This window comes from Elephas maximus, chromosome 3 (assembly GCF_024166365.1).
Source record: "Elephas maximus indicus isolate mEleMax1 chromosome 3, mEleMax1 primary haplotype, whole genome shotgun sequence".
Lineage (NCBI taxonomy): Eukaryota > Metazoa > Chordata > Mammalia > Proboscidea > Elephantidae > Elephas > Elephas maximus.
The window spans coordinates 150,463,292-150,751,649 of NC_064821.1; the positions used below are offsets into that span (position 1 = coordinate 150,463,292).

General features: G+C 41.4%; 1 protein-coding gene across 2 annotated transcripts; it reads left to right on the forward strand.

Annotated features, from left to right (window-relative positions):
• The first annotated feature begins 13,866 nt into the window (after positions 1–13,866).
• On the forward strand, positions 13,867–228,768 carry TGFBR3 (transforming growth factor beta receptor 3). 2 transcript variants are annotated; one of them, XM_049879808.1, is made up of 17 exons: positions 13,867–14,197; positions 35,998–36,177; positions 93,619–93,803; positions 133,244–133,381; positions 163,358–163,541; positions 175,909–176,077; positions 181,002–181,149; positions 188,138–188,327; positions 190,014–190,348; positions 190,773–190,925; positions 193,623–193,763; positions 193,936–194,094; positions 200,056–200,355; positions 204,384–204,504; positions 213,894–213,935; positions 218,263–218,370; positions 227,962–228,768. In XM_049879808.1, exons 2-17 carry the CDS (start codon positions 36,090–36,092, stop codon positions 228,078–228,080), a joined length of 2,580 nt encoding a protein of 859 aa, XP_049735765.1. In that variant the 5' UTR covers positions 13,867–14,197; positions 35,998–36,089; the 3' UTR covers positions 228,081–228,768. The 2 variants fall into 2 exon arrangements, with proteins under 2 accessions (XP_049735765.1, XP_049735766.1); XM_049879809.1 differs by lacking the exon at positions 13,867–14,197 and adding an exon at positions 14,207–14,452.
• Positions 228,769–288,358: the final 59,590 nt, after the last annotated feature.

The window sequence follows — 288,358 nt, forward strand, 5'->3', positions numbered from 1 at the left end:
CTAAGTCCACATATACAACATAGATGGATTTGGAAACCATAATGTTGAATGAAAAAGCAAGTTGCAGATTATTTGCTGCTCATGTAACATTTTTGAATGGACACATATATCTATACTATACCCAGTCCAGTGCAGTCGAGTCGATTCTGACTCATAGCGACCCTATAGGACAGAGTAGAACTGCCCCATAGAGTTTCCAAGGAGCACCTGGTGGATTCGAACTGCTGACCCTTTGGTTAGCAGCTATAGCACTTAACCACTACGCCACCAGGGTTTCCATCTACACTATACAGTGTTTATATATATATATATATATATACACACATACACATACACACACACACACACACACATACACACACACGTACATACATATATAGGAGTCCTGGTGCTGCTGTGGTTAAGAGTTGGGCTGCTAACCAAAAGGTCAGCAGTTTGAATCCACCAGCCTCTCCTTAGAAACCCTGTAGAGCAGTTCTACTCTGTTCTATAGGGTGGCTATGAGTTGAATTGACTCGACAGCAACGGGTTTGGGGGTTTATATATACATACATAGATGGCACTGGGTTCTGGGTTTATATATATATATATATGTCTGTCAGTTTATTGTACTTTCGTGGCTTGCATGATGCTGTGATGCTGGAGGCTATGCCACTGGTATGTCAAATACCAGCAGAACAGCAGGGCCACTCATGGTGGACAGGTTTCAGTGGAGCTTCCAGACTAAGACAGATGTGGAGAAAGGCTTGGTGATCTACTTGCAAAAACTAGCCAATGAAAACCTTAAGGATCACAACAGAACATTGTCCAACTTGCTTTAAACACACCATCAGGAAAGACCAATTACTGGAGGGGGACATCATGTTTGGTAAAATAGAAGGCCAGTGAGTGTGAGGGAGACCCTTGGTAAGATGGATTGGCACAGTAGCTGCAATGACGCACTTGAACGTGAGGATGGTGCAGGACGGGGCAACGTTTTGTTCTGTTGTACATAAGGTCACTATGAGTTGAAATCACCTCGACGGCAACTAACAACAACAACTATGTATATGTAAATATGTATACACACACACATACACTGAAAGGATACACACTAAATTCATGCAAGTGGTTGCCTCTGAAGAGACTGGCTGGGGAACTGGTCTTGACTATGGTTGGAGGCAATGTCGAGAGGGCTTAAATTTTACCTGTAATGTCTTATTTCTTATATAAAAAGACAGATAATTTGCCAGAATGTTAACAACGATTGATTCTGGGTTTTGACACATGGGTGTTACATTCTTTGTATTTTTCTATATTTTGAAGATTTCTTTTTTTTTTTTTCAATGAATTTATTAAAAAATGAGACTGGTAAAAAAATAAAAGAAAAGGCAGAGAAATGAAGATTTCTTATAAACAAGATCTGTTCTTTCTTTAGGAGACGAGTTTTCTGCTTTGTGCCTAGGCTTGGTCAGTTGTGCACGTTTCAGCCTGCACAATAGTAATAAATGGGTCTTGGAACAAAACGTGTAATCCTCTGCATAGCTGCATGGCACATTCTCACCAAGCCAGCCTAAAAATAACTGAGAAGTAAAAGTATTATGGGACAGATGACTCCTTGGATGACCTTCGGGACTCTTGGACTGTCCATTCAGTTAATCTCATCACAATCATATAATTATGAGGTTGGTTTGAGCTTCATGAACCGATATATACAGGGAAAATATGCTGTAACCGTAACTGTGCCATATCAGAGCCCTTTTCTTGTGTTTCTGTGTGAGGTTTTCCTAAAGATAGCAAAGCTGTTTTAAATATGTGCCTCAGACCTATCACCCTCTCCCACAAACAGACCTGTGCTGGTGTTGTACCTCTACCGCATAAATCCCCAATGCTGCACCATACCCCAACAGGCTACAGTTTGATAGTATAAGACCTCCCAAAGCAGCAGAACCTCAGACGGCTATTGAAAAGACTGTTTATACCCGCCTCAGAACAAGAGTCTCAGAAGGTGAAATACCAGTTAGTAAAAAATATGGGAAAGAGAAATACAAACAGGCAAGTACACAAGTGCACTCAAGCAATACTCAAAATTCCAGCTGAGTTGAACTTGGAGTTATTTAAGAAAAGTCAAATATCTGAAGAACCAGTTTGGGAGCCTCAGCCTGTTTTGTTTTTTTTTTTTAAGATACATACCAGTTCACTATCTGGAAAAAAAAAAAAAAGTTGAAAGGGATTTATACCCAATGGAATGAAACCTGAGACGATCGATCTCCAGTCAAATGCAAAGTTATAGTTCAGCATTCCCAGTGAAGTTTCTTCCCCCAAACTCTGTATTTTAAACTGTATCAGGCCCAGGGAAGTTTAAAGAATACCTAAGGAAATTGTGAAGTTATGTGATACAATGAAAAACTGGAAAATAATTCATCTATGAAAAAAAAGTATAAAATTCCTAATTTATATGCTTGTTTTTACAAATGTGTACAAACTCCACATATGTACATATTATGCTTATGCATTTAAATGTCATAAAATCACATTTAAGGAAAAATAGGAGAAAATTTGAAGAGGAGAGAGAGAGAAAAAAGAAGGCACCAAAGTCATACAGAATGCATAAAACCCTTTGAAACTTTTTATTTATTTTATTTTTTATAGGCCCTGAACAATTGATTTGCTTGATTTTTAAAACAAAGTGGAGGGTATTTTAACATTCTTATAGAGAAAGCTTAGGGAGTGTTAGCAGGATCATTAGGGCAGGAGGTATGTTATTCTTTCTCAAAGGAAAAAGTCAAATGGAAAGGAAGGGGCTATCTAAGTCAATGAATATTTTCTTCCTCTCTCTCACCCTTAACACCCATTTCTGTCTCCTTCTGTAGCATCAGGGCCTTTACTATTTCAAGATAGCTAAGTGTGTTCCAAGGAACCTTGGCGATGGGAGTGGTTAAGCCCTTGGCTGCTAAATGAAAGGTTGGTGGTTTGAATCCAGTTCCACGGGAGAAAGATGTGGCAGTCTGCTTTCATAAAGATTACAGGTTGGAAGCCCTATGGGGCAGTTCTACTCTGTCCTACAGGGTCGCTATGAGTCAGAATCAACTCAGTGACAGTTTGGTAAGTGTATTACAGCAATGATAATAGCAGTACAATATGGGACCTAATTAAAAAAAAAAAAACAAACAAACCTCTATCAGCATAGTATTATAAGAACAAACTAAAAGCTATGTGCTTTGTACAACACTTAAAAAAAAAAAAAAGAGCAATGTGCTAAGGCATTACACATTATTTTCACTCCTACCTGGAAGAAACCCTGGTGGCATAATGGCTAGGAGCTATGGCTGCTAACCAAAAGGTCAGCAGTTAGAACCCACCAGGTGCTCCTTGGAAACCCTATGGTGCAGTTCTGCTCTGGCCTATAGGGTCACTATGAGTCGGAATTGACCCGATGGCAATGGGAAAGTGGTACCTGACCCTTTCTCTCCCTTCACCTAACTTTAACTAGCAGGATTGTTTGCTTCTGCTATGGGCTTGGTCTATCTACTCTATGAGACCAGTTCCGCCCATGGGCAGGGAGTCCCTTCCTTGTGCTAGAACCTCTGGCTTGCAGGTCAAGCTTCACTCATGCTGTTTTTTCCACCCACTTGCTTTCTGCCTGGACAAACTGGTCCTAATTCCTCCAGATCAAATGTATCCGGCTGCCTCCCAAGTCCTGCTTTGCTTAATACCTAAAGTCTTTAACACCTCAGTCTCTTCTTGAGCCCCTAGAGATGCATCTCTCTCAATAGTTTTTGTAAAATTTCATTATGTTCCTCAATCTCTCATCTCTGGGTAACTATTTCTGGAATGAAGCCATTCATTAATTTGATGTTTATTGGATACCTGCTAGATGCAGACAGTCTGCTAGGAGCTAGGAATAGAGTGCTGGTCAAGATAGTCATGGTCTCCACCCTTGCGAAGCTTATAGCATAATGTGGAATTTATGCAGGAAGCCTCTAAGGAAGGGCCAGGCTTTATTCATCAATGTGACTGAATAAGAACCTGTCTCCGTGTGTGTGGAGTGGTGGTGGGGGGGGCGGGGGAGGAGGAAAACTGAAAGCAGGGAGACTTGTTAGCTCTGACTCATGGTGAGCTTATGTATAACAGAATGAAACGGTGCCCAGTTCTGTACCATCTTCATGATCTTTGAAATGTTTGAACCCATTGTTGTGGTTTCCCTCATTATTGCTGGTCCTCTACTTTACCAAACATCATATCCCTTTCTGGGGACTGGTTTTTCCTGACGATGTGTCCAAAATAGGCAAGATGAAGTTTCATCATCCTTGCTTCTAAGGAGTCTTCCAGTTTTATTTCTTCTAAGACTGATTTGTTCATTCTTCTGGCAGTCTACAGAGCTATCAAAATTGTATAGGTTAGAGGTGATGGTATTTTGGACTGAGATAGTAGCAGCAATGGAAATAGTGAGTAGTGGCAATTTGAAGGTAGAGCAAACAGGACTGGCTGATGAACTGGTTATTGGGCATGAGAGAGAGGAGTCAATGATGATCCATGTTTCTGGGCTGAGCCACTGGGTGAATGGTGAGGCTATTTACTAAGATATGGGAATCAAGAGTTTAGTCTCCACAAAATGACAAATAGTGTATGATCCCACTTATGTGAAATAGGCAAGTATATATAGACCAAAGTGAAGTAGAGAAAATACTTTTCTGTAGTGTTTTAGTATTAAAATAAGAGAGAATATATTTTCTAGTTTAGCTGTATAAGCTGTGATTAAAATCTTTAGTCTTTGAAAACATCTATTATTTGCGCTGGAATCTGTCTCACGGCTGTTCCATTGTAGAAAAACAAATTCCATTGTAGAAAAACAAGGTAATCAAGATTTTTGTTGTTGATTAAACCATGTTTCTCTCTGAGGTGACAAAAACAATGGGCGATACCATCAGGACCCGAGATAATTGAGCAAAACCCGGACCCATCTTGTGACCGAAACCAGGATGGCGTAAAGAGGCCTGCAAGATGTCAACAATAAGTCACTTCGTCATTACGTCCCCCTCAAAGAAGAATCAACATTCCTGGGAGTTTCTAAACCCTGACCCTCTCTCTATAAAACCCTTTTGTAGCCCTCTTGGGGCGGACAGAATCTGGGGGAAACTTTGCCCCCTCTGTCTCTTCAACTCTGTGTTCAATAAAGCCCTCTTGCTGCTTACCTCCTCCTGTCTCACTATTGGCCTGTGGCAGGTGGCTCAAATCCACAATTCATGGTAACAAAAGCTTATTAGTGGTTGTCAGGAGTAGGGGGGAGGGGAAAGGGAGGGTCAACACTTAGGGGCCACTGGATTTCTGTTGATGACGGAGGAATAATTTGGAAGCAGTGGTGATGGTGGCACAACATGATGAACACAATACTGCTGAGTTGTACATGTAAAAATTATTGAATTGGTGAATGTTTTGTCACATATATTTTTACCGTACCAAGGGAAAAAAAAGAAGTTTGGTTTTTGACATGTTTCATTTGATTTTGCTATTGAAAAATCAAGTGGAGATGCTGAGAAAACAATTGAATATATGAGTTTGGAGTTCAGGAGAGATATCCAGGATGGAGATAAAAATTTGACAATCATGAATTAAATACTTGAAAGAGATTGTTCTACATGATAGCACCCGGAAAGAAAGTATCAATAGAGAAGAGAAGAGGACCAAGAACCATGCTCTGGGATAAGGTAACATTTAGAACCTGGGAACAGGAAGAAGAGCCAGCCTAGGAAGGTGCTTTGGAAGGAACAGTCAGTGAGTTAGGAAGGAAACCACTAGTGCACGTTATCCCTGCAGCCAAATAAAATATCTCAAGGAGAAAAGAGTGATCTCCTAAGTCATAAGCCATTGAACAGATAAGTAAGATGAAAACTGACAGTTGCCATTGGGTCACCACAGGTGACCTTAACTAGTATGGTCTGATTGGATCTGGCTGAGGAGGAAATGGTAGAAGAAGCACAGACAACAAATATAGACATCTCTTTTGAAGAATTTTGCAACAAGAAAGTAGACATGGGAGGATATTTGGCATGTAGGGTCAAGTAAGATTTTCTTTTTTAAGGAGAAACATTATACTTGTAAGTTGATGGAAATGATCCAGGAGAGGGGAACATCTGAGGATGTAGTTGAGAGATGGAATTGCTACAGAATGAAAGGTCTTGAATAGTTGAAGGAATGGAACCCAGAGCACAGATGCCGGGGACAGCACCAACTCATCCAAGGCGATGGAGAGAAAGCAGAGCAGAGAAGAATAAACACAGATAAATTGGTAGATGTGGTGGTGGTAAAATGAGGATATATTCTCCTGAGGGCTTCAATATTCTCAGTAAAATAAAAGCAAGGCCATTAGCTGAATTTTAGGAGACAGAGAAAACATTGAAAATTTGAGGAGCGAGAAGAAGTAAAATAAATATCTTGGAGAGTAGGAGCTGATGAGGAAAATATAGCAGGATTTCTGAGCAGTGCTAAGGGCCTAATGAGGATTATGGTAACAAATTTAAAGTGAAACTAGTTATGGTTGTGGATGGTGAGAAAGTGATAAGGTCAATAAATTAGAGATCCTAGTGTGGTAAAAAAAAAAAAAAAAAAAAAAATTGTTTGAATCATGATACCAGAGACAATGAGTTGGAAAGGTAGAGATGGGTGGTCAGAGAAGAATGCTTGAAATTGAGATTTGGCAGGTGAAACAGTTATTGCTACTTGAAAATGACTTGTGCTTGAACACAGTACCAGGTGGCTGAAGTAGGATGGAAGAACAGGTCATTGGAGGTCAAGGAATTGAGAGGCCAGGGTTTTCCAGAGACAGAATATACAAAGGGTTTTACTGGTGGTTTACAATAAATTCCAGAGGGCAAATTGGAAAGGTTTGGAAGGTTGTGTGTGTGGAGTCAAGTTAGGGGAGGTACAGAACCATTTGGTGGTAGGAGTCCAGGTGATGAGGGATGATGCGGGAGACTTGGATTTCTTGCAGAGATTGATGTAAACAGGAATGTGAGGTCCTCATGGTCTCTTAGGCGGAGGTGAATGATCCCGGCCTAATTCTAGCCTCCTTCTTGGGACTATGTGGTGAGTCTTTTAGACACTCCTGCCTTAGAGACTTAACACCTCTTTTGCCATTGCTTAGAATGTTCTTTCTCTGTATCCACTGAACCCTCAGCTTAGTACTTACCCAGACCAAGGAGCTAGGTCCCTCATCTAGCACTTATAGTCTCATTCGATAGTTAACTCATAATACTTCTACTGTTGCTTAGTTATCTTTTTATTATATTTTGCACCACCATATGTATCTTTCATCTCTTAACATGGTTTAGCAAATTTCAGTGAATATGGGTTGGTTTTTGTTTCCTGGAAGAAGCTAACGTCCTTCAGAAAGCAGCATTAATTGTATGAGTAAAAGGGAAATTTTAAAGGGATTTTAGTTAAAACGTTTTTCTCAAATGTTAACCGTGTATACAACTGAAAAAACCAAACCTGTTGCCATTGAGTTGATTCCGGCTCATAGTGACCCTATAGGATGGAGTATAACTGTCCCATAGGGTGAAGTTTTTAATTATAGAAAAATCTATTGGTTTTTAATTATCACTGACAAAAAAATAAATAAATAAAAACAGAGAGAGAGAGTAAAAGATTGCTTTTTAAGATTATCATTGAAATGAAGACACTATATGAATTTGTTTTTTTTTTAACTCATTCTTGGACTTTGAAGAATATGTCTGCAGGACATAGTTGAGAAACTTTCCTTCTTAGGTTACGTGTTGAAAGCACAGTGGGTCACCTAAAGAAATGTCAGCAGGTAATTTTAAAACCTATACATAGAAATACCCATTTCTAAAATATATTAGGAAATGAATTTTATAAAGCTAAACCTACAGCAGGACCTAACATGGAGTAAGAGCTTAATAAAAGGTAACAACTACCACCATCCTTTACTGAGGGTCAATAATATTAGCAGTAATAATGAAATAACTTGGGTGTTTTTAGAAGCAGTGTCCCTGTTTCTCATACTTGTTAAAATGAAGGTAGTTGGCTTTTATTTTTTAGAGTGTCAAAGGCACTAGGAAGGAAAGGATTAATTAATTGGATTTGGAATAAAGCCTTTCTCTGAAACTACCTTGGTTAATATTTACACGCATTGTAAACTATTTGGATGAAATCCCACAGATGCAACTCAAAATTAATAGTAATGTACATATATAATTCTTTTTGTTATGTACTGATATTACTTTTGAGTTCTTACTGACACCAATGTCTCAGCTGGTAATTAAATGATTGGTACTTGGATCTGCTATTAAAGATCCAAACCCACTGCCGTTGAGTTGATTCCAACTCATAGAGAACCTGTATAGGACAGGGTAGAACTGCCCATAGGGTTTCCAAGGCTGTAATCTTTATGAAAGCAGACTGTCACATCTTTCTCCCACATTAAAAATCTAGTGATGTAAAATCTTTGGTTGCTTTAATTGTACTTTTATAAAAGGAAAAAAAAAACTATGCTATTACTTGGGTAAAAATGACACATGCTGATTATGAAGCAATCAAGCATGGATAAGATGATAACTGTGAGGATGAGATGGTCCCTCTCATCCATCTCTGCTCTGTGCAAGCCTCTCAGAATATAGACACAGCCCCTGGACAGAGAGGGTGTGGGGAAGACCCTCAATTGACTAAGGAGCTCACAATGGAAATTAGGTCGTTTTTAGAAAATTAAAAAAGTCCTGCGTCTGGTATACTTGGTTGTGGGCTGAGATGGATAACATTCACAGATAATCGCATATGTCCTGGGTGTCCCTCTTCTTTTGTTGGTCCCCCTGAACATAGAATAATATGTCATAAAAAAAAAAATTTTTTTTTTTTGGTGATTATTTTTTTTTCCAGGCTCTGAACAAATAAAACCCAGAAAAACAGAAGACAAGGGCTAGTTCCCTGCACAGCACCTCTGGAGTTGGGGGTGGGTATGGAGTCCTCCCTCTGGAATCCCAGCTCCCATCCCTAGGACAGCTGCATCCACTACAGAGCTAACACCACAGGGGTCTCAGGGAGTTTTGCTATCACTTTGAAATGGTGTGAGGTTTCCTGCTCACTGAGGGGGAAATTAAAGGTGTATTGTGGAAACCTTCCTTGGAGGCACTTGCTTGGGCACAGGAAATGGCAAGTTTGCAGGAACTCCCAGTTTCTGGAAAGGAATTTGCTTTGAGTTTTTAATGTTCAAATTCTCTAAGAAATTCCCAGGCCTAAATCTGAGGTTTGGTGTTTGGGCTCTGCTCTGCACACAGGTTCATCTGATAGTATTTTTTTTTTTCTCGTTAATTCGAACTTTACCAGCTGCAAATTTTATCAGTGAAAACCAAATTCTAATCTTGTATATAGATACAGAGAATGTGGCCTCTTTAGAGGACGACCTTTGCTTTCGGTGATATATAAAAACACCTTCAGGTATGAATTGGAATCTTTATGAGTGAATTTTAGAAATAAAGTAGTAAATCTGTTTGTAACAGGTCAACCCAGCAGAAAATAGGAACACATACTGTGTAGTTCGTAGACCAGCATCCTGTCACAACAATATTGGGGCAACATTTGGTTCATGTTCTGTCACCCATTCTTAAAGGTAGTTTTGCAATTGCCTCCAAGAAGTTGGCTTACTAGACAAACTTTAAAGCTAGTATTTCCTCCCCCACCCCTTATTGGCTGAAAAGAATCTATTTTTATGTGGTGGTGGGGTATTATTTCTCTTAATGAACTTTTTTTAATCCCTTAAAACTTTTAAAGAATTGAGCTTTTAAGAATGAAGAAAACCAAAGACATAAGTGAAATATTATCCCAAAGGACCAATGGACCACAAGTACCACAGCCTCCACCAGCCTGAGCCCAGAACAACTAGGTGGTGCCCAGTTACCACCACTGACTGCTCTGACAGGGATCACAATAGAGCAGGAGAAAAATGTAGAACAAAACTCAAATTCACAAAAAAAGACCAGACTTACTGATCTGAGAGAGACTGGAGGAACCCTGAGAACATGGCCCCTGGAAACCCTCTTAATTCAGAACTGAAGTCACTCCACAAATTCACCCTTCAGCCAAAGATTAGCAGGCCTAGAAAACAAACAACACATGTGAGGAAGATGCTTTGTAGTTCAACCATGCATATCAGACTAAATGGGCACACCTGCCCAAAAGCAAAGATGAAATGGCAGAAAGGGATAGGAAAACTGACCAAATGGAAACAGGGAATCTGGAGTTGAGAAGGGGAGAGTGTTGACGCAGCGCGGGGTTTGCAACCAATGTCACAAAACAATTTGTGTATTAAATATTGAATGAGGAACTAATTTGCTCTGTAAACTTACACATAAAGCGCAATAAATAAAAAGAGAGAGAGGTTAAACAGCCAAGCAGAGGAAAGATGGGATAAAACAGACACCAAGACACTCGGAGATCTCCAGTGAACCAGGACGCAGAAGCTGAAGAGACAAGGACCTTCCTCCACAGCCCACAGAGAGAGAAAGACTTCTGCAGAGTGAGCACTCTGAATTTGGACTTCTAGCCACCTAAACTGTGAGAAAATAAATTTCTGTTCGATAAAGCAGCACTAGATAACTAAGACGTGTGTATGTACCTGTGTGCACAATAAATAACACGTGGTACACACAAAAAAGAATCGATCTTTTAAAAAAATAGAAGACTTTTTATGGGTACAAAACCCAGTGCAGTTGAGTCGATTCCGACTCAGTCTTTATGGGTAGAAGGGTGCTTTTTCACATCCGGCACGAAATGGAGATTCAGAGGACAGACTCTGGAACTAGACTCCGGATCTGATACCTGGCAGTGCTGTTTGCTGGTTGCATGACTGTGGGCAAATTAGCTAACATCTCTGTAAATCATTTTAAAAAATGAGGATAATAGATCTGTTATGAGGATTAAAGGAGTCTCCAGGTGGTGCAAACAGTGAAGCGCTAGACTACTAACCAAAAGTTTGATGGTTCAAACCCACCTAGCAGCGCCTTGGGACAAAGGCCTGGCAATCTGCTTCTGAAAGGGCACAGACTTGAAAACCCTATGGAGCAGTTCCACTCTGAAACACACAAGGTCACTGTGAGTTGGAATCAACTGCACAGCAACTGGTTTTTTTTTTCTTTTAAAGTGTGGATTAAATGAGTTAGAATCTGTGCAGCGTGAAGCATGTGCCAAGTACTTGTTGAAAAACAAAACAACCAAATGATTTTTCTAATGATGTGATTTTAACAGAAATTTGAACTGTTTGCTTTTTTAAGAACCTAGGATAAATCTAGTGTGCTGTTTTAGGACCATAAATGAGTTTTTTGTGAATTTGTTCAGTTGACTGCTTATCAACAGAATCTGGAGAGAGATGCCACCAACCATGAGTCATCACGTTTGTGTGGGCCCACACCTATAGACCAGGTGGTTCCTTGTAAGAAATAATAATAATAATAAAGTCCCCAGTAAATCACTGAGACTCTGCTGTCAAAAAGTTTTATCAAGTGCGATAAAGTGCACCTCTTTATATCACCACCCTGCCTCCAATTATTTTGAAAACCTTTGGAACAAATGACCCAGACACCATCTTGGGCCAAAAAAAAAAAAAAAAGCTTGTACCCCATGGTATCAAATACTGTAACTTAAAAGCAGCCTTACATTGTAAGAAACCAATGAAAGGAGAGGATCCATTCCCCTAGAAATCAGTGATATTGCCATTAATAGAAGATAGGGGAACCCTTCTTTTTAAAGCTTTGCTTAGAAACTAAGAATTTCAGTTTTTTTTTTTTTTTTTTTTTTAACTCTTGCTCTATGCTTCAGATATCTGGACTTCTGCTGATATCAAATCATAGTGTAAAGATCTAAAGAGAAAACACTTCTATAGACATTATGAGTTTCATGAATACTGATGTAATTTGTGGTCTTTCCCCCATACCATCTACTGAAATTCATTGGACAGTCCTGAATTTTAAGACGTTTTTTTAAAAAAATACCGTTAATTTTGCCGGCATGTAAAGCTTTTGGTAACAGGTGGTATAGCCTAGAGGTTGAAAGCTTGAACTCTGAGCCAGGTGGATGTGTCTGAATCATGGCTCTTCCGCTTATGAGATATACTGTCCTGGCACATTATAAGGTCTCAGTTTGTACATACTATCCTATTCCCGATAGGGCTGTGAGAAGTAAATGCATTAATATGTATGGAATGTTTAGTACCATTCCTGGCAATTGCTCAACAGATGTTGGTGATTACTATTGTGAATCTGGCTCTACGGAGAACAGTCACTTCAGTCGTTAAAGACACTCCTAAATTAAGGTATTCAGAACTTGTTTTCTTCTCCTTCTTCTACCATGGCATTTCATTTTGAAAGTCTCAGCATGATTGATACATTTAAATGTGGATTAAATATTCACACTCAGTTTAAGTGTTCATGTCTGCACTTGAAACTAAAACTTGACAACTTGAGGCGTGAAGACTATGTAATTTGAGCCTAGGAGAAATCTAAAAGCCTTAACTGTAGACAGACCATATAAAAGCTGAGGTTAACTCCACCTAGCTTGTTCGCTCCTTTAGGGTATTATGCTTTTTTGTATCTCCAATGCCTGGCTCACACCTCTCACTTGGTAGGTGCTCAACAAATATTAGTAAGGAATCAATGGTCCCTTGAGGAAGTTTTTGAAGGAATCCAGGTGATCAATGACATTTTAACCTTTGTGAATGGATTTCTAATTGTGTAGATTCTTTATGTCCAGGGGACAAGAGAAAGACTCTAAGAAATACTTTCTGTCCTTTCAAAGCAAGAAAAATCTAGTAACTTTCAAATAATAATGTTAACAATAATATAAGAATTCACCACATCCCGCTTCAGAGCTTGAAGAGATCTTAGAATTCTCCTAGGCTGAACCCCTTATTTTACAGAGGAAAAAATCCGGACTTTGAGAGTTTAAGCCACTTGTCCAAGGTCACAGGCTAGTCTAAAGGCACAGTCAGGAATGGAAGTCTGGTCTCCCTGAAATGACCCAGTCTTCGGTCATTTCACTTGCCTGTGACTTACTATAGCTCTTAAGAGAAAAAATAGGGTGTAAAAAGGAATATCAAAACGATGTTCTGATTACTGCTTTTGTAAACTCTTGCAGCGTACAGTTCACATGCACAGGTACACGGGGCGCACAGCAGACAGCGTTATACACCGGAGCAAACTCGGCGTAAAACTAAGTCATGCTGATCTAGCCCTTTACGGGTATTAATTTATTTAGTGAGCAGGGGGAAACAGCTGGTCTCTCCGCTCTTTCCGAGGATGAGGCAAGACCGGCTGACCCCACCGTCAGAGCGTATCTTGAGATAACAAGCGGGATTGGAGGTTGGGATAAAACAAACAAGGACAGATTGTGTTCGAGGGGGGCTGTGCTGGAGACTGACAAGAGGGTGTGATCAGATTGAGGTTTAGAATTTTTATATCTAAGACCGAAGAATTAAATAAAAACCCAACACCTCGGGAGAGCCCTGGGAAGTTTCCAGGAACTAGTTTGAGGGAGCAAGTCACTACCGCGCCCGCGTCCTCCCGCATTTTCCCGAGAACTGGGACCTCCATTCGCCGCCCCAACCTGGGCGCGCTGCAGCCCGGCTGCGCCCGCCGTTCCTCCTCGCCCTCCCGCCACCGCCCGAAGGGAAACTCAGGCTTGCGCAGCGCTCGGGGTTCATCCATCAGCCGGGTAGGAAAAGGGGGAGGAGAAAGGAGGCCAGGGGAGGAGTTTCTGCGCCGCCCGGAGCCCCCGGTGGGGACGGCGGAGGAGGAGCGCCTTCCCCCCCCACGCGCTGATTGCTGTGGCGTCCTGCCTGTCCCCGCCCGCGCGTGTGTGTGTGTGTGTGTGTGAGAGAGAGAGAGAGAGAGAGAGAGAGAGAGAGAGAGAGAGTGCGTTGGGCGGCCCGATGGGGGTTATCGAGGCTTTCGGGGACGCGGAGCGGCGCTTTCCTCCTCCCAGTGAGTGAGGGAGGGAAGTCAGAGGCGCTCGTGCCCGGCCACTTTCCCTGCGCGATCCCCGGAGCTCCCTGCAGGAGGTGAAAGTCCCGTGGCGGGTCCGGATGGCGTAGTTGCGCCGCGGCGCAGCAGCTGCCGGAGCTTGCCGCCGCCGAGCGCTGGGCGGGGAAACTTTCCTCGGCTTTTCTTCAACTTGCCGCGGGTGGATCTCGGTTTGACACACCACCCCCGAGGTACGTGCCGGCCTGGCCCGGCGGCGCTGCAACCTCACGCCCGGACGCCCCTTCCCGCGCCGCTTGCCCAGCACCCGCCCGGGCCGAGGACTCTGCAGGCTACACGGTGCCCAGTGGTGCTGCGCGGAGTTTCCGTGCCTGTTCCACGGTCGGGGTTGCTCCGGGTGCCGGGACCCCGGGGCTTGGGAGGGCGGTGTTTACGCTCGGAGGAGCCGGGACTCTGGGCCGGCGGTGCGTGGAGAGCAGCGGCCTGAGGTGGGCAGCGCTCGGGCGATGCGCTGGGCTGGGGAGGAATTCCCTTCCTTTCCTCGCCCGCGCTCACTCTTCCTCTCTGCGGTTTCTTGTGACCCTGGCGGGGCGCGCCGGCCACTTCCCTCCCGGCGCGTGACAGCGTCGGTGGGTGAGGTTTGTTGTGGGTTTGCATTCAATTGCCCTTGGAGAGGCTGCAGCTCCAGGACTCGCGCAGGGACGCGAGCTGCGCTCCCAGCCGGCCGCACCCTCGGGGTGCTCCACAGGCGGCGCTAAGCGCTGCACCCTGGAGTCCCCGCGGAGAACGCGCCCCCCGTTTATTTATTAACCACATCTTCTCGTTTATTTTGAAGTGTTCTTAGTATGTTTATTTGATTAGAACAAACTCGGAAACCTGCTTGCAGACTTGTTCTTTTTAGGGTATTTGCCCCACTTTCCAAAGTCATTTAGTGTACGGGGAGCCGGCGTGTCAGGTTTGAATGATCTTGGCAGAGTGGAACTAAATAGATTTGGTGTCCACAAAAAAGCTGCGAGAGGATAATCGCTCCACTTCCTTAGCTGTGAAATGGGAGTAATAGTACCAGCCTCTCAGGTTGGTGTGAGGATTTAATATGTGTTGAGTGGTAGGACAGTGCTTGGCATCGAGTAAGCGGTGCTCCAGAGTTAGCGCTGCTTGCCCCTAGCCCTGCGCTGGCGGGAGAAGAGCGAGAATAGCGGGTGGTAGGAGTGCCAGTCTCAGGTGGGGAACCAGGCGTTTTCTCAGCTCCATCTCCCTCCCAAGAAAAGCAAGTGAACTGTTTGAGAGGAAAGAAGGAAAAGTCTATACAAGTAGCAGAAACACTTACCTAGACCTCTTAATTTTCCTGAAATAATATTTCAGGCTGCAGACACCTACTTTAGTGTGAAATTAGCTGTTTCTTTTGGGTAATAATAATAAACCCAGAAAAAACAACAACAACAAACCCGTTGCCGTCCAGTCGATTCTGACTCAAAGTGACCCTATAGGACAGAGAGTTGAACAGCCCCATAGGGTTTTCTGCCGCGGAGCGGCTGGTGGGTTCCAACCAGTGGCCTTTTGGTTAGCAGCCAAGCGCTTTAACCACTGCACCACCAAGACTCCTGGTAATAATTATAGCTAACTTTTTTTTTTTTAATCCAAACTGTGTGCCAGACATTCTGCTAAATGCTCTAATGGATACAGCCACACTTAATCCTCCCACCAACTCTGGTAAAAACATTATTCATAGCCCCATTGTACAGATAAGACACTAGAGGCTAAATTACTTGCTCAGGGTCATACACCACTTTCTATTAGCTCTGTCGGAGAGTAAGCTTAGTTGCTCAGTGGAGAGCAACGAGTGTGGTTAGATTTGTGTGCAGTGAGCCCATGTATCTTCCCTGTCTCAGCTTCCCATTTGAAACACTAATGGGGTATATGTGATTAATTTATGTGATATACGTATGGGGGTATCAAATTATAGGTTTTCTGAAACTGGCTCAAGATAATTATAAATTGAACTGACTGAATTAATTTAGATCTTTATTCTTAATTTGTTTTATGAATTCTCTAGACATTGCTGACCAGCATTATTTGGCTTCCATAGGAAACAGCTTGAGTTTGGCATAGGAGGCTGGGAAATAATTCTTAGCCCCTAAAGGGCTATTAAAATTAAATTAATTTCATGCCATTGTGTCAGTTAAAGGATGTTGTTCTGTTTCTTGGTGTTTTCTGCTTTTGGCTTTAGTTCTGCATTGTTTAGTGGTTCAAGGATTCAGCATATTTTTGCCCTTCGGTTTGTCTTTGTCAACTTTAATTTTTCCCATTTTGGTGGAATCTGACTGTTATATGGCAGCTTTGCTTAACAACTGTTGATTCAGCTCATGTTTTAAAATATCACCAACCTGCTTTTGAACACCATTACTTCAAAAGCAACCCCTGGGGAATTCATTGTTATTTTGAACATTAGCCAATAGGGGGAGCATAATACACTATTGATGTCTATAAGGCACCTAAACCAGTTTAGAGTATTAAACATACATCTCAGAAGTGGAAAATGTTACTGCTTTATCTAGCAAAACAACCAAGTTGCTTTCGGAGTTTACGATGGAGAACTGGATTTAATTTCAACTGGTTAAAATAAGAATGACTTTGAGGAGAGGGAGTATATATTTGACATATGTCAAGAACTCTCGTGGCTGGACAGATGTTAAATATACACATGTAGGTTTTTGCAGTTTGTTTTCCTTAACAGGTGTATATTTTAAATTATTTTGTGTCATTTTAACGATACTTCAAATTTTCTAGGAAGGCTGACAGTCCAGAGAAATCCATTGTGAATCCTTTTTTGTAATGTTCCTCATTTGTCTTTTGTAGAAAACTAGATATAGGGAATTTGCATTCAGGAAGGTTGGGATACTCACAATCTTGTCTTTCATTAACATCTTCCAAGTACAAGACAATAAGGGATTGTGATCCTGTAAAAGGGGTGGGCAGTGGTGGAATTCTCCCCTTCCGTGCGTGAGACCTGGGCTCCATTCCTAGCCAGTGCACCTCAAGTGCAGCCACCACCCCAGCGCAGTTTGCATGTTGCTATGGTGCTGAACAGGTTTCAGCAGACCAGGAAGAAATCCAGTGAAAACCCTATGGATCACAATGGTCTGATCTGCAACCGATCCAGTGGGTAGCCCAGCACTGGGCAGAGTTTTGTTCACTTGTGCATGAGGTCACCATGAGTTGAGGGCAGACTCAACGGCAAGTAACAACAGCATCCTGAGTAACAGTCATTAATTCTATTTGTGCTCTTCAAAGGCGTGTATTTTAATATAGTAATAGTTCAGAAGTATATTGTGTAGGTGTGATGTGTCTATAGGCACTCATATCTGTAAATATAAACAATACTTAATTAATCTGCTTGGAAAAATAGTCAAATCAACTCCTTTTAAAAAAAGGTTTTCAATCTTTGCAATTTTCTCTCTTGTTTCTTGTTGTTGTTAGGTGCCGTTGAGTTGATTTTAACCTTTTGGTTAAATCTTGGTTAGCAGCCAGCACTTACCTGTTTGTGCCACCGGGGCTCTTTTTGTTTCTTGTGTAGCTCTTTCTATAGTATTAATTTAACCTTATTTCATTTACCAAGTTAGGATCAGGTGGATCCCATTTAAAAATAACTTTCAAGTTTAGTCCCTTCTTTCTAAATCCCAGCATTGCACTCACACTTCAGAGTAGCATTTTATTTAGGATTTAATTTAGTCTTCCATGCTCTGATTAGCTTACTCGTTGAGCAGACATTTATCAACCCCCTACTCTTTTTTTTTTTTTTTTTACTCTTATGGTTCCTGGTTTTAGAAACTGGCAAATTAGTGCTCTTTCAATCATCAGATAGTAGGGGGCCAAGACTCCTTATGGGGCTTTGTCATGGAAAGCCTTTATGGATGGACAAAATTGGGTTGCTTGAAGGAAACTATTGTCCCATTCTTTTTGAGACCCAAAAGAATACATCCTTTCCTTTTGCATGCAAATTTCACGGTACCTTGTAAAAAGGCAGGTGGCTACTTTTCTGGGGGCAGATTCTGGGCCTAAGAGCCCAGGGAACTCCATTGTCCTTTGAGTGCTAAGAAGGTGATCACTGCTGACTTCTTTAGTACCTAAGGGGTGACCAATTTCCTGGGATCGTAAATCTGTGGAAAGTTCTGACTTTACATCTTAAGCTTAACAGACGGAGCAGTTAGAATTTACGGGAAAACTGGTAAGTATTAACATTGCTGTAATATTTTTCCTGGATGATTCTGCTCTGTGGTCATTTTGAATTATCCTCATTCTTGATAACTCATTTTGAAAATGTGTGTGTGTGTGTTTTGGTTCTTTCATTGCTATTGGACGAAGAAGAACAAGAACAACAACAAAAAACCAGATTTGTTAGTAGACAGCAGTTTTTTTTTTTTGTTTAATATATTTTCACTCTTAACAGTTATTTTAAAACTGCTTTTATGGCCGATTCAGTCTGTCCACTGGAGCATTTCCTTTGTATTTTTAAACTTAAAAAATTTTTTTTGAAATTTAAAAAATGGTAATGTCTTTGAAATTTGCATAACTCCAGTTAGATATTTTTAGGGATCTTAAAAGCAGTGAAATTTCAATTAGCCTTTCATAAATTCAGTGAGGGCGTTTGTGGTTTTGGAACTAAATTACTGCATCAAGATCTGTGGCAGTCATTTTTCTGGTTCCAAATCTTCAGAGTAACACTTGAAATGATAGCGTTGTCTCTGTAGCATTATAAAACACAAGCTGTTGCTAATTTGTTTGGTTTCTAGTCAAGCTGAAATAAATCAACACCACTTGGAAGGGCCTTACAAAAAGGATCTGAGTCCATTTCCTGGGCTCTGTCCATTTCTAGATTTCTTGTTTTATATCTTTTGAAATAGCACATTTGTTTGTTCACCGACATTGAGTGTTACTTTCTCTGCCTGAAAAGACCTTGCTTAAGATTTACCACAGATTTCTGAGCATTCTGCCCCCCCAGCTTAGAGGCAGTGATGGTTTTTCTCTTTAAACCAAGATGTGTGCAATATTTAGTGCCTCAGGCAACACTAATAGAAATGTTTGTGTGAGGCTACTCTCGTTTGGATCTTCTGCTACATTTTTTTATTCAGTTTTATAGGCCAAAGATCAAGACAATCATCAGGATTGTCCTGGGAAGTTGGAAACGTGAGCCCCGGACCATGCCCTCAGGCCATGATATCTCCTGTGTAAGATAATTATAGGAAAAAAAGTTAATGTTTGGTGTTTGTGCTGGTGACTCCTTTATGCTGAAAGCGTCTTAAAGCCTGGGAAGAGGACACTGAGTGATACGTAGAGTTTGGCAAAGTTCCTTTTTAGAAATTAATGTTAAACTGTTGCCACAATAATACTTTAGAATTAATTCTGAAATGTTGGCTGTCTTCACTTTAAGATGGTTATACAGAAGCATATACTCTCCTTACCTCTTGGGAACTTGACTCTGGGAGAAGAGGGTTTCAGGTTTGGGTGCTGTTTGTAGGATGAAGAAGCACCTGCTCTTCTGTCCTTCCAAGCATGTAATTTGTTTCCCTAGTGCAAGCTGAAGGTCAGGTTTTAGCGTGAGATTACAGATGGATCATTTGTAGAAAACACATGAAAATTGAATAGTCCCAGAAAAAGTGATGTTTTTGTAAAAATAAGTTTTATGTAATACTAGTCCTCAGGCTCTCCTGTTGAGCACGTTGCCCTGGGAGGAAGTCTTCAGTTTTAAGGGCATGATGACTGACTGACCATAGTTGATGGATGAGAACGCCAAATGGGCCATGTGGAGGGTCTAGCAAAACTTTGCATTTCTTTTTTAGTCTCACTGTTATGCTATTTTATTAATGGAAACTTGATAAATACGTAATTCCATTTGGTTTATGAAATGATTTCCTTTTGGGAGTATAATTCTGTTAACATTTTTAGTGATTTATATGTTTGGACAGTATGAAATTGGTCCTTGGATGCAATAATACATTGGTGGCTATTTGCTAATTTTTCCGTAATTAACTAACTGTATTTTTTTTATGATAATTGCTGGAGCAGAATGTGGCTTTTTTCCCCCCCTTCTCACACTTGGAAGGCTATTTGAGGTGAAATACTTAGGTTCCAACCTTAAAGCCTTGTGTTTATATAGTGCTCTGAGGACTTTTGTGTGATACTGTGTTGTTATGAGTTACCTTTTTTTTTTTTCTGATTTGTTCTTTAAAACAAAAAAACACTTAAACACAAAACTCTCTCCTGAGTGTCCATAACAAATAAATGTCTTATTTTGTTAGATTAGACTTTGTACAGTTGGCTGGCAAATTAAATTCAATTTTGGGGGAAAGCACCATTGACTCATTACATACATTTTGCATCATTGCAGCATAAGGTCTTCCCTATGTGCGTGGGAGAAGTTTCTGATCTTCTAAATGGGCATGTTTACTATTGCTGGTGCATATCTTTTTGCCAAAGCTTTTCTGGAGAGTTTTCTTAGTGTGTTTAGAGAGGCAGTTATTGGTCGTGTATTTATACACGTCTGAATGAAAAAAATCTTAGGCTTATGACCTGTTTTCTGAAGACTCACCCATCTTTTTAATTTTAATCCTTCACACACATTATTCTTTACAGTTGCTGTACTGTCACTGGATCATTATATTTTTGATACGGGAGTCTGGGGGAAAGATGATCTACTTGATATGTTTCACATTTTTCCATATTTATGCCTTTTTCAGTTTGTGGCATCTTTATTTGATCATTTAAGTGGTTGCTCTCTAAGATATTCGAAGTTTTAATTTCATTCAGTGTGTGGGCTAATAAAGAGGTTTCCTGTAGAACCAGTTCTACTAAATTCTTGAAAGTGCATCCAGAAAGTGTCCATTATAGGTAGCATGCTGGGTGGGGCCTTTGGTAATGTTTTAAATGGGAGATAGATGAACACAAAGCAGGATTCCAATTCAGTTTTTAAATGGGGAGTAAGGGTGGGGGCTGAGGAAAAGGAGTGTCTGTAATTGGTTAGGAGAAAATTCATTTTTGCATAATAATAAGGGATTTAAATGTTTTCTTTGAAATTAATGTATGTCTCAAGTAGGTATGTAGGTGAGAGGCTTGCAGAAGAAATTCTGGTAAGGTTGAGGTTCTATGGTTGGCAATTGTTACAGCCCTGAAGATCGTGTTCTCTAAAGCCAGGAAAAAAGCAGTCTGTTTCCAATTATATATCACAAAAATAGTGAAATTAAGCCAAGAAAAATGATTATTTGGGGGTTGGGTTACTTTTTTTGTAAAGGGGAAAGGACATTTAAAAAAATCTGCTAGTTTTTCTGTTGGCTTTCAGATTTTTTGCAAACTTGCTATAGTTGGAAAATAAGAATAATTTTAGGATTAAAGGCTTTCTCTTTCTTCTGCTCCTCTTTGTTTCTCAGAGAGCAAATAGAAGAACAGTTATGCAGCTTCTGCTGACACTGAGGGACTTGGTCCCAGTGTTTTGGGACCCAGTTTATGTTTCTGGTAAAGCCTTCTGTCTGACTGGTGCCAGGTTATGGGCTTACAGCATCCTCCTTGGTAGTTGGTGCTATGGTTTTTTGTTACACTTTTTACCATGCTTTGAACTGAAATGCGGTTCGAATTGCTTAGCTAGCACCTCAGTGTTATTCTGCTGGGGGAGGAAAACTAGGAATGCTTGTGTGAGAAGAGCATGGAGGTGAGAAGTCTGACTGGAAGTTGGACGATGTGTGGGTGGAGATATTGTCCTCAGCACTTGTCAGAAGCAACTAGCCTTTCTGAATGCCTGCTGCTAGTTTCAGGATTAGTGGTCCCATGAGACCCAGGTGTTAACTAAGAAATCTCCTTTCCACCACCAGAAGATCACCACCAGCAGATCTGAGTTCCGGTTTCTCACACCTCGCTTCTCCACAGAGTGTTGAATAAAACTTTCCTGATGGTGCAGAATCTTTGATAACAACATCGTCTTGTCAAAGCTGGAGGTGTTTTTGTTATTGGCTCTTTTCTTCTCACCTCCCATTTACTCCTCAGCCTGCTCAGGCAGGCTCCCACGCCCACCACACCATGATGCGGCTAGTGAAAAGGTGCAAAGTACACAATTCTTTGCTTGTTTTCAGTCAGCATCTTAATTGTCCTTTCCTCCATGCCTTTGCTACTTTGCCCATTTGCTCTTTTCCTCATGTTTTTTTCCCCCACTGGGTTTCCTTGGGGTTACTTCTCCTGTTTTTCCTCTTATGTTTCTGATTTCTCTTCTGTCTTCCTTTTCAGTGCTTGATCCGTGGGTGTTAGTATTCTCCAAGGTTCCATTTTCCCTTTCTCTTCTCAGTCTGCATTCAGTTGCTCATATTTTCATGCCTCAATGGCCACGTCTATGTCAGTAACTCTTGATTTTATATTTCATACCCCTATTTCTAGCAGCCAATTGGATAGTGCCACCTGGTTGCTCTGTAGGTCTTTCGATTAAAGTTAAGTTTGAAACCCAACATGCTATTTCTCTGGGGTGAGTCCCACCTCTTTTATTTCCCATGCCAGTATAAGTACTAAGGTAGGCGCCTCAATCACACTGAACTTCCTTCCCAGAGATGAGTGATACCAATTCTGCAGGTGTTTTACCTTTTGGTAAATCTGTTCAATTGGCGTTTTCTTCTCCATTCCTAAATAAGTCTCACCTGGACTATTGCAATAATCTACTTTTGTTTTCCTGGCTTCAGTATCTCTATCCTCCAATTATTCATCTATTATCATTGGTACCTTCTAAAGCACAGGTCTGTTTTTTCTGTTTCTTGCATCTTAAATTTCTCTGCAGTTCCAGTGTCCTTAGCGTGGAATGTACAGTTATGAAGAATTTGGCCTCAACCTACTTTTTAAGCCATTTCTCTTTCTGCTTCCTCCATGAACCGTTCTATGCTCATACCAGACTTCTTCTGGTTTCCGAAGCATACTGTCTGTTCTCAAGCCTGTTTTTTTTTTTTTTTTTTTAATACTTGTCCCTCCTAGCATGCTTCTAGCTTTCTGTGTGGTGGTCCCCTGCTTACTCTTGTCAGATCCTCTGGTAAAGCTTCACATGCCTCCTCCTGGGAGCTGGCTGCTCCCTCCTTTATTTCTCTTACAGTGCTTCTCATGCTGCCCCATGAGAACTTGTTTTTTTCCTCTGCTAGATTGTGCACTTCCCTAGAGTCGGACTGGGTCTTAACCATTGTGGTATCCTGGGTGTGTAGCATGGGCCTTGCATATATGTTGTTGAATTGAATTCTTCAAACTCAGTTCTACTTCAGTTAAAGCTTTGGGGAAAGATCAGACTTATAGCCAATTCAAACTATAATGATAGAAATGACACAGCAAATCAACTCAGAATCATAGAGTTTAGGGTTAGAGTGGGGCTTAGAAATAAGCCTGTCCAAGTCCCTTTAAAGATGAGGACTACCAGGTCCACAGAGGTTAGGTGGCCTGCCCAAGATCACATAGCTGATTAGTAGTAGTGTTTCCCTCCTTCCTCACTCTGCTGTCTATTCTCCACCCAGTAGCCAGAGTGATCCTGTTAAACCTGGTGTTCTACTCCTTAAGACCCTCTATTGCACCAATCTTTCTCACAGTAAAAGCTAACATGCTTACAATGATCTATAAGGCCCTGTACAACCAGCCCCACTCCCATGCCCATTACTTCTTTGTACCACTTGGACTTCACCACAGGCTCACTCACTCTGCTCAAGCCACTTGGCTTCCTTACCGTTCTTTGAGCCTGCCAGACATGCTCCATCTCAGGGCCTTTGCATGTGCTGTTTCCTTTGTTAGAGTGTTCTTCTCCCAAATATCTATTGCGTTCCTTTAGGTCCTCAAAGAAACAAACCAAAAAAAAACCTTACATACTTCCTATCCCCTTTCTCTTTTTTATTTTCCTTCCCAGCATTTATTTTTATTTAATATACAATGATATATACCTACTCCTCACTTATCGACTATCTTGTTATCTGGCATTTCACATTTATGATAATAGTAAAACATCTAGTATCCAACTGTCTTGTGCATTAACAGTGTACATCAGGCAGTAACAAACACTGATGTATGCAGTGAGAATAACCCTGTCTGTGATGGTTATGTCACCTTGGCTGAGCCATGATTCTCAGGGGTTTGGCAGTTATGTAATGATGTAATTTGGCAACTATGTAATGATGTAATATGGCAGTTATGTAATGATGTAGTCATCCTCCATTTTGTGATCTGACGTGGTCAGCCCCCATTTTTTGCTTAATGCTGGTTTTTACATAACGACCTCGTCTTTGTAACCTAACTATATTTGTAACTGAAGAGTAGGTGTATCTTGTTTCTAGGGAGCCTGGTGGTATAATGGTTAAGCGCTCAGCTGCTAACCAAAAAGTTGGTGGTTCAAACCTGCCTAGTGGCTCCATGGGAGAAAAACCTGGCTATATGCTTCCATAAAGATTACAGTCCCAAAAACCTTATGGGGCAATTCTGCCCTGTCACATGGGGTCCTATGTGTTGGAATTGACTCGATGGCATCCAGCAACCACAGCAACAACATCTTGTTTATAGTCTGTCTACCCCCACTAGAATGTAAGCTCAATGAGGGCAGGGATTTTATATGTTTTGTTCCCTGTTGAATCCGCACACCTGGAGCAATCCTGGCATAGAGCAGGCAATCGTCAAATATTTTTTGAATGAATAAATGAATGAGAAAAAGCAAGGTTTTGTGGGTTTCTTATTGCTCCAGTTAAATGTATGCACTTTTCTGAGGTCCACTTAAAGCATTAAAAAGGTCTGCCTGGGAGAAGGAGATTTGATTTTTAAAAACTCTTGTTCCAGACTTGTTAGACTAGAACTCTGACTGTAGCATAAAAATGTAAGATAGAGGAGGAAGTTATTGGCCGTGTAGAAAGCCAGCAACATAATTTAACCCTGGGATTCAAAACTATCAAGGTGAAAATAAAATGTCTTGAATGGAGCTAAGTTATCAATGACCCAGTTAAAAATAATTATAGCTACTGTTTTCTGAGTGCTAAGGCATTAAATGCTTTACATATTAACTCATTTACTTCTCAGGGAGATAGAATTATTATATCTACTTTACAGATGAAGCATGGAGAAGGTAAGTAACTTGCCCACAATTAGGGAGGTAGGGAGGGAGGATTTGAACCCTGGTAGGCTGTGGGGGTCCCACACGTCCCACTACAGTGTACTGTAGTCTGCTTCTTCCTCAGGACCTTTGCACTTGCTATCCCCACAGCCTGGGGTGCTCAGAGATGTTGACATGGCTCTGTGTCACATTTCTATGCTAAAAGTGTCACCTGAGAGGCCTTTGCTGATCACCTTATCTAAAATTGCATCCCTCCTCTACTCACTCTGTCTTCTTTACATGTTTTATATTTCTTTCATAGGACTTAACCACCACTCAATACATTATATATTGTCTCCTCCTTTAGAAGGTAAACTCCTTGAACAACGGCCTTGAATAGCGACTGGCATATGTAGGTGCTGTCAAGTTCTGGCTCATAGCACTATAAAAAAGTAGGTGCTAATAAGTTTTCGTGTATTGCATTATTGGTTCAGTGGTAGAATTCCCACATTCCATGCGGGAGACCTGGGTTTGATTGCCAGATCTCAAAAAAATAAGCTAATAAAAATCCTAGAGATAACAATGGTCTGATCGGTAACCACCCATGGTTTCGTTCCATTGTGTATGAGGTTGCCAGCTCAGTAGCAACTAACAACAACAGTAAATGATGGGTAAATGAATGAAGTAGAATAGACTGCTAACTGAGCTTTGCCACCCTGATTTTAAAAAAAAAAAATAGCTTGTCAGTTGTGTCAGATCTAATCAGATTGCTCATCATCAGAAGGCAACTCTCCATGTAGGGCCTGGTTGGTGTCCATGGTGGTACAGTAATTGGACACAACACCTACCTTTTTGGTCACCTGCCCTCCGCTTCCTTCCTTCCTTCTTCCTTCCTTTGAAGCTGTTTCTTGAGGAAATCCTGTGTGAAGCAGATAAAAGCATGGGCTGTGGACTCAGACAGACCTGGGTCCAAATTCTAGTATCACTGCTTGTTGGCTGGTGATCTTGAGTTGCTTAGCATCTTGAAGTCTCACTTTTCTTACTATAAAATGTAGTAAAGGATATTTATCTCCTTTGATGCTGAAAGGATTAAATGAGAAACTAGAGCACATAGTACATGCTCAATGGATGGTCCCTTTGAGATGTTTTGTGAGATCAGAAGAAGAAATCAGAGCGATGACCTCCTATAGGAAGGCAAATGTGGTATAGACATGTGAACAACTGCAGAATAATTACAAAGCAACATGTGGACAAGTCTTGGCTTCGCTAGTAACTAGCTGTGTAACAGTGAGCCAGTCATTGAGCCATTCTAATTCTTGGTTTGCTAATCTGTAAAATTAAAGAGCTGGAGAGTAGATGTTATCTATTTCAAGCGTTCCGAGTTGGTTCTGAGTAGGAGATAACATGGTACAAGTTATACAAAAAATGTTAAGGAAACAGTATTCACAGTGGGATAGAATTAATCAGAAGTGGTTTTTGGAATGAGGTGAAGGGGAATGGGCAGAGTTCATGGATTTTGGGGAGTAGAATAAAAATGGGAGGTTTTGATAAAATGGGCAGATCTGACAAAATTTAGGTTTTGTGTGTTCTTACATTGCTGGGAAGATAATGTATTAAATATTTTTTGTTTACATAGTTATATGTTAAAAATAGCTAATGTAGTAGTAGTTTTTTATTTACACTTATGTGGTCAAGTTGAATGATTTTCTTGGATAATACTTTCCATTTTTGTTACGTCATTTCTGCAGGCTGTTACATGATCTTGCATTTTAAGTTTCCACAAGTGTGTCCGAAGTCTCATTTTATAGGAGGGATTCAGGATTAGTTGTTAGTCCGTATAATGACAGTTATAAGTAAGGTATAGAATAAAAGACTTTGTTGTTTAATCTCTTCATATCAGAGATAAGTTAAGACCCAGAAAGATGAAGCGACTTGTCTGAGCTTGTGGAATGCTCAGTTGCTGGAGGTGCTCCTGCCTCCTGCTCCTTTGAGGCTGCCTGAGGTATAAAGACAAAACAAAACAAAACAAATCCGTTGCCATCAAGTTGATTCCAACTCATAGCTACCCTGTGTGGGACAGAGTAGAACTGCCTCATAAAGTTTCCAATGAGTGGCATATGGATTCGAACTGCCGACCTTTTGGTTAGCAGCCAAGCTCTTAACCACTGTGCCACCAGGGCCCCCTGAGGTATACTTCTTTTTTATACACAACTCTTATTTGTTGGTTTGTTATTTGTTTTTGAGAAATGTTCTGATAATTTGCCACCTTTCCTTACTACTTTTTAATTGTAATGTGTAGAATAGTAATTATACTTGCTATGCATTATGGTCCCGTCATTGATGCCTACTGTATGCCATGTAGTGAGCTAGGTAGACTGTGATTCTTCTTCCTGGAGTGAACAGATGAGTGAGAAAGCTATACTTGGAAGAAAATAATTAAGATTTACCTGCAGGGTTGAATTTTACTGTAATTCCAGGTGTTCAAGTATAATTTCATCTAAGGGAGTCAGAAGAGGCCTTCCTGAAGAAGTAAGGCATATGTTGAGAACTGAAGATGTTAGAAAGTAGTCATGTTAGAAGGACCATGGAGGGAAGATGAGTTCCAACAGAGTGAATATCCCTTCTGAAAGGTGAGGGATTGGCCCTTTTGTGGGACTGAATTAAGGCTAGTGTGGCTGGAGTGTGGAGAGGATGGGTTTGGACTAAGTAGATCACATTCAGCAGCCATGTGAAGGGCTTTGGTCTTTATCCTAATAGTAGTGAGCAACCATTGAAGGATTTTAATTCTTTTGGTTTTTTTGAACATTTTATTGTGGTTTGGGTTAACGTTTACACAGCAAATTTGTTTCCCATTCAACAATTTTTACACATTTTGTTTCGTGACATTAGTTAAAGTCCCCTCAGTGTGATAACACTTCACCCACTTCCTTCCTCAGTTCCTGGTTTCCATTCACCCATCTTTCCTGCTCCTTCCTGCCTTCTGAACTCTGTTTTGGGGCATATGCTGCCCTTTTGGTCTCATTTGGTTGATAGTTCTGAGGAACACATTCTTCATGGGTGTTAGATCGTTCACGTTATAGGCCTGTCTATTGTTTGGCTGAAAGGTGATCTCTGGGAGTGGGTTCAGTTCCAGGTTTGAAGGCTGTCTGAGGGCCTTAGTCTCAGGAGTTCCACCAGTCTCTATCAGACCAGTAAGTCTAGTCTTTTTTACGAATTTGAATTTTGTTCTACATTTTTCTTCCACTCTCTACAATACCTTCTATGTGATCCCACTCAGAGAGTCAGTAGTGGTAGCTGGGCACCATCTAGCTCTTCTGGTCTCAGGCTAGTGGAGGCTGTGATTCATGTGGTCCATTGGTCCTTTGGACTAATTATTTCCTTGAGACTTTGATTTTTTTTTATTCTTCTTTGCTCTGGATGGGAAGAGACCAATAGTTATATCTTAGATGGCCACTCACAAGCTTATACGACCCCAGTTGTTGCTCACAAAAGTAGGATATAGAACATTGTTTTATAGACTATGTTATGCCAGTTGACCTAGATGTCCCCCAAATCTATGGTTCTGAGCCCTCAAGCCCAGTGACTTAGTCCCTCGAGATGTCTGGTTATGGCTAAGAAGTTTTCATAACCGGGCCCCATGCGTGCGCTACTATATACATTGGTATACTTGCAACACATACAAATGCATATGTAGAAATATCCTCTGCCAAATCTATATATGCTCATGGGTGTATTCCTGTACACCATACCACACCTGTTCAGCTTACACATCTACTTGTGTATCTACGTGCAAATTATTGTTTGTTATTTCTGTTACTGCAGGATTGTGTATATAGTAGTATTTACTAGTATTACTTCCCACTGAGTCTTCTGTGGAGTTGCCACCTACAAGTTCATATGGTTCATGAGGAATCTTCCTCCTTTCTTTTTCTGCTACTAGCAGCCATAGCATGTTGGGACTTCAATTAACCTTAGGTCTCAGAATAACAGTTCTCTTTGCTAGAGACAGCCTGCTAATGATAAATAATGATACCTTTTGTACTGTACAGGTACATCCCCATTTGATTCCTGAAACAACCCTATGATGTAGGTAAGGTTGGTTTGTTATCACCTTCTTACAAATGAAGAAACAGAGGCTTCACTCTGGTCTAAACCTCCATGCTTGTCTGACCTGCTTTAAGAGTCTTAACTGATCTTCTTCTGTCCACTCTGGCCTTCCTTCCATGCAGTATCCAAGGAAATCTTTAAAAGCCCAATCTGATCACGCTTAAATCCCTTTTTGAGCCTTATTCCTCCCGCCAGTGCCAGGAACCTACAGTGGTCCCTCTACCTGTAATGCCATACCTCACCTGACCCGTTAAACCTCTACTCCTCCTTCAGGTTGTGGAGCATTTATCCTTTTTCTTTAGAGTTCATTTCATAGGGTGTAATTACATGTTTGTGCTTATTCGATTGCTAGTTTCTCCCACTAGACTCTAAGCACACAGGGGCAAAGAACATGTCTCTTTGCTTTGCCTCTATACCCCCAGTGCCTAGCACATGAAGATTTGTTGAAAGAAGAAATGAAGATCAGGAAATTAAGTGTCTTGCCTAAAATAGTAAACGTTGCTACTTCTAGAATGTAAGCTCCATGAGAGCAGGATTTTGGGCTCCTTTTTTCACTGCTATTTTTATATCCTTGGCCTCTCGTACAGTACCTGGGACGTATTAGGTCCTCAGTAAATATTTGTTGAATATGGGTAGTGTTTGGATGTGATTCCAAAGATTTCTTCTCCAAATTCAGGACTTTTCCCCTCCTTGCCGAGTCTGGCTGAATATGGGTATTTGGAGTTATCCAGTCTTTCTATGTAGTAGAGAAACCTGAAGGTTGCTGTTGTGGGTTTCTATGTGTACAGGTCTTAAAGGGCATCCAAATGTCATCAGACAAACAACAGTATCTGTTCTACATCCTGTACACCCCTTTTTACAGGCTGCCAAGTTAGATATTCATGTCATCTAGCCTGTCTCTTTTCTAAATCCCGTGAACAACATGTTGAATAGCCATCAGACCAATTTCTCCTCCTGCTTTTTATTTAACCATTTGCAGACTTAACAGTGTATACTTTTTCCAAAAAGTTCACTTAAATGGCAGCTAGGGACATTTTAATGATCTGTTAGAAAACCATTTCATGGCTAAGGTACAGAAACCTGGGTATTATTTACTATTTGCGTTTAGGGAATGGTTATTTTTCATTCTGTTCAATATTATGTCAGTCTTTAACATCTTCAAATTTAGCAAATATTTTCCTAATTTTTTCCCCCTCTATTTGGAGGCTGCACAATATCAGTGTTAGGATCTGATGATGCACAGGTTGGTGCTTCATTTTGCCCTTTGCATTTTCAAAGAGCTTTGAGTCATATAGCACTACCAAGGATTGTTCACTTACTATAGCTGCCACCCACGGACCTGAAGTCAACTCACAGTTTGTGATCAGTAATGATTTGTGCCGGGTGCGTATGTCAACTTGGAAGTACCACTGTCCAGTGGTAGTCATGGCGGGCTCCTTGCTTTTGGAAAAAAAGTTGTGTTTTGAGAGGTTGAGTGTTGAGGGACAGAAGAACCCCCCCAATTTGTGATGACAGACCTGGAGCTGGGAGGCAGAGTAGTGGCCGCAGAAGTAGACCCGGTGTCTAGCACTGAGTACGCCATATTACTTTGGGCAAGCGTTGGTCTTGGGGCCTTGGGTTCCTCTTCATCAATAAAATTATGTTGATCTCTTTCAACTTGAAAAGCCATTCCTACGCCTTTGGAGTGTTAACTCATTTTATTGAGAAACTGATTGACTATAAGTTAATTGAGATTTAGCTCTGATACTGAATAATTCTCATGTGTATGGCTAGGTGTGTTAGCCATGTAAAGGTAGTCTTTTTTTTTTTCTTACTGGTTCATAGTCTACTGCTACACATCCATTTTGAAACAATTTTCCTCTAACATAGAGCAAGATTTACTCTTTTAGAAAACACTGTCAACCCTGGGAATATTGCTACGCAGTCTTTTAAACATGAACATTGGTTTAACCCATGATGGTTTTAAGGACTCGCTTGGGTAGGCTTTTTTCGGCTAATCCTGGTCTTTATTGGTAGACTTTGTTGGATCACAGAGGAAGCTTGTGGGGCAGCACACTCAGTTTAATGGCCTCAGTAGTGTAGAAACAGGGCAACTCTGAAATTGGAAGAATCAGTAGTACATTCATCTGAATTTTTTTTTTTTTTAAACCTGTTAATCTTTCAGAATCTTCTCCTGTTGATTTCTGAATACTAAAAGTGCTGATATTCTTTGAATGTGAATGGAGCACATTACTTTCAAATGTGGGCAAAATCAGTATCACACAGCTGTTAACTGCCGTGGAGTCGGTCCTTGACTCACAGAGACTCTACATACAACAGAACAAAATGCTGCCCAGGCCTGAATCATCCCCATGATCAGTTGTGGATTGGAAAGTTGTGATCCTTAGGGTTTTCCTTGGCTAATTTTCCCAAGTAGATCGCCAAGCCTTTCTTCCTAGTTTGTCTTAGTCTGGCAGTTGTTCAGCATCATAACAACATGCAGGCCTCCTCTGACGGATGGTAGTGGCTGTCCATTTTGTGCAGTGGCCAGGAATTGAAACTGGGTCTCCCACATGGAAAGTGAGGATTCTACCACTGAACCACCAGTGTCTCACATTACACAGTAGACCCCAAATTATTCTTTTTTCACCATCTCAGAATATCTTCTTTGTATTCCTAAAGGAAGTGTTTAGTTCATAAAGTCCAGAGAGACCCACTGAGGTAAAAAATCCAGGATTGGGAGTACCCTGTCTTTGCAAAGTGTGGTACAACCTTAGAGAAGAAAGATAAGATTGTATTTCATTAGTTTTATTTCAAAACTATAAGTTTTTGGAAGGCTTTTATCAACCAGGATTCTTCTAGTCAGGGAACCAGCCCCTAAATCATCTGATGAGGCACTGATGTGTGCAAGGTTTGGCCAAAATTGGAATTTATGTGAATGAGTGTCCCAGCGACATGCTTCCATTCTTACTCTCCTCCACCTTATGATCCTGTCACCACACCACTGGGGAGATTAGATGAAAACCCTCCACAGTTTATTTTCTTTTTCAACAAATTACACTGTGGAGGAACTTTTAAGCTAAAAGAAGAAAAGCTCCCTCTTTGTTAGAAACAGCAGTGTGTAGTTTCAACTTGTCTTGGACTTCCTCAGAGATGTTTTAAGATCCGGTGTAAACTTGCTGTGGTTTGCTTTTGGGCATCAAGGTGTTTAACTTGGCTGTATTGTATCTGTAATTGCTGCATTTTAATAATTGCCCAATATTCTTGTCAGCAATTTGCAGTCTATTTTTTTAATAGAACCGTTTGCCTTTCTTTTCCACAAGGTTCTTTCAAACCTGATTTAAGCCCCTGGACTAAAGCGGCACAGCCCCACAGACCCTCTGCAGCTGTGGGTAGGGGGTACCACAAGCCCATTAAATATTCCCACACGCCTCATGCCAGTTATAATTCATGTGCCGTATAAAAATCCTCTGGGAGGCCATCTTCTTCTGAGATCTCCTTCTAGGACTTAGCTTTATAAAAATTGCCTTCAGTGTTTGCTGAAGTAGCATATTCTTTTAGTATCAGTCCATTCAGGAACTCTAAGTTTTTGAAAGGAAAAAGTAAGGACATGTTCTCTTTGCTCTTGTTGACTTTTTCAGTGAACAGAGAAGGTTTTCATTTCACCTGAGGAGATATAGTTTTATGGTGACAGAAATGCTGAACTTCAAGGGTTGGTTGAATTCAATTTCATGGCTTCCAAAATTATAATTCAGTCAGTTTTTGAGGCAAAACCATTGTGCCTCCAGTGACTTGTGCTTCAGCTTGACTGGCAGTTTTGTTCTTCAATGATTCCATTCTTCAGCTTATCTCCTCTTTTGTCTGTTGTGGGGTCATCGTGAGTCAGAATGGACTCGACAGCAGCTAACAACAATAACAATGTTTATTTCGCAGTAAACAAAAGATTGGACTGATTCTGAGACAGAACTTTACAGGTAGTTTAGAATTACCACACCTAATAAATAACCACACCCTAATTTCTCTACTTTATCCATATAAATACCCATTACTGTCCAGTCGATTTCGACTCATAGTGACCCTATAGGACAGAGCAAAGCTGCCCTGTAGGGTTTCCAAGGCTATAAGTCTTTATGGAAGCAGACTGCCCTAGCCTTCTTCCATGGAGCTGCTGGTGGGTTCAAACTTTGACCTTTTCGTTAGGGACCCAAGAGCTTAACACTGCACAGGGCTCCTTGTCCATATAAATACATCAAATGAAATGGGCAAGTAGTGATAATAATGTTGTGTTGTTGATAGTTGTCAGTTCCAGTGCATGGTGATCCCATGTGTTACAGATTAGAACTGCTTCATAGGGTTTTCTTGGCTGTAATCTTCTTAACAGAAGCAGATTGTCAGGGCTTTTCTTCCGTGGTACTGCTGGGAGGGTTCAAACTGTGAACGTTTAGGTAAACAGTCTAGTGCACACCTGTTTGTGCCACCTGGGGACCTTTGATTGCTTATTATGTGTTCTAGGCGCTGTTCACAGCACTTTATATATAGTAACTGTTTTAACCCTCTTAACAGCCTATTGGATAGATTCATACATGAAGAATGACCTGCCCAATGCTATCCACTTGGTGGGTGGCAGAGCGGATTTACACCTAGGCAGGCTTTTAACCACTATCCTACAACCTATATTCTGTTGTTATACATAAGGTCACCATGAGTAGGAACCTATTTGGTGGCAACTAACAACAACATAACCTATATATCCTGTTCATACTAGCCTTTTAACCACTATCGTATTCCAAGATTTTACCGTAGTGCCTCCTGCATATATAATAATTCAGTCTTCAGGTACATCTAAGAGATTCTTTTTTAAGTTAAAACCTTGTTGTTATTACTTTGAATAGGCAATACTTGTACATGGTACAAATCCCAAAAGAGAATTTAATGAAAAGGTTCCTGCTCCCTCCCACCCCAACCCCTCAGTTACCCTATTTCTTTCCTTTTCAGAGGCAACTAGTGTTACTAGTGCAAAGAGCCATTTTGAATATCTTTTCTCAGAACACTTGATGTAACGTGCTAAGACAATGTAATTAGAAACTCGTTTTGCCATTGTTTTTCAATTTTTTAAACTGTATCTGCAAGCACACAAACTTGCTTTTTCTCTGAAGGTAGCAAGTTGTTTCTCTGGATGTTATTTCCTGGGCGAAGGTAACAAGGCTGCAACCCCCAGCTATATGAGAGGGTTCCTGGTGACACCATGATCCTACCTTGCCCAGGGCTTTGATCAGGCATGGTCTTTGAGCTTTTATCCAGTTATTGGATAACTTTTATTTCTGACAAGAAGGAACCATGTCTTATTGTCTTTGAAGTACTAGCTCCTTGCATGGTACCTGGGACATAAACCAAACCAGTTATCATCAAATTGATGCTAACACGTGGCCACCCTATATGTGTCAGAGTAGAACTTTTTTCAATAGCTGATTTGCCGGAAGTAGATAGCCAGGCCTTTCTTCCTTAGGTGCCACTGGGTGGACTCAAACTGTCAATGTTTCAATGAGTAGCCAAGTGTTAACTCTTTGTACCACCCAGGGACTCTGCCTGGAACATAGTAGGTACTCGGTAAATGTTTGTTGAATTGAACAACTTCTGTGGGTTGTACCAGCTCCAGGGATATAAGGCTGGAAAATATTCTGTGGAATATCTGAATGAGGTAAACTTTAGGGTCATGGAAGGGCTACTAAAGCTAACCACCATGGATTTCTTCATTCAAGGTTACCTTTTAGATCCTCCAGTCTAGTAACCAGACTGTCTCAGATAGGGTTGAGAGGCAGGGAAGACTTTTCTCCTGTTGAAACATTGGCAAGCAGTTGAAATAAGAATCGTTCCTTTTTCATTTTTCAGAATAATTCTGAGTGTATTTTAATTGATCTTCTGTGATAACCTTGTTATTGTAACATTAGATTGAGTCTTTGATCACAGTTGATTGTGTTTTCTTGCTGACACTAGGGAATGCATGTATCAAGTATCATCGATTACTTTAATGCCACGAAATAAATGGTGATATTATATTACAGGTGTAGCTTGCTTTTCTTCTATATTCCTAAAATTTTTACATAAAACCAAAAAGATGTAAAATGTCAAAAAGAAGCATGTCATTTGCAGAGTACTTGCCATAAAAATCTTTATTAGGTACTGTAATCACAACCCTCCCTACTCCCCACTTCCGTTTGCGTTAGTGCTATCTTGGCATTTTTTTTTTTGTACTTTAGATGAAGGTTTACAGAACAAACTAGCTTCTCATTAAACAATTAGTACACATATTGTTTTGTGACATCGGTTACCAACCCCATGACATGTCAGCACTCTCCCTTCTCGACCTTGGGCTCCCTATCAACAGCTTTCCTGTCCCCTCTTGCCTTCTAGTCCTTGCCCCTGGGCTGGTGTGTCCTTTAGTCTTGTTTTGTTTTACGGGCTTGTCCAATCTTTGGCCAAAGGGTGAGCCTCAGTAGTGACTTCATGACTAAGCTAAAAGGGTGTCTAGGGGCTATACTCTCGAGGTTTCTCCAGTTCCTGTCAGGCCAGTAAGTCTGGTCTTTTTTTATGAGTTAGAATTTTGTTCTACATTTTTCTTCAGCTCTGTCCGGGACCCTTTATTGTGATCTCTGTCAGAGCAGTCGGTGGTAGCCAGGCACCATCTAGTTATACTGGACTCAGTCTGGTGGAGGCTGTGGTGGTTGTGGTTGTCTTGGCATCTTTTAAGATAAATTTCTTATCTTACACTTTCCAGAAATTATCCATCTAGCTTTAATGTGTGTTTGTTTATGAAAAGAAGTTTTTATATTAAATTTTTCTTATTGAAATTTGTTTGTGTGTTTTTTTTTTTTACAGGTGATTTAAAATTGGAAAGAGGGGATTTTAAAGCTACTTCTGATTTGCAAAGATTGTCTGTGATCTGGAGAACTACAGGCTGAGGTTACTGGATGAGACACATTGTTGGAGAATTAAAAATGACTTCTCGTTATGTGATCGCCTTGTTTGCCCTGATGAGTTCCTGTGTAGTCACTGCAGGTAAGTTGCATAACATAAACTACATGTTCACTATATTCTTTTGGATCTGTTTTTCCTCATTTTCTTCAGTTTAGAAGAATTTAGACCATGTGATGTTTATGCAAGACTTGAGTATTCATGTTCTTTAGGGAGAGAAAGTATTTGACTACGATATAGATACTTGGAGCCCTGGTGGTACAGTGGTTAAGAGCTAGGGCTGTTAACCAAAAGGTCAGCAGTTTGAATCCACCAGCCACTCATTGGAAACCCTATGGGGCAGTTCTACCCTGTCCTAGAGGTTTGCTATGAGTCGGAATCGACTTGACGGCAATGGGTTTGGTCGGGTTTTTTTTTTTTAGTATAGATGCTTATAGGCATAGTATCTTCGCCTATGCTATATTTTACTAGGCTGTGACTAGCCATTCTAATGTTGGTGATGAAGATATCTAACCCTCAGTGTTGAGGTGGGTAGAGAACAAATATGCTAATGTTTAATCCCACTTAATTTTGTTACATGCATAGTATATATTTACGTTCTTGTTCCTAAATAAGAATTTCAAGAAGCCTTTTTGCTCTTTATTACATAACAAGTAGACCTTCTAGATAGAGGTAACACTTCCAGCATGGGTTGCTTGGGAAGTATTGGATTTTGCCTTTTACAGATATTTTAATATGTAACATTTTGTTGGCCTGATTCTCATGTTAACTTGGAAATACACTGTGCTTCCTGGAGGTAAGAAGAAGCAAATGACTTGGTTGGAACAATACTGCTTAAGTAAGAGTATCTCCCCCACCCCAAAATCTTTTAGTCTTCAAAATGAAATTTAACAAATCTAGGAGCTTAAATTGCTGCATTTTGTTTTAATTTACTCTGCCCTTATCCTTTAATGAGCTACATAAAACTTATTTGTTGGACCAGTTCTGGAAATTGACTAGTCTCAACAAGAAAAGCATTGACTTGGAGAATGATTAACCTCTTGATTTTGACTATTTAATGGCAAATACAGATGAGACGAGAGTGATAATAATTACCATTTGTTAAGTGGGTATTATGGCCAGGCACTGGATTAAACAATAAAGAATGTAAAAATCAGTAAGAATAACCTTATTTAATAGGCTTGTTTAATCATCAAACCAGTGCTCAAAAAAATGCTAGGTAGATACAATTATTTTTCCCATTTTATAGATGATGAGATATAGAGAAATTAGGTAGCTTGCCCAGTATTATGTAGCTAAGAAGTGGAGGAACCAGCTCTTACATCCAGGTTTTCCATCTGTGCTCTTAATCTCAGTGTTACACTGAAGAATCCATACCGTAATTAAGGCGCCAATAGACTCAGACAAGGGATTGTATATAAACATAGACTGAGTGAAAGCTAGTTGGCAGAAATTGGTTTATGAGATTCGGAAGCAGAATGTCCCCCTTATGGCAAGTATCTTGAATGTTGCTAGGTTGCTTTTTTTTTTTTTTTGGAATGTCATTGTGTGAATTTGAACTGCCCTTATCTATATTACTGTCTGTCAGCAGTTTCATTTCATCTCATGATTGAGGAGTTACTTGCCTTTTAGCCCATGCATTAAAGTGGAACTTAATTAAAACTTACTGAAAAGTGTAGCAAAAAAAAAAAAAAAGGTGACGGGCAAAAAATGGCTTGATGGAAAATTTACTGTTTTGATGACAAAATGTATAGTCACACCTGGTGGGTTTGAGGCAGGGTTTTCTGCTTTCATTAATGCCTGGGTCAGACTGAAAAACACAACCGAAGAGGGCACTAAAGAAGGGAAAATGGTGAGTCTGATGACTCTACATCCCCTTGATGTGTTTGATAGTGAATAAGTTTGCTTAAGTTTTTTCTTTCTTTTTCAAACCATTGGGAAAATATTTCTTCGTGTGTATACACATTCAAAGCTTTGCTGAGGTGGAAGGTATGGTAGAATTAAAGATTTTATCACAACATGAGGGAACTGATCAATAGTATAAGGTAGGGATGCCTTTTTGGTTTTGAAGTTTGTTGGTTGTTCCCATTTGAACAACCTATTGGGGCAGGTGAATGATTGGGGCAGGTGAATGATTGGGGCAGGTGAATGAAGAAGAAGGGAGAAATGTTCTGTGTACAGATAACCAGTAGCTTTCTATTAATTTTTTTTTTTTTTTTTACTGGAAGCTTTCTATATAGTCTCAGCATACTTTACGAAATGCTTTTTGGGGCATTCTGTATGAGCTGAACTTCAGGAAGATGTTAATAATAATAATGAATATTTATAGGGTAACTGCCATCTGCCAGGCCCCATTCAAAGTATTTTACATGTATCATCTCCTTTCATCCTCATAACTACCCTATGAAGTGTAAGAACATTGATTATCCTTACTTTACAGTTGAGGAAACTGAAGCACAGAGAAGCTAAGTAACTTCCTTAAGGTCACACAACTGATAAATGATGGATTTAACCACAAACCTAGTTAGTCTAGGTCTGGAGATTAAGCCTTTAAGCCTCTGCACTATGAGGAAGTATTGATCAGAAGGGCAGTTGTTTTAAAAGAAGGAGTTTTGTTTTAAAATAATGATAATGGGTTTACTTTGAGCTGTCTATGCCCCCTTGAAACATCAAGTAAATTATTTAGTTACTGAGTCCCTACTAAGTGCAAACCACAACTAGTCACTTTGAGACATCCAAAGAAATGTAAGGTTCATCCGTTCTTTCAAGTTATTTGTATTTTAGTTTGACGTATAAAATATAACCATGTAACAATATAATCAATATATGGTTGAGTGCTAAGTCAAAGCCAAAAAACCTCAGAGGAGTCAGAAGGAGAAGCCCTCGTGGGGTAGAGCAGTCAGGGAGGGCTTTATGAAAGTGCCAGCCCTTGAGCTGTGAGTTGAAGGCTGGGTAGAATCTAGCAAGGGAAAGCCTCTGGGGTGTCCAGATGGAGACTGTGCTTAGCACAGTCTGTGGCACTTAAGCGCTTGATATTCTTCTGATGAGTGAAAGAGCTGGAGAACTGGTGTGGGCATGTAGTTGGAGGTCTGTTTGGAAAGAAGGATGGGAGGAGATTGTGGAGGACCTTGGATCCAGAATCAGTCTTGGGGATTTCATTCTGAGGTTTGAATTCTTTCTTCTTCCATCCTCCTGTAACCAAAGGCACACACACTGTTTAATCCTGGAATTAAAGCTGTGGCCTCAAAAAAAAAAAAAAAAGAGGCTGAGGATATGACCTCATTAGCTGCGAATGCAACAGTGCCTGGCACATATACTGACATTTTCAAGGGCTTACTCTGTTGTACATTCCGTGCTTGGCACTTAATGAGTATTATTAGTTTATTTTTTCTTTATAAGAGAACTCTATGAGGTGAGTATTATTATCATTACTTCCATTTTACAGATAGGGAAACTTGGCCAATATGAGTAATAACTTGCACAAAGGCCCATAACTAATAAGCATCCGAGCTAGGACTTGAACCTCTAGGTAGTCGGGCTTCAGAATCCAGCCCATTAACCACTACACTAGCGCCCCCTCTAGGTAGGAGACTCTCAGTGTGGATGGATGAGCATCGTAGCTTGATTGAGTAGACACCAATGAGATGTCCTGGAACTAGATTAAACCCCTGGGCCTCAGAAGGGAGGTATGTGGGTCATCAGAGCAAAAGGATCCTTAAATAAATGGGCCTTCTTTATTGGTATTCTTGCTTCACTGAGAGGGCCGTGAAGCTCCCAATCACAGGGATGTTGTAGAGTTCTTGGCAGCAGAAGGGGTGAAGGTTGTAAAAGGCCTCCTTTAGATTCGCTGCCAGAAGAGGGGCAGAGCACATAAAATCACCCCAAGTTAGAATAATAGGAGCCCGCTTGTTCCAGTTCCGTGGGTTTGGCTAGGCCTTCAGTGAAAGCATTTCCTTCTCTGTTTGTGGTGGAGGGTAAAGGAGGCAGGAAGCAGCAAGCCATGTCCCAGGGTCGTTGGTTGCTTTGACAAAAGTTATCCTTTTTCTCTCTTCTCTTGATCCTTGGTTATTGTACAGCATTGTCGGAAGGGAGGGCCGTGTTCTTGATTTAAAAAGAGAAATTTCCTTAGGTTATTGGCACCTAGTCTTAGATCCTGTAATCTATCTAATGAAAGAAAAATGATAAGTTGAAAAATGCTCGCTACTGCAGGATTAAGCCTTATTAAGTTTTTGCTTTAAAATCTGTTCTTCCACATATCTTTAAAAAGTATTCACTGCTGCCTCTGAGGCTTGCCAGAGCTAGGTAAGGCTGTTTCCAGGAGCCTTAATAATGGGAAGAAGAGGCATGCACAGAGGATTCAGGGAAATTGGTTTGGATGGAAAGGGTGGGCTTGTGTTCCACCAGGCTCTGTGCCAGGTCACAGATAGTGCTGCTGAGGTGAATGCAGCAGGAACACTGGCACTGATGCCAGCAGGCTATCGATGATGGCACAGCTATTTCCCTCATCCTGCTGTCTCAATTCTGTGCCCAGGTGCATCCTTTTGGAGGCCTGCCCATGCCCTGTACACATCTATTGAGCAAACCCATTTCTTTTTACCTCTAATGGATATACCTGGAATTCCAGGTATAGTCCATGGGAAAACAGAGATGTTTTGAGTCTGACCTATTTTCCTGCTACGGAAGCTCTGAACTCTGTCTCTGTGGGGTAGCAAGCAGAGACACCGGCTGGCTAGTACTTGGTTTTGAGTGGGACAAGCTGGCAGCCTTGAGGGGAGTCCGAACTAATAATAGTATCACCTTATATTTATAGTTTTCAAAATGCTTTTATACCTAGTGCTTCATTTGATCCTCACCGCAGTCCCTGGGTGGACAGGTATTGTTTTCCTCATTTGTAGAATGAGACTAATGAGGCTTAGAGAATATAAGTGATTTTACACAGAGGGCTCGACTCTTGATAGAAGTGGAACTCAAACACGTCTGCAGAGAGACTGCACAGTGAGCTGTGGGTGGTTTTTGCTGCAGCGTACTCCTTAGCACCTCTTGAAACAGTGCCAGCCAGGTACCCTACTGGGCACTTCACACCTGTCAGTTCATTTAATCCTTAAAGCAGCCCTATTAAAAAACAAAAACAAAAACCACAAAACCAAACCCGTTGCTGTTGAGTCAATTCCGACTCATAGTGACCCTGTAGGACAAAGCAGAACTGCCCCATAGAGTTTCCAAGGAGCGCCTGGTGGATTTGAACTGCCGACCCTTGGGGTAGCAGCTGTGGCTCTTAACCACTGCGCCACCAGGGTTAGGTAGGTGTTTATCATCGTCACTGTTTTTGTAGCTGTTGCGGCTGCCACCGCTGCTGCTACTATTATTATACTACTGTCTACAAGTGTACAAATGAGGAAACTGCGGCACAGGGAAGAAAAATGTGGTCTGTAATAGAAATAAACGTAAAAAGCAAAAATGGGCATTTCTATATGGTTATGTGGCAGGTAATTGGCAGAGTGGCAGAAATTCCAAAGTTCCTGCTCTTTCCCTCTTGCTGCCTCCAGTGGGAATTGGCAGTCTTTCTCCTGGGCTTGAGGATGGCAGAGGTAGTTCTGCCATAGTTTTCTCCTCTCTACAAACTGAGTGATCAAAGGCTATAACTCACAATGGCAGGAAGGCCAAGAGGGTATCCCTTGGGGACTGCCTGCAGGGAATGTAAAGGATAGAAAGAAGATGGATAGTCATGAAAAGTTCAAAGCAGAGTTAAGAAAGGTTTTCTTTTGCCAGTCCCAGGTCAGCTAATTGATTTGGTCTGTGATGTTGTTGTTAGGTGGTTATTTGACCACTATTGTGTTTAGTTCTGCATTTGGATACATAGGGAAAAGGTATTGTCAACTGTGATGCCAGCTATCACCAGGGTACCAAACTTCCTGTTTGTTTTAAAGATCAACATACAGTTATTAAAAGACCCAGAGTGGGCGGAGTGTCCTGTGTTTTAGGAGTGTGTTCCCTTTGGGGGTACCATGCACAGCAGCCAAGAGTGAGGAGGTTTTTCTATTTTTTTCACTTTCCTTTAGGTTTTTGCACAGAAGCATCCCCACCCCCCCCCACACACACACGGAAGTTAACAGTAATCAAGGAAAAGATGGCTTTGTTTCTCTAAGATTTCCTTGCCCTGCATAGACCTGGTAGCTGTGGGGGCACATGATACACAGTAAAACCTGTGAAACCCAGAACCTGTCAGAGAAGGAAAATGCAAATATTTTTCGCTAATGCGAGTGGTAGAAAAGTGGTAGGACATAAGACTACACCCTGTCGAAGGTGGAAAACTTATGAGACCCAGTAAAACAGGGCAGTTCTGCTGAGTTCTGGCTCTCACAGGTCTCACTGTAATATCTAATAAAAAAAAAAAAATAATAAAAGGCCTTTAAAAAAAAATTGCAAGGGAAGTTTACAAATAGTTGAGTAACTAAATATGTATATAGTATAAGAAAGATATTTGCTAAGGACTTGAGTAAGATTATACATGATTTGGTGTCAGAGAAGTAGACAGAGCCCAGGTTTGTCTCTCTTTTGCACCCTCATCCTAGGCTATATAGTTGCCACCTTGCTTTCAGGGTTTCTGATTTATCTGGATTATTTTAGGACACCAGTGAGGGTCTGTTTCATGAACACCGATCAACATTTCCTTAGGGACAGAGCTTCTTTTTGTGTTCACTGAGTTGTTCAATTGCTAAAAGCATATACTTGCCCGCAATTGTGTGTAGGATATTAGGCTTTCTCGGCTTGTTTGCTTTGATATCTTACCCCTGATAATGTGGAGACACTTTGACTCACAGCCGGGCTCTGAGCTGCGAGTGTGCAGGTTTTGGAAGCATTGTAGGAGCAGTGAGTGTTCTGGGAAAGCATTGTAGGAGCAGTGAGTGTTCTGGGAAGCACTCCATCGTAAGGCCTTTCCTCAGCCTGCCCCCTCGTGAGGTGCTTGCCTTTCTCCGGGTGATTGTTTCAGTCTGCACCGGGTCTGTCCGAACCACTCACTTTAATTTTCTTTAAAATGTTCTCTGCCAGAGTAGTCTAAAAGAAATTTATCCTGACATCCAATACAGTCATCTTTTTGTTCTCTGAGAGGACCCTGTAAACCTGGGCTTAAAATTGCTCTCAGGACATTACTTCCAACGAACAGGCAGCAGGTGCTCTGGGGACTGAAGCCCAGCTCTTCTCCTGCCCTTCTCCTGCCAACTCTTGAAAATCTTAAAAAAAAAAAATCTAGAGTGGAATGTGGAAAATCTGACCGCTGTCAAAGGAAAATGTTGAATTTTTTTAAAAGAAGTTCTGTCTTCTGGCAATGAGGGAACCACATAGTGATAAGTGCATAAGGAAGAAGTCCCAATAAAACTGTTTTTTGTTTTGCTTTCCTTTGTCCTCAAATGCCTGAAAAACTTAGCCCTGGTCTAGAAGATAGACCAGAGCCATCAGGAGCAACATCGCCCTTCCTTCCTACTCTTATGCCCCATCCAAAAAAAAGCGCGGGTCCCACAGGCCTCAGGAGAGAGCAGAGCTTCAGCTTCTGGAGGCCAGCCCCTGCTCTTTTGTGGCCATCGGTGATGCTTCTGAGCTGCTGCAGCACTTCCTGTGACCACCTTTTCCATTGGGGTTGCCACAAGTGTTAGGTACATATACTGTATGCTGAAGCATAATGCCACACAGGTCCCACCCACCCCTTTCTTTTTCTTTTGAGTTAGAGGGAAGAACCATTTATCATCTCATCCTTTCTTTAAATTTTTAAATAACTGCTGTGTTTTAGATTAGAACCTGTGGTCTAGTCAGTACACTTTTGAAAAGGAGGACTTTGGATTAGTGCAAAGAATGAGCCCCCACTTCTTCTCACTTGGAGTTCTTGGGTTGCATAAATGGTTGCTCTTTCAGTTACTAACTGAAAGGTTGGCTGTTTGAACTCACCCAGAGATACCTCAGAAGAAAGGCCTGGCGATCTGCTTCCAAAAAGTCACAGCCTTGAAAACCCTGTGGAGCAGTTCTGCTATGCACGCATGGAGTTGCCATGAGTTGAAATTGACTCGATGGCAACTGATTTTTGTTTTTTCCTCCTTCTAACATAGTTAAGTTCCCTAAAGTGTTAATTGATTGATTGATCCAGTAAGCATTTATTGAGCACCTGCTGAATGCCAGACATTATTCCAGGTGTTGAGTATTTTTTTCGTTGCCTTTTTTTCCTGATAAATAAAATAATCTCTTTTAAATATGTTTTATAAATATTGATATTCATACTGGCTTAGCCTGAGGTGGGGTATACTCATCTTGAAAAAGTCGCTTTGGGAGTAGGAAGTTAAAAACACATTAGACCGATGCTTGCTAACCTTTAACGTGCATAAGAATCACCAGGGGATCTTGTTAAAAGGCAAATTCTGTTTGAGTAGGCCTTGATGGGTCACAAGATTGTGCACGCTTTAACAGGCCCACATGATGCTGATGTTGCTGGTCTAGCGACCACACTTTAACAGCATAGATCAGATTGTAACACAGAGCCTGCAAATACTTTCTAGAAAAGTGCTTAGTATGATAAAAGGGAGTTTAGTTTTAGCATGCCTTTGAAACAGCTACCCTGAAGAACTTTCAGGAAACTCATGTGGGTCAGAGGAATCCAGGTGCTAAAGAGGAAATTGGTTTGAGGGAGTGAGTTCCACAGACACCTTTAGCTCTCTGGCTGGAAGTGTGTGGCACCTGCAGAAACCAGGTGCATCTTTATTAGCTGGGCGTATACCTTGACATAATCATCATAGTTTTTAAGGAAGGAAAAAAAATTTTTCCCCATTTCTTTCTTTCATGTGCTTCTATTGCATTTTCCCATTTCTTGTCTTGTGATTTAATAGACCAAGATAGGAGACTTTTGTTGGTCGGTGAGGACTGGGACATTGGTGCAGGAAGCTATGGCTAAGGACATTGTAGGTAATGAGGGATAAATCATACCAGCAGACTGGACATATAGGGGTGGGGAGTTGCCGTGGGCTAACAAGGGTGGCTCTGGTGTGGGGGACTAGAACTTACTATAAGTGGGGCATACCTCATATCAGCTGGAACTGTTCCAGTTTTTAACTCTGATTTTCTCACGGACTCCTACTTCATTCCTGCAACCAGCTTCTAGGCCAGAACTTTAAAAAATTAACATTTTTTTTAGAAGGGGAAAAAATTCAAGTTGTGTTTTAAAATAACTTTTATTTATTTTTGTCAATGAGTATAATGTTTTCTGATCTGCCTTCTCGGGCCTCATCACTGTTAGGAGGCTGTGAGGAACGTGAGTACAGCCCTGGCACTCACCCCCAGGTGGTGCTCATTTTGTTTTTGAGACTGAACCAGAAAAGTCCAGAGGAATGCAACAGCATTTTACTTCTTGCCCCCTGCTAGCTTTTTTCTAGGCCCCCTGAAAATGTGTTTATCTTGCTGGCCACGCATGTGGAGCGGTCTGGAGTTCTGTGTGGCATTAGATAGTGAAAAAAATAGATTTCCCACATGGTCGACCGAGGTTATGGGAGTGGGAAATCCTGAAATTATGCAGGGCTCTTTGATTGGGAGAAGAAGGAAATTTTGGCATGAGATTTATTTTAAGATTTCTTAAGAAGAGAGAGAGAGAAAAAAAACCTACTATAAATCCTTTTTTAAAACCAGCCTTTGGGGGGTCGGGGTGGATGGGACTAGAGCAATACCAAACTTTTAAATACCAAATCAAGAGTTTTGCTAATTAGAAAAAAAAAAATTAGGGTGAAAGAATAGTCTGAATTTCAAGAACCTGATAATTATATCATTTGAGAGCAGGGGCTGGCATATTACAGAGGACCTTGAGGTTGTGACCCCAGCAGCCCACCACCTTTGTCACTCAGGATTGTCTGTGAGGACGGCTTCCCTGCCTGTCACCTGCAAGGTCTCAGCCTGACCCTTGCGGATGCCAGGGAAGTCTGTGCACTCTGTTGTGCCAAGTTTAATTAGCTCTAGAAACATGCTATCAAAGACTGTTTGGCAACGTTTCGTTAATGGTACTGGTGAATTCAAAAGCACTAATTAATTGTTTTAGATTATTTGCAAAGCCCGTGCTGAAAAACCTAATGCCTCTAGGAAAAAGTTGGCAGAGAAGCTGTTCAGAGATTAGCCTGGACCTTACTCGGCTCAATTGTTTTTTGGAGTCCGGCCAAGAGGGGAGTTGTTTTTCTTTTTGAAGAAGTGCTCGTGGCCATATTGTTGCCTTATTTCCCAGTTTAGTGCTCCAGGCGCTTGCCTGATTGAGCTCATATGGACCTGTGCAATGCTAGAGAGCCCAAGAGCATCCTGAAGAGGTTTTGTTTGTTTTTTGTTTTGTGAGAGAAACAGAATTACTTAACATTTACTAACTAAATAAATACATCCCAAGGGCCTCTTCTCAGAGAGAGGAAAGGGAACTCTAGTTTGTGGTGAGGGAATTTAGGTTTTAAATGTTAAATATCCAAAGGCACCAGGATCAGATGTTTAAGTAGTTTTTTTTTTTTTTTAATTCTTCTTAAAATAAAACAAATCAGATTCCTCATTTCCTCTGTTTAGCTGGCTCAGGTCAGCAAAAGGTGAATTTTCCAACTGCTACTGCATTTGGAAAATGGTGTTTAAAAAATCTCAATTTGAAATCAAGTGCCTGCCAACTTAAGTTCAGGGCATGCTGTATGCATGGAGCAAAAAGCAGGTTTGTATTATTTTGCTGCATTTATTATCTCTTTAATAATACCTAGGATTAGCTCAGCCTGATGAATTGCAGGAAAATAATAGAAGTCCCTAGATGGGAGAGATTTGAGGCTTGTTGAGCCAAGAGCCAGTTCTGTTGAATCGAGAGCAATGTGGACAGTTGAAGATGAAAGTGGAGTATTCCAGATTTATCTCAGAGCCAGTGGGGTGTTACATAAGGGAGCTGTTTTTCTAAGCAGTGTATAGCTCTGTTTGAAAACATCCGTCCAGAAATCTTCCAATTCCTGGCCCTGGCTTTGCCTTCTACTGACAGGTCTCAGTGTCTTTTCCCGTCTTTCTGGGCTCACGTAGCTGTGAGTAAGTAGTTACGTAGGAATCCCAGACCAACCTTACTTTATTAACATGATTCAGAAGAAAAGAATTCTAATGAAAAATTTCAGAAGACTTTGCTGAGCCATTTCATGATATTGTCAGATCTTCCTGAACTCAAGGAAGGCCCAACAAAATCCATTATTTCTGTTTATTACTCAACTTGGAATCTATTGGAAAAAGCTGACATGAAAATCTCAGGAGAGTATGTGCTGGTTGAGGAATTTACTTCTGAGTGCACAGGGGCCTCTGTGTTTATGCTCATGTGAGGCTGGCTATCCTGAGGCCCTGGGCAACCTGCCTCCCCTTTGGCCAGCAGGCTTGGAGCAGCAACTTTGGATTTTTAACCCTTTCTGCCAGATGGTCTTCAGGCAGATTTAGGGAGTTGATAGGAACACAGATCTCAGAGTTGTGATGTATAATGAAAGTCATTTTAAAAGTTGGGAACAAAGCATTTGAATGGATAAATAACTATGATTTTTATTTGCTGCTTTTTTTTTTTATAGTCTCATTCTGTTTTCATTTTGGAAAAGTTATTCTGTGCCACAGTGCCAAGATTCATTATGTGAGATATCACGAACAGTGTTACAACTGGTAGTTAAATTGAAGAATTTAAAAATGAATTTCTTTAAAAAGCTAAAATAAAATACAGGGTTATCCTAAAATAACTGTTATTTGCATTTAATATATTTGAATGACAGAGAAGGGGATTAGGATTGCCAATGATAAAATAAAAAATACATAGAATCTGTAGTCTGTCTTACCGGTTTTGCCATCCATGCACACGGTATGCGTCTCCATTTACTTAGGTTGTCTTCAGTTTCTTTCAGCACTGTGGTGGTGGATGAATTACTTTTGTGTGTGGCCTTTCTAGCCATGGTCTTGTAACACCCACCCAGGTGACTGGATGGGACTGTGTAATAGGGTAATTGTGGCCTGCCAAGGGGATTGGTCAGTTTTTCCTTAAAAGAGAGCCAATTCCAGAGCAAAGAGGAGCCCTCCACCACCAAGGAAGAACAGCCAGGAGTGGAGAGTGAGTCCCTTGGACTTCAGATCCCTGTGCTGAGAAGCTCCTAGAAGCACGAAACAGGGAGAGAGAGATAGCTGTAACTCAGAAGACCGTGAGAAGTGGTGACAGGAGAGACCCTGCAGCAGGAGATGGTTCGTCTGGCCTTCGCCTCATGGGAGTCAGCCTTGTGCATTTGATCTTGGTTTTCCTTCCCCCTTGTGGGGTTGAAGAGGTCAGACATTGCCTCCAAGCCATTTTTACAACTGTTTTTGTGGATTTCAGTGTGCAGGTCTTGCACATATTTTATCATCTTATTTATTTTGAAGACCATAGTGTATCCAAACGTGAGCAGTATTTGTCATGTCTGTTTCACTAGAATTAGGTTTGAGAACCTCTGTTTTAAAGCTATAGTTCTGACCTCTTTTCCAAATACTCTTCATTAATAATGATGAAAACTAATACTCTCTCCGACCATCTGGAGAGTGAGCTCAGTCATAGGTAACTGAGGCCACCTTGTACAGTGAGTATTTGCTCTAAGTTGTAGGGATGCAAAGATCAGGGTGTTCTTCAGTGAAGCTTGAGACTAGTGTTACTGAGCAGGGGCTATCCATTGCATCTCTTCACTGTGGTAAAATGAGCATCCTTCTTCCTTTGGATTAAAAGTCAGAGTTAGGGGCAGTCTCAGAACCCAAATATTGGATGTTGTGCCCTTTTACCAGGTACCTGGGTTTTCCCAGCAGATTTTTGTAGGAACACAGTCACGCCAGTGAAGCTTCTTTTGGGACTTGTAACTACAGGATAATGTAGGATCATGCAGTCGTTGAGTCACCTTGATTTTTAGATGCAGACACATAGGTTCAGGTCCAAGCATTGGCACTTGTAGGCTGCATGACCATGGCCTCAGTGTCCTCATCTGTTCATGTGTTCTTGTGGGGATTAGATGTGAGATAATGCACATTAATCAGAGAGTCATGGGATCAACTCAATGGCAACAGGTTTGGTTTTTCTGGTTTTTACTGAGTCTGTCATTAGATTTGGAGCCCTGGTGGTGCGATGATTAAGAGCTTGGCTGTTAACCAAAATGTCGGTAGTTCGAATCCACCAGCTGCTGCTTGTAAACATGGGGCGGTTCTACTGTGTCCTATAGGGTTGCTATTAGTCGGAATTGACTCTACGGCAATGGTTTTTTTTTTTTTTTTTTTGTATCACTAGATTATCATAGAGTCTTTGACAGTTTAGAATAATGCTGTCTTTAATACCCTGTATCTTGGGTAAAGTAGTGATATATTTCATTTAGGAACTGAAGGTTAACTCTTTAAACCAGTGGTTCTCAAAGTGTGGTCATGGATCTGAACCCTTTTCAGGGGGTCTGTGAGATTATAACTATTTTTATAATAGAGTTGTAGTATTAATTATATTATTTGTCCCTTCCCTGGGGTTAACATTGCACTGGTGGTGCAAGCAATACTGTATTGGATAAAACTTTGGTGTCTTAGCACGAATCGAGGTAGTGCTTCACCAAACACTTGCCATAAAAAAAATTGCCAGTTTTGCTTAAGTATATTCCCTTTTTTTTTATTGTGCTTTAAGTGAAAGTTTAGAAATCAAATCAGCCTCATACAAAAAGTTATATACACCTTGCTATGTATTCCTAGTTGCTCTCCCCCTAATGAGACAGCACACTCCTCCTTTCTACCTTGTATTCCCTGTCAGCCAGCTCCTGTCCCCGCGCCGCCTTCTCATCTCGCCTCCAGACAGGAGCTGCCCACATAGTCTCATGTGTCTACTTGATCTAAGAAGCTCGATATTCACCAGTATCATTTTCTATCCCATAGTCCAGTCCAATCCCTGTCTGAAGAGTTGGCTTTGGGAATGGTTCCCATCTTGGGCTAACAGAAGGTCTGGGAACCATGATCTCTGGGGTCCTTCTAGTCTCAGACCATGAAGTCTGGTCTTTTTATGAGAATTTGAGGTCTGTATTTTTTTTTTTTTTTTATCCCACTGCTCTCCTGTTCCATAAGGGATTCTCTGTTGTGTTCCCTGTCAAGGCAGTCATTGGTTGTAGCTGGACACCATCTACTACTTCTGGTCTCAGGTTGGTATAGTCTCTGGTTTATGCGGCCTGTTCTGTCTCTTGGACTCATAATTACCTTGGGTCTTTGGTGTTCTTCATTAAGAATATTCTTGATGAAGAAGTAAACGTTCTTGACCCTCCAGTACATGTCTTTTTTTGTTCTGTGCGATGAAATGGGAAGTATGAACATAGCACTTCTACATTCCAAAGTACCTTGGCTATCTCAAGGAAAAGCACTTTTGCAGTTGCTTGAATTCTGAGCTGGATTATTCTGTTTTTCATGGAATACCATTTTTTACTTGAAAGAATAACTGTCAAAGAAATGATGGTTATCCAGATTTCAGAATTTGGCAGATATTTTTCAAAAATGAACAAAGCGAACCTATTACTTCACGTAGAACAACTGATAATATTTTTTGCCAATGATAAAATTTGATTTTTCAAACGAAATTTAAATTTTGAAAGGCTCATATCAGTCATCATGACCTTGACAGTTTCTCAATAGTTAAGTAGTTTTCTGATGAGATCAGTGATGATATTAACAAATATGATTTTGTTTTGATATTGTATAATAAAATATGTCAACATTTGAAATATTTGCATAACTTGGTGAACCATTATTTCCAGATGGCTAAAGCATGATGTTACAAAACTGTGCATGGGTAAAAGATCCATTCAAAGTACCAGAGAGAGCAATTGATTTTTAAAAACTTCTTATTTTGAGATAATTTTAGACTTACAGAAGAGCTCAAAAATAGCACTGAGAGTTGCCTTGTACCTGTTACCCGGCTTCCCACTATGGTAGCATTTTACATAATGGTAGAATGATGATCAAAACTAGGAAATTAACCTTGGTGCAATATTAACTAATCTACAGAATTTACTAAGATTTTTACCAGTTTTCCCACTAATTCTTGTTTCTGGTCCAGGACCCAATCCAAGATCCCACATTGCATTTATTTATCGTGTCCCCTTAGTCTCTTCTAATCTATGACAGTCCCTTAGTCTTTAATGACATTGACCCTTTTGAAGAGTATTGGTCAGTTGTTTTGAAGAATGTCCTTTAATTTGACTTTGATATCTTCTCTCGATTAGATTGAGGTTATGCATTACTGGCCAGTATGCCGTAGAGGTGAAGTGTCCTTCTCAGTGCATCAAGCTGGGGGTGCGTGATGTTGATACATCTCATATCTGGTGACGTTAACCTTCATCATTTGGTTAAACTGGTGTCTGTTAGATTTCTCTGGTGTAAAGTTACCACTTTTCCCTTTGTACTTACTCAGTATTTTGGGGAGAGTAATCGATTTTAATTTTAATGTTGATTATATGATTCAGATTCTACATTGTAACTAATCTTTAAGAAAGCACCATTTGTTGAGTTTCTGTGTAATATCAAAGAAGAAGTAGCCACAAGTATATGAACGAGTCCGCCTTGGAAGAAATACAGCCAGAGTGCTCCTTGGAAGTGAAGATGGCGAGACTTCATCTCAAGTACTTTGGACATGTTATCAGGAGGGACCAGTCCCTGGGGAAAGACGTCATGCTTGGTAAAGTAGAGGATCAGTGAAAAAGAGGAAGACCTTCAACGAGGTGAATTGAATTGACATAGTGGCTGCAACAATGGGCTCAAACGTAGCAACGATTGTGAGGATAGTGAAGGACTGGTAGTGTTTCATTCTGCTGTACATAGGGCCGCTATGAGTCAGAACCAACTCGACAGCACGTAACAACAACAACATATGAAAAAACTATTGAGAAATGGTTCCCTTTTTCAACTGTGTGTCGGTGTGAGGCCAGATTTCTTCATATCATTCAACCAAAACAAGGTATCATAACAAATTGAATGCAGAAGTAGATATGAAAACCCAGCTGCCTTTTATTAAGCCAGACATTAAAAAGATTTGCAAAAATGTAAAACAGTGCAGTTATTCCTATTAAATTTCATTTTGAAAGTATGTAAAACAGTGTAGTTATTCCTATTAAATTTCATTTTGAAAGTAGTATTTACAGAAAATATTTTATGTTACTATGCAGTAAGTTTTAGATGAGTTAATAAATACTTAAAAATTTCTGTTTTAATTTCTATTGAGGTAAATATCGATAGATATAACTCATAATCTTTTTCTGGTTCCCAGTAATATTTAAAGCATAAAGTGATCATAAGATGGAAAAATCTCAGAATTGCTGCTTTCTGAATAATATAGAGGAGATCCCTTGGAAGGGAAAATGTTGTCATCTGGCTCAAATAAAGATTTAATGAAGAGCTCCGTGGAGGAGAGTTGGTCAATCTGCCTTGGGGGAAGTCACTCACTCAGCATCTCTGATATCAGTTTCCTCAGCTGGCAGATGAGGGAGGTTGGTCTACTGGATCTCCAAGTTTCTTTCAACTCCCAAACTATGATTCCAAATTACTCTCGCTGTCAAATATGCCATCTTGCCAATATGGACATTGTGGAGCAAATTAGAGTTAAATTCTGGAACGTGATATTTGCAAGGTTAAAGATGAAGAAAATCGCACCTGGAGGATATGACATGGTAGTAGTTGAAAGGCAAGGGTTCGAGGTCCTTATTCTGACTTTTTGAGACCTGTAATAAAATTCTTTCACTATTCATTTGAAAAAATAGAAGTTTTAATTATTATTTCAATGGGTAAGGGAAAGATTTTAAATTATCGTTGAATGTTTCCGTGGGCTTATGTATATCACAAATTAGAAAGTGCAAGATTTCCTAGAATTTTTCTGTTATAATGTTCTCTCTGTGTGTAAATTTATCTCATGCGGGTATTTATAAGCATTTATATAAATCCTTTTTATTTGTTATGGGATCTTAATATACCACCGATTTCTGTACGGAAGCAGACTCAGGTTGTACGTCTGTTATATACTTATAATCTTCATGAATTAATTGGTTCTTTTGGTGCTTTAATTATAATAAGTAGATTACCAGTACTCTTCTTAGACATTAATATTACGTCCCTGGATGATGTAATGGTTGACATGCTCTGGTGCCAACCGAAAAAGTTGTCTGCTGAAGTCCATGCAGAGGGGCCTCAGAATCAGGCTGGTGATCTACTTCCTAAGTATCAGCCATTGGAAGACCCTATGGAGCGCAGTTCCACCCTCACACACCCAAAGCTGCCGTGAGTTGGAACTGACTTGGTGGCAGCAGCAACAACAACACAAATTTACAAATATAGCTTAAAAAAAAAAAAAAAGAAAATCCCAGGTAGAATGTATTTAAGGAAGAATTCCAAACTTTGGAACTAACATTTTTCCTTTTGACTTTAAGTGCAAGGAGACTTAATGGCTCTGTTTTAAAAGATGAGAAAACCAAAGGGAAAAGGAAGCCCATAATGTATTGTCATATTTAGTATCAGTCTAAATCCGTTTTAAACAGGATCCTACATTCCCATAAAGTGGATTTTGTAATGGAAACTGCCACAGTTGAAGGGCAGCTGTGTCCTAATCACCAATTTGGACTTCTCTGATTTTTGCAGAAATGAAAATATCTAATGCAGTGTGTGTGTTTGTTATATTACCATAGGAAAATTTTCTAACTGATTTTGAGCCAGATTCTTCAAGGGTTTTAAGCTGCTATTTGGAAATACATTTTAGAAACTGAGCTAACTTTCCGAGAGCGCCTACAATTTAGTAAATTTAACATGTGTTGTACTTAGAGCTGGATGTTATGATAATATTATATAAAAAAAAGTTTAATTCATCAAATTTCAGATATTCTTTTAAAGAATTACTATTTTAGAAAAAATTGAACTGATTGCTGTTGAGTCATTTCCCGCTCCTTTTTTTTTTTTTTTTTAGTAAAAAAATTTTTTTTTTTTTTTTATGGGACAGAGTAGAACTGCCGCATAGGGTTTCCAAGGCTGCAGTCTTTATAGAAACAGACTGCCACATCTTCTCCCCTGGAGCAACTGGTGGGTTCAAACCACCTACCTTTTGGTTAGCAGCCAAACACTTAACGATGGTGCCACCAGGGTGCCTAGTTACTGTTTTAGTAACTATTTATTCATGTAACCCAATCGAAAAGGAAAATTGCCCCCACTTCTGCCTCCGAAACAAGACAATTTAATCCAGCATAGTGCTTCGGAGCACAGACTTGAGAACCAGCTGCCTGGGTGCAAATCCCAGCTCTGTCACTGACTGAGTAGCTGTGTGACCTTGGACAAGTTATATAATCTCTGTTTGCTTCAGTATCCTCATCAGTAAAATGGAGATAGTGATAGTATACATCTCACTGGATTGTTCTGAAGATTTAATGAGACAGTATACTTCGAGCATGTAGGAACCCACCTGGCACTTTCGAAGCATTGCTAAGCCATGGTTATAAGTAGTTGTGTACTGTAACATTTATAGTTAACATGTAGTGTATTTTAGGTTGATCATTTCTTCATGATATCTGAATTTTTATCTCATTTGCAACATAACTTCAAGTACTATTTTAGGGTAGGTTACATCTGGGAAGGTTTTGCATTCAAAGGGCATATATTTGTTGAGTTTCAGGTGTGTGGAGGAGCCCTGATGGCACAGTGGTTAAGAGCTTGGCTACTAACCAAAAAAGGTCGGCAGTTCTTGGGCAGTGATCGATCTTACTGTGACCCCCTGCTACCAATCTCTAGCTCTGTTCTGTAAAGCTACAAAGAATTCATCTAACACTTGGAGTCCTTGGGTAGTGCAAATAGTTAACGTGCTCAGCTGCTAACCAAAATGTTGGCGGTTTGAGTCCACCCAGAGGTGCCTCCAAAGAAAGGCCTAGTGACCTATTTGTGAAAAATCAAACATTGAAAACCCTATGAAGCACAATTCTACTCTGACACACATGAGTGTTGTGATGGTTAGGGTTGTGTGTCAGCTTGGCTGGGTGATGATTCTCAGTTGTTTGGCAGTTATGATATAGTTTGGCAGCCGTATAATGGTGTAATGACTTCCATGATGAGATCTGATATAATGTGATCACCTCCATGATGGGATCTGCTACGGGTAGCCAGTCAGTTGAAAGGGAGTTTCCTGGGGGATGTGGCCTGCATCCACTGTAGATGGACTTTCTGGCAAGCGTTGTGGGCCTTTGCTTGCTCTGAATCCTGCAGCTGGCTCCTGTTCGTCTGACCTCTCGTTCTTGGAACTTGAGCTAGCAGCTTACCTGCCATCTTGGGATTTCTGCTCTCTGCAGCCCATGACCCAGAGGTCTGCTCCCCAACCTGCCAATCTTGGATTCACCAGCCCTTGCAGCTACGTGAGTCAGGAGAAGCCTACAGCCTGACTGATGGACTTGGGACTTTCCAGCCTCTACAACCACATGAGTGGTTTCCTTGATATAAATCTCTCTATATATTTATGCACTCTACTGGTTTGCTTCTCTAGAGAACCCAGCCTAAGACAGGTTTCCATGAGTTGGAGTAGACTCAGCGGTAGTTGATTTTTTTCCCTCTTAATAACTCATCTGAATGGTGACAGTGAGGCAAATGGATGCTGGACAATTAAGGGTTGTCTAAAAGTCAGGGGACTTTTCTCCCTGGTGGTAAAAGCAGGAAGGCTCCATTTGTAGTTAAGAGTTACCCTGAGCTCATTGGGAACACATTTGTCATAAAAAGTTATCCCACCAAGCCTGTAACAGTTTTGTGAGCCAGAGTGAGGACAGGCAGTGCCCAGGTTTTTAGGCCTCAGCCTCATGAAATACCACCGTGCCTTGTGCACGTGCTTTTCTGGAAGTGGAGCTTCTTTGTGTTTTAAAGACGTGATCTGACATTATGTGTTTATTGTGTGCTTCTCCTTCTATAGTAGAATGGAAGAAGCTCCATGAAAGCAGAAGAGTAACTACTTATCTTATTTTGCCAGATTCTTGTTTGGTGTATTGGAGGTGCTCAATATTTGAATGATGGAATTAGAGATTGACTCTGAACACTCAAATTTTCAATTTAGTGCAGGAAAACAAACATTACCTTCACTAGTATGTCATGGCTCATTCTTGGGGCCTGGACCAAAGAGGAACCTGCCAGAAAATAGGAAATGAGATCTCAGGAAATGTATCCACTATTACTTGCAACTTTCAAATACATTCAGAAGGAAGTACCTTTTCTCTTTTGATGTGTGAAGATTTTCTAGAAAGTGAAGGTTCCTAACCTCATCCAAGGCAGAGCTATACCATGCTATCAAAATTGGGTTATAAAATCAGCCAAACTGCATAATAACTTTAAACTGCAGCATGGGCGATGTGTTTATATGAATTTAACACTCTACTTGAGTGCTAATGAAACAAGTTTGCCAGAAATGCTAATTGTAAAAAGCCATCAAAACATTACAATGCAGGAGAAGAATGTAGTGAAAATTTTAATGTGTAATGTCCAAATAGTTCCTTTTTCTGGAGGCTTTTAAAAAATTTTTGTTAGATAATATGCAAAAACTATCTATGGTTGTAGAAGATATATGTCAAATTAAATTGGCATTAGCTGAGAACTTTGAACAGGTATTTAAGGAAATCTGGGCCTCCTGTTTTCTTTGGTGTTTGTTTTTCCTTAATATACCAGTAGCTGAGCTTTCCATAGAACGAGGTTATCATTAGATGAGAACACATTGGCATATGCCTTGGGTTATCTTGAGTCAGCATTTTCTCTGGGAAGAAACACCCTTTGATTTTGGAACTGGAAGGCTGGTTCTTGCCTCCTAGTCCAGGTCCACCCTTGCCCTAGAGAGTAACTTTAGCCTTGTCACTGGATTCAGTAACTGTGACTTTTAGCAAGTTACTTAGCCTCACTGAACCTCAGTTTTCTCATCTATAAAATAGGTGCAATAATAGTATTTATGTCAAAGTTGTGTAAGGAATAAGTATTTAATTAATACTTGTAAAGTACTTAGAAGAGTGCTTGCCACATAGAAAAACACTTGTTAGTTGTCATTGAATCAGCTCCAACTCACGGCCATCCCGTGTACAATAGAAAGAAATACCGTCCAGTACTGCCATCATCCTCATGATTATTGGTATGTAGAGTCCATTATTGTGACCACTGCACATTTTGAGTGTCTTCCAACATAAGGGCACATCTTCCAGCACCATATAGGACGATATTCTGTTGTGATGCATATGGTTTTCATTGTCTAATTTTTGGAAATAGATCAACAGACCTTTCTTCCTAATCTGTCATAATCTGGTACCCTGCTGATATTTTGATACCAGTGGCATAGCTTCTAGTGTCTAAACAACACACAAGCTGCCACGTATGACAAACTGACAGGTGGTGGAAACACTCCATAGTAAATGTGGATATTTTGAGGATTGCATCGTGGAAAGTAGATGAAAGAACTTTGCAAACTTAAAATCCTTATGCAAATTTAGAGGAATATTGATTGCCTGTGATATGGTGACATTATTGTTTGCAGAGTTCTCTCCCACTTGCTGTGCTTCCACTTACCCTTCTGTATTCAGGATGAAGGTCCTAGGTGTCGAAATGGTTTGTGCCTGGCTGTTAACCCAAAGGTTGGCAGTCTGCACTTACTCAGCAGGAAGGAAGACTTAGCTATCTGCTTCTGTAAAGATTACGGCCAAGAAAACCCTATGGAGCTGTTCTAATTTGTAACACATGGGGTTGCCGTGAGTTGGAATCGTCTTGACGGCAACTTTTTTTATTTAAATGCAGGGTGAAGAGTTAGATTCTGGGGTGCTAATCATGAGCTAGGAATGTTCAAAGGAAAAGAAGTTGAAGCACTAGCTAAACTTCATATGTACTTATCTTTTAAACATATACCTTTATATACACATATTTCTCAAATCACTCAGAATTTTAACCTTGAATTACTATGTAAACCAAAACCAAATCCCTTGCCATCGAGTCGATTCTGACCCATGGTGACCCTCTAGGACAGAGTAGAATTGCCCCATAGGGGTTCCAGTGAGTGCCTGGTAGATTCGAACTGCTGACATTTTGGTTAGCAGCTGAGCTCTTAACCACTACCACCAGGGCTCTGTGAATTTATACGTAAAGGGATAAAAACTATTCTCTTACATTATTGGGGAAACCCTGGTGGCGTAGTGGTTAACTGCTGTGGCTGCTAACCAAGAGGTCAGCCGTTCAAATCCACCAGGTGCCCCTTGGAAACTCTACGGGGCAGTTCTTCTCTGTCCTATAGGGTCCCTATGAGTCAGAGTCGACTCGAGAGCAAAGGGTTTGGTTTTTTTAATTGCATTATTAGATTTACAATGTTCACAGATAGGTAAAATAAAAAAAAAAGGATAATACAGGGAGAAAAATTATAATTTTGAGGGGTAAATTAAAAAAAAAAATAAAAAAAACTGCCTACATTAATCACATTCCATGAATGTTGTCTTATTTATCACTGCAGAACATGGAACAGAATTTGAACTTTTCTTTTTTTGCTTAAGTATTTGCTTTTATATCAATAGTAAGTAGCTTTTTTAATAAAAATAATAGAGGTAATTAATTCTGAAGTGTTTTGATGTTCAGCAGGCGAAGGAAACACATTACTTTGTGTAAACAGAGGTTAATATGGAGTCTTTGAAGTCTGAATTGTTGAATTGTTTGCCTAAGGACAAACTTGGTTACGCTTAAGTTTCCTCTGGCCTGTAATAAACTATAGTGGTGGGAATAACACAAGAACATCATACACGGAAAACATTTGAGTCCTGTTTTCAGAGCTTATTGACCCAAATCTTCAAGTTTACCTTTGAATTGCACTGACAAATTAGGGAAATTTTCTCTACTTGATAAAGATGTGGTTGATAAAGACAGAAGCATATGTTTCTGGGAATTTTAGCCTTAATTTTGTTTGAGTTTTTAATGATCACTTGTCTCTGGAATTGGCAGTGAGGCCAAAGAATGTTTATTACTTCCATGTTGTTAACATGGGAATGGGTTTGAAGGGCTGTTAAATGAGGTTTTGCACAGTCCTATTCTGTAGGCTTCCTGGGGCCCCTGTAGAGGTGATTTTGTTTGCAAGGGCCAAGAGTATCTGTGTGAAAAAGCAGTCTCTTTTATAGCTCTTTTTGCCTAAAGCTTCTACCTTAAGGACAGAAGCTGTAGTTTTCAGAGCAAAAGACAAACTATTACTGATTTTAGCAAATGGAGGTGAGCAGGGGTTCATGTGTTTCCAGAACAGGTCGTGCCTCACCCTTGCTCATCTCAGATTACAGGTCAAGCAGATCCTGTGGCCTTTGAACTCGCTGCCTCCTGCCTGTCCCATTGCTATCAAGTTGGTTATGACTCCTAGTGACCCTAAAGGGCTCAGTAAAACTGCCCCATAGGGTTTCCAAGGAGCAGCTGGTAGATTGAAACGCTGATGTTTTGGTTAGCAGCTGAGCTCTTAACTGCTGTGTCACCAGGGCTCTAGTGCTGCCTTGGGAAGGTAGAAACAATACGGATAGTCCTCGATTTACGACAGGATTTATACGGACAACTCCGTCGTAAATGGGTTCTGATGTAAATTGGTTCTGATGTAAGTTGAATACCTCATTTAACAAAAAAGTTTTCATTATTATTGTCTTTTATCATCAGTATCTTTATAAATCCATTATTTGTCTTTCGGGGTTGGAAATGTAGTATATAAACTTGTTATATTTTAATACATACATACTTAAAAAAATACACAAATCATAAAAATTTACTCTGACGATGAAGAATTGGATGACGCTGGCCTTTTATCAGTTGCGGTAATAACTCCACTTGTGGAAGGTTCTGGATCATCTGGATTATCCCTGGAATGGGGATGGCATTTCTTCATATATTATGCAGTAATATCTTACTGCTTCCCAAATCTGCCTGTCGACTTTAGTAAGACGATCAACATTTCAGCCTGTGTTTTCCAGCAGCTGCGCCTAGAGTTCAATTGTCATATGTCATTAGAGTTGAACATTGCCTAACTTTCTACCTGTCACCTCTCCCAACACTGGCACCAACTTTATTGTAGACCAGGCCATAGCCTGCTCTACGGCAGTGTTTTGAACAGTAAATCATAAAGTTGAACATCTCTGAATGAGCATCTAAGAATGATAACATGAGCAAATTACGTGCTGCAACATTGTGTGTGGTACGTATTACTAACAATGAGATGTTAAAAAAAAAAAGTTGTTAAGTGGTGCTCGTCGTATTCATACGTTGTAACTCAGGGCCTACTTGTAGTGTTGGTTCTTAACTTGAAAAGACCTCTGGGAATCCAGTCTAGAAAGCTTTACCTGTGTGTGCTGGGTGGAAGGTTTGATGTGCTTCTGCAACGGGGTGGGGAGGACAGTGTCCCACATCCGTGGGGAAGGGAGAAAGCAAATGATTGGAACACACAATTCAGAAGCATCACTAGCTCAACTCCGTGTTCATGTTCCCAAGATCCTTCTCTTTCAATGAGCTCTGGCCCTGCCCGCCTCACCACTCTAGGGACTAGGGAAGCTTCAGGGAGAAAAGTTCCCACTTCATCTTATACCTTTCACCCTTCTGTGCTCCTGGGCTGAGATCTCACAGGTGGGGCCTTGAAACCAACCCTGTTTGTATTTAGCAACTTGCTTGGTAGTTTCTTCTCAGGACTGGGCTTGTGCACAAAGCACTAGCCAGCGTGACTGTAGCTCCTGTTGACCCAGTGTCTACAGATGGCAAAGGAGCAGATAGCCCTGGACTGTGGAACCCAAAGACAGCTTTGGGTGACCTCTGCTATTTAGCAGCTGCTTGCAGCACCAGTCACTGTGGCAACTGGACTCTGTTTATAAAACTAATGAAGACCTCAAGCCTGGGGCATCCACACCATGGACAGAGCTCCCCTGGAAATAGACTGCCTGCCAGATTGCCAGGGCTAAACCAAAACAAAGACATACCAAACAAAAGTAGCTGGGGGAAGTGTTCTGCCCTCAGGGACAGGCAGCAGCCTGATAGCGTGAGTATCCTTCTTCACCAAGCAGAACTCTGCCAGGGTGAGCTTATCTTGAGTCTGCCAGGGGAAGCTAGAGGCAAAGACTAGGGTACTTGTATGGGCAGAGCCCACACTCTGGACTGTAGCCATGGGTTTAGATGAGAACAGTGTACAGTACCAAGGATCTGGCTCTTTGAAAATCTTATTTTAGGTCTTGCCTTTATGTAAATTGTAAAGCTATTTTTGGCCCTGTGCCTCTAGAATGGACCCTTGACTGCAACAGCTGAGTCTGAAGCTTGCCTTCTTTGGGGCCTTAGCTTCCACAGCGATGGTCCTTTGTGTCTGAAGGGAAGCACCGTTGGTAGTTATAACTCCCCATGGGAAATGGTGAGCCACTGACATCTTGGATACAGTTTTGAAAGCCAGGACTTCCTTGAGGGGACTGCTGTATTCTGGGCACCTTCAGCATTCTTTGATTTTATGATTCCGTGGTTTGACCCTTTGAACATGTGTATCCTTTGGCTTTACTTAGTTGCATACTGGGGTACCTCACTGTAGTACACCCAAAAAAACCCAGTGGTAGATAAAACCATAGTCTATGTCAACCTCTCCTAGAACTGTGGAGCTGGAAGTGCCCACTAAAAACCTTCAGACCGTACTCCTCCATTTTGCAGATGTGTAAGCCAAGGCTAAAAGGCCACTTGGTTAGTTTCGTGGAGCCGGAGCTGGTGGATGGGTCTTCTAATGCTCCTTTCCCTGAATTTCAGAGCTCCTTTCCCACACGGTGATAAGTCACTGTTAGAGTCTGCTTGGGCTGTGGCCCAGGTGTCCTGGCAGAGGAGGAAGCCTTGGGTCGGTAGAGGGGGCTGGTATTGGAGATTTACCAACAGAACAGAGACACCCCAGGAAGATGAGCCAGAAGAAAGAGGGACTCCTTAACATACATGCCAGTCACCCTTAGCTTTAAAGTTTAAGAAGTTCCTTTATTACATGAGAAAGCCTTGAGGTTCCTCCCCTCCTTTCCTGATCTGGTCAGGTGTGTCAAGGAGTTGAGGGAGAAAGGGGAGAAGGTACCTGGGGTGGGAGTGCTGCTAGTCATGACTGTAGTCAGGAGGACGTGGATTTTTTCCTAGAAGAATTGCGATCTGCCTCTTCAAATTCTCCACTTCAGCTGTCTGCATTGGGGCTGAACAGCTGCTGCCCCTGAAGGTGGCCCGTCCAGAGGAATCCCTTCACTGAGGGAATGGGGTGCAGCTCGGTTCACTTGTTCCTCCTGTCAGTACTTAAGGCAGTGCACTCACTGTGGTGGCCACCTCTGTTTGCTCATGATAATACCCTGTGAGCCCTCCTGTTGATAAGCCAAAACAAATCAGCTTTAGTTTTTCTTTAACTTGAGGATTTAAGTTAAAGTATAACCACAAGTATCCTGTTGCTATTCATTTCGGTGCTGAACATTTATACACTGAGCTATGGATTTGATGTTTCCTTCCTGTCTTGGCTGAGATACCTGTTTGAAATATGAGTTTGCCACAGGGCAAACTCTTTCCTCTGGTTATTTAATGAATCTAAATTATTGAAGGGGTAGACTGGTTATGTTTGAGAGTTCTTCATAGGCATGACTGTGGGCACAGGTGAATCCAGAGTTTCACTCTGAGTAATTGTATTCTGGGAAAGAAGTAAACTTCTCTAGGTTTAGTCTATAGCTACAGTGACATTCAAGTTTTGTTGGGGAAGGGATTAAGGAAAAAAGAACTGTTAAGAGTATGGCTTACCAGGTGTGTCAGGCTTTGGAATGCAGACCTCAGGGTGATCTGAAAAGCCTTTATCCAAGATAATGTTCTGGACAGTATGCAGATGGATTGGGATCTCCAGTATCAATTCAGTTAGCCATTGAGGTTAATAAGTCAGCCAAGGCTCATGCCTGTACTCGCCGTACGTAACTAACGTGTATTGTAGATGGAGGTAGAGAAACTGAATTGATTTATTCATTCAGTTAGCAGTGAGTAATGGCAGCCTTAGCTGCAAAATCAGTTCTGTTCAGCTTTCTGGTGACATGCACTATTATTGTTGTTAACAGGTTGGCTGAAAAGGGAACCGGTAGAGTAAAAGCTTTGTTCCTTTCTGTCCAATGCTTAGATGTTTTCTCCAGTCACTCAGTAAACATTTATCAGGTGCCTACTGTGTGTCAAGGACTGTTGTCATAACCAGTAACTTAATTCTTAGCTAATGAATTATCTCATGTGGTATGTGTACAAAGATGGCTTAAGAAGAGGAGGGTAATTGGGGTTCTTTATGTCTCTCCTTGCTCATCCTCTGATACTTTCACACCAGGGAAAAGAAGTGGAAGTTGGCTTAAATCAGTTTACTTTGGTAATATCAGTTTTAGAAAAGGTTTGGAGAAGATAATTGAAACTCTTGGGAAATAGGAAGTTCGGGGATGACTGCCGGATTTCTCTTATTCCTAGCTAGGGGCTCTATTCCAGTCATCACTGATAAAGGACCCTTTTTATGTTTAATCGTCTTGTCAGTAAGTCAGTGACACATGCTGAGAATAGAAACCAGTACCAGTTCCAGGTTTTAGTCACCAACCCATACACGCTCCACTGGTTCTGTTGTTGTGATTGTTGCTACGACGCTTAACCTCAAATGCCAGCCATGTGCCTGGCAGTTTACATCACACCCACAAGGACTCTACCCCCAAAAAGCTTACCTTCTGTAGGAGCCCAAGACCTTTTCCTCATTGGCGCCACAGAAAGTGGAGGAGGGAAGGGGGGCAGAAGTGTTCCTTCAGTAAAATATAGTCCGTTTTTGAATCAAATTAAATCAAATTAAAGGGAACTGTTTCAATATAGGTAAATTTTCTTCTGTTATATTCTGTTCTTTAAAATATTTAGTGCTGAATGTTTTAAGAGCAGACCACTGACAACTCTGTTCACTGTTTCTCTGTTGTTTCAAGATATGTGACTTGTAATGGCTGACTGAGTGGTAGGCTGTGAGGGAAGCAAACAAAACAGAGATGTAGGTGCTTACTGACCAGCGAGGGAAGAGAAAACACCAACTGATGATGTCAGGTGCTTTTCTAACTTAGTGACAGCTGGGAGAAAAATGAAACTTGACTAATTCATTTGTTTCTCTGCTCTACTGGCCATAGGGTCATCTTCAACTGAAGACTGGGTCTCCTGGCTCTATCAGGGCTGAGTACTTGTTCATAGTCAGAGGAAAAGCCTAGGAATGAGAGAGTTTCTTTCCCAGAACTCCCAGGAAGCCTCTTCTTTCACTCATTGGCCACATTGACTTAGACCCCATCCTTGACCCAGTCACTGGCAGATTAATGGATGGAGTTACCATGATTGGCTTAGACTAATCACTGAGAGAATCAATCACACTACTCACACAGGGGCCTCCTTCCAAAAATAAATATGAGGGGGTTTTACAATAAAAAACGTAGTCACACATATATAGTAGAACCATGACATAGGGATAAGAGATCAAGACAAAGTAATGTCCTTTGTTTCTATTCTCTCAGTTCCCTAGACAGACAACTTTGAATTGGCACTCTGATGTGGTGCTTGCTAGGTCATGTGCCTGTCCTAGCATGAGAACAGAGAAAGTAATATAAATATTTGAATACATTTACATAGTAAAAGTTAAATAATGTAGATGAAGTCAGAGTTCCCCTTCATCTCCCCAACCCCACTCTAGCCCCTGCCTTACCCTCTAACCCACTTGGGTAAGAGCTGCTTACATATCATTCAGGGTTTTTTTTTTAAATGTCATTCCTAACACATCTTTCTGCAATTAAAAAAAAAAAAAAACTTACAGTATGTCATTAAGATATTTCTAACAGTGCGCTATTTTAAATGCAGCATATGTATTTCCTGATACAGATGTACCATTATTGATGAACACTTAGGTTATTTCTTGTATTTCTCTATTATAAATAATATGGCAGTTAACACCTATGCGTGTAAAATTGTAATACCTTGAGATGTTGGGCAGTTTAGTTGCTCTCCAAACTTGGCAGAGAAGATTACAGAAGGTTCAAAATATTCCTACTGGCCTTTATTATTGAATGACCACCCATGCAGAAAAGTATTAGTGGAGCATTATGGTTGCTATATAGGTGAAAGGTTAGTAAGTGTTTAATATGTGCCAGGTACTTTCATGTATATTATCTCATGTAAACCTTTGAACAATCTTGTGATAAATGTGCTATTGTTCACCATTTATCTGAGACTGACTCAGATTGTGACTTGCATAGTGACACAGCTTCTAAGAAGCCGACTCAAGATTTGAACTCCCATCTTCTGATTACCAATTCAGTATTTTTTATGCTCCCTGTAATGGATTGAATTGTGTGCCCCCAAAATATCTGTCCACTTGGTTAGGCCACGTGTAGTTGCCCTCCATTTTGTGGTTTTCCTGTGTATTATAAATCATAATCTCTGCCTGTGGTTAAAGAGGCTTAGGTTGGGATGTAACACCCCTTGTTCAGGCCACATCCCTGATCCAGTGTAAAAGGATTTTCCCTGGGGTGTGGCCTGCACCACCTTTTATCTCTCAAGAGATAAAAGGAAAGGGAAGGAAGCAGAGAGTTGGGGACCTTATACTACCAAGAAAGCAGCACTAGGAGCAGAGCACGTCCTTTGGACCAGAGTCCCTGCTCCTGAGAAGCTAATTGACCAGGAAAATATCAAGGACAAGGAACTTCTTCCAGACCCGACAGAGAGAGAAAGAAAGCCTTTCCCTGCAGCTGATGCCTTGAATTTGGACTTTTAGCCTACTTTACTGTGAGGGAATAAATTTTTCTTTGTTAAAGACATCCACTTGTGGTATTTCTGTTACAGCAGGACTAGAGAACTAAGATACCCCCATTATTCTGAAGCAGGTCCGTTCTCTTAAGAACGTTAGGGAGAAACCTTAGAGGAGGTAAAATGTTTATGAAACAGTAGAATGATAGCATGAGCAAAGGAAGGCCCTACAGTGTCCACTGGACTGGGTCTGGGGGTGGTGAAGGCTCTAATCCTGTCAGGGATTGGAGTTGTGATTCCTGACTATAGGGGGCTGTGATCACAGCTACACTGAGAGACCTTGGTGTCCTGACAGCCATGTCCTGCTATTGTAAGCAGTGGATTTAGTATCATGGTAAGAAAAATAAATCACCGCCAGGAAGGGCTGCATGTTTAGATGCAGCAGACTCCTAGGGGCCCTCTCCCTTTGCCCGACTCTAAGTGGAGGAATTGTTTCAGCTTCTTTTGAGTTCTAATTTCTATATGGGTCAGACGGTTATTTTCAGCCTGTGGGGTGGCTTAGTTCTTTGACAAGTGGACTCTTGTATTGGGACAGTAGGGAGGAATGATGGGCAGGCTTTAAGAATTGTTTTCAAGCTCTTCCTGGACCTGTTTGTAGGTCTCCTGAAGTAGGTGTGAGGGGTAGAATTGGAGCGGTTTGGAAAGAGGAATCAGTTCTTCTCTGCGGCAACCTGAACTGTGTACTGGTGCACCTGGACTGTGGAGGATCCTATTGGCAGTCAAATAATTGAAAATTAAAAGTAAGTCATTAAATGTGTTTGAGGAAGAAAGCTAAGAAAGTCTGAAAAAAATATAATGTTGTTCTAATGTCAGCGTTTTTAGCAGATGTGTGTGTACTCAACTGTGTGGTGATGCAGCCTGTATGTGAATGTCAAAAGCACAAATGTAGCCAATATGTTTACATTAAACGCCCATCCCCGGGATACACACAAAGGGCCTCGTGTGTGTGTGTGTGTGTGTGTGTGTGTGTGTGTATAATTACATCTCTGAGCACTCCCTTGATTCCTTTTTTTTCCCCTTCTTTCCAATACATATTTTGGTTTTCCCTAAAGGTACAGGATCTGTATTAGCTTCACTTAGAACCTATAGGGAGCATATTCAATTTAATCACACCTCGCTGAGTATATAAAGTGTACTGTCTGAAAACACTAGGGAAGGCAGGTCCACTGGGAGTCCCAAATGCCTTTTTCCAGCCACAACTGTGCTGGAATGAAAATAGAAAACAATGAGGCATGTGCTGAGTCAGCTTTTCCTTGGGTCGCAGCTCAGCAGTTTTCCTGCTGTCCTAAACGTTCCTTTAAAAAAAAAAAAAAAGGCCAGGAAAAAGGGGAAATAATCCAGTTTTAAAAGTTCTAGCATTAAAAAGTGAAACTATAAAAGAGCAATCAAGGCTGTGGTGACATTTATAAAAAACAAAACAACGAAGTTAATGGTGAGAAATCTCACTGTTTCTTGCATGCTTGTGAAGGCATGCACACACAAAACACACCTCACCACGCACATACATGTAAACACAGCTGTGGGTTTTCGTTATGGTGTGGTACAAGTTGCACTGGTATGGTCATTTGCTGCTCACTTCTTTTGAGACCTTGGAAATGTCACTTTATTCACTAATCGATCAAACAACTCCATCTAATAAATAACAAATGTTTCTTATGTATAAGGTCCTATGCTAAGTACTCTGGAGGATTAATAAGAAAAAACTTTTCCTGGCTTTTAAGCTGCTTAGGTGTGGAAAGTCATTAAGACAATGCTTAGCTTTGCAGGGTGCTTGAGGAATTCAAAGGAAAGGGCCAGGCTGTTTCTAGCTGAGTTATCAGAGAGACTTCATGGAGGAGAAGATGTCTGGGCTCTGTTTGCGGGGATGGATGGGACGTCAGCACATTCAGCATTGTTAGCTGTTGTGAGTTGGTCCTGACTCATGACGACCTCTTGCACAATTAAACAAAATACTGCCTGGTCCTGCACATCCCCGTGGTCAGTTGTGAATCAGGTTGTTCTGATTCACAGGGTTTTCAGTGGTTGATTTTTTTTTGGAAGCACATCGCCTGTCTTCCTAGTCCATCTTAGTCTGGAAGCTCCGCTGAACTGTTGAGCATCATACAACTGACAGATAGGTGGTGGCTATTCATAGGGTGCGTTGACCAGCAGTGGAACCTGGGTCTCTTGAACGTAAGGGAAAATTCTACCACTGAACTACTACTGCCCTCGTGTTCAGAGGGGGAGTGAAGATTAAGAGTCTGTTGGATGGAGCCAGGAGGGGGGAATCCTCTCTGGATGACAGGGCCCCAGAAGAAGGTAGAGTCCTGTTATGGTAGGTGCTGACCATCAAGCTAAACTGTCTCTTAATTTCTCTGGGCCTCAGTTTTCTCACCTGCAAAAGACAGTTGAGATTTCTTTTAGTTTCAGTTGCCAAAGAAAGAACGAGAAATAATATTATGTTTGTAGTATAAGCCAAAAACAAAACAAAACGAAACCAGTTGTCGTCGAATCAATTCCAACTCATAGCAACCCTGTAGGACAGAGTAGATAGAACTGCCCCATAGGGTTTCCAAGGAGCAGCTGGTAGATTCGAACTGCTGACATTTTGGTTAGCAGCCAAGCTCTTAACCATTATGCCACCAGCTCCTGTTTGTATTAAAGGCATGCAAATTGCCACAGGCCATATGCCTAGTGCTTGAAAACAACTTTAATTTTAGCTCTTCATATAAAGTAAATATCAAAAAACCTTCCTTCCCCCCTCCCCCCTTTTCTTATTTTCCTATTTCCTTTAGCACCATTATCACTTAGGAGACTGCTCACTATGGGAGGGACTTGTGGAAACATGTTCGGGAAAATAGAAAAACAAACAAAACCTAAGTGATGTGTCAAGCCTCTTCCTGAGTGGTGCAGAATCCAAATTTACATACTGTAGTTTAAATTTAAAGCTTTGTTAGTGACAATATTAGTGTTTTAAACATCTGTATGTGCATCTGTTAAAGAAAAAAGCTGGGGCAGGAGGAAGATGTGAACATTGAGTACATTCCATTTTTTCCTCTGTTATCAGTAACATCCTTCAGAAAGTACTGATTAAAATGGAGGGTGTTGCCAGTTCTTGGTTTGCTTGCCGCATAGCAAGTCAAGGTTGAGGTGGGAGCAACCTTCCAGAAAGCACAGACTTCCTTTCTGATTGGAGATAATCCATATTTTGTTTGACCTTCAGAATATTCATGGCTTTGCTGGAACACAAGGGTCAACGTTTGTCCTGGCCGAGACAAGGCAGTTTAGGATTTGTGTCCACAGGGACTGCTTTATGGATGCTTAAAAGCAGTCAGAGGAAGGTGATTATAATAACTCAGACATTTGCATCCTTTCTGGCTTAAAAATCAAGGGAGTGATTTAAAATAGGCAGTGTTTGGGGGGTGGGGGACGGACCAAAAAAACCCAAACCAACAAACACTTCTCGCAGTTCCTATTTATCTGAACCTTTAAGAACTTTGCCAAGGTCAGAGTGTTCTTTTGCAACGGACCTTGTCGTGAAGAGGAGATGACATTTCATTTATTTCACTGTGCAGTACTTTCTTAAAATTGGCAAATATGGACCTTGGAAGGCTCAATTTCCATACCGTTTGAACGCAATGTTCTTTATGATGCTTTGTTTCTAAAAGTATTGTCAGATGGGGAGGGATGTACAATAACATACTAATGCTGACGGGAGTTAGGCCTCAGAGTAGCTTTTGTTGATCAGGCCAGGGACAAAATCCAAAGCCTAAGGTAGAGTTCAAAGTTTTTGTTCTTATTTTAAAGCAAATGCATTAACAAGGGACTGTATTCTGGATTCCTGAGTTCTTTGGTAGACCAGTAATTCTCACTACTTAGGGCTACAACTTGATTCCATCAAGTGTGTAGTTGCAGAAACAGTAGATGATACGATACTCTAGGATAAGATGAGTTTATATATGGTGGAGTTAAGGTGTTTTCTTTAATAAGAATATTCATTATGTGGGAAGCAATTGAAAATAATTATATCTTAATATAGACTAAATCCTATATTAACTTAGGAAAAAATGTAAAATAAGTACCTTTTGTCCTGCTTATGTAAAGGGATGTAGAAGAATGCATGCAATTACATTTCTTTGTGCATCATTTCACTTTTGACCTGCTCCCACTAGGTAAGGTCATATTTGAAAGTTAACGCTTATAGCATGCATGAGTCTAAAGTTTGAGTGGAGTCCAATAGATGGAAACTGCAATTTCTAGTGATTTGCAAAATAATAGTTCCATAAAGATGGAACAGACCCCACCACAGAGACCAGTGGTGTGTGCGATTCATGTGAACATTTGCTAATCCAGGAAGAATCAGGAGTGCACCCACTTATTTTGTTGGCTGTTAGCTATATGTTTGCTTCACTCATAATTAAAAAAGGGAAATTTGCATCTATACAGGGAGAATAGATATGAAAGAATATGTTATACAGTGTCTGTTCGGTCCAACTTTATGTGTATTTGCTACTGCAGTTTGAGAAAGCAGAAGTGGTAAGTGAAGGGCAAGGGTTAGGAGTGAAAAACTGAGAAAAGTGAGTAGAAAGAAAGAAAAAGACATGTGCTGACAATCTTCCTCAAATATTTTCTTAAAGATCAGTCTCAGATTTAAAGTATTATGCAGATGTGGGGCTTGGCCTTGGATGTTTCTCTGATAGGAATTCAGCCTTGAGTTGAACTTTTAGATAGGTTATTTTCTTTTTCTTTTTAATTACTTAGTGACCAATCCGTAGTAGCTTGTTGATCTACTTTCTCCTCTTACCCTCCGTGAGCTGCTGTTTTTTCTGGAATGCTGAGCATCCACATTTAGAGTTAGGATTTGCCTGCCTCTGGCTTAACAACTCTCACACAGGGTCACTATGAGTCGGAGTTGACTCGACAACAATGGGTTTTTTGGTTTATCTTAACAAGGAATGGAGAAAATCAGACCCAATATTTCAGTTCATTTGAAGGGGCTCTAATCCATAGCTCTTTGCTCAGAGTTCCAATTGCTAAAGCCTCCATTTCTTCAGATAATTAATATGAGAGCCTAGCTCTTTAGAGCCCACTCTGTGAAGGCTTCTCTACTCCTCTGTTGTTGGTTTGCATTCTTCCTTGGGGTGTTTAGGAAGATTCTGATCACAACCAGCTTGGCAGTTGACACAAGCTTTTTCAGTCTAAATTCTTTTGCTAGGTGAATCTAATCCATTAAGTTTATAGAATTCTTTTTTATCCCTAAACTTTTATTAATTTTGGCAAGGTAGGCATTTTATGGGTGAAGAAACTAAGAGAGGTGCCCAGGTCAAGCAGCTAGTTCGTGGCAGAGCAGAGACTGGAACCCGAGTCTTCTAATGCTAGGTTCAGTTCTCTTTGCTCTGTGTCCCCAAGGTTGGCATTGTATATTGTGGACTTTTTTTTTTGTGTGTGTGTGTGTGTGTGTGTATGGGTAGAATGTGGGGTAGGATAAGGGTATTTTTTCATATGTTTATTGGTAATATCTTTATATTTGTCTAGAACGTCCCGATTTAGTAATTTAAAAAAAGAGCTTTCAAATACCTGATCTCATTTGTTTTCATAATAGCCCTGGTGATTATCCAGGACAAGCATTAGCCCTGTTTTAAAGATGAGAAAACTGAGGCTCCGTCAAGTAATAGGTCATTAGTGGAATTGGAGCCATAGCCTAGATGGGACCAGACTAAGACTAAGGTGAATGAGAATTGAACGTGGCCTTTTCCTTTTCGTAACATACATGAAGCCCCTACTGTGTGTTAGTTGCTATGGATTAAAAAACGTGGTGTTGATGAGGTTCTTACAGCTTGGAGGGTGCTGGAGGTTGATTTTGCTTAAGGAAATCATTTTTTTTAGTACAGAAAAAAAAAATTTTTTTTTTTTTTTTTGGAAGACCTTATGTTGTAGAGCTGCAGCCAGAAGATATATGTTTACTTTTGCGAGTGCCTGTTTTATTTGCTGGTTTATTCATTCCTATGTATTCGGATAGAAAAACAATTATAGTTCTATTTTGGCTCCCTGAAATAGTTTTTATATCTTCTGGAATTTCCTCGCTTATTGTCTTTAATATTCCAAAGTTTTATTATGACTCATTTTGGCCATACAATAGTAGAAGTAGGTGTAGGCCTGTTTGAAGAGGTCATTAAGTAATTTGGGGAGATGTACTTTTGAAGCTGTATTAATTGTTTTCTTCAGTGTTGAGATCTGTTTCATGGGCATCAGTTCTGTATGTTTTTTGGGTGGGGGAGGGGAAAAGTTAAGAGTTAAAAGAGTGTAGTTTATTTTTTCTCTTTGGCTCAAATATGTAGTTTTACCATAAACGATTGAACATTTCCTGTTCTCGTTTGATAAAAAAGTGCACTTCCATTCATTGTTTCCATGCAATTTCCTATCCTTTTTACAGTAAAAAAGGTTGAAATCTAGAATAAATTATGAGCTATCTCTAGGGGGAAAAGAAACAGTATTTCAGAAACAAGCTTTTTTTAAAAAAAAAAAAAGTTGTTGAGTCTGTACTCATCCTCAGTATATGCCTCTCCTTGCATAACCATCGTTTTCAAAGGGTGTATTCTGGCTGTCCTCCTAGCTAAAGTGTGAAGGTAGGAAAGATCCCCTGTCATGACTTGATTTTAGAAAGTTGCAGATGATGTAATTGTAACTTTGAGAAGCCTCTGAGTGGTCCTATTGCGTTTTTGTTCCTGGATGGAGCAGACTCTTAAGTGTTAGAGTTGGTGGATTGAGTCTACCTGTAGGCACCTGGGAAGAAAGACCTGGCGATCTTCTTCCAAAAAATCAGCCACTGAAAACCCTATGGAGCACATGAGTCACTATGAGTCAGAACTGACTTGACTGCAACTGGTTTTGGTTTGGTTGTGTGATTTCTTTGTGAAATGGTACTTTGCAGCCTATAGTCTGCCCTGGACTATATGGTACAGGGTAGATCATTTGTACTGACCCAGAACAGAGGCCACTGTTGGGCATGTCTGATTTCCACAAGTATGCCTGCTAGTACTGTTGAGAGAGTGAAGATAAAGAATGGCAAATGCAACTTCCAGTGAGGAACTGCAGTGGCAGAATTTGCAAATTATGTTAAATTTGTAATAAATTTGGGATGTGGAGGTTAAACTTCTTTTCATCCTGGGGTAGCAAAAAAGCTCCATGAGAACTTTATCAGGGCTAGTCATATATTTGTTTTCTCCTCTTCGAAAAAGGTAGAATTTCTAAAATGCTTGAAGTCCCAGAAGCAACAGGAAGGTAGAGCTTTTAGCATTGGGACAGCTTTTGTATGAGCTAAATTCCCAACAGTTCACCCTTACTTAGGGCAAAGCTTCACTTTCTTTGATAGTTTGCCATGCAAATTAGGTTGGTGTGGATAGTGCCACTAATATTATACAGTGTCAGTTTTACGGCAGATACCTACCTCTGGAGCATAGCCGTGAAGGAAGCCAAAAAGTTCTGAGTTACAAAAAAGATGTAGTTGTTGTTATTAGCTGCTGTCAAGTTGGCCCCCGACTCGTGGCAATCCCATGTCTAATAGAATGAAATGTTGCCCAGTCTTGGCCATCCCCGTGATTGGTTGTGGATTGGGCTGCTGAGTCCATAGGGTTTTCACTGGCTGATTTTCCTAACTGGATCACCAGGCCTTTCCTTCCTACTCTGTCTTAGTCTGGAACCTATGCTAAAACTTGTTCAGCATTATAGCAACACAGAAGCCTCCACTGACAGACAGATGATGGCTGCGCGTGAGGTGCATTGACTGGGAGTAGAACTCCAGTCTCCTGCAGGGAGGGCGAGAATTCTACCACTGAACCCCCAATGCCTCATACAAAGAAGATAGCTGTCAAAGAAGTCTCTATATGTTAGTCTGTAAGTGGGACAGGAAGGCATCTGCTGGCCCTCATCCAGAGCTTCTTGACTTAGAACTGAGGGTAAAAGGTGACTTGTGACAGGCAAGCTGAATGAGGCAGAGACATAGGCCTGCAGCCAGAGTTGAGAAAAACAGCAGAAGTTAGAAAGTATAGGCAGGACTATAGCCCAATAAAGACATAGAAATATGGGACCATTTGGTATAGAGATAAAAGCTGAAATACCACACTGAGCTTCAATAAATTATAAGTAGTATTCATAATAATGAACCTACGTCCTCAAGAAAAAAAATACAGCAAGTAGTGTTCGGGATGCTCAAAATATTTAAGATGGCCAGGAAGGAATTATGTGTGCAGTACATTCTTGGTAGATTTCTCTTCAAAATCACCAAAGTCACTTATTTTTTTGAAAGGAGTAAAGCCTTAGTTATTTGAAAAAAATTGATTTGTGTGAAATATCTCGTTACCGGTCAGTGCTGAATCAGTTAGGCACAATCGTGTGGTGGTAAGGTGGTTCTGTGGCCAGATAAACAAGGGTGGGAAAGAGGGAGTATGGTATGAAATACTGAAAGAAGGAATTATTACTTTAAATAATGAATTAGTGTAGCTTTGGTCCATTTTTTCTGGGCAAATCTCAAAACAAAACCCTTTTTGTCTTAGGAATTGACATCCAAAGGGTTTTATTTTCAGGGTGACCATTTGAAAGTATTAAAGCTTGTCGCCAGGTGAGCAAAGGTGAATTCCCTCCAGCAGAGTGGTTTCCGAAGGCTCACTTGGGAGGAAAAGAGAGGAGTTAGTTGATCCAGAGTGGAAAAACACCGAGGAAAAGTTTTCTCTAAAATAACACACACAGATTTCAGAGAAACAGAAATTGCTTTGACTGAATGTGACAAAAAAAAGTTCAGTTTTTAAACATCGTATGACACATCTGTTTTGAAAGGTCGCTTTGTCAATGCAGATGTGCGTTTTACAGTACTTTACTGTGTCTGAGGTTTTGTCGTGAGCATGCTCAGTAGATGTTGTTTGGAACAGGTATCTCATTTATCCTGGTTTTCAGTTTTTTGGGGGGGAGTTTATGAAACAGCAGTATGGTAATTTATTTTATAATTTAGATTAAATACAGTTTGATCGAATCACACCCCCTTATTTCTAGCCTTTTTATTAAAATGATACCTCTGTTGGCATTTTATCTAGCCTTTTATTTTAAAATAACACCTCGGTTTATCCTTTCAGAAGTTGCTTGTTGACCCAGTGTAGCAGAGTCCAAAATTTTTGATTTATTTCATGGCATGTTTTTTAAAAACTGATATCACAAAATCCCCCAAATAAATGCCTTTAATGAACTAATGCCAATTTGTTTCTTGCCGTCATATGTACATTAATGCAAATTATTGGTGTAAAAAGTGAAATAAGGTACTTGTAATTCTAGAAAAGGAGTTTTTATGCATACTAAAGAGAATTGCTTAGAACCTTGAGTGAAATACACTGCAGAGAGTATACTCCTCCATGAGGCTGTATAAGAAAATTTAGGTGCCTGTGGTTTCTGTAAAATGACTCTTGAAATCACCGGTCCTTACATTATTACAGCTTTCTTAAATTCAGACCTAGGAAAAATAATTTTTTGTGCAAAGGGTTGATTGTTTCCTTTTTATGAGGTCTATGTAAGCATTGTATTTTCTCTTTTACCTTGGCTGCTAGGAAGCTCAGAGCTAGGTTTGGTGCTCAAATGTAGTAGTTTCCTTTGGCTATGGTCTTTAATAAGATTTCTCTTTTGCGACAGCCACTCTAATTGATTGGCAGCTGAAATCAGGTTTCTGGGCCTGTGTCTTGCTTATTTTTTATTATAAACCCCTCAATTTTGTTTCTAGAAGTAGTTGGGTATGTAAATAATTGTTGAATATATGACGACCCCATGTGTGCAGAGTAGAACTGCTCCATAGGGTTTTCAAGGCCATGACCTTTTGGAAGCAGATTGCCAGGCCTGTCTTCTGAGGCACTACTGGGTGGGTTTGAAATGCCAACATTTTGGCTGGTAGTCAAGGCACTTAACCATTTACATCACCCAGAAACTCCATACTCATAATACAAAGTGAAATGATAAAAATGATAAAGGAATATGTAATACATGACATTATGGTTAGATTGGGAATTTGCTAGGAGTAGAGCTCACTAAAACTGGAGATCTTGGTCAGACCTGTATTAGTACGTTAATTTTGCATCTCTAGGTCAGAAGCTGTGGCAGAAGTTGTCTGAAAACTAGGCAAGATTTGGAAGAAAAGGCTTTTTACTGATTAGTTTCTGGTGTTGCAGAGGTCTCTTAACCTCTCGGGGTGATAGTAAGGGCATTCTAGTTCCCTTTTAGCTCTAATATTCTATGATTCCTAATGAAAAGGAAGCAGCCCTAGTGGTACAAACAGTTAAGTACTCAACTACTAACCAAAAGGTTGGCAGTTCGAACCCACTCAGAGGCACCTCAGAAGACCTGGTAATCTGTTTCCTAAAGGTCACAGCCATGAAAACTCTATTGAGCACAGTTCTACTCTGACACGTGGGGTTGCCATGAGTTGAAATTGACTCTGCGTTAACTGGTAATGCAGATGCAGGTTGAGACACGTTAAAAAGCATTTTTCCAAAACATATCCCAGAGTTGGAGAGATGGTAATAATAATCATAGTAATATAATAATAAAAATGAGTTAGTCCCAAGAAAAATCCTGTAGAGCAGATACTACTAATATTCCTCCATTATATAGATGAAGAAATGGAGATGTGGAGAGGTTAATCAACTGCCCCTACGTTACAAAGCTACAAAGTGGCAGGGCTGAGATACAAACCTAGGAGTCTGCTTCCATGGGCCACAGAGAATTAATAGCTTGGGTTTTGCTTGTTTGACTTATGAATTCATCACTTAACAGGCATTTATGAATCCCTGCCGCCTGCCAGGCATGGTCCCAAACACTGGGGTACAGGATAAGCAAAAGAAACATGGTCCTTGCCTTCGAGGAGTTTCCAGCTAAGCAGAAGAGACACAAACACATGGCCAAATAAATTAAACAATAGATTTATAATTAAAAGCTGACAACTGGCTGCAGTGCAATGAATTACTTAATTTGGCCCTTATAGTCATGGTCTTGGGTGGGATTATGCAAATAAGGTAATCGTGGCCCTCCAAGAGAATTGGTCAGTTTTGTCATCCCACGAGGCTTAAAATGAGCCATTCCAGAGGCGAGAAGGAAAGGATCTCACCACCACCAAGGAAGAAGAGCCAGGAGCAGAGCACATCCTTTGGACTGGCATCCCTGCACTGAGACCCTCCTAGTCCCAGGAGAGAGAGACACACAGAAGATGGTGAGAAGCAGCACCAGGGAGCTAGGTTTGCTGACCTGTGGAGCTGGAGCTGAGCGAATTTGGGCCAAGGCTTACTGGTGGAGTGGGGTACCTTGGGACACTTATTGGCAGAGCTAAAAGAGCTTTGTAACACAGGGCAGAGGCCAAGGGCCAGAGAGAGATTGCTTGCAGGCACGGCAAGAGGCTGTCCTGATGGAAGAACTGTATCCAGAGTGTTCCTGAACCTGAATTATAGCCTGTTACTTCCCTAATAAACCCCATAATTGTCAGTATTGTCTGTGAGTTCTGTGTGGCCATTACAATAAATTATCAAACTCTGCAGAGAATTAGAGTGTGCCGTGGAAGGGACGACTGGTGTCAAACTGATAAAGATGGTAGAGCGAGGAAGCATGTCTGACCTCCACCTCATAGGAATCAGCCTTGGGCTGTTGATCTTGATTTTTCTTCCTCCTTTTGAAATTAGAGGAGGTCCGACACGTGTACCACACTGTTTTTACACTTGCTATGAAGGAAAAGTATAATAGGTATAACAGGCTTAAAGTGTCTCTGAATTTAATCAGATGCAAAAATGTGGTTCTGGGCCAGGACGATTTTGCTAGGTACAATCCTTCCGTCTCTCTAAGGCCCAGCATCTTCCAGTATACATGAATAGGTCTATTGAAGGTGCTGCTTGATTGTCACATAACAGCTACCAATTCTGGAAGTACCAGCTCTGTAGATTCTCTAGAGCCTTTTAGCTTCTTTGAAGGGAGCAAGAGAACATGAGTGACCAGGTGTTTACAGATTTTTCCACAAACCATTACCTTGTAGTTCCCCTCCTAACAAGGATGGAAGCATCTGAGCAGTGAGCTAGCTAGCTTGAAGAGGAAGGAATATAATTTAGTATTGTAATTGAATTTGACATATACATTGATGGTTGGTAATTTGGCATTCATGCTAAGCATTTCCTTTATTCCTTTAACAACTGGCTGTTGAGTACCTTGATTATATGTAAAGTCCATAAAGTAAACCTATTTCAGCTCATGGCCCAGTTTGTACACATGGCTGTAATTAGTAATATTTTTGCTTGGCCAGACCAAGTTTGTAGATTTTCCTTTTTTAATCTTTTGTCTACTATCTGTAATCAAGACCAGTGGTTACAGGCAATGGTTCAACTCCCCAGCAGTTGTGGTTTTTCCCTTCCGTCTTTCCCTGACCATCCCCCACTGACTCTCTGCCATAACCCCGTATACCAGCCCTGACAGGACACTCCTGACAGGAGGCTTGCTCGTCGCAGGGTGGGCCCGATGCAGCGTGCGCCATACCTCCATACATCTGCTCATGTCCTTTTCTTTTTCTCCTGTCTTTTTTTCTCCCTTGTCAGACACCGTTTTGCTAGCTGTAAAAATAAAGGATTATAACTTAGTGACTATCTTAGGTATAAATCCAGGTCTTGGAGAAGGAACAGATGTGGTGCTATCACCTCTCAGAGTCAACCAGGAGCAGCTTTCTGGATCTACAAGTTGCACCTCAGTGTGAAGACAGGGAAGGTAATTCTACCATAAAATATTGCATTTGTAGGAGTTAGGTTATGATTTTAATTGATGATGTAGCTAAATTGAGCTTAATATTTTGAATCCAAATCAAGTCAACATTTTCCTTGTAATACAGAAGTGTACTTTCTTTCAGTTATTTGTGTCTCTCAAGCTCATGGGGTTAGGAAAAAAGAGATTCCATTTTCTTCCGTTCTCCACACCCGTCAGATTTGTTCTGCGTCTCTGTGCTGAGCCATCTGAGCCATCTAAGCCATAACATCCTACAAATTCTAACCTCCCAGTAAATGAACACTGTAGTCAGTATTCACTTCATTCCCAGCTTCCTTTAGTTCTTGTCAGAAGAACAGGAAGAGACACCCCATTTTATAGATTGAAAGTAAACAGAAAAAAGTCAGCTAAGGTGATGCAGATAACTCTCTTTCTGCATTACCCAAGTTCCCTGGAGGCAGAAACATGGGCTGCTCTCACCTTTGGGAGTTACACTTCCAGAATGTGCTCAAAGAACAGGAATTTTTACTCTAATGCTGTACACAGTTTTATTTTAAATCTTCACACTGCAATTCTTAGAAATAATTTTGAGGAAGTGGTGGCTAGGGAGTAGTATAAGAACAACTTATCTTATGTAGTTTATTCATTCCAAAAGCCCATAAAGAAAACATTTTTCAATTGGAGAAAATGTTTTCATTCACTTATTTCTCCTTCCCCCAGGGCACTTTGTGTCTCTAGTACCACTTTACATTTGTAAAGCACTTTAATGTATAGTGTCCCATTTGATAGACAAGTCATGTCTGTCCTGGAGTGAGAGAGAGATCATGGGAAGCCTAGAAACAAGGTCAAATAGGTAGTTAGTGGTAGATCTGAATTTAAAGCTCAGCTCGTGTATGTAATAGTCCTTCTATCCCTCTGGGCTTCTCTAGTATAAGGACTTGTTTCTCTTTATGCCCAGTGGTGACTTCTGGAACATGCTCCTTCTGCTGCCTTTTCTCTGCAGGTCATAAAAAATACAAACCAAACACAACTACAACACTTCTTCACAGAGCTGTAGAAATCCCCTCCATTGACCCTTCTAGGTTATATGTTTTTTGCCTAGAGCGAGTGCTTGACACTTTCCAACACTGAGAGTGTAGCCTCTTAAAGAAGCTCTGCCCATTAGTTCCTTCTGAACGTTTAAAAACACAATTTGAACTCAAGAAATTCTTTAACATGGTTGCACCATGATTTCAACACAACAACGCATAAATATGCACTGGCTTGTGGCCCAACAAGTTGGCGGTTGACTTCTTGGAAGAGGATTGGTTTGTCGAGTGAAAGGTTTGGATTTAGATATCCACTTGGATGATGAAGAAACTATGATAAAATATGCCTAAGAAGTTGTGCTAATGAAAAATCTGGCTCTTTCTTTCTTTCTGAGAAATCCATATTACAGGGTTTAGGACTCTTCTGCCAAGCATTATTATTGAAAACCCCAGGTTGGGCAGTGGTAGAAGGGCCCCTTTGGAGTTTAGTGTACACTCCCCAACTCCATCCCTGAGGGCCTGTAGATCCAAGGAGTTGTAATTTGAGACCGTACAAACACGAGCATATGGTGTGTACACTCCAGGCACTTGGGAGCTCACAGGCTTCCAGGTGTTTTCTCCTTGGAGCTTTGTTTTTATATCATATCCTGGTGATTATAACATTGCCCAACAGGCAATGCTGTTGGCTGAGAAGTCATCTTGGGTGCCCTTTGTTACAGATTGTTGCATCTCATGGAGGTAAAAGGGTTTTTCAGCTCAAGGGCAGAATAGACCCTGCAGTGCCCCATCCTACAATCTGTGGGAGTTTGTCCCTCTTTGCAGCTGACAGCATTGCAGAATTCCCTGTGGGACAATAACAGAAACCCTATTAGCCAATAGTGTTCTTGGAATAAAATCCCCCCACTGTGATGTCTTGGTCCCACGCTATAATGTTACCCCTTGATTTCCCCCTACGTCTTTACCACTTTTATTATAGCTGAACACACGCTCCTCATTAGTACCCTGGGTGATATGGGGAATCAGCGCACTGGAAATTATGTGGAATAGGTACCAGATGTTTGTGTCAACTTGGTATGCATTGATATTTAGAGTACTTAAGGATCACATTTATTAATGTGAAAATTACTTATTTTGCCTTCCCCCAAGCAGTACCCTGCCCCCCAAATATTTTGCCTCCTGTTGTATGAGGTGTGATATTAATAATTTCTTTTGGGACAGATTAAATTTAAAGTGTGTGCAGCAAACGCATGTGTTCCCAAATGCTTTGTCTGCATTCTGTCAAGTCTTGGTGCTGGCCTGTAGCCAGTGTGGATGTGGGGGTTCTCTAACTGAGATTGGAATGCTGTGTAGCAGCTAAAGAATATAATGAAAGGCTGAGTTCATTTGCATTTTTTTCTTTAAGTGGAACTGGGAGTTTAGACATTGATGTTATAGCCAGATCTCAGGGACGTTTCCAATGTGTCCAGATAAGCAGATAGAGTGAAAAAGATGAGGAAGACATTTGATAAAATGGGAAATGAGCTTGTGCTTTCCCTTAAGTTTATGAAGTTTTTAAAGTTAACCAAAAGGTTACAGGTGTCCTTTTCCCCCGCTCCCGGATGTGAACTAATGTTTGCCCAATGAATCTGTTCTCCAAGGACTGGAAAGAGCAGGGCAGAAGTGGGGGAATGTCTTGTCATGGGAAGAAGGGAAATCAGGACTTGAAACCTGATAGACCTGGGTTCAAATCCCACCCTGCCACTTACTCCTCGTGGATGACATTTGGCAAGTGCCTCCCTGAGCCCTAGTTGCTACCGCTGTAAAATGGGGGTTTTAGCACTGTCTTCACAGTGATGTTATAAGGCTTGGAAACAGTGTATACATCCTGCACAGCCATGCACTAGATGCCAGGAATGGACAAAAATACTCAGAACTGGAGGCAGTAATGTGGTGTCTCTGGAGGTGAATCTGTGTGCATGGTACTGCCAGAAAGCACTTTACTGAGACATGCACCTAGCCCTGTGGCTGGGAACAATTTGTTTAACTGACTTGTACTGCAGTTTCCTGTCTGTGTAATGGGAATATAATATCTGTTCTACCCACTCTGTAGAGTTTCTGTGAGACTTCAGATAAAGTCCCTGAGACAAGGTGCAGAGAATGATAATCAGATACATGAAGAGTTAAGCCCTGGCTTGTCACCCTTGTGGGGGCCTAGAGTACCACCATGCACTTCACTGTGTTGCCTCAGGTGGCCCAGCTGCTGAACAGTGAGTGGTGGAGGGGGCCCCCCGCTTTGTGAAGGAGGCCAGCTTGTGGCTTGGTCTGGGCCACCTGGGGAGTTTCCCACCACAGGGTTTATTTGAATCTGTGCTGTTGTCTAGGTCAGTAAATGTTTTTAGTCGATAGAAGTTGCGTCTGGAAGGTGAAAAGGGGCCATGTCATGCTGAACAGGAAGAACAGAGCCTGATGTCAGGTCAGGAAAGAGGACAGTTAAACAAAATAAAACAAAACACTCAAGATTTTGAGATCGGATTCTTGAGGAGCCAGTGGAGAAAGATAAACTCAGTTCAGACATTGAGACTAAAGGAAACTTAGATTTCTTTGGGAATATTATCCCCCAAAAGAATCTTGGACAGGCATGTACTAGATGCCAGGAGTAGACAGAAATATTCAGGATGGAAGGCAGTAGTGAGGTGACTCTGTGTGCGTGGTACTGCCAGAAACCACTTTACTGAGATATGCGCCCATCCCTGTGGTTTGGAACAATTTGTTTAACCTGCTTGTACTCCAGTTCCCCATCAGTACGATGGGAATGATGATATCTATTCTACCTACTTTGTAGAATTCCTGTGAGACTTCAGATAAAGTCTCTGTGAAAATACCTTTTAATTATAAAGTATGGTGCAAGGTTAATAGGAATGTATCTCTATGAAAATTGATGCCTTCAGCCAACGTTTCTTTCCTTATCACCTGTGCCCGTGTAGTTCCTTACAGTTCTGTGGTAAAGTAGCTTTTGCTGTGCTGATTAGGATCATGACCAGAACATGTTGCTCACTTGTTTCTTGACTGCGGGAAGAGATGGCATAGAAAAGGGAAGGACTGTGGGTTTCCAGCGGTAGCCACAAGAGAACCGCCCAGCCTCCTGAGGCTGTCAGTGAAGGCCTAAACTTGTAGCCCCATAGCGCACAGGTCGCCACAAATGTTAGCAGATGAGTCAGACAGGGTTTTGGAGCATGTTTTCCTGGTTTCTGAGCCTTTGTGGCTGTGAGGTGCTACACTTGGGCTCTGTGGTGGTCAAACAAGAGTCATAGCTACCTTGTTACCTCAGGCCTGTGAAGTAGAGCCTGTGTCCAGGTGGAAGCTTTTCTAAATGGAGACATGTCTGGCAGATTATGGAGCCACTATGAGGCCCAAGGGGAAGGAGGGAGATGGGTTCATGTGGCCAGGCTATGGCTGAGGGAGCGGGGCAGGAAGGCTTGGGCCTGAATCAGAAGGTGGCAGAATGAGGTTGGGGGTGGGTGTGTTGATGGGGGAGGCAGGGGATTGTCATGCTACCTGGAGAGAAGGTCTTTGCCAAACGGGTGTTTGGGAAGAGTGGAGAAAAACAGTTTTGTGTTTCCTGCCTTCTGTGGCCACTGAGGGTGGGGGAAGTCCCAACTGGATTTTGATTCTTAGCAACCAAAAATGCCACCTCCGTCATCTCATGATTGATTTTCTTTAATATAAGATTGAAAGTTTTGATATTAGGTAAAGAGTAAAAGGAGGAACTCTAGGATAGACAGCCTCCTATTGGTATGAAATCCTATGAACGTGGATTACTTTATGGTTCTTTTCTTTTTTCCTACCCCTTTACCCCCTTTTATTCCTTTCTTTCATTAATATTTGAGTGCCTACTGAGTGGCGTAACAGTTTGCTCTTGGCTGGTAACCAAAAGGTTGAGCGGTTCAAATCTACCCAGTGGTGCTTTGGAAAAAAAGTCTGGTGATATGTTTCTGTAAGATGACAGCCAAGAAAACTCTGCGAAGTGCAGTTTTACTTGGAAGCACATGGGCTTGCCATGAATCAGAATTGACTCATTTGGTTTTGGTACTATGTACCCCAGGCACTGTGCTGAGGTAAGTTTCCATTCCTTTGGTATTTGAACTCTTTGGGAGGATGTAGATATTAACTAATTATGCAAATAATTATATAAATCATGTAAAGTGCTGTGGTTTATAAAATTACATGACAGTAGGAAAAAAAGTATATTCAGGTTTCAATGGAGCTTCCAACTAAAACAGACTAGGAAGAAAGGCCTGGTGTCTACTTCTGAAAAATCAGCCCGTGAAAACTGTGGATCACAGCAGTCCAGTCCTGCTGTATATGGGGTTGCTATGAGTTGGAGGCTGACTGGGGCTGACTGGGTGGCAGCTAACAACAATAACAACAATGCAGTAAGATAGGTAAGGGAGGCCACCTAGAGAATCTGAAGACTGAGTCGGAGTTTGCCATATCAGGGCAAGGGAGAGGAACGGGAATGGTAAACAAAGTGTTCCTGGAGGAAACTTTGTATGTAGAGGCCCCAGTGAGAAGAAGGTTGGCGCTTTTGATGAACTAAAAAAAGATTAGTATATTAATTAGGATAGATTAAACTATGAGTGTCAGAAAACCCAAAATAACTCCAGCTTCAATATGAGAAAAGTTTACATGTGCTTCGCATTAAAAGACAAAACAAAACAAAACAACAAAAAAACAGAGCTCACCTAGTGGCTCCATGTTTATCAGGGACCCAGATCGCTTGATGAGTCGGAATTGACGGCACCAGGTTTGGTTTGGTTTGGGCTGGCCCTCCTCAACATCTTATAGCCCAAGATGGCTGCTCGAGTTCTACCATCACATCTGTACTCCAGCCAGCAGGAAGAGCAGGAGGTAATAGCAGAATGACAGTTCTCCCTCCCTTCATAAGAAAACTTCCTGGAAGTTGCATATATCACCTCTGCTTATACCCCGTTAGCTAGAATTCGATCACATGGCCATATGTAGCTAAGGGTGGGGTTGGGAAATACAGCATTCATTCGGGATGACTGTGTGCCTGGCTAACATTTAGAGAAAGAAAGGGGACAGTTGATATTGGGAGACAGCTAATGGGTCTGTGCCTCAGCTAGAATGGCTGAAACACAATGAACAAGTACCAGGATGATGAGGGATGAAGCCAGACTAGGAAGTATGACCAAATCTTGAAGGCCCTGTTGATCATATGGAGGTTTTTGGGCTTCACTTGAAGAGCAATGAGACGATCAGTAAAGCATGATCAGATTCATGTTTTTAAGAGATTAATTTGGCTGCTCTGGAGAGGACATTTTGGCAGGGATAAGAGTTAAGAGGTTCTTGAGGACAAGTGAGATGGTGGTGATAGTGGAGCTGGAGAGAAGAGGACAGAGTTGAGAGGCTGGAGAGAGAATCCATTGGTTGAGGGCAGAGAAACAGTGATGTTGGGGAGACCCTCTGGTTTCTGTCAAGAGTACTTAGGTGGATGCTGGTGCCATTTACTGAGGATGGGAATGAAGGAGGAACTGCAGGTTGGAGGGGTGAAGATCCTGGGTTCCGCATGCTGAGGCTGGGTGTCTATGAGACAAACAAACGGAGATGCTGAAGAAGCTGTTGAATGTTTCGGCTTAGCGATTACAAAAAAAAAGTCTGAGCTGGACCTGTACATTTGTTAGTTTCTATAAAAGAGTGGTCATTGAACCCTTGGAAGAGTTTGATAAAATCTATGGAGAGAGGATAGAGTCCTATATGGAAGTCCAGAGGGCATGGAGCATTTTTACTTGAAAGGTGGGGATGGAGCAGCTAGCAGGAGATTAGTGCCTCTCAAAGATTTTTTTTCCCTTGGTTTTATTTATTTTGTTGTTGTTGGAAATATGCACAGCAAAACATGCACCAATTAAACAGTTTCTACATGTACAGTTTAGTGACATTGATTATATTCTTTGAGTTGTACAACCACTCTTACGTTCATTTTCTGAGTTGTTCCTCCCTCATAAACTCACTGCCCTCTAAGGTTCCTATCTAATCTTTTGTGTTGCAGTTTTCAATTTGATTCCATATAGATAGTTTTTAAAAGAGCATAATGCTCAACGTAGCCTTTTTTTTTTTTTTAGTAGTTAAGCTAAACAGTTATTTGGTTTTAAGATGGCTCCAGGGAATACTTTTGGTTTAAGGTTTAAAGATATCTCAGGCCAATAGTTTCAGGGGCTCATCTACCCTCCATGGCTCCAGAGAATTTGAAATCCTGATATGTATTTTCCCCCTTTTGATCAGGATTCTTCTATGGTCTATTCTTCGATCAAAAAATTCAGCAATGGTAGTCGGGCACCATCCAATTCTTCTGGCCTCATAGCAAAAGAGGCAATTGTTCATGGAGACAATTAGCCACACATTCCATATTCTTCTTCTATTCCTGACTCTCCTTCTTCTGTTGCCCTACACAAATAGAGACCAATTGTGCCTAGGATGGCTGCTTGCAGTCTTTTAAGACCCCAGGCACTGTACAACGAAGTAGGAGGTAGAACAGAAGCCCTAAACACATTATTAGGCCAATTAACTGGGATGTCCAATGAAACCATGACTCAAAACCTCCAAACCAAGGAACCAAATCCCATTTGTTTTATAATTTTCATTGTATAAGTCCTTCACGTACCTGGTTAGATTTTTTCCTGGATATTTTATTCTCTTAGATGCTATTGTGAATGGAATTGTTTCCCTAATTTCTCTTTAAGATTTCTCACTGTTGGTATGTAGAAGCCCAGCTGATTTCTGTTTGTTAACCTTATACTCTGCAACTTTGCCAAATTTCTCTATTAGCTCTAGAACTTTTCTTGTGGGTTCTTGGATTTTCTGTATACAGGATCATATCATCCATGAATAGAGATAATTTTACCTCTTCTTTCCCAATCTGGATACCTTTTATTTCTTTTTCTTGCTTTATTGCTCTGGCTAGGACTTCTAATACAACATTGAATAGAAGTGGTGATAGTGGGCACCCTTGTCTTGTTCCTGATTTCAAGGGGAAAGGCCTCAGTCCTTCTCCGTTAAGTATAACGTTGGCTATTGACTTTTCATATATGCCCGGAATCATATTGAGGAATTTCTCCTCTATTTCAGTCTTCTTTAGGATTTTCATCAAGAAAAGGTGTTGGATTTATCAAATGCTTTTTCTGCCTCCATAGAGATGTTCAAGTGGTTCTTTTCGTTTGTTCCTATTGATGTGACGTATTATGTTGATGGATTTTCTAATGTTGAACCATCCCTGCTTTTCTCAAAGATATTTTAATGAAAGCTTTATTAAATCACATTGCCTCTTTCTTGTGCTGGTGAAAGCATCTCCCCCCCCGCCCCCAGATGAACCGCCCTACCTCCTAATCCCACACTGCCCCTGTTCTCTTAGGAGATGCCTACTATATATCATACGTGTAGTTATGGTAACCCATATCCTTTTGGGTCATCGCTTCTTCAGAATTCAAAAATTATCTTCTTTTTCTGGTTACACAAGTAATACATAGTCCTTGTTTAAAAAAAAAAATTGTAGAAACTACAGAAGGGCACGCAGAAAAGTGAAAGTCGTGATGAGTTTACTTGGAGATAATACCATTAACATTTTGTTGGTCTTTCAGATTTTAAAAATATGTTATGTCCATAGATAGATGTATGTCTATATGTGTACTTATACATAGGTTTGAAATCATGCTGAGTTGTAACCTACATTTTTACAGCAATATCATTTTTTTAAACAACGTCACGGATTATTTTTCTTTTGAAAGAAGAACTATATCATCATTTTAAATGATGTTATATATAAAAGTGCATCATTATATGTATACACCAAAATTTATCTAACCAATTTTTTATTGATGGACATTTATTTTAAGTTTTAATTTTTTTTTTTTTGCTGGTACATTCTTTACTCTTTGCACAGTTATCTAGTTATTTCCTTAGGATAAATTTCTAGAGGAAAATTACTGGGTCAAAGAAATGTACTTTTTTTCGGGTTAAATGTAGTAATTTGCTCTCTAATTAGCAGTGTGAGCATGTGTATTTTGGGCGGAGAGTTTCTTAAAGCATTTCTGGCCTTATTTTTCTATAAGCATTCCCTCTCCTTCCAACATTTTATTTTTGAAAAATTTCAACATACAGAGATGTTGAAAGCATTGTACAGTGAATATTCAGATTCTGTAATTAACATTTTGTAATAGTTAATTTCTCAAATATCAATCAGTCCATATTATTTTTGGATATATTTCAAAGTCAGTTTCAAACCTCACTATACTCCACCCCTGAATCTATCACCTTTTATTGTGGTAAATATATATACAACATAAAATTTGTCATTTTAACTATTTTTAAGTGTACAGTTTAGTGGCATTAATTACGTTAACAATGTTGTGCAGCCATCACCGCTTTCTGTTTCTAAAACTTTTCATCACCCCAGTGAAGACTCTGTGCTCATTAAACAATAACTCCCTGCAGCCCCTGATAACCTGTAATCTACTTTCTATGTCTATGAATTTTCCTGTTGTAGATATTTCATATAAATGAGGACCATACAATATTTGTTCTTTTGTGTTTGGCATATTCCATTAGCATAATGTTTTTAAGGTTCATCCATGTTGAGCATGTATTAGAATTTCATTCACTTTTATGGCTGAACATATGTATACAACATTTTCTAGGTCTGTTTGTCTGTTAATGAGCAGGCGGGCTGTTTGTACCTTTTGGCTATCGTGAATAGTGCTGCAGTTAACACTGGTGTACAAGTATCTGTTTGAGAACCTGCTTTCAATTCTTTTGGGCATATACCTAGGAGTGGAATTGCTGTGTCATGCGGTAGTGTTTGAGGATCTGCAAATTGTGTTCCACAGCAGCTGTACCATTTTACATTCCCGCCAGCAATGCAGGAGGGTTTCCAATTTCCTCAGCAACACTTGTTATTTCCCGCTTTTTGAATATCCTAGTTTTTAGTTGGTGTGAAGTGATATGTCATTTTGGTTTTGGTTTGCATTTTCCTAATGACAAATGATGTTTAGCATTTTTTCATGTGCTTATTGGCCATTTATATATCTTCTTTGAAGAAATGTCTTTGGAGAAATGTCCGCCTACTTTTTACTTGAGTTGTTTGTCTTTTTGTGGTTAGTTGTAGTTTTTTTTTTTTTAATAAATTCTAGATATTAAATCCTTATCAGACATATGATTTGCACATATTTTCTCCCAATTTGTAGGTTGTTTTTTCAATTTCTTGATAATGTCTATTGATGCAAAAGGTTTTTAATATTGATGAAATTCATCTTCTCTATTTTTTTGTTGCCTGTACTTTTGATGTCATAGCTAAGAATCCATTGCTAGACACAAGGTCTTAAAGATTCACCCTCTATGTTTTCTTCTAAGAGCTTTATGGTTTTAGCTCTTATGTTTAGGTTGTTGATCCATGAGTTAATTTTTGTATAGGGTAAGAAGGGGAGGGGGTCTGTCTTAGTTACCTAGTGCTGAATAACAGAAATACCATAAGTGGGTGGCTTTCACAAACAGAAACTTAGTTTCTCATAGTTTAGGAGGCTAGAAGTCTGAATTCAGGGTGCCGGCCATAGGGGAGGGCTTTCTCTCTCTTCCTGCTCTGGAGGAAGGTCCTTGTCTTTTTCAGCTTCTGCTCCAGGTGATCTTCATGTAGCTTGGCATCTCTTTTCCCCCATCTCTTCTTTTCTCACTTGTTGAATCTCTTTTATATTTCAAAAGAGATTGACTCAAGACATAGCCTACACTATCGTAACAAAGACAACCCATTCCCAAATGGGATTATAACTGTAGGTTATAGTTATAAACCAACCGGAAACCAAACCTGTTGCCATCTAGTCAATTCTGACTCATAGTGTCCCATTAAAACAGAATAGAACTGCCCCGCAGAGTTTCCAAAACTAATCTTTACAGAAGCAGACTGCTGCATCTTTCTCCCATAGAGCATTTGGTGGGTTTGAACCGCTGGCCTTTTGGTTAGCAGCCCAGCGCTTAACCACTGCGCTGCCAGGACTCCTTTTAACAAATATAATAGCAATGGTTAATGTGCCCAATATATAGAGCCCCTGTAAAACCAGGGGGAACCCTGATGGCGTAGTGGTTAAGTGCTACAGCTGTTAACCAAAAGGTCAGCAGTTCAAATCCACCGGGCGCTCCTTGGAAACTCTATGGGGCAGTTCTGCTCTGTCTTATAGGGTCGCTATGAGTCAGAATTGACTCGATGGCACTGGGTGTTTTTTTTTTTTTTTTTATAAAACCAGGATAAATAACCCAGTGGAACAATCTTATGGTGGTGTTGGAAGGATGTACTGCATAGTACTGTCCAGCCCAGAGTAAGCATTTAATAAATGGGAGCAATTTCTTTTATTGTTTTTACTAGACCATTGTGTTGGTTTGTTGAATGCACTAGTTCTTATATGGTATGGAGGTGAACAATTTCTGATTTTGGCCGGTCTTTTTTGCTTAAGAATGGACTAACTACATGTTGTAGCCTTTTCCTTTTTTTAAACTTGGAGTGAAAAAAATTGAATAAGGAACCTCCAAAACCAAATACTACTCCAGTGTGTCAGATTGTCAGGGCCACTCTGTACTGAATGTGTTGAAATATTGGCCTTAGTGGTCTCTGTGAAGAGACATCTGTCCTCTCACTTAATCATTGTGCACTGTGCACTGTTTTTTCTTTGACCTTGGACTGATGTGTGTAAGCCATGACTAGGGCTACAGCACGTAAAGAGGGGTGTGCTCTGTCCGGACCCTGGAAGGACAGAGAACATGTAGACACTAAGGCAAGCAGAGCCTGTCCTCAGTACTGGCTTCCCCCCGGTTCCTTACTCTTTGAATGAGGGCTTATCCTCTGGTTTGTAGCCAGTGTGTTTTCATTCCAGCCCTCATGTACAGGTGAGTAGTGATGATTTAGGGAAGACCCTGATGGTGACATTGGCATCCTAAGGAGGAAAGCAAGCCAAGCAGATTGCAGATGCGTGTTGAGTCAGACTCTGGTCCTCAAGAGTCACACACATATTTAAAAAAATGGAATTGAAAAGTATTTTCATTTGTGCCTAATTTGTGAAAGCTGTGAATTCATGGTAGGAAGCTATGAAACCAACTCAGAAGAGTTTCCCAGTGTGAGTATATCCTGTATGTCTCCCCAGAATTGAGTAGGAGTTGGAGACTTTCTCTGGAGCTCTGGGCTGTGAAATAAACCAGACATCTCACTGTGGCTGTTGAGGGACAGGAGGGAGAGCCCCAGAGGCAGTGCCCGCCCATACTGTTTGCCCTGCCTGGTGTGGCGGTGGGGAGTGGCTTCAGTGAGTCGGTATGTTCAGTACCTCCTCCTGCCTTTGCTGCCTTCACCACCTCGTGCTTTCTCGGAAAGCAGCTGGGCATAGTACAGCAACCCAGAGGGTGGCAGTGATTCTTTGAGAAGGCACATACTTCATTGTGGACCAGATAGGTATTATCAGCCTAGATAATTTGTCAGTCCTGAAATAGACTTGGCACACCAGGCAGGGTGTCTGCTTATGGTATAGCCGTGGTGGTGCAGGACTGGCTGGTTCTAAACTGTGCTTGCATTTTAGACCTGGGCTGCAATCCTGGAGAATATCTTTATTATACAAAAATTGAGAAAAACAAAAGCTAGTACATTCAGATCTTTTATCTGGGTTACCGTTGGAAGGTTGTGGTTTAGTGGGTGCTGTATGTTCAAGTCCTAATCTCCATCTGCCCAGCTGTCCCACGGAGAAAATAACACCAAGTTCATAGCGATGTGTAAGGATTAAGTACCGCCAGTTCCTCCCTCTTCTGGATATCTCTTTCTATCAACCCAGTCAATGTGAAACCAAGGCTGAAGTGTAGTGGGTTGATTTTCATATTACTGTAGCAACCTATTTTCCATTTTAGTTTCTTAAGAGCAAAATCCATGGTACCCTGACCACTGAGCAGAGAGCAGAGAGGGGGGCTTTTTTTTTTTTTAAGTTCAATGATTCATTTATTCTATTTAGCAAATATTTTTCAAGCATCTGCTTGATGGCACTGTGCTGAGTGCTGAGGATAGAAAAACGATTAACTGACAGCCCTTAGGAAGGTCACACACAAGGGGCAGAAGTAGTTACAGTGTGGTCGATGAAACAGTACAGATGGGCAGAGAACTTAGGGGAAGACAGAGGAAGAGCATCTCAGTTTGGGCTGATGGGGTGTTTGTCGTGGGGGTAGAGTTAGAGTGGAAGAGGAATTTGAACAAAGAAAACCTCTTGAATAGAGACATGGAGTTGAGAAGTGTTACGGTATGTTGAGACCTTTGAGCAAGTTGGTATTGCTGGAGCGGGGAGAGATGAGGCTGGAGAGATAGGAAGTGGCTAGATCAAGAAAGGTCTCACATGCCCTCTGAAAGAGCTCAGGCTTTATTCAGTGGGTGAGCAGTTCTCAAGGCAGAGGAAATGCCTGCTGAGATAAGAGGGACAGCCCATTTGCATTTGCAACAGCTGTGAAATTGAGCATCCCTAGGTCTGGACATGCTTGTGTGGCAGGTGGCTTGGAGAGCTTGAGACCTGAGGCTCCTTTTAGGAAGATCTGTAGTAGTTCTTGGGTGGCACAAGTGGTTAAATGCTCTACTGCTAACCAAAAGATTGATGGTTTGAGAGGTGCCTTGTAAGAAAGGTCTGGTGGTCTACTTCCAAAGGTCAGTCATTAAAAGCCCTATGGAGCACAGTTCTACTCTGACACGTGTGGTCACCATGAGTTGGAATTGACTGGATGGCAACTGGTTTGGTAATTGTATAGGTCTAGAGACAAGAGGGCTACAGGAAGCAGGGATGGGGAGGAATGGATGGATTTAAATTTTAAGACCTGAATAATTAAAGGAAGAGAGAATGCAGAAGCAGCAACCAAGTATGACCAGGGCTCTACTTTTTCTGTTTGAGGCTCTCCTCATAGTCTCCCTCTTCAGGGAGGATATTTTCTGACCCTTAGCTCAAACTTTGCCATATAGCTCTGGCCTTGATTGCCTTTCCTTATTACACCTTGCCTTGTGTTGTTTGTAAGTTTGTTTTGCTCTCTTTAATAGGGGGAAGCTCTTACAAGTTAGGGCCCATATCATATTTTTTGTGGTACAATTTTAGATATTTAATATTTTTTATGCATAACATTATTGGGGCTTTATGCAATTTATTCCATTTATCTCTGATTTTTTTTTCTAAGAGACGAAGGAAGAGATGAATACAAATGTCAAATGGGAGGTTTCCTCATCCAGAGGAATCCCTTGGTGATTTCTGAGTCTAAAAGGGAATTTAAAACATCAAATATATGTTGAAACCACACAAAAGAAATGTTAAGAGAATAAGGTTTTAGAAGAATAAAAACCAAAAAAACCAAACCCAGTGCCGTCGAGTCAATTCTGACTCACAGTAACCCTGTAGGACAGAGTAGAACTGCCCCATAGAGTTTCCAAGGAGCACCTGGTGGATTCAAACTGCCAACCCTTTGGTTAGCAGCCGTAGCACTTAACCACTACGCCATCAGGGTTTTCTTTAGAAGAATAGGCTAGCTTTTTTGCCACTTAGTTCTGGAAACAACTTACGTGGAAAGGTTTCTGTAGTGTGTTGACAATGTTTTGGTCATCCAGAAAAGCCCCCAATGAGACAGAATTAGGTCCCTGAGTGTGGTGCAAATGGTTTGTGCCTAACTGTGAACCTAAAGATTGGTAGTTCAAACCCACCCAGTGGCACCATAAAAGAAAGGCTTGGTGATCTGCTTCCGTAAAGATGATAGCCAAGAAAACCCCGTGGAGCAGTTCTGCTCTGTAACACATGGGTTGCCTGGAGTAGGAATCAGCTCCATGGCAACTGGTTTGGTTTGATTTTGAAGGCAGAATTAACTGTTGTTTCTGAGTGGTTTGTATTTCTGATTCTCTCTGCAGGTCTAGAGCTTGGGGCCCACTGTGAACTGTCGCCTGTGAACGCCTCCCATCCCGTGCAGGCCTTGATGGAGAGCTTCACTGTCTTGTCAGGCTGCGCGAGCAGAGGCACGACGGGGCTGCCACAGGAGGTGCATATCCTGAACCTCCGCGCTGCAGATGAGGGGCCTGGCCAGCCCCAGAGACAGGTAGGTGCGGGGTCAGCTTTCAACCCACTGGCCGTCTGAGTTTGTAAAGACAATTTTATGAACAAAGAGGTCCTTTAATCCTTTCTGGGGTTTATAAGGATGCTCACCTTTGAATAGAAGTGGGGAGGAAGAAACAACGTATACATTGGAGAGAGAAGCATTTCAAATAACGAACTGCTCTTTGGACGGGGCAACAGGCCTTCTCTCTTTAGAGATTGCTTGGCTTTCCCCTGTGGGAAAGAATGTTCTTAAGAATCGCATTTTTTAAACAAAATAAGGTGCCATTTCTCCAAGATTAGAATAGGTCTTTCCCACCTCCTCCTGTGCCCTCTTTTTTCTTTCCTCTTTTTGTCGTATGAACCTGTTGCTCCTGTGTGATAAGTGAGAGGAAGAGGGAACACTCTGGAATAAAGATGCCACACTTTATACTTGCATGAAAAGCCCTGAGGGCAGCTCCTTATCACTATCCAGGCAGTTTCTCTGAGATGGTGGTGGTGATGATAAAAGCCTATAGTTACTCAGTATTTACTCCTTGCTCAACACTGTCGTAGTGGTTAAGAGCTACAGCTGCTAACCAAAAGGTCAGCAGTATGAATCCACCAGGTGCTGCTTGGAAACTCTGTGCGGCAGTTCTACTCTGTCCTATAGGGTCGCTATGAGTTGGAATCAACTCAATGGCAGTGGGTTTTGTTTTTTTTTTTTTCAACACTATTTGAAGCATTCATACCCAAACCAATCCCGTGAAGTTCTATTATTATCCTCATTTTACAGCTGAGGAAGTGGTCTCAGTGAAAACTCACTTTCCCTCAGTTATCACCTTAGTAAAGAAATGGCCTTCTCTTTCCTGTGGTTCAAAAATGACCTAGATTGTGGGTGAATGGCCACCATGCTGCTTTTAAGAAGATGTAATTCCTCACACGATAATACACAGTGTCACTCTCTGTTTTTAGGCTTCTGTGTGTCTGAAATGTGATCACTTAGGCATTCTCTCTCCAGGGAGAGAGAAACCACAAAAAACCCGATCACAGTGAAGTATAGGAAAACTAATGCAGAACAAAGTCTATCTCTGAGCTTTCTTCTTCTGGTCAAGAAAGTTAATTTCCAGAACCATTTGTTTATGTGCCTCCCCCACTCCTTTTTTGGAGGAGTAGGAACAGGAGAGGGGGCAGTCCTGAAGGAAAAGCAAACTGATTTTAATCTCATGAAAGTGTGCAGAGTTTGTGCTTTTCAAAGACAGATCATCTAACCTTTTGAGCTACGTTGGAAATTATTAATACTCTTGGTGGCTTGCCATTGTTGCTGCAATACATACTTCAGGTCAGCTTTCTGTATCCCTGTAATGCATCTTTAATTCTTCACTTCTGGGGGAGAGTTTGTGGTGGGAGGGAAAGGAAACACAGTTCCTATGAAGCGTTGCTGACTCCAGCAGTTCTTTAGCAGCAATAACTACTCATTTTATATATGCTTCCCTCAGAGGAACTGAGAAGGAAAAGAAAGTCCAAGCTGCTACAGAAGCAGCAACAGCAGAAAATTCTTGATGTTAAATTGCGCAGTACTATTGTTGACTCTGAAGATAGATTCAGATAGGCCTGCTGAAGCAAAAGGAAAATATCTCAGGGAATGACAGCAGAACTCTCCCACACTTGTGTTTACTATGTTAGATCAAAATGAGATTCATTTTAGGACACGATAGTACTGAGGATCCGTAAAATTAGCTGGCATCAAGGGACGCAGTGCTTTCAGTGAGGAGGAAAAGAAAGTCAGTGGAGGACAGTAGCTAAAACTTTGTTTTTTTTTAATTTATCCTATTTTTTGTTGTTGTTGAGAATATGGTATACACAGCAGAACCAGTTCAACAATTTCTACATGTACAATTCAGTGTCGAAAACTTATTTATAGCCCAAACGTTATCCTTATTCCTGTATAATTTGGATAGTAGATGTGTGATAATGATTCGGTTAATGATTTGAAGATATTTCTCAAAATCTGAAACTGAGGGGAATTGGATTATTTCCTTCTCTGGGAGCCTTGAAGAATTAGGTGGTTATAGGTTAGTCCTCTTTGAAACAAGATTGTTTGGTTAAGTGATCTTTGGAAATTCCTTCTGGCCTTGTTGTTGTTAAGTGCTCTCAGGTTGGTTCCGACTCACAGAGACCCTGTGTACAATAGAATGAAATGCTGCCTGGTTCTGCACCATCCTCACAGTCCTTGCTGTGTTTGAGCCGATTGTTGTAGCCACTGTGTTAATTTATTTCATTGAGGGTCTTCCTCTTTTTCACTGACCCTCTACCAAGCATGATGTCCTCCAGGACTGGTCCCTGCTGAGAACACGTCCAAAGTAAGTGAGACGAAGCCTTACCATTTTTGCTTCTAAGGAGTATTCTGACTGTACTTCTTTCAAAACACATATGAAACCTGTCCACCATGGGGCGAACCTGCTGATATTTGAAATAGCTTCCAGCATCACAGCAATACACAAGCCACAACAGTATGACAAACTGACAGATGAGTGGTGGTCATCTGGCTGTGAGTTGCTCTTATATAGTAGACCTCAGAGTCTTTTGCATGTACAGAGTGAGTGGGCAGAGGATGATATCAGAACAGCAGGGTCATAACAAAGAGAAAATGAAAGTGAGTTTATTTATGGGTGGTACGATTAAGGTGGGGAAGTGTTGAATATCTCTAACTTGCTTTATGTGTGACTGTGGAGATACATTACTGCAGCTGTGCACTTTTAAAAAATCATTCGAATCATATGTTCCAGCAATTCCACTCCTAGGTATATACCCGGGAGAGATGAAACATAACCCAGAACCCAGTGCCATCGAGTCAATTCTGACTCATAGCAACCCTATAGGACAGAGTAGAACTGCCCCACAGAGTTTCCAAGCAGCGCCTGGAGGATTCAAACTGCCGACCGTTTGGTTAGCAGCCGTAGCACTTAACCACTACGCCACCAGGGTGAAACATACATCCTCACAAAAACTTGTCTGTGAATGTTCATAGCAACATTATTTATAATAGTCAAAAAGTTGAAACAACCTGAATGTCCATCAACTGATGAATGAATGTATAAAAACGATGTGGCATATCCATACGGTGGAATATTATTCAGCAGTAACAAGAATGAAATAGTGGTACATGTTGCAACATGAATGAACCTTGAAAACATTATGCCAAGTGAAAGAGCCCAATTACAAAAGACCATTTATTGCGTGATTCCATTTATATGAAATGTCCAAAACAGGCAAATTTATAGAGATAGGAAATAAATTAGTGGGTGCTTATGGTTGGAGCAAGAGGGGGGAGGGAGGAATTGGGGTTGGTTGCTAATGAGTATGGGGTCTCTTTTGGGGGAATGGAAAATGTTCTAAAATTAGATTGTGGTAATGGCTGCAGAACCCTGTGAACATACTAAAAAAAAAACATTGAGTTTTACACTTAATTTAAAAGGGTGAATTTTATGATATGTGAATTATGTTTCAATAAAGCTGTTAAAAAAATCATTTGACCTGCCAACATTCTAATTAGCCCATAAAGTTTATCTTGGCTTGATTCCTTTTTTTTTTTTAAACAAGATTGCTTCCTCCTCCAACCTAAACTCACTCAACCCTTTTTGTTATTCTCAGAGAATAACTTGATTTTTATAGATATGTCATTATGTGGTCTGTGCTAAAAATCATAGCTAATGTGATTTTATGGTAATAGTGGAAGGACTAGAGGTAACCCTTGCACATGCCTCTACCAAATATTAAAGACAAATATTTTTCAAAATGAAATGATAAATGTGTTGTTTACAAATCAGCAGAAGAATCACCACACAGGCTCGTAGGCATAATTGTCTTTGACGTTAATGACCACTGTAGTTGTTTTTCAGAGCCCTGGTGACGTAGTTCACCTGCTAACCAAAAAGTTGGCAGTTCAAATTCACCAGCCACTCCTTGGAAACCCTATGGGGGAATTCTCCTCTGTCCTATAGGATTGCCATGAGTTGGAATCAACTTGACGACAGTTAGCTTCAGTGGGTTTGATAGATGTTTTCAGTATGTCATCCTTAAATGTGAGGGGACTGCTAAACCAACCCAGTTTCCCTTCAGCTTGTTGTTGATGCAGGATCAGCATTACGATCTATAATAAATCATCCCTTCTCTAACATTTTGAGGTGCCCTGCTGATACAGAGATTAAGAGTTTGGCGGCTAACGGACCGGTCGTTGGTTCGAACCTACCAGCTGCTCCGTGGGAGAAAGATGTGGCAGTCTGCTTCCATAAAGATTTACAGCCTTGGAAACCCTATGGGGCAGTTCTACTCTGTCCTACAGGGTTGCTATGAGTCGAAATTGACTGGATAGCAGTGGGTTTGGTTTTTTGGTTTTGGCCTCTAATATTTTACTAAATACCTACCTCCCGGGTGCCTTAAGGTTCTTTCAGCTGTGGAGCATTTTCTTATTTTCCTGCATTGTGATGGTGCGAGAGCCCACATCTGGAAGTAATTACTGCAGCAGGTTGACGAGATTTGGGGAAACAGTTATGCTTCAAGTTAGATAAACAGTTTTATAGGCGAGCAGAGAATTTATTATCAGAAACACTCTTGTCACAATAATGTATAAAAAGCCCTCTCCACCAAAGCACTGACCTTGCTTCTGGGTTCTCATCAGGAACACAGAGCATAGACCTGTAATTGTATTTTTCATCTGAACCCACACCTCTCATTTGTAATTACTGGTTCTGGAAACAACTGCCTTTGAAGCAAGCAGGAAGTTAGAAAGACTCTCTGGTGACAGGGGAAGGGAGAACAAGGTAAACAGCCCTGAAAGATCAGATTTGTCTTTTAGGATAAGTGGGACGTATGTCATCATTTTCATCTCTGTAAAAACCAGCTCCTAGTGACCTTTTATGGAGTCCCTGGGTGGTGCAAACCGTCAAGTGCTTGACTGCTAGCTGAAAAGTTGATGGTTGGAATCCATCTAGAGGTGCTTTGGAAGACAGGCCTGGCAATCTGCTTCTGAAAAGTGAAGTCATAGCCTTGAAAACCCTATGGAGCGCAGTTCTGGTCTGCACACATGGGGTTGCCATGAGTCAGAATCAATTTGAGGACCAAACCAAACCCATTGCCTTCAAGTCCATTCTGATTCATAGTGATCCTATCGAACAAGAGTGGAACTGTCCATAGGGTTTCAAGGCTGTAAGTCTTCATGGGAAGCAAACTGCCACATCTTTCTCCTTTGGAGCGACTGGTGGGTTCAAACTGCCGACTTTTTGGTTAGCAGCCGGGTGCTTTAACCAGTGCACCACCATGGCTCCTTGAGGGCAACTAACCACAGAAGTGCCTTTTGATTTAGAAGTAAAATGCATCCATCCTCTACTGTTAGATAGCAGAGTTTGGTATCTTGGGATGTTTCCTGATTTCCCGAGAAGTGTTACAGCACTGTCAGCCGCTTGTTTACAATAGCATGCTTCTATTAGTTGCTGGAATAGCAACAGTTTTGTTTCCTAACGTCTCATTTTTACTTGTGAGTGGCTTTTAAGTGGTGGTGTGTCTTTTCTATTTCCGACCTATCTAATTGCTGAATTATTATGAAAAGCCTCTAGCTAGCCATTAAAAGGCATGTGTATAAAAGATGGGCATTTAATTTTATGCATTTGTTTTGACATTAGAAGGGCATGCCAGTGACTGGCTGTAGGGGTAGGAGTGGAGTGAGGATCACGAGGCTCCACTGTCATGAGAAAGGGTCCAGGTTTAGTAACTTTACCCATCAGAAAGCTGCATAACCCTCTATACTTTTATGTATTTGCTTATTGTATGCTTCATTCCAAAAATGGATTTGGGATGGGCTTATAACAAAAGATGTACCAACAGTGTAAGCAGAAACATAAAATGAGGACCAAAGGAAAAAGAATAGTATAGTTTGTTAGCCATATGGGTTAATGCTGTCGGTATGAGTTTGAAATTTGACTCCCAGCTTTTTGGCAGGTAGGGCCAAATGGGAAGTGTGGTAAATCACACATGTGGCTCCATTGGCTGCTAACCAAAATGTCGGCAGTTCGAATCCACCAGGCGTGCCTTGGAAACTCTATGGGGGCAGTTTTCTCTGCCCCTTAGGGTTGTTATGAGTCAGAATTGACTCGATGGCAATGAGTTTGGGTTTTTTTTTTTTTTGGGGCTACAAGTCTCTTTTACTTTGCACCTTTTCTGAGGACTGTGACATAAAGTTGTCCTTTTCCTGGTTCTTTTAGAGGACAGGAGAAGGAGAATCAAGTAAATACATCTAAAATGCTAACCATCCTACTTGCCTCTTAACAGTTCCCTTACCCTACAGATAATATCAGCAACAACAGTGGTGGCTATTGAGTGCCTACTGCAGGCCAGCCACCTGCCCAGCATCCTTATCATTGAGCTGAAAGGGAGTCTTGGTGGTCGCTGGTTTTAAAGAAGAGGAAACTTGGGCTTAGGGGGGTTATACAACCAGCTGGTGAGTTGTGGAGCCAGACTCTGAGCCCTGTCTCTTGGGCTGTGCAGCCCAAGTTTTTTTCTCAGGGCTTTGAACTAATTCTGCCTGGTTCAGTCCTGGGCAACAAAGGGAAACCTGAACAGACCTGAATTTTTAAAATGTGGGTGAAGCGGAATGATAAGTGGAACAGGAAAAATTATGGATCGAAGCCCTGCTAGAAATGTAATCTTCCTCTTAGAAAACAAGCGCAGCATGTGCATTGCATAGCAACCAAATCTTGACCGGCAAAGTTGGAAACAGCGGTGCCCCACTCAAAGATGGCGGCTGACCGCATTGCTTTGTATGTCACTCTCCTCAGTCCTGGCAATAATCTGATTTGCCACATCAGGCTACACCTCTTCTGAGTCTCCTATTCCAGGGCTCCGACTTGTAATTTTTCCCATTCTGCTTATTGTTCAGCTTCACTAAAATTAAAAAAATTTGAGTCTGTTCAGATTTTGCTTCATTGGCCATGACTGAACTGGTTTGAACTAGTTTGAATCCCTGCATTTTCTACATTTTCAGACTGCCCCCCGCCCCTTTAACTTTTACTTTGTTCTGAGCTACAAAACCTGCCTACCAAGCCTGAGCCAGCCGATCTCCTAGAGTTTGGGATTTGTGCTCAGGCTTGTGGTGGCTCTCCTCAGTCTTCAGTCCTTTTTCACTTCCTTCCTTGTGGCTTTGAGGCAGTGTCAAAGGTTGATCTGTGTGTGGCAGACATGGTTTAGGATGATCACACCAAATGTCAGTAATTAGAAAATGCCCCCAGCGAAGTGGACTTTTGTTTTCTCTTCCCATTTGCAGTTGATCACTTTCCTTCCGCCCCTAGTAAAGGCTTTCAGCTGCCTTCACAAAAGTAACTCACCTGCCCTCTGCTTGTAATTGACTAGTTCTTGTAACAAACTTGTTTGAACTGTGTGATGAGAGAAAACTAGCACATTAAGGGACTCTCCTAGCTATGAACAAAATACAAGAGCCTCAGTTTTATGGACTTTGCCATGTGGTTTGACTTTTTTAAAATTATTTTGGGAGAATTTAACAGTTCAAGAATTGCATCTTTTGAAGATACCTCTCTCTCCCTACTTACCTACCTACTTATGTAGCTATATGTTGGTGTCCCTTCCCTCCACCCCATTTCCACAGTATTAGTAGGGGACTTCTTTTTGTTTCAATAATGAAAATATAGACACAGTAGTGCTTGGAGGGACTGGGTATGTGTCTCGCTGTTACCTATCACCACTGAAAGAATTGATAAGAAATTTCAAGGCTGGCTTTTTGGAGAGTACATATTTGAGAGCAAAAACATCAAACGAACACCAGCAAACTAGCTACATTCCTTCTCTATCTGGGGGCATTTTTTCCCCTTCTGTTATTTGTGAATAACTTCCCAGTGTTAGTCCTGTGCATCACACAGGAAAAAAAGAAAAAGAAAACCCAGGGCTATGTATGTCTGAGAAATCTTATATGCAGTATGTACTAAGCAAGTGCCAAAGTAAACCCCTCACACACAAGCACTGTGTAGGTATTGGTGAAATACAATTACTAAACAAATACTTTCGCCCTATAAGCACTGCCCGATATTTGTGTAAAAGGAAGTTGTCCTGGAAATCACCCCATCCTGATGTGAGAAACTACCTCTGAAGTGGCTGTTTTGTTGCAGGTCTGTGTCAGATCTATCAGAAAGTTACACTGATGATGAGGGTCACATTTCTCAAAGGGCATTCATCTCTCTCACTGTCTTCCATTCACTTGTGTGTTCCTATGAAAATTATTTCAACTTCAAAGGCAACCAAATCCAACTGTCTCATAGGAATTGAAGACTTAAATGAACAGAAAACACAAGTCATTTAATAAGAGTTGCCCCATCACTTAAAGATGCTCAGTGCAGTTGCAGGGATAACACCTTGAGGGGCAGCGTGAAGGTCAGGCCTCAGGACTGAACAGGGAGCAGGGTCAGGTACAGGAAGACTACAAGACCAGCTGACCATCGCCACAGAGGACAGTGCAGGCCAGTTTCTAACATGTCGGGGCAAGATGTTTAATCTGAACCTATAGCTAACTCTCAAATAAGATGTCTCCGGAAGGCAGCCTTGGACTTTTAGAAAAAGTAAACGTAGAAATCAGGTAATAGTAACAACCAGAGTTGAGCAAGCAACCTGGGTTACAAGCTAAGAAGTTACCATGTTCCTGCTAAGATGTGGGCTGGCCACATTGTTTAAACCTAGTCATTCATCACAGTAATGTCCAGATGCTATAAAGTTGCCATAAGAAAACACAGCCCTTGTGCCCTTACAAGAGGGTCTGAGCCTGGCTGGATGCAGCCATTTCAGCATGAGGTAATGTGGGATTATGGTCTATGCTTCTATGTTGGTTTGAAGTTGACAGATTGAAAAAGCCTCTTATTGCTTCTTCCCCAAGCTGGAGGAGGAACTGCCCTGACCTCTTTTAAAATTTGTCCAACGCCAGCATTTTCCAACTAGTGTGATGTTCTTTCTTTGTGGAGGTTAGGGCTGCAACCCTGACCCGGACTATTGTTGCCATAGTAACTTCCCTTGACTTTTTTTTTTAATTGTATAATTTCCTGAAAATGTTGTTAGAAAATGTTTCTACAAGAGTACCCTCCACATTTGAAAATGTGACTTTTTGCTCTTAGAACTTTTTTGAAAAAGAAAAGAAAGAAAGCAGCAATAGACCAAAGTAAGGAGCATAGCTACAAGTCTGAGACCCAGATGTGCCGATCGGGCGATGTCCAGTTTGCACGTGCAGAGTATCCAGCTCTCCAGTGTGTGCTTTCTTGTTGCCATTGCTTATCTGCTATCTTGACATTTTGTTTCAGAATAAAAGGAAATTCATTGCTAATGAGCATCTCTGATTTAAATACTCAAATTCTGCAAAAGTAGTTATTGTATAACCTTCAGTGACTCTACCCACTGTGTTCTCTAAGCATTTCTGTATAAATCAGGCCTGTGTTTACTTATTATAATTTTCTTTTCCTTTCATATCCCCTTCTTGAAGGGGTGAACGTCTGCGTGTCCTGCCTTTTCCTCCTTCCCCCCCACCCCCTGCAGCCTGACATCTCTCTTAAGCTTGTCTTTGAGGAGTCACTGACGGTGATGTTCTTTCGACCCACTCATGGGATGATGGGGCTGGAAATGTGCTTTGGAGACAGTCTAGCCCTTACCAGCACCATGCAGAAGAGACCAGACCCACAGGATGAAGTGGTGACTTGTTCACTCTGAAACAAGGAATTGGAGCCAAAGCTGGACTGGGACCTAGGGACCCTGATTCCTAGCATAGGGGTCTTTCTACCATGTCGCCGATTCCTTTACTCTTCTCCACAGTCTGCACCTCCCCAGAGTACCAATTACATGTTTCTTTGTATAGTTTGCTGCTGAATCATGTGTGTTGATCTTGCACAGCCTGGTGAAGAGTGGCAGGAACCAGGTTTGGACCTTTCGCGTTGCCTGTACAGCGTTCTTGCATGATGCGGAGGATGCCGTTTAAGAATATTTAACCATACCCGTGTAAATCCTCTTCACCTACTCCCCTTTTGCACAATGCATTTTTATTTGCTTGGTATTATTTCAGCAGAGTTGATGTTTGGTCCCCAGGCTCCTCTTATCCCTGCTGCAGCTGAGCAGGTGTCCTCCATTTTATAGTACCACTTTGATTTATTTTTTTCCTGATTAAATCTCACGTTATTACCATTTACTCTAAACTCTGCAGATCTTTGTTTCAGCCTTTCCCCAGCCCGTTCCTGAATGTTTGTTAGGGTTGTTTTTTTTTGCTTTTAGGGATTCTAGTCATCTGCTAGTAAACTACTTAGTCCTTTCCCTCAGCTGGGTAAAAAAGGTACAAATGGTTTTTGACTTTACACTGCTCCCGTGGGTAGTCCATTTGATGTGAGCTGGGCTTGAAGTTGGGCCATTGAGCTTGAACTGTCCTCATGATGTAGGGTGACTCCCAGCCAATTCCTAATATCGCTGGAACTAATTAACCTTGATTCCTCCAATTGAAAGAGGGCATTTTACTCTACCCTGTATTATTAAATGCCTAATAACTTGACTTCTTATTTTGCTTTTTTGCTCAGTGAGCCCTGAAAATATTCCTGTCTGTATAGTAATTTGTTCCCTGTTTTATGTGGCTTTTTCCTTTGTTTATTCTGGACTCAAGTCTTTGTAGCTTGTTTTCTAAGTCAGCTCAAAAGTTGCTGGTCATTGGATTTGGCAGCCTTTTCAAGCTTTACCCACCAGAACCCTACAGGAAGTTGTGTGTCGGCCAGAGCAGTCTGTTTATTTAGAGCATGGTGTCCAGCAGAAGCAATCCATTTATGAGGGTCTGGTCTTAAAGACACAGGAACCTGAATCTGTGTTTGGAAGACCTGCTGCTTTGGCCTCCATTGCGGCTGTGTGCCCTCTGCTTTATTTTCCAGACTGCTGGGGCACCTCAGCTAGATTGTTGGTGACTGAATAGTCCTTTCCCTGGGCCCTTTGGCCTTGTCCTAAATGCTAAGATATCAAAGCCTAGAAACTAGATAGCCTTTTAAAACTTATCAGAATGAGATTCTTTTTTTTTTGTTGTTGTTCTAAATTGGCTATTACAAGTTCATTTATCACCGTTTTCTAATATTCTGGTAGGATTTTGCTCCGAGTGTACTCTTGAACCAGAATGTTTAAAGCTGCTGAAATGGCTATACTTTCAACTCCTCAGTGTGATTTTTTTTTTTTTGCCAGGAAGGGTAGAACAATCTGGGTTCTAGTCCAAGACACCCTACAGTATTGTTATTAGCAGCTGTCAGGTCAGCCCCCGACTCATACTGACCTGTGTATAATGGGCTCAGACCGTTGTGATCCATGGGGTTTTCATTGGCAGGTTTTTGGAAGTAGATCATCAGGTCTTTCTTCCCAGTCCACCTTTGTCTGGAAGCCTGCACTGAAACCTTTTCACCATCATAGCAACATGCAAGCCTTCTTTGGCTGATGGGTGGTGGCTTTGCTTGAGGTGCGTTGGCCGGGATCTGAACCCAGGTCTCTTGCATGGGAGGCGAGAATTCTACCACTGGTCCACCACTTCCCGTATCACCCTACAACAGTGCTTCGTATTTATGGCATTTTCCACCTGAACTGGAGTCCTTTGACTGGATCTAGATTTCTTATATCCGCTGGGGAAAGGGGGCAAATGGCAGATATGATTTGGCTTCTTTTGAAGATAGACTGGATTAGATGTTACGAGGCCTGTGAACCAAGGACAGAGGCGTCTTTAGGATCCAGGATTGCTGCTGCAGCCTTACTCTTGCTGGTAGCTCAGACATTACATTGTGCACATTAAAATTTAGCTTTTGTTTGTTGACTGTATGCGTATCTGATTCCTTTTGAATTTGCTACAGCAGATTGGCAGTGCAACTGTCAGTTTCTCGTGCCTTGCGCTGGGCTTGCCATATAGTAGGTATTCAATAAATGTGCATTGATTTAAATGGAAACTGCATTTGTGTCCTCAGGGAGGGGAGGGGAGAGAGATTGCAGCCCTTGAGAGAACTGGGGAATGAAAGGTAGAGAGAAAATGAAGCACCGTACTTCTCAGCTCTAGCCATGCTTCTGGGGGCTACTTGGGTTTTTTGGGAGTGAGAGGGTGTGGGGAAGAGTGGAAGTTATATTGTTGAGATTTCTGCCTCAGAATCACTCCTAAAGAAGAGCATTGCCTTTCTTGGAATATTAGATAAATTTTACATTAAAAAAAAAAAAAAAAGCTACAAACAATACACAGCCCTCTCTTGCTTCTCAACCTGGAGTAGATAGACTGTCAAAGGGCACCTTTTTTGGGAATCAGCAGTTTCCGAAGGCGAAGGAGAAGGCTGAAGTCAAAGGAAGCAAAAGGCCTGTCTGGACAGGCATGCTTTGGTATGTGGTCATTTAGGATATCTCCTTTGCTTGCTATGCCGACTCTCGGATTTGGGCATCTTCCAAAATCAAAGATAGCTGAAGAGCTCAATTTCCAGTGACAAGGCATGCTGGGGCTTTTTGCCTCAGTTATCTGGCTCCAGAGGACTTTGGGGGCAGGGCGGCACAAATGATTAAGTGTTCAACTGCTAGCCAAAGTTTGGCTGTTTGAACCTACACAGAAGTGCCTTAGAAGACAGGCCTGGTGCTCTGGTTCTGAAGGGTCACAGCCTCGAAAACCCTACAGAGCAGCTCTGCTCTGCACACATGGGGCTGCCATGAGTTGGAATCAACTTGATGGCAACTAACAACAACAACCCTACCATTATATCCTGAAACCCTTCCTGGTCATAGTTTCATCTAGTGCGGTTGACCAGGGGACTTGTCTCTTTCCTACCGTGTGTTCCTTCTGCTGAGCCCAGCATCCCTTAGAGGGCTTTAGTGCTAATCGTTCATTCATTGCTCATTGTATGTTAGTGCACCTGTTGTTGCTTATTTTTGTTTCCTGCTTTCATAAAGTTTGAAGATTCCACTCTTTTTTCCCTTATCACCACGGGTTGTGAAGATAGTGATAATCTAGATGATATGGTAATATTGCCACTGTGAACAAGTATTTTTCTGAAAGGATCTTTCTTGTTCATGTTTAATGCTGTTAAGATCTCAATCCCAGTGTTTTAGTTGGAAGCCATTCAAATTCCCCAAATCATAAAATCTTTCAAAGTCTACTCCAACTTAGTTTTTCTTGATTCAGTTCTCCTCCTATTTGGATTAAAACAAAAAAACAAAAACAAAAACAAACAAACAAAAAAACCCAGCCTGTTTCCAAATAGGAAAATGACCTGTGTTTATTAGAGACCAAAGTTATGTGGAACCCTGACTTGCTTTGAGCTTTTTTGATGTGTTTCGGGGTAATGTACAAGGTAAATTTTCAGTCCTGTTTTGCTGTGTTCTTACATACATTTCCTAAACACTTTCCCTGGCGCTTGGTACTATTACTGCATGTGTGTCCTACATGTGTTTCCTATTTTTTATGACTCATACTTAACGGTACTCATAAAGATTTATCCTTTATCTTGGCTTGGAGTAATGAGCTCACTTGCACATTTCCAGGCGAGATGTGAGCTGGAGATTTTGCTTTTAATCCTGCAGGAGAGGCCTCTTTGAAGGCACAGTGTGGGAAGCAAGACATTTCGTCTGTAGGTACCACTCTCGCTTCTCATCCTTGAAGGAGCAGTCAGCTCACTTTTTGCGAATTTACTAATTTGTGTTTTCCAGGTTTTTTCTTCCCTTTGCCTCTTTTAAGGAGCCTGGGTGGCATAGTGGTTAAGCATTCAGCTGCTAATCAGAAGGTTGGCAGTTCAAACCCACCAGGTGCTGCAAGGAAGAATGATGTGGCAGTCTGCTTTTGTGAAGATTACAGCCTTGGAAACCCTATGGGGCAATTCTACTCTGTCCTATAGGATCGCTATGAGTGAGAATCCATTTGATGGCAATGAGTTTGGTTTGGGTTTTGCCTCTTTTAGCCCTTTTGCTGCTTATGAGTGAGACCAGCAGATGGTGAATGGATGAAACAAATGCTCTGCTCCTTTTCCCTGCTGGTAACTGTGTTAAGGGTTTGGTGAAGGAAGAAATGGCAATAATGAACTGAAACGATAATCTGCTTAGAACAGTACCTGGAATAAGCACTCAATAAATGCTGGGTATTATCATTGTTAGCTGATAAGATTTATTCTCCACATAGCACCTAGAATGATCCTTTTAAAACTTAAGTTCAGTCATGAGATTCACCAGCTCAGCTTTCTGCAGTGGCTTCTCATTACTCTAAGTAAGAATAAAACCCCCAGTTCCTACCAGAGGCCGGAGTGATTTTACACCCCCTCTCCCACCATTCTCCCCATTTCTCACTGTACGTATCCCTGTTGACCCTTTGGTTTCTCATATGTGCAGAGCATGCTCATGCCTGCCAACCTTTGCATGGGCTCTTCTCTTTGTCCAGAGCACTTCACCCCGTTATTCACATGGCTCATTCCCTCCTTTCATCTGGCCTCTGCTCAGCTACCACCTCTGCAGAGAGGCCTTCATTGACTACCCCATTTAAAGCAGCCATCACCCTACATTGCCTCCAGACCCTGTTTTATTTTGCTTTATAGCCCATATTACCACCCAATGTCAATTTATTTATTTCTTGTGGTAAATATATATGTAACATAACATTTTCCATTTCACACGTACAATTCAGTGACATCAATTGTGTTCATCACATTGTGCAACCATCGCCATTATCTGCACACACTTTTATTGTTGTAAATACATATATAACACAACATTTGCCAATTCAGCATTTTTCGCATGTACAATTTAGTGGTATCAATTACATCAGTCATGTTGTGCGTGCACACATACATTTTTGTTTGGAAAAAGGGAAACATAAAAATACAATTTACCCATAAGTCCATCACTTTATTTATCTGAATTATGTGAAAGAAGGAGTAAAAGTTTCTATCTTTTTAGCCTACTAACTTTTCAACTTCACCCCTTGCAGGGCTAATTATTATTTTCTATTTGGTGTATATCGTTTCTGACATTTTCCTATGGTATAATATAATATATAGACGTATCTATATAGGGTTGCTAAGAGTCGGAATCGACTCGATGGCAATGGGCTTGGTTTGGTTTATATGTAAATATACACGCATACTTTAAAAAAATTGTTTTTTTGGTGAAAGTTTACACAGCATATTAGGTTCCCATTTAACAATTTCAATACATATTGTTCAGTGACACTGGTTATATTTTTCACAATATATCAGCTTTCTCATTATTTCCATCCTGCTTGTTCTATTTCCATTAGTCTAGCTTTTCTGCTCCCTCTTAGCTTCTCATCTTTGTTTTAGGGTGAATGTTGACAATTTGGTCCCATACAGATGATTATTTAAAGGAGCACAGAATTCATGGGTAATATGTTCATTTATTTTTAGATGTGTTCATTGTTGCTTCCACAAAATATCCATGAGGATAGATTTTTATTTTGTTCACTGATATCTCCAGCAATTAAAGTGCTCAGCATATAGTAAGCACTCAATAAATATTGTGAAATAAATGATTAAATGAACAAATTAATATGTTGGTTGTGACACTTTAGCAAATAGGTAAACTCCAGAAATTTTCGATTTGTGAATTTTCTCATATTTTATGGAAAATCTGGTTGTTGATATGGTATGTATAATTCAGTCATAAAGTAATGTTTCTTAACCCAAGGTTTCAAGGCATAGAAAACAGAGCACTGGATTCTGAGTCTTGATACGGGGTTTGGTCCTTCATCTACCAAGATCTTTTTGTTTAAACTTGAGCAAATGTGTAGACCCAGTTTCTTTGTTGGTCAGTATAAGGGGGTTGGAAAGATTGAGCTCTAATATCTCTTCCAGTGCTTTTGTCCTTTAAATCTACATTGAAAGTTAAATGTGTGTGTTTGTTTATTGTGTGTGTATGTATGTATGTAAATATATATATATCTATATATGGTGGCGCAGTGGTTAAAAGTTCAGCTGCTAACCAAAAGGCAGTTTGAATCCACCAGCCGCTCCTTGGAAAACCCTATGGGGCAGTTCTCCTCTGGCCTGTAGGGTCACTATGAGTCAGAATGGACTCCGTGGTAATGGGTTGTTTTATATCTGTCTGTCTGTCTGTCTATCTATAGCTATATATAGATAGATATACAGACACGTGTATATATATGTGTAAATTTTTAAAATTGTGGTAAATATAGATGTTTGATGTTTCAGCAGCCTTCACCTGGACAGTTCAGTGACGTTAATTATGTTCATCGTGTTGTTCAACCATCACTCATTTCCATTTAAGGGTATATCGACGACACTGGGTTTTTCTGGGTGTATATATATATATATATATATATATATATGTTTTCCTCCCCTTTTTAAACTTATTTATTGTGCTTTAGGTGAAAGTTTATAAATCAAGTCAGTCTCTCATACAAAAAGCCATACACACCCTGCTGTGCACCCCTAGCTGCTCTCCCCTTAATGAGACAGCACACTCCTTCTCTCCACCCTGTATTCCCTGTGTCCATTCATCCAGCTCCTGTCCCCCTCTTCTCATCTCACCACTAGACAGGAGTCGCCCGCATAGTCTCATGTGTCTACTTGAGCCACGAAGTTCATTCCTCACCAGCATCATTGTCTATCTTATAGTCCAGGCCAATCCCTGTCTGTAGAGTTGGTTTTGGGAATGGTTCCAATCTTGGGCTATCAAATGGTCTGGGGACCATGACCATCAGTGTCCCTTTGGTCTCAGTCAGACCATTAAGCCTGGTCTTTTTACAAGAATTTAAGATCTGCATTAAGGCTATATATTTTTTAATGTATCATGTCCAGGCCTCTGGTATGAGAAACAGCGTACTTTGCATATAGTAAAAATATGAATTAAAATTTAGAGTTTAAAGTGTTTCTGAAGTTGTTAAACTAGAAAATATCTCTAAAGAAACCCTCAACGTACAGTAGGGAGGGAACCACCAAGTAGCTCAAGTATAAGCTAAGGGCGTCTGATGTCTTATTGTGTGTGTGTGTGTGTGTGTGTGTGTGTGTGTGTTTTAAACTAGATTAAGTAGGATTTACAGATCTGGGGGGTAATCTGGCCTTCAAACTCTTGGGAAAATGCTTTTTGAGTTTTGTTGCTTAGATCTACCACCTTGCATGGTAAAAATTGCACGATTTTCAAAACAGCTCTACTGTTCCATCAGGACAAAATACACACACAGAATCTTTTCCTCTCCCTCTCTCTTTTATTTATTGAAATACAGAGGATTAGAAGAACTAATCATTTCAGCTTGCTGAGCGAAGGCCCCTCTACACGTAATTAGAACCAGGCAGTTGGATAGTCAGCAACAGAGGCACTTACTCACTGAGCACCGGTACAGAGCATTGTGGGAGTGACGAGGATGTGTCCTGTGCACCGGTGCAGAGCATTGTGGGAGTGAGGGAGGATGCAGCCGACGGGTGCTGACGATCTTGTGTGCTGACCCAAAACAGAACAACACCTGTAAACAGCGGACAAAAACATAGAAACATGTCATTGCCCCAGACACACCCGCAATAGAAACTTAACCAAAAAGACTTAATCAACTACAGCTGGGCTGAGATAAACACATGAGTGCTAAGTAATCACGCATGTTGGAAGGATGTGGGGCTGGGGCTAGAGGGGCTTGTTGCTGGGGTAATTGGAGCCAGGTGTGCTAGCCTGGCAGTGCTTTTTGGAGGTGAGAATTTGGAGAGGTTTGAAATAGGGATGTGGTTTGGCTGGGGGCTAGAGGGAAAATTTTCCAAGACCAGGGGAGGAGACTGGTAAATAAAATAGAGCCGACTTCAGGAGTATGAAATATAGTGAAGACAGTAAGTACCTTGGCAACTGTGAAAACTTGTGCCTGCTGGCCTCGCCTGCTGGTATTTATGCTGGGAGAATGGGTGTTGTGCTGTACTACTGCAAGGCTTCAAAGCCAAATGGATTGTTACATTTTTACCACTGGAAGGGTCAATTTAGGTATACCCATAAAGATAAATGCTCATCCTATAACTTCCCAAACACAGACTGGGGGAAACCTCTAGCTTTACCTCACAATCGAGTGCCTTTAGCTGCTTTGGAAGTTCATGGCATTAGCATTACTGTGTTTCTGTTTCTCTGGAAGGTATACTGCAGGGTGGAAAAATAGGAAGCACAGGTGATTGAATTTCTTTTTAGAAATTCAGAGTCCCTTCAGATCAGATGTGTTGGGGTCAGGTATAGAATGACTGTGGTATTTTCAGTATCATTTTTTGTTAGATTCAAGAAGTCCCCAAAACTGCAATGAAAGTTGGAGAGCAAGACCTGATCCTTGCCAAGTTAGCCATTGCCTGAACAGGAATGACTGGTGAAGATGGAGCCAGATGTGAAGATAAGCCAGATGTGAAGATGATTGCATTTGTGCTGCCCACAGTGTATCTTTCAGGCCTAATCTTTCATGAGCTCCAAATCCCAAAGGTGAGGGGAAGGCTGAGAAATGGCAGAGACTTCATCAGTTCTTTATTAGGAAGCCAGGTGGAGGTCATGTATGCAGCTGTCATCAGTTTGTCATCCTTCAAAAACCAGGGTCCTAGCAGGAGGTGAGGGCACCATATTGGTCACAGCCAAATTCAAACAGTGGTGAGCTTCTTTCTTGGAGAATTATGAAAGCTGGCGTTTATCTCAGTCTTCTCAACACCACTGCGATGGAGTTGTTAGCTCCATTTTACGAGTGTGGAAATTGAGGCTGAGAGAGGTTAAATATTCTACTCAAGGTCATGAGCTAGAAAGAAAAATTGGTAGAGCCCAAGTTTATAACTCAATAGCCCACAACTCCTATAGATCGGGGTTGACATGCTATGAGTGGCTGTGGATGAGGTGAGCTTTTCTAAGGTTTAGACATTTATTCAATCATTAAATCATTATTTACTAAGCACCCATCATTTGCCACGCATGGTACCATGCAGTCCTGACACCCCTAACCCTGAGAATTTGCCATAGGGAGCAAAGATACAGTGGATAGTGAGTTTTCCCCATGCTCCCACTTAGATGACCACAGCCTCTTTCATAAACTGTGGCTTAAGTATTGCTCCTGGTGTTGTTTGTTGGTTTAATCATATTGGAAGAAACTCTTTGAGCTGTAATAAAAGAACCATCTGGTAAGAATTAAAGGTGAATAATGGGGTTGTGATCTCTAAGAGCTTAGAAAGACGGGCAGGTTGGGGCATCCTGTTACTAATGATAGCCCTGTTCTATACAAACAACTCTCTTTACTGGATTATCTGTGCCAAAAATATTACTAAATAGCTTGGAAACAGGTTAGTATTTTGCCCTTTAGGGGAAAAAAAAAGACCGTGAAGTTGAATTTGGAAAGGAATCTTGGAAAATGTTTCAGTAAAACAATGTATCGCTCACATGCCCGAGAATTCAGCACCATGGGGCTCCTGCTGGCAGAATCAGGTGAGCTTTCAGATATATTCTGACATGATCTTGAATTCCTGGGTGTCTTGAATAGACTGAACGGTGGTTATTTTTTGTTTTATTGGCAATAACCTTGTATCAGAAGTGCCTCGGAGATATTCTTTAGATAGAAGCCAAGAGGCTTTTTGATGATTTCTAAATCCATAGCTGTCTTCTTTTCCCTTCAATTTTATAAAAATGTAAATGAATGAATTTCCAGCATCAAGCTATAGAGACACGCCTATGTTGGTTTATCTTTCCTTTGGCTGTCATGTATTCATTTATTCATTCTAAAAATGCGTGTTTACCGTGTGCAGGTACTGCTGTAGGACTAGAGATACAGTGGTGAACACAGGGTGCCCTAGTATATCAGTTAGGGTTCTCCATAGAAACAGAATCAACACATGCACACACAAACACATAGGGAGAGAGATTTATTTTAAGGAATTAGTTTAGGTGAGTGTGGGGCTGGCAAGCCTGAAATCCATCGGGCTGGCAGAAGGCTGGAAACTTGGGCAGTCTTGCGTCTGAAATCTGTAGGCCAGGCAGGCTGGAAACTCAGGCAGCATTTCTAAGTTACAGTCTTGAGGCAGAATTTCTTCTTCTCCAAGAAACCTCAGTTTTTGCTCTTTAAGGCCTTAGACTGATTGATTGAAGGCTATTCACATTATCGAGGATAGTCTCCTTTACTGAAAGTCAATTGGTTATAAATGTTAAATCTTCAAAATACCTTCACAGTAAACTGGGCGCTATGGCGTAGCCCGGCTGACACATAACATTAACTATCATACTGAGTATTCAGGTGACAGGGTGGGGTTGCAATTAGGGTGATTAGGAAAGGCTTCTTTGAGGAGGTGACACTTGAACAGAGATCTAAATGATGAGAAGTAGTGAACCATTCCCCAGTCTGGGGGAAGAACAGGGCAGACAGAGGATCTGCTGATGTCATGGCTCTAAGCTTGGGAGCAGTTGGAGGTGAGCGAGATCAGTATGGCTGGAATAGAGTGAGAAGGGAGGAAGGTGGTCGGAGATGAGATTAGTTTGCTGGGGTCAGATCATGTGATGCTTTGCAGGGGGAAGGGTCAGTTGTTTCTTGCCATTTCTTATGTTCCTGTGTTCTTATCCAGTGGTTAGAAAGGCTGGCCCTGAATTCTGAAGATTTGGGGAGCCCCTCTTTCCCAATGACAGAGAATCAGCTGTGGAAGGGGAGACATGCATAGTTCCACTAGTAGGAGCTGGGTTGCTGGGATGGATATTTGGGTTCTAGTCCCAAGGACACCATATCCAGCTGTGGAATTTGGGCAATCATTACCTCTTTGGGCTTCAATTTCCCTATCTATATCAAGCATCTGGAGTAGAATATCTCTAAGATCTCTTCATCCACTAAAAGTAAAAACTATATACAAATTTCATTTTGAGTTTTATTCTTTCTTCCTTCAGACCTTTTATCAGACATGGTAACCAAGTCCACTGGTTCTAATTTCACCCTTTTTCCCACTCCTTTGCTTCTGAAGTACTTGTAAACAATAGACTAAAAAAATGAGATAACTTCACACATTAGGTCCAGAGCTGGCAAGTGCCTAATAATGCCCGCTCAGCACATTACCCAGTGCTTTGAAAGAATTCCCAATCACCAAATGAGCCCATTGTGAGTACTGAAACATGTTTTCAGTGGAATGATTTAACTAAAATCTGCTTTTGTCCTTTTTAAAGAACAAAATGGTATTTTTAAAATCTGACATTGTAATATACGTTTGTATTCACTCTTTATTTTCTAAAGGCTGTTTTTATTTATGGAAGCTCTATATTTCAATATAAATATAAATCTGCCAGTCTTCCTGAAATTCAGTATAAATCAAACTCTCTAATAGAAAAGTTTATCTAAAAGAAATTAGCAAAACCAATAAGTTAACTTGACTTAAGACTATTATCTTGTCAACACTGCCTATTTTTAAAGACACTGTAAATCATGATTTACTCTTAGGATTAGCTTTGAGTATTTCATGAGTTATTTTGCTTCTGCCAAACATAAAAGACTGCAGGGCACACACTGACCCAGAGTTAAAGTAAAAAAGAAAAATGAAAAGAAAGTCTTTAAAACATGTCCACACTGGTCTGAAAAGTTAGAATTAATCCACGTTGGGGTAGTTTTTACTTCTTGAAAGAAGAAAAACCCCTGTTTTGTTCCCTTGTATTCACTTTGGCAGGTTAAACAAAGCTTTTGTCAATCTTTCCTTTTAATTGAGTACACAAATTACTTAATGTGACCCTAGCATTTATGAATTGATGGTAAGTCACATTAGCCCATTCTTTCCTGTCAGCTGCACTATCCTTAGGGACATATCTGTCTCAAAGATGGTTAAACAAACAAACAAAAAAAAACCCAAACCCAGTGCCGTCGAGTCAATTCCGACTCATAGCGACCCTATAGGACAGAGTAGAACTGCCCCATAGAGTTTCCAAGGAGCGCCTGGCGGGTTCGAACTGCTGGCCTCTTGGTTAGCAGCCATAGCACTTAACCACTACGCCACCAAGGTTTCCCAAAGATGATTACTGACCCCAAAACTTGCCCAAAGAACCATAGTCTTTAGAGCTATAAAAGACCATGGGAGATTTAATCTAACCTTTTGGGAAACTGAAGCCCCAAGTAAAATACTTAAGTAAAACTTATAATTTTTTTAAATGAATGATAGTCAGGAATTTCAACACTAGGAGGACTGGGAGACACCAATGTTTAAGGTTTATAATGGAAGTTAATTTCCTATGTTTCTCAGGCAAGGGTAATTAATTTGTTCCCCCTGAGGGCAAATGAATCAAACAATGCATCACTGTTTTATGGAAATCAGGTAAACCTGTTTTCATTCTGAGATTACTTACCAATGGCCTGCTTGCTTGCTTTTTTAAAAAGAATAATATGAGATTACTGTGACTTTAAAATTGTTTCAAGTGTGTACTGGAAATATTAGGTTTTCCCAAGATTAAGGGGGGCATCTCAAGATGTGATTCACAGGGTGAAGGATGGTGACCTGTTTTCACTTTAGGGATGGTAAAGTAGAGGTATAGATACAAGACTTGATTTGGGTCATGTCTTCACACAGTAGAGAACGAACAGCAGGATTTAAAGATTTCTGTATAGAATGATATAACTAGGAATAGAATTTCCAGGTCCTGTGAGTTGTTCCTTGTATAAATGCTCAAGGCTCATAGCTTACAGTAGCCTGATTCATTGACTCTTTGTGGTTAAATTATATCCAGAATTCAACAAGTGTTTATTGAGGGCCTGTGAACTGGGGACAAAGCCAGGGAACAAACTCAAGTTTAGGAGAGTTGGGGTTGAGGACTAAATTTTAATTTTCTCACCGTGTGAGATACTCTTTGGTAATTCAATACCAATCTAAAGGGACATTATACAGGTCTTGGAATAGGATCCTAAACAAAATGGGATTTTCAGAATGCTCCACTAATGATGTATACCCTTTTAGGCAAACAAATCATGTGTTTGAAGCATGTCTGGTAAATTAATTTGTTAGTGTGATTTGCTAAGTGACACTTAATGTACCCATTATTTATCAGGAGGAAAGTCATGGTCCACATCTCTGAAAAGCAAGTTGTATTATATGATACTCTTTTGATTTCCTTCATCTATTAGTTAATCTTAACTTTCCAGGCCCAGTGTGGCTTGGTCCTAGACTACCTTTTCAACTTTATTTTTCTTTATTCTTTTTTATATTTCCTCACTTCCATCTGAATGAAGTGTCCCTCAAATCTACCTATGCTGCTTCCATTGCTTGGACATTTTTTCAGGGTCGTTCTGCTATCTTCCTTGCACTGCTTCTTTAGCTCTACCTGTCCCTGCCCTGTTCATTCTCAGGGCCCCGGTGAATTCCCCCGCTGCTTCTTGCTCCCCACAAAAATGTTTGCATTTTTATGTCTTTTCGCCTTTCATAAAACTGTGAACTTCTTGAGAGCAAGTTTTGTGTTTGATTCACTTTTGAAACTGTTTCATCACTTGGTGGTGATTACCAAGTGTAAGTTTTATATGTGCTGTTGTCACAGTTTTTACAGTGTTTATACTATTATTCATCTTATATTTTTTCCTTAAACCTACTCACCAAAAATAAAGACAAAAACCTATTTTAGCTTTATTATAAATAGGGGTACCCCCATGAAATCATGTTTTTAATACCCATAAAAAATACTTAAATTATATATTTAAAAATTCTTATGTATTCCCAAACTTTGGGAACGATTGACTTAGCAAAGTGACTGACTTACACATAGTAGCCATTCGGTAGCTGAGGAATGAATAAATGACTGAACAGAACATGTAAAATAAAAGCCTCTTCTCCCTATTAGTTTAGTAACTACACAGTTGTTAACCTGGAGATAAGCTAGGGAGAAGCTAGAAAAGAATGAGCAAGCCTATAAGTTGAGCCATCCATTCCTCTCTGTGAAACATTTTAGATGTTAACCAATTGCTGTCCAGTCATTTCTGACTGATGGTAACCCCATGTGTGTCAGGGCAGATTTGTGCTCTGTAGTGTTTACTGTGTTCCATTGTGTTTTTTAATAGCTGATTCCTTGGAAGTAGATTGCCAGGCCTTTCTTCCAAGGTGCCTTTTGGTGGACTTGAAACTGCCAACCTTTCGGTTAGCAGTTGAGCATGTTAACCATTTGTGCCACCCAGGGACTCATTTATGGAGACCTAGTGGCATTTTTTTTTTTAGTGGCATAGTGGTTAAGAGCTACAGCTGCAAACCTAAAGGGTGGGAGTTCGACTCTACCAGGCGCTCCTTGGAAACTATGGGACAGTTCTACTCTGTCCTATAGGGTCACTATGAGTCGGAATCGACTCAACGGCAATGGGTACAGGGTATGAGGACTTATTTAAGTGTTTGACATTGCTAATTACCTTCTTACATATTGTAAAACTGCAGGGCCGTGGTGGGGTGGGGGAGAGCCTATGGAACAATAAATTCAGTGGACAGTGGATTCCCTACTGATTCATTGAGCATTTTGCTGAAACTCCAGAAGTTGTGTAGGTGGACTCCCCACCCACAAGTAGATTCAGGAAGCACTACCATACACGGGGTGCATCCTAAAGAAGGGACATAATAGATGCATATGCATATCACATAGTGCTAGTTGAATTTCTAACTGTTCTTGTTCAGGATAGTTTAAGTTACAGATGTCTCACTACCACTAAGTGTTTTTATGAACATATCGCGTACTGTCAAGGTATTCAAGTTTTGAGATGTTTTTCTATAAATTCTTGATAATTGTGTATTTTCCTTATTTAACTTTCGAGGATGGTGTAAGGCTGCTCAGGTGGACCAGTTTGAGTTTCTCAAAAGAAAACTGTCTATTCAAGCTATGATTTCCATAGTTAATAGTTAACATTAATCATATTAGTAAAAACTGAAGGCATTTATAAATTCAGTGAAGACATTTCTATTTCTAAGTTGCTATATAGAAAGCATATACTATAAATTATTTAGCATAGAAATAATATACTATAAATTTCTTATTTGCTGTTTAAAATAGCACAGATTTAGGGTAGCAGGTCAGAGACCTTTGAATAGGTCATTTTCATATGTAAGTGTTTAATAAGGCTTAGTTTTTTTTTTCCTTAATTATATAGGAATTAGTTCGTGTAATGTCAATATGGAATTGAGTCTATTTAAGGTTTTATGAGAAAAGTCACCTTTCCCCTCCCCACCCCCTTTTTTTTAAATCCAAAGTTAGGATCAACAGCTCTTCTAGCATGGGCCGGGTAACTTGATATAATGGCATACATTTCTACCAAAGTCTGCTCTTAGAGCAAAATCAAAACGGTTGGTTTGGAAAATGTGCTATGAATTTATCTCTAGACCTTTGCATTAGAGCCGTTAGTTCAGACTAGCAAATCCTTGGCACTTGGTGTCCATCTTTCATAACAGAACTTTGATGCTGTGACCTGATGCCTTGAAATCAGCAAAACAACATGGTGCTTGAGGAGTAGTGTTTACTTTGATCATTTTTCAACTTTTTGCCCTGGCCTTTTCACGGAGTACAAATTGCTTTACCAGAGTTATGAGGCTGAAGCCCGTGGACTGTTTTTGTAGTCTGGTTGCTGTGGTGATTCTTAGCCTTCCATGAAACTCCCATCTCCAGGGAAACAAAAACTTCTGCAGCTGTCTCAACCTTTTTGGTATTGTATCTGGTGGAGGTCTTAACCAACCTTGTACAAGAGTGAGAACGATCGATTGTGTCAGAGTAAACAAATGCATGGAAATAGGGCATCTCATTCAGGATGTGTTGTATTTAAAAAGAAACAGCTCCCATACCTTTCTCCCAGATTGTACGGGAACTTTGAAGTATCCTCAAGCCTGGCTGAAGCCAGAGTAAGCAAGCCATGGCCATGTTGGTTATGAGAATGATATGAATAAGAGCCTTGAAGAATGACTGGTGATGTTTATAGAGTTGCCAGGAGGGGAAGTTGGAGAGTGGTGGCAAAGGGCTTGTGTGTATCCAGAGAGAAGTTAGTTTAGGGAGAATATATGGGCTGAGATCAAGGATGTGCCAGCAGTTTGGGGTTTAGAGGACTGTGAGGAGAGCTGTTTTGACTTTAAACTTCAGTTGGAAGACAGTACAGAAAGACCTTCCTTAGGAACCAAGGGAATAGAAAGAAAAACAGCCGTGGTTTTAGAGGGTAGCGGTAATAACAGCTAACTCAAAGAGCACTTACTGTGTTCTGGTCACTCTTCTAGATGCTTTACCCAAGTGACATATTTAATCCTTTGACATCTAATAGGCATAATTATTATCTCCATGTTATCATTGAGGAAACTGATGCCTGTAGAGTCTTGCTCAAGGCAAGTGATGAGCTGAGATTCCAACCCAGAGTCTGGCTCTGAGTCACTGCTCTTAACCACTATGCAAAACTGCCTGTAATTTAAAAATAAGGCAGAGTGACCCAATGGATTGGGTTACAAGAGATGCCAGCCAATTTGGAAGAAAATCTACATCTTGGAAGAGATTGAACCTTGCTTTAAAATGACATTGTTCATTAATCATCAAATATTTATGTAGTGCCTGATAGCGTAGTGGTTAAGTGCTATGGCTGCTAACCAAAGGGTCGGCAGTTCACATCCACCAGGCGCTCCTTGGAAGCTCTATGGGGCAGTTCTACCCTGTCCTATAGGGTCGCTATGAGTTGGGAATCGACTCGATGGCATTGGGTTTTGGTTTTTTAGTTCTGTAAGCACCAGATATTGGTCTAGGCTCTAGGGTGATAGAAATCCTGGTGGCATAGTGGTTAAGAGCTACAGCTGCTAACCAAAAGGTTGGCAGTTAGAATCCCCCAGGCATTCCTTGGAAACTCTGTGGGCATTTCTACTCTGTCCTATAGGGTCGCTATGAGTCGGAATCGACTCGACAGCAATGGTTTTTTTTTTTTTCTTCCCCAGGGGATAAAAAGATAAGTCCTAACCCCTCCTCACGCATCACTTATATATACAAAGTTCACTTAATACAAGGCAGCAGGTGCTTGGTGCTGTAAGAGAAGGGTCAACAGAACATAGAACAAAAGCGTCCGTTGTGCACAGCTTCCTTCATGGGGACACTGATGACACGAAGGCTTTGTGAAGGAGTTCGTATTTTTTTCTGTGAGGTGAGCAAAAATTAGTCCATGTGAAACTATGAACTGTAATTAAGTATGTTACTACATGACTTTACCTCTTTCTACAAAGAATTGAGAGGGCTAATTTGCTAAATTTGCATATAGTTTGAGAATTTCCAAACCACAGCAGAGTAATATGTCTGCTTCATAAACAGCTCTGGTATGAATGGGTTCCAGGGGAATGAATGGAAAGTACTTTGCGACAGGGAAAAGGGCTTGGGAAGGTCAAGGAACCCATCTTTATAGGAGATGGTGCCTCAGGTAATGGCAGTGCAGAGTTTCTCAGTTCTAACACATAAATTTTTAGTTATGAGGCAAGCATGTTATGACTGCTTTACATATATTAACTTATTCCTTATAACAGTTCTTTGAGGTAGGTACTATTATCCCATTCTTTGAGATGAAGAAACAGAGGCTTGTAGAGTTCAAACAACTTGCTCAAGGTCACACAGCTAAGGAACTAATGGAACTAGAGTTGAATACCAGGGGTTTGGTGCCAGCATCCATGCCCTCAATCATTATGCTATGGATTAGGCATGTTTCACTCCATGAGTTCAATTTTAAGCCATAAAGTATTAATCAAAAGGCAGCCTATTAGTTACTAAGACATTCTTAGAGTAACTAGAAGCTAAAGTAAGACATCTGGTCACTCATTGTCTAAGGAGGGACCAACATCCATTTTGCACATCATCTATACTTTATCAGTGTTCACTGGGAACCTTCCATGATGAGTGGAAAATTAATGGGAGAAAAAAATCGTACAGTTTTCTTACTCGTTAACTCTGGTTAAAAAGTTTGTTTGCTTGTGTAGGTTGATTACATTGTGTAGGTAACTTTTGATTTTATCAGCGTTCTGTCATTCTCTGTTATAAACAAGGGTATTTTAGAATATTGTCCATCTGTAATGTTTGCAAGTAAAATTTTGCTGAATTCAAGCCAGATTCAGAAGAGGCCGTAGAACAAGGGATGTATATCATTGCTAGTGTCAGATGGATCTTGGCTGAAAGCAGAGAATACCAGAAAGAAGTTTACCTGTGTTTTATTAACTATGCAAAGGTATTCAACTGTGTGGATCATAACAAATTATGGATAACATTGTAAAGAATGGGAATTCCAGAACAATTAATTGTGCTCATTTGGAACCTGTACATAGACCAAGAGGCAGTTGTTGGAACAGAATAAGGAGATGTGTGGTTTAAAGTTAGGAAAGGTGTGCGTCAGGGTTGTATCCTTTCACCATACTTACGCAATCTGTATACTGAGCAAATAATCTGAGAAGCTGGATTATATGAAGAAGAACAGGGCAACAGGATTGGAGGAAGGCTCGTTAACAACCTGTGATACGCAGATAACACAACCTTGATTGCTGAAGGTGAAGAGGACTCGAAGCACTTCCTGATGAAGATCAAAGACTACAGCCTTCAATATGGATTACACTTCAACACGAAGAAAACAAAAATCCTCATATCAAGGCCAATAAACAACACCATGATAAATGAGAAAATACTGAAGTTGTCAAGAATTTCATTTTACCTGAATTTGCATTCAATGTTCATGGAAGCAGCAGTCAGGAAATCAAATAACGTATTCCATCAGGCAAATCTTTGGCAAAAGATCTCTTTAAAGTGTTAAAATGCAAAGATGCCACCTCGAAGACTAAGGTGCACATCTGACCCAAGCCATGGTATTTTCAATCGCCTTATATGCATGAGAAAGCTGGACAATGAATGAATAAGGAAGACCAAAGAAGAATTCATGCCTTTGAGTTATGTTTTTGGCAAAGAATATTGAATGTACCATGAAGTGCCAGAAGAATGAGCAGATGTGTCCTGTAAGAAGTGTAGCAGAGTGCTCATTTGAAGCAAGGATGGTGAACTAGACTTTGTCTCATGTACTTTGGACATGTTATCAGGAGGAACCAATCCCTGGAAAAGATTGGTAAAGTAGAGGGTCAGTGAAAAATGGGAAAACCCTCAACAAGATAGATGGATTGACACAGGATCTGCAACAGTGGCCTCAAACATAGCAATGACTGTAAGGATGGCACAGGACTGGGCAGTTTCTTTCGGTTGTACGTAGAGTTGCTATGAGTTGGAACCAACTCAATGGCGTTTAATAACAATCGTCTGAAAATTTTAACTCTTCATCATCTTTCATTGAGAGAATAATATTTTGCTCACACTTTAAAGTTTACAATGAGTAATATTTACAATAAATATAAATTATTTAATTTTCACAATAATCCTCTGTGATTGCTCTGATCTCATTTAAGGTTAGGAAAGATTTAATTTCATATTTAATGAAAAATAATTGCTTGTTCAAAGCTAGGAACCCAAGTCTTTTAATTTCAAATCCTGGGCTAGCAAGGAAGATGCAACAGGCTCACACAGACTCACATATACCTAGACATGAACGGATGTGACCTGAACCTACCAATATAGTATTCAAGGCTTTTTATGAAATGCTAAAGAACTGTCATCACCTCCTTAATAGCTTTAGTTAATCCTAGTACAGTTTTCTTGTGAATAATTACTGTTGAAAAAACTCAAGGACTTTACAGTACCTGTACCATTCCAGTGGCTATCTAATTGATTCTGACTCACAGTGACCTTATAGAACAGAGTAGAAGTGCCCCATAGGGTTTTCAAGGAACGCCTGGTGGATTTGAACTGCTGACCTGTTGGTTAGCAGCCGAGTTCTTAACCACTGTGCCACCAGGGCTACTTACTAAATATATGGGTTTTTAACAAATTTAGTGAACAGATTCTGAAAGTTTTGAGAGAACTATACATTAGTGAAATCTTGGATTCACTAGATTCTAGGGTCTGGAGGGATTTTAGTGGTTATCTAGTCCAGTTTATTTTTGGCTCATTAACATCTTTTTCTAAAGTACCTCTGACAAGCAATCATCCAGCCAATCCAAGCAGTTCAAAAGATTGGGAAGGAGTGAAAGACACAAGAAACCTTATCATGCTGACAAATTTTGCCTGTTTCTTAACAGAGAAGTTTGGATTTGATTCATTCTACTTGGGGGTCCAGCCCAGCCCAAGCTGCTTGTTCCTTCTCCCCACCCCTGACCTCCTCTTCCTTTCCCATATACCCTGAATGTATCTCAGTCATGGTGTTGTATTACAGCCATCTTTCCATGTTAACCAGTTGAAGCTGCATCTTAACTCATTTTTCTGTTGCCAGTGATTGGCATGGTGCCTGGCACATAGCAGGCACTTATCTAATAATGTTTGAATAAATGATAAAAGTGCTTAGGAAGCACAAGTTATTATCTAAAGCTAGCTCAGTGTGTGGTTTAGCCTTGGCTGCCTTGGATCTGAAGCCCTGAGGATTGATGCAACCTTTCAGCCTTCTAAGATAAACTGAGTTCCTTAATTCCAGATGAAATTGGAAACTCAGGACTCAATCTGGTCCATCCTGTGTGAGAGTTCAAATCACATTTTTTTATTTTTAAAGAAGGATTTGTCATAATATTATGGGTTAAATTTATTGTTCTGCCTTAACGTTATGAAATATCGCAGAGAATTTCAGTTACTGCTGTAAGATCCTTGTCACTTCACAGTGTTTAAAGTTATAATCTAAGCCTGAATATTTTGTAATACAATTCCTCCATGCCTCCTTGCTTCTACTTTTCCTACTTTGGCTCTACTTTGCTGCTTATTAGTGGTATTTCCAAAGGATTAGTCAGAAACAGTAGCAGAAAGGTAAACTGTATTAGTTTTGCTGAAAATGAGAAATTTAAGATCAGTATCTGTTGACTTAATAGTCGTTTGGGACTTGACTGAATTATCAAATAAAGCTTAAGCTATATGATATCAACTATCTTTTAGACCTTACAGAGTTTGGTCGGAATTAGAAAATTCTTTAAAGACATCTTATGAAAAAGTAGCTTGGACCTTCTCCATTTGCATGGGAACCTAAGGATTCATAATACTTCCAAGCTCCCTTTAAATACAGGTACTTCAGCTTTCATTCAGCAGCTCAATCTAATAAATACTCATTAAGTGCTTTCTATGTCAACGCACAGAGTGGAATTCAGAGATTAGAAGCTCAAATTTTTTTTTAAAGTAAAGAAAAAAAAAAAAGGCCGTCTATAGAAATAATAGTTAACATACAATTAGTATTTCCAGATGTTAAGGCAAAACTTCAGAATTCCTCATGTCAAACAGGGGAAACAATTATTCACTTGGAAGTCAAATGATATCTTCCCTTTTTATTCTGATGTCCTGTCCGCCACACTCCCAAATTCCCAGTAATATGAATTTAATGGAGTTTGAATTTGCTGATTGTGGGTATAGTTTTGACAAGATTGTTGTTGTTGAGTTGATTTCGACTCATAGTGATCCCATGTGACTGAGTAGAACTGCACCATAGTGTTTTCTAGGCTGTAATCTCTATGGGAGCAGATTGCCAGGTCTTTCTTCCATGGAGCCTCTGGGTGAGTTTGAACCACTGACCTTTTGGCTGGCAGATGAGCACTTAACAATTGCACCACCAGGGCTCTTTTGTCAAGATTATATTATCTTTATTACTGGCAAATGAATGACTGATCTAGTGTCAGTAATATAACTTGACCATCAAATGGTTTATGTTAGAATTTGGTTTGTTAGAATTTGTGCTTGTTTCATTCTGAAATAAAAATCCATTTCTAGTCCCTTTTGTGACCCTCACTTTTCATTTACTTGTGCGTACATATCCACAGAATTATTCCTGATCTAAATAAAGAACATTGTATAGACTAACTACAATTTAGGACTTTTATTTCTTTTTTTTTTTTACTTTTGTTTTTCCTTAACCCCCTTTTTCAATTTTTAAGGGTATAGAGCAACTATGCTGTTGTTAACTGCTGTTAAGTTGGCCCCTGATACATGGTGACCTGATGCACCACAGAAGGAAGGGCTGCTTGGTCCTGTGCCATCCCCATGATTGGTTGCAGATCAGACTGTTGTGATCATATGGTTTTCATTGGCTTATTTTCAGAAGTATATCACCAAGCCTTTCTTTCTAGTCTGTCTTAGTTTGGAAGCTCCAGTGAAACCTGTTCAGCAATGTGCAGGCCTCCACTGTGCGTGAAGTGCTTTGGCTGGGAATCGAACCTGGGTCTCTGTCACAGGATGTGGGAAATCTACTGCTGAACCACCATTGCTACCACAGAGCAACTATAGAGGCATAGTTACAGATTTTTAAGAGCATAGAGCAAATTTGTTACCAAGTATCCTCCTCTTTATTGCAGCCTTATCTGTCTAGTTAGAACAAATGTATTGAACTACTTTCAATGGTACCTCGAAAAAGTAATGAAACTTAGACTCTTGAATACTGACTTTGGGAAGATATTGCCCCATTTTATGCCTGTTTTGGCAAGTTTCCCTCTGCTTTCTGTGATCAAATGTTTCACCCTGAAAACTCATTGCAGGCCTCAATGGAAACTGACTCTGTGGAGGAAAACCAGCAAAGGTACTGCCTGGCTGTAGTGTAAATACTCCTAATAGCATTTGCTCTGCTGCCCAGGAGGCTGTTGTAACACAGTCCTTTGCCTGATTGAAAAACATTTAAAATTCCAAAAAAGATAATTAAAAAAAATAATAATAACTTTGTTATCTATCCCTGAGATGGAAAATGTGCTGCAAGGTTGTGGGTTTTTTGTTTTACATTTTACATAGTTTTATTTGTGTTATTGTTAAGAATAACCCCCAAATTTTCATTTTCTTCTTCTTCTTTTTTTTTTTTTTTTTTGCCTAGCATGGTCCACATACATGGCATGTGTGCTGCTCTGCCCTGTCCTTTACACATGGTGGATGATAATACTTGGGACATTTATTTCCACACTGCCTGGGTGTGGCCTCGGAACCCTCTCTAACATGCATTCCAGGCAGCCCCTCCGATTTGTTTTGGTAGCGAGAGTTGGGATCTGTCTGCTTTCCTTGACAGTGTTAGTGTTCTCTTTACTACGCTTTTTGGGGCCAGAACACATGACAGTATGATTCTGTAACTGTTACTTGAGCCACATTTCATTAATTTTGTTGATTCTTCTTTTATCCATTTTTTGGGAAAACTTTTCTTGAATCGTTAGTATACTTCAGACCCTATGCTAGGCCCGAGGATAAAAGAATGAGTGTGACTCAGTGGCTGCTCTTGAAGAATCCCCTGAGGATTTCATAGTGTACCAAGAGAGACAAACATCTAAATAGATCATTACAATCCTGTGTGGAGGTAGAAACATGATCACAGAGCAAAAGTTACAGCTCTGCCTGCTGGGTCGGGAGAGATTTCACTGGGGCTGCATTTTTAGCTGGATACACTTGTCCTTCTAGGAAACATGGTTGGAGGACACTCCAGACCAGAGTCAAGAAAGGATATGGTGTGCTAGTGAAGGGTATGCTACAATATTCACCTGGCGTAGTGCTTAATACTGGAGGACAGTAGTAAAGGGCCTGTCAGTTGTTCTCACACTTGCCATCGGGTGGCCTGCTGATGGCTCCGGCAGCATTCTTCTTCTCTACACCCACCTAAACGTACTCACATCCAGTGAGTGTTTCCCCCTTTCCCTGCCTCTCTTCCCCGTAGTGGCTGAGCCGTGGGCTACTTTGGGAAGGAAGGGGCAGGGTCTCTGAAATCCCCTTGCAGCTCTCCCAGGACCCCTTTAAAGGGTCATGACCTGTAGTTTCAGAAAAACTCTTCTGTGTATATGAGCTTTTGCCCCTCAACCCCTGACCCAAATTTAGTTCAGAGTATTTTTCCAGGGCATTCAAAATAGGGAGGAGAGAGGCCCAGACTTATTTCTGTATCAAATTTCAGGCTTTCACTTTAGCTGTTTTTCTGTTTTTTGGTCGTATTGAATTATTGTCGGGGGATCTCAGGGAATCCTGAATCATGTTCTTGTGGGGGATGAGAATGGTGGAGGGGTTGTGGGATTAGTTTCTGCATTGACTTTGTCCCTTTCACCACATTAGGTGGTGTCAAGACAAAACATTTGGGGATGAGCTTGGTATGAATTGACCTCCTAGTTGCTCTCCAGTCATTTCTGACCCCATGTGTTTCATAGTAGAACAGTACTCCATAGGGTTTTCAATGGCTGTGACCTTTCAGAAGTAGTTTGACAGTCCTCTTTCAAGGCACCTATGGGTTTTTTTTGTGTGTGTGTGTGGGTAGATTAGAACTGCCAACCTTTTGGTCACAGGTTGAGAGCTTAGCCATTTGTATCACCCAGGCACTCCTATGAGTTGCCATAGCAGTGAAGATCCTTGAACTTAATCCAGCTATACACCAAAGGCAATGGTCAGTTGACTTACCAGGGTGTGGGTGGGGTCACTGGGGGGGGAGAGGCTCCTTATTCAGAGAAATATAAAATAATAAGGATATCCTTAAAAGCTCCAAATCCACCTCTCCAAAAATATTTTAAGGAAATCATTTTACACCAATTCCCAAACTGTGAAAGATAAGCAATGGTAAATATCAGCTGTAGGAGTTCCTCAGACTGGCTACCACAATATACTTTAAAACACTCCAGCAGTAACTAGCTCAATACTGTTGTATACCTCCAGTAACTGGTTGCAAATATCATATCCATCTGTGGTCACATCTGAACTCCTAAAAGTCTTTTTGCCCATATGTCAGTGAGATTTGAGTTCAGCTGTAGGATGCTCAAAAAAAAAAAAAAAAAACACCAAATCCATTGCCATTGAGTCAATTCTGACTCATAGCGACCCTATAGACAGAGTAGAACTGCCCCATGGAGTTTCCAAGGAGCACCTGGTGGATTCAAACTGCCAACCTTTTGGTTAGCAGCTGTAGCACTTAACTACTACGCCACCAGGGTTCCCTTTGGTACCCTCATGTCCTGAAATAGGTTCCTGTCTCACTGTTGGTCTGCGTATAGCACAGGTGGAAGACCCAAGTTCAGGATGTTTTCAGTTACTACGAACACTAGGGCCAAGTGGATGTCTCCTTACCTTTGAAGAGGGGATAGATGATGGCTACATACAGACCAAGGTGTGATTTCATGGGTCCGGGGAATAAACACACTGTTGGAGTTCTTTCTTTATCTTAGTACAAACTGACAGTTGAATCATCTGTTCCAGAACATTATTTGGTCTGGTTTTAGATAATAGGAATCTCTCTGGTAGTGTTTTGGATGACTTCATTGTTTCTTGCGTCCTTAGGGGCTGTTAACAAGAATCAGAAATGTTGAAATGGAACCTCACTGACACGCTAGCAACATTGGACAACTGTTAGATTCTCATGTCAGTTGTTTTGCTCACTTTGCTTTTGTTTAACAGGGTAGGGGGTCTAACTAATTAGATAGCTTTTTGAAGTCTCTGCGTAGAAATGTCTTGCATCTATACTATGAATCCTAGGAAATTCAAAACAAGTTTCACATGGCATCTTTCCATAAAGGGAGAAGGGTTTTTTTTTTCCCCCCTTCCAGTAAGGAAGTACATAAATCATTTTCATAAAGGGGTTTACAGAGTTTGAGATGATATATTGTTTTTCACTTATCAAAGATAGTCCTTGAAAAACTGAGAAACCTTCACAACAAGGTCCATAGAAAATTGTCCCTGTTACTTTCTCATGATAACGTGGACAAGGACATACCTCCTAATGGGAGGTGGGAAGGTTGTCTTCCCACTCAAAGGCTTTATACTCCTGAGTGTTGGCCAGAGTTTACCTTTTACCTGAAATGCCTTTGGTCAAAATTGGGTTCAGATTCAGAATAGCACTCAGAAAAGATTTACTTTGAATTTCTTTATAGAAGAAATACATTAATTGCATCTAGTATGGTGACATTGGTGGTTCAGTGGTAGAATTCTCGCCTTCCATGCAGGAGACCTAGGTTTGATTTCCAGCTGGTGCACCTCCTGTGCAGCCGCCACCCATCTGTCAGTGGAAGCTTGTGAGTTGCTATGATCTGAACAGGTTTCAGGAGAGCTTTCAGACTAACGTGGACTAGGAAAAAAGGCCTGGTGATCCACTTCTGAAAATCAGCCAATGAAAGCCTTATGGATCATAACAATGTGATCTGTAGCTGATTTTAAGAATGGTGCAAGACCCAGGACTGAGCAGTGTTTTGTTCTGTTGTACACGCAGTCTCCGTGAGTTGGGGGGTAATCACAACTAGCAGCAACAACACGGTTGTTAATTATGAAGCCCATGGATTAATTTTGTTGTTGATGTTGTACTTTAGATGAAGGTTTACGGAAAAAACTAGCTTCTCATTAAACAGTTAGTACACATATTGTTTTATGACATTGGTTACCAAATCCACAACATGTCAACACTCTCCTTTCTCGACCTTGGGTTCCCCATTACCAGCTTTCCTGTCCCCTCCTGCCTTCTCGTCCTTGCCCCTGGGCTGGTGTGCCTTTTTAGTGTTGTTTTGTTTTATGGGCCTGTCTAATCTTTGGATGAAGGGTGAACCTCTGTAGTGACTTCATTACTAAGCTAAAAGCGTGTCCGGGGGCCATACTCTCAGGGTTTCTCCAGTCTCTGTCAGGCCAGTAAATCTGATCTTTTTTTGTGAATTAGAATTTTGTTCTATATTTTTCTCCAGCTCTGTCTAGGACCCTCTATTGTGCTCCCTGTCAGAGCAGTCGAGGATTAATTTTTATGTGTAAATTGATACAGCATTGAGGGTCAACTCTTTAAACCATTGTTTGGGTTTCTAAGCTGGATATCGTTGGATACCATTTTACCATAGGTTATTTCTTTGCTGTAGTTTGCCTTAAGCTCTGATCTTCAGACCATAATCACTGGATAAACTAGCCATGAAAGACTTAGCAGGATGTTCTTATCTTTGTAACTGTAGTCTCTTGTGAGCTGTAATTGAATCCAGAGAAGATTTTCTTTTTCTTTTCTCTCTGTTTTCTTGGGCCTGAGAGAGGTTAAGCAATTTAACCAGTAATCCCTTAAGAGATCTTGCAGGTATGTTCTCCCCACATCTCCAGGGGCTTTTATACCTTTGTTCTTTTGTTGGTTGTTTTTGGTTGTCCTCTGTCTTCCCTTCAGCAAGATTTATTCAAATAGGGGGAGAATAGAAGAGACAGGTTGCTGAGGGATTAGGTGAGCAGGTGCTTGGGGGACTCTTTGTCCCTGCCAAATGAACTTAAAAAAAAAAAAAAAAAGTATTGAGTATTTTTCTTTTAATTTCCCAATCATAGTGCGACTTCTTCTTGGCCAAATAGTTTTGGGACTTTGCCCAGGCCCCATGTGCCAGAGTCAGAGATTCATCTTGGCCAGACACTGCCACATGTTGAATAGGGAGCCGTTTCCAGGAAAACTCAGAGAGCTGTGACTCCTAGAAACCTTTTCTTGATTATGTGAGCCAGGCCTTGACACTTTTGACCATCTGGAAAATTTTGGACATGAACAGCAATGTCTGTCTCTCATACATGTTTTTCATTTTATTTCCAAAATTGTTTTTAGTTCTTGTTCATTTGAAGGAGCCCTGGTGGTGCAGTGGTTAAAGTGCTTGGCTTCTAACAGAAAGGTTGGTGGTTTGAATCTACCAGTCTCTCTGCAGGAGAAAGATGTGGCAATCTGCTTCCATAAAGATTTACAGCCTTGGAAACCCTATGGGGTAGTTCTGCCTTGTCCTATAGGGTTGCTGTGAGTTGAAATCGACTTGACAGCAGCGGGTTTGGTTTGGTCTATGCTCAGTATAAGTAAGGCAGATCTTTGCCTACTGAGTGATTTACAGTCTTATTTTGGAAATTAAAACAAACTAAACAGTTAATAGACAAGACAGTATTATCTACTATAGCACAATTTATCGATAGAATAAAGTACTTTTGCAATATTGGCAAATAGAGACTTAAAACACTAATTTGGCATATACTGAGTGTCTACTACGTGCCTCAAAAGCTAAGGTGTGGGTTTTGAAAGATAGATAAAGTTCGTTGTGTTACTTATCAATGATCTGAGAGTACACTATAAAATTTGACTTTGATATCATAGGAAGTACTTACCAAAAAGATGAGGATACATTGACATCAACGTAGACTAACAGCCAGTGGGAAGATGTAGTCTAGCTTTTCATGCCATATCCCTATTGATTGTGTGGACTCAGATCATAGACCCTGACCATTTACTTCTCATAAGGACTGTGGCTGAGAAGCACTATTATCCCCAGCGTATCATTAGTTTGTTTTTCTCGATAAAGTGTGTTCTGTCTTTTTCTTCCGCTATCACCTTATGGTGATCTTTGGTGAGTTGACCCTATCTTATTATGTGGTTCTTGGACCTTTCCTTATCCCTTTGTACTGAAAGCCAGTGTGAGATGTGCTTATATGAAAGTATCTGCTCAGTATTTTTTTATGCACTCTTTTGCTTTTTTTGTGTTCATATTGACCAACCTTGGATCATGTGCTCCTGGAGGACGTTTGTTGAGTCCATTTTTTCCACCTCTCCTCACAGGTACTTTTTATGATGCTAATGACGGTGATGGTAACCTATAGTTGTCCTTGGTCTCCAGTGTCACAGCTGGCTGTCCAGGCTTATGACGTTTTTCTTTCTTTTTTTTCAAACTGGGACTCTGTACAATCAGTTTTTATTCTGTGTGTTTTTTGTGCTTTATTTCTTTGGAAAACCCCTTCAAGCTAATAGCTGGGATGATGAAAGCACTGGCAGCTCCTCTTGGCAGCCCCTTTTCCTTAGCTTTAGGCACTCTTCTTTGGCAGAACTTTCTTAGCTTTATAGAAGTTGGCGCTTACCTGGAAGAGAAGAAGGTGATTTCTCTGAGTCTCCAGAGGGATGACCAGTCCCTGTGGTGTTCTCTTCTCCAAATTTAGCTTGCCTTAATCATTTGACTTGAAGGATAAGGCAGTCCTGAGAGGAAAAAAAACAGTTGTCATTGAGTCTATTTCAACTGATAGTGACCTCATGTAGAACTGTGCTCTGTAGAGTTTTCAATGACTTTTTTTTTGGGGGGGGGGGAGTAGATCACCAGGTAGTTCTTCTGAGGTGCCTCTGAGTAGACTCACACCTCCAGCCTTTTAGTTAGCAGCTGAGCACATTAACCCATTATGCCTTTTCCAATTTTGAAAAAAACAAAACAAAAACAAAAACAGTGTTCCATTTATTTCTGTTCTACTATTACTAGGCTGGTTTTGCTTGTGATTTGAGTGGGTTGAACCATATGGAATAGTCCATTTTTTTATAATAAAAAATGGCCAAATGTTAGCAGTTTTATATAATTTAAACTAATATATTCGTAGAATTTGAACTAGCTTATAGATTGTTTCTCTTAAAGGTAAAACTGTGAAAAAGTGTTCCAGTTGTCCTGAGCAAATTCAATAGGACACCAGTGCTAAGATAGCTCTCCTTTTTGTGTTGCTTCCTAGGTCACTCTGCACCTGAATCCCATTTCCTCAGTCCACATTCACTACAAGCCTGTGGTGTTCCTGCTCAACTCCCCACAGCCCCTGGTCTGGCACTTGAAGACAGAGAGGCTTGCAGCTGGGGTCTCCAGACTTTTCTTGGTAAGTGTTTATAACACTCCCAAACTGAGTCTTAGCGTAAGAATACAACTATTCTAGAACTTTGAAAGGCTTTTAAGGCTTATTTCATTAAAATAAGACCAGAGTCCAAGAAGCATTAAATTTGGAGTATGCTCTTAGAGATATTTGGATGGCATAAACACTCACAGATAACAAAGCACCCACACTCTTCTGTGGATGGAGAGTCCGGTCTAGTTTGCGCATTTGAGTAGGACATGCAGTCATACTCTGTGTGGCCTGAGCTTTGGTTTTAGCTCTGAAGACCCCCTCATGGCATCAGGAGCAATGTAAATATTGCAAATAGCCACTAGATGTGTGGTCCCTGACTACAAAATAAAATACACACAAACTCATTCTATTTGTATATAACACAGGCCTAATTTCTGATATGAGGATCTGTTTGTTGAGAAAGTGACATAGCAAGCTCCAAAATGAAATCATTTGTATTTTATTAAAAAGCTGGAACCCAGCTCTTATGGAAAGATCCAAATATTACCTACTATTTGTAAATCATGTCCCTTTGAGTTGGCCAGAACATTCAAGTTTGCTGGTTGTAGAGAAATAGATGGGTTGTTTGGATGGGATTTTTCTAGTATGATATCATGTCTGATGATGAGCAACCCTGCAGCTTTGCAGTGATAATTCACATCGTCTATGGCTAGAGCTACGTGATCATGTCTTTAACTGCATAGCCTTGAGCCTTTACACCTCCCTTGCCTACAAAGATACAGAACTAGTAGAGGCCTCAGTTAATAGTCTTGCCCTTGCATAATGAATAAACTTGGCCCAATTAATGACTCTTAATCTAGATCTGTAGATTCTTGTCATTTGTATTTGAAGGGTATTTGTAAAAACTGAAAAGTACCCATTGAATGAAATAAGAATCTATAGTCAATACAGATAATAAGTAGAGAAATAAATGAAAAGAGAAGAAGGGAGAACTCCTTTTTATAGTAGAATGTCAATAATTAAATACAGAAAGAATGACAGAGTTAGAGAATCATTATTTTGCCCGTCTTTAGTAAAAGTTGATCAGGCAAGAATCATCAATGGGTGCTGAATCTAGCAGAGGTGGAAGGGACTTGAGAAACAGTATATTTGCATGGGCTCAGAGTTATCTTTCCACAAATTATTAATTACAAAAGGAAACATAGTAAGTATATACAGTGGAGATACCCAAGACTACCTTAACCAAGGGACCGAAGTTAATACCACCAGTATGGGGCTGACGGCAGTGGGTTATGGGGTGGGTAGACATCATGTGCCTCCAGATGAGATACCCTGAAAAAGAATACAGTATCGATAACTCATGAAATATTCTAATCAGAAATGCATATGACCTGAATTTAATAAAGAGGAAACATTGGGCAAAACCAAATTGAGTAACATTCTGTAAAATAACTGGCCCGTACTCTTCCTAATGTCAGTCACAAAAAACAAAGAAAGGCTGACGAGCCATTCCAGCTTAAAGGAGACTCAAAAGACACATTGATCCTGACCTGAATCTTACTGGGGAGGGGCGAGAGAGGCAGTTGCTATAAAGGACATTGTGGGGCACAGGAGAGGAAACTGGAATTTGGACTTTAGGTTAAAATATTACATCAAAATTATATTTCTTGAATTTGATAATTGTACTGTTATGTAAGAGAATATCCTTGTTCTTAGAAAACGCACTAAAGACACTTAAGTATTAAGGGGTAAAGGGCCAAATAGTTCATAAAAATATAAATATGGATGTATAGATAGAATAATAAAGCAAATGTGGCAAGATGTTAAAAACTGGTGAATCTAGTTAAACGATATATAAAAGTTCTTTGTGCTATACTTCTAACTTTGAATTAATTTCAAAACAAAACCTTTGAGAACTCAAGGGTACATTTTACAAAGCAGGAGTTACTGATAACTTAAGTTGTAGACTTTTCTGAGGATTGAAACTCTTTTTTCTTTCTAAGTTAAAAAGGCCAAAAGTCAATAATTATTTGATTGTTCTTGTTATGATTATTGGCACATTTGTTTAGCACTTAGTACTTTCCAGGTATTGTCCTAAGTGCTCTAATACTTTCATTTAATTCTCACAATAATTCTGTGATGATGGGGATATATACTTCATTTTACAGATGAGGAACTAAGGCATAGAGAGGTTAAGTAGTGGCCAAAATCACATGGCTAGTTACTGGCAGTGCTGGGACTCAAATCCAGATTGGATTTATTCTAGAAGCTCTTATGCTAAAACACCTCCCTTCATACTGATAATCATTGCCAGTCACCTGTAATTCAAGGTATTTGTGACAGCAAGATGAATGGTCATGATTGTAAAGTCATATGCGTATTTAGCCCTTACACTATAAAGCTGAACAGTACAATACTATACGTACTAGCTACATGTAGCTATTTACGTTTAAATTAAAATAAAAAAACTCAGTTCCTCCCTCACACTAGCCATATTTCAAGTGCTCAATAGCCACATGAGACTAGTGGCTACCACTGTCTTGGGCAGCTCTGCAGAGTTTGTGAATACAGGCTTTGCCTCTCCTGGTTTGACCCCTCTCCAGTTCCATTACTTACTGCTTGTGTAAAAAAAAAAAAAAAAAAAATTTTTTTTTTTTTTTTTGTGTAGCCTGGGGTAAATTACTTAATCTAAGTCTGGATTTTCCTTGATTTTAATATGGAATAATAATAGTTCTATGTCAAAGGGTCATTACCTTGATTAAATGAGATTACACATAAAATGTTTAGTACAGTGCCTGGCACTAATAAGTCCATAGATATTACCTGCCATTGTGTTTGTTATTTATTATAAATCATAAGAACACAGGGGAAGGATGTTAAACGTACATTGCAGTTATAAAACGTGTAGCTTGTCTGGCCCCAGGTTGGAAGGAGTTCCTGTTTCCCTGGTCTGTAGGTCCAGATGAACAGTATGGGCCACATATATCATAGCTGTGTGTCACTCTGGGTCCCTTCTTTAACCTGCCACTCTGTGGGGCTAGAGAAGTCTCTTACTCCTAGTTAATATTTCTTTGCTCTAATTTTGTTTAAGATCTGTAAGAATTGCTTCTTAGCCATCACTTTTAAGACATACTAACAAGGAAAAGAGGAGACAGTTTTAGTAAACAATTTAACATCAACCCTATTTGGAGTTAATTCCATGTAAGGAGATTTCAAACCCAGGAATAAACCTAAGATTGCAACACTGGGGTGGGGAGCAGAATTGGGAGAAGTTAGGGGTTTAAATTCCAGGACACCTGAACCCTGATTTGTTGCCCAGGAGTCTGTCTTTAGGGAAATGGTTCTCTCCCATCTGCACATCTCTTCATGGCCTGGAAGAGATGGTACAGCATCTGTTGTTCCTTCAGGTTCTCAGGTCAGCAGACAATGAGTGATGCAAGTTCCCACACGAGCATGGCAACTCTAGGCGAGGGCGAGCGGAAGTGAGGAGGGACAGCAAGCTGTAACCTTCCTCTCTGTAACCCGAAACGAATTTCAGTGTCTGCTCCTCCACCTGACAGCCTTTGCAGCAGAAGGACCAACAGTCTTCTGTTGGATAAAAGGAAGCCAGTGGTGTGTTTTGTTTATCCTTTTACCGTAGCTAATAGTTAAAGTTTGGACATAAAACCAAAAAAACCAAACCAGTTCCTGTTGAGTTGATTCCGACTCATGGTGACCCCAAATCTGTCAGAGTACAACTGTGCTTCATAGGGTTTTCAATGACTGATTTTTTGGAAGTAGATCTCCAGGCCTTTCTTCCCAGTCACCTCTGGGTGGACTCAAGCCACCACCCTTTCGGTTAGCAGCCAAGCGCGTTAACCGTTTGCACCACCCAGGGACCCCAGGGTTTGGAGATAACTACATTATTTTATGTGAAGTGTTCCATCCAAACACTTCAAAAGGGCCGTGGAATCTTTAGAAACTGAGCCTTAGCCGTTCCTCATACCATCTTCTGCAAGGTTACTCAAAGGAGCCTAGAAGAGCTAAGGATAGAGAGTGGGTCTCTTGAGTCTCACTCAGTCTAAGGTGCCCTGGTGCCCTGTGTCCTTGCCCTCTCTCTGATATGCTAGTGAGAATTTGCAGTACTGGCTTAAGGCTGTCTTTACTTTCTTGATAAAGTCAATACTTTAACAGGTTTTTTTTTTTTTTTAAATAGGGTGATGGGAAAAGTTCAAGTAGTAACATTTACTCATCCGCCAGGATGGCCTTTTAATTTAAATAGACATATCTGCATTGTTATAAGTGCCCAAATTATAAAAGGAAGCCTTTCATAATTAGTTAGGAAGGCCTTGTGTTACTCGGAACATCTGAGCCGCCCCATGAGACTGACTAAAAAACATTATACTTTAAGACTGTTTAATTATGGTGTCTGTTTTTTTCAGTCAAATCATTCCAGTCCTCTCATGACTCCAGAGTGCAGGCAAGAGGGAGCGTGTGAGGCAGGGAAAAGGTAGGATTTAGTTTTCTCTGAAAGTGCAGTTCCTTTATCCCGTTTTTCTGGTTACCTGGGAAAAGGGAGTCAGATGAAGAATGATTGTTTCAGGCTAAGTTTCAAGTAGTGGATTTTTGAGTATTAGTCACACACAAACACATACAATGAAGTTGTCGTGGCTTTATAGTTTTCCTTTTGCAGGGTGTATAGAATGACCCAGAGTATATTGGATAGGTTGGATTTGTCTCTTCATAGAATTAAAAAAAAAAAAAAAAAAAAAAAACCTGCTGCTGTCGAGTCAATTCCGACTTATAGCAACCCTATAGGACAGAGTAGAGCTGCCCCACAGTTTCCAAGGAGCGCCTAGTGGATTCAAACTGCTGATCTTTTGGTTAGCAGCTGTAGCTCTTAACCACTACGCCACCAGGGTTTCCCTAGCACATAAAAAATAATTGCACCCTTTTAGTCTGTCAGGTTGAAACTGTCAATAAAATAGCTTAGAAGGATCATATATGCTTATTTTTATTTATACAATTATTTCCATGCTAAAGAAAAAGTGGGGAAATTCAGTTGGTCCCTAGATGTCTGAACTTTCAACCTGAGTTTGCTGAAAAGATTGGGAAGAACCACAATATTAAATTGTCTGTAGAACTTGTGTGATTTGAATAGACACTTCTCCAAGGAAGACATACAAGTGACTAGGAAGCTCATGAAAAGATGCCCAACATTATTAATCATTAGGCAAATGCAAGTCAAAACCACAACCAGATACCACTTGATACCCACTAGGGTAAAAACAAACCAAACCAAACCCATTGCTGTTGAGTCGATTCCAACTCACAGAAACCCCGTAGGACAGGGTAGAACCGCCCTATAGGGTTTCCAAGGCTGTAAATCGTTTTACACAAGCAGTCTGCCACATTTCTCCCTCGGAGTGGCTGGTTAGCAGCCAAACACTTAACCACGCGCCGTGCACCTCCGGGGCTCCTTACCCACTAAGGTAGCTATAATTAAAAAGACAGATAGTAACAGGTATTGGCGAGGGTGTAGACATATTGGAACCCTCATACATTGGAAACGTAAAATGGGGCAGCAGCTTTGGAAAACAGTTTGGCATTTCCTCAAATGATTAAACATACTTTCCATATGACTTAGCAATTCTGCTCCTAGGTGTATATGCTTGAGAATTAACAAAACATATGTTCATATACCAACTTGTGCAGAAATGTTTATAGCAGCAATATTCATAAGAGCCAAAAAGTGGAAACAGCCCAAATGTCTATCAATTAATAAACAAAATGTGGCATATCCATAAAATGGAATATTATCCAGCCATAAAAAGGAATAAAGTACTGATAACGTGCTACAACACGGATAAATCTTGAAAACATGCTAAGTGGAAGAAGCCAGACACAAAAGGGCATATATTTTGATTCAGTTTATATGAAATACCCAGAATAGGGAAACCCTGGTGGTATAGCTGTTAAGTGCTACGGCTGCTAACCAAAGTGCTGGCAGTTCAAATCGGCCAGGCGTTCCTTGGAAACTCTATGGGGCAGTTCTACTCTGTCCTATAGGATCGCTATGAGTCGGAATTGACTCGACAGCACTGGGTTTGGTTTTGGGGTTTTGGTCCAAAATAGGCAAATCCATAGGGACAGAAAGTAGATTTAGTGGTTGCCAGAAGATGGAGGGAGGGGAGAATGGGGATTAAATGTTAATGGGTATGGGATTTCTTTTTGAGGTGATAAAAATGTTCTTTTGAGGTGATGGAGTTAGATAGTGATGAATATACTAAACTCTGAATATGTTAAAAACACTGAGTTGCATAGTTTAAAACAGTAAATATTATGGTGTGTCAGTTATATCTCAGTAAAACTGTTAGAAAAAAAACTTGCGGTAGCACTCTTTTTAAAAAAAATTTTATTGTGCTTTAAGTGAAAGTTTACAAATCAAGTCAGTCTCTCATACAAAAATTTATACACACCTTGCTGTATACTCTTAGAAACTCTGGTGGCGTAGTGATTAAGTGCTACAGCTACTAACCAAAGGGTTGGCAGTTCGAATCCTCCAGGCGCTCCTTGGAAACTCTATGGGGCAGTTCTACTCTGTCTTATAGGGCTGCTATGAGTCGGAATCGACTCGACAGCACTGGGTTTGGTTTTTTTTTTTTTGGTTTTATATACTCCTAGTTGCTCTCTCCCCCTAACGAGACGTACTCTTTCTCTCCACCCTCTATTCCCGTGTCCATTCAGCCAGCTCCTGTCCCCCTCTGCCTTCTCATCTCCTCCCCAGATGGAAGCTGCCTGCATAGTCTCATGTGTCTACTTGATCCAAGAAGCCCACTCTTCACCAGCATCGTTTTCTATCCCATAGTCCAATCCAATCCCTGTCTGAAGAGTTGGCATTGGGAATGGTTCCTGTCTTGGGGTAACAGAAGGTCTGGGGACCATGACCTCTGGGGTCCTTCTGGTCTCAGACCATTAAGTCTGGTCTTTTTAAGAGAGTTTAAGGTCTGCATCCCACTGCTCTCCTGCTCCTTCAGGGGTTCTCTGTTGTGTTCCCTGTTAGGGCAGTCATTGGTTTTAGCCTGGTACCATCTAGTTCTTCTGGTCTCAGGTTAACATAGTCTCTGGTTTAGGTGGCTCTTTCTGTCTCTTGGGCTCATAATTACCTTTTGTCTTTGGTGTTCTTCATTTTCCTTTGTTCCAGATAGGCTGAGACCAATTGATGCATCTTAGATGACCGCTTGCTAGCGTTTAAGACCCCAGATGCCACTCTCCAAAGTGGTAGGCAGAATGTTTTCTTAATAGATTTTATTATGCCAATTGACCTAGATGTCCCCTGAAACCATGGTTGCCCCAAACCCCTGCCTCTGCTATGCTGGCCTTCGAAGCATTTGGTTTATTCAGTAAACTTCTTTGCTTTTGGTTTAGTCCAGTTGTGCTGACCTCTCCTGTATTGTGTAGCACTCTTTTTAAAAGCGATGGCGTAAAATTAATGAACTGAATTTTAAAATCTGTCTTTTTGCTTTATTCCATGTACCTTTTTGCTTTATTCCTTTATTTATTTTAAATCTTGTTTTATTTGCATTTCAACCTTCAGCTCTCTCTTCTGCAAGGTCTATAGATCTGATGCCCTTGGGCAAGCAGAAACTCTCGAGACCCTAATGTCTGGCTTCTAGTCATAGAAAATATCAAGTCCAGAGATTGTGGCCAGTCCATTTATGTCAGGCTTCGTTGCTGTGCATACTCATAAGGAAAACAGGTATCTAAGATTAGCCTGGGTGGCACAAGCGACTTGCAACTGGCTGCTATCCAAAAGGCTGGTGGTTTGAACCCCCCCAGCAGCTCTGCAGAAGAAAAGTCTGGTGATCTTCTTCTGTAAAGATTACAGCTGAGAAAAAAAAGCCCTATTGAGCAGTTCTACTCTGTAATACATAGGGCCACCATAAGTTGGAATCAACTGGACAGCAGTTGATACCAACAACAGGATTAGGAAAGTCTCAAGAAATGAGCAGCAAGTTCTTTCAGCCGTGTCCACTCTTGGGATTACTGTGCTGCAATTTATTTTTCCCAGCCATTTATCGTTAAAATCAGGGAAAGAATGTATGTGAATTTGTGTATCTTTGTGTGGGGGTGAGGGGCAGGAGTACAAGGGGACATCGGTCTCTAAGGTAAGGGTTGCCAGATTTAACAAATAAAAAGACAGGATGCCCGGTTAAATTTGCATTTCAGATAAACAGGTAATTTTTTTTAGTATGCCCAGGCAATACTTGGGTCACACTTACACTTAAAAATTATTTATTGCTTATCTGAAACGCAAATTTAACTGAATGTCCTGTATTTTATAAGGCAACTCTACCTGGAGGTGTACCCAGTTTTTATTTCTAGTTAACACCCTGGTCTGGGAGTCAGGAGCCCCCAAATACTAGTCTTAGTTCTCCTGCTAACTCGTTATACATCGTTGGACAATATCACTTAACTCTGGGCCTCAGTTTTCTCATCTCTAAAATGAGGGGGTTGTAGTAGCTGATCTCTAAAGTTCCTCCCAGCTTTCCAACTCTGTGATTCTTTGATAATACAACCTCTAGATACTACATCCTAATTTAATTGGAAACAGAAAATGGTAATCTGAACATTGCCTGTTCAGCAAATCCAAGTAAATATCAAGTCAGGGCAGTTGAAATAAATGTGAGAAACCAAACTCAATGCTATTGGCTTTAGATTAAAAACAAATCAAAATCTAGTCCCAATGAAAAATGTAAATTCATATCAGGAACATGCTTAATATTCAGAAACCAGTTTTGCATTTCTCAGCAGGGGAGAAGGGTGGGTGAAAAAGCTGGGGTTGCTAAAATCTGGTTTATCCCTTTGCCTTAAACCAGGGGGAAAAAAATGGCCCAAATATTTTGGGCCTTGGCCACCACACCACAGGCAGTTCTCTGGTCTGCATTGCAGTTTGGATGACTGACAAGGCTCCGTGAAAAACAAGTGCTATTTGTTTTCCTGTGCCGTGTATTTAACTGGAAATCAGAAGGCTAAATTTCAAATCAGTTGTTAAATAGCCCCAGATGTGCACTGAGGTCAACGCTAGGAAGGGATATGCACAACCTGTACCACGACGCATGCCCAGTAGTTACTTTCCATAAATCCAAGTTCTGTGTGACTGAGGGCTGTAGTATCCAAAACTGCCCTAAGAATAGCTCATGCATTCATGTTCTCTTGTGAAGGAGGAACTTTTTTTTCCCCCTTCCTTTTTTTTTCCCCCTGTATTCTCTCTTCTGTTACATTTAGAAATCTGGAGATAATTTTTTTTTTTCCCTTTTCTAATTTCCTCCATTCCCTTCTTTGGCAGGTTTCCCCTTATGTTTAGAAAAACATGAAATTAGCATACCTGGTATGTCGGTTTATGCATCTACTTGTTCATTCCTCCAAAACACAATTTTTTGAGTGCCTACAAGATGCTGGAGCCCTGGTGGCACAGTGGTTAAGAGTTATGGCTGCTAACCAAAGGGTTGACAGTTCAAATCCACCAGCCACTCCTTGGAAACCCTATGGGGCAGTCCTACTCTGTCCTCTAGGGTCGCTGTGAGTCGAAATCAACTTGACAGCAGCAGGTAACAGGATGCTAGGAACCATGCCTAGTGTGGAGGATCCGGAGAGAAATGTGGTAAATTGCCCACCCTCAAGGAGCTTCCCATTATGTGGGACAGATGGTTAAGAAATTGGAAATTTGCAGTTCAGTGTAGGAGTCCCTGAGTGACGCAAACAGTTCAGTGCTAAGCTACTAACCAAAAGGTTGGCATTTTGAGCCCTCCAAGAGGCATGTGGGAAAAAAGATCTGGCAGTCTGCTCCAGAAAGGTCACAGCCATTGAAAACTCTGTGGAACACAGTTTTACTCTGCAACACATGAGGTCACCATGAGTCAAAATGGATTGACAGCACCTGGTTTGGTTTTGGTTTTTTGGTGGTTAAGTACAATGATTTGGTCTCAAAAAATCAAAGAAAATGAGAATCCTCTTCTTCCAGATGCATTTAAGATAGCTTCTTCCACAAGGTTGACTCTGAGGAGCCATGCATGGCAGATGGGCCAGGGTTGTGGGCACCAACACAGCTTTTGCTCAACCAGAAGAGTCACCCGTATAAACCGAGTGTCTGGATATCCACCATTTTGGGTTTTCCAGTAAGGTCTTTCCCCAAATAAGTTCTCTCTTGAAGGCAGATTAAGCAACTAAACATTTCAAGATTGGTTCTTCTTCTTTTTTTTCCATGTCTCTTGAGGAATGACTCATTGTGTCCTGTGGGATATTCCAAGTGGTGTGTACCATGCATTTTTGTTCCAGAGGCTGCTTATCTGTTGGTTTTGTGGCTTGTCCATAAGAGCCTTAATTATAAGGGGCTTGATCCTCTCATGAACTAGGGTCAGTCAACTACCATATTTCCTAAGAACAAGTTTCTGGCCTTTCTGTGGTGAGAGAGTGCTTCCTAAATGTCACTGTGGCATTTAGAGCATTGGAAAGAGTCTCATTTCAGCTGGTAATCATGACTCAGAAAGGATTTTGAAAGACTACCTAGGCTTTATCCTAACGTGCGGGGTTAAAGTAGGTGAATGCTGCCAGTGAGCAGCCCATAGCCCTTGTAAGTTTGCCTGAGAGCATTCTTCCTGAAGAAGACATCCTGTCCCGGAGGGTTCATGCAAGTGTAGACTTTTCCTGGCTCTGCTGGGCTTGCTGTGTCATGTCTGTGCAGCCGTGGGCCCCAGCCCTGTGAAGGCTGTACTTTCATTCAACAAATTGAGGTTAAGTAAACTTGCTTTCACTGAGGAGAGAAGATTGGTGTTTTTTCATGTAGAGTTCCATGACGTCCTTTAAGGCTTTATTGTCTAAGGCTAATCTATGATCTGATGCATCTGCCCTTCTCAAGCTTTGGGCAATTGTATCAAATGTTACATCTCTGGTGCCCTTGAATCTCCAGGGAGCTGTTTGGTAGAAAAAGTGAGTGTTTTGATAAGGGAGATTGCAGAATATTTTATTTCCATGTAAGGGGAGGGGGAAAAAAAAAAAAATCTGTCTCCTGGGAGTCTCTGGTGAGGTTAACTTGAAAGCTCATGACTATGCCTTAGGTCCTCTCATAAACTGAGAATGATGAGGCACTGGGTGAGGGTTCCCCACAGGTGGCCCACACTCCCCATCTCAGGAAGGGACTGTGAGATGGCCTGACTCTTTCTTAGGCATAGAATCATTGGATTTATTTGATGCAACGCTGGTTGGGGCATCCTAAACCTCCGTTATTTAATTCCTTGACTTAGAAGCTGCTTCTGATTTATACAGGGGAGGAAGGGGCAAATTTAGTCTTTGATGTTTCAGTATGCAGGGTAGAATTTGTATTCCAAGATCTGCTTTTGCCCTTGGTTTCTAATGCCCTATTTGTGGGTGACCTGAGGTCTTTGTTGCAAACTTGGGCTCTTATGCCACTGGGACAGGGAGTCGTCGTTTCTCTGTCTCCTCCTTGTCCCATTTGGGGGGCGAATGATGCAGCTATAGTACTAATACCTAAGGTGTACCTGGAAGTCATGGGCTTGCCCATCTGCCACCTATGGCAAAAACCCACAGTGGTCAGTGTCTATTTGGCCTCTAGCCTTCCATCTTTATCACAGAGAACTTATTGTTGAGACTGTAGTTTCTGGGTGATACAGGCTGATGGGTGATGTTCAGAGCTGATATTTGGCACCAACACTGCCAAACCCTTGAAAACAGGGTTCTTATATCCTCTTTTTAAGGCGCCCTGGTGGCACAGTAGTTAAGTGCTCGCCTGCTGTCTTAGTCATCTAGTGCTGCTATAACAGAAATACCACGAGTAAATGGTTTTAACAAAGAGAAGTTTGTTCTCTCACAGTCCAGTAGGCTAGAAGTCCAAATTCAGGGCCCTGGCCCCGGGGAAGTCTTTCTCTCTCTGTCAGCTCTGGAGGAAGGTCCTTGTCATCAATCTTCCCTTGGTCTGGGAGCATCTCAGCGCAGGAACCTCAGGTCCAAAGGATATGCTCTACTCCCGGCACTGCTTTCTTGGTGGTATGTTGTCCCCTTGTCTCTCTGCTCGCTTCTCTCTTTTTTATCTCCGAGAGATTGGCTTAAGATACTATCTAATTTTGTATATCTCATCAATATAATGGCCGCTAATCCATCTTATTTCATCCTAGTGATAGGATTTACAACACATAGGGAAATCACATAAAATGGTGGACAGTCACACAATACTGGGACTCATGGCCCAGCTAAGTTGACAGATATTTTGCAGGGACACAATTCAATCCATGACAGCTGCTAACTGAAAGGTTGGCAGTTCAAACCCACCAATGACTCTTGGGAGAAAAGAACTAGCAATCTGTTGCAATAAAGATTACAGTCTAGGAAACCCTGTGTGTCAGGTCTATTATGTGATATAGGGTTGTTATAAGTTGGAGTCAACTTGATGGCACACAGCAACACCATATCCTTTTTTGGAGTTCGTGGGTAGTACAAACAGTTAGTGTGCTCAGCTGCCAACTGAAAGATTGGAGGTTCCAGTCCACACAGAAGGGCTTCAGAAGAAAGGCCTAGCTTCCTACTTCTGGAAGATGAGCCATTGAAAACCCTATGGAGCACAGTTCTACTCTGACACAGTAGGGTTACCAGAAGTTGGAATTGACTCAAAGGTAGTTGGCATAATCTTTTCTACCAGATTGGGTAAGGAGGCTATGATCCTGCCACAGTGAGGAAAGAATTGTGGCCTGTCAACCTCAAGATCTGTCAGGCAACCCTGTGGCCTGTTGTGAGCATATGTATGTGTATATTTAAGAAATTTATAGTGTATGCCACGTCCTAGGCACTCTTCTAAGCCCTTACATTTATTACCTTATTTAATCTTCATAGAAACCCCATGATGTAAGTATTACTATCATCCTCATTTTAAGATGAGAAGGCTGAGACAAAAAGATATTAACTTCTACAAGGTCACACAGTAGCTGGTGGCTGTAACCCATGTAAAGTGTTCAGAATAGTGCATGGCACATAGTAAGTGCTCAATAAATGTTAGCAATAATAAATGTATTTTTAATGATGGGGATTAGTACTTTGGGCTAGATTTTTCCTACCTTCTGCCTTTATTTCACATATCTCAGATTTTGATCCTGGAATTGAGTGAATTTATACTTTGAGTAGGGGCAAGTAGGTGTAACCAGGGTATTGGATTTTAATTGTGCACTGTCATCTGGTCCAGACCTCTCCTTTTGCAGAGGAAAATACTCAGGTTAAATGATTTTGCCCAAGATCTAGATGCTGGATCATCTCTGAATCCATTCAGCAATAGTATTCCCAGACACCATGTGAAGCATCTGAAATAATGTCCACAGTTTTCCTACCAGTGGCTGGAAGTTAAGCCACAGTGGCTGCCACCTGAAGAGTCACATTCTAAAAATATTAAATGCCCGGATGTTTTGAGCCTTTTTTTTTTCTCCTGATTTTTCCTTCGCTAAAAGCGCCCTTGGCATTATCCCTCAGGTGATAATGCAGAAGGTGGGGAGTTGGGTGACCTCCTGAGAGGCAGACATAGCCCAGGAGCACCCCACCCCCTTTCCAGAGCAGTGAATGGGACCCTCATTGGGAACCTTGAGTCATGCTGTCTGGCTGAAGGGTGTGCCTGTGATGTCACCTGCTACCTGCGTCTTTAGCCTGGAGCTACCGATGCTCATCTCAAAGACAGGGCTTCTGAAGTTGAACAGATAGAGCCAAGTCAGGGCATTGGCTCCACCTGACCAAGTGAAGAACTGGAGCACCATCACCCATCTGGTCTTGTTTCAGCAAAGTGTGTTGTGAATAGCTTGTTTCAGCACTGGGATCTAGGTCGTGCCAATATTTCATCCAGATAAGGATTTTAAAAGTGCTCCTTGACCCCTTTCCCAATTTCCTCTGGGCTCCTCTGGTTGGATCACCTCCACCAGGATGCCTTGCTTAATATCTGCTCTATCCTTAACCCACGGGGGATCATTTCTTCATCAGTGTTTAACGTGTTCACTTCAGCTTTCTTGGCTTTAGCATAGGCAACCACCGTGTCCTTCAGAGACTGATGAGTGTAAACGAGGAGGTAGGGCAGGCATGAGACTGGGACCTGCTCAGAGGACCCTGCCTTGACCTGAGAGCTTATTTATTAAGTCAGAAGGGGGTTCCAACCAGTCGTTTTGGGCTGGAGGCCGCACCTCCATCCTGCGCCTCAAGAAAATGTCTCTTAGAACCTTTTTTTTTTCCCTTTCCCTAAACTGCTCTTGGGTTTGTGGCTGCTGGGACAGACTACGCAGCCCTGTTTCTCCTGGGTTTGTAGCAGCCATTTACAGAAGTGGTATCAGTGTTCAACCAGAGAAACAAACCAGTAGGAGATATATATTAAGAAATTTATTGCAAGAAACTGACACAGTTGTGATGAGTGGTAAGGCCAGTCAGAAACCCATAGGGCAGCTTGTCAGGAAGGGCAAACTGAACTGTTGGGCATGAGCTAAAACTACCACATCCAGTATCCGTCAAGTCAGTTCCAACTCATGGCGACCTCATGTGTGTCAGAATAGAATTATGCTTTACAAGGAAAATAGTGTTTTCAGTGGCTGCAATTTCAGAAGTAGATCACCAGGCCTTTCTTTGGAGATACTTCTGGATGGGCTCAAACCTTCAACCTTTTGGTTAGCAGCTGAGCACATTAACCGTTTGTACTACTCCGGGGACTCTGAAGCAACTATCCAAGGGCAGAATTTCTTCTTTCTCAGGGAAGCTGAGGTCTGATCTTAAGGCATTCAATAGATTAGACGAGGCCCGCATTATCAAGGGCAATCTCTTTACTTAAAGCCAACTGATGGCTATGTTCTACAAAGAACTTCATAGCAACATCTCGAGTAGTGTTTGATTGAATAACTGGGTACTCTAGCTTAGCCCAGTTGACACATAAAACTGACCAACACGGAAGCATTTTACATTTTAAATTTAAACAGCCTGATGGTCTCACTTTGCCGCGTCTATTGTAGTCTGTATTCAACCACTTTAAGATCCTTGGGCAGTTTTTTGTTGTTGTTTATAACCACATCTCTCTTCTTCCAGCCAAGTAATTATTTTGTTTCCATAACAGTCATCACTATTTCTGTCTTCCACTTCCATTCCTTTTCCACTTTCACCAGCACAGCTCCCTAGGCTGCTGGGAAGAGGCTGAAAGAGAAGGAAACAATCTGAGGGGGAGAATGTCTGTGCAAGAGACAGAGAAGGGGAGCGACCCCTGCTTTGCCTTGCTGTTTTCCCTTCCACCCCCTTATAAGTCTGGAGGTTGTTCCTTGTATTTGCCAACTGAGTCTTGGTAGAAACCTTGGCTTAAGTTAGATGGAACTTTGCTGACTGCTTACCTGCGAGTCCACCAAGGAGGACAGCCTTCCCAAGCACACTCAGTACCACAGTGGAAAGAGCATGGCTTTTGGAGTTCAACAGGCACACTTTTGAATCTGCACTCTGTCCCTTGCTAAAACTATGTTATCTGGGGTTTTACCTAACCCCTCAGAGCCCTGATATCTTCAATTATAAGAGGATTCAGAATCTGTGTTGTTGTGCTCTGTTGAGTCAATTCCGAGTCGTAATAAAAAAAAAAAAAAAAAAATTGCCGTTCAGTTGACTCATAGCAACCCTTTATAAGAGAGCAGAACTGGGTTTCCTAGGCTGTAATCTTTACAGGAGCAGATGGCCAGGTCTTTTCTCCTGCAAAGCGGCTGGTAGGTTTGAATCACCCACTTTAGGTTAGCGCTTAACTATCATGCCACCAGGGCTCCTTAGTATCTCTATGTGACATATACTTGATGAGTGTTGAGTAAGAACCTTTGTGGTTATTATCTCCCAGCATTCTGTTGATATAAGACTGAGGTGGGGGGTGGTCATATCTACTGTTTCTGAGTTTGGTAGCTGACAATTCTGTGGTGGTGTACTAGAAAGAGTCCTAGAGTAAGAAACATGGCCTTTGGCTCTATTCTCAACCCTGCTGTCTCCTAGCTCCGTGCCTTGGGCATATCCTTTAGCTTCTTTGAGCTTCAGTTTCCTTATCTGTAAAAAGGAACTCTAAATAGAATTCTGGAAACCCACGTAACCAAAAGCCAAACCAAAACCATTGCCCTCAAGTCGATTCCCACTCATAGTGACCGAATAGGACAGAGTATAGCTGCCCCCACAGGATTTTCAAGTAGCGGCTGGTAGATTCGAACTACCGACCTTTACGGTTAGCAGACAAACTCTTAACCACCGCGCCACCAGGGCTACATAAACCGTGCTATTTGTGAAACTCAGTTTGTACTCTTGAACATGGATTGGCAGATTGGATATAACTTAAAGAAAATTCAGGATCCTCCCTAGTGAGGAGTTCCCCAGAAGCATGTTTGGAGGGCAAAAAATATATCAAGGTTTGTGACAAGTAACAGTAATGATGCTAGCATGTTATTTTTTCCTGAGCAGAGACCTTTAGATGGCAAACGCACTTTGGGTTTTGGGGCAAGTGCCTAACATCATGCTAACATTGGAAGATAAGAAAGGGTAAATTTAAGCTTTGAGGAGATCATTTTGGAAGGCCTTCGGGGATCGCTCTGTGGCCTGGGACTCTGCTTTGGAAAGCTCTGCGTTATAAAGCAGCTCACTCTTCGTTAATTTGCCAACCTGTGGAGACTGAGTTCAGCTTTCAGATGGAGTAAAATCTTTTTCTTCTCTTTGTGCATATAAACACTCACATACACTTTTTGTTCTTGTGATGTTTCCATGGGAGATTATTGCTTTTGTACTGGCTCACGTTCAAGTTTGTGCATGTTTATATTCAGAGGGCAGCATCTCAGAATTTTCCTCTCCGCCATGTGTAAACACGTAGGGCATTAGACCAGAGGGCAGCTTCAATTCTTTAGCTCTTTTTATTTTAGCCAAAAAAATAAAAACAGCATGGTCATCATGCATGCTTTGAGAAAAATTAATAGTCAAATAAGTTATAAACCATTTTATTAAAAGAAAGTAATCTGGTCATGGGAATAAAATAAAAACACCCAAGACTTTTAAAACGGCTGCGTGGATTTGTGTTTCTTGACTGCACGATTGGCAGAATCTGTAATCACATGGCTCATGAATATGTAGCTTTGCAAATTATGAATGTAGGTTCCTGAGCATGGAAGTTATTATTTCATTAAAACAGATTTAAAAAAAAAAAAAAAAAAACATTGAGTCATGACGTATGGTAATAAAAAACATGTTTCAGATCGCGTTTCACATCACGCGGCTACAAGGGAAACAGGCGAGCGTGGCCCTCCCAGGAATTGGGCGGGAGAACGTGTGATTTCCCTCTTTCAGTGTGTAGGGCTCAGTCCTCATTTGGGAGGTAAATATTTCAGTTCTGTTCCAGTCATTTATGTAAGTTCTGTTTTTACTGGACTTGGGGTGCACAAAATACATCAAAGCATAATCTCCCTAATGCCTTTCTGTGTGGGGGTTGTTATAAGTTATAGGGCCAATCTGTATAGATCTTACTTAAACCTCATTTTTAGAGACATGCATATCGTACTTTATCATATGTCTCTCTCTTCTCTCCCCACTCCCAGGCTTGAGCGAGCAAATTCTTGGCATGGCAGGTGTTTCTGAAACATCAATGTGTTTTTCTTTGCTTTATTTGTTTTCCTTATTTTGCTGTTTCTATGTTCCTAAAAAGACAGCTCCAAAAAGAGATTTGTCTGTGTAGGAGTCAAGAAAAGGGAATAGAAGTAGTAAAAGCTGGGTGTAGGAAGACAGAAAAGGGAGAGGAGCTGATCCTGATTGTGCAAGTGCTGAACTTCCACCAGTGCCAAAGCCATGTGACTGTGTGAAGCCGGGTGTGCGGGCAGAGCTGCCCCAAGGAGCTGTAACCTGAATAGCAGGCACTCATCCAACCGATAACTCAAGTTCCAAATGGACCTTGGCCAAGCTATAGGCTGTGTGTGTGTGTGTGAGAGAGAGAGAGAGAGATTGTAATTTCTGGAACACATTTTCCTCTGAGCTCTCCACAGGCTTTTCTTTATCATTGGGGACCTGTGACTCCTCTTATTTCACAAGGCCCGTTTCTTTCTTTTTAAATGTGCAAGAAAATGACTCCGTCTATGGTTTGACTTTACTCTCTCCCTCTTGGCTTTTTTCACCAGCATAGGGAAAGAGATTCTTGCTTGCTGTCCAAACAATCCCTTTTAAGTTTTTACAAATATTATTTAAAGTTTAAATAATATTTGTATCTGAGGCTTAGAGCAGTGGTCAAGTATGCATAGAAATCACAGGGCAGGAAGGGGACCAAGAGGGAAGGGTTGTAATGTAGCTTCCTGGAACATATTAACCGCTCCCCGCCCCCCCACCACCACCCCGCCACCACCACCAGACACACACACGCACCGGAACCTGCATTTTAACATACTTCTGCTTGTAATACACTGATCTGAGGATCACATTTTGGTAAGCACTGGGTTTGAGATGTCTTCTTGACATTAATTTATGTTCTGAGACAAGACCAAGAAGCATCTGGGAGGATGGACACCATCAGTTCATAAACACATTCCTTCCATAAGGTCTGGAGAAAGATCTAGAGCACTGCTCTCTGATGGAAATATACTGCCAACCACATAAGTCATTTTAAATCTATTAGTGCATTTAAAAAAGTGAAAAGAAATAGGTGAAATTAATTTTAATGGTATGTTTTATTTAGCCCAGTATACTCAAAATGATATCATTTAAACCTATAATCAATATATAAGAATTATTAATGAGATATTTTACTTCAGTATGAAGTCTTTGAAAGCTGGGGTATATTTTCCATTTACCACACAGCTCATTTTAGACTAGTGACATTTCAAGTGTTCAGTTATGACATGTGGCTGGTGGCTACTGTATCGGACAGCATAGATCCAGAACAAGAAAGGCATTCCCAAGCCGCTGGCAGACGCTGCTGATTGATCCTAACACTCTTTCCCATTTCCCCACCACTCCTGAATATGACCTCAGCATCTTTCTCAGCGCAGAACTTCAGGCAAGTGGTATCAATTAATTGGACTTCAAGGTTTGTTCATTCATTCATTCATTAAACACGTATTTATTGAGTGCTTATCTGTGCCTGGAGTCCTGGGTGGTGCATATGGTTAATGTGCTCAGCTGCTAACCCAACGGTTGGTGTTTTGAGTGCACTCATAGGTGCCTCTAAAGAAAGACCTGGCAGCCTACTTCTGAAAAACCAGCCACTGAGAACCCCATGGAGCATAGTTCTCCTCTGACATGTATGAGATCACCATGAGTCACAATCGATTGGATGGCAGCTGGTAACTGGTATTCTGTGCCCATCTAGATGCTTGAGATATATCTATGATCAAAGCAGACTAAGACCCCAGCCTTTGAAGGATCTTTGAAGAGATTTTAGGACATTTCGTTTGGGAGGAATAAGGATTGCTGGAATGGGAGCTGGACAGTTGGGTTGTTATTTTAGATAGGCCCCATTGAGAAGATAACATTTGAGTAGACTTGAAGGAGGTGAGGTGAAACTTAAGATAAAACTTAATTGCCACCCTTGATCTTAGAGTGGCCAGAATTTTCATCAGGACTGCTTATTTGGGAGCATTCTTTGTGGGGTAGGGGTCAAGGAGGCGGGAAGGTGGGGATTAGACTGGATGAGGCCTTACAGTGTGGCACTCTCCACGCTCCTTTCTTCCTCCTCACTGAAGACCAAACCAACTTGGAGGAGGCCCAGAGAGAGACTGTGATACAACCGCAGGGCCTCTGAGTCAGCTGATGTGCTGAGATAAGTGTTAAAATGAAGAACCTTGGTTCCAGAAGAATGGTGTCTGCATCTATCAGCTAGAATTTATTCACCTCACTCAGGCTTGGGAGATCAATCTGGAAGCTTCAGTGGATCTGATTAGGACCTTAAGAGTTAAAGCTTAAACGCAGGTGTGGAAACAAAAGTGCTGGTTGCCTCTTTTGCTTTTTTCATGCTCTTTTGGATGAGTGTGTTGAATCTGATCCAGAAAAAATAATAAACTTGGCGTTCGTTGCCTAGCCGTAAGTTCTTGTAATAAAACTCCCAGCACTGGCAGATAGAGTAATGTTTTGCTCTTGTTAAAAAAAGTCTGGTAGTATAACCAGAATTTAAAATACAAATGCCATGGTTGGTTCAAATAGGAAAGAGCATCTGGGAGAGGAGATGGCTCATGTGTGTCTCAGTGTCCCAGGACTTATTAGACAGTAAAGTGTCCTATGGTTGCCCCTTCAACAGACCCTTGCTAAGCATTGGGATTCTTAGAGTTCAGTGCCCCGTTCATTCCCACAGGAAGACATTTATCATGTCAGGGAATGTCAGAGAGTTGAGTTTTAATTAGCAAGCAGGAGGAAAGTTCAGTGGATGCTGGGGGAAGACATGGAACACCTAAGTATGTTTTAATAATTGGTTTTTAAATGGAGGTATAAGGTGAAAAATGAAATCATTAGCTTTAAAACCTGGCCAAAAGATCATTTCCTGGACAGCGAGGGATTTTGCTTGCGGGAATAAAGAAGTTATGGCATATCCTTCCCTGTAAGTAATAGGATTGAGCTTTCATTCAGGAAGCAATGACTGAGTCCTTGGTGTGTGCCAAGCACTGTGCTAGGTCCAGGAGACTCAAAATGAGGAAGGCACTTTCTTGGCTCTCAAGGTGTTGATGTTTGTCAGGTGAAAGCAGCAGGTATGCTGATAAATGACAGTTCATATGAGAGAGGGACTGGGCTAGAGGTGTGTACAAGGCACGGGTGGGCAGCTAGCTCCACCCTGAGGATAAAAAGGGAGACTGGGAGGCTTCACAGAGAAGGTGATCCCTGTAGGGAGGCTGAGGAGCAGTTCACCAGGTCAGCAAGGGAGGGAAGAAGGTCCAGACAGGGAACGGGATGTGAAAAGGCCCGGCATGTGAAGCAGCATGATACATTCTGGAACTTAAGTGTGTCCAGATGGCTAGTCCTGGCTAAGTGGAGGGAATGGTGGAAAATGGAGCTGGGCAGAGGCCCCCTCCAGCTGTGTGCCACATTAAGATGCTTAGATTCTATCCTGCGTTCTGCAGGACAGGTATGTTTAGAAAGATTGCCCAGGTGACAGCATGGACAAGGGATGGAGGAGACAGGACTGGGGGCTAAGAGTTGAGTAGGACATTCCCTGTAACAGTTCAGTTGTGACATTAAAAAACCAGTTGCCTTCAAGTCAGTTCTGACTCATGGTGACCCCATGGGTGTCAGAGTACGACTGCATCCCATAGAGTTTTCAATAGCTGACTTTCTCAGGAGTAAATCGCCAGACTTTTTTTCCAAGGTGCTTCTGGGTAGACTGGAACCTCTGACCTTTTGGTTGGCAGCCGAGTGCATTTACTGTTTGCACCACCTAGGGATTCCTCAGTTGTGACATAAGGCCAGCATGGCAAGGGCCCACAGATAAGGTAGAGTATGGGGAATGGAATAAATAGCTTTGGAAAGTTTCTGCCATCGTATCCAAATATAAAATTCTTGCCTCTAACATGCTGTTATGGATCAAATTTTGTCCCCCTAAAATATGTGTTGTAAATCCTAACCCCTATGCCTATGTATGTACCCCATCTGGAAATAGGGTCCTCTTTGTTAATGAGACCATATCAGCATGTCTTGAGGCCATTACTTTTGAGATATAAGAGAGCAGATTAGGCACAGAAGCAAGGAAGCACAGATGGGACAAGATAGATGTCACACTGCTACAGGAAATCACCAAGGAACCAAGGAATAGAGGCTAAAAACAGACAAGGACCTTCCCCCAGAGCTGAGAGAGAGAAAGCCTTCCCCTAGAGCTGGTGCCTTTTATTAAATGAAAACATTTTTGTTCTTTAAAGCCACCCTCTTATGGTCTTTCTGTTATAGCAGAACTAGACAACTAAGACACATTGTTTTTAAAAACAGTTCCACAGTCATTTATATAGTTATTTTCCTTGCAATAATGATTACAACCCATCCTTGTATTCGAGTATTATTTTCCCTCTATTTCTTATGCTTTTAGCTAGTCTCTTTACATTCTGTGTTTTTCCACAAACTTTAATCCAGGCCAGACTCTGATAAGGATACCATCCATGAAGATTCAGCAGGGATTAGAGCATAAACTGGTAGAGCAGAGGAATGGCTTAGACAGATAGTGCCTTTATTTCAGCAAAGTCCTTGGGTGGTGGAAACGGTTAACACGCTTGGCTGCTAACCAAAAGGATGGAGGTTTGAGTCCATCCAGAGGCTCCTCAGAAGAAAGGCCTGATGATTTACCTCTGAGAAATCAATTATTGAAAACCCTATAGAGCATATTTTGTTCTGACACACATGGGATTGCTGAGCTGGAATTGACTTAACAGTAACTGGTTTTTTATATTCGTTTATTTCAGCATGGCTCTTAATGGGCTCTAGCATGATGCCCTTGTGGACAAGATGAGGTCATGTGGGCTGAAGACACTTCTGTAGGGTAGCTTTGCCATTGGTCTACAACCTTGTACCCCAGCAAGTACTGGTTAATGCGCTCAGGGTAGCATGAGAGTGTACCTTATAAGTCACTGACCCATCTTATTCAGCTTCCCAGGGATTTAGATGGCAGTGTAGAAGGCACGCATATGAAATTTGCATATATTTATACTTTACAGGATAAGGATTTTAAAATAGCCTCGACAGACTTGAAATACGGGTATAAAGAATAAATGTAAGACTTTGTACTTACATTAAGGAAAGGATGGAGGAGGCTTGGCTGGAAAATAAAGACCTGGAGATTTAGGTAACACCATTTCCATCACCACCTCCCTTGCATGAATCATCACCATTTCTCACTTGGATTATTCCAGAAGTCTCCTGTTGGTCCTCTGTTCCTCATCCCTCTCACTCTGAACTCGATAAAGCGGCCACAGTGATCCTGCTAAAATATTCGTGAGAGGTTTTAATGAACCTTCAACGATGGCCCATATCACTCAGACTGGACATCACAGTCATGACAATGATCTTCAAGGCCCTGCTGTACCTGTGCGTGCTGTCATTTCTCCTATAATCCCCATCACTCCCCGTGTGCCCACCATACTGCCTCCTTGCTCTTCCTTCTCCATTCCAGGCAAAGTCCTTCTCAGGCCCTTAAACTTGCTGCTGTCTTGACTGGGAATCCTCTTCTCCCTAACGTCTTCATGGCTTGCTCTCTTGTCTCCTTCAGGTCCTTAATTTCTTAGTGAGGCTCTCTCCACCGTATTATTTAGAAGTATAGTACCCCTCTTCTTTTCCCTTAGTTTATTTTTCTTCATAGCACTCACTACCACTGTCTGTCAGTTTGTTGTGCTCTGGTGGCTTGCATGTTACTGTGCCACCTGGATTTCAAATTCCATCAGGGTCACCCGTGGTGACAGGTTTCAGTGGAGCTTCCAGACTAAGGCAGCCTAGGAAGAAAGGCCTAGCAATCTACTTCTGAAAATTAGCCAATGAAAATCTTATGGATCACAACAGAACATTGCTCACCTTGCTTGCTTTGGACACGTGATCAGGGGGAATTATTTGCTGTAGGAGGTCATCATGTCTGGTGAAGTAGAGGGCCAGTAGGGGCAAGAGAGACCCTTGGTGAGATGGATTGACACAATAACCAACATTTGACTTGAACATGCAGGTGATTGTGAGAATGACGTAGCACCAGACAGCGTTGTGTTCTGGTGTACATAAGGTCACCATGAATTGAAGAAGCCGTCCGCCTGCCTGTCCGCCCGCCCGTCCGTCCGTGCATCCATCCATCCAAATTTATTTTGTTCCTCTGTCTCCCATACTACACTCTAAGCCCCACAAGGATAGGGTATCCTGTCTGTTGTGTTCTCTGCTGTATCCTTAGCACCTAAAACAGTTCCTAACACAGAGTAGGCACGTACTCAGTGAGTATTTGTTGGATGTATGTTTAAGGTGTTGGATGTATGTTTAAAGTGTATGTTAATGAAGATGCAATCATAGCAGGATTCAGGTGATCTAAAAGCTAATGAGGTCTTGAGTTGTGCAACCTCCATATCAGTGGTGGTAACACACCCATAAAGGTACACTTGTCAGACCACACCTGGAAACCGCGAGTCTTGTGGTGGACACCATGCTTCAGAGGCCACGTTGGCTAGGACCTCACACCTACTGTGTCTGAGGAGGAGTTGGGGATGTTGCCCTGAGTTGGGGATGTTACTTTATTAGGGTCAGGGTAGCATCTTCAAACATTATCTTATCTCTTAGAAGAAGGAGGAAGGGATTCTTTGGTCTGGAAGGCACAGCTAAGACTAGTGGATGGAAGACAAATCTTCCAGATAGAAAGTAAGAACAGAAATCTGTCTTGGGAGCTAATAATGAGGTCTTTCTGGAAGGTTTAAGCTGAGGCCAGCTGTGACCAGGAGCCAGAAGTCTCATGTTCTGGTCTGTCCGGTGCTGATTCTCTGACCTTGAATAGGCCATTAACCTCTTTGAGGTTTTATCCTCTTGACTGTAGAAATCGTAGTAACTTACCTCACAGGTGTCCTGAGGACCAAATGGAAATAACATCTGAACTCTGTGGGGGGTAGGAGGGAGGTCTTCGTCAGGCATCCAGCTGTGTCAGAATGGGAGAGCAGGTGGTCCTGAGGAGAGTGCTGAGTAACCCCTCGCTGAAGCAGAAAATTTCCACTGACCTGCAGTTGGGACATTTCACTGCTCCTGGCAGCTTTGCTTTCTTCTTATTGGAATGCGCCTGAGGAGTGGCAGTTAACTCTGTTTCCAAATTCCTGAGTCCTGAGCGTGTGGACCGTGCTGCTGGCCCGGGAATGGATGGGCTTGAGCCAGGTTGACAGTGCGTGGAGAAAATAGCTGGGAGTTGCCTCCTTTCAAAGAATCAGCTATACTACAGGGTTGCTTTGTAATAATTTCAGGATAGATTCCAAAGGTGCTCCCTATTCTCTTATTTACACCATTCACTTCCTTGTCTCTGGTGTGCACAGTATGATCTACCTCACTTTCCACTCTGAAGAGATATACTCTATGCATACAAAAAAAAGAAAAAAACAACAAGCCTGTTACTGTCGAGTCAATTCCGACTTATAGTGACCCTACAGGACAGAGTAGAACTGTCCCATAGGGTTTCCAAGGAATGGATGGTGGGTTCTAACTGCTGACCTTTTGGTTAGCAGCCAGGCTCTTAACAACTGTGACTCTATGCATAAAAAAAAATGCATAGTAAATTTAAAAACCCAATTGTTTTATTTTACGGCTGAAACTTCAATGAGGCTCCAAATATACTTACCTGAACATTAAAAGCTGTGCAGGCAGTGGTCTGTCATGGGTTTTTTTGTGACAGGCTTGATAAAAATGACTGTTTAGTATAAGTGCTTTTCAGTGAAAAGAAGATTTGACTACAGTGCAAAAGTCAGAAATCCAGATCAACATTGTTTGCAGGTGAGTGTTGACGAATACTTAAGCCTTGGCGGAATTATACATAGGTGGGTATGGTTGTTTGGCAAGTAAATGGCTCAGGAGCTTTTTGTGACGCAGATGATGTCAAAACAGTGTAGGCCAAATGTTCCCCACTGGTCTTGCTTATAACTGACCGTAGGACATTTAGAAATTACTATATTTGATAGCACTTTGTAGTGCTTGATACATATAGTAGGTGTTATGGATTGAATCGTGTGCCCCCAAAATATGTGTCAACTTGGCCAGGCCATGATTCCTGTATTGTGTGATTATCTACCATTTTGTCATCTGATGTGATTTTCCTACGTGTTCTAACTCCTACCTCTATGATGTCAGTGAGGTGGGAGGAGTGGCAGTTTTGTTAATGAGGACTCAATCTACAAGATTAGGTTGTATTTTAAGTCAATCTCTTTTGAGATACAAAAGAAAGAAGCTAGCAGAGAGACATGGGGACTTCTCGTACCACCAAGAAAGCAGCATCGGGAACAGAGCGCATACTTTGGACCTGGGGTCCCTTCGCCTGAGAAGCTCCTAGACCAGGGGAAGACTGATGACAAGGACCTTCCCCTAGAGCTGACAGAGAGAGAAAGCCTTCCCCTGGAGCTGGTGCCTTGAATTTGGACTTCTGGCCTACTAGACTGTGAGAGAATAAATTTCTCTTTGTTAAAGCCATCCACTTGTGGTATTTCTGTTATAGCAGCACTGGATAACTAGGGCAACAGGTATACAATAGGTGGTAACCATTGCTAGTGGTCACAGTTCATGCCCAGTTTATTGATGATCACTTCCAGGCTTTCCAAGGCAAAACACATTAGAAAGATTCTCTTAATCTTTATTAAGCACTAAATTGTCCAGTTTCTAGTATAGAAAGTACTGTCAATTTGGGACCCAAATTGGGAATCCAGTGCATATTTGAGTGGTAGGAACATTCAGAAGGAGCCCTGGTAGTGTAGCGATTAAGTGTTTGGCTGCTAACTGAAAGGTCAGCAGTTTGAACCCACCGGCCACTTTGAGGGACAAAGATGCGACAGCCAGCTTCCGTGAAGATTACAGCTTTAGAAACCCTGTGGGGCAGTTCTACTCTGTCCTAAAGGGTTGGAACTGACTTGATGGCCATGGGTTTTTGGTTTAGGAACATTCAGTCAGTCTAAAGTGCAGAGAAGGGTTTTTTACTCCTCAGCTCTATTACCATTTTTGGAGTCCCTGGGTGGTACAAATGGCTAACACACTCTGCTGCTAACAGAAAGGTTGGAGGTTTGAGTCCACCCAGTAGTGCCAGGAATAAAAGGCCTGTCAATCTACTTCCTGAAAATCAGTCATTGAAAACCCTATGTCATAGTCCTACTCTTAATACCTGTGGGGATCGCCATGAGTTGGAGTCAACTCAATGGCAACTGGTATTAACATTTTAGCTTGGATAATTCTTTGTTGCGGGGGGTGTCCTGTGCATTGTAGGATGTTTCATAGAATCCCTAGCCTCTACCCACTAGATGTCAGCAGCATCACCTTCCCAGTTATGACAAAAATGTCTCCAGACATTGTAAATGTCCCCTGGGGGGGCAAAATTGCCCCTGATTGAGAACCACTGTTGTAGAAGAAGCTGCTAGGTGCCCCACTGGGCCTGTCCTACAACAGTGCTTTTTAAACTATGAATTACTCAGTACCAGTTAGGGCAGTGGTTCTCAACTATGGTAGAACATTGTAATCACCCAGGTAACTTTAAGAAAGTATTGATGGCTGGCCACCTAAGATACAACCATTAGTTTTTACTTGTCTGGCACAAAAGAGAAGGAAGGAAAGCAAAGACTCAAAGAAGAAACTAGTCCACAGGACTAATAGCACATATGAACCATGTCTTTTCTAACCTGAGACCTGAAGAACTAGATGGTGTCTGGCAGCTGCTACCAACAGTTCTGACCAGGAACACGATAGAAGGCCTCAGGTAGAATGAGAGAAGAATGTAAAACAAACTCAAATTCTTAAAAATGGCCAGACCTACTGGACTGATAGAGACTAGAGGAACTCTCAAGATTATTACTCTCAGATGCCCTTTGAACTTGGTACTGAAGCTACTCCTGGAGGTCAGCTTTTAGCCAAATAATAGATTGACTTATAAAATAAGCAATAATCACTTGTGAGTAATGTGCTCCCTTAAACAGTCAACTATGTTAGACCAAATAGTCGACATTTATTCAGAAGCAAAGATGAGAAGGCAGAGAGGGGAAGAGAAGCTAGATCAATGGAAACAGAACAAACAGAATGGAAATATTGAGAATGCTGACACTTTGTGAAAATTGTAACCAATGTCAAGGAACAATTTGTATAAAAATTATTCAATGGAAATCCAATTTGCCATGTAAACTTTCACCTAAAACACCATAAAGTATTAAAACAAAAAACTGATGCCTGGGCCCCACCCAGATATACTTTTTGGTCTCATCTGGGGTTTGGTCTGGGCATCAGGAGATACAGAAGCTGTTCAAGTTTTCAGCCAAGATGGAGAACCACCAGCATTAGTGGGTCATGGAATCAATTAAGTGGAGCACTTCTTTATCATCATTTACAAAACATGTGCACAGGTCGTCCTCAGTTTACGACAGGGTCCTGTTCTGATGACTCCACCTTAAGTCGGTTCTGATGTAAGTTGAATACCTTCTTTTTTTTAGTTTTTGTTATTATTGTTTTTGGCAGTTGGAAACATTACATATAAACTTACAGATGTATTTTCATATATACATAAAAAATACACAAATCATAAAAATTTATTCCAACAATGAAGAAGAGTTGGATGACATTGGCGTTTTGTCGGTTGCAGTAATGACACCACTTGTGGAAGGTTCTGGATCATCTGGATTATCCCTGGGAATGGGGATGGTGTTTCTAAGCAGCAGATTAATGAGAGTTGTCTGTACGGCCCTTTTTTTTTTTTCTTCATATATTTTGGAGTAACATCTTAACTGCATCCCAAATCTGCCTATTGACTTTAGAAAAACGGTCAGCGTTTGGGTTCACGATTTCAAGCAACTGAAGCCTTTGATTTAGTTTAGAAAATCTATAAATCTGTACAGCAGTGTTTTGACCAGTAAATCATAAAATTGAGCATCTGCAAGTGAACACCTGAGAATGATAACATCAGCAAATTATGCACTGCAACGTTGTATATGGTACTTATTAGTAATGATAAGATGTACGAAAAAACAAAAACGGATGGTCATAAGTATAGTTCATGGTAACTCAAATAGGTCTTAAGATGGGGACTACCTGTGTATGTAATTGAATAGAAAACAATGCCTAGCGCAATAGTTGGGTTAAGTACTATTTTATATGTGTTAAGATACAGTGTTTGAAAACACTGCTATAAGGGATAGAAGGAAACCGTAAGCAAAATCCCTGCTGTCAACGTGCTTTTTGGTCTGGCTATTTATAACCTTTTCAGAAGCTGCTTGCCTTTTGCTAAGGATAAGTAGCTAATGTGGGAATTTGTGAGCCTTTTTGCCCACATTTTGAGGTTTCACTCTGACATTGATAAAAATCACTTTTTTGTAGATGCTAGCCAATAAAGATGACATGGAGATTTTCAGCAGCACCTGATTTTCTTTGTGTATGTTAATTACATGTACTGTCATATACTAGGTCAGCATTGGTCTAAATACATTCTGCAAGAATGTGGGGCTTGCATAAATCATCCCGAAAGTTTTATTAGGATCAGCTTAACATTCTCTTGACTTCATTATCTGTGGGAATTTGGGGGTCTTAAAAAATAAACTGTTACACACATTCATCTCCCCCCTATGAAAATAGTGTAATCTGGTAGAAGACTGGCAACCTCTGGCTATACTTTTTATCTCAGTGTTCAGGAGAACACAACCGGAGGGGACTCTTGATGTGTCCCCATTGGGGTGACTCTGTTGGCAGATATTGCAGCTGTGGAAGGCCCAGTAGTCAAGTTCAGATGCTCACAGGACTTATTCCAAGCCCATGAGGACACTCACCAAGGCTTCTCGTTTGACTTGGAACACATTACTTAGAGGGTTGTCTTTCAATTTAAATATCTAGAAAGTGGCCATGATAAAGTTTATGATTACTTATGGTGCACTCTGCTGCAGTCAGTCATCACGACGTTCTTTAAAAATTCAAAGAGACTGGAAATGAAACAACCAGAGCAGAAATAATGAGAATATTCATGCATTGTGAAGAATGTAACCAATGTCACTGAACAACTTGTGTAGAAATGGTTGAATGGGAACCTAAACTGTTGTGTAAGCCTTCACTGGAAACACAGCAAAATATTGTATATTAAAAAAATTTTTTTTTCAAAGATACATCTTGTGTCATTGGTAGTTTTGCCATTTCCTGGGAGAACTAGGCTTAGAAGTTTTTCTTGAATCAGCTGCTAATAGAAAGATGATTTACCCATGTAACAAAGAAAAGAGGACTGATTGACAAATATCCATTAGTTATCTGATGAAGGACTTTCTCTCTAATTATCATTCAGCTCTGGGTCACTGCACCACGTTAAATATGCAATTGTGTTTCTTCTAGGTGTCTAAGGGTTCCGTGGTCCACTTTTCATCTGGAAACTTCTCCTTGTCAGCAGAAACAGAAGAAAGGAGCTTCCCCCATGGAAATGAACATCTGTTAAATTGGGCCCAAAAGGAATATGGAGCAGTCACTTCATTCACTGAACTCAAGATAGCAAGAAACATTTATATTAAAGTGGGGGAAGGTAAGTTTTATGTGGTTTCAGTTAATGACTGATTTACTACAGTCAATTGTTTTCTTTTCCAAGGCCAGGTGGTTAGGGTAAGGAATCATAGAATTACAGAATGTTAGAGTTGGCAGGGACCTGAGGGATCATTTGGGCCTGCCCCACCCACCTTGTGTCCTCTCCTCCCTCCCTCGGCCCCTCTTCCCTATTTCCTTCTGAGGAAACAAGCCTGGTGGTAGTAAGTGAGAAATGGGGAGTAGTGTGGTTGAGAGGGGTCCCTGAGTGGTGCAAACAGTTTGGTGCCCAACTAATAGCTGAGAGGTTGTCTGTTTGAACCCACCCAGAGACGCCTTGGAAGACGGGCCTGACGGTCTGCAGCGGAAAGGTCACAGCCTTGAAAAGTGTGGTGTGTGGAGCTGTTTCAGTAGAGCCTTTGCCCTGCACACATGGGGTCACTGTGAGTTAGCGTTGACTAAGTGGCAACTAACAAAACAACATGGCTGAGAGAGGAGGAGTTTGTTGTGTAGGATCTAGAAGACATCCATGCAAGTAGAAGTCAGAAGTGAGTGGAGGGAAAGTAGCTGAGGACAGGGAGGAGGTGATAAAGGAATAAAGGAGGGCTTGGCAGGATGGACCAACGACTAGGGCTTCCTCTTGCCCGTTATTTTGCAAGCATTTGAAGCCAATGTCAGTTTATGGTCTCAGGACATCAGTTACATTTTAGGTAGTAGCTGAGTAAAATTGTTTATATGTTTAACAGTAATGCCTGTTCCGAGAACAAATTATTGGAGACAGAAACTGTATGACCTTGATAAGAGATGCCCATTTTAATTTCCTTTTGCCTTCTGTGTACATGTCTACTCGTTGCTTGTCAAGTTGATTCTGACTTCTAGCAACCGTATAGGACAGGGTAGAACTGCCCCATATGGTTTTCAAAGAGCAGCTGGTGGATTCGAACTGCCAACCTTTTGGTTAGCAGCTGAGTTCTTAACCATTGTACCACCAGGGCTCCTTTGCCTTATCCAAAAACAAACCCATTGCCTTCAAGTCAATTCTGATTCATAGGAACCGTATAGGACAGAGTAGAACTGCCCCATAGGGTTTCCAAGGAGTGGCTGGTAGATTCGAACTGCTGACCTTTTGGTTAGCAGCCAAGCTTTTAACCACTGCACCACCAGGGCTCCCTTTTTGCCTTATAAAAAAAAATAGAGGGATATAAATATCCAGTACCTCAATTTTGAAAGCCTATTATTTAAATTTTTTTTTTTTTTTAATCTTTAGTTGAGTATTTTTGGAACTCCCATACTGTACTATGAAATAATAACTCTTGTGAATGGGCCCTGTTAGAATCAGGGGATTGTGTGAAAAATGTGTTTCGGTGTCCAGCTGCTTTCTGCTGAATTCTACAGCAGTTGTCACTGCCGCCACAGAGTAGCAGGTAGGGCAGGTTACGGAGAGATTGTTTTCTACATTTTCTGGGATCTGGCTGCTTCAACGTGTCCGTGAGACATATGCAGGAAAAGTGGACACTGGCGTTGGCGTGTGTGCTACATGCAGAGGCCACGTCAGGTGCTCTCACATGCACCCCACTTAACCCCACCTCTAATCCTAAGAGGAAGACATCATTTTTGCCACTTTACAGAGCAGCCAATGGAGGTTAAGTGCACTTAGTAATGCACTCAAATCTGCATTACTAGTAGGTAGCAAAGCTGGGACTCACACCCTGGCTTCCTAATTCTCGAGTCTAATGCTTATTGCCTACTGCTATGTTTTAAGCCTTAGCCAAAAAAACATAACCTAAAAATGAAGGTGGACTGCCTGGATAGAAAGACTGGTTTAGGTTTGGTGGTTAGGAGGCGTTTTAGATGAAAGTTGGGTTAGAGAAGTGTAAGTTTGTCACTAAACTTTCTTGGTACTCAGGCAGCTAAAAATAAAGGTCAGGTTGCACTGAGGAAAATGAAGAATGTATAATAAAGTTCTAAGCCTTGGCCAGTGGTCTGCATGTCTGAAGCAGAATTCTAGCAGCATGAAAGAATGTTGACTACTCCTTGGAATTTTTAGAGTAAGAAAGTTTGTTATAACAGCATTTAAGATGTTGGGCTTTAGTCTCTTGACAGTGCTTGTGCTTCTATGTACAGCAGTCACCTGTGCCTGAGAATGAAGGGTTAAGTACTTCCCCAAGCCCGCACACTAGGTCAGGGAAGAGTACCTAAAGAACTAGATAACCTCCTTGGTAACACATTTACTGGTTACTGTCGAGTTGATTCTGACTCATGTTGACCCTATGCATGTAACAGTAAAACTGTTCCACAGGGGTTTCAATGGCTGATTTTTCTAATCACCAGGCCTTTCTTCCAAGTGCCTCTGGTGGAATTGAACTTCCAACCTTTCTGTCAGTGCTGAGCACATTAACTGTTTGCATCACCTAGGGACTCCTGGTAACACCTTTGGAGCCCCTGGAACTTGACTCCAGCTACCAGTTGTATGTAAGTCACTGGCTCATATCATGGAGCGGGAAAGCGAGGTTCCTTTGTTGGGGGGGGTGGTCAGCAGGCTGCAAGGTGATGTTGCTTATCACCATGGGCCACACTCCACTCATCAGGCTTCATCAGCTGGCTTCCAAGAGCCTGGCCCGTCTCTTCTTTTCCTTTTGCCCAGGGACCCAAGGCCATGAGCCTTCTCACCTCTAACCCAGTGGTTCTCAAAGTGTGCTCCCTGCTCTAGCAGCAGCAGCATCACCTGGGAACTTGTTAGAAATGCCAGTGCCCACACTGACTGAGTCAAAAATTTTGGGAGTGGGGCGCAGCAGTCATGTTTTAATGACCCCTACAGCTGATGCTTGCTCAAGTTTGAGAACCTCTGCCCTTCTCTCCATACCTATAGTGGAAGAATTGAGGAGACCTGGGTTCTCATTGCAGCTGGTCTTGCTAACTGTGAGGCTTCAAGCAACGCTCTTATTTACCACCAGAGCCTCAGTTCTACCGCTGAGAAATAAGGAGTTTACATTACCCTCCAGGCTCATTCCTGCTTTCAGGGTATATAATTCTGGGTCTCAAAGTCATTTGTCAAACCTTTCCTAAAATACAAATAAGCACATGACTTTCTTTTCCCCCAACTTGCCAGGTTTCTACCCGGGGATTCCCCTTTGTGGTTTTCCTTTCTGTTTGGCACTTGGTGTCAGTTTCGATGCCAGGTATTTGGGGGAGGGGGGAACCACACACAACAAAAACGATCAGCTCATTCACCTTGGTGACAATGGCATCTGGGACTTGAGCCCTTAATAACAGCAACTTTTGAACAATTAAACCTTTCCTAATGGCTTATGAGGGTCACAAGATGGGTGGATTTTTGTTGTCTCAAGTGTTGCATTATGGTTCATTAATTCCAGAAACCTATACCTAACCTATGCCTACTACACGCCAGATGCAAACCAACCACACCTAGGAGCTGGATATACAGGAGAGAGTTCCAGGAAGGTCCTAGTCTCTTGAGTTCCAGACTGGGTGTCCTTGGCCCACATGCTCCTCCCATTCTTGGTTTACTTTCAGCCCTGCAGTCCTAACATCATTTTCCATCCTGTGATCTGGGGGAGGTATCCGCAGGCTGCAGCCACAGGGTATGCATACCTCATCTGCTCATCTGGCAAAACCCTTAGCAGATGTGGAGGGGAGGCTGCTCCAGCCAGCAGCCTGAGCCAGCAGGGCCCTGGGCTCTTCTCTCTGAGGAGGTCTCTAAAGAAGAATCCAGAGTACAGAGCCAACGCTGTCTTGCAATGAGCCTACAAGCAGGGGCCTTTTGAGCTGCTATGGCCCCCTCTGTTCTGGGGCAGGGATGGGGGTGCCACGGTGCTCGGATGTTGCCGTGAGTGCTGTGGCTGTCAGCAGAAGGCATGCTGCACAAGTCAGGGGAGCAGTTTCAACCCAACCCTGGGACCTCCTGGGCTGATTCCTTACCCCGGAGTGAGACTTGCATGTGCATTTGAACCCTGGCAGCCTGTCCATTATATGAATAAGGCAGATGTGTATTTTATTAAAATGGTAGGGCTCTGATAAATTACTGCTTCTGAAAAAAGCTTGCTACACCTAGATCTTCCTTGACACTTGTCCCAGCTGTCACACGGCCAGCAGTTTCTTTCAAGTTCTGCTTAAACATTTAAGGCACTGGATGGAAATCCCATCAACCACAGTGCTGTGTAAATGGCATGTGTCGTTGGGGGAGTGTCTTCAAAATCGACACTTGTATCACTTTCTGGGTGGAGGTGGTGAAGCAGCCTTTACCACAGTGAGGTGTTGTTTGTGAAAACACCTTGCAGACTGTAAAAGGCCTTGTAAACATTAACTGTCTGTGTCAAGATTGTAAAAAAGAGTAGAATTCTGCCCCCACTGTTTCCCCCAAACTCCTACCTTTAGCCTTTAGGGTATAAAGTGCCGTGGGACTAAACGTGAGGGAATGATCAATTCTACATGCAAGCCAGAGAATTAATTAGGTGGCTGGTTCTCCTATTGAAATAGCAGCTATCGAAGGAGGAGCAGATTTGGGGATAGGACAGATAACAGATTCATTTTTGAGCATGCTACCTTAGGCTGAGTTCTATACAGGAGCAAAATCAGTGAAAAAAAAAAATATACACACACACACAAATTTATTTCAAGGAATATTGGTTCACACAGTGGTGAAGGCTGGCAAGTCCCAAATCTGTGGGTCAGGCATCAGGCTGGAGACTTCTCCCGACACACATGGTTGCAGGGCTGATGAACCCAAAATCGGCAGGTCAGGTGGCAGGCTGCTGGCTCACATCCCGAGAACTAGAGGTCAGAGGATGTTGAGTCGGATGCAGGATCGAGAGAGGACAAGCTTTGCAGAATTTCCGTATATATTGGATAGTTGCCTCAGGGAAACTCCCCCTTCAACTGATTGGCTGCTCACAACAGATCAGATCATGGATAGTGAGTACATCATATCCGTTGACCCACTGAAAATTATGGCCTAGCCAAGTTGACACATAACCTTACCCATCACTGGCCACCGTCTTGTCAACTGTACACATCTCTTTAAACCATAAATAATCTCTAAGTAAAGACAATTATGAAGTCATACCTGTACCTAACATGATACAATGAACATGCATAAAACCGAAAATACAGTAGCCCTGCTTACGTCTTATATTTTATAATAAGTAATGGAGTAAGGGAGGGACGAATGCAAAAGATACTTACCATCTGTACACACACACACACTGACACACATATAACAAAACAACAAAGAAATACTGAAAACAATTACAGTCCTCACTTCTGCAACTGGTCACATGGTTGTAGCTGGTATTTAGAACTACCTTCTGCCAGCCAATCTGTATTCCCTTTGCCCTTCACAAGCACCTCAGTTGGTCATGGTTGTTTGCCTGGTGGGGTGAACCAAACCTTCATTTCTGAAGAGCCTGGACTGTTAGTAGTCATATTGGAATTGGGTTGCTGTGATTTTCCATTAACTTTAATCACAGGGCATGGCAGTACTAAGAGACGCCCTAAGGGATCCCCTGTGTTCCACACATACTTTTCTTTACCTCTATTATGCAACACCAATCAAATTTCCCCTTGGTAGTCAGGATCGATCAGTCGTAGCAGCCAATATGGTAACTCCATTCCTTGCCTATTGATCCAGAGGCCAAAGTAGCCTAGTGACATTCTGAACTTCTAGTTCAGTGGAATCAGTGTTGTGATCCTGGTGGGAGCATTCCTCCCATTGGAACTAAGACCTCTAGACCTGCAGAGCATAGGGTCATGGGGACAGGAAGCAAAAATGTTGCCAAGGGGGTCACTAGAGGTAATAGTGAGTGGTGTCACTTCTAATTCCACCCCTTGATTCCTGGAACCATGAATCTTGGATACAGGAGAAACAGCACCATATACTAGATGCTGGTTTAGAGTATATACAGCCTCCTGGAGAACATTGCCCCAACCCTGCAAGGTATTGCCACGTAGCTGATGCCATAATTGTGTCTTTAGAAGGCCATTTCATCATTATATCAAGCTAGCTACTTCAGGATGATGAGGAACATGATAAGACCAGTGAATTCCATGAGCATGGGCCCATTGCCTCACTTCATTTGCTGTGAAGAGAGTCCCTTGATCCAAGGCAGTGCTGTATGGGATACCATGATGGTGGATAAGATATTCTTTTAAGTCCACAGATGGTAGTTTTGACAGAAGTATTGCATGCAGGGAAGGCAAACCCATATCCAGAGTAAGAGTCTGTCCCGGTAAGGACGAAATGCAGCCATTACCATGATGGAAGTGGTCTAATGCAGTCAGCCTGCCACCAGGTTGCTGGCTGATTGCCCCCAGGAATGGTGCTATATCAGGGACTGCACAGTGTCCCTGGCAGATTGGGCACTCAGCAGTGGCTGTACCCAAGTCAGCCTTGGTGAGTGGAAGTTTGTATTGCCAAGCCCATGCATAACCTCCCTCCCTGCTGCCGTGGTCACTTTGTTCATGAGCCCACTGGGCAATGACACAGGAATGGCTGGGAAAGGAGGCTCACTAGTATCCACAGAACGTGTCATCCTATCCACTTGATTGTTAAGATTCTTCTCTGCTGAGGTCATCCTTTGGTGAGAATTCACATGTGTCACAAATATTTTCACTTATTTGGCTCATTCATAGAGGTCAATCTACATGGGTCTTCCCATATCTCCTTGTCACAAGTTTTCCAATCATGTGCCTTCCAAGTCCCTGACCATCCAGCCAAACCATTGGCCACAGCTTGTGAATCAGTATACGGTCACACATCTGGCCATTTCTCTTTCCAAGAAAAGTGAACAACCAGGTTCACTGCTCAAAGCATTGCCCATTGGGAAAATTTCCCTTCACTGCTCTCCTTCAGGGAGGTCCCAGAAAGGGGCTGTAGTGCTGCCACTGTCCATTTTCGAGTGGTACCTGCACATCGTGCAGAACCGTCTGTAAACCAGGCACGAATTTTCTCTTCTGTAGTCAACTGATCATAAGGAGCTCCCCATGAGGCCATAGGTGCAGACTGGGAGACGGAAGGTAATGTGGCAGGAGTGGCGTTTGGGCCACTTCCTCGTGCAACTTGTACCTTCAGGTCCTGCTCAGACCCAATCTCGTATATACCACTTCCATTGGAGTGCTGCTGGGCACGTCTAATTTTATGACTGTCTGGGCCAGACAACACCGAGTTCATGATGGGCAGCTCAGGCCGCATGGTGACTTGGTGTTCCATGGTTAAGTGTTCAGTCTCTACTAAGGCCCAGTAACAAGCCAGAAGCTATTTCTCAAAAGGAGAGTAGTTATCTGCAGGGGATGGCGGGACTTTGCTCCAAAATCGTAAGAGTGATTCACTAGTAGGGGCTTGCTGAAGGCTCTAGACAGCATCTCTCTCTGCCACTGACACTTCAAGTACCATTGGATCAGCTGGATCATATAGCCCAAGTGGCAGAGCAGCTTGCACGGCAGCCTGAACCTGTTGCAGAGACTTTTCTTGTTCTGGGCCCCACTCAAAAGTAGCTACTTTTCCAGTCACTTAAAAGATAGGCCAGGATCACACACCCAAATGCGGGATATATTGCCTCCAAAATCCAAAGAGGCCCGCTAGGCATCGTGCCATCTTTTTAGTTGTGGGGGTTTCCAGATGCAATGACTTATCCTTCACTTTAGAAGGAATATCTTGACATGCCCCACACCACTGGACCCCCAGACATTTCACTGAGGTGGAAGGTGCCTGAATTTTTGTGGGATTAGTTTCCCACCCTCTAGCACACAAATGTCTTATGAGTAGGTCTAGAGTCATTGATACTTCTTACTTACTAGGTCCAGTCAACATGATGTCATCAATCTACTGGACCAGTGTGATGTCTCATGGAAGGGAAAGTTGATCAAGGTCCCTGTGGACTAAATTATGACATAGGGCTGGAGAGTTGATATACTGCTAAGGTAGGGCAGTGAAGGCATATTGCTGGCTGAAGGCAAGCTGCTTCTGTGGTGTGGTGGTCCTTCGAAACTGGAGTCGAGAAAAAGGCATTCACCAGCTCAATAGCTGCATACCAGATACCAGGAGATGTATTAATTTTCTCAAGGAATAAAACCACATCTGGAACAGCAGCTGCAATTGGAGTCACCACCTGGTTAAGTTTACGATAATCCACTGTCATTCTCCAAGGTCCATCTGTTTTTTTGCACAGGCCAAATAGGTGAGTTGAATGGGGATGTGGTGGGAATCACCACCCGTGCATCCTTCAAGTCCTTGATGGTGGCAGTAATCTCTGCCATTCCTCCAGGAATGCAATACTGCTTTTGGTTTACAATTTTCCTAGGTAGGGGCAGTTCTAATGGCTTCCTCTTGGCTTTTTCTACCATAATAACCCTTACTCCAGATGTTGGGATACAATGTGGGAGTTCTCCCAGCACCTGATTATGTCTATTCTAATTATGCATTCTGGAACTGAGGTTCGTGGACCCACTGGGCCCACTGAGATGGACCTGAGCTAAGACTCCACTAATAACCTCACATCCATATGTCCCTACTCTGACTGGTGGGCCACAGTGACGTTTTGGGTCTACTGGAATTAGTGTCAGTTCAGAGCCAGTGTCTGGTAACCCCTGAAAAGTCTGATTATTTCCTTTTCCCCAATGAAAATCACTCTCATAAAAGGCCATATATCCCTTTGGGGAAGGCTAGGAGAGATTAATAGTATAAATTTTTGGCAATGTAGCAAGGTCCTTGCTTATGGGAACCTGGCCTTTCCTTCATTTAGGGGGTTGTGGGTCTGTCAACTGGCTCAAGTCTGGGAGTTGACTGAGGGGCTGTAACTCTCTATTCTGGTGATTTAAATTAGATTTCCATTCACTGGACTTAGAATTTTTCCATGTGTACAGATAAAGTAAATATTTAGTAGATTTTCCATCTATTTCACTCCTAGGGACACCATGACTGAGTAGCAAATGCCATAAGTCCATACAAATCTGACTATTCTGATTACTGCTTTGACTCTGCTGTCCGTTATGGTAACCACACCCAAGTTGTCTTTGTTAATTAAGTGCCGCTCCTTGGCTCCTATCACCACAGGTTGCCACCATTCAGTCATCCCCATTGTAGTTAGGTGTCTTAATTCAGTTAGGGCAGTTCCCACTGTCAAATCTAACTAAGTCCATACAAATCTGACTATTCTGATTACTGCTTTGACTCTGCTGTCCGTTATGGTAACCACACCCAAGTTGTCTTTGTTAATTAAGTGCCGCTCCTTGGCTCCTATCACCACAGGTTGCCACCATTCAGTCATCCCCATTGTAGTTAGGTGTCTTAATTCAGTTAGGGCAGTTCCCACTGTCAAATCTAACTTAAATAGTAATCACAGCCTTCTTCAAGGATATTGGAGCCCTCTTCACAAATTTGTTCCTCATTGTTGTGGTAGAAGGTGTGTCCTCCGGGTACTCCATGGTGGGTCTATGGGTCCAACAAAATAAATTCATTCTAACATGCAATTTCTTTAAGCCTTTGGGTACGTTCTTCTGTAGTATGCCAAGGCAGGTTTAGCATTTTAACGTGATTTAGTGTAGGCCACCACTTAATCCATGCTTCGGTGAACCAACCAAATAAACTGTTAGATCCTCTCCTGACCTTTCAAGCTGAAACACTGAATGAAGAATCTTTGCTTAGTGGGCCCATATCAGTAAACTCAGACTGATCCAACTTTATGTTTTGTGCACTATTATCCCACACCCTTAATAGCTGTTCCCACACATATTCCCCAGGTTTCTGTTTGTTTATGTTAGAAAAATCAAGCAGTTCTTTTGAAGTTAAACATGTCTTCTCCTGGTTCACACTTTGGGCTTCACCTCTTGAGGTTTGCTGGGACTTATATCTAGCTATAGGTCTAGAAGCAAAAGTGGGTGATGGTATATCTGGGGGACAGTCAGCAGTGTCTTGTAAGGCATCTGGCTCAGGTGATGCCCCAGTCATCACCCCAGGTTTCTCAAAGACTCTTCAGGCACAGCTGGATTAATCTTATCAGATGGGGGTGGAAGGGGTAACGGTTACTTGGGATGGTGGCGTAGCAGACAAAGATGGAGTAATCTCTTCACATGAGAGTGAGAGGGCTGGTTCTACTGGCAGGAGTGATTTAATGGAGTTTAGGGGCTAAATGTCCCTAGTTTGCCAATTGCCTAAATGGCCCCATCCCGAGTGTCAGGATCCCATGTTGGGAATTAGTTGGCACTGTAATTCAGCCACTCTTATGATAAGACTCTGTTTTGTTTTTGGCAGTATCAACTCTGTTACTACAAGAAATAAGGCTTTCTTTCAAGGCATAACTGGCAACTTTCAGGCCTTTTATGCAGTGCTCGAGCTGTGACTCTGAAGTCCTGAGCTCCTTTCTTTCTTTCCCCACTTCGTCTAGAGAAAGCAGGATGAGCCAACCAGTTTCCTTATACTTCTCTTTCTGACATAATCATAGAAAAGTATCAAATATGCAGTCACCTAGAGCCTTGTCTCTCACAAACATATGATCCATTAGTGGTGATATTTTGCATTATTTCTATTGCCACCTCACACCATGGATTAGCAGTACCCTCTTTACTACTGGAGGCAGAGTCATCAGCGACTTAAGTCTAGTCAGACTTCAGAACCAATTCAGAAAATGCCTCCTTATGATTTTGTTCCTCTAGAACCACTCTCGATACCAAATGTCTTAGGCTGGGTTCTCTAAAAAACCAAAAACAGTGAAGAGTATATATATAAATATATATACAGAGAGATTTATTTCTAGGAAATGGCTCATGCAGTTCTGGAGGCTGGGAAATCCCAGATCCACAGGTCAGGTGTCAGGCTGGTGGCTACTCCTGACTCGTGTGGTTGCAGGGGCTGGCAAATCCAAAACTGGCAGATTAGATGGTAGGCTGCTGGCTCACAGGCTGCAGGAGCTGGCGAATCCCAAAATCTGTAGGTCAGATGGCAGGCTACTGGCCCACGTCCCAATAACCAGAGGTCAGAGGATGGTAAGTCAGATGCAGGATCAAGGGAGGGTGAGCTTTGTCAGAACATCCATATATATTGGATGCAGGCCACACCGCCAAGGAAACTCCTCTTTCAACTAATTGGCTGCTTACAACAGATCATTTCATGGATGGTGACTATATCAAAGCTGCTGAACCACTGAGAACCATGGCCTAGTCAAAGTGACACATAACCTTACCCATCACGTATGTTGACCATGAAGTACCTATATTTTTAGGCAGGAAATGCTTGTAGACAGGTGACAGTACAGCTCTAGGGCTCAGAAATGGAGTCCTGGTACAGGTATTAATTGAAGCCATGGGAGCGGTTGAGGTCATGTACAAAGATATGAGGCAAAAAAGAGTATTGGGGAAGGAACCGAGGTTCTCAGCCTTGTTTTGCATCGGGATCAACTATGGAGCTTTAAAAAAAACAAAGCTGGCTAGCTCCACCCTGACTTTTTGTGAAATTCGTTAAGGACCAATTTTATGATTCTTAAATCTGTTATTTCTAATTAGTGACCATGGGCTATTGGAAATGAAGTCTGCTGTTTTTAGGTGCCATCGAGTTAATTTCGACTTATAGCAACCCCATGTGACAGAGTAGAACTGCCCATAGGGTTTGCTTAGCTGTAATCTTTACAGGAGCAGATCGCCAGGTCTTTCTCCCACAGAGCCAGTGGGTGGGTTCAAATCGCCAGCCTTTCTTTTAGCAGCTGAGTGTTTAACATTGTGCTCCTTTCCACCCAGACTTTCTGAATCATACTCTTGGGGATGGGGTCCAAACAGGTGCATTGCAGTGTGCACCAATAATTGAACACCATTGGTTTTCAAAGGATGAGTAGAAGAGGAGGAGCCAGTGAAAGAGACTGAAAGATGAGTCGGAGGAGATGGATGAGGACAAATATATATCACAGAGAACAAGAAAGGAGAGAAAATTTAGACAAAAGGAGGCACTAGTGTTGGTCACTGGTGATGATAAATCAAGTCTCTGGGTGGCACAAGCCATTTGCCATTGGCTATTTAACCTAAGGGTTGGCCTTTCAAACCCCACTAGCAGCATCATGGAAGGAAGCCCTGGCAATCTGCTTCCATAAAGATTATAGCCAGGAAAACTCTGTAGAACAGTTCTACTCTGTGACACATGGGGTTGACTTGTGTCAGAATCGCCTTGAAGGCAATGGTTTTGGTGACCATAATGGAGGCATTTTAGGGCAGTGTTTGAAAAAAAATTTTTTTTAAATAAAGCCCCTCCTTTTTGGTCAATGTCTCCTGTGTCCTGCACTTGCTCAGTTTCAACTCCCCTTCCACTTTGCTTTGAGTCTGGTGACCATGTAGCTGGGTGGTTTGACAGATTGCCCTGTCTTCTTTACTTTCAGATCAAGTTTTCCCTCCCACGTGTAACATAGGGAAGAATTTTCTCTCTCTCAATTACCTTGCTGAGTACCTTCAGCCGAAGGCAGCAGAAGGCTGTGTGATGTCCAGCCAGCTCCGGGATAAGGAAGTACACATCATCGAGTTAATCACCCCCAACACTAACCCCTACAGGTAATGTGAGTGTAAATGTGTGCACATGTGGGTTCTCTCCTGAACTGACATGAAAGTGAAGATCTTTCCTGATTTGAGGAGGGGACAGTCTGCCCTCCATATGTAAAAGGGAAGGAACCATTGGTGATTAGGGTGTGGCTCACAGAAGCTTTGAAGAAAGGAGTAAGGGCACCAACGGTGTATTTTATTTTCCACATCTGTTTCTAGCTCTGTCATATTCTAGGTGTGAGTTCCTGAAGCCGTTTCTAGACTTCTGAGTACTAATTACAGGACGCAGCTCCTCTAGCTCCATCATTATCCCCCTTGGCTAAAGTTACACCTGATAAGAAAATTGCAAAGCTGGGTCTTGGTAATGTAATTATCATTTTAATAAGTTTCTTTTTAATAAAGGTCTGTTTGTAGTGTCCGCAGAGTGATTTTGCACTCAAAACTGGTTGTTTTAAAGCTGTGTGTGTGTGTAAAGAGCCGTTAGATACAAAAACTTAGGTTCTTGCTCCTCTCCCGCCATCATCTTCCTGCCCCTGGGCTGGAAATTTGACCCTCTCTGTCAGGATGGCTATGAGTCAGAATCAGCTCAACAGCAGTGGGCTTTGATTATCAAGAATGATGGAGCCCTGGTGGCACACTGGTTAAAGTGCTCTGCTGCTAACCAAAAGGTTGGCAGTTCAAACCCACCAGCCGCTCTGCAGGAGAAAGATGTGGCAGTCTGCTTCTGTAAAGATTTACAGCCTTGGAAACCCTATGGGGCAGTTCTACTCTGTTCTATAGGGTCACCATGAGTTGGAATTGACTCAACAGCAGTGAGGTTTTATCAAGAATGATTAGGGAATTGAAAGCTGAAAGAAAAAAGTGAAAAGATAAGCCCTGTTCTCATTTTAGCCCACATTTTATGTGAACTAGTAACTTTAACTTTAGTAACTTAATAATTTAAATTTGTGTTGTAGAATTATTTTGTTGTTATTGAGAATATACACAGCAAAACATAAACCAATTCAACTGTTTCTACATGTACACGTCAGTGACATTGATTACATTCTTCAAGTTGTTCCACCATTCTCAACCTCCTTTTCTGAGTTTTTCCCCCTCCATTAACATAAACTCACTGTCCCCTAAGGCTCCTATCTCATCTTTCGAGAGCATTATTCTTAAAATAGCATAATGCTGAAGGTAGAACTTTTTTACTAGTTAAGCTGTTGTTTGGTTTTAAGAAGACTTCAGGGGATATTTTTGGTTTAAGTTTTAAGGATTATCTTCGGGTAATAGTTTTAGGGGTACAGCCTGCCCCTTTGGCTCCAGAAAGTCTGAAGTAGATGAAATTTTGAAATTCTGTTCTGTATTTTACCCCCTTTGACCAGGATTCGTCTATAGACTCTTTGATTGAAATATTCAACAATGGTAGCTGGGCACCATCCAGTTCTTCTGGTCTCATGGCAAAGGAGCCAGTTTTTCATGGAAGCAATTAGCCACACATTCTATATCCTCCTCCTATTCCTGACTCTCCTCCTTCTTCTGTTGCCCCAGGCAAACAGAGACCAGTTGTGCCCCGAATGGCTGCTTGAAATCTTTTAAGACCCCAGGCACTACACAACAAACTAGGAGGTAGAACAGAAGCACTAAACAAGTTATTAGGCCAATTAACTGGGTTGTCCCATGAAACCATGACCCTAAACCTCCAAACCAAGGAACCAAATTCCATAAGGCTTTTGGTCGTACATAAGCAGCCTCAGCAGCTGTTTTTCTGTTGTTATTGTAAATGTATCGATCACACAACTTTTGCCAGTTCAACTTTTTATAGGTATATGACTTATTGACAGCAATTGCAATAATCGGCTGCGCAACCCTACCCTTAATCAATGAGATGTTTCCATCACTGTTAGCCCTGTCTTTCCTCCTCCCTCCCACCCCTGGTAACCATTAATAAACTTTAGTCTGTATACATTTACCTTTTCTTGTCTTTTTATATTAAGTGAGGTCATACAATATTTGTCCTTTTATGACTGACTTATTTCAGTCAGCATAACGTCTTCGCATTCCATTCATATCGTAACATATATCAAGACTCTGTTTCTTCTACTGGCTGAGTAGTATTCTGTTGTATATATGTACCACATTTTGTTTGTCCATTCATCTATCGATAGGCATTTAGGTTGTTCCACCTTTTGGTGATTGTGAATAGTGCTGCTGTGAACAATGGTGTACAAGTCTCTGAGTCTCTGCTTTCAGATCTTTAGGGTGGAATTGCTGGGTCATATGATAGTTCTATTTTTAGTTTTTTGAGAAACTGCCACACTGTTTTTCACAACAAGTGTACCATTTTGTATTCCCACCAGCAGTGGTTAACCCATTGCCGCCAAGTCAATTCCAACTCATAATGACCCTGTAGGACAGAGTAGAACTGCCCCACAGGGTTTCCGAGGAGTGGCTGGTAGATTCGAAGGCCAGCCTTTTATTTAGCAGCTGTAGCTCCTAACCACTATCTCACCAGGGCTCCAGCAATGGTGAAGGGTCCCAATTTTCCCACATCATTTGTTATTTTCTGTTAAAAACCCACTGCCATTGAGTTGATTCCAACTCATAACGACCCTACGGGACAGAGTAGAACTGCTCCATATGGTTTCCAAGGAGTACCTGGTAGATTCGAACTGCTGACCTTTTGGTTAGGAGCTGTAGCACTTAACCACTACACCACCAGGGTTTCCTTTTTTATCTTAGCCATTCTCAAAACAAAACAAAACAAACCTGTTGCTGTGGAGTCAATTCTAACTCATAGTGACCCTATAGGATAAAGTAGAACCGCCCCATAGAGTTTCCAAGGAGCGGCTGGTGGATTTGAACTGTCAACCTTTTGGTTAGCAGCCAAGTTCTTAACCACTGTGTCACCAGGGCTCATAGCCATCCCAGTGGAAGTGAAATTGTATCTCATTGTGATTTTGATTTGTATCTCTCTGATGGCTAGTGACGTGGAGCATTTTTTCATGTATTTGGTGGCCGTTTGAACATCCTGTTTGGTGAAATGTCTATTGCCCATTTTATGATTAGGTTGTTTGTCTTTTTGTTGTTAAGTTGTCAAAGTTTTACGTATATTTTGGTTATTAGATTCTTAAAGTATATATGGTTTCTGAAGATTTTCTCTAAGTTGGTATAGCTTGTCTTTTCATTTTTTTTTTTGGTAAAGTCTTGATAAACAAAAATTTTTAATCTTTATGAGGTCTCATTTATTTGTCTTTTGCTTTTGTTATTATATTAGATAATCCATTGTTAAAAGCTAGGCGTGACAGCATTGCCCCTACATTTTCATCTAAGAATTTTATGGGTTTTTTTTTTTTTTTTTGCACATTTAGGTGCTTAGTCCACTTTGAATTTGTTTTTGTATATGGTTTTTGAGGCATGGAACCAGTTTCATTTTTCTGCATGTGGGTATCTAGTTTTCTCTGTACCATTTATTGAAAAGACTCTTCTTTCCCCATCAAACGGACTTTTAACACGCTTGTCAAAAATCAGTTGACCATGGATGTGTGGGCTTACTTCTGGACTTGCTTCTATTCCATTGGTCTGTGTGTCTATTACACCACCGCCAGGCTATTTTGATCAATGCAGCTGTATGATATGTTTTAACATCAGGAAGTGTGAGTCCTCCTACTTTGTTCTTCTCTTTCAATATTGCTCTAGCTATTCAGGGCCTCTTTCCATTCCACATAAAGTTGAGGGTTGGTTTTTCCATTTCTGTAAAGAAGGCTGTTGGAATTTTGATCGGGATTGCATTGAATCTATAGATCACTTTGGGTAGTATTGATATCTTAACAATATAAGTCTCCCAACCCAAGAACATGGAACATCTTTCCATTTATTTTAGTCTTTAATCTCTTTCAGCAGGTTTATAATTTTCATTGTATAAGTCCTTCATGTCCTTGGTTAAATTTATTCCTAAGTATTTTATTCTCTGAGAAGCTATGTTGTACAATGACGTAAAAGTTAATATTCAAATCAAATTTGGATTTCAAAAGCAAATAAACTACAGATTGGTTTTGGTAAGATTTTACTCTATCCCTCATAACGAATTTTGTGGAAAATTAAAAGGGAATGGGAGTAGAAGCAATCTGACAAATGCATTTAGATATTAAGCCTAGGGCTTCGTTTCAGTATACCATCCATTTTATGCTTTACAAATGTATAAAACCAAGATGGAAATAAAGATTTTCCCTTAAATTCATAATGACAGAGGTATTATTGTTTGGTTTAAAAAAAAAATCTCTTTTATACTGAGTTCTTAGAAATTTGGGTTATGTTCATCAATTTTCCAGTAATCAGTTGGTTGACCATCTGTTTTCTTTATTTTAAAAAGTGTATATCCAGCAGTTTGGGAAAGCAAATGCAGATTTGATTCTGTAGCAGTGTTAATGGCTTAAACAAACCTTATATAAGTCAAGAAATTCTCTAGCCTTTTACCTCTTACTTTATTCTGAGGTTTCCTGGTTTTTTACTGCCACGTCTTCCTCATCCCTGCCGCTCCCCACTCACCGAACTGCCACTCACGTCTGAGTTTGAAGGAATTTGAACACATGGCAAGTTGAAAAGTTACATCTTGGAGGTGTTGAAGGTTGGAAAAGCAACAATTCTGCTTCAAAAGTAAACTGGTTTCTTCAAGTCCATTTCAAACAGTGGCTGCATTAAGTAACCACTTTTCTTTTTCCAGAGAAAAGTTTCAGTGGCTAATTAGCAGCGGGTGTGTGTTTCTATTGTTATGTAAAACCATTTTGTTATGTGTGCAATAACAATCTGTTTTGCACATGTCATTTGCCTGGGATGCACTCCAGCTTTTTAATCAACTGGCCAGACACTGGAAACACGAAGACTTGGAAGAGGGGAGATGGTTGCAACTTTCTGGCATTTGGGTCCTAACTTTGCCTTTGTTTTCCATTCACAGTGCTTTCCAGGTGGATATAATAATTGACATAAGACCTTTTCGAAAGGATCCTGAGGTGGTCAAAAATCTCATCTTGATCTTGAAGTGCAAAAAGTCTGTCAACTGGGTGATCAAATCTTTCGATATTAAGGGAAACCTGAAAGTTATTGTAAGTTGGAGCATTTCTTTGTTTCAATGACTGACAGTAATTTAAGTTGTTGTTTATATGTGTTATTTTCCCAAAGATCCTATCTCTTAGAGCTTTCTCTAAGGTCTTTCAGTTATTTTCACTCTGCAAAATAGGCTGCTCCTTGGTTTCTCCTGACAAGGGCAGATGGTGTGGTGGTTAGAAGCCTGAATGCTGGGGTCAGGACAGCCAGGTTTGAGTTCAGGCTCCAGCATTTACAAATTGAGAATGTGGGCAAGCCCCTTAACCTCCCTGGGCCACAGTGAAATTCCTGAAATATATACGTGTGCTCTCAAGTCATAGTTGTTGTTGTCGAGTTGGCCTCTGACTCATGGTGACCCCAGGTACAACAGGATCAGACCATTGTGAGCCATAGGGTTTAAATGGCTGATTTTTTGGATGTAGATCAGCAGGCACTTCTTCCTCATCTGTCTTAGTGTGCAAGCTTCACTGAAACCTGTTCAGCTTCATAGCAGCACACAAGCCTCCGCTGACAGATGGGTGGTGACCGTGCATGAGGTACATTGGCCAGAAATGGAACCCAGGTCTTCCTCATGGAAGGCAAGAATTCTACCACTGAACGACCACTGCCTGCCCCTAGTCATAGCCAATATAGAATAATGAACATCTCTGTCATGAAAGGTTTGATTAGGTTCATTATTCCAGTCATAGTAAATGTGGAATAATGAACATAATTAAACCCTTATGACTGAGAGTCCTGCAAGGGCCTCAGTGGCATGGCCCTGCGTATCAGATCTCACTTTGGGATTAGGTGCTCACAGAAGGTGAGGAAGATAGACTGATCCCAGCTCACACCATAGACTTCTCTTTTTAAGATAAATAGATGGTTTTGACATGCCTGTTGTCACTTGCTTGTAACTTCCAAGGGTGAAACACTGAAAAAAAAGAATCACAGTAATTGAGATATGAGATTATGCTGAAAAATATACCCCAGTGTCTTCCGTAAACATTATATTTCCTGAAGGAGATATACTTAAGAGGCTGGTTGACATGGGCAGACAGACAGCAGCAGCCCATTTCCTGAAAAGTTGAATGTTCAAAGTTGGTGAAATAAATCTTCTTTCAGATGTGTTTAGGAGGTAACTATTTGATGAAATATTGGAATGAATTATGTTGAGAAGTTTAAAAAAAAGAAAAAGAAAATCCCCTTGCCCAATTATTAGAAGATAATTATCTCTTTAGTATCTCTTTTATAGATTTGAATTTTGGTACATTGTTCTTTTTTAAATTGTGGCCTATTCCTCTTTTACTACCTTCGTTGGATCAGTTGGGGTAGGTTTTATGTTTTCAGGATTTTGGAGTGGGGGGATGCCTTTGGTTTTGGTATTATTCATTCATTCGTGGCACCTTCCCGGGGGATACAGCCATGAACAAACCTAACAGTTCCCTAGGCAACGTCATGTAACAGCACTTGCCAGAGGCATCAGACAAAGCCACGAGCACACACATCCTAATTTTAAAGTAATAATTTCTGGTTCCTGTGGTTTTTTTTTAAAACGTTGAGCAAATCCCAGTAAGCCATCATGTGTAACGGTGATACATTAATTTGGTGCTGAGCACAAAGCCCAGCCGTGATTTTCTGAAGCTGGAGATGTTTTGATGGCCTTTCCCTGGCATGGCATGAGGGGTGTTGGTGACCTGGGGTGTCTGCTGCTGTTGCTGCCTGGCACACCAACCAAATGCTTTTAATTTCAGAATAACAAAAACAGGAAAGGGAATCATGCTTTGAAAGGCAAAAACATACGGTACTTTTTAAGTCCCTGCTGGAGTTCTCGTGTAAATGTTCTTTTGGCCCTGACCCGTCAATGGCTCTTTCTGTCTCTGAATATGTGTGCCTGGTCCGTGGCACTCAGGGAGCTCGTGTTGAGTGTCTTCATCTCTCATATGAATCAGAAAGGCTAGAAACGAGGTCGCTCATCCCAGTACAAGATCTGTTTATATTTCTCTCTTTGGCTGTACTCCTGTTCCAGGCCAATTTTGGACAATGCATGACAACATTACTAAACAATTAGGTAATGTTTCACGATGTTCTTTTTTATTCCCCCAGTTTCACGCTTTGTGATTTCCTAACTCCCTGTCTCAGATGTGAATCCTGGCTGTGCTAAGGGGGGAAAGATATCTGCTAAGAGAAAGGGACAAGTTAGTGCTTAGAAAAGGAGAGTTGTTTTATAGGGATCTTGATATTTTCTTTGGAAGACTGCATGGTGGAGCGGAAAGGATCCTGGCTTTGTGCCAGACAGGGCTGGATTCAAATCCCATCTCCAATTGTCATTAATTCCAATAGATATTGAGCAGTGTAATTGAGTCTATTTTCTCATCTGTGAAATGGCTCTCATGGTAGTACTCACCTTGACAGTTATTGTGAGGCTTAGCTCATTCATTCATTCAACAAGTATTTGTTAAGTGATTACAGGATATTTTACCTAAAGCGCTCAGCACGATGCCTGCACATGGTCAGTTCACAGTTATATGTACTACTTAACTTCTGGGAGTCTCCGGCTCCACTTCCCTAACGAAGGAATAGTGATGTCTATCTCCTTATGCTGGGAGAATTAAATACAGTAACATAGGGAATGCACAGTGCCTGGCATAAAAAGGGGATACTTCTTTTCTCCATAAGCCATTCTTTAAATGTGTGTCTATAGGAACTATTATGATACTTCCCTAAACAAAGCGCAAACAAAGAAAAATGTCCATTAAAGGAATTGTGGACTTTTCCTGGAAAGAATTGGTGGGGTGCATTGAATGAAGAGCACCATTAAACATGGTGTGGCGTGTGCACGTGTATGTTGGGCGGGATACGGACAGAATGTGTTCTCCAAATGACAGAATGGTCAAAAAGAGACACAAAGGGCTGTGTTGTGGGCAAGAATGGGAATACTGGAAGTGTCCACATTGCCATGCCCAGCCCCGGCTTATTTTTCAGGCCCCTTTATGGACCATGTATAATTACTTTTATGGCAGGAAGAACCCCCGAAACATAAAACAATGGATGGAGAAAACATGTTCGAGATTCCCTGTGGTACTATTTCATGTGGCCTCAGAACTTCAAGATGGGTAATGGCCAACATGTTCTTTGAAAAGATATTTAAAAAAATTCTAGTGAGAATATGCACTGCACTCTCTGGTTCCACCCTCCCCCCCCCACCCCCTAATGAGTTCTAATGCCGCGGTGGGAGGGAGGGGAGGAAGACACTCAGGCTCTTTACCTGCTCTTCATCTCTCAGGAAGATGTGTCTGGGAAAGATAGTGGTGAAGACCTCCTTGAACACTGTCATTTGGAGTAGTTCCATTGGAGGTTGGGAAAGCCTGGGGATTCCTAGAACTAAAGGGTGAGAGAAATTTCCTCGCTGCTGGAACCGACTTACCTGCCATTGTTCCAAGCCTTGCTGCTTTACAGAGGTGTAGATAGATTTGTAGCCTTGTAAGTCACTTGGCATAATCAATATGAGTTGTACTGACAGGTCCTGCATTTAATGTGGAAAGGTGTAAACAGATCATTCCATATTGGTACAAAAGGACAGGTGGCGGTTATGCTGATAGTATTCTGGAAATACAATATTTTCTTAGCTGTCTAATGACATGAAAGAACTAGGGCAGATGAGGCCAGGCTGCAAGAAGCTGTGCCTTGGAAGAAATTACTGTTGACTAAATGAATAAAGAGTTTTAAGAACAAACTGTTAAAGGACAACTACAGTAAATGCTATAACATATACAACTTTGTAACAACAGTAATAGCAAGCAAAAAATACGTGAGTGGTTACATAGGTAGATAGGTATGCTATATGGTTGTGGAAAGGCGTAGGGGAGTACATGTGCGTGTATGGATAGGTGTATTTATGAGCACATGTATATACATGTTTGTATTGCTGCGTATGTATTCATATATACAGTAAAGCACATAGGGGGCACAGTTAGGGATACTTCCTAGATATACTCAAACACCCCATGGGATTGATTTACTGGGTTTGAAGGCTCAGGACCATATAGTCTTGGGGGACAGGTCAGCCAGTTGGTATAACTTAATCATAAAGATAATTTTCTACATCTTAGTTTGGTGAGTAGCATTGGGGTCTTAAAAGCTTGAGAACAGCCATCTAAGATGTAACTATTGGTCTCTTCCCACCTGGAGCAAAGAAGAGTGAAGGAAACCAAAGACTCAAGAAATTAGTCCACAGGACTAATGGCCCACGTGAACCACATCCTCTTCTAGCCAGAACTAGCTGGTGCCTGGCTACCACCACCAACTGTTCTGACCAGGGGCATGATAGAAGATTCTGGTTAGGATGGGAGAAGAGTATAGAATAAAACTCAAATTCATGAAAAAAATCCAGACTTACTGGACTGATAGAGACTAGAGGAACCCCTGAGACTATTGCCCTAAGATACCCTTTAACTTGGACCTGAAGCCACTCCTGGAGGTCACCTTTCAGCCAAATAATAGATTGGCCTATAAAATAAACAATAATGCCCATGAGGAATGCGTTTCTTTAAACAAATCAACCATATGAGACCAAATGATCAACATTTACCCAAAAATAAAGATGAGAAGGCAAAGAGGGGCAGGGAAACTGGATGAATGGAAACAGGGCAGGCAGAGTGGAAATGGTGAGAGTGCTGACACATTGTGGGGATTGTAACCAATGTCATGGGACATTTTGTGTATGAGTTGTTTAATGGGAATCTAACTTGCTGTGTAAACTTTCACCAAAAAACAATACAATATTAAAAAAAAAAAAAGAAGAAGAAGAACAAATTGGATCCTTCTTTACCTCATTTTAGTTGTGTTTTTAAATCCTTTACTCCCCTAAGGGATTTTCTCTGAATCAGAGTAAGAGCTAGACTTTTCTGAACCCATGAAAGTAAGGTTGTAAATAGCTACAGAACTTTGCTAAAGCTCTGTCCGGGTGAGGTACCTCTGTGGGCAGTGGCTGTGACTGGTCAACCTGGCAGGTTTCCCTCAGATAAGCACCTTGGCTAATAGAAAAAGATACCGGGTGAGGTCCTTTAAGCTTCGAATTGAAATATGTGTGTCCTCAGCCAATATCCCACAACCAAAGAGGCCAAGGGAACTTAGAGCCTGTGAATCTTTTATGGTTGTACAGTGGGAAAGGATTAATATTTAGTCACGTTAGGGGCAAAACAGAGTGGGAAACAAATGGGGAATTTAGGAAAAAATGCTGCATGTATGCAGGGGAAAATAATTGGGCATGGAAATAAAAGCAGTTTTTATGCTGCATGAAAATGACATAATCTGCGTGCTGGAAGGGCTGGTCGGCCCTGTTGGAGCAGTTGTTGGAAATGTGGTGCCTTCACTTTGGCATCCCCTCTGCAGCATTCAGTTCCCTGCCCATCTGGCAAGACCACTGCTACAGGAGTCAGCGAGTGATGGGGAAATTTACCTTCTATAAACCCTGGTGGCGTTAGTGGTTCAGTGCTACGGCTGCTAACCAAAGGGTTGGCAGTTCAGATCTGCCAGGTGCTCCTTGGAAACTCTATGGGGCAGTTCTACTCTGTCCTATAGGGTCACTATGAGTCAGAATCGACTTGACGGCACTGGGTTTGGTTTGTTTTGGATATGTCCTGGGTACTCAGAGTCCATCTTAAAGGTGTAATAAGGATCTTACTGTTGTTAGGTGCCATCGAGTTGGTTCTGACTCATAGTGACCCTGTGTACCACAGAACAAAATGGCTGCCCATTCCTGAGCCATCCATACAGTTGTTGATCTGTTTGAGCCCATTGTTGCAGCTACGGCGTCAATCCAGTTCTCTTACTATCCATAAGGTTTTCACTGGCCAATTTCTTGCGAAGGTAGATCACCAGGTCCTCCTTCCTAGTCTGTCTTTGTTTGGAGCCTGTGCTGAAACCTGTCCACCATGGGTGGGTGACCCTGCCAGTATTTGAAATACCAGTGGCATAGCTTTCAGCCTGCAGCAACACACAAGCAAAGCTGTCAGGTGAAGGATCTTACTATGAGGGTTAAAATCCTTTTTAGGGCCTTTCCTAGGAAGATTCTTAGCATTCAATTTAAATGAAAGCCAACTTTATGACTTATTTGTATTGCTGGACAAAATGTTAGTATTTAAAGGGACCGTAACTGAAATTATTTAATTACTATTTTAGAACATAAAGTCTAAGCATATTCAGTTAATAGAATTGGCAAATAAATACAATTATAGGATTGCTAAATTGATGAAAATTATAAACATTCGTTGTGTCACTATGTTGAATTTCACAGTTTGTAAGGATGGAATGGTCTTAGCACTGAAGTAACTAGCTTGTACCTTCTTTCATTTAAATCTAGGGTGCAGGAGGGGGAAGCAGAGACACATGCTGACAGTACTGCATGCACATCTGTATATTTTATACGTAATTTTAAATAAAAATAAGATGGGAAAGGCTCTGCTATTTGGTGTGTGTGTGTGTATGTTAACAGTTTAATATTAGGAATTTCACGATTTAACATTTAACTGTAGAATTAGGTTAATTTAAACATTAACCTAACTCTACAGTGACAGGCTAGATATACTTAGTATGTAGCTGGTTAGTTGTCACTGGATTATTTTAAGCAACCCAAACAGTATGGTCAAACATGAATAGATGTTTTTTAATCTGCTGTTAAACGTTTGCACACCAGTGTTCTTGTTGTTGTATGCCATTGAGCTGATTTTCGACTCACAGCGACCCCATGGGACAGAGTAGAATTGCCACATGGGATTTCCTTATGAGAGCAGATGACCAGGTCTTTTATCCCATAGAGCAGCTGTTGGTTCAAACCACCAACCTTTCATTTAGCAGTTGAGTTGTTAACCATTTGGGATCAAAAGAATGAATAATTAATTACCTGACCCACAGTATAGAATCTACTGGATTCAGATATTTAATTAATATTACTTAAAGCACTGTTTACTTTTAGACTCATAAGTGAAAATTTGCTTTTATCTTTAGTCTCCTAACAGTATTGGCTTTGGGAAAGAGAGTGAAAGATCTATGACAATGACCAAATCAATAAGAGATGACATTCCTTCTACTCAAGAGAATCTGGTTAAGTGGGCTTTGGACAATGGTTATAGTCCAGTAATATCATACACAATGGCTCCTGTGGCTAATAGATTTCACCTTCAGCTTGAAAACAATGGTAAGTATGATTTTTTTTTAAAGTGTATTAAAATACAATTTCTCTCAGCTTATGTAGTGGTTTTTTTTTTTTTTTTTTTTTTTTTTGCACATTTTTAAATTATCTGGAATTGTGATAGGTAATTTCCTTGAAAATATCTTTTATGTAGATTTTCAGCAAAATAGAGTCGATTGCGTGTTGGAGGACTTTGTTATAGACTTAAGCCAGTCACATTCACCGTGATTGCGTTAGGAATAACTTAAGCCTGGCCTTCCTGTCATAGGCATTGAAAGACTGCTTATGGCTGAGAATGCAGAGAGGACTACTGGAAAAAAGTCCTTGGTTGGTGGCTGTATCTTGTAGGAAAATAGTCACAAGGACTTATGCTTGAGCTTTCTCATTCTCACCCAGAAGGAGAGGAGGAGTTATTACCCCAATGTGATGGAGCAAAAACATAGGCTCAACAAATTCTTGAGGTTTACCAGAGTCTTGGAGCTAGCAAAATTCGAGCCCCAAGTTTTTGGATCCTCAGTCCTGTTCCTCACCTCATGGACTGTACTGAGTGCCCTATATTGGTTCAAGTTCCAGGTCTGCCATTTATTCACTTTGTGATGGGGTTTGGGGAGGCGGAGGAGTTGCTTAACCTCTGAGCCTCAGGTTCCTCCGTGGTAAAATGGAGGGAATAATAGGATTGACCTCGGTTTCTGTTAGAGTGCAAATTTAAAACCTTTTGAAGCTTTGATTTCTTTCGAACTCATATGCCTGTGCCATCCTTTTCAAAAGGACAGTATTGAAGGAGAGTTAATGGTCACCAGTTATCTTTACTTCCAACTTCCCTGAAATAGATTGACCTTAAGTGTACATCAGTTGGCTATAGGTAGTAGATGTAAAGAATGCAGTGAAAATTATTGGTTGTTTTCTTTAGACTGTTGAAAATATGACAAAATAACAAGTTTTGATTGTATAGAAATAGGTCTCTTCCTTTAAAAAGATAAGTGTGCCTAAGTAGCTTTCTCTTTTCCTCATGAAGGCTAAGTTTGGAAAGGCCAGGGTGCCCAGATACTGGGGTGGCAAAACAATTTTAAAATACGTATATTATCACAAGAAATCCTTAGAGAAACAATTCTAAAGAACCTGTAGACTCAAAGAATTCCAATGGAATCTGAATGGAATAATATTGTTCAGCATAATTTTTTTTTAGTCATAGATTTTTGCAGCTTGTAGGCCTTAGAAATCACCTGACCCAGTGGTTCTCAACCTTGGCTAAGCATTAGAATCACATGGGGAGCTTTCAAACATTCGTGACTCGATCCCATCCCCAGACAGTCTGGTTTTTTATTGGCCTGGGATGCTGCTTGAGCATAGAGATTTTTTTTTTTTTTAACCTCCCAGGGTGATTTTAGTGTGTAGCTAAAATTGAGAACCAATCCCCTAATTTTAAAAGTTACAAAACAGAGGCACAGAGAAGTAAGCCACTTGCCCATAGTCACTCAGCTAATTATGGAGAACACCAGGACTCTAGAATTCAGGCCTACAGACTCCTACTCTCTTTTATACATTGCTTATTAGAAGTTTATTGTACACATGTCCATCCTGTGCTTATTCCTCCTGTTTTTGCCTCTCTTGATGATGGTTGTGCTGTAGCCTAGCATCATGAAACACTAATTATGCTTTGCCTTCTCTGTCCACCTCCCCTCCCCACGCCAGAGGAGATGAGAGATGAGGAAGTCCACACCATCCCCCCGGAGCTGCGAATACTGCTAGGCCATGGCACCCTGCCTGGCCTGGACAACCCACCCATCCGGGGAGGGGGAGGCCGAGATGGAGGCTTCCCCTTTCCTTTCCCCGACATCTCCAGGAGAGGCCGAAAGGAAGGGGAAGAAGATGGGATCCCCCGGCCAAAGGACCCCATCAGCACCAGCATGCAAATGTTTCCTGATCCCAGAGAGCCAGAAGAGGTGCAAGGGAGCATGAATGTTGCTCTATCAGTCAAATGTGACAATGAAAAGATGACTGTGGCTGTAGAAAAAGATTCTCTTCAGGTCAGTGCAGTTACTTAAAGAAGAGAGGGCTACCTCCCTCCCCATCTTGCCCCCAGTGTTTGCTAGTTATTTCCCTCTAGCTCTGTCACTTTTAAACTCCGGAGACTTGATACTGTTTTCTCAGTTGGATGGGCCTACTTCCTTTGGCTGCAATTCTCACCCGGTTCCTGTTGTTCTCAGTTGGGGGATGGGAAAGGGGGGGCAGATTCTTGTGTGTCAGTATTTTGCTATTGAATTTCCAAGGCCAAGAAAACACAGTCCTTGGGATCTCGAGAGGTAGTAGACCGGGAAGAGGTAGGTGGGGGAGGGGGAATGCAAGCCTCTAGCAACCTTTACTTGGAAAAAAAAAGGAAAAACCCATTAACTGTGTTCAGCAGGACTGCCTGTGGGCCCCCCATTATGTCTTGGATGGTTGTTATTTCAGGCCAGTGGCTACTCAGGGATGGATCTCACCCTGTTGGATCCTACTTGCAAGGCCAAGATGAATGGCACCCACTTCGTCTTGGAGTCTCCTCTGAATGGCTGTGGTACTCAGCACCGTCGATCAGCCCCTGACGGCATGGTTTACTATAACTCTGTGAGTGTTCTCCAGAACAAAGCTTTGCCCTTCGCCAAAGCCTTGCTCAATGCTATCATTAGCCTTCGTTCTATCAACAGAGTCTTAAAATTTCTATGAAAATGATGAGAGGGGTACTCCAAGCCTGGACAAAGCCAAGTGTTAGTTCTGTACAAAATGTGATGCACTTTGACTCTGAACTCTTCTGTTATTTCCTTTATTGGCAAATCAGTGGGAGTTGGGAGGCCCCATTCTCTTGGCTGGGGCATTTGTGGTGATCTCTTCTGCCTCTTCTAAGTTCTTCCAGAACTGAATCCAGCAAAGGGCTCACTGGCAAGATAATTACATCTCTCTATGGCCAAGCTGAAGGGTCAAATGGCCTGGTCCTTGTGGGGATAAAATCCAAGGCTTTGGGCTACAGTTGAGTACCTCCATACAACTGAGCTAACCAGACATGTGGTCTCTCTGACCTCATTTAAGCCTTGTCCAGAAGTAGGAGGACTTTCCCTCCCTCCCTCAAAAAGAGAGAAAGCCAACGTACCTCACATTTTGTCCAGAGGTGAGAAGACCCTCCCTCCCTCTGAAAGAGAGAAATCTGAAAGAGGCCTTTAAGAAATTATTAAGTCTCTCTTCACCTCTAAGAGAGGAAGTGGAAGTTACTTGGAGGGAGATTTTCCACATTGTCCTAATGATAACCCATTGCAATAGCTAGCCTTCACTTTCTGGAAATCATTCTTATCAGTCATCTAAATCGTTTTTATTTGGAATAAACCCATTCTGTTGGAGGTAGAGACTAGGCAGTGAATATTAAAAGAATTCAAAACATGAAATCTTAAAACCTCACAGTGTTAATTTCGCAGTTTTGCAATGTTAATTGTGATGGCAAAGGCCAAGCTCAGATATCCCTGTACTCTGCTTTGACACGATGTGTGTGTATGTGCTTACCCCTTAGTCCAGGGGTGGGGTGCTGCTAACTCTTAATCCAGTTTTGCTGTGGGATTGGGGCATGGGCAGCTGCTAGCTCTTATCACTGCTGGTTGACAGATGCAGTTGTTTAATCCAGAGTAGAGATTGGTAATCAGGGTTCATATGAGGACTGGCTCTCCTGTGAGCCTGAGTTCATTGCTCCTCAGAGAAGCTTAGTTTTATTTGAGCTGGAAAGAACCCTAAGATGATCTCATCTAACTTCCTCATTTCACAGGTGAGGAAATTGAACTCCAGAGAATTAAGAAACTTGCTTAGAATCAAGGGACTATTTAATGGCAGAGCCAGGACTGAATCCAGCTTCCTGATTTCTAGTCCACTGATCTTGCCCAACTCCAGGCCAGCGCAGCTAATCTCCTTTTATTATCTGAAGAAGTTATTAACCATTGGCTTCTATAAAAAACACTGTTTTGCCAATTACAACACTGATTTTCTTATAATTATCCTGTTTTTTCTACAGTTATCCACTTTTTCCAGATACAGTGAATGCCATATATTACTGATGTACTTGATTTTAGCATTTTAAATTGGTGTCCAAATTAAAACCAATGAGAGGCTATAATAATCTGTATGTGAAAAAAAAAAAGTATTGCCTCAGGAGAGACATGTATTATTGAGAGGCCTTAAGTTCCCTTCCTTCTTATGTACTGTTATTTTCTTTATTTACGATACCCAGGATAACCAGCACCCTGGGTGCTTGCTTCCTTTGTATCGATACTTTTCTTTTGAGGACTTTAGAAAGAATAGAGTTAGTGCTCCTTCATTCTCTTCCCATCCTGCTTCCTTCAGTGAATAAGTTTAGCTCTTTGTTCCAATTATAATTGCTTAGAGTAATTTTCATACTTAATACATGTTTTTATTTTGTGACATGTTCAGAATCCTAACAGAATCCCTCCCCTGCAAAAAAAAAAAAAAGGCGGGGGGGGGGGAAGGAAAGTGTGACTACTTTAAGGAGTCCCATAGAGCTATACTACATATATAAAAAATTACAGTTTTATTTATGGATCCTGGTCCTTGGTTGGAGCCCTGGTGGTGCAGAGCTTAGCTGCTAACCAAAAGATCGGCAGTTTGAATCCACCAGCTGCTCCTTGGAAATCCTAGGGGCAGTTCTGCTCTGTCCTGTAGGGTTGCTTTGAGTCAGAATAGACTCAACGAGTATGGTCCTTGGTTGAATTTTTTCATCTTCTCTAAAACTAACCCAGGAATAATCATTTTAACCAGTGTTAAGACAGATTGTCCTGCAATAAAATGTGATGCTTTCCTGTATCCATACAGAAAGATCCTGAGGAAGAATTGAGCAAGAGAAAAGATGAGAAGAAAACTGGCTCAATAGTAAACATTAGAAAGTTCGTTTCTAATTCAAAGGACACTTTATAAAAATCTTGAAGGACAGAAATAACAAAAAGATCCCTAAGGAGAATCCACCCCTTCACAGTACAGGTCTATTGACAACCCCATTTCAGTATCTAGTGTTTTCCTGCTGTTTGAAATAATTTGTATTTCTTCACAAAGGAAGAAATGTACTTCCATGCAAATCTTAATTTGAACCTGCGTTGTTGTTCTCTTTATTCATCATCTCTCTGAAGATGAAATCCCAAAAACTTGGAGTTTTTTTAAGTCAGATTTTCCGTTTACACCTGAATTACTACATGAATGTTCATGTGAGGTAGAAACAATTGCAGGCAGCTTAATGTTTTTATAACACTGGTTGACTGTGCTTTCTTTACGTTCTAGATTGTGATGCAAGTTTCATCCCCTGGTGATAGTAGCGGTTGGCCAGATGGTTATGAAGATTTGGAGTCAGGTGATAATGGATTTCTGGGAGATATGGATGAAGGTGATGTCTCCTTCTTCAGCCGGCCTGAAATTGTGTTGGTATGTGTTTGTTTTCAGAAGGTGGTTGTAGAGAATGTTGTCTTTTTGGTTGGCTTTGGTTAGGGACTGTCAAAATATGAAACTGAACGTTAAAGGCCAAAGCTCATAAAGCTACAGGGCCTTCATCCTTCATTTGACTGTCATTTATCACCATATTTGTTTGTTTTTCCAGTTTAATTGCAGACTTCGGCAAGTGGGGAATCCCAGTAGCTTCCAGGACCCACCCAACAGAAATATCACCTTCAACATGGAACTGTACAACACTGACCTCTTTCTGGTGCCCTCCCAGGGGGTGTTCTCTGTGGCAGAGAATGGACATGTTTATGTTGAGGTGAGACCCAAACATTTGCCTTGGGCTGCTAGGTTAACACTGAGTTGTGGTTCTGGGACATTAGATAAAGAACTCAGTAGTTATCCTGCAAGGGACCTCTTCCTGCTCATCCTCATGGCCCTTGACTCTGTGTGTGGGCTTGGCTCAGAAAACACTTTCTATTTGATTTCTGACCAAAGCAGGCAATTTTAGAACTTGCTACATAATGCTAAATGAAGAGAGTGTTTTGTGGATGAATGTTACAAAAAAAAGAAAAAAAGTTGGCAGAGTGAGAATTCTACTAATAAAGCCCTGTCCTTGCTTGTCCTCACCATTTTTGAGACAGTAGTTCAGTAGTTGCAATGTCAGTTAGCCATGGTCTATTTCAAACCATCTTGCCTGTTATCTTTTAAATTGCACTCACTTTTGAATGAAATGCTATGTGCCACCATATCTTGAGAAAGATTTTTACTTGTGTTTTATTGACTATGCAAAGGCATTCAACTGTGGATTATAACAAATTATGGATACCATTGTGAAGAATGGGAATTCTAGAATACTTAATTGTGCTCATGAGGAACCTATCTATAGACCAAGAGGCAGTCGTTAGAACAGAGCAAGGAGATATTGCGTGGTTTAAAATCAGGAAACGTATGTGCCAAGGTTGTATCCTCTCACCATACTTATTCAATCCAAGTCCAAGAAACTGGACTATATCAAGTAGAATGCGGCATCAGGATTGGAGGAAGACTCATTTTAACAACCTGCATTATGCAGATGACACAACCTTGCTTGCTGAAAGTGAAGAGGACTTAAAGCACTTACTGATGAAGATCAAAGACCACAACCTTCAGTATGGATTATACCTCAACATAAAGAAAACAAAATCCTCAAGACTGGACCAGTAAGCAACATCATGATAAATGGAGAAAAGGTTGAAGTTGTCAAGGATTTCATTTTACGTGTATTCATAATCAGCACCCGTGGAACAACAGTCAAGAAATCAAATGACGTATTGCATTAGGCAAATCTGTTGCAAAAGTTTCCTCTTTAAATGTTGAAAAGCAAAGATGTCATCTTGAGGACTAAGGTGCGCCTGACTCAAGCTGTGATGTTTTCAGTCACCTCCTATCCATGTGAAAGCTGGACAGTGAATAAGGAAGACTGAAGGGGAACTGATGCCTTTGAAGTATGGTGATGGTGAAGAATATTGAATATACCATGGACTGCCAGAAGAATGAATAAATCTGTCTTGGAAGAAGTACAGCCAGAATGCTCCTTAGAAGTGAGGATGGCAAGACTTCATCTCATGTACTTTGGACATATTGTCAGAAGGGACAGTTCCCTGGAGAAGGACATCATGCATGGTAAAGTACAGGGTCAGTGAATAAGAGGAAGAACCTCAACGGGATGAATTGACACAGTGGCTGCAATCATGCGGTCAAACATGGCAATGATTGTGAGGATGGTGCAGAACTGGGTAGTATTTCATTCTGTTGTACATAGGGTTGTTGTGAGTTGAAACTGATTTGATGGCACCTAATGTCTCATGAACATTGTTTTTTACTCAAATCATTATCTAAATATATCTATAAATTTATTAGAACTGTTTCCTTCATATAATGGTGATAATCATGCTCAGGAGTCCCTGGATGCACAAATGATTAGCATGTTCTGCTACTAACTGAAAGGTTGGAAGTTCAGATCTACCTAGAGGTGCCTTGGGAGAAAGGCCTGCCAATCAATTTATGAAAACTTAGCCGCTGGAAACCCTACAGATCACACACCCTTCTACTCCAACACCCACGAGGTCACTATGAGTCAGAATCGACTTGATATCAACTAGTTTTCCTTTAATCATTCATAGCATAAAGTCTGTAGAGTGAGTATAAAAATATTTAGTAGTGGTGGTAATGTTGAAGGAGCCCTGGTGGCACATTGGTTAAAGCAGTTAGCTGCTTACTGAAAGATCAGTGGTTCAAACCCACCAGCTGCTCTGCAGGAGGAAGATGTGACAGTCATCTTCTGTAAAAATTTACAGCCTTGGAAACCCTGTGGGAGTGGTTCTACTCTGTCCTGTGGGGTTGCTATGAGTTGCAATCAACTCGACGGCAGTGGGTTTGGTTCTTGGTTAACGTTTATTGCAGATTACAAAATGCCAAACACAGTTATAAGTATTGTAGTAATTAATTACTAGATTAGATTAATCTGATCCCATGAGACAGGTCTGTTAATAACCCCATTTTATGGATAAGGAAATTGAGGAATGGACTTGCCCAAGGTCACACAGCTAGTACCTAGAAAAGCTGGAGTTCACACTCAGGCAGTCTGGCTCCAGAGCCCACACTGTTACCTACTGGATGCTACCATCATCTGTCCTCAAAACGCCATTTGAAAGGCGAGAAAATGTAACCTCTTAGCTGTGCCGATACTGAGGTTCGCAGACTGGTTTCTAGAGAAGATAAATTTCTTTATGGCACCAGGATGTCTGTGGTTGGCACAACAAATGACATTAGTGTTTCATTCGGGCATACTGTCTCCTGGTCTTATAGGAAGGCCATCCTCTGATGAGCTAGCTTTGGCTCTAAGTTGCAAGCTGGTGTTCTGCTGTACTTGTGGGAGGGATGAGAAGCTTATGGGCTCAAAATGGGATACTTCCATGTATTAAAACTGACTTCAGTGCATATATTCCTATTTTAGAAAGACAAATAGCCCCACATGTGCACTGACTCTGGAACAGAGCCTACTGGCTCTACACATTGTTTTCCTCGATTGTATGGATTCTGACACGTCACTCCTTTTTGATCCCTCTCATCGGAGGTCTTCTCTTTCTTTGGGTGCATCTCTTTTCTCCACTGGAAAAAATACACTGCTTTGTACCTGCAGTTTCTACTTCAAGATCACGTCTAATCCAGGATCGCAGTTTTTCTCGTGCTTTTCTGGCTGTATAGTCCACATGTGCAGTTGGTAAACAATTCCTGTTGTGCTGTGGATTGTAGGGGCGCTGCCTTAGTGCAGTTTGTGCTTTTCCAAATGTGTGTGCCTGGCTTTGCTAATTTATGACTTCGCTGGTTTATGCTAATTGGTGGCCAAACGTCCTCGAATAGCCTTCCCTGGGTGTTCTGGGTTTTCTCTCCCATCTCCCTAATACTGCCTGACTTGAAATATATTATTATTTTCCTTTTATTTTTTCATTTTATTTTCCCATTTATATCCTTTCATTCATCATCTATATTTTTCATAGTTAAATTTAACCAGTGATGCCAAGTGATGAAAAAGAAATGGACTAAATCTTTTTGCTACCATTTTTAATATCAAATGTATTGAAGAGAATTTTGGGAGGGGGCCATGTTATAAACTGCTTTATTTTAAAGTTGTTTTAAACCACCAAAAATAATGAGAGAGAAATTGTAAATGTTTTTGCTAATTAGAATAGCAACCACGACGAATCGTTTGTTTCCCAGTTTGACTTCAGTGCTGATAGGAAAATGTTTTACTTAGGTCAAGTAAAACTTACTAAATCATTGACTTGGTCTGGAGAACTACTTCCAGGTGTCCTCTCCCAGCCATCAGTCTTTTTTCACATCCCCTCCCAGAATCCCCAGTTCTCTCTACACCACCATCCTTTCCTTTAAGACAAATGGTATCATAGCTTTGCCACCTGTTCTTTGGTCATCTCTGGGTGATAATTGGTCATATGATGGCAGCTATTCTTTTGGCCTGGAGAATTAAAAAGAAATTATTTATAACCAAAATAATTTAAAATCTAGAATAGTACTATTAAAATAGGCATTTATTAAATAGCTGAGAACTGTGTTGTTTGCAAATAATTTTTACATTACTGATTTTCAGAAAAACTGCATCTAATAGGTATTAATGTGCCTATTCTGTAGATGAGGAAACTGAGGCTCAGGGTCCCCAGCATGTGAACAGCAGAGCACAGTATTTCCCTGAGCTTGTCTCACTCCAAAGCCTATACTTTTGCTGCTCATTTCCAGTCCATTTTAGATTAAAAGATTACTGATAACATTTTTCCTCCAAAAAACTTTTTGGGATACCTTAGACATTCTATCAATTCATACTTTCTTTAGAAGGAAATATTTACAGTTCTTCTGTTATACATTTTTGCAATGTGGGTTTTGAATTCATGTTAAAGGATACTTTTTAGTAAAGGATATATGGAATTTGCCATCTCTCTGAGATAAACTATTTGCTTTTCCAGAAATACTACAAAAATAACCAAATACCACTTCCTAAAGAGATTTCTTGCAAAGAATCCTCACCAGGGACACATGTTGGTCCTGGTTGAGTTGACTGTGTAGCTACGTGAAGTAGGACAGAGAAAATTGACTTGGGTTCAGAAGACCCGAGTTTGAGACTTGGTTTTACGCAGTACTTGCTGTATATGATTTTGAGTAAGTCGTCTATCCTGTGTGTTCGATTTTTCTTGCACTTATAAAATGGAGATGAAAATACTTATCTCACAAGATTATTCTCCAGGAGTGAATGAGTAAGTGTATGCAGAAACTTCTTGTAAGCTTTAAGACACCTGAAGAAGCAGTTGTCATCTTATTAGCATGCTCCTCGTTATCCTCTTCGTTGTTGAGTGTCCAGTAGTTAACCACACAACAATCTTTCACATTAGTGCTGAGGACTCAAAGCCCCTTGCAATGTCAGGGATTCCCCCTGAGTATCTCAGAATGAAAAGTTTGTTTATATCTACCTGTCATTTGAAAGGATTCCGAAGCTATTGGCTTATGGTTAAATATTAACTTTCTTTCTAAAGTCTTTAAGTTAATTTTGATCCTAAGTTTAGTTAAGGAATGAGGCACCAAGAGTAGGGGCAATTCGCCGAGTGAGCCATGTGTCACCCAATGGACAATCCAGTCTGCACCAGGGTTTTTAGCTGAGTACAGGACCCTTGAGGTTTGAATTCTGTTTACACTTGGCCAAACGCTACTTCCTGTTTCTAAAGAAAAGAGCCTTAACAAGGTTTGGACCTAGCCCATACAAATGTTTTGTAAGAGGGAAGTGTAAATGAGTCAGAAATGTTTCCAGATTAGATTTCCCTTAAAATACCCCTGGGCTTAAAGAAAGAAGGGTGGGAGGGTACTTGGCAAGGCCTCGATTGGACCTGTGAGCAGCTGGGACACTTTGCCAGGCTCGTGATCGCCACCAGATTGCACCGTCCCTCACATCCAGCACCGGAGGCCAACCCTGCCTGCTCGCCAATGAATCTGAAGTTACCGTAATGTTTAAGGCTTAGTGGCACAAACGGTTTGGACTCGAGTACTAATCTAAAGGTTGGCAGTTCAAACTCACCGAGTGGCGCCATGGAAGAAAAGCCTGCTGATCTGCTGTCGTAAAGATTGCAGCCGAGGAAACCCTTTGGGGCAATTCTACTCTGTAACAGATGGGGTCGACATGTGTCAGCAAGGGGTTTGGTTTTTTGGGGGTTTTTTTCCCCCTAATTTGTCACAGTTTAGATGCTTAGTCCTCTCTGTTTAGGTTTAAATACATTCTACCTCTGTCCTCTGTGGGTTTTTTGGTTTGTTTTTGTTTTTTTGAGCACTTTTAAAAAAGAACTCACCTTACAAACGATACAGTGTTATGAACCTCGGGGCTTTTCCTTTTGGTGCTTTATTTATTTTGGAAAATTCAGTTTAGGTACATGGTACGCTTTTATTTTTATTTCCCAGAGGACTTACGACAATTGAGGAGACATATTCCATTTGTATTGGAATCTTCCAGGCTGGCATTTGAACTATATAATTCATTACCATCATCCACATTTAGTTTAAATGGAAAACATTTCTTTCTTCAAAGAATGTGTGTTACTTTTGTAATTAGAAAGAAGACTATATGTTATGAGAATGAAGCAATGGCTCTCATTAGAAGGATTATGCCAGTGGGTTACCCTTGTGCTGAAGTAAAAATAAGATGCTAACTCATTTCCAGCTTGATCTTTTTGTTTGCTTGTAGGTATCTGTTACTAAGGCTGACCAAGAACTGGGATTTGCCATCCAAACATGCTTTATCTCTCCATATTCGAACCCAGACAGGATGTCTGATTATACCATCATTGAGAATATTTGTCCTAAAGATGAATCTGTGAAATTCTACAATCCCGGGAGGGTACACTTTCCTCTCCCGCAAGCTGAGATGGATAAGAAGCGATTCAGCTTCGTTTTTAAGTCCATCTTCAACACCTCCCTGCTCTTTCTGCAGTGCGAGCTAACACTGTGCACCAAAAAGGAAAAGGACCTCCAGAAGTTGCCTAAGGTTAGTGGGTCTCCATCCATGTGGACTGCTCTTTTGACATTTTAGGTGAGACAGTGACCTACTGGAGAAGTTTAATCACACATTATCGCAGGTTGAGGTTTCTGGTTTTGGAACTGCCCAAGTGAAGTAATAAAGTCCGTGTTATCAGGGACCTGTGAGTTTTATGGAGTCTTAGAGAATAAATCTTGACAGTTTAATTTTTTTTTCCCCCCCCCCACATATGTTACTTAGTAGTGCCTCACAAGTGATAAATTAAGACTGTTTTCCATTGAGGGAGAGGTCTGGCTTTATCTTTGCTATTCAGGTGGTATGCAGTGCCAAAAATATAGAGAGCTGAAAGGACAAGTTTAGCGCAAGGATTAATTTTTCCAGGTCCCACTGAGACTTGTATTGCAATTGTTTTTTTGACTTTCTCTGTGTGAGTTATAAGGCTGACTTGTCTCTGGAGGACTTCTCAGGGAAACTAGCAAATATTTAAATTTTTCTCTATTTCATACCAGTTGATCATGTTTGTTTCATGTTACTCCCCATGCTGTGAACTAGTACATTCTGTTGCCATAACAGAAATTAGAACCATTTGACTTTGCTGGAATGGCTGCTGTAGGGGATCCATAAGGCTATTTATGGTACCTCATTCGCCCAGCCTTGTGTATGAAAGATGTTTTCTGCCTTAACGTTGTTTCTGTGATCTGCTGCTGTTGTTGTTAGTTGTTGTGGAGTTGGCTGCAACTCATGGTGACCTTATGTTTAACAGAACAAAATGTTGCCTAGTCCTGTCATTACGGTGATCATGTCAGTCCATCTCATCGAGGGTTTCCCTTACTGCCATAAATGTGAATAATATCTTACATCCATCTATTATGTAGCTGTCTCACACAATATAAGATGACTTCTAATCCTTTTTTTTTTTTTTTATGAGTATGGAGCCCTGGTGGCCCAGTGGTTAACAGCTCAGTTGCTAACTGAAAGATCTGTGGTTAGAATCCACCAGCCGCTCTAAGAATCATGCTGTATCATTCATAATACATTGCGTGTATGGGATTCTCTCATTTAGAGCCCAGGCTGTAAGGGATAGGTTTAGGGGTAGGAGGAAATGTGATCCTTACTGGAGAGATTACCGATGATGTGAACCCTCTACACTGATTTGTTCTCCTGGGCATCCGTGTCTCCTCTAATACCAAAGAAAATTTTGTTTGCATATGAAATATAGCAAATCTGACCATTATCATTAGGGAGCTTGTATATGTGAGGTGATTTAGCCTGTATTCATTAGGGTGTTTTTAGAAACATTGATGCTTTAGGCTTCTGGGCATTTGCCTTTTAGTGACCATCAAGGCTGGGGCTCAGTGGCGGTGGTAGGGAGCCGTGGGGAGCTTCGTGCTTGGCTATGGGACCCAGCTGCTTGCTGCAGGCAAAAGGATAACTCCTAAGAGTTAGAGATCTAGAAAAAGAGGATACCTGGCAGTTACCAGGAGTCTTTGCTGGTGGCATCTCCCTGATCCTGGCCTCAAACAATGTAGCTTTATAGAGTGCTAATCTGCAAAAGCTAGCCTAATATATCCTTTCAAAACACTGTGAGGAGGGATCTAAATCAGGAGATGACGTGGGATGTGACCTAAAACTAAAATGGCCATTTACCCCCAAGTGCAATGGGATACTGCAGAAGGAGCATGGGAACTGGAGAAAGACAGTGTATTACTTACTAACGGGACTTTAAGCAAGCCCCTTGACATCTCAGAACCTGCATTTCCTCATCTCTAAAATGGAAATAATAATACCTTATTTCCCTTCTGAATAGAGGAGCAATTAGACTGTAGACATAATGGTAGTTCACCATACTGCAGTGGCCTAGAACGATCTGTTTCCACTGTTTTCCCATTTACTGCTGATAGTGAGTATTTCCAGTCTTAGTGACTTCTGAGTGCTTTTTATGTCAAAAGTCAGAGCCAAAGAATGTTCCAGGACAAGATCTCAAAGATCATGGAGTACAACCCTGTCCTTTGCTGATGAGACTAAGACTCAGAGAAGTTACGTGTCTTGCCTAGGGCCACCCAGCTAACAGTGAGTTAGCCATAGATTCATACACTTACTTAACTGAAGAGCTAACAGGAAATTAAGAAGAGACTTTCCTAAAATGCAAATCTTTTCATTAATGATACTTCTCCACAGAAAATCATTGTTTTCCTCTACAAGAGGGCTTATTATAAAGGCTTTTCTGGGTTTTTTGGGGGAGGGGTGGGGTAGGGGGTAGGAGGGTAGAGTCCTTTTATGTGTCTGACTTGCATGTTGCTCAGAGCAGCAATAACAATAAAGCCAAAAATCATTACTTTTTTGTGATAGGTGTAGCTGGAAGTTTATCAGCTTTTTGGAGTGCATTGATAGAGACCTTTTGTTTGTTTATTTACTTGTTTTAAAATTTTTATTGTGTTTTAAGTGAAAATTTACAAATCAAGCCAGTCTCTCATACAAAAATTTAAACACACCTTGCTATATACTCCTAACTGCTCTCCCCCTAATGAGACAGCAGCACACTCCTTCCTTCCACTCTCTCTTTTCGTGTCATTCGGCCAGCTTCTGACCCCCTCCGCCCTCCTGTCTCCCCTCCAGACAGGAGATGCCAACATAGTCTCATGTGTCTACTTGATCCAAGAAGCCCACTCTTCACTAGTATCATTTCTATCCTGTTGTCCAGTCCAGTCCCTGTCTGAAGAGTTGGCTTTGGGAATGGCTCCTGTCTTGGGCTAACAGACCATTAAGTCTGGTGGTCTTTCAGTGAGAATTTGGGGTCTGCATCCCACTGCTCTCCTGCTCTCTCAGGGGTTCTCTGTTGTGTTCCCTATCAGGGAAGTCATCGGTTGTAGCCGGGCACCATCTAGTTCTTCTGGTCTCAGGCTGATGTAGTCTCTGGTTTATGTGGCCCTTTCTGTCTCTTGGGCTCATAATTACCTTGTGTCTTTGGTGTTCTTCATTCTCCTTTGATCCAGGTGGGTTGAGACCAATTGATGCAGCTTAGATGGCCGCTTGCTAGCGTTTAAGACCCCAGATGCCGTGGGATGCAAGATGCTATCTTAATAGATTTTATTATGCCAGTTGACTTAGATGTCCACTGAAACTGTGGTCCCCAAACCCCCGCCCCTGCTACACTGGACTTCGAAGAGTTCAGTTTATTCGGGAGACTTCTTTGCTTTTGGTTTAGTCCAGTTGTGCTGACCTCTCCTGTATTGGTAGAGACTTTTTAAATGATTGATATATTTCTTCTTATAACAAAAGTGAAACGAGTGTTATTTACAGTAGAATTTCACCCACTGATGAGCACAGATAAGAAGCCAAATTTATTTCAAAGTAAAAGATATTGAAGTATGACCATACATTTTCAAAGAAGATACAGTGGACCTGAACATGATAGTTATAAATTTGGGGGCTTAAAATAGCTAGAAGCAGCTGATCTCATGGCCTCCACACCTAGGCACAGCTCCCCAGGACCTACATTTTAGAACATTAAAAGCAGATGACTCTGGAAAGTCCCATGGTACATGAACCTATACCAGGATTAAAAAATCAAACAAACTGGACAACATGATTATCTTTTTGGACAACTAAATGTAGAATCTTGTCACCTTTATAATGCAATACATGAAGTTTCCCACAATCACAAATCACAAAAATGAACCATTTATATGAAGCCAACTTGGTAAAGGGCCAACATTAGTCACATGGTTTCTCTGTTATTCAGACTAAATAACACTGAAACTTCTAGTTGTTTTGTGGGAAGAATTAAAAAAGACAACATTACAAGTCATCGGCGGGGGGGTGTATTTGCATCTTCAAATGCGGCTGAGAATATGCTGGGTCTGCCACTATATCTCCCAAATTATTTAGGGTTCTTTGAAAAACACCCCCATTTCCTCTTTCTCTGAGGTAAACAGCTGGGAGCTGGCCTGATAAGAGGCAGGGACAGCTGTGCAGGCCGAGCTGGTGAAGGGCCTTTCATGTGACCCCTGACTGTGTTTGGCTTTACCTCCCTGTAGTGCGTGCCTCCTGATGAAGCTTGCACCTCGCTGGACGCCTCCATGATCTGGGCCATGATGCAGAACAAGAAGACGTTCACCAAGCCCCTCGCCGTGATCCACCATGGGGGAGAGTCTAAAGGTACACTTTGGGAGGCTCCCTCAGAGAGTATAGAGGTCTAAGGGCTGTGCTGTAAGAAAATCCAATCCAGTAAAAAGATAAGCACCAATGAATAACTGTAGAAGAAGATTCTTTGTGTGAGGAGACTTTTATTTAGCTGGCTCTCCTGCTGCCATTGTGGGTGTTGTAAGTGATATCTTTGCAAATGATTTCCTCTTTAAAAAATTGGATCAGAGTCAAAGGTGTCCCTATCATAATGTCACTCTCGCTTGCATTCACATATGCTTCGTTGAGCATGCAAGAAAGTATTAGAGTTACTTCTGGCATGCTGGGAGTTGAACAGTCCACAGTCTATCTTTCTGCACCGTAGCCCATGGTGAGTGATATACTGGAAGTGGCTTTGAGCCATCAACCAGCTATTGTATTGCTTTGTCAAAGTCCACAGATATCTTTGAGAAAGTGTTATGCATGTGAACATTATCCATCTTAGGTGTCACTGCAGAAAAATGGTTGAGAATCACTGAGCTTTTAAAATTCAATTTTCAGAGTTTCAGGCAATCGTATGTGTTGCTTGAAGCCAAAGGTGCCGCCCTCCCCATACATGCAGGACCAGAAAGCAAGCTGCACCTTCTGGGAGAAGGGAAGGATGCGCTGTAAGGGGTGTGGTATCCATACCTGGGAGACAGGCAGGGCAGAGCCACACCAGGCACAGGCCAGAGCCAGCCAGACCAGCAGAGAAGCAGAGTTGGGCCCTATGGTGATACTAGGAATGAATATGAGAGCCTGTGGATTGTATAGAAAGCATCCAATGGGGACCTATGTCACAGCTCCAAGGGCATGAACAAGCAAGAACATGCCAGGTATCTATCAGCATCTGAGACTTGGAACCAAATGTGGTATGGGCAGTTACAGTTGGTATCTAAGGTTACGAAACTGAGAGAAGACTGGGAGAGTGAAAGTAGGTTCCAAGCCTCCAGGCTTAGATATTTTAGGGCTAGAGCCACAGGCTGCCTTCTAACATTCCGAGGGGCTGAGAGGAGCCTGGGCACCAAGGCCTGGACAAAAGCTTAGGCATTAGACAGGAGGCCTGCTGGGTGGTGCCGACACCAGCTCTAGTTTGGGACACCCCTGCGGCAACATTTCTGATATTGAACATTGTTGGGTTGGGATTTGGCAAGACTGGGCAGCGGGAGTGAGCCTGGAGCAGGCAGGACCTGACAGAACAGTGCCTGTGGGTGCTGTCCAGTTTCCTATTAGGTTGAGTGCCCTTCATGAAGCTAGCAGCATCACCCCAATTGTCCTTTCTGGTGCTGGCATCTGCCCCTGTCCTAGGAGCGTGCTGACATCAGTTGGGAGGGTGCTGGCTTAGGAGACTGAGGCATTGTTCTTGGCTTTCCTGCTAACTGGCTGGGACCTCGGAGAGCTCCCCTCACCTCCTTGAGTTTCATTGTCTTTATCTGGAAAAGGAGAAGTTTGGACCAGATGATGACTTCCAGAGACCTTTTCAGCTGTAACACTCAAATACGCTGTTTGAAGAAGCAAAGTCATTTTTAATTCATTTTCCAGTCATCCTAAAGTTGGTATGAAATGTACATACTAAATGTTTATTGGTTCCTCAGCAACTTTTGTGTATGTTTGTTTTACTTTTGTTGGTTGGTTTTCAACCATTTGAAACAACCGCATTCTTTTCTATAAATGGGTTACTCACACGGCTACTTGTTTATGGGCTTAAGGGGAAGAAATAAGAATAAATTAATTGTGGTACCAAGTATATTGCAATTGGACAACAGCTGGCTCTGTTTTGTGCTATGAAAGTGGTTTAACAATAGCAACAGCTACCTCCTCCTCCATCTGTTACTCTTACCTATTTTGAGAGAGGTAATTCTGCTGGTAACTGAAGGCAGCAACCTGTTTCTTCCTATGCCAGACAATAATGATGCATTAATATCGCAGCAGGAAAACTTCCAGCACTTCATTCATTTTCCTTTTAAGTCCGGTGGTATTTCTCTAAGTAATTTCTCTTGTAAATAAGGTAATTGTTTTTATTTAAACTTAGCGTAATTATCCTGAAATTTCAGTGTTTTCTTTACTTAAAAAGTTCAAGAGGGAAGTTTTACCAAATATCAGAACAATGTAATGAGATTTGCTAATTGAGACTAGAGGTTAGTGGGAAAGGCATGTGGGTGAAGAACATTTATTGCTTAGGTTTGTTAAACAAATTGAGGAGGCTAAACTGTAGGCCAGCTTCCCAGGGGCTGAATGCAAGTACGCCTGCTACCTTGACACCAAATGGGGTAGATTTTCTGGCAGTTGTCAACTGTGTGTGTCCATCCCCTCTTTTATGTTGATATTCTTTTGACTGTAATATCATTTCTCCTTAGTGCAGGCCATTGAAGTCTGTGCTTTTCCTCTGTCTTACAGTGAATTGAAATAGGCACTTAAAAAGGGAATATGACAACTTGCCTTATTAAAAAAAAACAGTGGCTGTCAAGTCTGTTTCAACTCAGGCAACTCTGTGTGTTACAGAGTAGAACTGTGCCATAGAGCTTTCTTGGCTGTAACCTTTATGGAAGCAGATCGCCAGGCCTTTCTTCCGTAGTGCTGCTGGTAGGTTCCAACCACCAACCTTTAGCATGGTAGACAAAAGCAAACTGTTTCCACCACCTAGGAACCTCATTAGCGTTGGTTTATTTGACTAACAGCAGAATCATGAATGTTCTTCTGGGATACTTGCTTTTACTGTAGCGACTGTGGGAGTGGATGGACCTCTCATTGGGATTTAACTTTTCAGGTAAAAATTTCCCAGCCAATGGAACCATTCATTGTCCATGTACTGTATGGGTGCTCTTTGAAGGCAGTGTCAAAACTCCAGCTCTCCTTGGTCATTTGTCCATCTAATTTACCAGCAATGGGGTTTTCTTGGGCAGGAAATAAAGTCTCTGGTTGGCAACTTAGCAACCAAGCAGCGAGCTGCTCTGTGGCTGCCACTGCCATTGGCATGAACACGTTTTGGGCAGCTCCTTCTGTGACCAGGGAGTGTAGGCCATCAAGACTAATGAATGATTCTGGGCTCCTTTTTGGGCCACTGTTTTTAATGGAACCTTATCGAGTTTCTGCAATACGTCTTTGCCACATATGATATCTAAGTACATGGAGAACCAGCACTGGATTAGCATTCTACTGCTAACTCAGACACTGTTTAAATTTTCAACAATAGATGATGGTGCGGTAGTGATAGAGATGATGATGTGGATTATCTAACATTTATTGAGCATTTACTTAGCATAAGGCTCAGTGCTAAATACTAATGTGGATTATCATATTTAATCCTCTTAGCACCTCCATGGAGCCCTGGTGGCGCAGTGGTTAAGAACTTGGCAGCTAACCAAAAGGTCGGCAGTTTGAATCCACCAGCTGGTCCTTGGAAACCCAATGGGGCAGTTCTGCTCTGTCTTACAGGGTTGTTGGGCGTCAGAATTGACTTGACGGCAGCAGGTTTGGTGTTTTTTTTATAAGCCAGGTATAGAGAGAGGCGAAGTAACTTGGCCAAGATCACATAACATATAAAATGGTACATCTGGGATTCAAATCCAGGTATTTTGATTCCGGAATCTATGCTCTTAAACCCTATGCCTTATCCTAGGTGGAGGATGATCTTAGTTTTTAAGAAAATCTAAAAGCAACATAAGCGTCTGTCTCCTCATATGCCTGTTCCACCTTCCCTACCTCTCATTCATATCGTATCACATTGCTATTCAAGGTAGTACCCAAAAACTCACCGGATTATGAACTGCACAGAACATGAGGAGTTTTGGATAATGAGTCTTCCTCCAAAGGGTTAGATGTAGAGAAGCCTATAAACTGTTTAGCAGAGTATTAAAGTTCAGGAGAAGCTCTGTGTCTTTGGATTGTAACTCACAAAATGGCCCAGAAAACATGACTAGTTTATGCATACTATGGTTTATGGCAAAACAATTAAAATAGTTGAGTTGGTGCCATCCTACCATATTTTCTGCAATAGTTTAAAGTATAGGCATATTAGTGTGCTGTTTGCTTTGGATGTTGTGACTACTTTTTATGACATTTGGGAGCACTTGGGCTTACACAATACAAATGGTTGCACCAGGTCAGTGATAATTTAAAAAAATGGTGAAGGGGAGGAATAATCATTTCTCTGAAACTTCACACACACGTGGACATATCATTTCCAAATTTCCCATGATTTAGATATACTGTGTGATTCTTAGCAAGTTATATGTTTGAAATACTCCTGTTTCCACCACATAACTTTAAAAAAATAACAGCCTGCTCAGCATAATGCCTGGCAGATGTGGGCACTCTGTGAATGTTAATTTCCTCCTCTTCCTCTCAACCTCTCAGCCAAGTTTTTTTTTGTGGGGGGGGGGTGGGGTGGGGGGGTATGGAAGGGAGAATTTGGGGTATCAGTTGGAAATTAATCCAAGAGAGGCATTACTTTTGGAACACATTTAATTTTGCCAGAATAAAAGTACTCTAAAGGATCAGTCAGGTTTTGTTCTTTGGCTATAGCAAGATGGTAGAAATGCTTTATTGATAGACCAAGGCATTCCGTCTCTGTCCAGTAAGGGAGAGGGGTATCATAGGACATTTTTTTTTATTCCATGTGTTATACATTTTTTTAAACATTTTATTTTGGAAAACATCAAGTATACATTAAAAAAATAATAATAGTAGAATAGTAGAATGAATCCCCATGAACCCACCATCTGGTTTCAACAATTACCAATTCATGGCCACTCCTGTTTCAAGTCTTTGGGTGGTGCAAATAGTTAAGTACTCAGCTGCTAACTGAAAGGTTGGCAGTTTGAGTCCACCCAGAGGAACCTCAGAAGAAAGACATGACCGTCTACTTCTGAAAAATTGGCCAATGAAAACCTTATGGAGCATAGTTCTACTTTGACACACGTGGGCTTGCCATGAGTTGGGATCTTGACAACTGGTTTTTGGGCTTTTTGTTGTTGTTTATCATTTCTTGTCTCACACTGGATTATTTTGAAGGAAACCCAGACATTTCATTTCATCCATATATATTCCAATATGTACCTCTAAAAGATAAGAATTGTGTCAACCTAGAGAATGTCTCCAAACATTGCCAAATGCCCCCTGGGGGGACAAAAATCATCCCCAGTTCAGAACCACTAGTGTGGTGGGATGATGCAGATAGGATGCAATGAATGCCATAAATATTGAAAGAACCTAGAGAAAAGGGTTCAATCTCAGTGAACCCACCATCCACTCCACAGGAGAAAGATGTGGAAGTCTGCTTCCGTAAAGGTTTACAGTCTTGGAAACCGTATGGGGCAATTCTACGCTGTCTTATAGGGTCATTATGAGTCAGAATTGACTCCTTGGCAATGGGTTTGATTTTTTGGTTTCAAAGGTGGTAAAAAAAAAAAAAACTATAAGCATATCTTAAACAGGACCTGCACAAAGTCTTCCTGAGTCTCCAGCTTATTTGGCTCCCCAACTGTCCCTGTTTGCCAAATACCAATAGAATTGGGTACCAGTTAGACGCCTCGTTTTTCTGTGGGCATGCTCAGGCCTACCATGTTTCGGAGAATCAAAAGCTGTGGTCAGTTACTCATGCATAACCCCAGAAATAGCCCATTTATGAAAACTCTGCCTAACAATCTGAGGAGGGAAATTTTGGTTCTAGAGGTAGACCAGAATTTGCTCAAGAGTATCTGAAAAGATTTAATTCAGAATGTTGATTATAGTTTGTTCTTTCTGTAAAGCAATCTTTATTGTTAAAATTCTCTCTACAGCAATAACTGGGATTCCTTTCTTACAACCTTACCCTTAAACCAAAAGTAAATATTGTTGCATCCACTCTTTTGCTTTCAGCATGCCAGTTCAATTATAGGGTTCCACTGGAGATCAAACTATTTTAGTTATACTCAGGAGTTATTGGGGATTTTGGAACAAAAAAGTTAGAGGATAATATCAGTTCTGCAGCCTATGTTTGTTGTTTATGCACAGAAATCATGAAGGAACTTCTCCCAGGGGAAATAAGCAACAACTGTTTCTGTTTAGCTCTGAAAGCAGGCCCTTATTTGGGGCAGAGGTAGAAGATTAGATCATAACACAAGGCCATTAACAGTTTTAAAACAATGCCATCCATCACACAGGCTTTGCTATAAAACTTAAATTCTCACATGTGGAGTTTCCTTAGTGGAGAATCATTATTTTTAAACCTCTTGGGAATTCTGAGTGACAAAGCTTAACCAAGGGCAGTGGATTGGCTGGAACGCATCCCAGAAGTGTGTATATTTCTCGTATGATGCATACTATGGAGACCTTTAAATGCCTTTGGACTTAGTTCAGTGAATCAAACTACTACTCTTTGAAAGTAGGAGAATTTTGTGGTTAGGTGCTCCTGCTTCATAGGATTCTTGGGAGTTTAAAATGAGATAATATAAGTAAAGACTTTATGTTAGCCATAAAACATTATACAAGTATAAGACATCATTGTCATTATTTTCTTGCTGCCAATAAGGCTGATGGGACCAAGCACCCAGGAGACACAATCTCTTGTGTGGTATTTTGTAGTGAGTGTGTGTTCTGTGTACTGAGTTAAATTTTTGTACAAGTGCACCATCATTTCAATTTTCTTAATAATATTTAAGCATAACTTTTGTGCATGTCCTCATCCCAGGACCACCATGCTGCACAACTCCAGGGACACCATTCCATTGTAGTGGCTCTGGTTCATCCAGGAGCATTCCTTCCCCCAGAGCTGGACCATGACATGTACGCTGCAAGAATGTCCACCAACCCAGATGACATGGTTAACTCTGGAGTTTATAATCCTGTCCCCTTTGACCCTGTTTAGCTTCTTTATTTCATAAACATCAATTCAAATACTACTTATTTTGGTAAATTTTCAACAAGTTAGTTCTTTTCACTTCACTATATTTTCAGACACAAGGTATGTGTTCCTTCTTTACTGAATGAACATGGAGAGAAGCAAAGAGAGGCCCTAAGCACTTACCACTTTCAAACTGTTAAAGAGCAAGAGCATAGTCTATGCCAGGGGCCAGCGTATTTTTTTCCAGCAAGGGCCAGATAGTAAATATTTTCAGCTTGTAGGCCATACCATACTTGTCCTATTACTCAGCTCTGCCGTTGAAACATGAAAGCAGCCATAGACAATATATAAATGAACAAGTGCAGCTGTGTTCAAATAAAATTATATGGACACTAAACATTGAATTTCATATAGTTTTCATGTGTCACAAAATATCATTCATTTGATTTTTTTTCCTTTATCACTTAAAAATATAAAATCCATTCTGAGTTCATTGGCCATGCAAAAATAGAAGGTGGGCAGTGGTTTGCTAACTCCTGTACTGTGCCATTCTCAACTGATGGCAACCCCGTGTGTTACAGAGTAGAACTGCTTCAGAGGGTTTTCTTGGCTATAATCTTTATGGAAGCAGATGGCCAGGTCTTTCTTCTGCAGCACTGCTGGATGGTAGTAGTCAAGCACAAACTGCATGTGCCACCCAGGGACCTTAAGCTGTGCACAGGTGGCTACTTAATAAATGCTTGATCAGATAAGGAGGGAGTGACACTTTCCAGTCACTTAACCTGTGGCCTAGAATATGAAATTCTGGTTCAACCCCTGCCCTGATGCTTTCTAGCTGTGAGTTTGGGCTAATCACACGATATCAGTCTCAAGTTGCTTCTTTGTAAAATAGGGATAAAAATTCTTGTTCTGCCTCCCTCACAGGGCTGGTATGAACCTCAAATGAGATCACAGCTACATAGACCACTTTATGAACTCAGAAGCGTGATAGACGTATTGAAACTTACTACCATTTTCGTATCATCTTATCCTTAGTTTTCTGTAGGTCCCTGAGTAGTGTAAAACGGTTTGTGCTCGACCACTAACCTAAAGGTTGGTTGTTTGAATCCACCCAGTGGTGTCATGGAAGAAAGGCCTGGCAATCTACTTCTCTAAAACTGTTCTTCTGTGCCATTGAGTCAATTCTGACTCATAGCAACCCCATGCCACAGACTAGAACTGCCGTATAGGGTTTTCTAGGCTGTAATCAGTTTGGGAGCAGATCATCAGGTCACCAGTGGCTGCGGTGAACTGCTGTCTAGTTTGCCGTGGGGCACTTAACCATTGCACCACTGGGCTCCTTTTTGTAAGATTACAGTCACCGAAAACCCTATGGAATGCAGTTTGCCATACTGCCTTAAATAACTGGTATGAGGAGCCCAGCATGGGCAAGGGATTCCACCAGGAATGGAGGCTGGAGAAAGGAAAGTAGAGCAGGGAGGGAGAGCTTTGTGTGCCTGAAGAGTTTGGATTTTTTCCCTATAAACGAAGAAAAGTTATCAGAGGTTTATCAGTCAAGGTTCTCCAGAGAATTGGCTCATGCAGTTGTGGGGCCTGCATGAAAGGCTTGGAAATTCAGGTAAGAGTTGATGTTGCAGTCTTGAGTCTGAAATATGTAGGACAGGCCCAGCTGACGGGAAACTCGGCAGGATTTCTGTTATTGCCTCAAGGAAGCATTCTTTCCTTCTTCTGGAAACCTCAATTTTTTCTCTTAAGGCTTTCTAACTGATTGGATGAAGCCTGTCCACATTATAGAGGGTAATCTGCTTTACTTAAAATCAACTGATTATAAATATTAACTACATCTAAACACATTCATAACAACATCTAAACTCGTGTTTGATCAAACAACTGGGCACCATAGCCTAGCCAGGCTGACACCTAAACTAAATCATCACAGAAGAGTCTGGTTAGGGCACTAACTTGATTAACTCTGGGCTCTGGAAAATTCACTCTTGGGGCAAGTGTGGAGAAGGAAATATTTGGGGCAGGGGTAGCGGTAGAGATAGGGGGAGACCAGTTAGGAGACCTCTGTAACAATGCAAATGGCAGATGAAGAGGAATTGAACTATAGGGCAATAGCTGTAGGATAAAGAATAAATGTACTTTAAAAAAAAAGTATGTACATTAAATTAAAAGGTTTTTTGAAAGTGGAATATTATAAATACACTGGAGAAGCACAGTATTTAAAGGAATCCTTTATTTAATCCTTTTGTAAATTACTATAAATGTACACGCACATACATATACACGCACATATGAATTGTCAGACTGAAATTCCTTTAAGTTTGAGAGTTTGCCTCCGAGTGTTCTTCATATTGGATAGCCTGTACAATCCATCGTTGACAGATTTCTGAGCAACTCTTGTTATGGATTTGATATCTAAAGGGGGTAAATGACAGAGCTTTCACAAAGTATTTATTAACAAACAGAAAAGTGGTAGCTTCTGCAAAGATTTTGATGACTTTTTGCTTAAAACTTGATTTCTCGATGGAATGCATTGTGATTGATGTTTTTGTTTCAGAAACAAGCCCAAGCCTTAAGGAACCGAATCAGATTCCTCCACGTAAGTCTTCAAAACGAAGCCTCCTAGGCTTTTGTAAGAACGATTTACTTAGTGAACCTTTGCCAAACTTTGGGTTTTGATAAGGAGACCTCTGCTCCCATTATCCCTTCTCCTTTCCTTTTTTTTCCCCCTCATTCTTTCCTTTTCCTTTCCTGTGACTTTCCTTCATTCTCTTCTTTTCCTTTGCTATTTTTTAATATTAATTTGTTATCTCATCAGAAGTGTATTGGGAAGGCAGTATATATTACTTAGTTTTAGAGATGCTAATTATTTGCACACTTATATCCATTGTGATAGACATTATGTAAAGACAACATTAACTTACAGCTGTGGGAGTGATTTACTCTAAGTGCCATCAACTGTATTGACCTGCTCAGAGAAGAAGTGCTGAGGGAAGTGGTTGTACTTCTAATCCAAGGGCCACAGAGGGACGTGGGGAATACATGTGAGAAAAAGAGAGACATCAACTACTATAGAATGATGAGCTGGAAATTATTTAGGGCGATTTCCTCATTTTATATGGAATGAGAATCTGACCCAGAAAGATTTAAGTGAATTGCCCCGGTTACAATTGGTGCTTCAGGCAGAGCTAGAACCTGGGCTTCCTGGCTGTATGTCTGGAGCTCTTCTACATGATGTTCCCTTGTGAGAAAAATCTTGCTTTTTTTTACATTCCTAAGACTCTCAGGGTTGGTCTCCATGCTAACACCATCATGTACACAGAACAATTAGTCTGGAGAGTTCCTTTGTACAAAGCACTTTATAAACAGTTCCACTATGTGAAGTGCTTAACAATATCGTAGAACTAGACGTGAACCCAGAAATAGAGACACATATGAACACATTCACTCATATTTACACTAGTCTGTCATAAATCACATCTCCATTTTTGGAATTTTAGAATATTTCCACTAACGATCTTAAAAATCATACCCCATTTTTGTACCTGTAAGCATAGAAAGACAAAGTAAACAAACAATAACAAAAGCCAAACTTGTTGCTGTCCAGTTGATTCCAACTCATAGCAACCCTATAGGACACAGTAGATCTGCCCCATAGGGTTTCCAAGAAGTGGCTGGGTGGATATGAACTGGCGACCTTTTGGTTAGTAGCTGAGCTCTTAACGACTGCGCCACTAGGGCTCCATTGAAAGACAAGTCATCTTTTAATATCTGTCTCATGGACTAGATTAAATTAAATTAGGTCAACGGCAGGGTTCAGCTTAACCTTCAGAGCGGTCTTCCTAGTTCTTACTCCTAGGGGATCCCCATCCCTTTTAGAAACTCCTGTTTTATATAACTCCTGCCTCCAGCAGAATGATCTTCAGCAAAATTTTGCTTGCGTGTGATATTAATGATATTGTTCTATAATTTCCACATTCGGTTGGATCACCTTTCTTGGGAATAGGCATAAATATGGATTTCTTCCAGTCAGTTGGCCAGGAAGCTGTCTTCCATATTTCTTGGCATAGACGAGTGAGCACCTCCAGCGCTGCATCTGTTTGTTGAAACATCTCAATTGATATTCCATCAATTCCTGGAGCCTTGTTTTTCACCAATGCCTTCAGAGCAGCTTGGACTTATTCCTTCAATACCATCAGTTCCTGATCATATGCCACCTCTTGAAATGGTTGAATATTGACTAATTCTTTTTGGTATAAGGACCCTGTGTATTCCTTCCATCATCTTTTGATGCTTCCTGCATCGTTTAATATTTTCCCCATGGAATCCTTCACTATTGCAACTTGAGGCTTGAATTTTTTCTTCAGTTCTTTCAGCTTGAGAAACGCCGAACGTGTTCTTCCCTTTTGGTTTTCCATCTCTAGCTCTTTGCAAGTGTCATTGTAATACTTTACTTTGTCTTCTCGAGAGGCCCTTTGAAATCTTCTGAGAAGTATATCGACAGGGAACTGCCAGAAATTCAGGCTGGTTTCAGAAGAGGATGTGGAACCAGGGATATCGTTGCTGGTGTCAGATGGATCCTGGCTGAAAGCAGAGAATACCAGAAGGATGTTTACCTGGGTTTTATTGACTATGCAAAGGCATTCGACTGTGTGGATGATAACAAGCAATGGATAACACTGAGAAGAATGGGAATTCTAGAACATTTAATTGTGCTCATGAGGAACCTTTACATAGATCAAGAGGCGGTTGTTCGGACAGAACAAGGGGATACTGAGTGGTTTAAAGTCAGGAAAGGTGTGCATCAGGGTTGTATTCTTTCACCATACCCGTTTAATCTGTATGCTGAACAAATAATACGAGAAGCTGGACTGTATGAAGAAGAATGGGGCATCAGGATTGGAGGAAGACTCATTAACACCCTGCGTTATGCAGATGACACAACCTTGCTTGCTGAAAGTGAAGAGGACTTGAAGCACTTACTAATGAAGATCAAAGACCACAGCCTCAACATAAAGAAAACAAAAATTCTCAGAACTGGACCAATGAGCAATGTCATGATAAACAGAGAAAAGATTGAAGTTGTCAAGGATTTCATTTTACTTGGATCCACAATCAACAGGCATGGAAGCAGCAGTCAAGAAATCAAAAGACGCGTTGCATTGGGCAAATCTGCTGCAAAGGACCTCCTCAAAGTGTTGAAGAGCAAAGATGTCACCCTGAAGACTAAGGTGCACCTGACCCAAGCCATGGTATTTTCAATCGCATCATATGCATGTGAAAGTTGGACAGTGAATAACGAAGACTGAAGAAGAGTTGACGCCTTTGAATTGTGGTGTTGGCGAAGAATATTGAATATACCATGGACTGCCAAAAGAACGAACAAATCTGTCTTGGAAGAAGTGCAGCCAGAATGCTCCTTAGAGGCAAGGATGGCGAGACTGCGTCTCACATACTTTGGACATGTTATCGGAGAGATGAGTCCCTGGAAAAGGACATCATGCTTGGCAGAGTACAGGGTCAGCGGAAAAGAGGAAGACCCTCAACGAGGTGGATTGACACAGTGGCTGCAACAATGAGCTCAAGCATAACAACTATTGTAAGGATGGTGCAGGACCAAGCAGTGTTTTGTTCAGTTGTGCATGGGGTCACTCTGAGTCGGAACCGACTCGATGGCACCTGATAACAACAACAAGCCTCCTGCAGGTGAAGTAGTAGTATTCTCATTTGTTCAGAAGTTAAATGTACATACCAAAGGGCACATGGCTAGTAACCAGAAAGAGTGGGAATTTCCATCCTTCCTGACTCTTTTCCACAACACACTTTTCCTGAGCCCTTTTGGAGTACTGGGGCTGCTCAAGCATAAGATTAGTCTATAGCTGAATCTTTTACACTGAAGTGAGATGAAGGGCAAAGAGACTTAATTTATATAGAGACCAGCTGAAGTTGCTTTTGACTGGTGAGGGTGGTAGAGATAAGATTGAAATAATGGGGAGAGCCTATACCTCCAGTTTGTGTTAAAAACCAGAGACTTCAGACATTTTATTCTACCCAAAACCTTCTCCCCTGGAAACAGATTTTAACTTCTTACAAGTGACTTGAAGAAGGTAGTTTTCTTAAATGAAAGGAAATGTTCTATTTCTGTGGCCTGGAATTAATTTCAAACATAAAAAAAAACTTTGCCAAATGGAGGAACAATTGGTTCTATTTATGTGTTTTGCTGACCATAAAACTGACATCACTCCCCACTGAGAAGTATTTCTGTTCCCCACATAGAAAGATCACTGTTGGGAAAGTATTAAAACATGGGATGTTTTAAATGACACAATACACAGTTGTTAAAATTGAGAGTTTGGTATGAGGAGATCAGTGAAATATTATAATCCACAGGAATAGACTGTACTTATTCTGTGATTTCTTCTTCTCAGCCTCTTTCTTCCTGTTATCTTTTATACTTTTAAATGTTTACAAAAATATGTTTGTGAAGTATTGGGTTTTCTGTGCCTTGTTGGAGTTGTTCAATCAATAACAAACAGATGTTGATAATGGGAGCTTACTTTCCAATGCATCTTAATCTCTGAATTTTCAAGCCATTTACCATTCAAATAGTAGGTCCTCAGATTGAAACAATGAAATGATAAAATATAAGATTTCATACAGAGTTTACAAATCTGATTTTTTAGTAAATTGGTTGCTCAAAATAAATTGCAAACTGAAGAAGGTATCATGGAAACCTGAGAACTTCCTTTTTTTCCTTCCAGACAAGGTTTGCAGGTGACAGATACGGCATATCTTGTTGGGATCTTCATTAGATTCTCAGATTTTATTAGTCCTTGCCCAGTTGACGGTGCTTATGAAGTAAAGTTGCAATAGATATAAAATGCAGACTAACTTAAAGTGCACATCTTGGTTTCCCTCCTTTCTAGCAATTTTCCACGGCTTGGACACCCTGACAGTGATGGGCATTGCATTTGCGGCATTTGTGATTGGAGCACTCTTGACGGGGGCCTTGTGGTACATCTATTCTCACACAGGTTAGTGTGACTGTTGAATATTAGTTGGTGGCTGTCTCAGTTATCTAGTGCTGCTATAACAAATACCACAAGTGGATGGCTTTAACAAACAGGAATGTGTTCTCTCACAGTCTAGGAGGCTAGAAATCTGAGTTCAGGGCGCCAATTCCAGGGAAGGCTTTCTTTCTCAGTTGGTTCTGGGGGAAGATCCTTGTCTTTAGTCTTCCCCAGGTCTAAGAACTTTTAAGCACAGGGACTTTGAGTCCAAAGGATGCACTCTGCTCTTGGCACTTCTTTCTTGGTAGCATGAAGTCCCTATCTCTCTGCTCAATTCTCTCTCCTTTTATCTTTTATAAGATAAAAGGTGATGCAGGCCACACCCCAGGGAAACTCCCCTTACAGCAGATCAGGGCTGTGACCTGAATAAGGGTGTTGCATCCCACCCTAATTCTCTTTAACATAAACTAATCTTGCCTCATTAACCACAGGCAGGGATTAGGATTTACAACACATAGGAAAATTACATCAGATTGAAAAATGGAGGACAACCACACAACACTGGGAAACATGGCCTGAACAAGTTGACACACATTTTGGGGGACACAATTCAATTCATAAGTGTGGCACATCTGGTGGGCCTGCCACACAACAGACACTCATGGAGGACAACCACACAATACTGGGAAACATGGCCTGAACAAGTTGACACACATTTTGGGGGACACAATTCAATTCATAAGTGTGGCACATCCGGTGGGCCTGCCACACAACAGACACTCAGTGTTTTGTTGGGACAGATGAATAGATGGAATAATGAATGAAAGAGAAAGTTTGTTCCTGCCATTTTCACATGTACGTATTTTGGCATAAATTGGGTTTTGCAGAACTATAATTTGCTTGAAGCAGCGTTAGAAAAGAATGTTTGGATACTTATTTATGTTAATTGCAATTGAGATGGTGAAGTTGAGCTTCTGATAAAGCTAGTTTGTGGTTCGAGTTGAATTAAAAAAAGTTAATGTACACAAACTGGAAATACGAACATTTCCCACAAAGGTAAAGACTTCAGAATAGACATATAAATAAGGCAGGAAGTGAAAAAAAATGAAGCCAAGATTCTATTACCACATCTGCCAAGGTGCTGAACACAGACCACTAGAGTCCCTGCTCAGTGGCTTAAACCAGAATTTCTCAACTTTTTTTTTTTTAACCCATGATGTATTCCTTTTCTTCTTCTTTTTTTTGAATATTTTACTGTGTTTTAGGTGAAAGTTTACCCAGCAAATTAGATTCCCATTCAAGAATTCATATAAAGATTGTTCCGTGACGTTGGTTGCAATGCCCACAATGTGTCAACACTCTCACCATTTCCACCCAGCCTGCCCTGTTTCCATCCATCCAGTTTCCCAGCCCCCTCCTTTGCTTTCTCATCTTTACTTTTGTGTAACTATTGACCATTTGGGCTCATATAGTTGATTATTTAAAGGACCACATTCCTCACCAGTGTTGTCTTGGTCACCTAGTGTTGCTGTAACAGAAATACCACAAGTGGATGGCTTTAACAAAGAGAAGTTTATTCTCTCATAGTCCAGTAAGCTAGAAGTCCGAATTCAGGGCGCCAGCTCCAGAGGAAGGCTTTCTGTCAGCTCTGGAGGAAGGTCCTTGTCATCAGTCTTCCCTTGGTCTGGGAGCATCTCAGCACAGGAACCTCACGTCCAAAGGACCCACTCTCTGCTAGCTTCCCTCTCCTTTTATCTCTTGAGAGATAAAAGATGGTGCAGGCCACACAGCAGGGAGACTCCCTTTACATTGGATCAGGGAGGTGACCTGAACAAGAGTGTTACGTCCCACCCTAATTGTTTTAACCACAGGCAGAGTTTATGATTTATAACACATAGGAAAGTCACAAAATGGAGGACAACCACACATGGCCTAACCAAGTTAATACACACGTTTTTGGGGGGGGACATAATTCAGTCCATGAAAAGTGTCATTGTTTATTTTATAGGCCAATCTATTATTTGGCTGAAAGGTGACTTCTGGGAGTGTCTTCAGTTCCAGGTTAAAAGGGTATCTTAGGGCGATAGTCTCGGGAGTTCCTCTAGTCTCTATCATTCTAGTATGTCTGGTCTTTTCTATGAATTCGAGTTTTGTTCTGTGTTTTTCTCCCATTCAAACCTGGACCTTCTATTGTGTCCCTGGTCAGAACCCTGGTTGGTGATGGTAGCTGGGCACCATGTAGTTCTTTTGATCTCAGGCTGGAATATGCCATATTCTTCTTTGACGACATAAAACTGTCCTATATTTCTTTAAAGTTATTTAAAATTTCAAAATCTATAAGAATTGAAAACAAATAAAAGTGATGAAACAAAGCACTTTGTTTTTAAGCTGTGCTCCCTGATCCTCAGAAATTCTGATATCTCCATCTCCCCCATTCCCAAGGTTGAGACTTACTGGCCTGAACCTGTTCTGACCTCAATACAGAATTACAACCCAGCAAGGGGAGTCAGTAGAGCAATGGGAAGGAAACAAATGACTTGCCCTTCTGGTGCAATTTCATTGCAATTCTGGAAAGGAAAGACATGCGTTTTGAGGCATGTCTAGCCAGCTGGTTGGTCTTGTTCATTCTTGTATATTTGTAGTTTACATATTCAACTTAGGTAAGCTATGCTGGATCAGTTAGAGGCTAATGGCAGGCCCAGGCTCTCTATTAGGAATTCCTGTTGAACCAATGAAGGCCATGATCTCTGACCTCACCGTGGGTCATTCAACTAGTCAGGCTGAAAGAATGACTGATTTAAAGAGAAGAGAAGCTGAACATATGCGGGAGTCATTTTAATCCTCTGGATTTCTAGACCAAACCTCAAACCTATTGAGAGTAAAAACGTAAGAGCGAGCCTCTGTTAAACACTCTTTTCCCGCTTAGCACGAAGTTAAAATTTTAAATTTCAGACTCTTTTTCATCAGAACTTTCCCTTCAAATACTGCTGCCCCCAGCTGAGTTATTTTAGATGATGCCTAGCACGCGAAATTCACCAAGTGCAAAGCCGACATCTTGGCAAGCGTTTAGGAGCATTTAATATTGTCAATGTGGCAGTTCCTAGTCCACAACTTTTGAGTGAAGTATGTTCCGTGTGAGAGAGAAAGTCAGACTCTTAAGTGTAATGATTCTGAGGATTATGCAAAGTCTGTGAATCAATTTAGGAGTCTTCCTCCTCATGAACAGCTTTTAAAATGACCAGAAGGAACAGCTTTTAGCAGAGTAGCATTATAAGAGGAATAATTTTGTCACAGGAGTACTGACTTGTTCAAGCCTCAAAGTTCTTTTTCCGACCTCCCGCAGGGCTGTGAGGTCCTAGGGCTGTTGGCAGCCAATGCTGTTTATATTGGGAGTGAATTTGAAATTACTCCAGGAAAACTGTACCCCTGAGGTTTTATACAGGGTAGGCACCCATAGACGTTGCACATGTGCCTTCTAAGCCACATACTGGCCTTGGTCATAGAGCTGCACCCTCAACATTGAAAGTTAATCTCTTGCCAGGGAGGGTCAGGAAGCCAGGTCCAGGCAGCATAAGGCACACTCAATTGGAATACCTCGTTGCCGCCACCCCGTCCCCCCCAAATCCCCTTGGTAATCCAACACTCTTATCCACAACCAAGCACACAAACCTGATGAAAAGCAAAGCTCAGTTTATGCTGTTTATTCCTGCTCACTGAACTTGGAGGTTTGTTGTTACCGCTACCTTCCCCCTCAAACCACAGGCTTAGGAGGTGTTTTTAAGTTTTTGTTAATATAGAAATGGGTTTGTGAGTAGATTAAAGCAAAACAAAACAAAAAACCCTTCCTGTGGTGCTTTCTAGCAGAATAAATTGTGATGTTTCAGAATGCTTAAAGATTTACAAACACTGTCACTTAGACTCTAAATCTGTTAGCATCACATATAATACAGCCTCACAATTACTTGTTATTAAAAGCTATAGCTTCTGGTTCATTTTACAGACTGCTCCTGAGGAACTGTAGGGTCACATTCTACGTGAAGAGGTTTCATTTTTCCTCAGTCTGAAGAAGGCTTACTTTTCCCTTTACAGATATCAAGAAGGGCCAAATGATAGTTCTTTGTCCAGAAACCCTCAGTTTCCTCTAACGTGGGTGAGCTAGCAGTGAGTTTAGATGAAAAGGGAATTTCATAATGTGGCCAGTGGCAAGAGTTGGGCGCTCAAACCCTGACTCAGTCCACTTCAATTTCCACAGTAAACTAAGCTGTAGAACTCAGACCTTATATGGTATATTTGGGGGTTCAGATAGCATCTGCCTCTATGTCAGAAACAATCCTTAATTTGGACGACTTTCCCTTTAGTTGTGCCTTCCATTCCATCTACAGCACAGAGCTAAACCAATCCACATATTTGAGTTGGGGATATCTACTTACATACCTGGAATGTGAGTGAGTCTAAGAAATCCTGGTTCCCACCTTATCATATGACAACTCTAGGCATAAGGAGTTGTCATATGACAAATACTTCTGTGAGGCTATATGATACTTCCATAAGGAGTTTGAGGAAACTCCATTCCTAAGACTTATATTCTCTCTCAAGATGGTGCAGAGAGGAGAGACAACGGGAGGTGGAGATGGTGCTAAAACGGAACCATAGGCTCTTCATGCTGCTTGGGGAGCCTAGCTAGTTCAGGGGTCCCCAAACCTCTAGTTCATGAAGGTACCTAAAATCATTTGCAAACTTCTATCTGTACATTTTTCTGAGAAGAGGGACAAAGCTTTTATTTTTCACTAAAAATTTATAGCTGTACTGACAGGCATCACAATAGATGGTCTGGGACAGAGCCGGAGAAAAATGTAGAACAAAATTCTAACTCACGAAAAAAAGACCAGACTTACTGACCTGACAGAGACTGGAGAAACCTGAGAGTATGTCACCCAGACACCCTTTTAGCTCAGTAATGAAGTCACTCCCGAGGTGCACCCTTCAGCCAAAGATTAGACAGGCCCATAAAACAAAAAGAGACTAAACGGGCACACCAGCCCAGGGCAAGGACTAGAGGGCAGGACAGAACAGGAAAGCTGGTAATGGGGAACCCAAGGTCTAGAAGGGAGAGTGTTGACATGTCGTGGGGTTGTTAACCAATGTCATAAAACAATATGTGTACTAACTGTTTGATGAGAAGCTAGTTTGTACATCTAAAGTGCAATAAAAAAAATTAATAGCTTTATCAAAGCAGCACATGCCCAGTTTAAAGGCTGAAATAGTTCTATGAGAATTATTATGGAAAGCATCAGTTCTACACTGCCCCTCCCCCATATCCTCTTCCCCAGGGCAACCACTTTTGTCTCTTAGCTGGTTCCCCCCTTCCTCCTTCTCCTCTTCCTCGGGATTGTTATCAGACTTTTGAGTGCAAGTAAAAACCCCACAGAAAACCAAGATGAAGATGCAAACAGTATGGCCATACTATAGGAATACAGAAGGAAAATGTTAGGCAGGACAACTTGAAAGACTTTAATTCCTGCTTCAGAACATTTCCCCGTTTCCCCATAACTTATAACAACACCCAGCCACTCCTCCTGGAGAGCTCTACCAGCAAAAGAAGGTTTTTTAGCCTGAAGAGTGGGGAGTGATAAGTTTTGAAAATGTTAAAAAGACAGTAGTGTTCAGAACTCTTGTTTGAAAACTCCTCTGAACTGCAGTTGGTCTAGTTCTTTCTCCTTACTGGAGTGAGCTTGTGAAATAATTACAATTAGGATGTCAAGAAACGGAGTTAATCACTGGTACACAATTGTAACCAGTATATGGGCCTGGAAGAAAATATCCTGGTTTTCTTCCCATCGACAAGGAATATTAAGTCTAAATCACCTCTAGGCATATGGTTGTGAATCCTGTACTTAAATATCTCCTGAGGAGATTCCATGAATTCCCTTTATAACTAACCAATCCTCGTAATCAGCAAGTTTTTTTCTATCTGACCCAAATCCCTGCCGCTACCATTTAAACTCATTTCCTCATGTTCTGCCTCAAGGGAGACAGGGAACAGCTGTCTGTTCCTCTGTAATAATCCTCTGTGGGCAGTACTTGCAAACGGCCTCCTTTGGGCAAATAACCAGGATTCCTTTCATCTTTCTTTTAACTCTTGTTGTTGTTTCTCCTTAAAGCCTCTCCATGTTATTCACATCTTTCTTAGATAAAGTTTCTTCTCCTAGGATCCAAATCAGGACCTGTCATGGTGAAAGGCTGGGTGGTAAGAATCCAGTGGGAAAGTAGACTGCCGAAGAGATGGCAGGAAATTAGATATGGACATCTCCATGCCAAGCGAAAGAAAGAAATATAATTTACTTAATAAAATAAAAAGAACATCCCTTAAGAAATATATTTTTCTGTTTCTAAAAGCATCTTTGGCATTATCTAGTCCCAACCCCAGGCTAATATCTGAACTGGGTAAAATTAATTCTGGGTGCCTTTGTCATCAACGTACTCCCCCTTATACCAAATGCCTCTTTCCATTACTCACTCTCCCTCCCTGCTAAATCTTTCTTTGACATGGTTTGAGATTTTAGGAGCAAAGCTTGAAGACCAAACACATTTCCTCTGATGGCCAGGCATGATGTTTATGAGCCAGGAGTCTCTCTGAACCTCCTACATTCACTAAGTGGGTCTACTTGGGTTGGCCCATCCCTGGCCATCTCCTTCAGAAGTAGCATCATTGTATTTTATCACAGCAAGTGATATTTTAGAAGAAGTCAGTGCTCCAAGAAACCAGAGGTGGGAAGTAGAAAGCCCAAGGAACCCACCTGAGAAAACCCAGGGGATGGGTTTTCTTAAAGCGGAAGTACCTGTACGTTAAACTTCCTTATGGTGAATTTTGCTATAGTGCCTCTTTCATCTGACAAGAGAACTTTTTCTTAGTTTTGTCAAAAGTTAAATGCTATTATCAGCTTGGTTATATTCTGAAATCTCCAGTATCTTCCAGGGGAAAGGAGCCACAGAGATGGAAGGGATTGTCTAAAGAAGGGGTTTTCAGCATCTCTAAGCAGCTTCTCAAAGATCACCTTGCCAGATTATTGGATCGGAGTCAACAGATGATGAGGTTGACTTGTCCACCTGGGTGAAATGCATCCTGCAGTCTTCTATGGGGGGGCTTCTTTGTTTTGTTTTGAGGTTTTATTTTGAGAAGCATTTTACATTAACAGGATAGGAGTTTCCAAAACCCTTCAAGTTGAAAGACCTTTTTAATGAGCGCTGATGAAAATAAACTGACATGGCAACACATTATATTTGGCAAATAGACATCGGAAAGCAAATATTCTGACTTCCTGGGCAGGGAGTCACACTGGCACTTTTCCTGACTGTGAATAATCAAGCATGTGTCAAATTCTGGAGGAAAGAAACTCGTTCACTCTCAGTAGGTGAGGCAAGGCACTCTTGCTTTAGCAAATAAAGGCTGAGCAAATGAAGCCCAACTGAGCCAAAAAGGAAAGGAGGGTAGTAGTGACCTACCTTCAACTTTGCTGATGTATCCTTTACTTAAACAGGGAAAGATGTTTTTATAATGTGCCTCTTAGACAGCCACATTAGACCTAACTGCTAACATGAGGATCCAGCTGGTGTGTGGATCAACATGTGGGCTGTAAGGGGGCTGCTGGACTCTTAGAACTTTTCGAGATTTGTTCAGGTCTCTGGAGTATTTTTTGTGAACATCAGAATTGCTAAGACATTCGATTCTCTTCTAGAAATAAAGCTCCCACTCAGGAAGAAGTGAATTTTTGGCGGAAGGGTGGGGGCAATGCTGGAGAAGGTCCAGAAAGGAAAAGTAAAAATGCACTGCCTCACAGGCAGCTTGAGCCACCTTCCCCCTGCACCAGTTCCAGAGGCGAATGTATTCAGAGGAAACACAGCAAGGGCCAAATATACAACAAGCACATAAACATAAACTCTCTGAGGTTGATGCAAAAACGTGTGTAGATGTGTGTTTGGTAAAATGGATGACAGGGAAAGCTGTAACCAGACCCAGGGGCATAAGCCAGTTCTACATTTTGCAGAACTGCTTTTTTGGCAGAGGCTGTGAGAGGCCTGAGAAAGGGAATGGAAGTAGTAGTGGGCTTGAGTTCCCGTGCTCGAAGGGCAGAGCCTTTGCGTCGTGTGTTTTGTTTTAACGAAGCGGCCGGGAGGATTGCTTATCTCCGGCTGATAGATGTGTATTTCAGCGTGACAGGAAAGAGGAGGCTCATTCATAAACAGACCTGGCCCTCTGGGGCTTCCCACATTTGGGGGGATAGGCTGCTTACAAGAAGTTTATGAAATTGATGCTCTGACTTTTCAAGAAAAATGCAGCATTTTTCATTGGAGAGCCCTGATCACTTTTCCCTATCTAGAGCCATTTTTTGAGGGCTGCACTGAGGCCAATTTTGCTGGAGAAAAGACTAACTCTAGGACCTTTTGCAGTGTTAAATGCAAACCATGTGTGTGACCCGAGGTTTCCTCCCTCTCCAAAGCAATGTACGTCTGGCACAAAGAATGAGTTTAGCTAAAATGCAGTGGGATGTGTAATGAAAAGTGGGGTGCTTCACACATTATGATATACTCACCCTGCACTGTGCAGTGAACCTCAGGATGGAAGGGGGCGTGTTCCCTGTCAGTCGCAGTCCCCATGCGCAAACAACTAAACCCCTTCTCCGCAAGGTTTTTCAGATAGCAGTCTTCCCACCTCCCATCCCTTTTGCTAAGGTAGGTTGTCTGCTTAGTGCACAGGGCACTCTCTGCTGCTGTTGTTAGCTGCTGTCCAGTTGGCTCTCAACTCATGACGACCTCACGCACAACAAGATGCAAGGCTGCCTGATCCTGAGCCATCCCCATAATTGGTTACAGATCGGACAGTTGTGATCCATAGGGTTTTCGTTGGCTACTTTTCAGAAGTAGATTGTCAGGCCTTTCTTCCTAGTCTATCTTAGTCTGGAAGCTCCTCTGTAACCTGTTCAGCATCACAGCAACATGTAAGCCTCCACTGGCAGATGGGTGATGGCTGCGCATTAGGTGCACTGGCCGGAATTGAACTGGTGTCCTGCATGGAAGATGAGAATTCTACCCCTGAACCACCTCTGCACTTCTCCCGTCTACTGTAACTAGGGCAAAATCTAGACTTGCTTGCCCTGTTTTTAACAAGTGCATACTGAAAAAGGCCCCCAGGCTATTAAGATTCTCTTATTATAGTTTAAAGGTCTCACCCTACACACTCTATAACAGCTTTATGACAGTCAGTGGATAGAATACAGGTGCCAGTCACTTGGATTACACAGCACTGATGGTGGTTTCTTCAAAGGGCCCCAAAACATAGGCCACTTTGTGTCAACTGTCAAAGTTCTTAGCCACTGTGGCTGCCTGTTAGTCAGCTTAGAAATGATCCTTCTTTTCCCCATGCAAGAGGCTTTATGAGCAAAACACCGAAAACAAACCAAAAAGCCTTATGGTAAGGTCTAACCAGCCAGGGTCTAGTCCAGCTGCTTCTGCCCATGGTTGAGAAAAACATGGACTAAAATGACAAAGGAGAAGTGTTTCTTTTCCGTAATGCACACACGTAACATGTGTCTCTCTTTGCCTCTTTATTCACTGCAGGGGAGACAACAGGAAGGCAGCAAGTCCCCACCACCCCGCCAGCCTCGGAAAACAGCAGTGCGGCCCACAGCATTGGCAGCACGCAGAGCACGCCCTGCTCCAGCAGCAGCACCGCCTAGCCCGGCCAGCCGCCGCCAAGGGCAGGGCCTGGCAGCTGATGCCACGTGCCCAGACTTGGAAGGCTTAATTTTGGTTCCCTTGTAAAGAATGGATTTCCATATAAAATCACCTGATGTATTCACACCCCCTCCCACCCAGGGCTAAGATAAACCTGACCCCTGGACTTTTGACTTTCACGCTAGAATTCATGTGAGAAAGCAAAGATGGTGGCCTTTTCTACCGGCCCCTCATAGGCTTGGGGGTTCTCAATGTGAAACACGTGCCAGTTTTTAAAATGCTGCTTTGTCCAGGTAAAAATGCCAGTAATTTGGGGCCCTGAGCTTTATGCAGACTCAAGGAGATGGTAAGAGGTAACTAGCCAGATAGTACTACCAATGAGAGATGTGGCCAAAGATTCATCTATGTCTGAATCAAGGTGTAAAACAAAAGAAATGCTTTAAGACTTCCTAAGCATCCTCCAGGTCTCATTTGCACCTTTGTCTGTGTGCACACTTCTTGACCTTGCTGCCATACCCTGTGGGGTCTGATGTGTCAGCTTGATGGGTCCTGACACACATCAAGGCAACATTCCTTACTTGTGCCCTGGGCCAAAACCAATGCTGATTACCTTATCAGCTTCCTGTGTCTCTGTACACTTGCACATTAACTGCAAAAATGTCTTAATGCAAATCTTGCATTTCTTTATTGAAAAATGGCTAAATTCTGGGACTGGGGATTTGTGCCCATTTGTGACATTTTGTTCTGATAGATTAATAGATAAATTGGGGCAAAGTTCAGTTGTAGGGTTGAGGAGGAATTTGCAGGGATATATGTGTGCATGTATGCAAGTGCAAGTATGTAATATGTCATCTGGCACATTCATTTTCTAAGTCAAAGAAGAGAAAATTCATTCCCTATTTGAAAATGTTCTATGCTTTCAGAGTTGGAACTTATTCTTAAGTATATTTGGTGGAATGAGTGTTTCCACTTAAAACATGTCAACCTTTTTAATAGATCCGTTTGTAAAAACCAAACTCTTGTAAGTTGCAAATGCATGGCAGATCCTGTTAGACTCCAGGTGGTTATCTGAAGAGTGTCACCAGTTCTGCCAAGAAGGTGCTGAAATATGGAAAAGGGCACTCATTTGGGTTGCTTACGTTCTCTTGCCTTAATATATCGTAAACTCAAAAAAGATTTGAGGTGAATTTCATTAAATGAAATAATATGGTGCCACTTTGCAGCTAAAATAAGCTCAACTGATACCTCTATGTTAAAAGAGAACGCCAGAGGAAAATTTTTGTGCCAAATCACTTACTAAGAAAGATAGCTCCATTGCAAATTAAACATTATTCTTTTTCCATAATTCCTCTGCAGTGACTCAGAATTTCACAAGTACAACAGGTTAGATTCTACTCTAAAATATTCACAAGCAGATCTCACTGCCCTAAAATAAGGAAGCTATGCCCGGTTCTCCGTGAATGGAACCTGAAGTAAGAAATGTTGGTGACACTCAGTGCCCAAGAGCAGTGTCGATATGGCAGACAAGTAGGTGGAGGTTGTCAATCATTATTGCCCAATTGTTGAGTAATAGTTTAATTGATTTGATAGGTGTAGACATTCACTCAGGATAATTTTAACCAAAACAGATTAGATTAGGGTCAAGATTTCCAGGCTGTCTACACTGATATATTGAAAGCTTTACAACTTTCCACATAGAAATGAAAAAGATATGAGATTACAGGAGAATTTTTTTTTCCTTTATTTTTTTTTTTTTAACGGAAAGGTATCAGAATGGAGGACCTAAATTACGCTACCTGTGTTTGAAAATAATGCGCTTTGCCTAACCTTCAGCAGAATGTATTGTTTTAGCATATTCTATGTATAAAAAAGTTTAAAGATGTCTTCAAAGAAGACTAGAGTCTTTAAGTCACTTATAGCTATATTTTACTACAAAAAAAATTGTGTATAAAGATATATTTAAGTGTTTTAGATAAATTTAAGTTACTCCATATGACATGTTAAATTTCAGTTACTGTGAATTCTTTTGATTAGTTCTTTGCTTTAAATTAAAAAAAAAAAACCTTCCATTTTGTCTAAAAAGAAAATTAGCTATTAAAACCAAAAAACCAAACCCACTGCTGTCGAGTCCGACTCATAGCGACCCTGTAGGACATAATAGAACTGCCCCATGGAGCTTCCAAGGAGTGCCTGGCGGATTCGAACTGCCAGCCTCTTGGTTAGAAGCTGTAGCACTTAACCACTACGCCACCAGGGTTTCCAATAAAAGGCCCATTTCTTAGATGAATAGGGTTAAAGCCTTTGTAATATATTTAAAGGTATATTTTTGAGAGAAATGCTACATTACCAATGATTTTATAAATAACTTTAGATTAATTTACAAATTTATAGTTACAAATCAGAAGGTTTTTCTAAAAAGAAAGAAAAGAGGGAAAAATCACCTTTTATTTCTGATATATTGGAGCAAATTTGTTTGGGTCTGTTTGTCAGAGGCATTATTCAAATCAAGGCATCTATGTTCATGAAACCTGGTCCATGTTAGTTGGAGAGTGAATGTCATTAAGTACTTCTGAAGTATTTCGTAAAAATGAATGTTAAAAAATAGGATGTTTTCTCCCTAGCTTCTTGTTACAGCATTCCTGATTGCTTCATACTTCACAGTTTTAATACAAAGTACAAGCTCTACTTTTATAACATGTTCTGAAAGCTTCTTTGAAACTTATATTCCAATTGAACTCATCTTTCTGCAAGGTATTTTGTTATTTCTGCTGGCTAAACCGCTCACAGAGGCCATTTTATTTTGTTTGTTTAATGCTGAAGCTATTGTTGAAATGCTTTCAAACCCCAAGGCAGACTTGTCTGTGTAATACCCTATAGCCCTTTCACTGTGTGGTGTTCACCGGCTGTTAGTCTGTATTTTAAAACGTCAGAGATTTCTTCTGTCTAAGCTGTTTGTGTAGCATTTTCTAAACAAACAACAACAAAAAAATGGTCCTTTCCTTGTCCCATAGTAAGATTGTAAATCCATTTCCTACATGTGTTCTGCAGTGGGCGTGATTGTGAGTGTGTGTGGGCACGCACATGCGTGCCAGGCTTCTTGCAATGTAACTACCTCATGGTTTGAATGGTGATTGTACTGCTGGTTATGTGTTAACAAGAGCACATTTTGTTGGGTGATTTGTGTATGTGGTTTTTCCTGTTTGTTATGTCTGGGGGTTGTTCATGAAACTGACAGATGTTTTTCTAAAAAGGACTATTATCAGTTTCCAAATACAATACTTCTCTCTTCTGGTTTTTTCCTAAATGAGCCTGATCTTGTTGCTGTCTTTCATCATCTAGGAGGGTAAAAAGAGTACCCGTAAAATCCCTGTGGCCAGTTTGAACACCCCTATTGTATTCTTTTCTCTGTTCAATGTGTCAGCAATTTTGTGAACATGCTTGGATGTATAGTTTTGATAACCACAGTTTGAAGTCTTTTATCTGTGCATAATAAAGAGATATATATCAATTATGAATATGTTTTGTTTACTTGTCATTAAATTCTACCACCATAGACTGATAGAACTTTCTTCATTGTGACTTTCTCCTAAATGTATCTTCTGCCCTAACTGTGCTGAGGAAGAAGGAGGAAGGAAGAAGACTAAGAGGATCTCCTAGGCTCACTAGGACAGGGGGAAGTGGGGTGGGGTGGGGTGCAGAGGAGACTGCAGTGAGAGCTTTCCTGCTTCCCAGCAAAATGTGGCAGGAAACCTGGAAGTGGGAGTGGCCTTGGAATCCATTCCTGGGCCTTCTGTCAATCTCCTAAAGGCAGGAAAAGGGAAACCGTATGTATTTGTTGTCAGCTGCTGTAGAGTTGACCTCCAACATGGCGACCCCGTGCACAATGGAACAAAATGCTGCCCAGTCCTGCATTATCCCCATGATTGCTATCGTTGTAACTCATAGTGTTTTCTGAGTTACTGACTGATTTTCAGAAGTAGATCGCCAGGCCTTACGTCCTAGTCCGTTTTAGTCTGAAAGCTCCGCTGAAGCCTGTTCGGCATCATAGCTTCGACTGACAGATGGGTGGGTGGTGGCTGCATGTTAGGTACATTGGCCTGAAATTGAAACCTTGTCTTCTGCCTGGAAGGTGAAAATTCTACCACTGAACTACCGCGGCCCCTAATATGTATTTAGGATCTACTGTTTTCATCCCCTCCAAATACGACACTGCTTTTTCACTTCCAGCATTTCCTGTTTCAGTATGGCACCAACATCTTCCAGTTGCCCATACCAAAAGCCTGGGAATCTTCCTTGATTTCTCCTTGGTTCCCCCACCCCCAAAAAGGACTAGGTGTTATTCTATCTTTAGAATATCTATTTCTCCAAACCACTGATTTCTTTCTACTCTCACTGTTAGAATCCAGTGTCCAAGTCTCATTATCCCTTGAACTAAATTTCTCTTACAGCCTCCTAACCAGTATGCTGACTTCCTGTTTGCTCCCCTCCAACTCTTTCTCCACCATGCAGCCAGAGTAATCCTAAAAACACTCAACTCATGTCACTCCCCAACTTATAGCCTTTAAGTAATTTCCCCTTTGCCTTCAGGATAATATCCAAACTCCTTAATATGGTTTAAAAGAGAATAATCTGGCTCTGCCTATCTTTCCTGCCACTTCTCTCACCTCTCTGGAGCTCTGGACCCATGCCCCAGCCATTCAGATCATCTTCAGTTCCTTCCATGGGTTTGGTTAGCTGAATGCTTGCTTTCTTTCAATTCAGCATATGCCCCACCAGATAAGTTTATATTACAAAAACAATAGTTTTACTGTCAAAGATTGTAACACTGAATATGCTTTTACAAGCCACATTCTCTCATATCCCTATCTTCTCCCCTTTTGAGATTGATTTAGACAGTTTGAAACAGAGACCTACAAAGGTATCAAGGCCAGCAGCCCACCCCCCCTCACACCTCAGCACTAGGTGCCCACACAGCAGGAAGGTCACCCAAACCAAATCCATTGCCATTGAGTCGATGCTGACTCATAGCGACCCTATAGGACAGAGTAGAACTGCCTCATAGGGTTTCCAAGAAGCAGCTGGTGGATTCAAACTGCCAACCTTTTGGTTAGCAGCCAAGCTCTCAACCACTGCACCACCAGGGCTCCTCAGGAAGAGTAGGAGGGGCTTAAGTAGTATCTCATTCTAGAGTCCAGCCATTTTTTAGAACCAAGATTGCCCCCTGGAACCAGCTCCTCCCTCAAAGGATAAGAGGGAGAAATTGGCAGGTTCAAAATGTCTATGCCATTAAACTCACCCTAAACACCTACTGGAGCAGAAACCTAGGACATTCACAGATGGGCTTCAGAGGGTCTATGTAGTTGTTTGGTTGCGGTTCAGTCAACGCCAACTCGTGACAACCTTATATGTGCAGAGTAGAACCATGCCCCATAGGGTTTCTTCCAAGGTGCCTCTGAGTGCGTTTGTAGTAGTTGAGCGCTTAACCGTTTGCGCCACCCAGGGACTATGAACCACATAAAGTTGCATGTAAAATTTTATGTGGTTGTGTTTGGGCTGTTTTTTTTTTTTTTTAATGTGTGTAAGATAGACTATAGCTTTTTTGTGTTATATTGCTTAATTTTGAAAAATATTTTTCTTATGTAATTAATACGTAACTATAAAATGAATGTAAACAATACAGATATATGTAGCAGTGAAAAAAGCCTCATAATCCTCCCACTTAGGGATAGCAAGATTGATTTGGTATGTATGTTTCCAGACATTATTTTCTAACGCTTATATCAACATGGACATGTTTCAGTGGTATGATCATACTACATTTTGCGACTTGCAGTTTTCACATGACACCTTCCTGCAAGGATTCATAAGATTAGCGCTTGTCATCACTTTCTTATTGTTGTTGTTGTTAGGGGCTGTTGAGTCTATTTTGACTCATAGTGAATTCATATGACAGAGTAGAACTGTCCCATAGGATTTTCTAGGCTGTACTGGGTTTGGGTTTTAATCTTTTTTAATCTTTACGGGAGCAGATCGCCAGGTCTTTTTCCCGCAGAGCAGCTGGGTGGGTTCGAACTGCCAACCTTTCAGTTAGCAGCCAAGCACTTAACTGTTGTGCCACCAGGGCTCTTTACTTTCTTATTAGGCTTTCCTTAAATTGTGAAAGTAAAACATGAATGTTGTAGGAGGTGAAACAAAACAAATATTTGTTACCACTCTCCTTCTGTCCCCTTCCAGTCACTTCCCAGGAGGAGCTGATATTAACAGCCTTTCTTCAAACTCAGACATATCGAAATATATGTTCAACAATGGAGGGATTTTTGTTTTGTTTAGTATAAAATGAGATTACACTTTGCATATGACTCTGCCATTTGCCTTTTTCAGTTAACATGAATCTCCCTCAAAGTTTGTAGATATAGAAAAAAGCAATGCTCTTGAAGGGCTACATAATATTTCATGAAATGAATGTCATTTCACTATCAATGGACATTAAGGTTATTTTCAGCTTTTTGCCAAGCTCCTCTGTTGTAGTTAGCATCTTGTATACATGTCCTGTCATTCTGGTGCTTTAAAGCAAGAAAAGTGACAGAATCACAAAGGGAAGTTGACCAAATCATCACAGTAGGAGATTTTAACATATCACCCTCAGAAGTTGATAGAAAGACAGATTTAGGTATGGAAGGTTTGAACAATGCAATTAATAAGCTCTACTGGTGAGGTACCTGAACCCCAAACCCTAACAAGTATGCCCGCATCCAGGTTTGCAACACTTATTAGACTCCAAAGCAAGGTGGTATCTCTTCCTCTCCGTGACCCTCCCACCAAAGACTTTCACCGTGGAACCCCGAAAAGGAGTTTAAGTGACAAGTTCACTCTTCTCTCATTAGATCTCAAGTACGTCCAGTTCCTCACAGGCAGGCCTCCCGTTGGTTTACAATTTTATATACCACTCATAGGGCTGAGCACATGTACTTAAAACAAAATTAGCACATTTTGTCCAAACATTTGTTGGCATACTTAATTCCCAAAACTAGGTGTCTTTTTACCTAATGGGCATACAAATTTGAAAATTTTGTACATATGGAACATTTGTGAAAATTACTACTAGAGCATGATGGAATTCTCAGTAAATATCACAGAAGTTAACACATGGGTCAAGTTCTCTAACTACAATGCAAATAGTTTAGAAATCAGTAACAAAAGGATAACTTTTAAATACTCAATATTTTAAAAACATTGCTAATAATGCATTGCTCAAAGAAGAAATCACAAGGGAAATTAGAAAATACATAGACGAGCAATAATGAAAACACAACGTTCAAACATACAGCTAAAGAAGTAGTTTCAGAGAAATGTATAGCTTTAAAATGCTTATATTGCAAAAGAAGAAAGGATAAAAATGAAAGAGCATCCAACATAGCAAGTTTGGGGAAAAAAAAAAAGCAAAAAAATTATTCTCTAAAAAGACTATTGCCCAGCCTCAGTTGCCATAGAGCTGATTCCAACCCCATGTGTGTCAGAGTGCCCTGTAGGGTTTTCAGTGGCTGAGTTTTTGGAAGTAAATCACCAGGCCTTCTTCCAAGGCACCTCTGAGTGGACTCAAACCTCCAACCGAGCACATTAACTGTTTGCACCACCCAGGGACTCAAAAAAAAAAAAAAAAGACTACCAAGAATTAGATAAATATTAAGTAAAAATAAACAAACATGCATTAGAAATGAGAAAAGGGACAAACACCAGATACAGCAAAGATGTGGATAAATAAATAGGAAATTACCATAAACAACTTTATTGTAATAAATTTGAAAATGTAGACAGTCTAGGCAATATCTCAGTCAGGGTCAGTCAGGGTCCTGTTGGGCAAACAGAAATCATACCAGGTATTTCAACAGAAAGAAATTAACATAACAACTGGTTACACAAGTGTTAGAAGACTGAAAAGGTGAAAAGGGGACACAGAGGTAACAGAGTTAATAAAAATAGGAAGCAGTAATACCCTAGAGCTGGCAGTTGTCAGCTGGGAGGGGGAACCCCGTGGAGTGGGACTTGGACGTCTGAGGAGGGCGTGCCATCTGGCTAGGGCTGGAACCTCAGAAGTTTGGGTGGGGAGAGGATTAGAGGCTGTTTCTGGAGATGTGTGTGGAAAGAAACCAGGCATGGCGAGTAAGCATGGCTGCTGTGGCAGAGGCCACTGCAGGAACAGTGAGCTAACAGGAAGGAGCAAGTGTCCCTCGTCTGCCTCCCAATCTCCTCTTCCTGTCCCTTGTTGAGGAGTCCCTGGGTGGTGCAAACGGTAAAGCACTTGACTACTAACTATAAAGTTGGTGGTTCAAACTCACCCAGAGGCACCTCTGAAGAAGGGCTGGCGATATGCTTCCAAAAGGTCACAGCATTGAAAACTCTGTGGAGCAGTTCTACTCTGCACAAATGGGGTGGTCATGAGTCAGAACTGACTTGATGGCAACTGGTTTGCTTTTTTTGATTCTTAATTGATGAACCCTAAAAGGCCAGCAGCAGCTGACGGGAAAAATATGGTTTGTAGAGTCCCAGCATCAGCATCACAAAGCAGATAGAAAAGGGTGGATTGTGAACTGAAAGACAGAAGCTTAATAAAACTGGCACAGATGATTTCCTGGAAAAAATGTAGTTTGTCAAAACTAATTCAAGAAGCAACAGAAAACCTAAAATCTTTAACCACTAAGAAAATCAGCAGTTTAAAATCTCACAACAAAACACAACACAAATTGAAAAAAACAATAAAACACCTCCAAACCCAGACGGTTTTCAGGTAAGTTCTACCTAGTAGTCAAAAACTAGGTAACACCAGAATCATTGTGGTTCTTTTGCTTCTGGGACAGTAGGTCAAAGGGAATGAATATTTTTAATATTACTGTATATCATCACATTACTTTCTTTAAAGTTTGTAGCAAACTACAATGCCACCTGCAAGGTATGAGAGTGCCCATTCCCCGGTCTCATCAGGATTGGGCAGATTGAAGCAGAGCTTGGGTTTTGGTCATCAGACTGCCTCGGTTTGACTCTCGCTTCTACCATTTGCTAGCTGTGTCTATGTTGAACTGTTTCCTTAATTTTATTAAAAAATGACTTAGGATTGTTGTGAATAGTAAATGAGGTAGTCCATATAAAGTGCTTATCATACTCTAATCACTTAATAATTATCATCTACTATCATGGTTAGGGAGCCCTGGTCGCATAGTGGTAAAGAGCTATGGCTGCTATCCAAAAGGTCGGCAGTTCGAGTCCACCAGTTGCTCCTTGGAAACCCTGTGGGGCAGTTCTACTCTGTCCTATAGAGTTACTGTAAGTTGGAATCAACTGGTTTATCATGGTTACCAAGGAGCCCTGGTGGCACAGTGGTTAAATGCTTGGCTGCTAACCTAAAGGTTGACGGTTCAACTCCACCAGAATCCACCAGAAGCTCCTTGGTAGAAAGATGAGGCAGGCTGCTTCCTTAAAGATTACAGCCTTGAAAACCACATGGGACAGTTCTACTCTGTGCTATAGGGTGGTTATGAGTCAGAAACGACTTGATGGCAACGAGTTTGATTTCTTTTTTTTTAATCACGGCTAGAAAAAAAAAAAAAATTTTTTTTTTTTTATCAGCATTATGTGTTTTAAATCTCACTATTCTGATGGATGAAAAATTGTACTTCATTATTTGAATTTGTATTATCCTTATTGCTAGTGAATTTTAAATTATTGACATATAATTATTGGTCTTTTCCAGGACTTCTGTACATTTCCATTACCTTTGCCCGTTTTTCGATCAAGTTGTATTTTTCTTAACAATTTCTATATTAATGATGTGTCACGTGTCACGTATGACAAGTATTTTCCTAGCCTATCACTGTCGTTTCATTCTGTTTGTAATGGACGTTACCAAGACCAAATTTTTAATTTTATGCAGTTGAATATGCCCATATTTTCCTTTTGGCTTCTGGGTTTTCTGTCTTGCTTAAGGTCTCTCTAAGTGTATAAACCCATTGCCGTTGAGCCAGTTCCAACTCGTAGTGACCCTATAGGACAAAGTACAACTCTCCCGTGGTTTTCCAAGGCTGTAATCTTTACGGAGTCAGACTGCCACATCTTCCTCCTGCAGAGTGGCTGGTGGGTTCAAACCACTGACCTTTCAGTTTATATCTGAATGCTTAACCACTGTGCCACCAGGGCTCCAACTCTAAGTGTATACTAATACTTACATTAGCTTGTATAAAAAATTTAGATCTTCCATCAATATTTCCATGACTGTTGGAATCTATTTTTGTTTTCTTCCAAATGGCTACCCAATTCCACCAACAGCATTTATTAAGCGATTCGTTTCTTTCCTATTAAATTAAGATTTTGAAAAAGATTGGTGAAGGTAGTATGTCCCTACCAGATATTAAAACGTAGCATAAAATTATGTTATAAAAGCAGTATGGTATTGATACAGGAATAGTTAAATAGTCAAACAGAACAGAGCAACCAGAAATAGATCTAATCCATTTGGGACCTTAACATATGAAAACCACCCATAGTTTTCATTGGATTCTTGAAGGATTCCATGACCCAAAAAAGATTACAATTCTATGACCTCTTATACAGGTGTGGATTGTCTGTCTGATTTTCATTGTTTTCTATTGCTTCTTGAGGTAGTTTTGAGGAAAGTCTATCTGGAAAATAAAAAATCTAATCAATGTTAGGCCTACTCCAAACTTTTCATGGTTCAACATGGTGCTCTTGATAACTTGCTGCTACTCCTCTTCCTCCTTCCCCATAAATGTTTATGGGGAAATTAATATTAGCTAATCAGCTATTTTCTATATAAAGTGTTGGTTTCTTCCAACCACCATCCGTGAATAGTATTATAATTCTGTAAAGTTACAAAATATTGCCAAATGACTTTTGCAAGGAAACGTAGACATCTTTATTGTTCCAAAGCAAGCCAAACTTATAGCATTGCTTCCCCCTAATACAGCAGGTTTTAATGGGGAAATGGATGGATTAATTTTTATAGATGTCATTTGTGTCATTCGTAATCTAGAATTTGGGTTTTGGCATATTTGCTGCCTTTGTGTCTAAATCTCGATCTCAGCTGTTTTAGAGGAACTAAGCACTGTAGTTTACACAGATTTGATTTCACACTTAAAGATCATATGATATCACCTCCCCTTGCTCAGAAGGTCACAGCCTGAACTAATTCTTAATGACTTTTTTCATTTACTGCCTCTGGGATTTCATTAAAACAACAAACAAACTTTCAGGGTAGAACTACAAGACTGAAGTGAGCCCTACCCTGACTTAAAACAAAAACAAAACAACCCCAAAACATGAGGGTCAGGTTGTACACACACACACACTTATATCTCAGCCATTTTTTTTTTTTCCTTTTTTACTAAGATGTTCTCAATATTTTCTTTGGCCTAGAAGCCCCAGAACTGATGATCTTTTTATAGACCACTGCGTGCCACCTAGAAAAGAAGGGTGGGGACTCCTTTTTCACTGCTTTAAAACTCAGCTTGGTTCCTTCCACCTGACCCATCAAATACCCAGAGCTGAAAGCCTTCATAAGTTATTTGGGTGGAGCAGCTTTTGCTGGTCTGTTACTCGTCCCAGTTCATAAACTGTCTATGACATAGTTCCTGCAAAGAACACAGTGTCCTTGACAACAGTGTTGAAATAATGCTGAATTTTAAAAGGGAAAAAACACAGGGATTCTGTTTGGTGGAGGGGATGTGTAGGAAGGGAGAGAACTGGATTCTTGGTATTAAAATCCAACCCAGATAATACCCATCTACACCCAAATTGGAAACCAGAGCATCAAGTATCTTCTTTATCAGAAACACAAAATCCTGGAGCACCACTCTTTCAAAGTAAGTACAGCACCTCCAGAGGGGTCTCTCCTCTGAGAAGTCAATTTATCAGATCTTTTTCCTTAAGTGGAAAAGAGAGGTGAATACAAAAAGCTACTTGGACTACCAATTAGCCTTAAAAGTAGAAGCATCTGTTAGAGTGTCCAACCTGAACTCCGGGGAAATCTACCTTTCTTCACCATTCCATTACAGTGAATGATCCCAGAGAAGATAATAATCTATTTTGCCAGTAAAGGAAAAAGTGACAAGTTTTTAACCCAGCCAGACAGTCCCCATTTTGACTGGTTAGTTTTTCCCTTTCAGTATATTTCTCAGAATGCCAATGCGTGTGATAGAAACTCTAAGTTACTGCAAGGAAATAGTCACAGGAAGTGTAGGAAGCAGTTAAAAGAAGCATGTAATAGGAAATGGGGGATTTGGTTTCAAGCCACTTCAGGCGCATGGGCCTGGGCTGAGCTGCAACGTGGAGAAGCTGAAACAAGTGTTAAGGGAGAGACCCCCCCTCTCCACAGGGCAGAGCCCTCCTCCTGCCCCCTATCCCCTCATGCTCCATCTGCAATGTCTCTTGCCACCACCTCAGGTCCTAGCGTCCTTTAAGTCTCTGCTGATACACAGCCTCTTCCTTGAGACCTTATGAACTGCCCCAGCTGTAAGTTATTTTATCACCCTCTGAACTCTAGCAACCCCGTCATCCGCTCCATTGCTCAAGGCACAAAGCTTATTTCCCCTTTCCCTTCCCCTCTCACAGCCAATCCATCACCAAGTCCTGTTGACTTTACTTCCAAAATGTATTCCGAACCCATCTGCTTCTGTCTATCTGCGCTACTACCACCTAGTCTAAGTCACCCTCATCTCTAACATCTAACAGGCTGGGCTCCCTGATTCCTCTGTGTCCCAATCCAATTTATTCTCCACTCGGCTCCTGGACTTCTCTCTTTAAGGTATGTCAGATCCTGTAAGTCCCCTGCTTAAAAATCACGGAATAAATTCCCATTTCCTAACAAGATCTTTATTTGTTCTTAGTTCAATCAATGAGTTTTTTGTTTATTCACTTTTGATTTTAATGTTTTTCAAGTTTACACTCATATGATTGAAACATTTTAATGATATAAAAGTATACATGACTAAGTGTTGCTCCCACTCCTGTGTCTACTCTCTCTGTTTCCCCCATACCTGCTACCGTGGAGTCGTTTCTGACTCCTAGCAACTCTATAGGACAGAGTAGAACTGCCCCCATAGAGTTTCCAAGGAGCGCCTGGTGGATTTGAACTGCTGAAATTTTGGTTAGCAGCCATGGCACTTCACCACTTGACACCAGGATAGGTAACCACTTTTACTAGTTTGTCATGTTTCTTAAAGTAAATGCAAACAAGACAGTATTCAGGATACTTTAGATGAGAAATAGAACTACCATGTGATCCAGCAACCCCACTCCTTGGAATATATCCTAGAGAGATAAGAGTCTTTACACGAACAGATATATGCACACCCATGTTCACTGCAGCACTGTTTACAATAGCAAAAAGATGGAAGCAACCAAAGTGCCCATCGAAGGATGAATGGATAAATAAATTGTGGTATATTCACACAATGGAATACTACACATTGATAAAGAACTGTGATGAATCTGTGAAACATTTCATAACATGGAGGAATCTGGAAGGCATTATGTTAAGCAAAATTAGTCAGTTGCAAAAGGACAAATATTGTATAAGACCACTATTTATAAGAACTCCAGAAATAGTTTAAACAGAGAAGAAAATATTCTTTGTTGGTTACGAGAGAGGGGAGGGAGGAAGGGTGGGAGAGAGGTATTCACTAATTAGATTGTAGATAAGAACTACCTTAGGTGACAGGAAAGACAGCACACAATACAGGTGAGGTCAGCATAACTGTACTAAACCAAAAGCAAAGAAGTTTCCTGAATAAACCGAATGCTTCGAAGACCAGTGTAGCAGGGGCGGGGGTTTGGGACCATGGCTTCAGGGGACATCCAATTCAATTGGCATAATAAAATCTAGTAAGAAAACATTCTGCCTCCCGCTTTGAAGAGTGGCGTCTGGGGTCTTAAACGCTAGCAAGCAGCCATATAAGATGCATCAATTGGTCTCAACCCATTTGGATCAAAGGAGAAAGAAGAATACCAAGGACACAAGGTAATTACGAGCCAAAGACACAGAAAGTGCCACATAAACAAGAGACTACCTCAGCCTGAGACCAGAAGAGCTAGATGATGCCGGCTACAACTGAAGACTGCCCTGACAGGGAACACAACAGGGAGCCCCTGAGGGAGCAGGAGAGCAGTGGGATGCAGACCCCAAATTCTCATAAAAAGACCAGACTTAAGGATCTGACTGATACTAGAAGGACCCCGGTGGTCATGGCCCCCAGACCTTCTGTTAGCCCAAGACAGGAACCATTCCCAAAGCCAACTCTCCAGACAGGGATTGGACTGGACAATGGGGTGGAGAGGGATGCTGGTGAGGAGTGAGCTTCTTGGATCAGGTGGACACTCGAGACTATGTTGGCATCTCCTGCCTGGAGGGGAGATGAGAGGGTAGAGGGCGTTAGAAGCTGGCGAAAGGGGCATGAAAAAAGAGAATGGAGGGAGGAAGCAGGTTGTCTCATTAGGGGGAGAGCAACTGGCTGTATGTAGCAAGGCGTGTATAAGTTTTTGTGTGAGAGACTGACTTGATTTGTAAACTTGCACTTAAAGCACAAAAAAACTAAAAAAAAAAGAATACATTAGATGAGAAAAGTAAAATGCAGAATGTGTATAGTGTTCTCCTATTATGTAATAAAGGGGAAAATAAGAACAGATTAGTGTTTGTTTGCTTTTACTTTAAGTAACGTGACAAACTAGTGAAAGTGGTTGCCTATGTGAGAAACAGAGTAACGGCTGCTAACAAAAATTTCAGCAGTTCGAATCCACCAGGTGCTCCTTGGAAACTCTATGGGCAGTTTTCTCTGTCCTATAGGGTTGCTATGAGTCAGAATCAACTCGATGGTAACAGGTTTGGTTTTCTTTTTTTTGTTTATATCAGAATATAGGGGGGTTCCTCAATACTTTCTTACAGCTATATAGCATTCTACTGTGGGGATATACCACGATAGATTTAATCTGCCCCTCTCAATGTATACTTGGCTTATTTCTAATCTCTTGCTATTACAAACAATGGTGCAATTAGTTTGTGTGCAGGTAGATGTGAAGAACATATTTCCAGATCAAAGAGTAAAGGGATTTGTATTTCTAACAGATATTACCAAATTGTATCCCATTGAGGTTGCACCATTTTGCACTTCCATCAACAATGCGTGAGAGTGCCCATTTCCCCACAATCTCACCAACCAAGTGTATCATCCACACTTTGGGATGGATGTTTGCTAATCTGATGGATAAACAAAGGAATCTCAACATAATTTTAAATTGCATTTTTCAAGGATGAATGAAGTTGTGTATCTTGTTATATGTATATGGATCACTTATTCTTCTCTTTCTGTGAGCTGTCTGTTCTCTCTTTGCTGTTTTTCTATTGGGTTGCTGGCCTTTCCCTTCTTAATTTCTAGGAGTTCTTTGTGTATTAGGGAGATGAGCCCTTTATGTGAGTATCTTGACATTTAAAGCCCTACGAGATCCGACCCTTCCCCATCCCTGACCTCAGTTCATATAACTCTCTCTCCTGCCTACCTGCTGTGCTCCAGCCACAATGCTCTGTGACTTAAAGCCTTTTCACTTTCTACCTGAAATGTTATTCCCCACTTCATCACGTGTCTGGCTCCTCATCATTCAGATCTCTCAGCTCAATTATCAACTGAGAGTGGCTTTCCCTGATCATCCAATCTAAAGTAGATACCCAGTCCAACTCTATCACAGAATTTGGGTTTAATTCTTTACATAACACTTATTCCTCCCTAGGTGGAGCAAATGGTTGGCTCTCAGCTACTAACCTGAAGGTTAGTGGTTTGAACACATGCAGTGGTGCTGTGGAAAAAAGGCCTGACGATCTACTCTTGTAAGATTACAGTCACTGGAAGCACTATGGAGCATAGTTCTACTCTGACACACAGGGGGTTGCCATGAGTTGGAATTGACTCAAAGGCAACAGGTTTATTCCTCTCTAATATTTTTTTCTTTTTCATTTATTGTCCATCTCTCGCTATTCAGAATGTAAACTCCACGAGAAGCAGTCTCTCTGGTTCACCACTCTAACTGTAGAGCTTAGAACAGGGCTTCACACATAGTAGGAATTCCATACAGATCATGGGATTAATGAACCCTTTCATCCTCTTCCTAGGCATTTTCACATGCCTTTACGGTGAGTATTACTTACTGTATACCCTGGAAACAAGATTGAAAAGAACATGTTTGAGCCAATAAGTGCCGAACACTGGGCTAGGTTCTATTATACATCTCATTAAAACTTCCTGGTCGTTCTTTGAGCTAGTTAGCATTATGTCCATATTTATTGATATATAAGCTGAAACTCTAATAAGCCCCCAAAGAAGTCTCCTAAGAACATGTGGCTTATACATGTGGATCCAAAGAGGCTGGCTGATTTCAAAGCATTACACCATACCCGGAACTTTACCTTACGTTTGGAATCTCTGCATGGCACCTGCTTTGTACTGGCACATAGTATATTCTCAATAAATCAGAGAACCATAGTATGCCAGAGCCTGATGTGGCCTTAGTAGTCACCTAGTCTAACTTGGACCCAGAGAGGGAAAATAAAGCTTACCCAAGGTAACAGTAAACTAGCAATAGGCCCAGGATGCAAATCATCAATCTCTCCTTATCACTCTTTTCCTCCCACTTCCTATTATCTTTGTATGTGACTGAGTAAGTAAATAAATGAAGTTTGGAAGGGGGCGATCAGAAGACCAGAAAAATTGTCTCCATTCCACCCCAATCCCGTATTCCTACCATCCAAATGTGGTATTGGGTATTCACGTCATGCCAACCTCATTTCCATCTCAGGGGATTTGAACTTGCTGTTCCTTCTGCCTGGAATTATTTGTCTCCAGGTTTTCACATGGCTTGCTCTTTGCCATCTTTCAGAGGCCAGTGCAGATGTCACTTCCTCCAAGGAGCCTTCCCTGAATTAAAAAATTAAGAAGCAGTGGTATGGAAAAAGCGTAGGCATGGAAGGATAATCCTGGCTTAGAAATTACCCAGCTGTCACTTACCATAGCAAGCCACTGGGCTTTAGTTTTCTCATCTCTCAGGTAAGGGAATAGTTATTCTCTATGAACACATACAAAGTGATAACACTATGAAGTTGTAAATTCTTCATATGATCCAAGAGTGATTTTCAAGGAAGCAAACCTACCCTTCTAAGTACAAAATCTTTTCCGATTTTTTTTTTTCATTTGAGACAAAAATCCTTCTAAATATATCATACACTTTTCTAGTTTTTAAACAAAATAACTGCAGCATCATTTACCTTCATATTGAATCAGAGTTCTCATTACTGAAAGTAAATATTGTACCATGTTTCATGAAAGACATTGGGAGTGTTAGTTTCTGTTGACTATTTCTCCTCATTGTGGGTTCCATTTCCCTGCTTCTTCTTATGTGTAGTATTTTTTATTTGAATGCTAGATATTATGGATCATTGTTCAATGTCTGGATTTTGTTGTCTTCTTTTTATAGATTGTGGAGTTTTGTTCTCGCAGGCACTTACTTGTGGGTCATCTTGGCCCTTCTGAGGCTTGTTTTTAAGCTTTGTTAGGGCAGTCTGTGGCAAAGTGGTTAATCGCTCAGCTACTAACCAAAAGATCAGCAGTTCAAACCCACCATTTGCTCTGTGAGAGAAAGATGTGGCAGTGCTTCTGTAAAGATTACAGCCTTGGAAATCCTATGGGGGCAGTTCTACTCTGTCCTGTAAGGTCACTGTGAGTTGGAATCGATTTGATGACAATGGATTTGGTTTTAGGGCAGGTCTAGAGCCTTTGCTCTAGGCTAGATTAGGCCTTCTCTTAAGGCGTGGCTTTCCTGAGGTCTCTGCTGACTTTCTGGAGTATTCAGCGAGTTCTTTCCACTCTGGTTGGTCAGAACTTGGATATTTCCCAGTGCTGGGTGAGTTTCAATAGTTGTTTAGCTCACAACATCCCTATTCCTGGACAAGGAGAGACTGACAAACCTTGTGGAGACTTGCCCTACACATGAATAATTTAATATTTATCCAAAGACTGAAAGGGACCACTATCCAGATGCCTGGAGGCCTTTCAGATGTCGCAGAATTCCCTCCTTTCAAAGATCACAATCCTCTCTAACATCAGAAAACAATTATTTAATAGATTTTTTTTTTCCAATTTAAGAGATATTTAGAATGGAAAGACTAGTCTGGTACCAGTTATTCCACCATAGCTAGAAATGGAAAGTGCTCCCCTAAGAGTTTTCGAGTTGTGTAAAAATTATTTGATCTAAAACTAAATGACCCCAGAGTGCTATATGTTTTTATATTTTCTCTGGGAAAAAATATATTGGTTTGTGTAGCTCAAAGAAACTCAAAAGGTACAACTAAATTGAATGTATTACTAGCTATGTCCCTACTGTAACTTGATAAGTCACAGAGTATCAGAATTTAATAATGGTCAATAACATAGGCCCAGGGACAGGGACAAAAGTGGTATTTGATAAATATATCTTTCTTTTTTCTAGGGGAGAAGCTCGAAGTCAAGCCCTATTTTAAATTCATTTGGTGAACTGGTTATTTAAAAATTCCTGTGGTGAATCCTTTTCCAAAGCAAAGGATCCTTTTGTGAGATGAATAAATACCTCCTAATCTTTTTATTTTTTAATCTTTCTATAAAAATAGATTTTTATATATTTGGTTGGCTTAATGTGTTGCCTGAATAATTTGCTTGCTAAGGCTAAGTGTGAGCGTGTATGTGGATGTGTGTTTGGGAAATGGGTAAGGAAGAAGGAGTTTAATTGTGCCATGTCATAAACCCTGTCTATGGGTAGAAGCCATGAGGTTTTAGTACTGTATTTTGAATGAGATGATAAGACAAAAAAAATATGGAAAGGAGAATCTCTACATTGCAAAAAAGAGGCAGCCAATATAACTTTCAGCAGTGTGATAGTTAAGGTTGCATGTCAGCTTGGCTGGGCCATGATTCTCAGTGATTTGGCAGTTATGTAATGTTGTAGTTTGGCAGTTATGTAATGATAGAGTCATCCTCCACTATGTGATCTGATGTAATCAGCCAATCAGTTATAAAGGGAATTACCTTGGTGGCATGGCCTGCATCCAATATTTGTATCGTAGCTCTGGCAAATCTTGCTTGCTCTAGATCCTACATCTGGTAGGCTTGTCATTGTCTGACTTCCAGTTCTTGAAACTTGAACCAGCCGCCCACTGTATTGCTTGCTGATCTTGAGTTTCATTGGTCTCAACAGCCTGTGAGCCAGCAACCTGCCATCTTATTTGTTAATCTTGGGTTCGTCAGCCTCCGCAGCCCATGAACCAGCAGCTTGCCATCTAACCTGCTGCTCATGTGTTCATCAGCCTCGGCAGGTATGTGAGTCAGTAGAAGCTTCCTGCCTGATGCCTCTTCCACAGACTTGGGATTCAGGAGGAGGTACGCTGCACTCCAAAAGAACTACTTTACTTTTCTATTATGTACAAACAGAACCCTGGGGAATATATGCAGGAATGGCTTTTTGATGGCGTGGGTCAATGGTGCAAGGAACCTAAAGCTGGATCAGTCTGAGTTTATTGATTTGGGTTCACTAAGCACAGATTCTTCATTTAATGTTTCAGCTCAAGAGATTAGGAAAAGATCTAATAGTTTATTTGGTTGGTTTGCTGAAGAATGGATTATACAGTGGCCTACACTAAATCAAGTTGAAGTACCAGACCTGTCTTAGTATACTGCAGAAGAAGGTATCCAAAGGCTTAGAGAAATTGACATGCTAGAGTGAATTTATCAGGTTAGACCCCCAGACGCACACATGGAGTGCTCAGAGAACACACCTCTACCACAATGGTGAGGAACAAATTTGTGAAGAGAGCTCCAGCATCCTTGAAAACTGCTGTGATTGCTGTTTTATGTGTCATATTTGGCAGTGGGAACTGCCCTAACTGAATTAAGATGCCTAAAAAAAAAAAAATTTTTTTTTTTTTTTAACCAGAATGGGGCTGACTGAACCCCATGGTGGTAGGGGCCAAGTAGCAGCACTCAATAGACAAAGACAAGGTAGGAGTGGTTACCGTAATGGACAGCAGCATCAAAGCAATAATCAGAGTAGTCTGACTCATTTGGACTAATGTCATTGGCTTCTTAGTCATGGTATCCCTAGGAGTGAAATAGACAGAAAATCTACTTAATATTTACTTGATCTGTACGAGCAAAAGAATTCTAGTTCATGTGAATGGCAGTTGAACTAGAATTGCTGAAGTAAAAAGTCACAGCCCCCAATCAATTGCCAGACATGAGCCAATTTACAGCCCCACAACCACTTGAATGAAGGGGAGGCTGGGTCCTCGTGAGGAAGGACCCCACTAAACTGCCAAAATTTTATACTGTTAATCTTTCTCCCAGCCTTCCCCAAAGGGATCTATGGCCTTTTATGAGAGTGACTGTTCATTGGGAAAGAGGAAATAAATCAGACTTTTCTGGAATCACTGGATACTGGCTCTGAACTGACACTAATTCCAGAAGACCCAAAATGTCACTGTGGTCCACTAGTCAGAGTAGCGGCTGGTGGAGGTCAGGGTATTAATGGAGACTTAGCTCAGGTTCAGCTCACAGAGGGCCCAATGTGTCCCTGAATCCATCCTGTAGTGATTTCCCCCAGTTCCACAATAAATAATTGGAATAGATGTATTCTACAACTGGAAGAACCCCCACAATGGATCCCTGACAAGTGGAGTAAGTGCTATTAGGGTAGGAAAAGCCAAGTCATTAGAACTGCCCTTACCTAGGAAAATAGTAAATCAAAAGCAATACCACATTCCTGGAGGGATTGCAGAGATTACTGCCACCATCAAGGAGTTGAAGGATACAGGGATTGTAATTACCACCACATCTCCATTCAACTCGCCTATTTGACCTATGTAAAAAACAGATGGATCTGGGAGAATGACAGTGGATTATCGTAAACTTAACCAGGTGGTGACTCCAATTGCAGTTGCTGTTCCAGATGTGGTTTCATTGTTTGAGGAAATTAGTACATCTCTTGGTACTTTATATGTAGCTATTGATCTGGCCAATGCCTTTTTCTCCCTTCTGGTTTCAAAGGACCACCGGAAGCAGTTTGCCTTTAGCTAGCAACACCAGCAATACACCTTAAATACCCTACCTCTAGGGTATATCAGCTCTCTAGCCCTATGTCATAATTTAGTCCACAGGGACCTTGATTGCTTGTCCCTTCCACAAGACATCACACGGGTCCATTACATTGGCAAAATTATGCGATTGGACCTAATAAGGAAGAAGTGTCAATGATCCCGGACTTATTGGGAAGACATTTGCATGGTGTTGTTGTTGTTATTAGGTGACGTTGAGTTGATTCCGACTCATAGTGACCCTATAGGACAGAAGAGAACTGCCGCATATGGTTTCCAAGAAGCAGCTGGTGGACTTGAACTGCAGACCTTTTGGTTAGCAGCTGAGCTCTTAACTACTATGCCACCAGGGCTCCATTTGTGTGCTAGAGGGTGGGAAATTAATCCACAAAAATTCAGGTGCCTGCCACCTCAGAGCAATTTCTAAGAGTCCAGTGATATGGGCCATGTGAAGAAATTCCTTCTAAAGTGAAGGATAATTTGTTACATCTAGTGACAGCCTGACTCCTGAGCCACAGACTAGAGACTTGCAAGCCTCTATGCTGCATAAGCCATTTCCTTGGGATAAATCTCCTCTCTCTCTCTCTCTATATATATTCTTCACTGGTTTTACGTCTCTAGAGAACTCAGCCTAAGACAAGCAGTTACATGCTGTCCCCTGGGTTTTCAGAGAACGTTTTCCAAGAACCTGGAAAGAAATCCACGAGGCCACAGCAGTTTGCTTGTTCATTCATTCATTCATGAACAAATACTTATGGAGTACTCACTGTGTGCCAGGTAAACTGTACTAGGTGCTGGAGATATATCAGTAAGTAGAAAACCTGCCTTTAGGGAGCTTACATTCTATTGGAACAGTTAAACAGACACATAATATGCAGAAAATATAGAGCAAAGTAGGAGTGTTAGAGAATGATGTGGTGTGGGTGGGGTCTCTTTTAGGCTAGGCTGATAAGAAAAGCCTTTTTGATAAAGTAATATTTGAGCAGAGACCAGAGGAAAGGGAGAGAGAGAAAGTCTAGATTTCTCTAGAGAAGCAAAACGAGTAATTACAACAAATGAGAATAGCTGCAAACATCCATTAATAACTGGAATGTGGAAAGCATGAAGTATGAATCTAGGAAAACTGGAAGTTGTCAAAAATGAAATGGAACAGTTAAAGATCATATCCAAGGCATTAGTGAGCTGAAATGGACTGGTATTGGCCATTTTGAATCAGACAATTAATTTGAATGACAAATTGAAGAGAATGTCATCACATTCATCATCAAAAAGAGCAATTCAAGATACTTTCTGAAGTACAACCCTGTCAGTGATAAGATAATATCCATACACCTACAACGAAGACCAGCTAATATGACTATTATTCAAATTTACACACCAACTGCTAATGTTAAAGAAGAAGATGCTGAAGACTTTTACCAATTTCTGCAGCCTGAAATTGATCAAACATGCAATCAAGATGCATTAATAATTACTGGTGATTGGATAGTGAAAGTTGGGAACAAATAAGAAGGATTGGCAGTTGAAAAATACAGGCTTGGTGATAGAAATGATGCCAGAGATCACATGATAGAATTTTGCAAGACCAACGACTTATTCAGACGAGACTCTGAAACTTTCTCTTAAACCAAGAGTAGCTAAAGTGAAAGGAAGAAATGATCACGTAAAAGGGATGAACAGAAGATTTCAAAGGGCAGCTCAAGAAGACATGGTATTATAAAGTATTATAATGAAATGTGCAAAGATCTCCAAGTAGAAAACTAAAAGGGAAGAACATGCTTAGCATTTCTCGAGTTGAAAGAACTGAAGAAAAAATTCGAGTTGCAATATTGAAGGATTCTGTGGGCAAAAAAATTGAACAATGCAGGAAGCATCAAAAAAAGATGGAAGTAATACAGAGAGTCACTGGACCAAAAATAACTGGTCGACATTCACCCATTTCAAAAGGTACCATATGATCAAGAACTGATGGCATTAAGGAAGAAGTTCAAGCTGCACTGAGGGCACTGGTGACAAATAAATCTCCAGGAATTGATGGAATACCAATTGAAACATGTTATGGATTAAATCGTATCCCCCCAAAATGTGTGTCAATTGGCTAGGCCATGATTCCCAGTATTGTGTGACTGTCCACCATTTCGTCATCTGATGTGATTTTCCTGTGCGTTGTAAATCCTGCCTTTATGGTGCTATGAGGCAGGATCAGAGGCGGCTATGTTAATGAAGCAGGACTCAATCCACAACATCAGGTTCTGTCTTGAGTCAATCTCTTTTGAGATGTAAAAGAGAGAGGCAAGCAGAGAGACATAGAGACCTCATACCACCAAGAGAGTAGTGCCAGGAGCACAGCGTGTTCATTGGACCCTGGGTCCCTACACTGAGAAGCTCCTAGAGCAGGGGAAAATTGATGGACAAGGACCTTCCTCCAGAGCCAACACAGACAGAAAGCCTTCCCCTGGAGCTAGCACACTGAATTCGGACTTCTAGCCTACTAGACTGTGAAAGAATAAATTTCTCTTTGTTAAAGCCATCCATTTGCGGTATTTCTGTTACAGCAGCACTAGATAACTAAAAAAAGGTGCTTCAGCAAACAGATGCAACACTTGAAATGCTCACTTATCTATGCCAAGAAATTTGGAAGATAGCTGCTTTGCCAACCTACTGGAAGAGATCCATATTTGTACCCATTTCAAAGAAAGGTATTCCGACTGAATGAAGAAATTATTGAACAATATCATTAATATCACACACAACTAAAATTTTGCTGAGGATAATTCAAAAACAGTTGCGGCAGTACATGGACGCGGAACTGCCAGAAAGTCAAGCCGGATTCAGAAGAGGACGTGGAACCAGGGATATTATTGCTGATGTCAGGTGAATCTTGGCAGAAAGCAGAGAATACCAGATTTTTACCTGCATTTTATTGACTATGCAAAGGCATTCGACTGTGTGGATAATAACAAATCATGGATAACATTGCGGAGAATGAGAACTTCAGGACATTTAATTGTGCTCATGTGGAACCTGTACATAGAGAAAAAGCCAGTTGTTCGAACAGAATGAGGGAATATTGAGGGGTTTAAAATCAGAAAATGTGTGTGTCGGGGTTGTATCCTTTCATCATACCTAGTCAATCTGCATGCTGAGCAAATAAACTGAGAAGCTGGACTATATATGAAGAAGAACAGGCATCAGGATTGGAGGAAGACTCATTAACGACCTGAGATATGCAGATGACACAACTTTGCTTGCTAAAAGCAAAGAGGACTTGAAGTACTTACTGATGAAGATCAAAGACTACAGTCTTCAGTATGGATTACACCTCGACATAAAGAAAACAATAATCCTCACGACTGGGCCAATAAGCAACATTGTGATAACTGAAGAGAATATTGAAGTTGTCAAGGATTTCATTTTACTTGGATACACAATCAACGCTCCTAGAAGCAGCAAGCAAGAAATCAAATGAGGTATTGCAGCAAAAAGATGGAAGCAACCAAGGTGCCCATCATCAGATGAATGGATAAATAAATTATGGTATATTCACGCAATGGAATACTATGCATCAATAAAGAACATGATGAATCTGTGAAACATTTCATAACATGAAGAATCTGGAGGGTATTATGCTGAGTGAAATTAGTCAGTTGCAAAAGGTCAGATATTGTACAAGACCACTATTATAAGAACTCAAGAAATAGTTGAAACAGAGAAGCAAATATTCTTTGATGGTTACGAGATGCGGAAGGGAGGGAGGGAAGGAGAGAGAAGGGTATTCACTATTTAGATAGCAGACAAGGACTAATTTAGGTGAAGAGAAGGACAACACACAATACAGGAAATGTCAGCACAACTGAACTAAACCAAAAGCAAAGAAGTTTCCTGAATAAACTGAACACTTCTAAGGCCAGCATAGCAGGGGCCGGGGCTTGGGGACCATGGTTTCAGGGGACATCCAGGTCAATTGGCATAATAAAATCTATTCAGAAAATATTCTGCATCCCATTTTGGAGAGTGGCATCTGGGGTCTTAAATGCTAGCAAGCAGCCATCTAAGATGCAACAATTGGTCTCAACCCACATGGAACAAAGGAGAATGAAGAACACCAAAGACGCAAGGTAAGTACGAACTCAAGAGACAGAAAGGGCCACATAAACCAGAGACTACATCAGCCTGAGACCAGAAGAACTAGATGGTGCCTGGCTGAAACCAATGACTGCTCTGACAGGGAGCACAACAGAGAATCCCTGGAGGAGCAGGAGAGCAATGGGGTGCAGACCTCAAATTCTCTTAAAAACACCAGACTTAATGATCTGACTGAGACTAGAAGGATCCCAGAGGTCCTGGTCCCCAGACGTTCTATTAGCCCAAGACGGGAATCATTCCCAAAGCCAACTTTTCAGACAGGGATTGGACTGGACTATAAGACAGAAAATGATACTGGTGAGGAGTGGACTTCTTAAGTAGACGCATGAGACTATGTGGGCAGCCTCTGTCTGGAGGGGAAATGTGAAGGCTGAGGGGGACAGAAGCTGGCTGAATGGACACAGAAATACAAGGTGGAGAGAAGGAGTGTGCTGTCTCATTAAGGGGAAAGCAGCTAGGAGTATGTAGCAAGGTGTATATAAGGTTTTGTATAAGAGACTGACTTGATTTGTAAACTTTCACTTAAAGCACAATAAAAATAAAAAAAAGGAAAAAAAATGAGGTATTGCATTAGGCAAATCTGCTGCTAAAGATCATTAAAGTATTAAAAAACAAAGATGTCACTTTGAGGACTATGGTGCACCTGATCCAAGTCATGCTATTTTCAATCACCTCATATGCATGGGAAAGCTGGAAAATGAATAAGGAAGGCTGAAGAATAATTGATGCATTTTAATTATGGTGTTGGCAAAGAATATTAAATATACTATGGATTGCCAGAAAAATGAACAAATCTGTCTTGGAAGAAGTACAGCCAGGATGCTCCTTAAAAGCAAGGATGGTAAGACTTTGTTTCATGTACTTTGGACATGTTATCAGTAGGGACCAGTTCCTGGAGAGGGCCATTATGCTTGGTAGCGGGTCAGTGAAAAAAAGGAAGACCTTCAATGAGATGGAATGACACAGTAGCTGTAAGAATGGGCTCAAGCATAACAAACATTATGAGAATGGCGCTGGACCCAACAGTGTTTTGTTCTGTTGTACATAGGGTCACTATGAGTTGGAACAGACCCGACAGCACCTAAGAGAATGATTGTCTATGTATCTTTCAATTTATCAAGATTTACTTCAAGGAATTGGCTCATGAAATTGTGGGGGACTGCAAATCCAAAATTCATAGGTCATGTGATGGAAAGAGTGCAGAGGAGATTAAGATTTCTGCCAATATATCTATTTATAGTCTAAAGGTAGAGCACATGCTAGGGAAATTCCCTTTTCAGCAGCTTGATTGATTATACTACATTACATTACATAATGGAAGATGATCTGCTGTACCCAAGGCCAATCGATTTAATCCTATGTAACTACTCTGTGATAGCAATAAGACTAGTGTTTAGTCAAGCAACTGGGAACCATAACCTAGCCAATTAATATAAAGCTAACCATCACACAGAGAGAGAGGGAGCCATATAAATATCTATGAGGAAACAACACAAGCAAAGGCCTGAAGTGGGAGCCTTTTTGTGGTTGTCTTATGCTGGGTTCTCTAGAGAAGCAAAACCAATAAAGCATATAAATATAGAGATTTATATCAAGGAAACAGCTCACACGATTGTAGAAGTTGGGAAGTCCCAAGTCCGTATGTCAGGATAGAGGCCTCTCCCAATTCATGGAGTCGCAAAAGCTGGTGAACCCAAGATCGGCAGGTCTGAGATCAGGGCTCCTTCTTACAGGCTGTGAAGGTCGAGGAATCCCAAGGTCAGCATGTAAGACCATGAAGTTTCTCCTGATTCACATAGCTGCAAGTGCTGGCAAACCTAAGATTAGCTGGCCAGAGAGCAGTACTCTTGATTGCAGCCTGTGAAGATCAAGGAATCCCAAGATCAACAGGTAAGCTGCTAGCTCAATTCCCAAGAACCAGAGATCAGACAAGAGACAGCCGCTGGATCCAGAACAAGCCAAAAACCTTGGCAAGGTGAGCAGGAAGGAAGAAGGTGGTGGAGGGCTGAGAGATGAAGGTTGAGGGGGTGGTGAGATGCCACGGGCCCTGTCCCCACCAGTACCACTCAGCAGATTCCATCATGAAGGTGATCACGTATCAAATTTCAACAGGGAAATGATCACAACATTATAGAACTGCCAAAGCACTGAGAATCATGGCCCAGCCAAGTTGACACACAATCGTAACCATCGCAGTGGAGGAGGACAGCATGGCTACAGTGGAAAAAAGAAAAGATGAGAGTAGACAGAGATGAGGACAGAAGGGTTGGGGAGGGTCAGATCATGTGGAGTTTTGTAGGCCATGGTGAGGAGTTTGGATTTTATTCTGGATGAAATAGGAAACCATTGGAAAGTACTGAATGCAGAGACTCATGATTTTACATTTGAAAAGCATAGCTCTGGCTTCTGTGTGGAGAATAACTGAGGTGAGGAGACCAATGAAGTGCCTCTTGCGGTAGTACTGATGATAGAAGATGACAGTTTAGGCCAGGATAGTAGCAGCGGTGTTAGTAAGAGAAGGTCAGATTATGGATACATTTCAAAGGAAATTTTGACAATAAAGCTAATGGATTAGATGTGGAGTAGGAGAGAAAAAGAATCAAGGATGACCCCAGGTTTTTGGACTGAGCTACTGAAAAAATGGCAGTGCCATTTAACGAAGCGGGGGAACTGCCATAGTAGGAATGGGGTGGTGAGATTTGGTGGAGAAGAATTTTATTTTGTACTATCAAGTTTATTATTAGATATCCAAGTAGGGATGCTGAGAAAGCAAACACATATCCGGTCCTGGGGTTCTGGGAAGCAGTATAAGCTAGAGATATAAGTTTGGAATCATCGTCATAAAACCCATCATCATAAAGATGGTATTTAAGGCCATAGAGATGAAATTCCCTATTAAGTGATTTAGTCCAGTATTTAGTGGTAAGGAAGACTGACATGGAGCATTACTACAGACAGATTGGTAGTCCATGTTACTGATTGTCTCTGACCCCACAACTCTTCATCCATAAGGCAGGGATAACACTACTCAGCTCATGGTTAGTGTGATGGTTACATGAGATAGTATACTGAAAGCACCTATCACAGAGCCTGGCAGTGTGCAGCCCACTAAGCAAGAGGAAAAAAAGCTTTTTTCTATTTTCCCAGTGGCTTCCTCCCCTGTGTTTTCTGCACTGAACATGGTGGGGCCACATGAGATCATTTCTCAAGAAACTTTGGGATGGTAATGATTAATCTGTGGCCCTTGGAACCTATTATCTAGCTCCTGGGGAGGCCCTGGGCCTGGTTTCACAGGGCTGACAACAGGTCCATCTTGAAGGTAAGAGAGTCTGGTATTTGTGTGGGATGGCTGAAGAAGTATGAAGTGGGGTGGAAACAGATTAAGGAGGACCACTAGGGAGAGAGTAGTACATGCTGGGATGTGCCATCCAGATCCGATGTCAGGATGGAGATATTCATCCCTCAGCTGCTAGGGGTGTTGGAAACAACTGCTCTCAGTGGCTGCTCAAGGTCCTGCCTCCCTCTCAGGGAGCAGCCGATATCCAATGATTGCATGATGCAGGGATATCAAGGCCTAGACCCCTTGCCTCAAGACCAAGCAACTCTGAAGGGCCATTTGGGTGCCACGGCTCTCTGTAGGAGCAGGAGAAATCTTTGGTGCAACTGCATTGTGGTTTAACTTGTCCCTGTGCTCAATCCTGTTTCCCTAGCTTTTCACAGACAATTGTCCTGAGAGCACTCCCCAATAAATTTGGATGCACATACCTGTTTATCAGTGTATCTGATCTATGATAGTTGGTACGGAAAGTGGTCTTAGGAAGCAGACTCTAAAAATGGGATTGTGAACTGCATCACTCGCTGGTGAGCTGGCTATGAGACTCTCATCACTGGTGGTAGGTGGAGCACTTAGTCTCTGGCAAAATTTGCAGTGCAATTGTTAACTTCCACCTATGGTGAGCTGGAATGGGAAATTGGTAGAAGGGAATGCATTCATGGGTACAATGCCTCAGGTCTTTGAGAGGCTCACGAGAAATAGTAATTATAAGATGACGGAATTAAACAGCTGTTGCTGAAGACCAATCGTGCATTGGAGAATGGAAGGCTGAGAGCGATTAATCATCAATATAAGGCAAAAAGTGGCAATATAAGGCAAAAAGAGGGCACTTCTTGGTAGCATATAAAGAAACCCTCATCTCCCTGCAGTCAAAGGACTGAAACACCTGAGGATCAGGCCCAGAACTCATAAGAGTAGCAGAGTTCCACAAAGAGTGCAAGTCTGCTATGTCAAGGTCAAAGCCCTGATATGGAAGGAACGAGAGCTCAAACTTGGGATGGGGATGTCTGGGTCAATGAACTGAAAAATGCTGAATCACCAGATTCCCCTGAAACCCTTGACCAGAATAAGTAGCCCACTTGACTTCTTAAAGATTAGCCCCTTTTGCTTAAAGATGATGCTTCTATCTTCTAGGAAAGCACAAGTCCCACCCTCAGAATCTATCCTACCTCGTTTTCTGACCACCAGACCAATAACTAGGATCAGGTCACACCATAACCCAGGTAGGGAAGTACTGGGCCTGCTAAGAGAAGAAAGGAGCTGCAAGACTTGGCCAATATGTACTGACAGAAGTTCGGAGAATATGTATGGGACTGGATCCTGAGGGGCCTATATCAAGGGAGGAGAGGGGACGAGGGCAAAAGGTAAGGATAAGGGAAAGTGTATTAGTTGTTTATTGCTATGTAATACTACCACAAACTTAATGACTTAAAACAATAAACTTTTATTTTCTTACAGTTTCTGTGGCTCAGGAGTTCAGGCACAGCTTAGCTGAGTCCTCTGTAGGGCTGCAATTAAGGTGTCAGTCAGGGCTGGGCTCTTCTTATCTGAAAGCTTGCCTGGGGAAGGATCCACTTCCAAGCTCGTGTGGTTGTTGATAGGACTCAGATCCTTGCAGACTATTGGACTGAGGGCCTCAGTTTCTTGCTGGCTGAGGACCAGAGGCTGTCTTCGGTTTCTTGTCATGTGGCCCTCTCTGTATGGTATCTCACAGCATGGTAACTTACTTCTTCAAAGTCTGCAAGAGAGAGTCTCCCAGCAAGACAGACATCGCAATCTTATGTAATGTAATCACATACATATAATCACATGTATTCCACTACTTCTGCCATATTCTATTGGTTAGAAGCAAGGCACAGGTCCTACACACACTCAAGAGGAGGAGATTACACAAAAGCATGAACATCAGGAAGCAGGTATCATGGGGGCCACATTAGAGTCTCTCGCCACAGAGAGTTTATTGATATAGGAGCATACCTGTGAGGCAGGACTTAACACCCTGGCAGGGCCCCCAGGGAATAGTGCTAACATGCTCTTTGGAGAAAGAAGTGGCCCAAATTTAGTGAGGTAGAAACATCAGAAATGCTGTGCCAGATGGTGGACCAAGGGACCAAAAGGTTCAAAGCAGTGGTATGCAGGAATACGTGGGTATGCTATATGAGGCTCTGTCATGGATTGAATTATGTCCTCTCAAAAATGTGTGTATCAACGTGGTTAGGCCATGATTCCCAGTATTCTGTGGTTGTTCTCCATTTTGTGATTGTAATTTTAAGTTGAGAGGATTAGGGTGGGATTGTAACACCACCCTTACTCAGATCCAATATAAAGGGAGTTTCTCTGGGGTACGGCCTGCACCACCTTTTATCTCTCAAGAGATAAAAGGAATGGGAGGTTAGCAGAGGGTCGGAACCTCATACCACCAAGAAAGCAGCACCAGGAGCAGAGTGCGTCCTTTGAACACAGGGTCCCTGCACCTGAGAAGCTCCTCTATCAGAGGAAGTTTGAGGACAAGGACCTTCCTCCAGAGCCGACAGAGAGAGAAAGCTTTTCCCTGGAGCCGACACCCTGAATTTGGACTTGTAACCTACCAGACTGTGAGAAAATAAATTTCTCTTTGTTAAAGCCATCCACTTGAGGTATTTCTGTTATGACAGAACTGGATGACAAAGACAGAAACTGGAAAATCCAACAATTCTATTCTTCATGAGGACCCAGAGGGCACCATGTTTCCCAAAGTGATAAGTAATGCACTGGGGACAGGGTCACTGAGAATCTGCTACAGAGGCTATTGCACTGATCCAGGCACAATAAGATTATGGCTGGGACTGTGGAGCTGGTGGGGGAAGTGGTGAGAAGTGCTTAGATTCTGGATTGACAAGATTGGATGAGGGGTGTGAGAGAAAGAGATGAGTCAAGGATGACTCCAGTGTTGTGAGGCTGAGCAACTGAAGAATGGAGGTATAGGTACTGAGATGGTGAGAACTGTAAGAAAAGTAGGTTTGTGGAAGGGGGTGGTGAAGTCAAGAGTTCTGTTGTTAAGACAGTCACCACAACTACCACAGCCTCCCCCAGACTGAGCCAGCACAACTAGATGGTGCCCAGCTACCACCAACTGCACTGACAGGAATCACAGTAGAGGGTCTTGGACAGAGCAGGAGAAAAATGCAGAACAAAATTCAAACTCACAAAAAAAGGCCAGACTTACTGGTCTGACAGACTGGAGAAACCCCGAGAGCATGGCCCCGGACACCCTTTTAACTCAGTACTGAAGTCGCTCCTAAAGTTCACGTTTCAGCCAAAGATTAAACACGCCTATAAAACAAGCAATAACACACGCAGTTCGACCATGTAAATGAGACTAAATGGGTACACCAGCCCAAAAGCAAAGACGAGGCAGGAAGAGACAGGAAATTTGGATGAACGGAAATGGGGAAACAGAGGTTGAGAAAAGGAGAGTGTTGACACATCACGGGGTTGGCAGCCAATGTCACAAAACAAAATGTGTATTAATTGTTTAATGGGCAACTAATTTGCCCTGTAAACCTTTATCTAAAGCATGAAAAAAAGTGTTAGACAGTCAAAAGGAGATGAATGATAGTGTTGTTGCTGTGTGCTCTTAAGTCAATTCCAACTCACAGGAATGCTATAGGACAGAGTAGAACTGCCCCATAGGGTTTTCTAGGGTGTAAGTCTCTGTGGGAGAAGATCATCAGGTCTTTTCTCCTATGGAGTTGCTGGTGGGTTTGAATTGCTGATCTTTTGTCTAGCGACCGAGTGCTTTTAACCATTGTGCCATCATGGAGATGACTAGGCAGTTGAATACAGGAATACCTTGCTTTATTGTGTTTCTCTTTATTACGCTTTGTAGATGTTGCATTTTTTACAAATTGAAGATTTGTGGCAACCCTGGGTCAAGTAAGTCTATTGGTGCCATTTTTCCAACAGCATGTGCTCCCTTTGTATCTCTGTATTATATTTTGATATTTTAAACTTTTTCATTATTATAATATCTATTATAGTGATCTATGATCAGTGATCTTTGATGTTACTATTGTAATGTTTTGGGGTGCCATGAACTGCACCCATATAAGATGGCAAACTTAACTGATAATGTTGTGTGTGTTCTGATTGCTCCACCGACCGGCCTTTCCCCCATCTCTCTCCCTCTCCTCCAACCTCCCTATTCCCTGAGACTTCACAATATTGGAATGAAGCCAGTTAATAACCCTACAATGACCTCTAAGTGTTCAAGTGAAAGGAAGAGTAGCATGCCTCTCACTTTAAATCAAAAGCTAGAAATGATTAAGCATAGTGAGGAAGGCAGATTGAAAGCCAAAATAGGCCAAAAGCTAGGTCTCTTGCACCAGTTAGCCAAGTTACAAATGAAAAGGAAAAGTTTTTGAAGGAAATTCAAAGTGCTTCTCCAGTGAACACATGAATGATGAGAAAGTGAGACAGCTTGATTGCTGATATGGAGAAAGTTTTAGTGGTCTGATAGAAGATAGAACCAGCCAAAGCCTAACCCAGAGCAAGCTGTCACTCTCTTCTATTCTTTGAAGGCTGAGAGAGAAGAGGAAGCCGCAGAAGAAAAGTTTGAAGCTAGCAGAGGTTGGTTCAAGAGGTTTAAGGAAGGAATTCATCTCTATAACATAAAAGTGCAAGGTGAAGTAGCAAGAGCTGATGTAGAAGCTGCAGCAAGTTCTCCAGAAGATCTACACTAAACAATAGATTTCCAATGTAAATGAAACAGCCTTATACTGGAAGAAGATGCCATCTAGGATTTTTGCAGCTAGAGAGAAGTCAATGAGGGGCTTCAAAGCTTCAAACGACAAGCTGGCTCTCTTATTAGGGGCTAACGCAGCTGGTGACCTTAAGTTGAAGCCAATGCTCGTTTAGCATTCCAAAAATCCTAGGGCCCTTAGGAATCATGCTAAATTTACTCTGCCTGTGCTGTACAAGTGGAACAGCAAAGCTTGCATGGTTTTTCTGAATATTTTAAGCCCACTGTTGAGACCTGCTGCTTAAAAAAAAAAAAAGATTCCTTTCAAAATATTACTGCTTGTTGACTATACACCTGGTCACCCAAGGGCTCTGATGGAGATATACAAGGAGATTAACGTTGTCGTCATGCCTGCTAATACAACATCCATTCTGCAGCCCATGGACCAAGGAGTAGTTTCAACTTTCAAGTTTTATTATTTAAGAAACACATTTCATAAGGCTATGGCTGCCATAGATAGCGATTCCTCTGGTGGATCTGGGCAAACTAAATTGAAAACCTCCTGGAAGGGGTTCACCATTCTAGATGCCAGTAAGAACATTTGTGATCCATGGGAGGAAGTCAAAATATCAACATTAAGAGGAGTTTAGAAGAAGTTGATTCCAGCCCTCATGGATGACTTTGAGGGGTTCAAGACTTCAGTAGAGGAAGTAAATGCAGATGTGGTGGAAATTGCAGGAGAACTATAATTAGATGTGGAGCCTGAAGATGTGATTGAATTGCTGTAATCTCATGATAAAACTTTAACAGATGAGGAGTTGCTCCTTATGGATGAGTAAAGAAAGTGGTTTCTTGAGATGGAATCTACTCCCGGTGAAGATGCTGTGAAGATTATTGAAATGACGACAAAGGACTTAGAATATTACATAAACTTAGTTGATGAAGCAGTGGCAGGTTTTGAGAAGACTGACTCCAATTTTGAAAGAAGTTTTACTGTGAGTAAAATTCTATGAAATAGCACGGCATGCTGCAGAGAAAAAAAATTTTAGTTTTTTTAAAATTTTTTAAATTGTACTTTATATGAAGGTCCACAGAACAAACCAATCTCTCATCAAACAACCAACACACACATTGTTCTATGACATTGATTGCGAACCCCATGCCATGTCAACATTCTCCCCTTCCTGACCCTGGGTTCCCTACTACCAGCTCTCCTGTACCCTATCCCCACCTCCCTCTCGTCCCTGCTCCTGGGCTGGTGTGCCCGCTTAGTTTCTTTTTGTTTTATGGGCCTGTCTAATCCCTGGCTGAAGGGCAAAGTCCAGGGGCGACCTCACCGCTGAGCTACAAGGGTGTCTGGGGGCTACAGAGAAATCTGTCATGAAAGGAAGGGCCAATCGATGCAGAAAACTTCACTATTGTCTTATTTTAAGAAATTGCCACAGCCACTCTAATCTTCTGCAACCACCACCCTGATCAGTCAGTGGTCATCAGCATCGAGGCAAGACTCCCCACCAGCACAAAGATAAAGTGGTTGCAGTAATTTCTACTGCATATTGAGTGCGAATCATGTGTCAAAAACCGTGCCAAGTGCCTCACTTACATTCTCTCTAATCTTCACAGCAGCCCTAGGAGGGCAGGTGTTATTATTGCAAGGTGACATCTGAGGAAACTGATGTTTTAAAGAGGTTAAGTAACTCACGCAAGGTCAAACAGTCCACAAGCGGTAGAGCTAGGATTGAACCATATTCTTAATCACTCACTACTCTCTCAGTTCCTAACCATTGGGCCCAATTCTCCTAAGTACCATCTCATGAGGAGTCCAAAGAAATCCACACATGCTCAGGCATTTTCTGTAGCCTGATTAAATTATAGGCTCAGCCCCCATGTACATATATATATATTTTAATTGTGATTTAGGTGAAAGTTTACAGAGCAAATTAGTTTCCCATTCAATAAATTATACACAAAGTGTGCTGTGACATTAGTTGCAACCCCCACAATGTGTCAGCACTCTCCCCACTTCCCCTGTGAATTCCCTGTTCCCATTCATCCAGTTTTCCTTACCCTTTCTGCCTTCTCATCTTTACTTTCGGGGCAAATGTTACTCTTTTGGTCTCATATAGTTGATTGTTCTAAGAAGCACTTTTCTCATGGGTGTTACTGTTTATTTCCTGTTGTTGTTGTTGTTAGGTGCCATCGAGTCAGTTTTGACTCATAGCAACCCCCTGCACAACAGAATGAAACACTGCCTGGTCCTGCGCCATCCTCACAATTGTTGCTATGCTTGAGCCCATTGTTGCAGTCACTGTGTCAATACATCTCCTTGAGGGTCTTCTTCTTTTTCATTGACCCTGTATTTTACCAAGCATGATGTCCTTCTACAGAGACTGATTCCTCCTGTCCAAAGTATGTGATATGTTGTCTTGCCATCCTTGCTTCTAAGGAGCATCCTGGTTGTACTTCCTCCAAAACAGATTTGTTTGTTCTTTTGGGAGTCCGTGGTATTTTCAATACCACAATTCAAAGGCGTCAATTCTTCTTTGGTCTTGTTTATTCATTGTCCAGCTTTCGCATGCATATGAGGCAATTGAAAACACCATGGTCTGGGTCAGGTGCACCTTAGTCCTCAAGGTGACATCTTTGCTATTCAACACTTTAAAAAGGCCTTTTGCAGCAGATATCCCCAATGCAACGCGTTTTTTGATTTCTTGACTGCTGCTTCCATGGCTGTTGATTGTGGATCCAAATAAAATGAAATCCTTGACAACCACAATCTTTTTCTCCATTTATCATGATGTTGCTCATTGGTCCAGTTGTGAGGATTGTTGTTTTCTTTATCTTGAGGTATAATTCATACTGAAGGCTGTGGTCTTTGATCTTCATCGGTAAGTGCTTCAAGTCCTCTTCACTTTCAGCAAGCAAGGTTGTGTCATCTGCATAATGCGGGTTGTTAATGAGTCTCCCTCCAATCTTGATGCCCTGTTCTTCATATAGTGCAGCTTCTCGGATTATTTGTTTAGCATACAGATCGAATAGGTGTGGTAAAAGGATACAACCCTGACGGACACCTTTCCTAACTTTAAAGCATGCGGTATCCACTTGTTCTGTTTGAACGACTGCCTTTTGATCCATGTACAAGTTCCTCATGAGCATGATTAAGTGTTCTGCCCGTTCTCTGCAATGTTATCCATAATTTGTTATGATCCACACAGTCAAATGCCTTAGCATAGTTAATAAAACACAGGTAAACATTTTTTTTGTATTCTCTGCTTTCAGCCAGGATCCATCTGACATCAGCAATGATATCTCTGGTTCCATGTCCTCTTCTAAATCCAGCCTGAATTTCTGGCAGCTCCCTGTTGATATACTGCTGCAGCCACATTTGAATGATCTTCAGCAAAATTTTGCTTGCATGTGATATTCATGATATTGTTTGATAATTTCCACATTCGGTTGGATCACCTTTCTGGGGAATAGGCATAAAGATGGATCTCTTCCAGTTGGTTGGTCAGGTAGCTATCTTCCAAATTTCTTGGTATGGATGAGTGAGCACTTCTAGCACTGCATCCATTTGTTGAAACATCTCCATTGATATTCTGTCAACTCCTGGAGCCTTGTTTTTTGCCAAAGGCTTCAGTGCAACTTGGACTTCTTCCTTCTGTACCATCTGTTCCTGATCATATGTTACCTCCTGAAATGTCTGAACGTTAACCAATTCTTTTTGGTTAGTGACTCCGTATTCCTTCCATCTTCTTTTGATGCTTCCTGCATCATTTAATATTTTCCCTGTAGAATCCTTCAGTATTGCAACTCAAGGCTTGGCTTTTTAATATTTTCCCCACAGAATCCTTCAGTATTGTGACTTGAGGCTTGAATTTTTCTTCAGTTCTTTCAGCTTGAGAAATGCTGAGTGTGTTCTTTCCTTTTGATTTTCTATTTCCAGTTTTTGAGATAGAAACTATTTTGATATTTTGAAAGTATTTTGACATTTTGGGTGTCTTCCAACCTGAGGGGCTCATCTTTGAGCCCTATATCAGACAGTGTTCCACTGCTATTCATAAGGTTTTCACTGGCTAATTCTTTTCAGGAGTAGGCTGCCAGGTCCTTCTTCCTAGTCTGTCTTAGTCTGGAAGCTCAGCTGAAACCTGTCCTCCATGGGTGACCCTGCTGGTATTTGAATACCGATGGCATGGTTCCAGAATCACAGCTACACACAAACCCCCACAGTTCGACAAACTGATAGATGCATGGGGGTTTATTTTATAGGCCTGACTGTTATTTTTTTGGAGCCCTGGTGACATAGTGGTCAAGAGCTCAGCTGCTAACCAGAAGGTCGGCAGTCAGAATCCACCAGCTGCTCCTTGGAAACCCTATGGGGTAGTTCTACTCTGTCCTATACAGTCACTATGAGTCAGAATCAACTCGATGGCAACAGGTTTTGTCTATTATTTGTCTGACAGATGATCTCTTGGAGCGGTTTCAGATCCAAGTTAGAAGGGTGACTAAGGGCCATAGTCTAGGGCAGTGGCATCAGTAGAGTTGGTGTCACCCACTGTGGTAATTCATGGTGTCACACTCCCCCCATGGACCTCCTCCCATACGAGACCATACAGAATCCTTAGTAATGTTTTTTGTACTAATGTTACTCATAAATTGTAATTCCCGTATATCACATCTTCTATAATTACTACTTTATTCTCAAGAAAGTTATTGATACAGGTTCACAAATACTAATTACCACAGTATTGTAGCTAAACACCAGAAAAATTGATGGCTATAAAATCAGCAACTATAAAAACACTGGGACCAATGAAAACACCAGCGTGTGCTTGTAGCGCCTGCGGAGGAAACCGCGTAATTCGGAGCATCATTGTAATTGGGTAACAATGACAGCTCGGACTCAAACATATTAGAACATTCAAAAAGTAAATTAGATTAGAGTTTTAGCCTTGTAGGTATATTGATACATGCAAGCTGAGCTTCTGAAAAATGCTTTTGTTGTTGTAACTAACTACAGGGATATTTTTATAAAAAAAAATAATTTCTGCTGAAACACTGCAGAAAAATTTTATAGACATTCATTTTGGTATCATTGTCCCTGACAGTGTCACCTGCTGCAGTCTGCACCCCTCTAATGATGCCACTGGTCTTGGGGATTCCTCCAATCTCTATTAGACCAGTAAGTCTGGGTTTTTTTTAATGATTTGGATTTTGTTCTACATTTGTCACCTGCTCTGTCTGGAACCCTCTGTTGTGATCCTGGTTGACACCTTGGTTTTGGACATCTAGCCTCCAGAGCTGTGTGAGAATAAATTTCTGTTGTTTTCCTGGTGGCGTGCCGGTTAAGCATTCGGCTGCTAACCAAAAGTTGTGCAGTTTGAATCCACAAGCCACTCCTTGGAAACCCTACAGGGCAGCTCTGCTCTGTCCTATAGGGTCACTATGAGTCAGAATTGACTCGATGGCAACCAGTTTAGTTTGTGGTGATTTGTTGCAGCAGCCCTAGGAAGCTAATGCATTAGCTCATGATGTACAGACCATCTGTGGGATTGGATGATGTCACCTAGGGATTAAGTGTAGATAGAGATGGAGTCACAGAAACTGAGCCCTAGGGCATTCCAACATTTAGAGACTGGGAAGATGAAAAAGCTAGTATCTATCCTAGGAAGATAGAGAATGAATGGGGGTGAGGGGAGGACCAGTCTGTACCAGGGAGGCTAGTAAGTGGTATAGTCTGATGTCAGGGAGGCTAGTTAAGTGGTCTAGTCTGATGTCATGACCTTCAAAGCTGGGGATTTTAAGGAATAAAGAGAAACAATGTTCTGGAGGTGGCATTGAGGACCAGGAAGCCACCCACTGCAGCTATGGGACAGGGGTGCAGGGCTGTGGCAGGACTAATAGCCCCAGGAGCAGCTGAGTGATCAGGGTGCAGGCAGGGCTCAGTCAGAGCAAGCTGACTGAAGGGAGAGAGCAGAGCAAAGGTTGGAGATATAGGAATTTAACTGACAAGGGATAATGAGATACTCCTTCTGCTGTTCCCCAGGCACCAAAAAGATTCCAGTAATTTACAGATCATTACCCTCCCATCTTCCACCACCATATTTCCCAGAGACTGACTCAGTCAGACTTATTCCTGGACTTTAGTAAAGACAATTGGGCTGAAGAATTCTGAACACAGGAAACATAGACCAGAGTTTGGGGGAAAGGAAAGGATTCAGAAGAAGGTTAAAACCAAAACCCTTTGCTGTAGAGTCAATTCTGACTCATAGCAACCCTACAGAACAGAGAACTGCCCTACAGGGTTTCCAAGTTGCAACTGACCTTCTGGTTAGCAGCTGAGCTCTTAATTGAAGGGTTAGTCTAATAAATAGTTGGGAGTGGGGGTGCCTGGAAAGCACAGGAAAAGTGATAGATGGAGTTGGGAAAAGGGGACATGGGAGTAAAGGGGATGGGAGAGTTGGTTAAAAAAAAAAAAAGGGTCTATATTCTAGGTCTTTTGGTCCAGAATCATGTGGGTTGAAAAGAATTAGGGTAGAGAAGAAAGAATATGAAAAATCTTACAGAGCGTTATGAATTGGACTCCTTTAAATGTCAAGAGACACGAGGAGAGAATGAAAAGCCTTTTCAATAATTTCTTTTTGGACTGTGCTTCTTTGAATGTAGCAGTGCTTTGGAACTGAACTTGTGGTGGGTCTATTGACTAGAGTAGGGTTAAAGTTAATAAAGATATTTTGACTCATGATTCAAGTCAAAGATCTGGTCCCTGAAAGAGATAAAATCAGGTAAGCAATCCTTATAGAATACTTGCCTAAGCCTATACCTTCTTTCATTCATTCAAGCAATCAAGCCCTAGAATATGAGCTCTAGAAAAGCAGAGACTATCTTGTTTTCTCTTGCATTTCCAACACCTAGACAAGTGCTTGCTCATTCATCCCACAGAGCAGCTGCTGTGCCAAGTAGTGCTCTACGCTGATGAGCAAGGCTGACACCTTCCTGTGCTACCTCAGGGCTCTTTCTCTCCATTGAAGGATGACCAGTGCACAGATGAACAAATACATTTATAAGTACAAGGCAGGTTTTGATAAACGGGAAAAAGGAGTCCTGGTGCACAGTGGTTAAGCACTGGACTGCTAACTGAAAAGTCAGTATTTGAACTCACCAGCCACTGACCGGAGAAAGATGTGGAATTCTGCTTTGGTAAGATTTACAGCCTTGGAAACTCTATGGGGCAGCTCTACTCTGCCTGATAGGATTGCTATGAGTTGGAACTGACTCAATGGCAATGGGTATAAAGAAAATGCACAGACTGGTGGGATAAAGAGTATCTTGAATTAGAGGTTAAAGTAGGTCTCTCAAAGGAGGTGTTGTTTATGCTCAATCTTGAAGAATGAGACATGGGGGCCCATGGGTCTGGAGAAAGGGGATATTTAATAGAAATAAGGAGCCCTGGTGGCTGCAGTGGTTAGGAACTCAGCTGCTAACCAAAAGGTCAGCTATTTGAACCCACAAGCCACTCCGCAGGAGCTTCCGTAAATATTTACAGATTTGAAAACCTCGTTGGGCAGTTCTATTCTGTCCTATTGGGCTCCTGTAAGTAGGAAGAATATCAAGTGTGAGGGACCTAAGGACCAAAAGATCTTGGTAGTTTTTGAGGAGGTGAATGAAGGCCCATAGGGCTACCTGCTGTTGAGTAATAAGAACTTAACCACATCCTACTGATACTTTCCCCCAAAAAAGTTCCTATAAGAGAGATGTTAATAAATGTTCCATAACAAAAAGTAATACCGGCAGTAAATTTTCTTTTAACATTGAGAATAATACTTAATATTTATAGTCATTAGTTTTTTTATTTGCATTTTAGCTGGTTTATGGTATTTATCAACATATTGAAAGAAATGTTTTTGTATATAGTCATATTTATCCAGCTGTTCACTAAGCTTTAGAGTCACCCATAGAAAGTCTTCCTTATCTCAGAATTATACAATTACCTATATTATCTCCTAGGATTTTATGATTTCATTTATTACATGTAAATCTTTAATTCATCTGGATGTTTTTAGGTGTGTGGTTCTTTTGTCTCTGGATGGCACAAATGGTTAAGCTCTGGACTATGAATTGAAGGTTGGCAGTTCAAACCCATCCAAAGGAACCTCAGAAGACAGGGCTGGTAAGCTGCTTCTGAAAAGTCATAGGCTTAAAGACTCTGTGGAGCACACAGTTCTACTATGCCACACGTGGGGTCACCATGAGTTGGAATCGACTTGATGGCCACCGGTTTTTCTTGTTTGGATTTTTTTGCCTTTTTTCTTGTTTTTATTGTTTCTCAATAAAACAGAATGCTCTTCTTCATTAAGGCCCCTCATTTCTTGTTATATAAATGCCTGGGCGTGTTATATTTTGTTGCTGCTACTACTGTGGATGGGATTATTTTTCCATTTTATTTTCTTGCCTGTTATTTTGGGTGTTTGGAAAGAAAACATATACAGATGCTTTTTAATGTAAGAATACTGTGACCTGTCACTTGGCTGATGTTTCAGTTCTAGTAGTCTTTCCGTTGACGTGCTCTGGTCATCCTATAGCTAAGATTTGCAAATAACACTGTTTTTTTCAATCCTTTTCACCTCACCGTTTTAAATGCATTTTTGGACAACTATTGGGGGTGAATGTCTTTTCAGGTGTTTATTGGGCATTTGTTTTCCTTAGTGAACTGCCAGTACACGTGCTTTGCCAATTTTTCTACTTCGGTATTCGTAATGTTCTTATTGACCTGATAAAATTATTTTTTTCTTTATTTCCACTTTAAAAATAAACATACGATATTTCTGCAAAGAGGCCAAGAGCTGCCAAGTGTCATATGCAAATGATGCATGTTAGCAGTCTAGAAAGGTTGAGAATCACTTCTTGAGGTGACTTGCCTGCAAATTTACTTTCAGTCCCTTGGTCCTTAAAATCCCATGGGATGCCCTGGGGTGGGTCACTAGTGAAACATGTGCCCAAATGGGGAAGGGGCCATTCCAATTCCCACAGAGCTAGAGCTGTGGTTACCCCTCCTTGAAGCCCCACCCACCCATCTCATACCCGGCCTCTCTCCTCCCTTCACGCTGGGTGGTCTCCTTGCCAGGTCTGAAGGGACTATCCAGGATCAATATTTGAAATAGTTGTATTTTTTTCCTAACTGGAGTTAAGTTTATAAGCTTTTTTTCTTTTTTTTTTCATTTAACCACCAAACACCAGAAATAAAAATCTGGAGGAGAGCCAGGTTGGCTCAGAGCCAGTACACTTCCTCATAGCCAAGGAGCTCGCCCTTCTCCCCAGTTGTTTTTCCCCTAGTTACTGACACTTCCTCTCAAAAGCTGAAACGGTTCCCCAAAGTCTCAAATTCTTCATTTGAATGATTTAGGCTCCAAATGATTCCTAGAGATCCTGCCCTCCAAGTCCAGCCCCCACGGCCCCAGCCCAGCCTCAGACACCTGAGCTGTATGTAACTGGGGGACCCAGGCCCGAAACTCAGGGCAGCTGTGGCTCCGGGTAATTTCCTGGGGGAGCTTTAATTGCTGACACTGCAAATGCGCAGGGAGGCTCTGATGGGGGAAGGAACAAGAGCATCTGAAGGCTGGTCCTAATCCCTAACTAAAAACTGGAATAAAAGCACAATTCATGCACGGTGTGTCACCTAAGAGACATGTGTTGACGCCAGCATTGTACCAGACACTCTCCTAGGCCCTGGTGAACAAGACTAACCCAGTCCCTGCCCTGGTGAAATTTACTGCCAAGTGGGAGACACAGACATGGAACAAACAATTCCACATCATGAATTCAGTAATTACAAGTGTGAAAAGTCTGCCTTGTGAAGTGGGAAAAAATATAGGCTCCTTTCATTTGAAAGGATTCAGAGGAACTACAAGGAAACTGACCCAAGAATTTCTGGTGGCAGTCCCTTTCTTCTGCCTCCCACATTTAGGGATGGGCTGTCCTGAGAACACAGACAGCCCTCGGGGGAGTACAGAGACCTGATGGGGAGGGAGTAGCTGGGGAGACACTGGCACTGCTCTCCCCTCCCAACCGGGAAAGCTGGTCCGGAGTTCAGCCTTGCAGCTCTCATGACCCCTCACAGCAATTTGGGACGGGTCTGAGACTTGGCCTGATCATCTCCATTGGCCTCAGAAGTCATCTCTGAGTCAGCGTTCACTGACCCGCGCATTTAGGGCTCCTCCTCTCGCCTCTCTGCTCTTTCATGCTCAGAACTCATGTTCCAGATGGTCTCAGCTGGCAAGCGTTTGAGACGTGTCTCAGCATCTTGTGATGTGTTCCTGAACCTCTGGGCCCTCATGTGGGGTGAGTCACTGGCTCTGACTTGATCCCTGCCGCATATGGACCCCTTCTTCCTGGGTCCATGTTAACCAAGGCCCATTATTTGCACTTAGACACCAGGTCCCTGTGACTGTGTGGAAGGGATAGCTCTCCAAAGAGGCACTGCCAGTTGGCCTTTTCTCCAGGGATTCTTTTTTTCTTCCTTTTACTCTACACTGATTCTTTCTTCAGAAATTTCATTTGTCAAGGATGGGATAAAAGCACCATTCTGACCACTTGGTCCCTCTCCCTCCAGGCTGTCTTCCTCACATAACTTTGTTATACCTAGACTCTGAGACTGAACACAGCAGGGAATCCTGCCAAGGCAGGAATGTTGCAGTTCCATCCAATAGGGAGAATTTCCTTTCTAGCAAATTGGGGTAGGAGGTGAGTTGGTGAGGTCAGGGAAAGGGAGTAGAGGGGGTAGGTTTTGTCTTGTTGTGGTTAAGTGCTGCCACTGTCACATCCTAGCTGAATGGTCTTGGTCGAGTGTTCTATGCCTCAGTTTCCTCATCTATAAAATATGAATAAGCACCCAACCTCACATGGCTGTCATGAAGACAAAATCAGTTAAAACATGTACAGATCCTTAAAAAGTATCTAGCACGTAAGAGTCAGTAAAACTGCTTCTTCTCGTTGATGTTATAGGTTCTTAGGGAGGTTCCTTTTTATAGTCCTTTGGAACTTCATGCTGGTGGTGACGATTTCTATGTATGATTTCCTTTTCCTGCCTTTCCTGGATCAATACTCCAAAATAGCTACTCTGGCTTCTTGTCTTCCATTTTCTACCAACCCAGATCCATAGCAGTTGGCTGGTTTGATGCCTCTTCTTTTTTTTTTTTTTATTGTGCTTTAAGTGAACGTTTACAAATCAAGTCAGTCTGCCATACAAAAATTTATATACACCTTGCTATATACTCCTAATTGCTCTCCCCCTAATGAGACAGCACACTCTTTCCCTCCACTCTCTTTTCATGTCTATTTGGCCAGCTTCTGACCCCCTGTACCCTCTCATCACCCCTCCAGACAAGAGACGGCAACATAGTCTTACGTGTCTACTTGATTCAAGAAGCTCTTTCTTCACCAGCTGATACCTTTCTTTTTTTTTTTTTTTAAAGCTCTGCTATCTCTGGGCTCCAGTTCACCAAGGTTTGTGTGAGGACTGGACAGGAAAAATCCATTCATGACTTGGACTCTTCTTTTCTCCCCAAGCCTAGAGCCTCGTTCCTCTTTGGCTGACCCCCAGGGAGAGTCTGTTCAAATCATCCATCCATCCATTTGTTTATTAATTTATTCCACAAACACTATTGAGTACCTACTATCCACTAAGTACTGTGAGAAATACTAAGTCTAAAAATATGAAAGATATTCAGTTTCTGTGCTCCAAGAGCTCAAAGTCACTGTAATTACAGTCCTTGTGTTTTAAGTGCTATTATAAAGTTCGACCTGGTTGCATAGTGGTTAAGAGCTCTTCTGCCAACCAAAACTTCAGCAGTTCGAATCTACCAGCTTCTCCTTGTTCTAATCTGTCCTATAGAGTCCCTATGAGTTGGAATCAACTCGACGGAGACGGGTTTGGTTTTTTTTTTTTTGCCTTTTTTTTTTTTAATGAAGGTAGATGTGGAGTGCTATAGGCACGCAAGGGAAAGTGCCTAACATAGTGCTGGGTGTGTGGGGTTGATGGTGTGCTATACTGGGTTCTAGGAGATTAGAAAGATTTAGCTGGTGGAATGAGGAAGGTCATTCACAGCTAAGAAAGCAGCACGTGCAAAGGCCTGAAGACGAAAGAGCAGGCTCAGAGCCTGATTGGATTCACTGGTCCCTTCCAGGAAGGAGAACAGCACAGCCTGGGGGCAGAGGGGTTGTGCTTTTTGACTGATGATCTGGTTCTGTCACATTTGCCCTGTGGCTTAGCATACCCTAATATTTCACCTCAAATGGCACTCAAAAATATAGTTCATTTTAATAGTTTAACATAATCTCTACGAAGCTGGGTTGAAGCGTGGTTGAGTCGATGATAGAATTCTTGCCTTTCGTATGGAAGACTGGGGCTTCATTTCTGGCTGATACACCTCACGAGCAGCCACCACCCATCTATCAGTGGAGGCTTATGTGTTGCTATGATGCTGAACAGATTACAGTGGAACTTTCAGACTAGGACAGAGTAGGAAGAAAGGCCTGGAGATCTACTCCTGAAAATTAGCCAATGAAAACCCTATGGATCACAATGGCCCAACCTGCAACCAATCGTGGGGATGGCTCAGGGCTGGGCAGAGTTCATTTCCTTGGGCATGGGATCACCATGAGTCGGGGGACAACTCAGTGGTAGCTAACAACAACAACCTATGAGGCTGGGAGGATTCATTGTATTTTCCATGGTGTTATGAATATGTTTTCAGACTTCTGACTAAGCACAACAGATTGAACACATGTGTTTATCCCAGATGCCTGGTAAAAATATCATTGAAATGAGGGTAGAGAGGGAAAGAAAGAAAGAAAAAAAAAAAGTATAAACTCACAAAGCCAAAGAATATGGGAGAGAAGACAACTGCAGATGAAAAATGCTAACCAAATTTTGGAATATGAAAATCAGATGAAAGAGCTAGTTAGCTGGGACAGCTGAATACTAACTGTCTATAGAAATGTGTCTTAGATAAGGTTGATTTGGTTCCCTGTGAAGCAGGCCCTGAGATGGAGACTTGATGCAGGACGTTTACTGGGGAGAGCTGCTGGGAACCACACCTGCAGGGAAGTAAAAGAGGCAGGCCTGAGTGGAGGGAGAATTTCAAGCGAGATGCAGTCACAATAGAGCTTTAGCTGATCTCATGGGGAGCTCTTCACAGTTGCCCCAATTGAAGAAGGCTTTAGGCCTTTGTATCCCTACACTGAACAATCATTGAATGGGGGCTAGCCCAGGAGGCAGGATAACCTCAAATGAGGCAGTTCCCTCTAGCCCCTCCCCCAACTCAGCTCACAGAACTTTAGCAGTCAGGCTCAAGAGGGGAGAAATCCTTTCTAGGAGATTGGCCAGACCAAGAGAAAAGACCTATAGATACTGAGATTTGGGGGTTCTCCAATTAAAAAAACGAAACAAAACCATCTAGCCATCTTATCACCCTAAGGAAGATTAGCAGGTAACAAGTACCACCCATGAACACAGAGTTTTTAATTGGCTTTTTAGTGTCTCACTCATATGGCTGTCCTAGTTCCCTAGTACTGCCATAACAAAAATACCTCAAGTGGGTGGCTTTAAAGAACAGAAATTTATTTTCTCACAGTTCTAGACACTAAAAGTCCAAATCAGAGTCTCAGCTGTGTTGTTTCCTTCCTTGTGGGTAGTCTTGGGCATTCCTTGGTTTGTAGAGTAGTAAACTACCCTAACATGACGCCTGTCTTCCCTCTGTGTCTGTCTCTGTCTTTTTCATAACTAATTACCATAACAGAGAAAACCCTATTTCCAAACAGGATTACATCCACAGGTATAGGTGTTAGTATTCTAGCACATATTTTGGAGGACACAATTCAATCCATAACAATGGTCATAGATCAGTGATGATACTCACTGATGACATACTTTAGGAAAAGCTCAAACATGAAAGACAGTGATAAAAACAGATGGCAAAATACAAAACAAAAAACCACAACTGAAAAAGAAAAGACTTCAATGCCCTCAAAGAGATAACAGAAGATGTTACATTGATATATAAAAACTGGATGCTCTAAAAATGAACAATTACAGAATAAGGAAGTAGCTTACCAAAATTAAAAATACTAAAGTCCACTCAGTGGAAAAAGGCAGTGGAGTGGGGTGGACCTCTATACCACAAAGTTATTCAGGACTCAGCAAAGACCCTGCCATCTTCAATATGTACCTTCCAAGGTCACCCTGAACATCTAATCGGGAACAGAGAAAGAAGAGCTCCTTGGAAGGGTTTTATGGACCAAGCACACATCATTCCTGCTCATATTCTGTTGGCCAAAACTAGCATAGTCCAGCTTTATGCTCGGGAAGAAGAAAAAGCTCTTCTGGTGAACACATGGTAGTGTCTGCCACAAGAAGTGTTGGAAGATAAAGTCAAGGAAATCTCACAGTAGGCTTAGAGGCCAACTAGTCCAGATTGAAGCAGGGAGAAAGAAGGATCCAGGAGGGAGTGTTTCTAAAAATAAAAAAAAAAAGAATGCGGCTTAAAGAATATTAGCCGTTTAACTGAAAAAGAACGTTGAATGCGCGTGGTTTTACAAGGCTCTGTGAGTGCTGGAAGAAATTATGAGTCAGTGAAAAATGAGCAAATGAAAAAAGGAGGCAACTGTTACCTCCAGAAAGAACAAACAGTAAAAGAAGGAAATGTAATCACATTACATTTCATAATACAATAAAAACTAAATCTGATTTAGCCAGAAATTATAAAATATCTCTCTTGGAAGGATGAAGTGGGGTGAGGGATAGTGAGGAACAACACTGCTAAATCCTCATCTTCCATACAGGAAGTGAATAGGTAATGTGTAATAGTATTGACCTAAGAAATGGCAATATAATCCTGTTGGTTAGAAATATGGGACTAAGTGCTATAGTTCCATACTAACTATTTAGCTATCCTCCATAGCTAAAGAAGGTAAAAAAAAAAAAAAAAGAAGGTAAAGGCAGAGGGAAAAGTAGGCAGGGGACAATTTCATTGTTGTTATCTTTATAAGGAAACCCTGGTGGCGTAGTGGTTAAGAGCTACAGTTGCTAACCAAAAGTTTAGCAGTTCAAATCCACCAGGTGCTCCTTGGAAACTCTATCAGGCAGTTCTACCCTATCCTATAGGGTTGCTATGAGTCGGAATCAACTTGACGGCAATGGGTTTTTTGGTCTTTGTAAATCTTGTTATAAATCTTTTTATAAAACTCTGTGTATATATTTCTTCAAAAACAGTAATAGTATCAAAAGCCCACGAATAGGACCAGCTTCAGAAAAGTCTGGATCCAGAAACTCACACAAAGTCATTAGGCTTTCATCTCTTGGCTTTATTTTTCTACATTGGCTTCATTTTCAATCAGGCTATCTCCAGGGGGCACAGGAATCCCTGGCCTATATTTTCTTATAGCTATTAGTGCCTGCAGAAAAAGACCTCATTTTCTTGATAATTCCAACAAAAGTCCCAGGATTGAGTCTTCCTGGGCTGATCAGGGGTTGGCCGGCAACCCCAACACAAATGGCCTGAGAGTCAGGGATGAACAGCAGCCTAAGGAGTGTTGATAGGAGAAGAAGAGAGCCTGGATTCCTGGCAGACAAAACCAACTGAGTCTGCTACAGGGACAGTGGGAGACGGTTGTGAAACCTCTGGTCCTTACCCTGCTTAGACCTTGGCAGACTTAGATGTTTACTTGTCATGTTAGTTTCCCAGGGCTGCTGTCACAAATTACCACAAAGCATATGGCAGAAATTCATTCTCTCAGAGTTCTGGAAACTAGAGATTCAAATTCAGAGTGTTGGAAGGGCCATGCTCTCTCTGAAGGCTCTAGAAGAAAATCTTTCCTTGCTTCTTGCAGTTTCTGGTGGTCCCAGGTATTCCTTGATATATGGCAGCATAACTCCAGTCTCTGCCTCTGTCTTCACATGGCCATCTTCCCTCTGTGTCTCTTTGTGTTTCTTTTCCTCTTTTATAAGGACATTAGTCACACTTGATTAGGGCCCACCCTACTCCAGGTTGACTTAACTGATAACATCTTCAAAGATCTTTTTCTACAAATAAGGTTATTTTCACAGGTACTGGTGGTTAGGACTTGAACAAAGTTTTAGGGGGGGATACAACTCAACCCAAGCAAGCAAGAGTATCTCAACTCTCCATGTGAGTCTTTTTAACCTCTTTAGGGTAAATTAAAGGAGCCCCAATGGTTAAGCACTCAGCTACTAACTGAAAGGTCAGTGGTTCTAACCCATCAGCTGCTCTGCAAGAGAAAGATGTGGCAGTCTGCTTCCATAAAGGTTACGGCATTGCAAACCCTATGGGAAAGTCTTACTCTGCCCTATTGGGTCTCTATGGGTCAGAATTGACTCAATGGCACACAGCACACAGTGTAAACTATTTTTTAAAAAGTTTTATTATTTGGATAAGTACAAAATGTGAGTATTAATGAGGTTGACCTCTGAAAATGTTCATTAGCTATTTGTATTGTATTTTCTCTTACAAATTGTCTATTCATGATTGTTGCCCATCTCATATTATTAATAAATGTATTTATCAGGCTTCCCAATAAATCTAATAAAAGTGCAAAAACATTGTTTTAAAAATATTTCAATGTGGAGCACAGCATGTTTTTCAGGCAGTGAAACTATTCTGTCTGGTATTGTAACGGTGAACACGTGACATTAAGCATTTGTCCAAACCCATAGGACTGACCACGCAAACAGTGAACCCTAATGTGAACTATGGACTTCAGTTAATAATAATGTGCCAATACTGATTCATCAATCATAGCAAACGGACCATGAGAATGAAAGATGTTAATAACAGGAGAAATAGTGTACGTGAGTGTGTGTGGGATATAAATGGGAACGCTGTACTTTTTGCACAATTTCTCTGTAAACCCAAAACTTCTCTAAAAAATAAAGTCTATTCAAAAAATTTCATAAAACCTGTGTAGAACTTTAGAGATTATCTAGCAGTTCTACCATTTTACAAAAGAGAAAACTAAAACACAGAGAATGGAAATGTCAAGCTAGATCTAGCACCCAGCTGGTAATAGATTAAGGAACAGAAAATTATCCAATTTTATCCCTTACCTGTTAGATTGTGCTGCCTCTTCAAGTGCTCCTACATTTGGTTTCCCTAAGGCCACATTTCCTGCCTAACCCACACTGTATTCAGGAATTACCGAAAGCCCCTTTTATTTTCTCACAGTTTGTAGCATTCTTTAGAGACTGAGGATAAATAGCTGAGAGGATTTTAAACTAATTTAAGGCCCCATGTGATTTCATGCCTTAATCTTGGCATTTCCCCATTAGCACCTTGCAAATCTCCACTCCAGCTAGCACAGTAGTGCACTGCATTTTGCCATTTAAATAACACCACAAGTCACAGTCAAAAAGAGATTAGCCCGGTAGCCTAGTCAAGGAATGAGAATGAAATGCAGTGACCAAGCTGCCCTTTCTTTTTTTAAGTTGTGGGGAGGAGGTAGAAAGGATGGGGCAACATTTCAGCTTTGGCCTCAGTGTGGTGCCTTTTTGCTTTGAAATCATGCATTTGCTTGAAGCTCCTGACCACAAAGAAAAATTCCTCTTCTTTTTTTTTTTTTCTTTAAGAGACTGAAAATACCCCGACTGGAATGAAGCATTCAGCGCTCCTCCCGCTGTCCCCACTTAGCATCTGTGATATAGTCCATTGTGTGGGTCACAGCAGATGTAATCTGTAGAAGAGTAACTGGAGGGTTTAGAGTTTCAAAACGTAAACTGAACTCCAAGAAACTCTACGCTTTGGGCAGGATTTTCTCTTGCTGACAGAAATCTCTTTGTCCAGAGTAAACTTAAGCAATTGTGTTTTGTTGACTCTACGTTTCAAGATTAATCAACTATTATCTACTGTAGTTTGAAAGGCTAAATGCTAAACCCTGTATTTTTATCTGTTAACTTTGTGTTTCCTTTTCCTTTAAGAGTGTGCACCACTCAACTGATAATAGGTCGGGCAGTTACCTCAATTAAGCTGCTGGCAGGAGGAGAGGAGTATTTTAAGCATAGATAATAAAGAGGTTTAGAATAATTGACAGTTGGGAACTATAACTTCAGATGGAAAAATCCTCAGTAGTAAATTAGACAGGGTTGTTGTTGGGTGCCATGGAGTTGATTTCGACTCATAACAACCCCACGTGACAGAGTAGAACTGGCCCGTAGGGCTTTCTTGGCTGTAATCGTTACAGAAGCAGATCATCAGGTCTTTCTCCCACAGAGCTTCTGGGTGGGTTCAATCACCAACCTTTTGGTTAGCCACCAAGCTCTTAACCATTTGCACCACAAAGGCTTCTTAGAGAGACAGGGCTAAAGCTAATTATAATAATAATAAAAAAATTATAATAGGCAGTACTTTATTGAACCAACACTCGTCTGTCAGTTTGTGGTACTGTGGTGGCTTGTGTGTTGTTGTGATGCTAAAAGCTATGCCATTGGTATTTCAAATACCAGCAAGGACACCCATGGTGGACAGGTTTCAAACTGAGCTTCCAGACTAAGACAGACTAGAAAGAAGGGCCTAGTGATCTACATCTGAAAAAAAATGGCCAGTGAAAATATTATGGATAGCAGTGGAACATTGTCTGATATAGTGCCAGAAGATGAACTCCTCAGGTTGGAAGGCACTGAAAATATGAACGGGGAAGAGCTGCCTCCTCAAAGTAGAGTCAATCTTAATGACATGGTTGGAGTTAAGCTTTTGAGACCTTCATTTGCTGATATGGCATGACTCTAATTGAGAAGAAACAGCTGCAAACATCCATTAATAATCTAAAAGTGGAATGTAGGGAGTATGAATCAAGAAAAATTGAAAGTTGTCAAAAATGAAATGGGACACTTAAAGATATCCTACGCAATAGTGAGCTGAAATGGACTGGTATTGGCCATTTTCAATCGCTCAATCACATGGCCCACTATGCCAGGAATGACAAATTGAAGAGGAACGGTGTCACATTCACAGAGGAGATCTTATGATAGTGTTTTGCAAGACCAATGACTTATTCTTTGGAAACACCTTTTTTTAACAACATAAATGGTGACTATACACATGGACCTTGCCAGATGGAATACAGAGGAACCAAATCAACTACATCTGTGGAAAGAGATGATGGAAAAGCACAATATTATCAGTCAGTACGAGGCCAGGGGCCGACTTTGGCACAGACCATCAATTGCTCATATGCAAGTTCAGGCTGAAGCTGAAGAAAACTAAAACAAGTCCATGGGAGCCAAAATACAACCTTGAGTACATCTCACCCAAATTTAGAGACCATCTCAAGAATAGATTTGACACACTGAACACCAATGACAGAAGACCAGATGAGTTGTGGGATGACATCAAGGACATCATACATGAAGAAAGCAAAAGGCCACTAAAAAGACAGAAAAGAAAAAAAGACCAAAATGGATGTCAGAAGAGACTCTGAAAGTTGCTCTTGAGCGGAGAGTAGCTGAAGCAAAAGGAAGAAATGATGAAGTAAAAGAGCTGAAAATAAGATTTCAAAGGGTGGTTTGAGAAGACAAAGTAAAGTGTTATAATGAAATGTGCAAAGACTTGGAGTTAGAAAACCAAAAGAGAAGAACATGCTTTGCATTTCTTAAACTGACAGAACTGAAGAAAAAATTCAAGACTCAAGTTGCAATATTGAAGGATTCTGCAGGCAAAATATCACACCATGCAGGAAGCATCAAAAGAAGATGGAAGGAATACACACAGTCACTGTACCAAAAAGAATTGACCGATGTTCAACCATTGCTGGAGGTGACATATGATCAAGAACCGATGGTACTGAAGGAAGAAGTCCAAGCGGCACTGAAGGCATTGGTGACAAGCCTCCAGTAGTTGACTGAATCCCAACAGAGATGTTTCAACAAAAGGATGTAATGCTAGAAGTGCTCACTTGTCTATGCTATGGAATTTGGAAGACAGCTACCAGGCCATCTGACTGGAAGAGATCCATATTTGTGCCCATTCCAAAGAAAGATGATCCGACTGAATGCTCATGCTGAACCTGTACATAGACCAAGAGGCAGTTGTTTGAACAGAATAAGGTGATACGGCATGGTTTAAGATCAGAAAAGGTGTGTGTCAGGGTTGTATCCTTTCATCCTACTTATTCAATCAGTATACTGAGCAAATAATCTGAGACACTGGACTATATGAAGAAGAACGTGGCATCCAGATTGGAGGAAGACTCATTAACAACCTGCAATGTGCAGATGACACAACCTTACTTGCTGAAAGTGAAGATGACTTGAAGCACTTACTGATGAAGATCAAAGACTATATAGCCTTCCGTATGGACTGCACCTCAACATAAAGAAAATAAAAATCTTCACAACTGGGCTAATAAACAACACAACATCATGATAAATGGAGAAAATACTGAAGTTGTCGAAGATTTCATTTTACTTGGATCTACAATCAATACCCATGGAAGCAGCAGTTAAGAAATCAAATGATGTATTGCATCGGGCAAATCTGCTGCGAAAGGCCTCTTTAAGGTGTTAAAAAGCAAAGATGTCAACTTGAGGACTAAGGCACACCTAACCCAGGTCATAGTATTTTCAATTACCCCCCATGCATGGGAAAGCTGGACAATGCATAAGGAAGACTGAAGAAGAATTGATGCATTTGAATTATGGTGTTGAAGAATATTGAATACACCAGGGGCTGACGAACAAATCTGTCTTGGAAGCAGTACAGCCAGAATGCTCCTTAGAAGTGAGGATGGTGAGACTTACCTTTGAACATGTTATCAGGAAGGCCAAGTCCCTGGAGAAGAACATCATTCTTGGTAAAGTAGAGAGTCAGCGAAAACGAAATAGATTGACACAGTGGCTGCAACGATGGGCTCAAACACAGCAATGATTATTAATGATAACGCGGGACTGGGGAGTGTTGCATTCTGTCGTATATAGGGTGGATATAAGCCAGAACTAACTTGATGCCACCTACCAACAACAACAACTTATTGAACACTCAGTACATACTCCACATAGTGATAAACCTTTACAAGTATTTTCCCATTTAATCTTCACAACAATCGACGATGCAGGTACCATTATCCTCACTTCACAAATGGAGACACCGAAGCTCAGAGTGGTAAAGTATTCACCCAGATTACAAAGGCAGATAGACTGAGGCCAAAGCAAGCAATTGATTCTAGGGTCCTGTGCTCTTAATCTCTCTAGATACAAGCTCCATGCAAAAAATATAGGTGGTTTTAACTTTCTTCATTGTGGTTTTTAAAAAACATTTTCAAGTTTTTTGCAATAACTATAAATTTTTAAATAAGACAAAAGTAATAATGTAATTTTTAAAAAGGAGTTATAATAAAAATTTTGTCAGCTATATTGTCCTCACTTCTTTGCCAAATTGTCATCCAAAATAATGTTAAAACCAGGACAAAAATTAAAATTTAGGGGAAAGAGAATTCTTCCTACCCTAATCCTCAAATCACCTTCTACCCTGATCCTTGACCTCACTATGTCCCCTGAGCATAAGCCACCTTGTGAACCTTGAAATTCTTACCTTCTTCTGTCTCACCTTTCATCCTTTACCCTTCTCATACTCCTCCCCTCAGCCAGCACCCTACCTCCACTCCCAGTCCTGGCTTTAATGACTGATTCCCACACAGAAAAGGTCCAGCTCCACACCGGCTCACATCAGCCCCTGACCTCTCTGACCTCTGAGGGCCTGGGAAAGGGATCCTGAACCCAACACTACTCAGGAGAGTGGGAAGTGGCAGTGAGATGCCCTCTCAGGGCCGGCTCCCATGCTAGCTTTATCCTTGGTTCAGGAGCTGGGATTTCCTGCCGGAAGCTCTAGGCCTGAACACAATGGGGGGTTATCAGTCCCCATGAGGGGATTAGGACCCTGTGGGAGCCCTCCACTAAGCTTTCCAGTTTCCAGGCATTTCCTGTGTGAATCTTTACTTCCGTGAAATCTCTTGTTTTAGTCTTTTCCAAGATGGAAACTCTTCCCCCAGCTTCCTATTCCTAGCCTTCTTTCAACCTTGGGTCAGCTGCTTTTTTCTCTTCCCATCTTTTCCTTCACTGAGCCTAAATGAACTCAAATTAATAATGAAAAGCGCCTTGATAAGGAAAGTGTTTCCACTCTTTCTAGATCTTTCTTCTTTTTTTAATCATAGGTGAAATTGGTGTGATTAGTTGGCTTCCATGATGATAACAATAATTTCATCAACTGAGTAAATTAATAAATTATACCTGAATTGAGGTTTAAACTGTTAGTCTAATGGTTGCTATATTTAATAGCCCTCAGAGGATTTTCCTGTATTAAAAACCAAAGGTGATAAATAAAAATCCCAGTAGTTTCCTTTTAAGATAAAGTTTTAAAAGGAGCATGATTTATAAATACAAAAGCAGAATTGCTTTTAAAATGTATGTCAAAAAAAGTAGCTACCCATTCACTGAATATTTACCATATGTATCTAGTGGTTTACTCACATTTAACTCATTCAGTCCTAAGAATCACCCATTTTGCAATGACTAACCCGACACTCAGAGAAGTCAGATAACTCACTGAGATCATGCAGTATGTAAGTGTCAGAGCTGGGATTTGAACCTAGCCTCTGTGACCACAAAGTCTGTGCTGTTAGCCCTATACTATAATGCCTCCCAAAGCAGCTGCCGTCACTCACATCCACCAATAGTCCCTTATATTACTGTAGTTATTAAACAGGACTTTGAGTTTGAAAGCTTGTCTTCCTCTCACCCATACTAACCCCGACCACAGCTTCTCAAAACTCAACAACATTGCCCACAGGATTTCAGAAGGCACTCAGAAAAAGGTGAAAAGACGATGGTGCTTTTTCCAATGGACCCCATGTAATTCAAAAGAAAAATTTGATTAAACCACAACGTCAGCATCAATAGGTTAAGCAAAGATATTTTTCTAATGTGTATGTCTATGTATGTACATATGATGTATATTTTGCAGTTGTTAGCTGTTGTCTAGTCAGCCCTGACTCCTGGAGACACCATGCACAACTGAAAGAAACACTGCTAGGTCCTGCCCCATCTCCATGGTCAGTTGTGGGTTGGACCATTATGATCCCTAGGGTTTTCATTGGCTGATTTTCAGAATTAGATCGATGGACCTTCCTTCCTTGTCAGTCTTATTTTGGAAGCTCTGCTGAAACCTGTTCAATATCATAGCAACCTACAATCCTCTACAGACAGATGGGTGTGGCTGCACATGAGTTACACTGGCCAGGAATCAAACCAGGTCTCCTGCATGGAAGATGAGAATTCTACCACTGAGTATGTAGGTGTAGACAAAATATCAGATACTTTCAAACAATTTTTGGGGTGTTCTTGCCTTTCTGGGCAGATGTTTTCTTAAACACATGCTTACCTGCTCATTGGGTAATTCAGTATTGCCTTACTGCTGCACCCCAAGTTGAATGTGGGAAAGAGAGAAAGCAAAGAAAAAGAAAATGCAGGAAAAACGCATCCACTCAGAAATAGAGGCGTGAAATTAAAACTTCCAAAGGAAGGCCTGTTGTCTCCCTTTCTCCATCCCCGTGATTCCCACACGCAGGCTTCATTCTGTCCTCTCCTGCAGGAGGGTAAACTCCTGAGTGGAGTAAGCCCCCCACAGGAGAGGAGAGGCAGCCAGGGTCTAGGGGTGCAGCCTGCCTCCTAGGGCCAGGCCTTCTCTGATTCAGCTAGGGAGCTTGGGCGGGACCTGTGCCTCACTGTTTACACGCAGATCCCACTGGGACCCATTTTACAGTGACTCAGATCAGATTTTCCTGCCCTGTGAAGCCTGACAGATGTTAGTGCCTGCTCTGGGTAAACACCCCAACAGTCTGTTCAAATTATTTAATTATTTTTTTATGACATCCAGTCAGCCCGCTGAGGAGCAATTCTCTGAGATCACAATGACACATGAGGTTCTGGGGCCTCCCTCAGAGCTCTGATGTTGATGTGGTTTCCACGGGACCTGGGGTCACATGCAGGGCCACTAGCTGTGCTTTGAGGAAAAAAATCCCAGAACATAGTCGATGTGAAAACACGTAAAGGAGGGCAGCTGGCACTTTTTAAGGCAAGATGGTGGCCGTGCAGTTGGATGAACCACCCTGCTATGCTCCTCAGGTGAGGCAAACCCCTGAAACCTTTACCTGAAAAAGAAAACTGTGGGCCCCTTTGGGGGTACGGTAAGGGCTATGTTCCTTGAGGGAGCTCTGAGGTTTTGTAAAGGAATCCAAATTCATTAACCAAGGCCACTGAGATTTCCTAGAAGGCTCTGAGTGTTGGTCAAGGAGCCTTATTCCCATCCCTCAGATAATCTGCTTAGGGTGCTGTGAAGTTCCTGGCCTACGAACCCTGGGGTGAAGCTCTGAGCATTGGCAAAGCACTGATATTCAGCACGTCCTCTGAGATCTTGTCACCTCAGCAAGGAAAAAGTCCAGAGCTGGATTCCAGTTCTTCATCAAAGTAAATGGCTTCAGTCAACCATGATGAGGAAGTTCGGCCTTTTCTACTGGTACTGCACCATCAACCAGGAAGAGAAAGGCCGGTGAGTCCAGTGTGGCCTGAGGACTTGCGGGGGGGGAGGAGTGAGATCTGTGGAAGGGCCCTCTGCACAGTTACTGGAGCACCTTTTGTTCCTACCACTCCTGTCTCCTAGCACCTTTTTTGGCACCGCCCGTCACCAACTTCCCTTGCCTGGGGTGGAAGTAGGGGGAAAGGGTGGGCAACTTTCATGAGGGACTAAGAAATGGGCAGTCCCTATGTGGTGGAAATGGTTAACTTGCTCACTGTTAACTGGAAGGTTGGAGGTTTGATTTCATCCAGAGGCGCTTTCAGAGAAGGGCAGTCTACTTCTGAAAAATCAGCCATAGAAAATCCTATGGAACGCTACTTAGCCGTAAAGAGAAATGAAGTCCTGATGCACGCCACAACATAGATGAACCTTGAAAACACCATGCTGAGCGAAATAAGTCACTTGCAAAGAGACAAATATTGCATGATCTCACTTACATGAAATAAGCAAATATATAGAAACCAAAGATTATTCATGGTTACCAGTGGTGGGAGGGTGGGGGAAAGGGAAATTTTTGCTTAAGGAGTCTGGAGGGCAGGGCCATTGTGTGAATTGTCTCAGAGAACAGAGGATTAGTTTCAAAGCCTTGAGGGCTAATGTGTTCTGCTGACTTGCTTGGTGCCTGTTATGCCTTCTTTCCTTCCACTTTCTCCTGTTTGTGATGGAAATATCTACCTTGTGGCTGTTGCACCATTGTACTTTGGAAGCAGATAACTTCCACAGATGAAGAGGAATTTTTGGACTTTGGACTTAAGAATTTTGCTATGATATGATGGGTGAATATGTTTTACATGTGGCAAGGACATGAATTTTGGGGGGCCAAAGGGTGGAAGGTCATACATTGAATCGTGACTGCCCCCTCCCCCCCAAAATCTGTCAACTTGGCTAGGTCATGATTCCCAGTATTGTATGATTGTCTACCATTTTGTCATCTGATGTGATTTCCCTATGTGTTGTAAAAAAAAAAAAAAAAAATTTTTTTTTTTGTAAATCCTATCATTATGATGTAATGAGATGGTTTAGTGGCAGTTATGTCGATGAGATCTACAAGATTAGATAGTGCCTTAAGCCAATCTTTTTTGAGATATAAAAAAGAGAAGCAAGCAGAGAGACATGGGGACCTCATACCACCAAGAAGCAGTGCCGGGAGCAGAGTGCGTCCTTTGGACCCTGGGTTCCTGTGTGGAGAAGCTCATAGACCAAGGGAAGACTGATGACAAGGACCTTCCTCCAGAGCCGAAAAAGAAGGCCTTCCCCTGGAGCTGAGGCCTGAATTTGGACTTGCAGCACACTAGACTGCGAGAGAATAAATTTCTCTGTTAAAGTTTTTACTTGTGGTGTTTCTGTTATAGCAGCACTAGATGACCAAGAGGGGGGCACTGAGTTTATGTTAATGGTGGTGGAATAATCTGGAAAGGGATAGTGAGAATGGTTGCACAACCTGTTCAGCCAATTTCTACATGAGAAATTCAGTAACACTGATTAACTGATTAAGATGGTTAGGTTTTATGTATATTTTCACCACAAAAAAAAAAAAACCCCTATGGAATACAGTTTTACTATGACACACGTGGGGTTTCCATGAATTGGAGTCCACTCAGTGGCCACTGCTTTTTTGTTGTTGTTGTTTTAACTGAAGTGGAATACCAAGAAGCCTCCTCCCTGTAATATGTGCTTTTGGAAGTCATAATATTTTTACTACATTGAGAAAAGTACTGTAACTTCGTTTGGCAAATGTAGGCACTGAAGAATAGAGAGATGATGTTATTTCACAGGTTCTAACAGGAAATATGGACTGGATTTGAAGTTCAGCCTAGCTCACCAACTCAAAGTCTGATCCATCCATTATTCAACACCAGGCCAAGATCTTGAGATTTACGGGGAAGAACCCTCTGCCTCATCCTATGACCTCCACTCTAAAAATGCCCACATGCACTAGACCATGGGTATAGTTTGCTGTTTCCAACAATTAGTTCTGGAATCTTTTGGTTCCTTGTTCCCAGTTCTGAATTTAGTAAATTTCCAAGTGTGATTAAGAAGGTGTTCCTATTCGCCCTAAAAATCAAACATAAGAAAGTATCTTGGAAGGCAAAAGGAATCTGTTCTCTCTTCTCCAGAAGGACTGATGACTGTAAAGATGGCCTGGCTTCTAAGGATTCTTCGATTTAAGTGATATGTGCTTTTGAGAGTCATAATCTTTTTCCTGCATTTGGCAAATGGAGACACTGAAGAATAGAGAGGTGATGTTATTTCACAGGTTCAAATAGGAAATAAGGATTGGA

Bases quoted from the DNA above. Each gene is read 5' to 3' on its own strand.
- TGFBR3 (XM_049879808.1), top strand. From the start codon at position 36,090: ATGAGACACATTGTTGGAGAATTAAAAATGACTTCTCGTTATGTGATC. The intron at 133,382-163,357 runs GTAAGTGTTTAT...TGTTTCTTCTAG, and splicing joins GGGTCTCCAGACTTTTCTTG to GTGTCTAAGGGTTCCGTGGT. The intron at 190,349-190,772 runs GTCAGTGCAGTT...TTGTTATTTCAG, and splicing joins TAGAAAAAGATTCTCTTCAG to GCCAGTGGCTACTCAGGGAT.